Source organism: Giraffa tippelskirchi, chromosome 11, assembly GCF_054371585.1.
Source record: "Giraffa tippelskirchi isolate mGirTip1 chromosome 11, T2T-mGirTip1v1.2.pri, whole genome shotgun sequence".
Taxonomy (NCBI): Eukaryota; Metazoa; Chordata; class Mammalia; order Artiodactyla; family Giraffidae; genus Giraffa; species Giraffa tippelskirchi.
In genome coordinates, this window is record NC_137285.1 from 103,529,907 (window position 1) to 103,816,548 (window position 286,642).

The following is a 286,642-nucleotide window of genomic DNA, read 5'->3' on the forward strand; positions in this document are numbered from 1 at the left end:
CCAGACTGCTTTCACTAGATTGCACTGGAGGCCCCGGGAGGTGAGGAAGGTGAGAGTTGACCAAACCCGGTCCTCGCCCGGGACAGCAAGCACCCGCCCTGGCGCTCCTCAACTTCCTCTCCACGAGCTTGGGCAGTGGGCTCACTAAGCGGCCAGCTCGACTCCCTGACGCAGCGGCGTGTGGGCGGGGCGTCTCGAGGCCCCGCCCTTTACGTCAGCCTCTCGGGGCGTGAGCGGACCAGGCAGGCTGAGGTTTCAGTAGCAGCCGAGTAGAGCCGCTGCCGGAGGCGAGCTTCCCGGCTCCGGCTTTGGCCCCGGCACGGGAGAATGCGGTGCGCCCAGGATGCTGCCGCGCCAGATAGTGAAGCTGGCGGCGCTCCTCAGCCTGCTCCTCGGCTCCCGCGCGCACGGTAAGGATCTGGGTCTAGCCTTGCCCTCTCCGCGCCCATCGCGCTCCCTCTCCCACCGGTTGTCAACTGTGCGTTAAAGTTCTGCCTCCCACGGAGAACCCCGTCTGACTGACCGGCCCTCTGTGGAGAGAGGCACCCATTATCTCCCCCCTCCCCGAATCTCCCGTGTTCTGGCAGGCCTGAGTCTCAGGCTCACACGTTGTAGACGTCAAACAGGCTGAGATTGACTGGGGTAGTGGGGAAGTGGGGACGGAGAAGTTAAATGACCACCCTCCCCTTCAACTCACTGCCCCCCCACGTCCCGGTGAGTCATAAATTCAGCCCTGACTCTTTTGTTGTTCTAGTTCAAATTATGGGACTGGTGGTCCCTCTGGGAAATAGCTTCGATCTCAGTCTGACTCTACTTTCCCTTAGCTCTCCGATTAACCTCTTTCTTCCCCCGTTCCATGTCACCCCTCAACTCTTTTCCTCCACCACTTGTCACCCCCATCGGATCATCCGTTCTCCTTCTTTAGCCCCCAAAGCATTCCCACTGCCACTTGCCTCCTCCTCCCTACTGTTACCCTTTAGCTCTCCTAACCCAGCCAGATATCCTGGAAAGTTTCTGCAATTGAAAAGGCTAAATCCTGAAGGGAGAGAATGAAAGGGCGGGGAGCCCCAGGAGCAGGGGCAGACAGAGCAGGGAGAGAGCCAGAATATGACGTAAAACATGAGGTCACCATTCACGTGATCGAGAGCTGAGCTGGGGATGTGCAGCCCAAACACCACAGAGACCCACTGTACTTTTCACTTTCCATATACTGTTCTGAAATTGAGAAACAGACTTGAGGATCGAAGACAGTATAAGAAAGCAAGCAAGATGTGCTTTCTAAGTGAGAACAACAGTCAGAAAAAAAAAAGAAGCATTATTAGAGAAATGATGAGAAGTTGGGGAACCAGGGAAGCCCGGGAGTCGCTGTCAGATGCAGAGACATTAAGTGATCGGGGAAAGAAGAGGAACTGGGTGTTGGCATTGGCCTTGACATGCTTCATTGCACTTAATGGACAAATCTTCATTGTGAGACTCTTAAAGTAGGTGTATTTATCACATTCTTACAAATGAGAAGATTTCTGCTAGGTTAAATGATTTGCCCTAGTCACACTAGCAAGTGCTAGTTTGCAGCTCTTGAAGTTAATTTTCCTTGATGAATGGTGTGGGGGGGAGGGCGGGGAAGACCGGAGGTGGAGAGAGGCTTTGGTATTTAGTATCTTCCCTGGTGGCTCAGGTGGTAAAGAATCTGCCTGCAGTGCAGGAAATGAGGGTTCGATCCGTGGGTCAGGAAGACCCCCTGGAGGAGGAAATGGCAACCCACTCCAGTATTCTTGCCTGGAGAATTCCATGGACAGAGGAACCTGGCAAGCTACAGTCCATGGGGTCTCAAAGAGTCGACACAGCTGAGTAACTAACACACACACATCTCACCTTGGAGCCAAGGAGGCCAGCTCTTTGTGGAAATGTCCTCAGCATAGTCTAGGACCAGGACTGTTTGTTGTACTCAGGCTGAGCCTGGATATCTGGCTGCAGTAAAGCTCTCCTGGAAGCTGGGGAATGGGGCAACCACTCAACTTGGGCTTCTGTGAAGAGAAACAGTTAGATGCCAATGAAGAGGATATCTGTGTACCAAAGAACTCCAGAGAGGGGGGCCTTGGGTTAAGGCCAGAACTGGGGCCAGAGTGGGAACCAGATGTGGGGATGGGAGGCAGACCTTGGGATGGGGCTGGAGCAGGCACAGGAATTGGGCACAGCCAGGGACCAGCTCATCTGAGAGCACATTGTGGGCACAGATTAACCATATGCCCCTGCCTTCTTGCCTGGAATACATCACACCCAGCTTGTCTCTGCTCACTTCTGCTTCTGATCCCAGATATCACAGGATGGTGATTTAAGGACACATTAGCTCTGGGATAAGATCCATCTGGATTCAAGGGCCCATTCTATCCCTTACTATCCCCACTGACCTTGGGCAAGTCAGTTAAAATCTCTGAACCTTCATTGCTTCTCTAGTAAACTTGGGGTAATAGATGCTACCTTGTATGACTACTGTGGTTATTAAATGAGACACAGTATATGTAAAGTACTTAGCTGAGTGCTCAATAAATGGGAGGTGTTAGAATGCTTGGGCTTCCCTGGGGGCTCAGCGGTAAAGAATCCGCCTGCAATGCAGGAGACTTAAGAGACACGGGTTCAATCCCTGGGTCGGGAAGATCCCCTGGAGAAGGGCATGGCAACCCACTCCAGTATTCTTGCCTGGAGAATCCCATGGACAGAGGAGCCTGGCAGGATACAGCCCATAGAGTCCCAAAGAGTCAGACACGACTGAAGTGACTTAGCAGGCAGGCAGAATGCTTGCAGCCGTCTGCAGCAGCATCTCTTCCCCGGGGTGGGTGGGGGAGGCTCTGCTACCTCTGGTACTGACACTCTCCTCTCTTCGGACAGAACTGCCCAGACCTCCATCTGTGTGGTTTGAAGCAGAGTTTTTCCACCACGTCCTCTACTGGACACCCATCCCAAATCCGTCTGAAAGTACCTATTATGAAGTGGAGCTCCTGAGGTAAGCAAAAAGGAGGCTGGAGAAAGGAGGGAGATGAGTGAGGAAGTGGGAGACTGCATCCCCTTCTACCCCCCTAGCATGGGAAGATACCTGCCTTGTTACTGAAATGACACCAGAAGGGACTCTGGCACATATCCATCAGTTGACAAGTACTGATCAAGTCTCATATGCGCTGAGCAGTATGCTGGGAGCTTGAGATGAGAAAGCCAAGCCTTTACCCTCAACTTTCCCATCTTGTTGGAAAAACAGGAAAAGTGTCCATAAGACAGTAGGAGAGCAAGGAAGCCCTAAGGGTTGCACTTGAAATTGGGAGGAGGAAGGAAGTGGGCTGTGTTGCAGAGAGTAGTAGCGAGTCTTCCCAGAGGAGTTGGCCTTTGAGCGACTCATATTCCAATCTAAGAGTCCACTGGCTCAGGGCCCCAGTACCAAGGGAGATCCCCTTGCAACTGGATGCCCCATACTAGAGGGAATACCTTGAGGGCTGTATCGTCATGTGAGCTCTCCCCTGGCCCCTTGCTTCCCTCCTAAAGGAGGTAGGTTGAAGCACGAGTTCCTCTCACCATGCCTACCCTGCTCTCTCGCAGGTATGGAGTAGAGCCCACCTACTGGAAGCCCATCCTGAGCTGTAGCCAGATGCTGGTGATGTCCTGTGATGTTACCATGGAGACCCTGGATCTATATCACAGCAATGGTTACCGAGCCAGAGTCCGGGCAGTGGACGGAAGCCAGCATTCCAACTGGACCTTTCCTGAAACCCGCTTCTCCATGGATGAAGGTGCTTCTCCTCCCTTGGGCCTAGAGCATGGCTTTCAGGCTCCTTTCTAGCCAGAAGCTCTAGTCTAGACCTTTGACCTCCATTCCCATAGCTTGCCACATCCACCTGGCTTTCTAGTCAGGGATTTAGTTGCTCAAAGAAACCTGAGTCAGGACTTTGGAGAAAGTTTAGATGAAAATAGCCAAGTTGTTCAAGATTTAAAAGGGAACTGGAGTTGTTTATCCTACAGAAGAGAAGTCTTGGGGTGAGTTGGAACAGCTGAATCATGAGGGCCAGATTGGTATACTTGTAGGGTTCTGGGAGAGGAAGTTAATCCGTAAACACTCACCATCGGGCCTCAAGCAATAGGCAGAATTTGAATCTGGTCCTGCTGCCTTTAGGGAAGAATTCCCTGGGATCAAGGTGTGGGGCTTTGAAGCAGTGAGGTGCTACTGAAACCAAGTTGGGAATTTCTCTCTGCAGAGAGTAGAGAAAAGGATAATAAGCCCCAAATGTGATAGGATTCTTTCATTCTACAGATTGGGACTGACCGTGCTCATATGTGTATGGCAAGCCTGTTCTGCAGAAGTCAAAATGATGCTCTTGGGGGTCATTGTCTCGCAAATGCCTGTTGACAGGCCGGTACTTCACTAGCTGCAGAAACATGACTGAGGAGTGTGATTAAAATAGATGTTGTCAGGGCCCTGCTTCCAAAATTCAGATTCACTGTGTCTTGAGTGGGTCCAGGCATCTGTTTTTAGCACTCCTCCAGAAATTCCTTATGTGCTGCCAGGCTGGGAGACCAGTAATACAGGTTTTAGAGTGGGAAGAGCTTGATCTTGGAGGCCAGGGACGGATGGGGTGCCGAGGCCCTCCCCGGCCCAGCAGCCTCACGGTTCGTCTCCCCACTCAGTGACTCTGACGGTTGCCAGCGTGAAGCTCGAGATGCACAACGGTAACATCATTGGGGCCATCCAGCTCCCCAGGCCTGAGGTGGCCCCTGAAGGCGACACGTATGAAAACATCTTCCACAACTTCCGGGAGTACCAGATTGAGGTTCGCAAGGTACCAGGACACTATCAGGTATGGGATTCTCCACAGTCAGACTCCCCTGTCACCTGGGGCCGGAAGTGCCTTTTGTCCTCCCCTTGGGAACTTCACCTGCAGAGTCGAGGGAGGTTGTGTGGTGGATGTGGGGTGGGGAGGGAGGGTTGAGATGGCCTCAGTCCTCAAGTATATGCTTTTGCCAGGTGGCAGGGAAGACAGTGCCTGCTAGGTGCCTATAAGACATTGTATAACTACAGGGGACATTGTATAGCTATGGTTTCCAATCCTCTTGTAGGTGGAGACTTTATTTTCTTTTATAGCTGGGGAAATGAGGCTCCAGGAGGCCCTGTAAGCACACTCCCATAAGTAAGAGACCTGGAACCACAAAATCCATCTTCTTTCCTATCCACCACGGGCTTCCCAGCTGGTGCCCAGTCATAAAGAACCCTCCTGCCAATGCAGGAGATATAAGAGACACGGGTTCGATCCCTGGGTCAGGAAGATCCCCTGGAGGAGGACACGGCAAACCATTCCAGTATTCTTGCCTGGAGAATCCCATGGATAGAGAAGCCTGGTGGGCTATAGTCCATGGGGTCACAAAGAGTCGGACATGACTAAATCAACTTAGCATGCATGCATGCATCTCTTTCCACCACAGTTGACTCCAGCCCCTTCTGGGAAGGTCCTCAGTATCCATGAAACACTTCCTTTTCTCTTTTAGTACAAAATAATCATGGTAATCACAGAGATCTTGGGCTGCATTAATAAAGCAGGGTTTGTCACCTTAGAAAAAGAACACTGAAGGAGGTTGACTTTCAGTGCTTTAGAGTATCTCTAAAGGCCCCTCCAGCTGTCACGTGCCATGGAACAAGGATATCGTGTTTATTGCTCTGGTTGTTTTCATTTCAGTCCCATGGCAAGGTCAAAAATGAAAGCTTCAAACTCCCAATCCCGACAGGGGTGGGAGAGTTCTGTGTCAGGGTGAAACCGTCTGTCGGCTCCCGAGTGAACAAGGAGGTCTGGTCCAAGGAGGAGTGCATCTTGCTCACCTCGCAGTGTGAGTTGGTTGGGGCTACTGTCTGGGCAGGAGGGAGGCAGGAGGGAAGGAAGAGGGCTGCTGCTGAGGGGCACTGTGCTGGGCCCCCACCCGCCAACACAGCCCTCCATCCTCACCCAGCCCTGTGAAAGAGCTCCTGTTGTCCCGATTTTAGAGATACGGGAACTGAGGCTCAGTACCTGTAAGCGACTTCCCGGGTGTGGTCACAGAGCCAGGTCTCCCAGTGGAGCGGGTGCTCCCACCAGAGCCCAGCTAAGCTCCCAGGAGCCCTTCCCAGCCCCGCTCAGTCAGTTGTGATGGTTCCTGTTTGTCACATTCCTCAGCTGAATGGAGCTGGGGACCCCAAGGGCTTCTCAGAACTCTCCCTCCCCCACCCCCACCCGCAGCCCCCAGAGGAAGCAGAACTGAACTGAGCTGGCTCTTCTCCACAACTGCAAAAGTCATCAGGCACTGTGCCAGGCTCCCAACCAAGTGCTGGGGGTGGAGGGGGGGTGGCGGGCAAGGGAATATGGGGTGTGAAGGTCGTGGTTCTGCCCACAAGGATCTTACGGTCTGCCTGGGAAGACGGGGCATGGCAAGAGGAGGCTGCATCTAGCTACTTGGGACAGTATATGTCAAGTGCCTAGCGAGTGATGTCAACAGTCAGTGGGCTGGGAGAGTGCCTGGTCCAGTGGGGGCAGCGTCCAGCAATGACCAGAGGGGCTCCTTGCTTTTCTACAGCACATTTCAATTTATGGCAGACACTTACAAGCTGCTTGTTATTTAAGCCTCACTCTCATTGAAGCAGAGCAAGTCACCATCCCTGTGCCAGGTGGCCTTACTTACACACTTTTTCAACATCTGCTCACTACTACAGAAATAGTTTTGTGTACAGGTCTGGGTTCAAATCTCAGCCTCACCACTTATGCAATATACCACCTTGGGCAACTTACTTAACCTCACTGGGCCTCAGGATGCTAGTCTATAAAAATAAGGACGGTAATAGTATTTACCTCTTAAGGTAAGACTAAGAATCAGATCACATAAGTATTGTAGTCCCCCCTTATTCCCAGGGCATACGTTCTAAGACCCCCAGTGGCCGCTCTGAAATCATGGATATATACCGTTTTTTCCTGTACATACATACATATGACAGTTTAATTTATCAATTAAATTTAAGATAATTTTAAGAGAACGTCCAAATTGCCAGCATCATTACTCTCGCACTTTGGGGCCATGATTGAGTAAAATAAGGGTTACTTGGACAAAAGCACTGAATACCACAACTGCCCATCTGATAACTGAGGCAGCCCCTAAGTGACTTACAGGCAGGATCTCCTGGACAAAGGGAGGATTCATGTCCCAGGTGGGACAGAGTGATAGAGTGGGACAGCATGAGATTTCAAGCTACTCAGAACGGCACACGATTTAACTTATCAATTATTTATTTCTGGAAATCTTCCATGTAATGTTTTTGGACCACAGGTAACTGAAACCACAGATTGGGGCAGGAGGGGCTGTTTTAAAGGGCTTGATAGATGATAAATGCTGTGTACTTCATAGCCACCTGTGAGGTAGGCACTATTATTGTGCCCATTTTGTAGATGGTAAAACTAAGGCTAAGAGAGACTAAGTAATTTGTCCACAGCCTCACAGCTAGTAAGTGATTGACCTGGGATTGGAACCTAGGTCTGGCTGCTCCCAAAGCCTCCCTTCTTACCTGCTGTACCGTCCTGCACCAGAGCTCTGTGTGCCATCATGTGAGTTCTGTGCAAAGACTGGCGGCAGAGTCCATGTGTCTAGATAGGGATCCTTCAGGGCAGAGGTTGGAAAGCCAGGCAGGGATTCCCAAGATCCAGGGACTTCCCTGGTGGTACAGTGGTTTAGACTCTACACTCCCAATTCAGGGGGCCTAGGTTCAATCCCTGGTCAGGAAACTAGGTTCTGCATGCCACAATTAAAAACAAAAACAAGAATGTAGTCATGGCCTCCAGAGTTGTGACCTAGAGGTAGCCTAAGGGGTTGGGGGGGTGGTTACTCGGCCACTCACTGAGGCTCCTGAGAGGGGCCGTGGGGACCGCCCCTCCATATCCCATGGCCTACAAACCCATCTCTCTGTGCCCCACAGATTTCACAGTGACCAACCTCAGCATCTTTTTCACCTTTGTCCTGCTGCTCTATGGAGCCCTGACCTCCTGTCTGATCTTCCAGCTGTATGTGCGGCGCCGGGGGAAGCTGCCTGCTGTCCTGGTGAGTCTTGCACAGAGGCCACTGCCCCATCCTTCCTTCCCAGCCCCACCAGGACTCCTAGAGGCAGGGCACACCCTCCTAGGCAGTCCACACCCTCAGCCCTGATGTTATCAGAGCTTCATCAAGCACCATGGGGTCAGAGGGAGAACTTGAATGTCAAGCCCAGTACAGAGAATGTTGCCTTGTAGTGGCCCAGAAAAAACACAGTGATCCCAACCCGCCTCACGCCATTTTGTTACTATTTGCTAATAACTGGCAGCAGACCAGCCCCTGGGCTGTACCTCAGAGACAGACAGTTATGAGCCTCACTTTACAACTGAAGGAACTGAGGTAGAAAGAGATTGTTACATGCAGAGAGCTCCACAGCCAGCAAGAGTCAAGGCTGGAGCCCAGCCTTGCCCATCCCTAGAAGCTGTGCTGAGTGCTCTGGAAGAGGAAGACAAGGGGCTATGGTCAGGGTGGAGAGAACAGCATGGAAAGGATGCTGAGAGGAGGGCTTCCTGGAGGAAGCGGCATCTCCAGCCCTTCCTGGGAGGGGCAGGGGCAGGTCTCCTCTGACTACCCAGTGCTGACAGATGCTGTATTTATAGTCAGTCAGCCTCTGAAATTCAACTTGTCCCATTGAGCAGCATCTCCAGACCTCAGCCCATCTCTGGCCTGGGATTCAGACTGGACCAAAGGTGGTCCCCACAGCTGACATTATTGGGATGATCAAGGACTCAGCTAGAAGGGTGGGCTCTGTCAGGGAGACAGGAGCCCAGGGAAGCTCACAGATGGAAGGAGACCCTCCGCAGGGATCCCGGGATCTCTAGGGAAAATAAGGCGAGCTGCAAAGGCCCTCTGAAATGATTTTGAGTAAGAATTCTGGGATGCGGATGGAGTGCGGAGAAGGGGGGTGAAGCTGCCTGGTGAGCGCACCATGGGGCCTGTCCTCAGGGATGGGTAGCCGGAAAGCAGAGCAGTGGGAGAGAACCACTGGATGGAAGAGTCTTAGTTGAGCTTGAGAAAAGACGTCTAGTAAGAGAGAGTGGGCAATGGAGCTACAGTTACCAAGCATCTACAACATGCAGAGTGTTGTACGGAAAGCACCTGAGTAAGTGGGCCCAAGAGGCTTGATTAGGTCTGGTGGGACAGCCAATGAATCAACTATGAACTTTAATGCAAACCAGTGAAATAGACGTAGATGTAGATGCAAAAATGCCAAAGGAGATGACAAGCAATCTAGTTTTTTGTTCCTTCTGAACATTTGGATCAGAGAATTAAATCAACTATTAACTTTAATGCAAACCTTGGCGTAGATGACACAGCTGATAAGAGGCAAAGCTGAATTTGAACCCAGAGAGTCTGGCTTCAGAATATAATCCTTAGTCACCAAGCTATATGATATTAATAGGGATCCAACCAGTAATAGTTGCGTTAGAGTCATCACATACAAAGGGATCTAGATGTGCAACAGTGAGTCAGTAAGTCAGTCTATAAACCTTAGGAGTGCCTACTATGTGCCAGCTCAGTTTAAGCAGCTCTGGGAATAGAGTGGCCAATAAGAACAGACAACTCCCACCCTCAGGAGCTTCTGAATATTTTGTTGGGTATAGGGAGTGAGCATGTCTGTATATGCATGTGGGAGCACAGAAAACAAAAGTAACTCCAGAAGCTAAGTGCTAGGAATAAATAAACAAGGTGGATAGGAAGAGAGGAGATCAGGAAAGCCTCTCTGAGGAGATGATATCTGAGCCAAGACCTGAATGATAAGAAGGATACAGTCATACAAAATGTTTGGAGAAGAGTATTCCAAGCAGGAGTAGCCTCTCCAAAGGCCCTGAGGCAGCACTGTCTGGAGCAGAAGGAACTCCAGTGCAACTGGGGCAGAAGAGCTAGGAGGAGAAGACTTAAGTGACTTCCTGGGACTATTAGCAATTAATGGGGAGCAGGGCCTCCTCAGCTGCTAGTTCTGTGCTTGTTCACTGACCCACACTGAAGCCAGGCTGTGTTTATGAAGAGTCACACTCGGGGAGTGGAGAAATGATCTTGGTATCTCACCTCCAGCATTTTAAAAGATGAAATAAATAGCATGGACTAGGACAGGACAGAATACAATAGATCACAATGCACAGGCAGTAACAGTAAGTATTTATTTTGTGACATTGGTTTCAGTTGTCTATGAATAATATATTTGTGGGCTATTTATATCTTACGTAACATTATTATGTAACATGTTTCTTACTCAGGGTCCTCCTGGAGGGAAAAACCATCTGAAACACATTTCTAGATCTCAGTGGGTCCAGCCAGCTCTCGGGTTTGAAAAGCACTGCTGATGGAGCTGCCTGAGAATGTTCACCTTTCCTTGCAGCCTCCCATCCTGTCTGTCATTCTGTCTGAGCTGAGAACACAGGCTTCTTAGGTAGCTGGCCTGAGACAAACTGAGAATTGCACAAGGAGGAAAACTCGATTCTAAAACAAAGCGAAAAGGACAAGCAACCTGTCCTGCAGGCTCTGCTGCACCCCGTCTGTTGGAGCAGTATCTCCTGAACCCCTCGCCTCTCCTGGCTGCACTGGGGTGGGTTCTTGCCGGTGACCCTCCCGCCCCTCTCACTCTGCGCTCTCCTCCCCAGGTCTTTAAGAAGCCCCGTCCCTTCAGCCTCATCGGCCAGTTTTCCCACCCAGAGACCCGAGATACCATCCACACCCTGGACGAGGAGGCCTTCCCCAAGGTGACTCCGGAGCTAAGGAACTCAGACGTGCACGGCAGCACTGACAGTGGCTTCGGCAGTGCCAAGCCGTCGCTGCAGACCGATGAGCCCCAGTTCCTCCTCCCTGCCTCCGACCCCCAGGTCAGGGAGACTCTGGAAAAGGGGACGCCCCAGGCGCTGGAGAACAGCTGCGGTAGTGGAGGCAGCAGCAACAGTGCAGACAGCGGAATCTGCTTGCCAGATCCCCGCCTGAGTCCCAGCATGGAGCCCAGCTGGGACCCGCAGGTGGGGAGCGACAGCCGGGACCGGGAGGACAGTGGCATTGGCCTGGTCCAGAACTCTAGGGAGCAGCCTGAGGATGCTCAGGGTGGCTCAGCTTTGGGCCATGTGAGCCCCCTGGGACCTGAGGAGCCTGCCAAAGAAGACCCAGTGGCAGGGGCCTTCCAGGGCTACCTGAAGCAGACCCAGTGCCCAGAGGAGAAGGCAGCCCAGGCAGGCGTCCTGGAAGAAGAGTCTTCCTCAACAGTGGACCTTGACCCCCAATTCAGGACATGCCTGGATACTGAGGCAGGCTGGCCTCTACCAGCCCTGGCCAAGGGCTATGTGCAACAGGACCCCCCAGAAATGACTCTCACTCCTTTGCAAACCCCTGCAGGACAGTGGGACCAACCAACTGAGGACTGGTCACTCCTGGGCCTGATCAGCTGTGGTGACCTCGGCACATCTGACTGGCACTTTGCCCGTGATCTTGCCCCTCTGGATTGTGTGCCAGCCCCGAGCGGTCTCCTGAGCAGTTTTGACTCAGACCTGGTCACCCTGCCACTGATCACCAGCCTGCAGTCAAATGAGTGAGGCAGGCTAAGGGCTTGCTTTTGATTTCAGCTGCACGCTGCCTGGACCCAGAGGATCCAGAGGCCGGAAGTGAAGTACAATGCCAGTCTGGGCACTTTGCTGCAAGCCCAGCAGGCCCACTAGGTGTTCAGGGCAAGAGGAAGCTAGACTAACACAGGATACATAGGTGGCATTGGCCTGCTCTGCAGACTGGGCCCTGCAGTCTCTGGCAGAACTGAGAAGAGCAGGGCAGAGACCTCCCCTCTCCTCAGGACACGCCCTGTGCTTTAAAGGACTCTTTGCTCAGGGGGATCATGAGGCCACCAGGCTGAAGTCAGCTCAGTGAGCCAGGCCTCCCACTTAGGCTGTCCATGTGTCAGGAGGGCCTCCAGCAGGATGGAGGGCTGGGAGGATAGAGGCATCAGGGCTGCCAATGCAGGGGTCACTTCTAGGGGAGGAAGGAGGAAACAGGAGCCAAAGGGAGCTGAGATCCAAAAGGGGGCTTCTGACTCAGAACCCTGGGGATGTCTTGTGTCCATCTGCACCCTCTTTCTAGCAAATAGAGCAGCAGCCCCCTGGGGCACTTGGAGTGGCCAAGTCACACAGTGCCCTCTTTCTGCTGCTCCCGCCACCTTGCTGACAGAACCAGAGAAACCATGAGTGTTTGTCCTGGTCCAAACACAGCCCTTCAGTGGCTCTCTGGGCTTGGACACGACACCACCTTATCTGCCCTGGAGGGTCAGGGTGAGGACCTGCACTTGTGTTGCTGCTGATGTCCAGCTACAGGACAGGGCACTGGGCTGGGACTTCTGTCCTCCCAGTGATCAGATGTGGTGAGCTTGGGCCAGCCACTTCTCAGAAGTGGACGTCGCTCAGTCGTGTCCGACTCAGTGCGACCCCATGGAGACTGTAACCTGCCAGGCTCCTCTGTCCATGGGATTCTCCAAGTAAGAATATTGGACAGGGTAGTCATTCCCTTCTCCAGGAGTTCTTCCTGACCCAGGGATCGAACCTGTGTCTCCTGCATGACAGGCAGATTTTTTACCACCTGAGCCACTTATCAGAGGGCGGTGGTTATTCATCTGTGAAATAAAGACTGAGTCTCATGCTGGGATGTTGGCCAACCTGGCTTCTGGGGTGACACCTCCAACCCTACGTGATGCTGGGCTGGGAGGAAGCCGTGTCCTCACAGAGCTGAGGGCCGAGGGACAGCCCCACGCTGAAGGCTTGTCTGTGTAGCAGGAGTAGATGGCATTGTGCTGAGACAATGACCAGACCCTGGGCCCAGAGAGGGGGCAGGTGTGGGCTCTGCTTCCCCACAGTCAGTTTGGGATCTGTCTGCACCTGTGAGCAGGGAAGCTGTATGCCCCCCGGGTCATCCTTGGCCCTGCCTTCTCCATGGCACTCTTGGAATAAACATCAGGCCCAGTGAATCTAGCCAGAGCTCCTCCACTCTGCCAGGAGGCTCATAGATGCCAGTCCAATAATAATTCCCTCTAGAAACAGGTCTGAGGGAGGGTTTCTCAGCATTTCCTTGGAAGGTTTATTTATTTAGTTTATTTATTGAAAAGGCAGCATGGTACAGGGAAAGAGTTCTGGGCATTTCGAGAGCCTAGGAGTTCTCATTCTGACTTCACTGTTCCTAGCCATGTGACCTTGGGAAAGTCACCTTTCCTCATCTATGAAACCAGGAAATGTTGCCTGACTTGTTTTGTTTATAAGGTTCCACTGAGAACATGAATGTGAATGTGGCTTGAAACACAAGGCTCTGTTAATGAGTTGATGTATGTTTTTTCTTCCAATAAATTGTTGGAATCACAGGAATCTTGGGAAACCTGTCAGATTTCTGATAATACAGTGGCTGGTAGAAGCGTGAAGTTATCGATGATCAAGGATGATAACGAATAGGATGTGTGATGTCAGTCAGATTTCGATGACACAGTGGGTGGTAGAAGTGTCAAGTTATTGATGATCAAGAATGATAATGAATAAGATGTGTGATGTTGCTTTAAGGCACCAAGACTGAGGACTCACGCTCAAATCAGGTCTGGTTGCTCATGTTACCATTTATTGCCTGGGACCTTGGGCAAACTCCTTACTAAGTTCCAGTTTCCTCATCTATAGAATGGGAATAATAATTCCTCATGGGGATGTTGGGACGTTTAAATGAGATCACATAAAGAGTTTAACATGTACCAGATGTGTGGTATTCCAGGCATAGGTAGCTGTCATTGACTTTGTTTTTCTATTTTTAAATTTTTAATTGGAGGATAATTGCTTTACAATGTTGTGTTGGTTTCTGCTGTATGTCATTGACTTTTAAAGCTGTAAAGGGAAATGAACAGTTTTTCTTGGAAATGGGTGAAAATGAAAGAGATCTTTAAAAATGTATATCAAGTATATGACAAAATTGTTGAAAGAGAATGTAAGCAAAGATAATGAAGGAATTCCCTGGCAGTCCAGTGGTTAAGACCCTGAGCTTTCAGCGACAAGGGCCCAAGTTTGATCCCTGGTCAGGGAACCAAGATCCCATAAGTCACAGGGTGCCACCAAAAAAAGAAAAAAGAATGATAATACAGTATAATGTAAAGATTATGTAATATAATGAGAGATAATGAAAATGGATGTAAATGAAAGAGTGTGCAGAGGTTCTTGGTTGTTGTAATTGTCCAGTGACTAAGTCGTGTCCAGTTCTTTGATGAACTGCAGCACGCCAGGCTTCCCTGTCCTTCACTCTCTCCCAGAGTTTGCTCAAACTCAAGTCCATCGAGTCGATGATGTCATCCAGCCATCTCATCCTCTGTCGTCCCCTTCTCCTACCCTCAATCTTTCCCAGCATCAGGGTCTTTTCCAATGAGTCGGTTCTTTAGGAAGACTGAAAAGGAAACCGTGGAACCGAGAACCCTGTGTTTTGGATGTGAATTCTGACAACTTGAAAGGAGACCCCAATGGCCCCTCCCTTCCAAGAAGACAGCAAACCAGGTGTCCCTGGAACCCACCAACTGCTCCCCCCAACCTGGAAGTGTGTCCCAGAGGTACTTCTCATAAGTGCGGAAGCCATCTGCATTCAATTCTAAAAGCAGCCTCTTCCTTCCACGAAAAGCCACATGTGGGTTTGAGGCTCTCCCCAACCTCAGCCCAGCGGGTAGAGCTGACCCAGGGCTCGAGGCCTGCGTCTGGGTACACTTTGCTCTTTGTCACATCCTGGATCCTCCAGGAGGTGGCCAGGGACACCGCGTCTCTGTTGCACTGTGTTGTCTCCAACCACACCTCTCCCCTTTTAATCTGAGAAACTAACCAGTTCTGGGGAAGCACTGATCCTATCACCTTCACAGAACTTGACTTATCTCACACTGTTTGGGACCTGCTCAGACTTTTGCCCCAAAGGTCTTCTTGTCAGACTGGTAAGAAGTGTGAGATTGGTCACTTTATCCTGGAACTGAGTGTTGGAAATGGAAAGGCCCCTGGGGCAGGTTGGATGAGGGCTGGCCGAGACGTTGAATATGAAGATTCAGGAGAGAGGGGGTCCGAGGATGTGGGATGAGTGGGAATTTGGGCTGGATCTCCTCCCCTTTTCAGCTCAGGCTGCCCAGCACAGCCAGGGCCATGGGAGAAACTGAGAGAGTTCCTCCAAACAGTGGTGAGATGCCACCAGACTTCTCAGGAATTTGGAATAAAGTCCCCAACAGACAGCCCCGTCTGTTCTGACACCGAGAAACCTGTGAGGGCTTTTCCAAGCTGAGGAATGGATGATTCTGCGTTTCTATGAGCTAACGGAACTTCCTCTTAGTAAAGAGAGGGGAAATGGGTCAACTCCACTGAAGAGGAAATTCTATTGAATTGTGCTTTCCTGAGTTTGTAAATAGCTATGGTCAGAGGGTCTCCCTTGTCTTCCCCGAAGATCTCCATTTCTCCCCACCCCATTCCCAATACACACAGGGTCACAGAGCACACACGACTCCTGAGGTAGTCCCACCCATTTCACCGAATCGAGCCTACAGGGCAGCGCGGGTTGCGGGGGCGGGGGTCTCTGAGCCCCACCTGTGAACAGCAGAGAAGGGGGCACTAACATAGTGCCCACCTGGGACAGTACGCTGGTAACAGTGCGAGGTACTTGTAGCAGTTTGGGCTGATTTTATCAAGCCCCAATCTAGAGGACACTAGATACTTGGAACGCATGACTCATCCATTTCCTCTGGTGCTCATGGGCTTGGGGGTTTCTTTTAAAGCAAATCCACAATTAAAAAATTTGTATTAATCACTTATGATCATTTTTATTACTGATCCACCACACCTTTCCTCACTATCAGCTTGATCTTAAGTTTGTTATCATTCCCATAAACATTCAGAAAGGGTGCTGGTAAACACTGACAGGGGCCAGTAAACACTGACAAAAGAAGGGTTGGGTGCAGTGAAATTTGTGTTTCAGAAAGATAACCCTGGTCAGCCCCCGAGGTGTGAGTCAGAAGGGACCAGGAAGAAAGCTGAGAGAACTGATTGGAGGCATTCTTTATCAGCATTTCACTTCTTCAAGAAGTGTTTTAGTAACCTCTTACTACGTGCCCAACGTGGTACTCAGCCCTGGGTCAAGAGTGGTGAACGAAAGATGCACAGCATCATGGATGGCGCCTTCTGGTTATGAAGGTAATCACCAAGCTACTCAACAACAAGTATATGTTACTATAATCACTGAGAAGGGTCATGAAAGACACTACTATCCACATAACAGATGAAGGCAAGAGGCAGAGAAACGAAACGGGAGATGTATTGGCTCAAGCTGCTATAACAAAATACTGTAGGCTGGGTGGCTTCAACAACACAAAATTATTTTTCATTGTGCTGGAGGCTGGGACATCCAAGACCAAGCTGTTGGCAGATTCAGTTCTTAGTGAAGGCTCTCTTCCTGACTTGCAGATGAGGCTAAAGATTCATGATGGGTGCTTCTCCTTCTCCTTACTGAGGGGGATGGGATGGAGGAGGGGTGGCAGAGAGCTCTGCTTTCTCTTCCTCTTCTTATAAGGACCCTTTTTTTCCATTGTGAGGGCTCCATTCTCACAACCTCAACTAACCCTAAGCACATCCCAAAGGCTCCACCTCCTAATACCTGCACTTCAGGGGTTAGGGCGTCAACAGATGAATGGCGAGACCACAAACATTGATTCCACACCAGAGGCTTAAATGATAATCCAATCAAATAAGCAGGGACCGTGGGAATGGAAAGGAAGTGACAGATTCAAAAGACATTTTTGAAGGGAGAATTGGCATGACTTGATTGGCTGGAGTGAGAGAAACAGGAACCAGAGGTATTGATAGTAATCATACTTCAATGTGGGCTTCCCTAGTGGCTCAGACGGTAAAGAATCCGCCTGCAATGTGGGAGACCTGGGCTTGATCCCTGGATTGGAAAGATCCCCTGGAGGAGGGCATGGCAACTCACTCCAGTATTCTTGCCTGGAGAATCCCCATGGACAGAGGAGCCTGGAGGGCTACAGTCCTTGAGGTCGCAAAGAGTCGGACAGGACTGAGCAACTAAGCACACACATACTTCAATGTGGATAATAAGAAAAGTGAAATATGGCCATGGAAGGGAGATGTGGGGAGGGGATAGAGGGGAGATGGTAAGTTCTGGAGTTGATACGACAAGTTAGCCAAGGGAAAGTTCCTCCAGCAGTTGGCAACGCGGACCTGGCACTAGATCAGGGCCCGGAGCTGTGAAAACTTGAGTGCTATGATACACTTAGTTTGAGTCCACATCCAAAGGTGTGGAGAAGACCATCAGGCCCCCTTGCAGTTAGAATACTCATCTGATGATCACTCACCTTGAGGAAAACCAGGCTGCCATTCCTCTACTCTTAGTGACACCTGTGCTGGGCACCTGTCTTGCAGATCCCAGTGTCATTGGTGCCATGGTGTTCCTTGGACAATGATAGCCCATCACAAGAGTGAAGTCAAGGGTTTTTAGTAAGTCAGCTGCTCTGTAGGGCTGGCTAGTTCTGGGGTAGACATGAAGAAGGGTGCCTGGTAAAGATGGGTACATGACTGCCAGAGGTCCGGGTGTGGGTGCCACACTGTATACCTCTACCTGTACAAAGAAGGAGGGGCTGGTGGAGGGTAAGGCTTCATGATGGCCCTGGAGAGAACAGAAACATTCTTTAGGATCCTGCTACCTAGTCACCCTAATGCTGGCACTATTCTTTGTCTCCGCTTCCCACCCTCTACCTAGCCCCCAGAACAGTTTCTCGAAGTATAACCTACATTTGAACCACCTGGGGCTACTTGTCTTTCTAAGCTTCTCTCCAAGGCTCAGAATTTCTAAGGCTAGTTCCCAGGGACCTGCTAAGTAAGTTACAAATAAACAAGTTTCAGGTGATTCACATGCACATCAAAGTCTGAGAGTCACTCCTTCGGAGAACAACTTGATGACTTGCTGCCTGTTCTATTAAACTCAACTCTTCTCACTACTCCTAGAGGATATCACCCAGTCCATACATTTAAATGCTGTCTGGATGCTGATGACTTCCAAAAGTCTGAGCAGGACTTCTTAATTCTAACGCCCCCTGAACAGCTCCATTTAGATATCTAGCACGCATCTCAAAAATATGCCTAAAACAGAACTCTTGACTCCCTCACACACTCATTCCTCCCCAAGTCTTCCCCTCCAAATGGCATCATCATTTACCTAGCTCTTCATAACAAAAAATCAGGAGTCATTCTTTCACAACCCACATCTGATCCACCTGCTGCTGCTGCTGCTAAGTCGCTTCAGTCGTGTCCGACTCTGTGCGACCCCGTAGACGGCAGCCCACCAGGCTCCGCCATCCCTGGGATTCTCCAGGCAAGAATACTGGAGTGGGTTGCCATTTCCTTCTCCAGTGCATGAAAGGGAAAAGTGAAAGTGAAGTCGCTCAGTCGTGTCCAACTCTTAGCGACCCCATGGACTGTAGCCTACCAGGCTTCTCCGTCCATGGGTTTTCCAGGCAAGAGTACTGGAGTGGGGTGCCATTGCCTTCTCCGCTGATCCACCAGGTAGGTCCTAATCAGCTCTACCTTCCAAATAGGTGAATCCAACCACTTATCACCACCCCCACAGGATTATCCTGGTCAAATCCATTGTCACGTCTCACCTGGACCACTGTTCCTCCCCTTTCTGCACCTCTGTTTCCATTCCTGCTCCCTTAGTCTAATCCAGTGTGGTTTGTACAGTATACTTAATCTAGTACAGTAACCTACATCATCTTCGTAACATATGACTCAGGTCATGTTATTCCTCTGCTGGAAGCCCTCTCCTTTGATCTTGCCCCAAATGAGAGGTAAAGTCCCGATGAGCTGGTATCTGCCCACTCTCCCGACATATCTCCTGCAATCTCCCCCTGCCCACTCTGCTTCAATCTAATGTCTGTCTCAGGTCATTTGCCCTTGTTCCTCCAAGGTCTTCTCCTGAATGCCCTCCTCATTTGATTCAAGTGTCTCCTCAAATGGAGCCTCCTTGGAGAAGTCTTCACTGACCACCCTATCCAAGTATCCTCCCCAACTCTGTTCTATCCCTCCATCTCCAGCTTTTTGCCTTCAGAGCACTTACCCTTATGTAAAATGATATGATCTATTTATATGTTTATTTGCTCATAACCTGTCACTCCCAAGAAAATATAAGGTCTGTGAAAGCAGGGACTTTATCTCCTTCATTTATTCTTACATTCCCAATTCTAGAACATAGACACTCAGTTTGTATTTGGGGATGGAATGAATGATTAAGCAAATACATAAATGAATACAGGCAGGTTTACAATATAAGGAGGTGATTGCTGGCAGCCTAGACTTCCCCATTCAGAAGTAGAGCCTGATTCAAGGACTTGCGGGCAGGTAGTTTATATAGAAGTTGAGCACAGGGAACGAGAGGAAGGGACCAGGGGAAGGCAAAGCCAAAACAAGCATGTGTTATCAAGCTGGTCATGCTGGGAGCAATTGGACCTTGGTCCCACCAGAATGTTAATTGGAGCATATAGAGAGTCCTCTTCCAACCATCCCCTGAGAACTGACAGAAGAAGTCCTGATCCATCAGCTCCTGAATTCCCCTTGTTGAGGTTCCCACAGAGATGTTCACTCCTCTGCATTCTCAGGCTCCTGTGCAAGGTGCTGTGTGCGCTACGCCGGAACAGAAGGAGCCAGGGCAGGAAGCAAGTGATGTGCAGTGGGCACTGGAGAAGAGACTTATCAGCACTGAGCCAGTTGGAGCCCACTCAGAACTGGCCAGAATTAGGAGTGGAGCCAAGAAGATGTACGGGGTCATAAGAGGCATCAGTTGAACCTGCTGTGATGGAGATATGCATGGGGGTCATGGCAGGGGCATTCGGTCCAGCTAGAGTGTTCAATGCACTTTTGTTGGACTGAACTGAAAGGAGTAAAATACACAGTTTATTAGATGATGGTAAGTAAGGTTGGGAGACTCTCCCAAAACTTGAAATACTGTAAGATCTGAGCCCACAATTCAAACGGGGGACAAAGAGACCACACATGTAGCAGAACAAGTGATGCAGCATGATGTAACAGAGTGAAGAAAGCAAGACACTCACATGGCGGAAGTGTCCATCTGTCCACTCAGGCTGCATGGACAGGTTTCCAAAGCAAGGTGGTTGGTCTAGAGATGCCCCAAGGGTAAAAGGGAAGAGGCAACAAACCCAAGGAGTGTAAAGAGTGCTTAGGAATGGAATGGATCTCAGGAAGCCTGGGTTCTACCCTCACCTGAAAGTGAAAGTGAAGTCATTCAGTCACGTTCGACTCTTTGCGACCCCCATGGCTGTAGCCTTCCAGGCTCCTCCATCCATGGGGATTTTCCAGGCAAGAATACTGGAGTGGGTTGCTGTTTCCTTCTGGAGGGGATCTTCCTGACCCAGGGATTGAAAGTGATGGATCTCCTGTACTGCAGGCAGACTTCACCATCTGAGCCACCAGGGAAGCCTTAGCTTAATCTTATCTTGTCAACTCTGGGCCCCAATCTTCTCATCTGCCAAATGGAGAGAATATTCTTCAATCTGACTCTGCTCCTGAGTTCACTGGGCACACTGCTCTCATTGTACATACAACATTCAGTACTCACTTCACCGTGAGCTCTTGGAGACAGACACTCCTCTTGGTTTATCTCTGTATCCTTCATGCTAAACCAGTGGCTAATATATAGCCTAGGTGCTCAACACATTTTTGATGAATAAGTGAATGCCTGAACAAATGGATTTCTTCACAGAGAAATGCATGTGAAAGATGCCAAAGAAATATAATATCCAAACATGAGATAGCAATGGTGGTAACAGTAGCCTGGGGCTGGATGGATACTTGGCAGACGTTAGACAGCACCAAAAAGAAAGGAGGCAGTACATACATTTGATTTTATTTTCAGGCTTATCATCTTCTTGGTTTAGTCACATTATACCATGATTATTCCCTTCCCTGCTATTTTCACCCTATAGCTCTTAGGTATTGAAGGTACTCAGGGCTACAGACTAAACAGGAAGCCTAGAGCAAGGGGATGTGGTCAGGAAGCAAGGTAGGGGACCATGAAAACATTGAGCAGGCAGCCATTCACCCCTTCAGCAAACATTCATTGTACATTCATTGAGCACTAGTCATGGGCAGGCCCTTTGGGAATACAGCAGGCAACAAGACATGACCCCTCTCTTCCTTGGCTCACCTCTGCAGTACACACACACAAGCACACATATACAACACATTCAGATGTCTCTGCCTACCTCCTCCCCTGCCCCCCTCCCCCAGCCCCGTGGAACTGAAGTCACCCACACTCTGAAACAGGCTTGCAGCTGGAGGGGACCTCAGAATCCTCAAGTCCAGTGGCAACCTTATTACAAACAAGGCACCTGGGGCCCACCAGCTACTGGGGCTAGACCCAAAGATGAGGCTTCTTACATTTTCCACCCCCCTCCCTCCCCATGGGCCCCTGCCTATGTATGAGAAACCTCCTCCTAGGCTTTGGAGAAGGGGAGTCAGCCTCCAAGGCTCTGCAGGGACAACCCAGGAGACAGGGAGTCTGGCAGGGCCTCCAGCGCACCCCCCACCTGCAGTTTTGTTGATCTGCTGCTGCTCTGGGCAGGCAGAACATTTTCACTTCTGGTCCCCAAGTGTGAGAATTCACCAGGCCACTGACTTCCTGTTTTGTACTAGAACTGCTTAAATATCACTGCTTCTAGATGATTTTTTGATCACTAAGCACTTTTAAAAATACAGTAATGAGAGACCCATCTGCTCCCACTTCGAGGTTCTCAGAACCCTGGGCCAGAGCGAGGAGCACCAGAGACACTGGCATGGAGCAGGCTCATTACAACTGAAAAGGAAGCTACAGGAGTGCAGAGCCCCCTCCTCACCTGCCCAGCTTCTTCATGGGTTTGGCCATCCCTTAGTTTAACCCTCAGATAGAAAAACTCAAATAGAAGATCTGCACTTTCTCCAGATCTGTGTCGGTGGATGATCAAAGGATTGAGGTTGGGAAGGCAAAATCAAAAGTTCTGGTTTTTCAGAGCACCCAGGATTGGACCAAGGATGAAGCAACAACCAAGATTGCCTGAAGAGACTGAAGATTCCTTCCACATAATTTCCTGAGGCGTCACTGGCTATGGCCAGAGCTGTACAAGACACCATAAAGAACTCAGAAAACATATAAGATCTGAATTTTGCCTGCAAGAAGTACCCATCAAATAGGGGAGAGTGAGGTTAATCTTAAGAGGGAATGTATTCCCTCATAGTGCCTAGCACAGTTCTTGACCTGTTATAGAAGTTGCAAGAATGAATGAATACAAGGGAATGATCAATAATTAGGTTACAGGAGAGTATCTGGAATTAGTAACTAAAAGACAAGGAGATCCATAGGTCTTGAAGGAGTTTCTCTGGAGAAGTGAAAATTGAGCTGACATAAAGAATGGGCAGAATTGGGCTTCCCTGGTGGCTCAGTGGTAAAGACTCTGCCTGCCAGTGCAGGAGTCGCGGGTTCCATTCCTGGTCCGGGAAGATCCCATGTGGCACAGAGCAGCTAAGCGCATGAGCCACAGCTGTTAAGCCTGTGCTCTAGAATTCATGAGTCGCAGTTACGGTAGCCCATGTGCCGCAGAGCCTGTGCTCCACAATAAGAGAAGCCACCGCTGAGAAGCCCACGTACCACAACTACAGAGTAGCCTCCTCTCCCTGAAACTAGAGAAAAGCCCACACAGCAATAAAGACCCAAGAATAAATAAATTATATATATATTTAAAATCTTGCTTTAAAGTTTTTAAAAAAGGAGCAGAATTTGATGATTTGGAGGTGAAAGGGGGTATGAAAAATAAAAGAAAAATTGAGGAATGGGTCGATGAGAAACTCAGAGCCAAGGATGGGGCCTGGAGAGCCCCAGCTTCTGAAAAGCCCGTCTCAGCACACCAGGGGGCTGGAAAAGAGATGGGAGACCAGAGGGAGGGGCCTGCTTCCTTGGGGGCCAGGGATCTCAGAGAGCTGCTAGCTTGGGCAGAGGCTAAAAGTGAGGAAGAGTTACAGAGAAAATAACAGTCTTGCCTGGCGTTAAGCAAAGCATTTCACCAGACCTTGAGCCTCTGTTCCCTCACCTGAGAGACGGGGAGGATGAAGTGAGACAGCGCATTTGAAGTCCCTGTCTTGCACTGGTCCGAGGCAAGTGTTAGTGTTTCACCTTCCTGCTCAAGAAGGGATAGGTTGGAAATGGTCCAGTCTTCAGTGCTAGTCGGTCTTAGCCAGGGTCAAAGAAAAGATGGAGTAATATTTAGGATCCTAAACTCTCAAGGTCTAAGGGAACTGCAGTCATTACCTTTCAGCTGCCACCTCCTGAATTAGAGAGGTATCACTACACTGCGTACATGCCTCTTTTGTGTATGGAATGCACTGAACTGTGGTAGTTTAGTTGCTGAGTCGTATTCAACTCTTTATGACCCCATGGACTGTAGCTCGCCAGGCTCCTCTGTCCATGGGATTCTCCAGGCAAGAATACTGGAGTGGGTAGCCATTTCCTTCTCCAGGGGATCTTCCCGACTCACGTCTCCTGCGTTGCAGGTGGGTTCTTCTACCATTGAGCCATCAGAGAGGCAGGAATATAATTTTCCTTGACTCTGTGAACGACTCATTAGTTGGAAGCACAATTTATAGTAATGTCGATGATTTTCCATCTTCTTCCTTTTTCAAAGTTCACAATGGATCCTGATGCCTAAACACCAGAGTAAGCTCTTCTTGGCGAGAAGCTGGGTGTGAAATGAGCCTGCAGGGCATTTTCAGTCAGTGTTCATGAGATATAGTACTGCCCAGGCTCTTCAGGTACAGGAAGTCAGAATCCACTAAGGAGAGTGCAAAAGCTCACCTCTGGAGAACCCAGCTGGGATGGGAATGGCCAGGCACCAGGGCCACACAAACTGGCTCTTCCTGACAGAGGGCTCCAAAAGATAAGCAGCGCTCACTGCAGCCCTCAGCAGATCACAGAGGAGGTGGGGTTAAACTGGGAAAGCAGCACTGTCACTCCCAGAGAAGACAATGGAGTGCCCTAGGGAGTTTTCTCTTCTCTTTTCTGCTATAGGCAGCTGCTCAGATTATGATATGCCTACTAAGTGCCAGCTCCTGTTGTACTAAACACAGAGTTGTTATTCAGTCGCCCAGTCACGTCTGACTCTTCATGACCCCATGGACTGCAGCACACCTGGCCTTCCTGTCCCTCACCACCTCCCAGAGTTTACCCAAGTTCATGTCCATTGCATCAGTGATGCCATCCAGCCATCTCATGCTCTGTTGCCCCTTTCTCCTCCTGCCCTCAGTCTTTCCCAGCATCAAGGTCTTTTCCAATGAGTCGCTCTTCGAATCAGGTGACCAAAGTATTGGAGCTTCAGCTTCAGCATCAGTCCTTCCAATGAATATTCAGGGTTGATTTCCTTTAAGATTGACTGGTATGATCTCCTTGCTGTCCAAGGGACTCTCAAGAGTCTTCTCCAGCACCACAGTTTGAAAGCATCATTTCTTCGGCATTCTGCCTTCTTTATGGCCCAGTTCTCTGAGAGTCCAGAGATTTGGAAAAAAAGAAAGAAAGATAGGACTCTTTTTCTATTTCAGGCAAAAGAGAGGAGTCTTGAAGAAGTAGTCCCTCAAATGCCAGATGCCGAAATTTAATCCCAGGATGGTGAAGTAACAGCCCATGACCACACAGCTTGGCAGGACAGGCTCCTCACCAGCTCCTGTTCTACAGCGTTCCTCCCACCAAGCCCTGAGGTCGGACTGTGTCTGTGAGGCCTCGACTCTGTCAGTTGCTGGCTGTGCAGCCTTAGGCAAAGCATACCAACTCTGAGTATCAATCTCTCTGTGTGTAAAATGGGACCAATAATCATCTCCACATCACAAGGTTGCCACCAGGCTCAAGACACAGTAGCGTGTGTGGAAGTGCACTGTACTCTGCAGACTGCACTGTATGAGTAGTTTCTTCTCTTCCTCATGTCACCTGGGCATCTTTCTCTAGCACCAGGCAGGCTTCTGTGGCCACAGTGGGTGTTTCCTTCCACTCAGTTGGCATTTATTAAGCGCCTCCTATTGACTCCATTTTTAATGGTTACTAAAAAGCTGTGGGACTTAACCCTGCCTGCTTGGGTGGCATCAAGTCTAGAGTCCAAGGGAAGCCGTAGGAAAGATGAGACTTGAGCCAACCATGGAGACTAGATGTGGCTGGGGGTGGGGGTCGGGGGGAGAAGGCATTCTAGGCAGGAGAACAGTCTCGGCAAAGACTCCAAAGAGGAATAGGGTGGCAGTGGCCTGGGAACGGCCAGCCCACGGAACTGTGGGCTCTCCATGACTGACTCCCGGCTCCTGGGGCCAGGGAGATGAAGAATAGTTACGAGGAAGGGAAGGGCCTGGGTGGTGGGGGCAGTGCTGGCATCACCATGGGTCAAGGTGCCCAGCAAATAACCAGACTTGGAGCCAGATTTCCAGACACTGCTCCCTCGCCATTTCTGAATGAGCCGGAATCAGCCCCCAACAGAAACATGTGAAGTCCAAGGTAAAGAAAGCTGCACTAGCCAGTCAGACAACGGAAGTCAGGAAAACGAGGGGGAGGCAGAGAGGACAGGGAACACGTCAGAGGACCCAAAAAGAGGAAGTGGCCCAGTCTCAGTTCCGCTCTCCAGAATAGGAAATACCCTCCATTCTCCCAGCCTTTGGCAGCTGTCCCTGTCTCCCTACCTGAAGCCATCAAAGCTGGGGCCAAGACCACCTGGGTCCTGGACCCTAGCCTTTGAGGTTTCCCCAGGTCGCTGAGTTCTGAGCACTTTCAGGAGTTAGGGAGGCCCTTTCAGGGCTGCGGACCCGGGATCCACACTGAGCAGGGCACAGCTGAGCGTTTATTGAGGCTGGACACCCCCTTGGGTTAAGCAATGGGGCTCAGCCCTCAGAACTGAAATACAAGGAGGAAGGATACCAGAGTCAGCCCGTAGCCCCTCCCCCCACCTCTCCCAGTGGGCCTTCAAGGAAGGGAAGGATCCAGAGTCTAGGGGGCCACCCCCCACCTCCATCTACTCAGGAGTAGAGGAGCTGGGGCCCAGCCGAAGACCTCCAAAGGCAGAGACTTGGCTTATTAAGTCACAACCTGGCTCTGTCGGGGGACTGGCCCCCAGGCCCCAGGAAAGAGGATATGAACTGTAAGGTCCTGCCCCTTCCTTCTTCCTTCCTTGTCAATCTGTTAGAATCTGAAGCAAGAAAGAAACCAGGCTTCAGAAAAGAGACGACAAGAGGAAAAATGTGACTTTTCTCCTCACCTATCATGGTCCTGGGCCTCTGTATATCATTGGCCTTGTTCTGGGACATCATCAGGGAGACCAGTGGCTGGTAGTTCTAACTGCTGTTTTCAGCAGTGGCAGGGCCCCCATTAGACCCTGCTCCATCCACAGCTACCCCAGGAATTCAGTCCCTCTGGACTGAACAATGCTGCATAAAGTACCTACTAAATTGACATCCCAGGGCTTCCCAGGTGGCGCTAATGGTAAAGAACCAGTCTGCCAATGCAGAAGACACAGGTTTGATCCCTGGGTTGGGAAGATCCCCTGGAGAAGGAAAGAGCAACCCACTCCTGTATTCTTGCCTGGAGAATCCCATGGACAGGAGCCTGGCCATGGAGGAGCCATGACAGGAGCCATGGATCACACAGAGTCAGACACAACTGAAGCAGCTTAGCGTGCAAGCTGACATGCCAGTTTGGGCCCCACCTCAGGTCCAGTAGGATATAGATTGGAGGAAGGAGTAATGACTCATGAACAAACTGTTCTCCTGTCCACTAAGCTATACTTGGTTGTTGATTTCCCATGTGCATTATCTGGTTTATTTCAAGCTAATCTAGATTCCGCTTCCCCATTCTCACCATTTCTGGTCGACTTTCCACATTACAAGGCAGGCCTTGTGCAGGAAATGGAGTACATGGGAGAGACAGTTATCTACACCAGGCCCTCCCCATCACAGGAACCTAAAAATAAGAATGTTTCTAGACTATTCTCAGCACTGCCCTCAAAATTGCATGGGAGGCACAGAGGCTGGTCAGTAGCAAGGGAAACAGACACAGGTGGTGGACAGATGTGTGGGAGGGCATGAGGGGCTGGGGAGTGAGGTGGGGGGACTTGCGGAAAGTGCCAGAACCAAGGGCAGAGCAGGGCAGGGCAGATTCAAGGCCTAAGCTCAGTATACAGCTCTCAGGGGAAGTTGGCTTCTCGTAGGAAGGTTTAAAAGCATCTGGAATGACCCTTCCTCCCACATGACTTTGCCTGTGGAGGATATGACAGGTTTTCTGGCCCTGGTGTCAGTCTCCCAGGGGAAGTGGCCGGGGATGCCCAATGGAGAGCTCCCCTCCGGAATCTCCAAGCCCCACCCACGCCGCCCAGCTGGGAGGGTTCTGCTCTCCAGGGCACCTGGAACCTGGGGGCACAGGCTCAGGGGCCCCCAGGAACCAGCCCCTCCTCCTCAGGAAATGGCTGTCTCTTGGTTTCTGTGAGAAAGCCGCTGTGACTTCACAGACTCTGTTCCCACAGGTCTGACTCTCCTGGAGACTCTCCTGCTGCAGGCTGGGGTGTCCCAAAAGAAGACTCCTCAATGTTCACAAGAGGGGCCAGGCCAGGCCTTGAAGACCCAGGGGTTGAAGGCAGGGGAGCCCAAGAGGGGCAGATTCTGAGCCAGGAGCCTCCTCCTGCAGGAAAAGATAAAGGGACGTGACAAAGAAATGAGTCTTGGAAAGGATTCCTCTAAACCAGGGCTCCCCAACTTCCGGGATCTAAAGCCTGATGATCTGAGGTAGAACTGATGTACTAATCATAGAGAATAATTGCACAATAAATGTAATGCTTGAATCATCTCGAAACCATCCCCCATGCCCATCTGTGGGAAAATTGTCTTCCACGAAACCGGTCCTTGATGTCAAAAAGATTGGGGACTGCTGCTCTGAACCATCACATCTGGGCAGAGGGAGAAACATATAGAGGAGCTGAGTGTGGGGTCCTATCTGGAGATGAGAGAGAAACCAAACCAAGGGTCTGTGAGGGACTGCTGGAAGGAGAAAGTGTTTAGATGGGAGAAAGCAACTGTGATGCAAAGAGGGATGGGCTTGAAGGCAGGTGAGGAAAGGTCATGATCATGGGGTTTGCTAGCCAGGAAGGAGGGACAGCTCCTAGGCTTAGAAAGTTCAAGAAGTTCAGAAGCTCTACAGCGATGCTTCTTGGAGAGGGTGGCCATCTGGCACCTTCATCTCAGAGTAAAGGGTTGAGATAGAAAGCTCCATTCTAAAAACTTCCATCTGATTAGAAAGGAAAGAAAGGCATGGATCAGGAGGACAAGAGTAAAAGGAGCGACCTAGTGCTAGCGAGAGGCAGGGAGAGCATGATCCCAGGTCTTTGCTCCCAAGATCATCTCCTACAGCACTCACTCCCCGGAGGATGAACCACATCATCTGTGGGTTCCAAGCCATCTTTGGTGCTAGGCTTGGGTGCCTGGACCACCTGAGGACCACACTAGGACATCAGACTCACTCAGGAGCTCACCAATGTTCCACTTACCTCTCTGGGGCTCCAGAAAGTTGACACTCCCCTCATCAGACCAGCCTGTCTGAGAACTTCATGTAGCCTCCATCTGAACTGCTAATGTGGCCACTGATGGTGAAGGGAGGACCCATCTCCAGATCCTTCAGGTTCCTGAGAAAGACCATCCAATCAAGTTACTGGGGCTGAGAACCTGGCCTCTCTCTGGGACCAGAGCTGGGAAGAACTTCCAGCAGTGACTCACAGACTCGCTGACTTATTTTCCAGAATGAGAGTTACCCAAACCTCGGGCCAGATAAGAAGCAGGCCTGCTGTGTGGTAGAGACCAGATGAGACGACTTATCACAGGAGGACTTTCTGAATCTTCTTGCAATAACTCAGGACACTCCCTGAATCCCCGATTGTCTTCATTTGCTCCTCTCTTTGGACAGCATGTTATGTCTGAGATTATATCTGTAACCAGGCAGGTGTCCACCACAGGCAGTTTAAAGACAGATACTATGCCCAGTTATCTTTGTACCCTTAGAAACTAATGTCACAATACCTACTGCAATAGAACCTTTACTGAATAAATGATGGGTGAGTGAACAAATGAATGGATGGATGAATGGATGATGCCCACCCAGGGATGAATGCTAAGTAGTTCACTGTCATTAGGATCTTTCATGTCCTGTCTGTGTTCAAGTTTTCTTCCATGGAACTTTCTACACGGACCCTGCTCCATCCTTTTCTCTTGCTTGCTCAGAGACATGGGGAGGAGACCAGGAAGGTAAGTAGTAAGTTTGAACTCCATCTTTGATTCTTTTCGAGCATATATAGCCCCCCACCCCCATCCCACTCCAATCTGCCCTGAATCTACTCACCGGATTTGGTACAAGTTGAAGACAAAATTGGGCCCTAGAAAGACAGAAAAGAAAGGGTTGGTACTTCCAGGGAGAGCGACCCACCACTCTCCTGGGAGCATGCGTTCCTCCTTCACACCTGTCTGGGAGGTATGGGGTGGCTTGGCTGGGCCTCAGGATGTCATGGGAGGTTCCCAGGCTCCTTCAGTGTCTTCTTCCTGCTCCAAACTCATGGGTACTTTCCCTTCTTTCTAGACAGAAACACCAGCTCTTTGAGGATAGATCCTGCCACTGGGGATCTCTCCATCAAGGACACTAATGACTCTGGGAAGGAGGCTAGAATCCAGACTCCACCACTTTCCAACTCTGTGACTCTAGCCTCATATCTTCTGTTAAAAAACACACAGAGACTAAGAATTTCATCTTCACATGGAATTTTTTTAGAAATCACATTAGGCACAAGTATGTTGGCACACAGTAGGTGCTCAACAAACATCCATGGAAGCTGTTGAATTTTATTGCAGATCCAGGAAATGTTCTCTGCTTCTTGGGACTCTAGTGCGTGCTAAGTCACTTCAATCGTGTCTGACTCTTTGCGACCCTATGGACTGTAGCCCACCAGGCTCCTCTGTCCACGGGATTCTCTAGGCAAGAATACTAGAGATGGTCACTGTGCCCTCCTCTAGGGATCTTCCCAACCCAGGGATGGAACCCACGTCTCTTATGTCTCCTGCATTGGCAGGCAGGTTCTTTACCACTAGCACCACCTGGGAAGCCCCCAGTTCTCTAGTATGCCTTCCCAGCTCTCCTGGGTCCTATGGGAAATGCAGATGTGAATCAGAGTTGGGGGCACCCCCAGCAAATTCCAGGAGATGTCCAGTGGGGCTGAAGCATCAGCAAGCTTAGGAGAAGGCCCCGAGACACACAGGCAGGGGAAGAGAGAACAAGGAGCCAGAGGTAGAGAAGAGACCTGGAGCTTGGCCGGTCTAGCCCATCGCCCTTGGCCTTGGGGCTCACACAGGCCTGGGAGATGGATTCCTGTGAGTTCTGAGGGAGGAGGAAGCTGACTGCTTGCTGGGTGTGGGAAGAGCCCCACCCCCTCCAATAAAGGCCCCAGTACCCTACCCCCACTGCCTCAAGGGCTCAGCCACCCCACCCAAGTCTTCAACCACTTGCCGCCACCACAGGAAATATTTTTGCATGACACCATTCTAAAGAGTTTGCTGCCCCATCTGGCCTGGCCAAATGCCACAGAAGAGGAGGGGCTGGGCTGAGCTGGGGTGACAAGGTCCGGCGCTCACTCACCCTCCCAGCAGTACCCGCGCTGGTACCACTTGGCCAGGCTGTAGCCCAGGATGGACACGAGCAGCAGTGACAGCCCCACACAGAGGATCAGGCCCAAGGTGCTGATGGAATCATCACCTGCAGAGACACACAGCCTTCGCCCAGCTGCCCAGAGCCCTCTCGCAGTCCCGGACTCAACTGATTGCACCCTGTTCCAAGTTTCCTCTCCTCCCACCTCACTGCCATCAAAATGACTGTCCCCTAAGAATCTGGATCTTGGGGACTTCCCTGGTGGTCCAGTGGTTAGGACATTGCCTTCCAATGCAGGGGTGCGGGTTCGATCCCTGTCAGGGAGCTAAGATTCCCACGTGCCTCACGGCCAGAAAATGAGAACATAAACAAATGAAGCAATATTCTAACAATTTCAATGAAGACTGTAAAAATGGTCTACATCCAAAAAATCTTCAAAAAAGGAAAAAAAAAATGCTGCTTTGCACATTGAGGTGCTTATATCTTTAAAAAAAAAAAAAAAAAAAAAAGACTCTGGATCTGGGCTAGCTGGTCCAGCTCAGCTATACTAAGATGTCAATGGCTGATATTTGATTTTTTTTTTTTCGAGTTAGCTTGTTGTTCCAAAGTAGCAGTCCTCTGACAGTAGAGATAATTTGGAGCTGGGACACCTTCCTGAAGCTGCAGCTTTCTACTTGTTGATAAAGACACTGCTCTTTGGGGAGGAGCCCAGGACATCTCTGCAGGAAGCAGGAAAGGCAGCCTGAACGCCCCTGAGAGCAGAAACATGCAGATCCTCAGTCCTCTCCCCACAAAACCTTCATGTGTGGTAACAGGGTGTTAACCCCCTGGGTTCTGTTTGCTGCTTATACTTATCACTTCTTCCCTTTTTGTGGTATGAGCTCTCAGCTAAATTTGTATTTTATTTGTAAAGCCACATCGAGAAAAAGAGAGAAAGAGAAGGAAGAAGAGAGAGATTGGAAACCTAGTGAAGCAGAAGCAGAGTAGGAAGCCAGATTTGCAGGGAGAGGCTGACCATGGAGGCAAACGGGGATGATTCAGCCCTTCCCAGGGCATGGCAGGAAGAGGAGGGACAGCCCACTCTTGCTGGGTGAGGGGCCGGGGGTGTGGAAAAATGGACTAATTCCCCATCTACAGGGCCTGGCGTCCTCAGGCTCTAGAGGTGCTGCCATGAGGCCAGGAGGTACAGACTTTGGTGTACACCAGGCTTGCGTCTGAAGCCCACACCCATCATTTGTAAAATGTGGGACCTGAGTAAATCCCTCTCCCTCACTAGACTTCGATTTGCTCTTATGAAAAATTACCATAACAATAAATACACATGGAGTTGTGGTGGTGATGAATGGAGATGCTGTATACAGAGCACTTGGGCGAGGACCTGACATACAGGAAGTGCTCAATAAATGTTGTGTGTGTGTGCTCAGTCATGTCTGACTCTTTGTGACCCCCTGGACTGTAGCCTACCAGACTCCTCTGTCCAAGGAATTTTCCAGGCAAGAATACTGGGGTGGGTTGCCAAATCCTTCTCCAGGGGATCTTCCTGACACAGGGATTGAACTCGTGTCTCTTATGTCTTCTGCAATGGCAGGCGGATTCTTTACCACTAGCGCCACCATCATTATTGTTGTTGTCACTACTATCATCAAGTGATGAGACTGTTTTCTTTTTTTCTTAAATTTTATTTTTATTTATTTTTTAATGCCAAAACATTTTGTACTGGGGTACAGCCAATTAACAATGTTGTGATAGTTTCAGGTGAACAGTGAAGGGACTCAGCCATCCATATAATGTATTCATTCTTCCCCAAACACCCTTCCCATCGAGGCTGGCATGTAGCATTGAGCAGAGTTCCATGTGCTATACGATAGGTTTCTGTTGGTTATATCCATTTTAAATACAGCAGTATGTACATGATCTTCCCAAAGTCCTTATCTATCCCTTCACCCTCACCCAGCAACCATGAATTCATTTTCTAAGTCTGTGAGTCTCTCTCTGTTTTGTAAGTAAGTTCATTTCTTTTTAGATTCCACATATAAGGGATGTCTTATAATATTTCTCCTTCTCGGACTTACTTCACTCAGTATGACACTCTCTAGGTCCACCCGTGTGGCTGCAAATAGCCTTATTTCATTTTTTTAATGGCTGAGTAATATTCCACTGTGTATATATACCACATCTTCTATAAGTATTTCACAATTTCCCCCACCCAAAACTTTCCCTCTCTCTTTCCCTCTCCCATGCCCCTGACCCTTCTTCCGTTACAGCAGCCAAGTTATCCTCTGAGAGAGTTTGACAGCCAAATGCAGAGAGATAGTGTCTCTCCTCCTATTTTTAGATACCAAAAGCCCAGGTCCTTAGAAAAATGGGAAGGATTCACAACACAGATGAGAGATGAACAGAAGGAAGGTTAGTGTTCTTGTTATACTAGGGAAAAATTTTTAGCCTGGGGGAGGGGAAGAGAGAAAGTGAGGTAAGGTGAGAGATGGGGAAGGGGGGGAAGCACTGAAAAGATGTCAGTCGACTCCAGAGAGAAAGTCCTTATTCCCTGAACTGAAGTGGAACCCCAGGGAGGCAACAGAATTCTTAGAGTTGTGGGATCTGAGAGCTGGGCTGAGTCCCAGAAAGACAGCAAGAGCCCAGTAAGGAGAGTGTTAGCAAGCTCCTGGGCAGACAGAGCCTTGGACAGCCTTGAAGAGTTGCTGTGCCCTCTTATGCTTTTGTTACTGTTGTTCAGTCCCTCAATCGTGTCCGACTCTTAGCAGCCCCATGGACTGCAGCAACCAGATTTCTCTGTCCTCCATTATCTCTCAGAGTTTTCTCAAATTCATGTCCACTGAGTCAGTGATGCTATCTAACCATCTCATCTTCTGCCACCTCTTTCTTTTGCCTTCATGCATGGAAGCAATCAAATGATTTCTGGGTCCCTACAAGAGGCGGGAAAGTCACAGAGGGGCTCTCCGGACCTGAAGGAGTTAAACGTCTGGGACCTAGGAACACCTCTGCGGCACCTGCCTAGCTGACGCTCAAAGCCCAGTCCAAGGGACTACCATCACATGTGTGTCAAGTGAACAGCGGGTACAAGGGGCTATACACCTCTCCCTCACTCATTAAGCCTCTGAGTAAAGGAGGAAACAGAGATCCTCAAAGCCACTGATGGCAATCTCTGTGCCACGTACTTGTTCTAGGTGCTTGTATTACAGCAATAAATAAAACACAAAAATCCCTGTTTTCATGAAGATTATATTCCAGTGGAGGGAGACAGACAATAAAAAAAAAATTAAGAAATAAATTTTATAGTATATTGGAAGACCACACATACTAAGGAGAAAGAGATAAGCAGAGGAAGAAATGGAATGCATCGTGAAAATGAGAGTAGCCTTAAATAAAGGGATCAGAAAGACCTGTAAAATGTAACAATTGAGAAAACCACACTTTGGGTGAGAGAAAGAACAAGCCAGGTAGATAATCAGGTAAAAAGTTTCTAAGAGGGAGCAGCAGGTGGAATTGAGGCAGGAGCACATCAGCCAGGTGCTAGAAGCATCGGGGAGCCCCGAGTGATGAGTAGGGACTGGCAGTGGGGGAGAGCAGCAAGAGATGGGGTGGAAGGAGCCAGATTACTGCAGTGCTTTGAAGGCAACATGGGAGTTTGGTTTTTCCTCTGAGCAAGACAGAGAATTTTGAGCAGAGAAGTGACATGATTCGAGGTTTTCAGAGGACCACTCCATCAGCTACCATATTAAGGGTAGATGCAGCAGGGGATAATGATGAAGGGAGACAAGTCAGGAGGCTATCGCAAAGATCCAAGCAAGAGATGATCATTGAAGAGAAGTAGTGCCAACATACTGAGAGGCCAAAGTCAGAGAGAGATCACCTATGTGGATAAGAGAGAGCACAACAGTGACCCAGGAGCTCAAGTCCAGAGGCAGGTGGACAGATAACTCAGCAAGGCATGGTGGTAACATTGTAGTGTTTATGGAAGCTGGGGTTTTGAAAGGTTCCATCAAAGAGAAATATCAATAACCTCAGATACACAGATGACACCACACTTATGGCAGAAAGTGAAGAAGAACTAAAGAGCCTCTTGATGAAAGTGAAAGAGGAGAGTGAAAAAGTTGGCTTAAAATTCAACATTCAGAAAACTAAGATCATGGCATCCAGTCCCATCACTTCATGGCAAATAGATAGGGAAAAATGGAAACAGTGAGAGACTTTATTTTCTTGGTCTCCAAAATCACTGCAGATGGTGACTGCAGCCTTGAAATTAAAAGACACTTGCTCCTTGGAAGAAAAGCTATGACCAACCTAGACAGCATATTAAAAAGCAGAGACATTACTTTGCCAACAAAGTCAAAGCTATGGTTTTTCCAGTAGTCATATATGGATGTGCTGCTGCTGCTGCTAAGTCGCTTCAGTCGTGTCCAACTCTGTGCGACCCCATAGACGGCAGCCCACCAAGTTCCCCTGTCCCTGGGATTCTCCAGGCAAGAACACTGGAGTGGGTTGCCATTGCCTTCTCCTATATGGATGTGAGAGTTGGACTATAAAGAAAGCTGAGCGCCGAAGAATTGATGCTTTTGAACTGTGGTGTTGGAGAAGATTCTTGAGAGTCTCGAGGACTGAAAGGAGATACAACAAGTCTATCCTAAAGGAAATCAGTCCTGAATAACCACTGGAATGACTGATGCTATAGCCGAAACTCCAACATTTTGGCCACCTGATGGGAAGAACTGACTTGTTGGAAAAGACCCTGATGCTAGGAAAGATTGAAGACAGGAGAAGAAGGAGACAACAGAAAATGAGATGGTTAGATGGCATCACCAACACGATGAACATGAGTTTCAGTAGGCTCCGGAAGTTGGTAATGGACAGGGAAGCCTAGTGTGCTACAGTCCATGGGGTCACAAAGAGTCGGACACAACTGAGCAACTGAACTGAACTGACCAAAGAATTCTGCCCAGGAGTAGAAAGTACCCATAGGAAAGCTGCTGCTGCTGCTGCTGCTAAGTTGCTTCAGTTGTGTCCGACTCCATGCCACCCCATAGACGGCAGCCCACCAGGCTCCTCTGTCTCTGGGATTCTCCAGGCAAGAATACTGGAGTGGGTTGCTATTTCCTTCTCCCCACAGGAAAGCACCAACAGGTAAATCACAGCCTGCCGAGACCTGGCTGGTGAGAGAAGAAGATATATTATTTCTCTTTGCTACCATTTGGTCCCCACCCCCAACAGTGCCATGTGGCTTAGATGTGGCTTACAGACACATTTAATTACTATCCTATTTTACCTCTTTATCTTTGTAGAATACTCCTTTAACTAATACTCTTTACTTATTCTCCCTTTTGCATACCTTTAAATTTTTATTATAAAATATTTCATGCACACAAGAAGTATACAGAAACACATGGTGGCTATCCCTGTGCCTACTACTAATCTTCAAAGAATTCTAAAATTTTATCATTCTTGCTCATTATCTCAATTTCAGGGTAGTTTTCTCCTACCTCTCCAAGTAACTTTTCTCCCAAATTTGGTGTTTAGCTTCCCTATGCATGATTCATTTTCCCCAAACTATGTCTATATCAATACATATTTATTTATATATAGAAAGGGGGGATATATATGTGGCATTGTTTTGCATGTTTTCAAACTTTATAAAAATGACAGATTACTTCTACTTTCAGCTGCCATGGAATAAAGGAGGCCAGATATACTCTCTCATCTTAAATAACTAGAAATCCAAATAAATACGTAAAAAAGCAGAGAAAAGTAGTGTAGTGCAAGATAGTGCTGCCTGAAAGAAGGAAATGAAATGAGGTATGATGCATGATTGTTGAGCTTATTGCATGGGGTGAGTTTCCAACTCACAGCACAGGGGGGACCCCAAGAGAGTCTTGGGTCTTGCCAAGGGAGGTAATAAAGACCATAAAGAAGACAGAGCACCAAGAATTGATGCTTTCGAACTGTTCTGCTGGAGAAGACTCTTGAGAGCCCCTTGGACTGCAAGGAGATCAAACCCTGAATATTCACTGGAAAGATTGATGCTGACGCTGAAGCTCCAACTTTGGCCACCTGATGCGAATAGCCGACTCATTGAAAAGACCCGGATGCTCGGAAAGACTGAAGGCAGGAGGAGAAGGAGATGACAGAGGATGAGCTGGTTGGATGGCATCACTGATTCAATGGACATGAGTTTGAGGAAACTCTGGGAGATTGTGAAGGACAGGGAAGCTTGGGATGCTACAGTCCACGGGGTCACAAACAGCTGGACATGACTGAGCGACTGAACAACAACAACATTTAATGCTCTAAATTTATTTCTAAGTACCACTTTAGCTTCATTCTGTTAGATTTGATATGTAACATTTTGACCTGTGTCTGATCCAGACGTTCTGTCATTTCAACTGGAATTTTTCTTTAATCCATGAATTCTTTGGCAGTGTCTTTTTAGTTTCTAAATATATGGAATGAGGTTTTTGTCTTTTTACTATTTATTTTGATAGATGTTGGTTATAGCATTATGGCTGATATTCTATAAGAAATTAATTTAATTTCAATAATGGCTCAATATTTTCATCTAATTCATGAACTCAAAGTAAAGCTTTTAGAAGTTCATTTTGCATAAGGTAAAATGTCTGAGATTATTGTGAATGTTACTGAAAATTTGGTTTAAGAGTTTAACATTAATGATAAAGTTGTTTTTGCATTTTTCATACTTTTTTCATTCTGTGCTTCAGTCTTGGATATTTTTTCTCACCTATTTCGTACTTGACTAGTTCTCTCTTGAGCTGCATCTAACTTGCTATTAAACCATCCTTTGTGTTCCTAATTTTAGTTATTGTACTTTTCATCTCCAACATTTTGACTTATTTTTATAATTTTTAATTCTTTGTCAATTTTTCCATCAGGTCATTTATTTGCTATACCACTTTCATTTATTTTTTATTTGTTGTCCTAATATGAATCTTTAACTGATCACAGTCACATATAAGTTGAAAGTAAATGATAAAGATATATCATGTAAAAAATAATCAAAAGAAACCTGAAGAAGGATAAAAGAAGACATTTCATAATGATACAAAGACTGATTCATCAAAATGGAATCCTAAATGTGCATGCATATTTATTATATAGCTTTAAAACACAAGAAGAAAAAAGAAATGGACAGCTAAAAGAAAAACTAGACAAATCCTTAATTGTCATTAAAGAATCCAACTCCTCTCTCAGTAATTAATGGAACATGAAATCAGTAAGCATACTGAAGACACAAACAACACTACCAGCCAACTTGATCCAGCAGACATTTATAGAACACGACATCCAAAATCTGTTGGAATACATTTTTTCCAAGTATATATGAACCATTTATCAAAGTAGATCATATACTAAACTATAAAACAGTTTTAATAAATTCTAAAAGATTAAAATCATATGGAGTATATTCACTGACCATAGAATTATATGGAAATGAAAGTCTAAAAAATAACCTGGAAAGTTCCTCAATATTTGAAATTAAACAACACACTTCTACATATCTCATGGATAAAAGAAGATATCACAAGAGAAAACCGAAAATACTTAGAACTGAATTGGAGTGAAAACACAATATATCAAAAATTGTGGATTGAGGAGACAGTCTAGAAAGATCAAGACAGTGGAGTTCACAGGATGAAGGTAAGTGCTACACAAAGAGAGAACCCCAGGGATGGGCACAGGATCTCCCTAAAGTATTCACTAAGGCATGGACCTATCATGTGTGTGCGCAAACTACCTGAAGCTGGAAAGAGTCATCTAAAAAGAATAGCAGGAACAGTATTCAGCATTCAAATGGGGTTGATATTAACAACTGTGTCTGTTCCCATAACCTAGACTGGAAAAACTCATAATTCACAGGGCGTTGACTAGAGAACTCAGGAAGGTCTTACCTCAGTAGTGGGAAATAATTAGCTCCAGACTGAGCACCGTTCCGGACTCACCTAACACATCACCACAGCAAGACCAGAAGGGACCAAACTTCTTCCAAGAAACTTAACCGCTTCCCAGAATATTTCTAGAAAAACAAAACTATCTGCACTCAACAGGGTAAAATTTACAATGTCTGAAACCCAATCAAAGATTACCAGACTTACAGAGGAGCAGAGAAACCTGACTCATAATGAAGAAGGTAAGTAATCAATTGAAACCAACCCAAACTGACAAGGATGTTAGAATTGGCAAACAAAGACATTATAATTATATTTTACTTGTTCAAAATATAGGCAGAGTCATTCAAGATATAAAAATACCAAAGATATTTGGTATGTAAATATGAAATGTGATTAACAGCAGATCAGTTATTAGAAAGGAAAAAATAATGCACTTTAAGACATAGCAACAGAAACTATGCAAAATGAAGCACAGGGGATAAAAAGAATAAAATAAATGAAAACAGCACCAGTGAGATGTAGGACAACTTTGAGCAACCTCATACATGTGTAATTAGAGTCCTCAAAGGCAAAAAGGAGAACTGAAAAAACATTTGAAGAGATATGACCAAAAATTTTCCAAGCTTGAAAAACCCTTCAAATTATTTACTCAAATGATACATTTTCTTCCCTAAAAGGAGTTATTGTACCCATGGTTGATATCATAATCAATTTGCTTTTTCATTATATTAAGGAAAGCCTGACTCGATGGACATGGGTTTGGGTAGACTCCAGGAGTTGGTGATGGACAGAGAGGCCTGGCGTGCTGCAGTTCATGGGGTCGCAAAGAGTCGGACATGACTGAGCAACTGAACTGAACTGAACTGAAACTATGCTGTGTCTGAGGGTCTCCTGCAGAGGTACAGGTCAGCAGTGGACTGCTGCAGGGGCAGGGGCTCTGGGTGCAGTAGGCCTAGGTATGGCATAAGACTTCCTGAAGGAGGTCACCATTAACCCCACCATAGAGCCACCAGAACTTACACAGGACTGAGGAAACAGACTCTGGGAGGGAACAAACAAAAGCTTGTGCACACCAGGACCCAAGAGAAAGGAGCAGTGACCCCACAAGAGACTGACCTAGACTTGCCCATGAGTGTCCAGGAGTCTCCGGTGGAGGCGTGGGTCGGTGGTGGTCTGATGCAGGGTTGGGGGCACTGAGTGTGGCAGTACATGCATGGGACCTTTTGAAGGAGGTCACCATTATCTTCATTACCTCCACCATAGTTCGGCCTCAGGTCAAACAACAGGGAGGGAACACAGCCCAGCAACAGAAAATTGGATTAAAGATTTGCTGAGCATGGCCCTACCCATCAGAACAAGACCCAGTTTCCCCCTCAGTCAGTCTCTCCCATCAGGAAGCTTCCATAAGCCTCTTATCCTTCTCCATCAGAGAGCAGACAGAATGAAACCACAATCACAGAAAACTAACCAATCTGATCCCATGGACCACAGCCTTGTCTATTATGAGCCATGCCGTGTAGGGTCACCCAAGATGGACGGGTCATGGTGGAGAATTCTGACAAAACATGGTCCACTGGAGAAGGGAATGGCAAACCACTTCAGTATTCTCGCCTTGAGAGCCCCATGAACAGTATGAAAAGGTGAAAAGATAGGACACTGAAAGATGAACTCCCTAGGTCGGTAGGTGCCCAATATGCTACTGGAGATCACCGGAGAAATAACTCCAGAAAGAATGAAGAGATGGAGCTAAAGCAAAAACAACACCCAGTTGTATATGTGACTGGTGATGGAAATAAAGTCCAATGCTCTAAAAAACAATATTGCACAGGAACCTGGAATGATAGGTCCATGAATCAAGGCAAATTGAAAGTGGTCAAACAGGAGATGGCAAGAGTGAACATCGACATTTTAGGAATCAGCGAACTAAAATGGACTGGAACGGGTGAATTTAACTCAATGATCATAATATCTACTACTGTGGGCAAGAATCCCTTACAAAAAAATGGAGTAGCCATCATAGTCAACAAAAGAGTCCGAAATGCAGTACTTGGATGCAATCTCAAAAATGACAGAATGATCTCTTTCATTTCCAAGGCAAACTATTCAATATCACAGTAATCCAAGTCTATGCCCCGAACAGTAATGCTGAAGAAGCAAAAGTTGAACAGTTCTATGAAGACCTATAAGACCTTCTAGAACCAACACCCAAAAAAGATGTCCTTTTCATTATAAGGGATTGGAATGCAAAAGTAGGAAGTCAAGAAACACCTGGAATAACAGGCAAATTTGGCCTTGGAGTACAAAATGAAGCAGGGCAAAGGCTAACAGAGTTTTGCCAAGAGAATGCACTGGTCATAGCAAACACCCTCTTCCAACAGCTGAAGAGAAGACTTTACACATGCACATCACCAGATGGCCAATACCTAAATCAGATTGATTTTATTCTTTGCAGCCAAAGACGGAGAAGCTCTATACAGTCAGCAAAAACAAGACTGGGAGCTGACTCTGACTCAGATCATGAACTCCTTATTGCCAAATTCAGACTTAAATTGAAGAAAGCAGGGACAACCACTAGACCATTCAGGTATGACCTTAATCAAATCCCTTACGATTATACAGTACAGTTCAGTTCAGTTCAGTCGCTCAGTCATGTCCGACTCTTTTCGACCCCATGGACTGCAGCATGCCAGGCCTCCCTGTCCATCACCAGCTCCCAGAGTTTATTCAAACTCATATCCATTGAGTTGGTGCTGCCATCCTACCATCTCATCCTCTGTCGTCCCCTTCTCCTCCTGCCTTCAATCTTTCCCAGCATCAGGGTCTTTTCCAATGAGTCAGTTCTTCACATCAGGTGGCTAAAGTATTGGAGTTTCAGCTTCAGCATCAGTCCTTCTAGGGAATATTCAGTATTGATTTCCTTTAGGATGGACTGATTTGATGTCCTTGGAGTCCAAGGGACTCTCAAGAGTCTTCTCCAACACAGTTCAAAAGCATCAATTCTTCGGCGCTCAGCTTTTTTTATATTCCAACTCTCACATCCATACATGACTACTGGAAAAGCCATAGCTTTGACTAGATGGACCTTTGTTGGCAAAGTAATGTCTCTGCTTTTTAATATGCTATCTAGGTTGGTCATAATGTTTCTTCCAAGGAGCAAGCGTCTTTTAATTTCAAGGCTGCAGTCACCATCTGCAGTGATTTTGGAGACCAAGAAAATAAAGTCTCTCACCGTTTCCATTGTTTCCCCATCTATTTGCCATGAAGTGATGGGACCAGATGCCATGATTTTAGTTTTCTGAATGTTGAGCTTTAAGCCAACTTTTTCACTCTCCTCTTTCACGTTCATCAAGAGGCTCTTTAGTTCCTCTTTGCTTTCTGCCATAAAGGTGGCATCATCTGCATATATGAGGTTATTGATATTTCTCTCGGCAATCTTGATTCCAGCCTGTGCTTCATCCAGCCCAGCGTTTCTCATGATGTCCTCTGCATATACGTTAAATAAGGGGGTTGACAATATACAGCCTTGATGTACTCCTTTCTCTATTTGGAACCAGTCTGTTGTTCCATGTCCAGTTCTAACTGTTGCTTCCTGATCTGCATACAGATTTCTAAAGAGGCAGGTCAGGTGGTCTGGTATTCCCATCCTTTTAAGAATTTTCCACAGTTTGTGGTGATCCACACAGTCAAGGGCTTTGGCATAGTCAATAAAGCAGAAATAGATGTTTTTCTGGATGATTATACAGTGGAAGTGACAAATAGATTCAAGGGATTAGATCCGATAGAGTGCCTGAAGAACTATGAACAGAGGTGACATTGTACAGGAGGCAGTGATGAAGACCATCCCCAAGAAAAAGAAATACAAAAAGGCAAAATGATTGTCTGAGGAGGCCTTACAAACAGCTGAGAAAAGAAGAGAAGCTAAAGGCAAAGGAGAAAAGGAAAGATATAACCATTTGAATGCAGAGTTCCAAAGAATAGCAAGGAGAGATAAGAAAGCCTTCCTCAGTGATCAATGCAAAGAAATAGGGAGAACAATAGAATGGGAAAGACTAGAGATTTCTTCCAGAAACTTAGAGATACCAAGGGAACATTTCATGCAAAGATGGGCACAATAAAGGACAGAAACGGTATGGACCTAACAGAAGCAGAAGCTATTAAGAAGAGGTGGCAAGAATACACAGAAGAACTGTACAAAAAAGATCTTCCAAGTTTAAGTTAGTAGATCGAAACTGAATAAATGTAGATGACATCTCCCAAACTATATCACCTTTGAAATAGTTTATATTAAGTTTCTTTATACCAGTGGTTAAACAGAATTAACTGATTATTTAAACTAACCCTAACTCAATATACCCATTAGCATCAGCTTGCAAGAGGACTCATTGTCTACAGCAGGGAGGTATGCATCCATACCCAAAAGCAGTTTCCAATCACGAAGATGTTTGTTTAAAATGAGATTATTCAAAATGGGAGTCCTAGTTTGTACTCCTCATAGTTATTATTTGATAGGGGGTGGGACACATCTCTCAACCTCCACTGATACTATTAAGATGGGAATCTAATTAGAACCCAGTAGCCAGGTAGCCAAAGGCTAAAATAAGAGTCAGTACAATTGTGATCCTTTATGAGTCCTGGTCCCACAAAGGACCATCAGGCTCTAGGAGAAAAGACACGTTCAAGACAACCCTTCCCTCTCCTTTCCCTTTCTGCTTTACTAGCATCCCTGAGCCATGCTGATTGGCCCAAGTTCGCTAGCCAACTAGTGAGTCATAGTTGTGACACTTTCCTTTTTTTTTTAATTTATTTATTTTAATTGGAGGCTAATTACTTTACAATATTGTAGTGGTTTTGCCATACATTCACATGAATCAGCCATGGGTGTACATGTGTTCCCCATCCTGAACCCCCCTCCCACCTCCCGCCCCACGCCATCCCACTGGGTCATCCCAGTGCACCAGCCCTGAGCACCCTGTCTCATGCATCGAACCTAGGCTGGAGATCTGTTTCACATATGATAATATACATGTTTCAATGCTATTCTCTCAGATCATCCCACCCTCGCCTTCTCCCACAGAGTCCAAAAGACTGACACTTTCTATTCCACTTCCTCCCTCTAGACATCTGGAGGGGTAGGCATCCAGTCTAGCCATCATGCTCTTCTCATTTATGCCTAGGTACTCTCATTATGACAGTTCCCTACTCTTGCAGGCCAGAGCGAGGTAAGTTTCAGCATTTGGATTGGGACTAAGAAGAAGAAAAAAATGCCCCAAGGGTCTTCAGCCTTGGTCTTTGCTTCAGCCAAGTTTGCAAGACATGTCTGTGTGAACTAGAGGCCCAAGACCTCTGATATAATGTTACTTCATTTTTAACATTGGTTTGTCTCTTGTTCTATATGTCTGTATCTAGATGGATGGATAGATAGATAATCTCCCCCAGAGATTTTCTGCAGGATTTCAGCATTCCTGGAGACAACCAAAATATCATCTTTATTCCATCAAAATCCCCTTTTAAAAAAACCTGTACATACTGATTTTACAAAGAACCCTTAGCTTGTCCTTATATAAAATACTAACCGAGGAAACCCAGGTTTATAGTTTGTAAAGGAGAAATTGGCATAAAGTTTACTTAGAATAATGAAGAAGAAAAGAGGATATGATGACAAAGGAAAAGAAGACTGAGAACAAAGTAGGGCAAAACGGTAAAACTAGGAGGTAGGGAAGGAGAAGGAAGAGGAGGGAATTGAGAGGAGAAGAAAAGCTAATTAGTGAACTTGTAGTCTGGGGTGAAAATAGGATTTCCCTTTTTGAAAATAGAATCAAAATGCAGAAGAATATAGCCAATCAATATGTCAAATAGAATATAAATGGCATACAAACACATAACTAAATAGCATAGCAACCAAAGTGTAGCATGAGTATATAAGTAAAACCATATGCAAAAGAGATATGCAAAATCATATGCAAAGACCTCTGCCTAGAACAAAGCATGACTCAGAGAACACAAGAAAATTCTTCAAAATCACTTCATTCCCTAGAACCACTTGCTTAAAACATGCATTAAAATAAAGGAAGTTTACAGGAAGAGAAAGATTAAGGAAACAAATCGAAGAGCACATAATACCATTATGGAGATAATAGATTCAATAGAAATAGCAAGTAATAGAATAGAGATCATTAAAAACTAAATTACTAACAGAGGAAAAGCTTGAGAAAAGCACAGAGAATGGGAAGGAAAATATAAAATATTAAAGAAATTAGAGAAAAAGCTAATACCTATGGAAGACCAAGCTAATCCAACTAAAAAAATGTTGACAATCCTAAGGTAGAAAATCCAATAAATTAAATAGAAACTATTTTCAAAGATACAACACAAGAGAATTTCCCTGGGATAGAGAATGTCATCTGCAGTTTAAGTATAATACATACTGGGTTCTTTTAATAGGAAAAATTAATTCAGAATACTCAAGATCACTGTAAATTAGAATTAAAGTTTTGTTCCAGTTATTAAGCTGTTTCTCAACTTCAAGCCCAGCCTCTATATTCAGATTTCTGAAGCTGCAGCTGGGACCCTGTAAACCATATTTCTCCTTTGCCAGCTGGGGGAGGTTCTGCCAATAGCACATGATAGAAGGAGACTGAAAGACTCAAAGATAAAGAAGGGACTTGCTCTGTTCTGTCTGCTTCCTGTTGTCTTCCTACAGGTGTCCTAGTACTGTCAGTAACACCCTTTGCTTCTTTTTCACCCCGGAAGTTTTTTCTACAAGTAGTTGGGTATAGTTTTCAGTTTTTCCAAGTTCATAAAACCAGTCTCATTATTTCCTGTGCTCCACTGCAGAAATATAAATGCTAAGTTGCTCAGTCATGTCCGACTCTTTGAGACCCCATGGACTGTAGCCTGCCAGGCTCCTCTGTCCATGGAATTTTCCAAGCAAGAATACTGAAGCAGGTTGCCATTTCCTACTCCAAGGGATCTTCCCAACCCAGGGATCAAACCCACATCTCTTGTGTCTCCTGCATTGGCAGGTGGATTCTTTACCACTGCACCACCTGGGAAGAAGTATGAGCACCAGATGGCCAAAGTCCCCTTCCCCAGAGGTCTGAGGTTCTCCTCCAAGCTCCATATCTTAATACTTCCAGATTCTTTCTTTTGCTTTCCCAGTCCTAGTGGTAGTGGCTCTTCTTGCAATTGCTACTTGCATGATATCCATCTGCCTTTTCAGTTATCTAGTTAGCAATTCTCTATAATAAACTCTCTGTTAAAATACCTAGTAATAGCACTTGTGTTTGTTTTTGTTAAGCTTGTGAGCAAAGACTTATAGACAGGTGCAAAAATAAACCCTCTTTTGCAACCCAGAACTCATTGTTTAGTATGAGTTTTTATACAGGTAAGAAGCAACATGATACCTAAAACAGAGTCAAATGATAGGGGTGTATTGATGAACCTAAAGATTGCTTCCAGGACTATAGTTGTTGTTGTTCAGTCACTAAGTGGTGTGTGTCTCTTTTTGACCCCATGGACTGCAGTATGCCAGGCTTCCCTGTCCTTCACCATCTCCCAGAGTTTGCTCAAACTCATGTCCATTGAGTCAGTGATGCCATCCAACCATTTTGTCCTCTGTCATCCCCTTCTCTTCTTGCCTTCAATCTTTCCCAGCATCAAGCTGTTTTCCAGTGAATCAGCTCTTTGCATCATGTGGCCAAAGTATCGGAGTTTTAGCTTCAGCATCAGTCCTTCCAATGAATATTCAGGACTGATTTCCTTTAGGATTGACTGGTTTGATCTCCTTGCAGTCCAAGGAACTCTCAAGAGTCTTCTCCAGCACCCCAGTTTGAAAGCATCACTGGGAGGAAAAGGCTGCAGCACTCAGCCTTCTTTACGGCCCAACTCTCATATCCATACATGACTACTGGAAAAACCATGCAGTTTAGTGCTCAGTCGTGTCCGACTCTTTGTGACCCTATGATCTGTCCATGGAATTCTCTAGGCAAGAATCCTGGAGTGGATTGCCATTCCCTTCTCCAGGTTATCTTCCCAACCTAGGGATCAAATCCAGGTCTCCTGCATTGCAGGCAGATTCTTTACCATCTACACTAATAGGGAAGCCATAAGAAGCTCTAGGAAAAACCATAGTTTTGACTATATGGACCTTTGTTGGCAAAGTGATGTCTTTGCTTTTTAATACGCTGTCTAGGTTTGTCATAGCTTTTCTTCCAAAAGCAAGCGTCTTTTAATTTGGAGGCTGCAATCATCATCTGCAGTGATTTTGGAGCTGAAGAAAATAAAATCTCCCACTGTTTCCACTTTTTCTCCATCTATTTGCCATGAAGTGATGGGACCAGATGCCATGAGCTTCATTTTTTGAAAGTTTGTTGACATTTAAGCCAGATTTTTCACCCTCCTGTTTCATCCTCAACATGATGCCCTTTAGTTCCTCTTCACTCTCGGCCATTAGAGTGGTATCATCTGCATATCTGAGGTTGTTGATATTTCTCCCAGCAATCTTGATTCCAGCTTGCGATTCATCCAGCCCAGCATTTTGTATAATGTACTCTGCATATAAGTAAGCAGGATGACTATATGTAGCCGTGATGTACTCCTTTCCCAATTTTGAACCAGTCCGTTGTTCCATGTCTGGTTCTAACTGTTGCTTCTTGACCTGCATACAGCTTTCTCAGGAGACAGGTAAGGTGGTCTGGTATTCATTTCTTTAAGAATTTCCCACAGTTTGTGTGATCCACACAGTCAAAGTCTTTAGCATCAAGACAAACATGAATGGTGTGCCTCTTGCTAGGATGCCACATGAAGAACACAGCATCACTTCCGTGATGAGACTGCCAAAGATACAAGACCCGAGTCCAAGCATGAAGAGCCATTATACAAACCCAAACTGAGGGCATTTTAGGAAATAGCTGACCTGCAGTCTTCCAGTATAAAGGTAAAAAAAAAAAGAAAAATCAAAAGAAGAATGAGGAAATGGTCCATACAGAAGCAGGCTAGAAAGACCAAAGAACTAAATGCAACCTGTGATTCTGAACTGGATTCTTCTGCTATAAAAGCCATTATTGGGGCAATTGACAAAACTTGAATAATACAACGATTAGATAGAAGTAATATATTTGATTTAATTTTCTGGTTTTGATCGTCGCATTGTGGCTATGCAGGGAATTGTCTTTGTAACGAACAAACTCTCGAGTATTCAGGTGTAATGGGGCATTAGGTCAAAAACTTACAATTAAATCATTCAGGGAGAAAAAGTTTTGGTTTACTTTTTTTAAAATATAGTTCCAACTTTTCTGTAAATTTTTAATCATTTCAAAATAAAATTTGATAATTTTTATATGCAATTGGTCTCTATTTACTGATTTACAAATCGCTAAGACATTTTATAAATGAAAAAGCAAAGCTTAAGTGGATATAGTATAATGTCTTTCGTATACTTTTCAAATATATATATATTTATATTTCATTATATGTGTATATGTAATTTTTTGGAAAAATGCAGAGGAAAGATTTTGTGATGATCTGGGAGGGGGTGGTAGTGGGAAGGAGCTTTTATTTTTCATTTTATATCTTCCTGCATGATTTAGATTTTTACGACAGGTACCAGGTACATTACCAGGTACCAGAACTGACTCATTGAAAAAGTCCCTGATGCTAGGAAAGATTGAAAGCAGGAGGAGAAAGGGGTGACAGAGGATGAAATGGTTGGATGCCATCACCAACTCAATGGACATGAGTTTGAGCAAACTCCGGGAGACAGCGAAGGACAAGGAAGCCTGATGTGCTGCAGTCCACGGGGTCACAAAAAGTCAGACACACCTGAGCGACTGAACAACAACAACCAGGTACATGTATTAGTCTAATTAAAAAAAAAACAAACAAACAGGAGTTTTCTAGAAGGGGAGATCATGTTCCATTTTTGTTTTTCTTTACAGTCTTATAAAATCAAAACTTAATAAATATTATATAAACATTTGGATGTACACACATCATAAATTCTTTTGTTTATAATTAGGGTAAAAGGTTAACAAGGATCGGATAGCACCATCAATTAAGCTATTTTGAATAATTTTGGTGGCAGAAAGTCTTTACGTGGAGTTTTATTTAATTAGGCTTTTTAACTTAAAGATCTGTATGAGGAATTGTCCTTGGCTACTGAATAGCAAAGATTGTATCTACTTTTTTATTAAAGTATAGTTGATTTACAATGTTGTGTTAGTTTTTAGTGTATAGTAAGGTGATTAAGTTATACAAATATACATATTCTTTTATATTTTTCCATTGTGGTTTATTATAGGATATTGAATATAGTTTCCTGTGCTATAAGTAGGACCTTGCTTTAACTATTTTATATGTCGTAGTTCCTACCTGCTAACCCCAAACTCCTAATTTGTCTCTCCACCAACCTCTTTCCCCTCTGGTAAACATAAATTTGCTTTCTATATCTGCGAGTCTAACTCTGTTTCACAAATAAGTTCATTTTTGTCTTATTTTAGATTTCATGCATGTAATATCATACAGTATTTGTCTTTCTTGTTCTGACTTACTTCAATCAGTATGATGATTGCTAAGTCCATCCATGTTGCTGCAAATGGCATTATTTAATTCCTTTTTATGACTGAATGGAATTCCCTTGTGTATATCCCACCATACCTTCTTTATCTACTCACCTGTCAATGGACATTAAGGTTGTTTCGATATCTTAGCTATCCAGTTAGCAAGGATTCTAGAACACATAGACTTCAAGGCAGTTATCTCAGAACTATAAGAAAAGCATTTTCTCATTTATTAATTTAGATCCATCCCTCCAATTACTTCACTCACCAAAACCTCACTCTGTGGAATATGTTGCAAAAATCTACTCTCTTGCTTGACAAGCATACTCAAGTGATTAGGGAGGTAATAAGTTTAAATAGGATTTAGATTTGATAAACTCCTGTGTGTTTTCACCCATATCCCTGTATGTGCTGCCTTATTAACACAGTCAAGGGGCTTTTCCCATTATTGTTATTGTCACTGCTGTTTTGATTTCCTGATAATGTCCATGTAAAATCAAGAAACTCTGGAGCAAGATTCACATTTACTCAAACATGGAATGGTTAAAACAGATTTTAGTTTTTGGTGATCTCTTGATAAGAGATGAAACGAGAAGCCTCCCTCTCTCAAGGCACTTAAAGATGAAAGTTTTCAAAAGGCACCTCAGAGGAAAGTTTACATGAAGTTTCAGGAGACTGTCAGCAAGAAATTGCTTGCAGAATTCTAGAATCACTTTGCAATATCGAATACAGATTAAGAAGAGAAAGACAAACGCCATATGAAAGCACTTATATGTAGAATCTGAAACATGCACAACTGAACTATCTACAAAACAGAGCCAGACTCCCAGGTGTAGAGAGCAGACTTGTGGTTGCCAAGGGGGTAGGGGGAGGGACGGCCTGGGAGTTTGGGGTTAACAGATGCAAACTATTACATTTAGGATGGATAGACAACAAGATCCTACTGCATAACACAGGGAATTACATTCAATATCTTGTAATAAACCATAAGGGAAAAGAATATGAAAAAGAATATATATATATATATATGAAAAAAGTAGGGAAGGTGCTACTTGCTCAGTTGTGTCTGACTCTGCAACCCCATGGACTGTATGTAGCCTGCCAGGCTTCTCTGTCCATAAGTAAGGCTAGTGGAGTGGGCTACCCTATTCCAGTATATAGAGAGATATACTGGTGGCTCAGATGGTAAAGCATCTGTCTGCAATAGAGGAGACCCGGATTTGATTCCTGGGTTGGGGAGATCCCCTGGAGAAGGGAATGGCTACCCATTCCAGTATTCTTGCTTGGAGAATTCCATGAACAGAGAAACCTGGCAGGCTACTGTCCATGGGGGTCGCAAAGAGTCAGATACAACTGAGCAACTAACACTTTCACCACTTTTTTCAGTATATATATATCCATTCTTTTTCATACTCTTTTCCCTTATGGTTTATCAGAGAATATTGAATATAGTTCCATGTGCTATACAGTAGAAACTTGTTGTTTAATCTGTTCTAAATGTAATAGTTAACATCTGTTAACACCAAACTCCCAGGCTGTCCCTCCCCCGCCCCACCTTGGCAACCACAAGTCTGTTCTCTACACCTGTGAGTCTGTACTTCAATTTAAAAAAAAAAGAACAGAGATTAAGAGTTTGGGCGCTGGTGCCAAAAACACATGAGTTTGAGTCTCAGCTTAACATTTACTTACAATGTGTCCTTGAGCAAGGAACTTAATCTTTCCAAAACTCAGTGTATTTATCTAGAAAACGGAAATAAAATTATCTACTCTATGAAATTATTATAGAATTTTTTGGAAATAGTATAATCTACCACAAAGAAAACACTTAATCAGTACTAACAGTAGTAAGAATTGTTGTTGCTGTTGATTACTTTTAAAAAATAATTGCTTTCTCAGTCTATATTCTCAATATCATGAGCTTGTATATGGATTAAAACAGACTCACAGACCACAGTGTCAAGAGTAAAAGGCTATTTTTCATATGTGCCATGATATTCATCACAAGAATCTTAAGAAGAAAGAGGGGCCAGCCACATTATCACAACTCTAGCCCAAGGATAGAGATGTTAGTGAAACTTCCTTTGGAATAAGTGCCCACCAGTCTACTCATTACTAAGATCAGGTTTTATAAATGTGAATATAAGTGGTGAGGAATTTTCTTTTTAAATTTACAACTTTTCTTCTGGTTCCATATCAGCTCTAAGTAGACCCCCCCCAAGAACCACCCTCACAACTCTGGCATTCAATGCTCTAAAGAACATTGTTCCAACACTCAACAAGCGTTCATGGAGTCCCTACTCTGTGTCAGGTCCTGTGCTAAACACTGGGTCAAGGCAGTTAGAAACCCTGCCCTCATAAGCTAATATGCTATGGGGAAATTGAAAGTCTGACTCTGCAACCCCATGGACTGTAGCCGCCAGGCTCCTCTGTCCACGGAATTCTCCAGGCAAGAATACTGGAGTGGGTAGCCATTCCCTTCTCCAGGGGATCTTTCCAACCCAGGGGTTGAAACAGTTCTTTTGCATTGCAGGTAGATTCTTTACCATCTCAGCCCAGGGAAGCCCAGACTATGAGGAGGGGTTTGCTAAACAGATAATCATCCTATTAATCAGTTGATCAAAAACACACATTCTAGGGACTTCCCTGGCAGTCCAGTGATTAAGAGTCCACACTTCCACTGCAGGGGGTCTAGGATCTAGATCTCACATGCCACAAGTAAGATCTGGTGCAGCCAAATAAATAAATAAACATTAAAAAAAAAAATTCTGTGAAGAAGTAGAAGGTGTCAGGGTGTCATTAAAATAGGAATACCTGAACTATTCTGGGAGGTTAGGGTAAGTTTCCTAGAGGAGGTGACATTTAGGTAAGATCTGAATCAGGAAAGGAGAACAGCACGTAAGGCAGAGAACAGGTGCAATGGGCCTGAAATAGGAGAGAGTATGTTAAATGCACAATAAAAATTTACAAGACTAATGTGAGACTAGAGAATATGTTGGTGAAAGGCAGAGGGTCAGGGTGGAACAGGAAGTGGGGCTCAGAGTGAATAAGACATGAGAAGAAGTGAAAGAGAAAAATGGGGTCTTGGAGACCATGTTAAGGACATTTGTACTTTATTGTAAGAACAATGGAAAATCACTCAAGCAGTTAAGTGGTATTATATTATGACAAAATGAGCTCTTTCTAAAAACCACTCACTCTGACTGCCATGTGCAGAATAAATTAGAGGAGAGCAAAAACAGAAGCCAGGTTGACCGGTTGGGTGGCAAGAGAACTTAGGTAATTATTATCTCTGCCTAGCAACACATAGAATAAGTAATCTAAACATCCAGACATCTGAACAGGTAGCTTTGGTGGAAATACTATTAGGCTCACAATCAGTTAATTAAGAAACTAGGTTGGATCAAAGTATGATTTTATTGCCTTAGTCCAGGAGCTACAGGGCAATCTCTTTAGGTTTGCTCAAGAATAAAGGAGCCAGAGAGGTAAAATTCTAGCACAATATCTACTAACCCACACCCATTGAAACTAGCGAAAAATATTTTGAATAAACAATCATTTAAAACTCTCTAAGGTCTTCCCTGGTTGTCCAATGGTTAAGAATCCGCCTGCCAATGTAGGGGACACAGGTTTGATCCCTGGTCTGGGAAGATCCCATGTGCCAAGGGACAACTAAGCCCATGACCACAGCTACTGAACCCCAAGCTCTAAAGCCTGTGATCTTCAGAAAGAAACCCACCACAATGAGAACCGGGTGCACTGCAACTAGAGAAAGCCTGTGCACAGCAACGAAGACCCAGCGCAGCCAAAAATAAAAAAAAAAATAATTTTTAAAAATAATAGAACTCTGTAAGCAGTTCTAAGGGTTCAATTACTGTTTAGTGTGTGAAGAAACATCCATTTAAGGAAATCTATGAAAATTTGGTAAGAAAAGCAAGAAGTTGTGGTATTTGAACCAAGGCCTTGGACTCCCTCCTTTCACTCAGCTCAGCAAGACAGAAACTCCACTCCAGGCTGCTGCTTTCATGAACACAGGACTTCCTCTCCCCATGATAACCAATTAGAGGACTTTCTTCCTAGGAGGAACAGGACTTTGGCATTTCTCATCCCGTCCCCAGCTACTATTGCTAAGGCTAAGTTGCAGGCAAGTCCAGTTGAGAAGTGGTGGGTCTCTCTCTTCCACCCACTCCTGTCTCGTGAGACGGAGGCTCTAGCTTGGGTATGGCATGCTGAGACTATTGGAGCTAGACTGCCCTTGATTTAACTCATGAGACAGTGGTTTCACATGAGGAGAGGCCAGACTGCTTGCCCCCATCTACTGATTATTCAGTTCCTAGAGTATTATTACTCAGAGAGAGATTTGCCATTGTTTCCATCCCCAGCTGCATAGCTCCAGAGATTTTTCTGAGGGGAAAGCAGACCATAAAACAGATAGCTCATCAGGTCTTCCCCAAAGAACTGACTTTATTTGCAAAAGAGCATGGAAAAGTTCAAACCTAATGTTTACTCTCAAGACAGTGGAGGTTATAGAGGAAAGAAAATAGAGGGATTTAATGGATTTAATGAAGATATAACCCAGAATACAGGCTGGATAGTTTGTAGGAGAGAATCAGGAAATAAAACAGCTAAGAGGAACCCACTGAGGTCAGAACAAATCTCAAACACATACTTCAAAAACTATTCCTTCAAAAGAGTCACAGTTTGATTGGATTCATTTATAGAGCAGTTTGCACTGCAGAGCACTATTGAAAACATTAGAGCTATTAACCAGCAGTTAGTGGAATTTAACAGCTGGGTATAGTCAAGATAAGCAAGAAAGTTCTACAAATACCATCATCCAAGGAACTGTGGGCACACTCAAAGCTACATTTCCCCCAAAGAACAGCGTCAGAGGCCAAATACTGGTGCAGAGAAACAGACTTCACTAAAACCATCACTTCACTAAAACCATCACTTCACTAAAACCAGGTAATTAAGAATCCACCTTCCAATGCAGGGGATATGGGTTCAATCCCTGGTCAGGGAACTAAGATTCCCACATGCTGTAGGGCAACTAAGCCCACGTGCCACAACTACAGAGCCCACTTGCTCTGGAGCCCGTACTCTGCGACAGGAAAGGCCCAGGCACCACAATAAATGATTCTGCATGTGCTGAAACTAAGACCTGATGCAGCCAAAAATAAATAAAAATTTTTTAAAGGAAGGAATGTTCAGAGAACTAAAGAAAAGCATGTTAAAGAAGTAAAGAAAGATATGATAACAATGTCTCAGCAAATGAAGGATATCAATAAACCAATGAAAACTGTTTAAAAAAAACAAATTGAAATTCTGGAGTTGAAAAATACAGTAAGTGAAATAAAAAAAAAATTTAGAAGGGTTCAACATATTTGAACTGGCAAAAAGAATTAAAGGACTTGAATCACTAGAGCAATAGAGATTGTTGTTCAGTTGCCAATCCCATGGACTGCAGCACACCAGGCTTCCCTGTCCTTCACTATTTCCTGGAGTTTGCTCAAATTCATGTCCACTGAGTCAGTGATGCCATCCAACCATTTTGTCCTCTGTCATCCCCTTTTCCTCCTGCCTTCAATCTTTCCTAGCATCAGGGTCTTTCCCAGTGAGTAGGCTCTTCACATTGGGTGCCCAAAGTACTGGAACTTCAACTTCAGCATCAGTCCTTCCAATGAATATTCAGGACTGATTTCCTTTAGGATGGACTGGTTGGATCTCCTTGCTGTCCAAGGGACTCTCAAGAGTCTTCTCCAGCACCACAGTTTGAGAGCATCAATTCTTCCACGCTCAGCCTTCTTTATGGTCCAACTCTCACATCTGCACACGACTACTGGAAAAACCAAAGCTTTGACTAAACGGATCTTCGTAGGCAACATGATATCTCTGCTTTTTAATATGTTGTCTAGGTTGGTCATAGCTTTTCTTCCAAGGAGCAACTGTCTTTTAATTTCATGGCTGCAGTCACCATCTGCAGTGATTTTGGAGACCAAGAAAATAAAGTCTCTCACTGTTTCCATTTTTCCTCATTTATTTGCCATGAAGTGATGGGACTGGATGCCATGATCTTCGTTTTTTGAATGTTGAGTTTTAAGAAAGCTTTTTCACTCTCTTCTTTCACCTTCATTAAGAAACTCTTTATTTCCTCTTCATTTTCTGCCAGTAGAGTGGTGTCATCTGCATAGCTGAGGTTATCGATATTTCTCCCGGCAATCTTGATTCCAGCTTGTGCTTCATCCAGCCGGCATTTGGCATAATGTACTTTGCATTTAAGTTAAATGACCAGGGTGACAATATACATCTCAATAGATGCAGGAAAAGCATCTGACAAAATCTAACACCCTTTCATGATAAAAACACTCAACAAACTGGGAAGAAATTTCCCCAAACTTGATAAAAGGCCTTTATGAGGAACCCACAGCTAATACCAGGTGTAATGGTAAAAACACTGGATGATTTCCTCCTGAGATTAAGAATAAAACAAAGATGCCCATTCTTGCCACTTCTATTCAACATTGTACTGGAGGTTCTAGACAGGGCAACTAAGGTAGTAAAAAGAAATAAGTGGCATTCACATTGGAAGGGAAGAAATGAAGCTATTTCTACCCACAGATTATATCTTATACATAAAAAAAACTAAGAAATACACTGAAAAACCCATTAGAACTAATAAGCAAGTTTAACAAGATTGCAGGATAGAAGATTAATATACAAGACTGCTGTCTTCTCATACACTTGCAATGAAAAATTCAAAAATGAAATTAAGAAAATATTAATTCACAATAACATCAAAAAATGCTTAGAAATAAATTTAATGAAGTAAGTGTAAAACTTATACTCTGAATATTACAAATCATTGTTGGAAAAAAGATAAAGATCTAAATAAAAGGGAAAACACCCCTTGTTCATGGATCAGAACACTTAACATTAAGATGGCAGTATTCCTCAAAGCGACCTACAGATTCAGTGCATCCAATTAGAATCCCAAAGACCTCCTTAAAGAAATCGACAAGCTGACTCTAAAATTTACACAGAATTGCAAGGGACTTGGAATGGTTAAAGTAGACCTGAAAAATAAGAGAAAAGTAGAAGGATTCAAACCTCCTAATTTTAAAACTTACTACAAACCAACGGTAATCAAGACAGTGTGGTCCTACACAGGGATAAATATAGATCTGTGGGATAGAATTGAGAATCCAGGAATAAACCCATGCATCTATAATCAATTGATTCTTTTTTTTACAAAAACGCCAAAGCTATTCAATGGAGAAAGAATGGTCTTTTCAACAATGATGCTGAGACAACTGGATGGCCACATGAGAAAGAGTGAAGCTTAACTCACACCATATACAAAAATTAACTCAAATGGGTCAAAGACCTAAATGTAAGAACTAAAACTATAAAACTCTTAGGACAAAATATAGAGGAAAATTTTTATTACCTTGAATTTGGCAAATAATTCTTGGATAAGCCACCCAAAGCATAAACAGTGAAAGAAAAATAGATAAGTTGAACTTCATTAAAATTCAAAACTTCGGTGCTTCAAAAGACAGCATTAATAAAGTGAAAGATGCCCCACATAGAATGGGAGAAAATATTTGCAAATTATGTATCTGATAATAACTCTTATGACTTAATAATAAAAAACAATTTTAAAAGGAGCAAAGGATCTGAATAGATGTTTCTATGTGCTTACCAGATGGCATTAGTGGTAAAGAATCTGCTGGCCAGTGCAGGAGATGCACAGGACACAGTTTCAATCCCTAGGTCGGGAAGATCCCCTAGAGGAGGAAAATCCAACCCACTCCAGTATTCTTGCCTGAAAAATTCCATGGACAGAGGACACTTGCAGGCTACAGTCCATGGGGTCATAAATAGTTGGACACAACTGAGCAAATGAGCATGCATACACGCATAAGGAAGATATATTCATGGCCAATGAGCACATGAAAAGACACTCTCAACATTATTATCCATTAGGGAAATGCAAAGGAAAACCACAATGAGATACCACTTCACATCTACTAGGATGGCTAGATTCCAAAAGTCAGATAGTAAGTGTTGATGAGAATGTAGAGAAATCAGAACCCTCATGGAGAGCTGTTGGGAATGTAAAACAGTGCAGCCAATTTGGAAAATATCTGGCCATTTCTCAAACATTGTGTCATCACATGTTCCAGCAATTCCACTCCTGGATATACACCCCAAAGAAATGAAAACTACACCCACACAAAAACTCAGATATGAATGTTTTTAGGAGCATCATTCATCCTAATTGGAAAGTAGGAAAACCCCAACATCAATCAACAGACAAATGGATTAACAAAATGTGGTATGTCCATACAAGAAAATGTTATTTGGCCAAAAAAAAGAATGAAGTACTAATACATGTTACAGCTTGGATGAACCTTGAAAACCTTATGCTAAGTGAAAGAAGCTGGTCACATATTATATGATTCCATTCATTTGAAAGTCTTAAGTAGGAAAATCTATAGAAATAGAAAGTAGATTGTTGCTTGCTTTAGGGTAGGAGGTGGAAGGGAAGGGGGTTTATAGCTAAAGAGTTTTTTGGGGGAGGGGTTCTAAAATCAACTTTATGTCCCAAATTGTGTGAGAGTGAGGCAGTGGTAAGAGTAAGAAAAGACTTCCCAGTTTTACCCTAGTATTAGATTGAACCATATAAAATTGCCATTTTTGTAAGTCAAGAACAGATATCATAAATTTCATATCATTTTAACCTTTTGCAGCAGGAATATTTGTGTAATAAAAGTACTACTGAAGAAAACTAAGAAATCACATAGTAACAAGAAAAGAACAAGTATCTCTTTTTTTAAAACTAGACATGGGAGTTGGGGAGGAACAAAGGCCGAACACAGAGCATTTTTCAGTTCATTTCAGTCTCTCAGTCGTGTCCGATTCTTTGCAGCCTCATGGACTGCAGCACACCAGGCTTCCCTGTCCATCACCAACTCCTGGAGCTTACTCAAACTCATGTCCATCGAGTCAATGATGCCATCCAACCATCTCATTCTCTGTCATCCCCTTCTCCAATCTTCAATCTTTCTCAGCATCACGGTCTTTTCCAATGAGTCAGTTCTTCGCATCAGATGGCCAAAGTATTGGAGTTTTAGCTTCAGCATCAGTCCTTCTGATGAATATTCAAGACTAATTTCCTTAAGGATAGACTGGTTGGATCTCCTTGCTGTCCAAGGGACTCTCAAGAGTCTTCTCCAACACCACAGTTCAAAAGCATCAATTCTTCGGTGCTCAGCTTTCTTTATAGTCCAACTCTCACATCCATACATGACTACTGGAAAAACCAGAGCATTTTGGGGGCAGTGAAAAATGCTGTATGACCCTATAATATTGAATCCATGTCATTTATATATCTATCAAAACCCACAAAATGTACAACATCCAAAGTGAGCCCTAATGTAGATTGTAGACCTTGGGTGATACTGATGTGTCAACATAAGTTCATCAGTTACAGGAAGTGTCCCCTCCTGGTGGGTGATGTTGATAATGAGGGAGGCTATGCATTATGGAGTCAGGTGGAATACAGGAAATTTCTGTACCTTCCCTTCAATTTTGCTATAAACATAAACATCTCTAAAAGTAAATTCTCAATTAAAAATAAACTAGATGGGTTTGCTTACTGCCCTCCCCTCAGAAATTTTATCCTCATTTTCCACTTTCTTTCGACCCATTTTCATGAATGACCAGATAGAGAATTTCAGGCAGATCTTCGTAACTCTTCTTGGCCACAAGACTGCTGGCTTTAGTGGTATGAGATCATGGAATGAGACTTGGAGTCAAACCATCTAGAGGGTGAAATTTTTTTACTTTGGGCAAGATCAAGTTTCAATCCTCACCTTTGTCAACATGGAGATAAAAATTTTACCTTTTCATGGTTACTGTGAAGAAAAAGTGAGATGTGTGTGCAAAGAGGAGAGTAGTACAGTTTCTGACACAGTATACACTCAATGTTACTTTCATTCTCTGAAGATGGATATTTCTAGGACAGCATTAGAGTGTTAGCAGCTTTGCATCTGTTTAACAACTGCCTCTGACCCCCAGGACAGAAATCAGCTGACACCAAGCCACGTGATCCACTCAGATTGCCACCTACCCAAGTTGCTCAAAAGTCTACTTTCGAACCCTAACACAAGAATGAAGGGGGGAGAAACGGTCTCCTGAGAGATCACCATCTCCGACAATACCAAATGGGGCTGAGTGCTGGGCCCCTTTCTCTTTAAGTGATGTTACATGACCAGATATTACTTTTAGATTAGATGGCTGTGTGGTGTCTGTTCAGGCACACAGGAGGATAAGCATCATCTTCTGTACCAATGGCAGAGTGTATGAAGAACCGGGAGGCGACCTCGAGAAATTCTAAGTGCTTGTTCCCACCCATGCAGAAGAGCAGTCTAAAGTCAGGTGGTTCTCTGCCTACACAGCCCTGAGCCTCAACACCTCCCTGTGTATCTTGGACCTCAGCTGGAGATGGAGCCAAGTTTCCCCCATGATTTAGACAAGTCGAGGCAGGTGCAGAGCAGGTGTTCCCAAATGCTTAAGGATCCACCAAGGATCTTTCAAAGAGTGGAGCTACTCCAAATCTGTCCAGTCCACCTCTGCAGAGACAGAGCCCAGGGATCTGTCATTTCCAGTAAGTTCCCCCAGGGGATTCTCTTGAAGCCAGGCTGCCACCATTTGGGTCTGAAGATCAGGGACTGGATCTGTCAACATCTATCATAGGAGAGTCAGTATAGGGAGTTTCCCAAAGAAAATAATTCTGGTTATCTCACATCGAAGAGGAAGAAGGTGAGAGTCATATTGAATATACTTAAGGTTAGACACAAAGATATTTGGGTTTGGAAATGTATTGTTTTGAGTAAGAGTTTAAGATAAATAAACACTTTAGATTTCTTGGTAGATGCCAGTCCCAAGAAAACTTAGTTTTAGTACTTCCTGAGCAAGATAAAGTCAATGAGGGACTTCCCTGGTGGTCCAGTGGCAAAGAGTCCATGCTCCTAATGCAGGGGGCCCAGGTTCGAACCCTGTTTAGTGAACTAGATCCCACATACCATAACTAAGAGTTCCTATACCACAACTAAAGATCCTGCATGCCTCAATAAGACCAGGCCACAGCTTAACTAATTAATAATTTTTTCAAAGATACAGTCAATGAGAAAAGTAGAAGTCAGCCTCGTTTCTAATAACTGAGCCTTGGGAGTAAATGGACTGCTGAGGGTCAGCCCCCACTCCTAACATGGTGATCGGAGAAAAATGATCCACAGGTGTCTGACAACAGAGGGAAAGAGACATAATGCATCACTTTGATAACCAACAATACACTTATTAACTCCCAAAAGCATTATTTCACTAAACTGAATTAGTGAAATTCATGCAACAGAATTCAGAATGAGTTCCTGCCACTGTGCTACAGTGCATGCAATATTGCAAGCATGAGCTGTAGCAGCAACAGGAAATGGCCCATTCATGCCGAGCAGAGGCCCTGGACATCAGAGTGCTGCAGGCAGGAGGGCCCTTCACCAGTCTCAGCAGAGCAGCCACGGCCATGGCTCTGGCAGCAACAGGGGGCAATGGCACCATGATCCAGCAGAGGGGAATAGCTCTGCCAAGAGGTGGCCAAGGGTGCTGGGGTCCAAACAGTGAATCAGCAATGCTGTCAATCTTGTATTTATTTTTTATTAGAGGATAATTGCTTTACCATGTTGAGTTTGTTTCTGCTGTACAACAAAGTGAATAAGCTATAAGTATACATATGTCCTCTCCCTCTTGAACCATCCTCCCACCAACCTCCCTCTCACCCACCCCCATCCCACCCCTCTAGGTCATCACAGAATACCGAGCTGAGCTCCCTGTGCTCTACAGCAGCTTCCCACTAGCTGTCTGTTTTACACAGGGTAGTGTATATATGTCAATACAACTCTCCCAATTTGTTCCACCCTCGCTTTCCCCCAACTTCATGTCTACAAGTCCATTCTCTATGTCTGGAAGCTGTAATTCTCGCATGTGTTTTTCCTTTTTTCTTATTTTTAATTTCTATTTTAAATGTTCATATATACTAGAGTGGGCTTTCCTGGTGGCTCAGTTGGCAAACAATCTTCCTGCGATGCAGGAGACCCGGATTCGATCCCTGGGTCCAGAAGATCCCCTAGAGAAGAAAACTGCAGCCCACTCCAGTATTTTTGCCTGGGAAATCCCATGGGCAGAGGAGCCTGGCAGGCTACAGTCCATGGGGTCACAAGAGTCAGACACAACTTAGTGACTAAACCACCACCATATACCAGAGTATAAGTACAAAAACAATTTGTAAAGACACAAATACCCTCGTAACCACTGACAATTGTTTATGGCTAGGAGGCAGGTTCTGACCAACCTAGACAGCATATTAAAAAGCAGAGACATTACTTTGCCAACAAAGGTCTGTCTAGTCAAGGCTATGGATTTTCCAGTAGTCATATAGGATGTGAGAGTAGAACTATAAAGAAAGCTTAGCGCCAAAGAACTGATGCTTTTGAACTGCGGTGTCGGAGAAGACTCTTGAGAGTCCCTTGGACTGCAAGGAGATCCAACCAGTCCATCCTAAAAGAGATCAGTCCTGAGTGTTCATTGGAAGGACTGATATTGAAGCTGAAACTCTAACACTTTGGCCACCTGATGCAAAGACTGACTCATTGGAAAAGACCCTGATGCTGGGAAAGATTGAAGGTGGGAGGAGAAGGGAATGACATAGGATGAGATGGTTGGATGGCATTACTGACTCAATGGACATGAGTTTGAGTAAACTCTGGGAGCTGGTGATGGACAGGGAGGCCTGGCCTGCTGCAGTCCATGGGGTCACAAAGAGTCAGACATGATTGAGCAACTGAACTGAACTGAACTGAGGAGGCAGGATCCAAAAGTTTGGCTACTTTATACGTCTACTTTACTCACTAAGTGTCGATTGCTGTCAATACTTCCTCTGTGTAAACTGTACCTCCTCCACTAGGTTCTGAGGGAGGAGGTTTGGGGAGTTTTGGGTGGGGGGACCTGTGCCACTGAGTTCAAACCAGCTTATGCTGTAGAGGCATCTCTGGGGCCTGAAAGGTTCCCAGGGGTCCAGGCTCCTTGGGAGGAATAGGAATGGGAAAGGCTTTGTAAAACTGAGAGTCCTGGAAAGAGCACAGGGTTTGCCTTCAGAGAGACCCTCCAGGGAGCCCCAAGCCCTAGCGCACAACAGCTGTGCCATCTTGGGTGACCACTCTGAACTTCAAGCTTGTCTTCTGTGAAATGAAGAACTCATGAGTGGTATGCACCTCACACCATCTATGCAAGCCTCACATGAGGCTTTGGGGAAATCACAGAGCATCTTCCTTCTCCCGAGGAGTATCCCAGAGGTTCCTAAGCTCCAAAGCCTGTCAGGAAGGGGTGCTGCCAGGTCAGCCAGGGGAACTTGTGTCAATGCCCCTGCCCAAACAAAGCCAGGTCTCTGCTCAGATGAGCCAGAAGTCACACACGGCCCAGGTGACCCAGCACCCAGCCGCCCACACCAACCATCAGCCACCCTTGCTGTCTCCAAGCTTCTGCAGCTGCTGGGAAATTTCATGGTCAAGTTGGCTGTTACATTTTGAGTCTTTGTGTTGATCTCTGCCAGACCTTTTCAGGGAGGAGAGGAGACAGCTAACATGCGTACAGTGGCAGGAACTCATTCTGAGCACCCAGGGGTCCTTCTGCCTCAGAGCCCCCTCAAACCCTCTCCCCCTCTTGTTTCCTGGTCACAACCACAAGCGGATTCATGCAGGTTGCAGAAAATAGGATAAACCAGGGCTGCTTTGTGTGGTTACAAGTTCAGAGGCTTTGGGGGTTTTCTGGATCTGGCCTGGAAGCATCTAGAAACATCTGAATACTTAGATGACTCCCACCTCTCTTTTCCTCTTGTCACCCTGATGGGTACTGAACTGAATCCCAGACAAGAGCTTCCCAATCCTTCCGGCACCACTTGGAGGAAATTGTTTCACTGACTCCTCCAGTTCATTCCCATTTCCTCTAAATCCCTGCAAAATCACTTCCCTGGGAGCAGGAACATGCCTTTGACTCATTCCACTCTCCCATTTCTGACTCTTGCCATTTTGGAAAGCAGGAGCATGGGTTCTGCTACACACTTCGAAGGAGATGCTTGAAGGAGGTAGAAGCCGGCTTATTGATGCCATGTCCAGGGCCAAGAAAAGAAATCAGTTGAGGTCAGGACACTGCCTCCCACTCCAGCTTGGGGTACAAAAGCAGAGAAAGTATCCTTCCTAGTTTTGAACAGACTATGTCCTGCCTTTTACTGTTCTCTGCTGAGACCCTGAATTGGACTATGAGCTTCCCATGCCCAGGTTCACAGCTGTTCATCCATCTCCACGTCTCCCCGCCCAGCTCAGTACCTGGCACAGGTAGATGCTGAAGGGAGCCACAGGGACAAGGGCATGGCTGATTTGGTTCTATCCTGCTGGGGCTAGCACTGTGTCTAGCACAGCAGATGCTCAGCACGGCTTGGTTAAAGCTACTGGAATTAGCAGGCATCTCTCTCCCCTACCTGCCCTGGCTGGGACTTAAACACGGACTTCGGACGCCTCGGCAAATCAATGTTGAGTCTCAGAGATCCACGGCCTGGGTGGAGCCTTGAGATCGAGGTTTTACCCAGGTGTGAGCTTTCCCAACAGCCCAGGAAAGGGGTGAAGGTGAGAACCCTCTCTCACCACAGTACAGATAGACAGGGTGAAGGAAAAAAGCTGTCAGCTCCACCCTACCTGTGCCTGCCCTTACCACCCTAGCCCATGCAGGAAGGGGCGGGGGACTACCAAAGCCAGCCGAGTCATCTGTGGTTTCCCTAACTATGGTGAATCAGTTTTCTGTACAGGGGGCCAAGAGGGCAAGCTTGGGTTTAAAGATTGTTGAACCAGTAGTGAACAAGAAGCACCGAGGGCAAGTAGGGTGTGAGGTCCCCGCCTGCCGAGGGTTCAGCCAGGTGTCCTCAGGCCCAGTCGTGAGCCTTGGTGGAGGGAACTGTTTACCTGCCTCACCAGGATGGGGTGAGAACGACACAAAGATGAAAGTGTTTGGCCAATGCGAAAAGCCTCCATACCTGTGCATTGTTGTTGTTATTGTTTAGTCTCTCAGTCATGTCTGACTCTTTTGTGACCCCATGGACTGTAGCCCACCAGGCTCTTCTGTCCATGGGATTCTCCAGGCAAGAATACTGAAGCAGGTTGCCATTTCCTTCCCCAGGGAATCTTCCCAACCCAGGGCTCGAACACAGGTCTCTTGCGTTGGCAGGCAGATTCTTTACTGTTGAGCCACCAGGGAAGCCCCACCTGTATCTTACTTAAAGTATTAACAGGAGTTGCAGTCAGATTCAAGGCCACCCTTTGGAACAATTTCAGGGCACTATTTGCATAGACGCAGTATGAAAAGTCACCCCCACTGACCTCCTCTTACCCTGACAGAGCAGCTCGGCCTCCAGAGGAGACCACAGACTTGGGTTTTCTGAATCCAGTCTTGACTAGCTGCTCAGGGGTCCAGGGCTCTCCAGAGGAAGAGAAAAAGGAAAGAGCAAAAACAATTTGCTGCCAGGTTTTTACACAAAGCTAATAAGCTTAAATGTCAGGTCCCTCACCTGCAAGGACCTCTCCAAGCTACTCTATCTAATTTTGGATTTATTTCTGTATTCTTGCTTTAAGAAAGGCTCCAAAACCATTGAAACTTCAGGCCCCCAGAAAACATGGGTCTGCTCTGGCTCCCAAATAGGACTCTTCTCTCCTTAGAGACAAGCGCCCATCATTCCCCAGCCTGGTAGCCTCCACCAGATGGCCTCCTCCCCTTGATGTTCACCTGTCTAGCCAACTAGGACAGGTCTCCACGATTTGGCGTTCTCCAGCCAGGACTACGTTTTCCCTAACATTTCAGCCTGTTGTACTGTTGCTCAGTCCCACAGCAAACACTACCAACAGTAGGAAGCTTTCTCCCAAGTCTCAGGCAAATTCGCCCCGTCCTCCTAGGTGTCCCCACTGCCCTCAGCGGGTCCCTCTGTCACAGCACAAATCCATCCCAGGGAGACTTCAGTTTTGAGGGTCCACCTCTCTGCCAGGGTCCAAACAAGCTTATCTGATTCGGGTCTCCAGAGCCCACCAGCTCAGAACTGGCCCCTCCCAGGTGCTGGGCAAATGTTTCTTGAATAAATGAATCGATGAGTAATGCTAGTGCTGGGGACAATGACAGAGTGATTTTAAAAGGTCAAGTTCAGTGCTGGGACCCAGCTGCAGTCTTTGCTCTCATACTCCGGCCACCCTCTCCTGATACCTTATCACTCTCCTCCAGGCAAGCTGAACCAGGAGAAATCATTCCTGGAGCCTGTTTGCCCCCTGGTGGCTAAATAGAGGCAGCAAGTGAAAGTAGTGAAAGTAAAAGTCGCTCAGCCATTTCTGACTCTTTGCAAACCCAGGGACTAGACAGTCCATGGAATTCTCCAGGCCAGAATACTGGAATGGGTAGCCAGCCGTCCCCTTCTCCAGGGGATCTTCCCAACCCAGGGATTCAACCAGGTCTCCCACATTGCAGGCGTATTCTTTTCTATCAGAGACATCTGAGCCACCAGGGAAGACCAAGTGGAGCCCAATCCTTGGACGGGACGACCTGCACAGATGCTTGACACACCCCACCTCCACCCTCAAGAGCAATATGTTCACCCAGGTCTTACTCAAGTGGAGGCTCACGTTCTACAATTTCTGTAATTCCTTGGTCTATAAGGGGCTATAAGGACTCCTCTCACCTGCGGTCCCCAAAACCCCACCCTGGACCCAGTTCCCTTGAGTCACGGTGGTCTCCATACCTGTCTAGGAGATCTCAGAGAAAGGAAGGCCATCCTGCTTCCTGTGTCTCTGGTCTTACATTCTTGCCTGTCCCTTCCAAGGCCCTCCAAGACAACTGGAATGTGTGCCAGAGCCAGGCTGAGCTGTGGGACTCCATCCCACAGTCAGCATAGCAAAGTCATGCCCTACTTCCTGGCTTCCAAAGAAACTCACCAGCTACTTTATTCCAACGGGCTTCTTCACTCTGGACCACACAGTCTTGCCACCACTCCAGTGCTGCCACCTGGAATCAGGGACAGCAGACCACTGTGCCTTGTGCAGCCTGTGCAGTGTTGTATTCATAGTGGAGTGTGATGCCTTTCAATGGGACATGCCTTCTGCTGGTGTCTCCTGCCCTCTGTTAAATAGATGTATAGATCTTCCTCAACAGTGAGGTTATGTCCTGATAAGCCCATCCTAAGTTGAAAATATCATAAGTCAAAAATGCATTTACTTAAAAATGCATTTAATAGACCTAGCCTACTGTTAAACATTTCTTTGGACAACATGAGAGGAGTAAGTTAAGTTTTATTCGGGGCCAAACAAGGAATGCAGCCCAGGAGACAGCATTTCAGATAGTTCTGAGAAAATACTCTGAGGAGGTGAGGGGAGGAGCTAGAACATACAGGAACTTTGCAACAAAGGGCAGGTAGTTGGGAATATCAAAAGATTTTTGTTAATTAAAGAAACCAGGTATCTCACGTGAAGGACTTTAGTGCTTTTCATGCATAGGAAGATGCAAGAGTCTGGGCTCACTAAAATCATTCTTTTGATACATACCTCAGCTGTGCAGGGCCAATATCCTGTGTTTTCACATCTTAAGTTCCTCAGGGCTCACCATAGGGAGTGGCTGCAGTCTGATGGCTGCTAGATGGCAGGTAATCTTTCCTTTCTGAGTTCCCTCATGGCTCACCAGCTCACCATCCATGGTGGCTGCAATTGCTGGTGACTATAGCATCCTTATTTACTGGTATGGCAGGAAATACTCCATTTCTCACTACAAAACGTCATAGCTTAGCCTAACCTATCTAAAACATGCTCACAACGCTTAAATTAGCCTATAGCCAGGCAGAATCATCTAACACAAAGCCTAGCCTATAGCCAGGTAGAATCACCTAACACAAAGCCTAGCATGAAGTGTTGAATATATCATGTAATCTACTAAATACTATACTGAAAGGGAAAAATACACTGGTTATCTGGGTACAGAGTGGTTGTAAGTGTACTAGTTGTTTACTTCCAGATCACGTGGCTGACTGGGAGCTGTGGTTGCCACCGCCGTCCAACATCATAAGAGAGTATTGTGGTACAGCTTATCACTAGCCAGGAAAAGGTCAAAATTCGAAGCTTCTACTGAATAAGCATTGTTTCTGCACCATCATAAAGCTGAAACATCTTAAGTTGAACCATTGTAAGTTAGGGCCCATCTGCCGTCATTCCTCCCAGTTTCTCTTAGCTTCTGAAGGATTTAAGTTAGACTCCCACTCTATACAGTTCATTCACAGCCTCCTTTTCACACCATTTCCTGTCTTCCTACAAAATGTACTTAAAAATTGCCTCTTCTAGGAAGTCCTCTTTGACTTATCTATTCAATAATCATGTACCATTGTTTTGACAAACAGTCCGAGCATATGGAAATAAGAGTTACAGCCCAAGACCAGGAGGGTAGAGGAGTTGTGTTACTAGTAAGAGCTTTGGGAGGATATGCCACATGTAATCACGCATGCACGCACACTATACTAAATCTTCTTGACACTAACCTCTCTCCACCTCCTTCCCTCCCCTCCTTCCCTCCCAGCAGTCTGACGGGATGCTATCATTAAGATGATTAATAATAATAGGAAAAGGTAATGAGCATTCACTGTTATCAAGCACAGGACAAAGGCTCACACCTGACTTGTACTTGCCCCCGAGCACAGAGACCTGCGGTATCCACATCTTAAAGGCAAGGCCTACCAGAGCAGGAAAATGTCAGTGTGGAAATCATAAGCATGGAAACCAATGACCCATTGGAAGGGGTCCACCTGTGGAACATGAGTCAAATAGAAGCAGACCCAACGTCATGCTTCTTTTCCTTTTCCCAAGTAGTCCCCCATAATGTCTGCTGCATGGTGCAATTTTTGTGGGATTAAATGTAAACAGCTTAAAAATAAATCATTACATCTCCATCTTCAGTTGATCTAAGCCTATCATTTGACACCTGGCCACAAGAACAGAGTAACAACAGTCAGGGGATTAAACTCTATTGACCTTGTGACCTAGCTGGGAGTTGATCCTCCCTAATTAGAACAATTTTGTAATTGTTTTACAAAAATATCTCAGGCACCCACACCATTGACTGGCCACCCCATTACAGGGGGCTGTTATGCTAGAGGCCAGGAGAGCAGTGTCCCTGAAGCAGAGGGGTACCACTCCTGGGCTTACTCGCTTTGGCGGCTAGGTCCCCCTCAGGACTTTCCCGCAGCCCCCAAGTGATCCACTGTCCCTGATTCCTTGGTCCACCCCTCCTTCCTTTGAGTTTTCTCTCCTCCAAGCCCAGTCTCAGGTTCAGGATTCATGCCAGGGCCAGGCTAGTGGAGGAGGGACTGGAGCTGGAAATGGACCCAAGGAGGGGGAAGGGCAGGCCTGGGCCACTGGGACAGCTGTGGACAGGGGTCCGACAGGCAGCCATGGCCTGGGTACCAGGAGAAATGATGGACGTCGGGATGGAAGCCCAACAGGTGGGTGAGAGGAAAGTGCCAGGGGTCAGGGCAGCCTGAGTGAGGAATTCTGGAACAAGAGCTTGGTTAGGGACCAAACCAGAAACCCTTTTAAAAACACAAGAAAATTCAGAACATGAGGAAACTCTGGGGTGGGTACCTCTCCATTAAGACAAGTTGGGGAGCCGAGAGTCAGTGGAGCCCTTGAGTGGGGCTACCCATCACTTGAAGCCTGGAGTACTGAGTGTGTCCTGCCTCCAAATTCTCTGGGGTTTGACCGTGACCTCAACTTTGGGGATCTGGGGAAGAAATAGGGGAAGGGGTCCTTCTGCAGAGGAGGAGCCAGCAGGTTCAGAGCACCCCCCTACACACACACATTTTTCCTGGCCCTAAAACAGCACTGTGCTTCTGAGGTTTTGCTGGAAACTAAAGGGAACCAGGAGAGAGGTCCAGTTAGGACAAATCACAAGTTAAGGCAAGTCACAAGTTGAGCAGAAATGTCACCAGAGACCCAGCATACCTGGGGTGAGGCCTCACTCCTGGCCCAGGGCCTCTACCCTCTTCTCTCATGGGGTGGGGTTCTTATCTGGGGAGGCGTGGCCCTTTAGGCTCCACCACACTGGTATCCATCCCAAGCCAGTGTTTCTGGGCACTGGGTGGGGCACTGAAGCCTCTGGGAGACCCTGGCCATCCGGTAAAGGTGTGAGAAACCAAGAGGGCCCCGGGCCCCTTAAAAGTCAATGTCTCCCATCACACAGAGACCACGTGAGGAATGAGGAGAACATGAACATGGAACCCTGTCACCTGTGAAGTGCGGGACAGGAGCACGGTGGGCCTCGGTCTGGGGAGGGGAGGGATGTTTTCTATCGAATGTGCTGGAGGGGGTTTCCCTGGTGGTCCAGTGGTTAAAAATTCACCTGCCTATGCAGGGGATGCATGTTCAATTCCTGGTCAGGGAAGATCCCACATACCACAGGGCAACCAAGCCCGTGCGCCATAATACTGAGGCTTCATGCTCTAGAGCCTGTGTCCCTCAACATGAGAAGCCACCCCAGTGAGAAGCCCATGCACCACAACTAGAGAGCAGCTCCTGCTTGACACAACTAGAGAAAGCCCACACGCAGCAATGAAGACCCGGTGCAGCCCAAAATAAATATTTTTTTTAAAAGCCTTCTTTAAAAAAAAAATGTGTTGGAGGAAGGGAAACATCCCCAGAGCGGTACCCTCAGACCCATTCGGGTCCCGGCGCAGCCACTTACTAAGGGGTCATCTCCCTGTTTTGAAACGATGAGCAGCCTTGTAGGACCTATCTCTTGGATTGCCTTAAGATGTAAATGAGAAAATGTGTGAAAGAATGTTTGCCACCTTTGTTGAAAATACAAAAATACATCATGCGAGCTCCATTACCAAGAAGAGCAAACTGACACAAGTTTTGGGGTGCACTGGAGCCCCCTGGCCCTCCTGGCCCTCTGGATGTATCTCCATTCCTTTGCTGCTCCCCCTGCGATAGCATTCAGGGTTCTCCCACACTCTGTCTTGCTCTGGGCCCAGAAGAAGCCTTGGAGGATGGTTAGGAGTGCCTAGATCTGGGGTACAGGTTCTCAGCTTCTGCTGGGTAAGTTGGAATAAAACTGCTGCTCCATCCAGAGCAGTGAGGCCCTGCTGGGGTTTGCGGCCCCCTACTCCTTCTGTGACAGGGACAATGGAAGGGAAATTCTCACTGAACCAAGACAAGCTAAGAACCTGTGGGCAGAGAGTCATTTTACAATTTGTTGTTATTGCTGTTTAGTCGCTCAGTCATGTCCGACTCTTTACGACCCCATGGACTGTAGCCTGCCAGGTTCTGTCCATGGGATTTTTCTGGGCAAGTTTACTGGAGTATGACAGCCAAAGCAAACTTGAGGGTCGAGAAGAGTTCCATTAGCATTTTATCTCTTCACCCTGAGCTTGGGAGCCTATCAGGAGAGGTGGAGGTGGCCCTGCCCAGGCAGACAAACCTGCAGACCCACCTTGATTGGGAGGCAGCCAGGGCCCTGAGCCACCTACCCAATTCCCATGCTCCAGGGCTCTCCCAATTTACCTCCCCTCTCACACCTTGCCCCTGGGAAGCCTACCTGGAGCCTCCACCCAGAGCCCAGACAACCCATCTCACACCCTCCCTGGTCATCAGGGACTTGGAGAAAGGCAGAGGGCTTCCTCCACCAATGGGAGTTCCAGGCTTTTCCATCTCTGAGTGTTGACATCCTCTCTCACCACCCTCTACCTCCAACAGCCCTCTTGGCGATCAACTCTCACTGCTGATGAAAGAGCTGGGAAATCCTAAAATAAGATCTTCTGGCTTTGGAAGACATGAGTCAGACTTTTGTTACAGCTCTGTTTTGCTGCGGTGAATGTTATAACCCATCTGCTGTCCCCAGCTGGCAGAGAAGGGTGGACCAGGATGCAGGCAGCCCTGGGAAGCTTTCGTGGTGGAGAGTCATAGGTGGCTGACCTGCTTCCCTAAGGGATTATCCTTGACCTCCTTTCCAAGCATGGGGTCCTGTGAGCCTTTGGGTCACAAGTGGGGAGAAAACAGCTGCCATTGGTTGGATTGAGTCCCCTGTACAGAGCTGGAACTTAGAGGGGTTCCTCTTTTCTTTACCCCTAGTGATCGCCTTCTCCTTTCTCTTCCTCTAGTTCCCTGCCAGCTCCAAGTGGCCTGGAATGTGACTCCATTCTGCCTTGCAAATCTCTTTTTGGCCCTGAGGACAGACACACAGCCTCCTAGGCAGACATCCACACTGGCCTACCTTTATTTTCCCTTTATTGATCCAAGAGAGAGCAACAGAGAAAGTGCCTCCACTCTGCTCTTCCAGCTCTGTGACCTCCCATCAGAATGGTCCTGGTTACAGGTTTGGGGGGCTCCAATGCAGAGACCCCAGGGCCAGCAGAGCCTCCCAGAGCCACCACTTCTGCTGAGTCACTCATTCTCTTACTCACTTGTCCAGAGATGGGACTGCCTGCATCACCAGTTCAATGACAGACTCGTCTGCCCACCGCCCCCTGTCCCCAGTTCAGTGTGGATGACAGAGGGCCTGGAGAGGGCCAGGGCTCTGAGCCTGCATCACCCTCATCCCCAGCTCCTCCAAGAAAGGAGAGGTCAAGAGACTAGACTTTGGTCTCTGGGAGGCAGCTGCAAACCTCAGATCTAGACCCATTTTCCCATCTATATGATGGAAGCAATGATGCCCACTTCTCACCATTAATGGCAGCATAGAGTGATAGAGTCACGTAAAGCATTCAGCAGAGCCTGGTAAGTGCTTGCTCAGTAAGAGGCATTTCTTGCTACTATGATGCCAATGAATGATTTATTTTTTTTAATTAACAAATGATTTCAGGGACTTGTGTGGTGAGACCCTACCCCTCAGGTTACCTTTTTCCTGGCATCAACGTCCCAGGGAAGCAGAAACAGTAACTATCAGGTGAACACAATCAAATCAAAGGAAGTGGAAAAGGAGGGGGCGGGGGGGACTTTCACCTGTGCTCTGGGAAGACCCCACAAGCACCAGTAGCCTCCACAGAGGATCCCCCTCTGTAAGTAGAACCTGCTAGTGCCCACTCACCCCCAGGCCCCGTCCCCTGACCTAGGCTGGCTGGGACCCTCCATACCCCGGGAGTCACCTCTGTACCCTGGGCCACCAAGATAGTGTTTCTCTTCTCGTTATGAGTTGACTTCACAAAAGCAGCCCTCACTGCTCAGGGACTTCCCTCCTTCACAGCCCACAGCCTGGCTGATGGTGCGCAAGTAACAGTGCCAGTCCCCACGCATAGGGCGTGACTGTCACCAAGTGCTTCTGCCCTACGCACCAACTGGGCCAAGCTTCCTACAACTCAGTCTCTGCTCTGAACAATTTCATCAAATGGACGTATAAATCTGTTCCATCACGAAGAAAAAGTAAGTCTGGGGAAGCACCCAGAGCTAAAACATCAAATCGGACGTCTCCTTCCCCAGGTCAGCCCCAGGTCAGACCCTGCTGGAGGGCCCCAGCCCAGCAGAAGCAAAGGTGACGGTTGCCTCTCACCTCTTCCTGCAGTGCAGCTGGGTGTCAGGAGTAGAAACAGCCATTCGCACGGGCTCTGGCTCTTTTGATTTTGTGATTGAGAACCAGGCAGATGGGTAGGGAAGAAAGGAAGGTGGAGGGCAAGGGCTTCATCCAAGCAGGACTCTCTCCATCCCTCCTTCCACATGCCTAACCCCTGCCCTCCACGTCTCTTGACCCCTGTCTCCTCCATGTCTCTGAGTTTTCTGCCACATCAACCTCCACTTGTGTCCTTGTTTGTCTCCCTCACTTTCTTGTCTTCCCTCTTTTTTTTTTTTTAGTATTTTTTATATTTATATTTATTTATTTAGCTGTATTGGGTCTTAGTTGTGGCACGCAGGATCTTTGATCTTCGTTGTGGCATGTGAGATCTTTACTTGTGGCCTGTGGGATCTTTAGTTGCAGCATGCAGACTCTTAGTTGCAGCATGTGGGATCTAGTTCCCTGACCAGGGATTGAACCCTGGCTCCCTGAGAGCACTGGGAGCATTGGGAGCACGGGTGCCTTCCGAGCACTGAAAGCATGGAGTCTTAGCTTATGGATCATCAGGGACGTTCCCTCCCTCTATCTTAATCCTACTCTTCTTTCTCTTCTTCTATATACCTTTCTGCTCTCCTTCCTGTTTTGTCTCTCCTGTCTCTCTCTCATCTCTCATCTTCACTCTTAATTACTCAGTCTTTTTGTTATCTAGATCTCCCTATTTTTCTCTTCCAAAGAAAAATACTGACATGGGAGATAAGATACTCACCTACCTTCCATCGACGACACATCCACCCCACCCCCACACACCCAGACCCCACGATTCTGCCAGCGGTTCAGGCTGGCAGTTCTGGGGCCCCATCCTCAGAGTCATCACTGATAAAACTGCTAACGTCCACACTGAGCCCCAGGAGGACTGTTGGGCAAGCCCATTAAACTGGGGCAGCTCTGATATACCAATTCAGGAATGATCAGACCAGGACAGAATGAAACACATCTATTCTAAAATGTGACCCTCCCCCCCCAGTGGGTCCCTTCTCAGTGATCCCACACCTGTCTTGCCTGGGCAACTGCAGGAGATCCACAGCCTACCCTGCCTCACCCAGCTCCATCCCTGCCCTCTTTTTGCTTATCTTAGCACCTGAAGATGATAGCAAGGACACACCCAGCCTAATCAGCCTTTCCCAATAACTGGTCTGGAGTTCGATGGGTAGTAGCCTAGTCACTATCTAAGATGGCTCAGAGGAGGAGGAAAACCTGGGTACCTACAATTTGGGTGGTTCCCAGAAGTGAAATATGAGGGGTGATCTGGGTGTGATCCCTGGGACATGGAGCCCAGTGGCCAGACTAAAATCCGGAAGAGTGGACAGAAGTCACCACTACTGCCCGACTGACCCTTTTCGTGTCCTTCAAGCGCTGCCATCACCATCACTCACCTGGGCCATGCCTGGGGAAGAGGTGTCTGCAGTCCCGAGACCTCCAGAAGCCTGACCAAGTGGGACAGCTCCTGCCAGGCTTCTCTCTGGCATGCATGATTTAACCTGTTCAGATTCTTTATCTTCCTCCCTAAATCCACTCCTCCCTTGTGTTTGCCCCCTTGGTATATGGTACCTCCATTTGCCCAATCACTCAGAGAACTTAGACTCTCCTTACACCCTCCACCTGCCTTGTTCTCCAAATCTAATTAGTCATCAACTGCAATCACACGTAAAATTTCTCTCTGCTCTTCTGGTTCCATCCTCCCACTTGGACTTCTGCCAACAGTTCCCTACAAGTGTCTCTACCCTTTTGTGTCACTCCATGCTGCTGCTGGGTGGGGAGTCTTCCAAAATTAATAAAACAAAGAGGAAAAGTCATCTCTACTTGAATAACTTCTACTGTCTCCTTACTGCCTAGAGCTGGTCTCCAAGCCTCTTTGATGCTTGTTAATACCAAATAATTTTGGCACCCACCTCTAACATAGGTATATTTCTTTACATAAAAATTGTATTTCCATATTCTACCATCATTAGCCAATATCTAAAGGACAACCAACCTTTAGAAAAAGAGTATTACCAATACCAAGAGATTTAAGTCTATATTTCAAATAATCCTGATAATTTTTAACAGTTCTAATCAGCTTCCATTAACAATGATTAGATTGTTACAGTTTTTAACTCAAGACAAAAAGGTAACAAGGAGCCTATTTGAAGAGTGGGTTGCCATCTGCTTGGACCACTGGCTTTCTCTTCAACTCCCACCATCTTTTCAGGAAACTTGCTATTGTCCGTTGCATGTGGGTCCATTTAGATAAAACTAGACGAAATTGTTAGTCGCTCAGTCGTGTCCGACTCTTTGCGACCCCATGGACGGTAGCCCACTGGACTCTTCTGTCCATGGGATTCTCCAGGCAAGAATACTGGAGGGGGTTGCCATTTCCTTCTCCAGGGGAACTTCCCCACCCAGGGATCGAACCTGAGTCTCCTGCATTGCAGGCAGATTCTTTAACATCTGAGCCATCGGGGAAACTCTTTTTTTTTTTAAACTAGATGACCTCGTCCATGAATCTACTTTGTGAGCATGTGTAAGTCTGTCACAAGATGCTAAAAGGAAGTGAAGGTGGAAGGGCCCTTCTGCCCGTTGTCGGGGAACTCCCCATCCCCTCTTTCCCTCAGACCCCCTCAGACACACACAACATGCCTGACACAGGGGCTAAGTGCAGGCACTGGGGTCAACTCACACAGAAAATATTAGAAAAACTCAAATTCTTTCTTTGATTTTCATTTTAAAACACACATAAAAATTTCAATATTTTTCAATATTCAAGTTTCAGTATTTTTTCCTCCTATCCCAATGGATCCTCTTGCAAAATCCCTGGCTTTAAGAACCCTTGTTTGGGAACTTCTCCTTTTTTAAAAAATTTATTCATTTATCTATTTTTTACTTTACAATATTGTATTAGTTTTGCCATACATTGACATGAATCCACCTTGGGTGTACATGTGTTGCCCTTCCAGAACCCCCCTCCCACCTCCCTCTTCATCCCATCCCTCTGGGTCATCCTGGTGCACCAGCCCCGAGCACCCTGTATCATGCATCGAACTGGGAACCTCTAAGACTAGTACATGGGCCTGTGTCCAAATTCCTCATTTCATGCACAGGTTCTGCAAAAAGAAGATATCTTGTGAGTTTCACTGGGGCCATACATTATGCAGCTTCCCAGCTCCAGTTGAAGGCTGGCGTGGACAAGGTGCTCGGTAAATATTTGTGGAATTCAGAGCTCCTTCTCCAGACACACAGCCTCGCCTGTGCTGCGCATGCTCTCCTCCCCTTTGGCGCCCACCCTTCCACCTGACCGCATCCTGCTCATCTTCATAAGTTCAACACAAATGTTGTCTCTTCTGGGGAGGCTGCGACCCTCTGGCTCCGTTTGCTCAGCCTCCCAGGCAGATCACAGAGCCACAGGGCAGGGAAGCTGCCTGATTCACCACGTCCCCAGACTGCAGGTGCTCAGTAAATGGCTGATGAGTGAGAGAATCCCACAGAGCCTGGGGTGAGGTCAAGGGATAGTCTGGGCCAGAGACTTTCAGACTCTCTGGGTAATGGACAGGGAGAGGATGAGAGCCAAGGGAGATTGTGTGAGGGGCCTCCAGGACCGTGTCTGCATGTTGAACCTCAGGAGGATTCCTCACTGATGGCCTTTCAGGTGGGAGATCAATCTACTTGAAAAAGAAATAGCGATACTGGGGTGAGGGAGCGAGCTTCCACCACCTGGCAGCGCTGTCAGCATCAGGCAATCCTAGGGAGGCAGAGTAGCTTCCAGGAGCCAGGCAGCCTCTCCCCAAGCACCACCCTGTGGCCAGAAGCACTCAGTCAAGCCAGAGGCACCAGCATTGTCAATAAGTGCTCATCTGCGGGATTTGGGAAGGCCTGGACACAGACCATCTAAAAGCATTTCCTCTTCCAACAGGGTCAACCCATTGAACCCAATTGTTAATGGCCCACCATAACTCCATCACCCACAGAGAAACCTCAGAGTCATCCCCACTTCCTCCCACAGCCAGTCCTTTAGTCTGCGTCAGCGATGTTTCTAAATCCTGGCAACCCAGCATCTGTGCCGATCTTGTGCTCTGCATTCCCCTGCCAAGTATGAGCTAAGTGATGTTGGGTCAGTGACTTCAGTTCCTTCAGCCATAAAATGGGAACATTTTATGAGGGTGAGTCTGCAAGGTTATTAGGACAAAATAACTTAGATATAGCACATAGGATAGGGCATAACACAGAGTAGAAAATTAATAAAGAGAGCCTTTCCTTTTCTTCATCATCTCTAGACCTTCTCCATGTTCGCCTGAAATATTGCAACTGCCTCTCACCTGGTCTCCCCACCGCTGTCCTACATGGCTGCCTGAAGTACCTTCCTCTGTGGCAAGAGTTACATTTTAAACCAAATTTACTCAAGCAACATTTAAGCACGTTGTGTGCCAGGCATTGCACCGGTGCTGCAGATATAAAAATAAATGAGCTCTTTCACAGGGAGCCCAGCACAGGGTTCCATAAATACTTATGACTTTTCCAGCTAGGAGGTCATTAAGCAGGGACTCGAACCCATGGACACTAAACCCGTGTTCTTTCTGATTTACGCCTGATCTCCATCACCCTCACCTGTCTTCCTTCCTCCCTTTCCCCCAGCCACTTTCATCACAAAGATGTGTATGTGGGCATGCATGTGTGACCAGTCGTTTCAGTCATGTCTGACTCTTTGCGACCCTATACACCACAGCCCACCAGGCTCCTCTGTCCACGGGATTCTCCAGGCAAGAATACTAGAGTGGGTTGCCATGTCCTTCTTCAGGGGATCTTCCTGATGCAGGAATCAAACCTGCATCTCCTGCACTGCAGGCAGATTCTTTACCACTGAGCCACTGGGGAAGCACGCATCACAAAGACAAGTAGCAGAAAGCCCCAGCATAAAGATATTGTCTAGGCATGGTGACAGAAACAGTTAACAGGCAAAGATTATGACTCAAATACCTGCAAGAACCTGACTCAATGGCTCTAGTGGAGGAAATGCCTCTCTTTGTGGGAGGTGGGGGTTGGGTGGTCAACTCCTTTCTCGATATTTTCCTTTACGTGGCAGCCTAAACAAGATCAGATCCTCGGGCACCATTGGCCCAGCCCTCAGTCAAAGGCCAAGAACAAGATCCAGCATGAGCCCTCAACCCCAGCCTGAGACCTCCAGCCCCAGACGGATGGATTCTGAGGGTCTGCCAGACAAAGGCCTGTTCCGCAGGGTGTGATGGCCACATCGTCTCCTACCTCCCCTCCCAGACACCATCACACCTACAAACGCAGACAGGCACACTCTCAGAGTAGCTGAGACAGTAGAAGTTATGCTGAATAAAAGCCAGAGCCAAATAGGATTAGACAGGTGAATTTGCTGTAATAAATATAATCCAGGTCAAGGAATCTAAACTCCATGTCTATGGAGGGCATGAGTTGCCAGGACTTACCTGCTCTTTGTGTGTAACCATCCAGCAGGGAAAGGGACACAGCAAGACTAGAGGAAACAGAAGCACAAGGAAGAATAGGACAGAATCCCTGCCCTTATCACTGAACAGTAACATACCATAAACTAGGCAGCAAAAACAAGAAACTACTGTCTCACCATTCAGCCAGAAGTCTGAACTCAGGGTGTTGGCAGGGCCATGCTCCCTCTGAAGCCTTTAGGGGAGGATTATTCATGGCCACTTCTGGCTTCGGGTGACCCCAAGTGATCCTTGGCCTATAGCAGCATCACTCTAATCTCTGCCTCTATCTTCAATTAGCCATCTTCCCTTCTCAAGCACGACCCAGTCTTAACTGATTACATCTACAATGACCCTCTTTCCAAATAAGGTCACATGCTGAGGATCTTGGTGAACATGATGTCTTGGGGTATTATCAACTCAGGTCCTCAAATTCTTTCAGTTCAGTTCAGTTCAGTTGCTCAGTCGTGTCCGAATCTTTGCAACCCCATGAATCGCAACAGGCCAGGCCTCCCTGTCCATCACCAACTCCCGGAGTTTACCCAAACTCATGTCCATCGAGTCGGTGATGACATCCAGCCATCTCATCCTCTGTTGTCCCCTTCTCCTCCTGCCCCCAGTCCTTCCCAGCATCAGGGTCTTTTCCAATGAGTCAGCTCTTCGCATGAGGTGGCCAAAGTATTGGAGTTTCAGCTTCAACATCAATCCTTCCAATGAACACCCAGGACTGATCTCCTTTAGGATGGACTGGTTGGATCTCCTTGCTGTCCAAGGGACTCTCAAGAGTCTTCTCCAACACCACAGTTCAAAAGCATCAATTCTTCAGTGCTCAGCTTTCTTCACAGTCCAACTCTCACATCCATACATGACTACTGGAAAAACCATAGCCTTTAACCAGTATAAATTGATAAGAGGCCAGACAAGGAATTCTGGAAGGCATTATTGGTATTTCTGCTGCACCTCAAGGGAGCCACAACAAGGTGGTTTCTTAAATGGAGGAGGATAGGGGCAGATCAGCCCACTGAGTCGGGCTAGAGGGGCGGCTTAGGTGGTCTACCCACCCCCTTGGTGGTGCTGTGTACAGGGATGATTCATAGTACCCTGCTTTTGCTCCTGGTAACTCAGAAATGGCTGTTGGTTTGTGGCCTTTTTGTATCTTATTGTTTCTGCTTTGTCCCATCTGCACATGTGTGCAGTTATTTTTAGTTCCTTATAGTTTCTTTGTATTCTGTTGCACTAGCAGATGTTTGTCCAGATGCAAACACTACAGCAAAGCGTCCCAGGACCCAATCTGTCTCAGGGAGACACTATTCAACCCAGTACAGCAGCTACAATCCAGCAGGAAGATATACTGCCAAGTTGCCAATAAAAGTTAGAAGAAAGGACCATGTGAAGGGATTTGGGGCAGGTCAGTTCCAGGTGGACATCTTAGTAGGTGTAGTCCTGGAAAAGCTGCTCAACTTCTCTGAGCCTCAGTTCTCTGGTTGACAGCACAGGATTGTCTTGAAGATCAAATAAGAAAAGATGCTTTGTTGCTCTCTAAAGCCCACACAGACACATGTGACATTTATTCACCAAATCGTGCACCTTTTCTCTCAACAATGCCTGAGAAGACATTGACATTCTCACTCTGTATTTTCTGGATTCAGTGCTTCTGCCAGAATACTCCCCTGTGCCTGTGAGCACAAGTTGGTTTCTTGAATGAACTGCAAGCTACCTTGATCTCATCAGCAAGCATTTGCTAAGATGTCTCTGAAAAAAGTCAAAGCTAGATCATTTTATGATTTGGGACTTCTGGAGGGCATCCTTTAGTAACTTAGTTAGCGAGTCCAAGCTCAATATGCCAGGCCAATTAGTCATGAGACAAGTATACAGGCAAGGAATCATGACTTTATTTGAAAATCCTGCAGACTTTTCTGCACATGGCAGACTAATGTCTCAAAATAACCATCTTATCAGGGCCTGGATGTCAGTTTCTTTTATAGAACACAGAGGGGGAGGAGATGAAGAAGTAAAGCAAAAGGATATTAATCTTGTCACTTGCTGGAACGACTGTGAGGAGATACCCCACATCCAAGGGCAAAGGAGAAGCCCCAGCAAGACAATAGGAGGGGCGAATTTGCATTTAGAATCAAGCCCCATACCTGCCAGAGATGCTCAGAGGGCTCAAACAAACCTTGTGTGCACCAGGACCTGGAGACCTCCCAGAGACTGAGACAGAACTGTGTTTGAGTGTCTCCTGTGGAGGTATAGGTCAGCAGTGGACTGCTGCAGGGGCAGGGGCTCTGGGTGCAGCAGACTTGGGTATGGCAAAAGCTCTCTTGGAGGAGGTTGCCATTAACCCCACCATACAGCCACCAGAACTTACACAGGACTGGGAAACAGACTCTGGGAGGACACAAACAGAACCTTGTGTGCACCAGGATCCAGGAGGAAGGAGCAGTGACTCCACAAGAGACTGACCCAGACTTGCCTGTGAGTGTCCAGGAGACTCCAGCAGAGGCTTGGGTTGGCAGTGGCCTGCTGCAGGGTTAGCGGCACTGAGTGTAGCAGTGCGTGCATGGGACCTTTTGAAGGAGGTCACCATTATCTTCATTACCTCCACCATAGTTTGGCCCCAGGTAAATAACAGGGAGGGAACACAGCCCCACCCATCAACAGAAAATTGGATTAAAGATTTACTGAGCATGGCCCCTACCCATCAGAACAAGATCCAGTTCCCCCTCAGTCAGTCTCTCCCATAAGGAAGCTTTCATAAGCCTCTTATCCTTCTCCATTAGAGGGCAGACAGAATGGAAACCACAATCACAGAAAACTAACCATCTGATCCCATGGACCACAGCCTTGTCTAACTCAGTGAAACTATGAGCCAGGCCATGTAGGGCCACCCAAGACGGATGGGTCATGGTGGAGAGTTCTGACAAAACGTGGTCCACTGGAGAAGGGAATGGCAAACCACTTCAGTATTCTTGCCTTGAGAACCCCATGAACAGTATGAAAAGGTGAAAAGATAGGACACTGAAAGATGAACTCCCCAGGTCAATAGGTGCCCAATATGCTACTGGAGATCACTGGAGAAATAACTCCAGAAAGAATGAAGAGATGGAGCTAAAGCAAAAACAACACCCAGCAGTGGATGTGACTGGTGACAGAAGTAAAGTCCAATGCTGTAAAGAGCAATATTGCATAGGAACCTGGAATGTTTAGGTCCATGAATCAAGGCAAATTGAAAGTGGTCAAACAGGAGATGGCAAGAGTGAACATCAACATTTTAGGAATCAGCGAACTAAAATGGACTGGAATGGGTGACTTTAACTCAGATGACCATTATATCCACTACTGTGGGCAAGAATCCCTTAGAAGAAATGGAGTAGCCATCATAGTCATCAAAAGAGTCCGAAATGCAGTACTTGGATGCAATCTCAAAAACAACAGAATTATCTCTGTTCTTTCCCAAGGCAAACCATTCAATATCACGGTAATTCAAGTCTATGACCTGACTGGTAATGCTGAAGAAGCTGAAGTTGAAAGTTCTATGAAGACATATAAGACCTTCTAGAACTAACACCCAAAAAAGATGTCCTTTTCATTATAGGGGACTGGAACGCAAAAGTAGAAAGTCAAGAGATACCTGGAATAACAGGCAAATTTGGCCTTGGACTACAGAATGAAGCAGGGCAAAGGTTAATAGGGTTTTGCTAAGAGAATGCAAACACCCTCTTCCAACAACACAAGAGAAGACTCTACACATGGACATCACCAGATGGTCAATACCGAAATCAAACTGATTATATTCTTCACAGCCGAAGATAGAGAAGCTCTATACAGTCAGCAAAAACAAGACCAGGAGCAGACTGTGACTCAGATCATGAACTCCTTATTGCCAAATTCAGACTTAAATTGAAGAAAGCAGGGAAAACCACTAGACTATTCAGACATGACCTAAATCAAATCCCTTACGATTATACAGTGGAGGTGACAAATAGATTCAAGGGATTAGATCTGATAGACAGAGTGCCTGAAGAACTATGGACTGAGGTTCATGACACTGTACAGGAGGTAGGGATCAAGACCATCCGCAAGAAAAAGAAATGCCAAAAGGCCGAATGGTTGTCTGAATAGGCCTTACAAATAGCTGTGAAAAGAAGAGAAGTGAAAGGCAAAGGAGAAAAGGAAAGATATACCCATTTGAATGCAGAGTTCCAAAGAATAGCAAGGAGAGATAAGAAAGCCTTCCTCAGTGATCAATGCAAAGAAATAGAAGAAAACAATACAATGGGAAAGACTAGAGACCGCTTCAAGAAAATTAGAGATACCAAGGGAAAATTTCCTGCAAAGATGGGCTCAATAAAGGACAGAAATGGTATGGACCTAACAGAAGCAGAAGATATTAAGAAGAGGGGGCAAGAATACACAGAACTATACAAAAAAGATCTTCACGACCCAGATAATCACGATGGTATGATCACTCACCAAGAGCCAGACATCCTGGAATGTGAAGTCAAGTGAGCCTTAGGAAGCATCACTATGAACAAAGCTAGTGGAGGTGGTGGAATTCCAGTTGAGCTATTTCAAATCCTCAAAGATGATGCTGTGAAAGTGCTGCACTCAATATGCCAGCAATTTGGAAAACTCAGCAGTGGCCACAGGACTGGAAAAGGTCAGTGTTCAGTCCATCCCAAAGAAAAGCAATGCCAAAGAATGCTCAAACCACCACACAATTGCACTTATCTCTGCTGCTGCTGCTGCTAAGTCACTTCAGTCGTGTCCAACTCTGTGCGACCCCATAGACAGCAGCCCACCAGGCTCCGCCGTCCCCGGGATTCTCCAGGCAAGAACACTGGAGTGTGTTGCCATTGCCTTCTCCAATGCATGAGAGTGAAAAGTGAAAGTGAAGTCGCTCAGTCGTGTCCGACTCTTAGAGACCCCATGGACTGCAGCCTACCAGGCTCCTCCGTCCATGGGATTTTCCAGGCGAGAGTACTGGAGTGAGGTGCCATCGCCTTCTCCGTGATGGACATGCTGCTGCTGCTGCTGCTAAGTTGCTTTAGTCGTGTCCGACTCTGTGCAACCCCATAGATGGCAGCCCACCAGGCTCCATCGTCCCTGGGATTCTCCAGACAAGAATACTGAAGTGGGTTGCCATTTCCTTCTCCAATGCATGAAAGGGAAAAGTCAAAGTGAAGTCACTCAGTCGTGCCCGACTCTTAGCAACCCCATGGACTGTAGCCTACCAGGCTCCTCCGTCCATGGGCTTTTCCAGGCAAGAGTACTGGAGTTTGAGTAAATTTCAGGAGTTGGTGATGGACAGGGAAGCCTGGCGTGCTGCAGTCCATGCGGTCGCAAAGAGTTGGACGCGACTGAACTGAACTGATTGATCTTGCAACTATCTCCTAGAATGGCCAGCCTTGAGGGAGGGGTGTATTAACATTCTAGCAGAGGTGTAGGGTTCCCCCAGCCAGGCAATTATGTCTAGACAGTATCCTTTTAGTGAACAAAACCAACAGGAAGCAAAGAGTTAAAGGAAAAGAAACAGATTATCTCCTGTAACAGCTGCCAGAGGGAATTGGTGTATTGTCCTATTAAGCCCTTAACCAACTAGCTGCCTCCTCTGGTCCAGGCTCCTCATTGCACCCAGCACTGGACTTTCCTAACTCTTCAGTGATCTGTTACAATTCTATCCCTGTAGGGGTGTGAAAGCTCAGAGTTGGGAAAGGAGACAAGGTAAGGAGAGGCAGGATGAGCCAAGCACACAACAAAGCGAAACTCGGGTGGGATTGCATCTGCGGAATGGTCCAGCCCTTCCTGGAGCAGGTACATGGACTACACCAGGGCCTTCAAAATTCTCACAAGCCCCACATCTGTAGTAAATGGATCCCTTACACTGACAGAGTCCTGCACAGCGAGTGAAGACCTTACACAAATGTCCTCCCCTCCCACTGTCACAACCACATCATTGACCAGACTGTGCAGCTATTTTAACCCCACAGGTAACTGAGGCCAAGAAGTAAGTGTCCTGCCCTCACCCCCACAACCGGCAAAATATGGGGTTGGAATCTGAATAAAAAACATGCATTGTTGTTGAAGCAGTAAAAAAAACTAATGGGGTGTAGACTACTCAGCACACAGTAATCAAAACACACATTCTGGGACTTCCCTGGTGGTCCAGTGGTTAAGACTCTATGTGCTTCCCCTAGAGGGGACACAGGTTTGATCCCTGGTTGTGGTCTCGAAGAGGCAGCCATGAGCAGTCTCACGAAGCAAGATCTTAATTCCCTGCCCAGGAATTGAACTTGGATAGCCTGGATGAAAACCAGGAATCCTAACTACCAGACCAGCAAGGGCTAGAGGCTAGAGGCAAATTTTCCCTGGATCTAGCACCCACTGAAAAATGCATTTCTCAAGGAGGTAAAAACTGTAAAAACAGGTATGAAGTTTATTATCAGAGACACAGCACAGCAACAAGTGGGAAAGCACACAGAGAAACAGTTTGTTTAGTTAAGATAGAAGCAAGGCAGAGATGCACACCCGGAAAGAAAGGGTGTGGGCATCTCCCCTTGTGAGGAAGAGAGCAGCAAAGAAGCAGTTAAATCATTTATATAGGACAGTTCTTTCAGGTCTTTGCTCACCTTTGGCTAATTATCTAATTTTTTCCTCACCTGACCTACCCTGGGACCCTCCCCAACATGCGTGCACAACTTTTTCCAAGATAGATTCCAGCCCAGAGACCTATGGGATCACATATTAGCATCATGTATTACGGGGCCGTATCTCCTCTTTTTTGACCCCAGAGTAGCCTTTCTGCACATGTGAAATGTCTCCCTTGCCCCAAGGATGGGAAATACATGACTTCCTGATCCTTTGTTCAAGTAAGGTTTAGCCTCTCTCTGTTCCTGCCATGACTGTCATCTTGTGGTGTCTACGGGAGACAAAGCCCGGCTATTTACCCTGTTTCAGTTGTTACTTCCATTTTGGAGAGCAAACAGAAGGAGGCTGGTTGTAAACATCTAACCTGGAACCCACCTAGTCCTGGTGTCAGGAAATGCCAACAGGCTAGTTGTAAGTGTCTGACATGAAGCCCATCTTTTTCTTGCCCCAAGAAATGTAAATGGGATGTCAGTTGTAAATGCCTTGCCTGGGTCCCAACTATCTCCTGCCTCAGTTCAAGAACTAGGATCCAACATGCCATGTACTCCGTAGGGGAGTGGGAAAAACACACACACACACACACACACACACACACATTCCAAATGTGATGATTTATTTAACCTGTGGCTAAAACAATAATCACTGACAATATTTTTATGGCACCATTGCAAGCACTTTACAAATATTAAGTCACCTAATCCCTACAACAGCCCTAGATAGCAGATATTATTGTCATCCTGTTGCAGGGAAAAGCCAATTCTGACTCTATGTTGGAACAGTTTCTTTGACTTGCTTTTCATTGCTTTTGTTATTATAATCATACATAATGGCCTGCCTCTGAGGAACTATCCTGCGCCTCTGCCTGAATGTTAAAGTGCCTTTGTTTAGAATTCAGTCCACATATAGATGACAAGAAGGAAGAAATTAACACGTCCCCTGCTTGAGACTTGCCATTCTAGGAGATATTTGCAAGGTTAATGGCCTTTTTACTTTGTTTCCTGGCTTCTCAGCTGGTGCAGTGGTAAAGAATCCACCTGCCAATGCAGGATACACAAGAGATGTGGATTTGATCCCTGGGTTGGTAAGATCCCCTGGAGTAGGAAATGGCAACCCACTCCAGTATTCTTGCCTGGAAAATCCCATGGACAGAGGAGCCTGGCGGGCTACAGTCCACCAAGTGGCAGAGAGTCAGACACAACTGAGCACACACATGCACATGTATCACCTCCCCCCATCTCTGCTCTATGAAAGAACCTGGCATCCAGACCCTGATAAGATGGTTATTTCAAGACGTTAGTCTGCCATCTTCTCAGTCAGCCGGCTCTCCAAATAAATTCATATTCCTTGTCTCAATGTCTTGTCTCTGATTCATTGGCCTGCCATGCTGCAAGCAGAGGGAGCTTGGACTCTGTAACAATCCATTTTACAGATGAGGAAAGTGAGGCACAGAGAGACTAAATAACATGCCCAAGGTAGTAGGTGACAGAGCCATTATAGTTAAAATTTAAAGCTGTGCATGGAGCTTATCCCATGTAGAAGCTGTTCATTATTTGACCCTGAAAAAATAAATGTAGTGAAGTTTCCATCTATACTATTTAATTTCTAACCAGATTCCTTTTTTAAAAAAGTTATCAAAGTACTGTATGTTCAGAGTCTCAAATCTACAGCATAGTTCAGAGGAAAAGCAGCATCTCGCAGCCCCACTGCTCCCCCTTTTCCTTTAAACCACTGGGCTCCTCCAGGGTGAAGCTATGAGTTACCTCTAGAAACAGATGAAAAGAAAGAGGCTGCCTCTGAAATGATCTAAAACTCATTCTTTGCCTACTGTGGCGAGGAGAGGGCTGAATGAAAATGTTTTTTCTGAAACTGATTCAAATTACACTGGCAATGTAGAAACTGCCCCCTGGAACCCAGGCAGACTCACCTGATAGCTTGGTTCAGGGGCCCAAGTGGCTTTCCAGAGGTCCCTGGAGGACAGCAGAGGCCATTGCAGATCCTCTCCCTGACCCATGCAAGGCCTACCCATGCACAATGCAGTGGAAGAGACTTGGGTGTCCCAGGTTACACAGACCTGGATCTCAACCCCCTCTGAGCCTGCATCTCCCTTTTTGTAAAATAGAGGCAAGGGTAGCATCCATGTCTTATGGTGGCCACAGGGACTAAATAAGGTGATGTCCTTTCTTTGCACAGGTGTAAAAGCCTGGCACATGGGAGCACAATTTATGTGCTGGCTTTTTTTCCCTTTTGTGGAGCAAATGTGTCCTGTCATTTCCCCACCCCCAACCTTAGTCCCCCCACCCGGGGAAGTTCATCCCAGTAAGAAAAAGGTCAGCTCCCACCCATCAGAGATCAGCTAGGGTTTCCCCAGTGCTTCTTTGGTGCAGATATTTAAGACTCAGTTCTACAACCTTGGGGCCTAACCCAGGTCTCGGAAGAAAGGTTGCCAAGCAGTGAAAAGAGACATTTCCTCTCTGCAAAGAGACTCAACAGAGAGCCACACTTGAAGCGTCCCTCACAGCGAGCCGGGCTGCCCCTTGCTGTCCCCAGGGTACAGACACTGCATTCCCCGCTTGCTGCGTTTCAGAGTCACTGGGCTCTGGTGACAGGAGCCACTGCCAGCACGTGCCCACGGGCTGCACCTTTCCTCACTTAACTTCCTAGGAGAGGCTCAAACAAAAGGGTTTGCTGCTAACACTGATCTCAAATTACTTAGGCTCAGAGGAAGGAATCATAGACTATGCTGGTTGGAAGAAACCCCAAGGACTCATGGATGTCAAGCTTCAGTCTCTGAATTCAGCTTGCTCCAGAAATAACAACCTCTACCCACTCCCCAGGGCTTCCCTGGTGGCACTAGTGGTAAAGAATCCACCTGCCAATACAGGAGATGCAAAGATGTAGGTTTGATCCCTGAGTCAGGAAGATCCCCTGGAGAAGGAAATGGCAACCCACTTCAGTATATTCTTGCCTGGGAAATCTCATAGACTGAGGAGCCTGGTGACCTACAATCCATAGGGTCGCAAAAGAGTCAGACCTAACTTAGCAACTAAACAACAATACAACAACCCATTCTCCACTGTGAGAAGAGATCTAGCCTAGCATTTCTCAAACTTAAAGGAACATTCAAATCACCCAGGATTCTTGTAATGCAGATTCTGACTCAGTAGATTGATCAAAACAGCTTGCTGCCCTCAAAACACCTGTTTTAGTGAGGGAAGTGCAGTCTGTGGGCAGGCTGAGCCCTCCAGGGCAAGATATTTTCTTTTCTCCAGCCACATGGCCTACGTCACAGTACCTTTAATACCATAACCTGTAACCAAAGGAAATATTTGTTGGATGGTTGTATGATTAGGCAGGCACATGTGAATGGATAGGTGGATGGATACTGATGTGAAAATCAAATCAATCAGAAACAACCAGCAATTGATAAAACTATCCTATTACATATTTACATATGTATTTACCTACTATATATCTAGGCAAAATTGTCCTGGGGGAAAATGGGGGAAGGGAGAAGGAAGGAAGAAGGGTGGGAGGAAGGAAGGGAGGGGCAGAGAGACGGAGGGAGCGGGGAAAGGGAAGAAGGCCGTGAAAGAGGAAAAACTCTCTAAACCCCCAAAGAGTTTTCTTTATGCCTGTACTGGAACAACTTACTAACTTAGAATGATTTATGGATGTGTCACATCCCCTCCCGTAAACTATGAGGTGTGTGCATGCAAGGCCGCCTCTTTTATCTCCTAATCCCCAGTGCCTGGCTCTAGCAGGAACTCTGTAAACATACATTTTGTGAAATGAACAGAGATAATACTCCATTCACAAAATCCTATTTAGGTACCAGACATGGATATCTTATTTAATCCTGTAACAGTCTTATGAGGCCAGTCTGATTATCCTCACTTTACAGATGAGGAAGGTGAAATGTAGCAGGATTAAATAAAATGCCCATAGTCTACACAATCAGCAGTTGGACCAGAGCCCACAGTCCTGACCAAGTGATAGCCAGGTTTTATGAGGCCTGAAGCTGATATATTTTGAGGGACTCACTTTAAGGAAAAGAATACCCCCAAAAATCTGCTGCAAAATTTACAGAATAGTATGACTATGTGAACACAGAACCAAGACAGGGCTCCTTACAGGGGCCATGCAGGGAGGGGCTCTGTAGCTTGGACCACACGAGTGCCATAGCAAAACGTCCTCTGATCTTGACCCACGGACTGGAACCAAAAGCAACAGGAAGAAGGAAGAGAGGAAAATGTCAGAAAAAGAGATGAAGCGATAAAAGAGGAGCAAAAGGAAAGGGAGGAGGAAGGAAAAAGGAGGGGACTCTAAAGAGATGATTGGGGGACTTCCCTGGTGGCTCAGTGGTGAAGAATCCACATGCCAGTGCAGGAGACACTGGTTTGATTCCTGGTCCAGGAAGATCCCTCATGCTGTGGAGCAACTAAGCTGGCGTGTCACAGCTATGGAGCCTGTGCTCTAGAGCCCGTGCTCTGCAACAAGAGAAGCCACTGCAATGAGAAGTCCGTGCACAGCAACAAAGAGCACAGTCAAAAATAAACACTATATATATCCGGTCCCATCACTTCATGGCGAATAGATGGTGAAACAATGGAAACAGTGACAGACTGGAAACAGTGAGGGCTCCAAAATCACTGCAGATGGTGATTGCAGCCATGAAATTAAAAGACACTTGCTCCTTGGAAGAAAAGCTATGACAAACCTAGACGGCCTATTAAAAAGCAGAGATGTTACTTTGCTAACAAAGGTCCGTTTAGTCAAAGCTATGGTTTTTCCAGTAGTCATGTATGGATGTGAGAGTTGGACTATAAAGAAAGCTGAGTGCCAAGGAATTGATGATTGAACTGCGGTGTTGGAGAAGATTCTTGAGAGTCCCTTGGACTGCAAGGAGATCAAACCAGTCAATCCTAAAGGAAATCAGTCCTGAATATTCATTAGAAGGACTGATGCTGAAGCTGAAACTCCAATACTTTGGCCACCTGATGCAAAGAACTGATTCATTGGAAAAGACTCTGATGCTGGGAAAGATTGAAGGCAGGAGGAGAAGCAGACAACAGGGGATTAGATGGTTGGATGGCATCACCGACTCAGTGGACATGAGTTTGAGTAAGCTCCGGGAATTGATGATGGACAAGGAAGCCTGGTGTGCTGCAGTCCATGGGGTCGCTGGACACAACTGAGCGACTGAACTGAACTGAACTGATGTATACATATATACATATACATATACATGTATATATACATCTTTTCCCAGGTGGCACACTGGTAAAGAAACTACCTGCCAATGCAGGAGACATAAGAGATGCAAGTTCGATCCCTGGGTTGAGTAGATCCCCCGCAAAAGGAAACGGCAACCACTCCAGTATTCTTGCTTGGAAAATCCCATAGACTAGAGAGCCTGGTGGGCTGCAATCCATGGGGTTGCAGAGTTGCACATGACTGAGCACACACACACACACACACATATATATATAAAGTGATGGTTGCAAAATAGAAAGAGCAGAACAGGAAGGGGTTGAGGGGGAGATGAACCTGCCTCTGGATGAAAGGAGGTGAGGGAGCGGGGAACATCCAGCCTACTGGTCCCCTAGCCCTGCCCCCAGGCACCTGGGAGGATGGGCCCTCTGCTCTCTTCAGGCCATTACACCTCCACCTGCACACTGTTCAGCCTCCTCCCTACACAGACCCTGCCTCATCCTGCCTGCGTATCTCCTTCCCCAGCCTCTTCTCAGGCTCCCAGACCCACCTGGGAGCTGGCCCCAGAGCTGGAGCCAGGAGGCCTGAGTAATCAGCCCTCTAGCCAGCCTCATCCAGCAGCATTCTTGCCCAGGCAGCTACCTCTTTCCTGGTTCATCACCTGAGAACCCGGCGAGGAGAAGCAAGCCTGGGGCCTGATGTTTAGCTTGATACATAGAAGAAGCAAGGCCATGAAAAGCTTGGTTCAGGGTAACCCATGGCCTCCCACTGCCTGACTGCTGGGTCCTCCTTGAAAGGGACGTGCCTGCCTGTGTCTTCACAGCCTGTCCCTTGATGTCACCTGTTCTGAGATCATGGGCTGTTCACATTGCCTAAAACTTCTGATTCTAAAGGCACCACCCTTGACTGGGGGAAGGTGGTTGGCTCAAGAGACACTTCAGACCAGCTCAGATCTCTGCTGCTCAGAGACAAGTCCAAGGCCATATACCTCATGGAGCAGCCAAAATTAGGCCAGTAAACCATTCAGTCTAGCTGATACTTCCCCTACTGCTCAGAGCTCACCAGGGTCTTCCATGGGCCATATCTCCCCAGGCCATTACCCAGGGCTTCCAGACACCTGTGCTACATTCAATCCTGAGCCAGACTCAAAACTGCCGAGAACCCAGTACAACTTGGGGGCCAGTCCCTTGTCTCCATGAGCTACTATTTCCTCAACATCAAATGGGAGTTTTGACAGGGTTGTGGTGAGAACTAAAGAGATGATACATAAGTGCACATTATCAGCGAATGGGCCAACACACAAATCTAACCTGAGCTGGGCTCTGGGAAGGGTCAAGGCTGAGAAATGGACAAAGATCTATATTTGTTCAGAAATCGACACTAATTTACTAGGTGACGTTGGGTACTTCGAACTTAGTTTCCTGACCCATAAAAGCGATGGGAGATGACAGTTGCCCAAATCCCCTCCAGGTGTGTGGTTCTGCGGTCCCAAGGTCTCTCTGCACAGCCTGCTGGCCAAGGGATGGCTCCAACCCTGAGAATACGGCAAGGTATGAATCAGCAGGGATCCTGTGAGGAGCGGGACCCATGTTTGAGCCAGAGCACCAAGAGTGATAGCCAAAACATCGAGTTGGCTAAAATGTTCCTTTGGGTTTTTCCATAGGATGTTACAGAAAAACCAAAAAATACCTTTTTGGCCAACCCAAAAGTAATAACTGATTTGGTGGGGCTAAGGAATGCTTAGAAGGGCTGCTGACTGGTACCCCATATATGAGTCTGCCCAGGAGAGCTTCACCCCACAGTCCAGGGAAAGAGGAGGGAATCTCTTCTCCATGGATTTTCCAATCCTGTCGCTCCACTCATGGCAACAATCTGGTTCCACTGAGCAGTAAACTCTGTCATCCCACTCCCCACAACCCCAAACACAGCACCCACACAGGGAGAAGTCACTCATCTAGAAGAGATAGAGGGAGAGAGAGGGCTTCTAACATCACCGACAGCCAACACCCAGTTGGGTGGAAGCCATTCAGGCGGGAAGGCCTTTACGACATCTAGGTGTGTCACCTGTTCTGAGGCCGAAGGGCCCAGGAATGACTACAGATGTTGTTCCAGCCCCTAAGAAGGGTGTCGGGTTACAAAACATAACCATTCCAGTTTGGCAACTTCACCTGTAGGACTGCTTTAATCTGCTGCCCCACACTCCCCAAATCACTCCTGGAAGATGGCAGTGGGAGACACGCACCAGCTACTCCAGGGGAAAGAGATGCTGGATGCTGGGGACCACTGAGGCCTGCCCTGCACTTAGGGCTTCTCCAGCCAATGTTGCCTGGGGATCACTGACCTGCTGTCCAGCCAGGGCCCGGTCCAAGGAAGCCCTCATCCTGACTTGGGTTGGTGACCTCAGCTCCAGGCCATGGAGAATTCAGAAGATCGAAGAGCTAGGGTGGTAAGTGTGGGGGCTCCAAGGACTGGGGGAGGGAGGGCCTCCCCTCTTCAGGCAACCTAAGAGGTCATCAGCTCACAATTTTGCAACACCTTCCAGGTGAAAAAAGAGGTCCCACCTAAGTCACTCCGGTCCCCACCCACCCTCCCCTCCCTCCAACAGCCAAGCCAGGGCTATCCTTTCAGCTCTGCCCTCCGAAATCCTGCCTCTCTCTCGCCCAAGGTCTCCTGGCTTGTTGGCTGGAGACTGGCACCACCTTTCCAACGGCGAGGGGCTGTTTTGACACAATGGTGGCCCTCTGCCCCTCTCTAGGGAAACTGACTCATTTCTTCTTAAAGAAAACAGTAGAGTGCTGCCTTAGAACAATAGAGGGTGCCGTGGAGACCTACTTGTCTATTTTTTTGGCTCTGCCTGCTCTCCTCCTCTGAACACTGAGAGCTTCTCCACGGTCTTGGGGTGAAGAGAATCAATCCCATTTTTCAGGGAGGATAACTGAGGACAGGGAGCAGAGGAGGTGGAACCCAGGGAATCTTCCTTCTCTGATTGTTGGACAAGATGCCGCAGTTGCCAACAACCAGCATGAAAATGAAGGGGAGGGGAAGGGGTAGCACTATGTCCGGGGAGAAAGGGATGACCTGCTGGGGCCCCTCATGTTCTGGTCTCCTGACTCTTGAGCACTTCCCATGACACTCCTCTGGACAGTCTGGCAACACTCCGGCCCCAGGGCTGGGGTAGCCGGGGCCAGGAAGGGCTTGAAGCAGCTCTCCACTTTACTCTATAATTCAGCCAGGATCGAAGCACCCCCTCCCATGTCCCATCCCTAGACGCCCAGCCTGTGTGCAGAGAAGCTGCATCCTGCCAGGGCTCTCAGAATGGAGGAGGGAGTGATACCAGCCTGCCTGAGTATCAGCAGCTTCTTGGTGTCACTTGGAGCCACATAGGAGGAGGCAGTTTTTTGTTTTATAGTTTTATTTACTTTGGCTGCACCAGGTCTTCATTGCTGCTTGGGCTTTTTTCTATTTACGGGGAGGGGAAACTACTCTTCATTGCCGTGCGCAGGTTTCTCGATGCATTGGTTTCTCTTGTGGAATTTGAGCACATGGGCTCAGAAGTTGTGGTTCCTGGGCTCTAGAGCACAAGTTCAACAATTGTGGCACACGGGCTTAGTTGCTCCACAGCATTTGGGATCTTCCCGGACCAGGGATCAAATCTGCATTGGCAGGTGGATTCTTTACCCCTGAGCCACCAGGGAAGCCCCAGGAGGCAGTTTTGATGGCAGATTGCTGGGGCACTACTTGTAGAGTCAAAGGTCACATGGCCAGCTCCTTTGTGAGCTTATCAGTCTCGAGATTTTGAGACTCACTGTCTCCTTCTATAAAACAGAAATATTATCCACACTACCCCCTAGGCACACGCACAGGGTTAGCCTAGTGATATATGAGAATAGCCTCTGTAAACCAGGGAACCCTGTGCAGAAGTCAGGACTTTATGACTAAATAGAACTTGCTCCAGGGAATGGCAGACTGGGGGGCATGGCCAACACTGACCCTCCGCTGCCCTGGGCAGGAGCTGAGTGCTCGCTGCTCTGTGAACAAGCTGGGGACGGTGAACACACTGGGGAGGAGGGGCCAAGCCTGGGGCCCCAAAGGCCAGGCAACAGTGAGGCCATAATCCAGGATGGCACCCAGCGGGCTTCCAGTCCCTGAGCAAACCATTAAACCACCGTGCCTGATAACCTGTTATTTCCTCTAATGAGGCCCAGACACTATAGCTCCCAGCCTTGGGAGAGATGAGACAGGCTTCCCTCCTCCTCCCACACCCCAGGGCCACTCCCTGGACCGGGTCCTGCCTGTGGCTTTATCTTCATAATGATTCTCCCTCAAACCTATTCAACCAGGTATGCCAGTGAGACAGGAGCTAGGGAGGGAGAGGGCCCTGGGCAGAGGTCTGAGCCTCAGCCCTCAAGGGGAACATGTTCCTAGGTATCTGATACCTACAGCTGAGCCCTGGAGGGAAGCCTGCGCTGCGGGGACTAGCCGTCCTGGTCTTAACTGGTTACTGCCCTCAAGGCCCCAGTACACTATGAACCACAGGAGTAGAGGGCTCAACATTTGAGGTCAGTCTAACCCCGGGCTACCCTGGAGAAAGCAGGTCATCCTTGCCTCTCCTCCTCGACTTGCCACTGGTATAGGCCCAGAGGTTGCTGGGCTTGGTGGAACTCAGGAAAGTGGCTGGTCAGCAGGCAACCTGCTAGCAGTGGGGGTCAGGGAGCATGAGTGGGGTCCACTTCAAATAGAGGCTGAGTCCAGGAGCCCACTCAGTCCTCATGGCGCCTTCCTGGCTGGTAGACAGAAGAGTGGGCCATGCAAAGACCCAAGAGAGCAAGACACGCAAAGAAGGGCTAGGCACCCTCCTGTTCTCCAGGCCCCCCCCATCTGCTGTGACCCCCAAGGTAGCTGCACGCTTTCAACTGCCATTTAATCAGCCCCTGCTACCGGCCAGCCTCCAGACGGCCGGAAGTAGGGCAAGAGGGTACAATGCCTGGGTTCTGGCCTGGAGGTGCTCGAATCCAGAGGAAGGGCGGCTCCTTAAGCAAAGGATCCTAAGGCAGTGTGAGCAATCCAATAACCAGAGGAGGCGCAAGGTACGGGTGGAGCAGAGAAGGTAGCAGATTCTCTCAAGGGGTGGCCAGAGAGTCCTCCCAGAAGAGACAATACTTGCACTTGACCTTGAAGCAGGCTCTCTCCAGGCAGGAGGAAGTGCTTGTGAATAGCAGAAAGCATGGCAGTGCAGCAGCAAGGGGGCAGGGGCGGGGGCTGGAGCAAAGGGCACAGGCATAGCGAGCACAGAGGACGAAGCTGGGGTCTGGGCCCCTCGGGGTGTCATGCAGGCTCTCTGTGGAGATCAGGTTCAGGGTCCCCGCCCTGCCCTGGAGCTCAGCGGGGGCTGGGCCAGGGTGAAGTCCCAGCAACTGCTGGGTGCTTGTGCTTCAGGTTGAGCCACCCCAAGAACTTGGCACAGCCCCACCTCATCCCAAGAAATGAGTGCCATGCCTTCTCTGTGCCCACACTAGACTCGCTGGTGACAGAGCAGACGTGGGCCCCATGCTCACGGAGCTCAGCATCTAGAGCATGTGGAAGGTAGGAAGGGGTTGATAGTTATCAACAATCTGACCAACTCCGGTTTCACTAACAACTGAGTATCTATCACAGGCTGTGATGAAACACACGGGAGCTGTCAGAGCCAGACCAGGGCATGGGCCTGGCTAGAGGTCAGCAGAGGCCAAGGGCTGCATAGGAGCTGGGATGTGAGGAGATGGGCCATGCCATGTGGAGGGAACAATGGGCTAGAAGGTGGACGTACAGCCCCCAGGCCCTCTTCTGGCTCCCAGGGCTCTTCCCTCCAGCCTGGGGGTGGAGTTCTGTGCTTGGGTACGAGGACATGGAGAAGTAGTTTAGAAGTCAGCCCTGGTCTGTACCCCTGGCCTCTCCTTCACCCTCTCTGCACCTGCTCTGTGCCACTGAGACCCCAGCGGTCATCTGCAGCAAACACCCTTCACTTCCAGCCTGTGCCCTTGACAAAGACTGAGAAACTCTGAGGAGCTAAATGTGGGAAGTGAGGAGAGACTAGTTCAGGACAGAGGGGGAACATGGAAGAAACCAAAAACAGGGCTCAAGAACTCGGGATGAACTTTTCTGAAGCCCAGAACTAACCCAGGATAGCCGGAGACAGATGTTCTCAGGCCTGAAAGTCTTGGCAGGCCTCTCAGATTTCCTCAGCTTACCTCCCCTCACTCTTTCTTCTTGCTCAGATAAAAGCATCTGCCTCTATAAAGCATCTCAAATGACCAAGCAATGATCCACCCCAACAGTGATTCCCCAAAACCTGAAATGCATTCATCTGCCACATTATTTTACAAACATCAGAGTTACTACCAGACTATGAGCTTTGAGAGGAGGGTCTGTCTCTATTATTATTTTTACTTTTTTATTTATTTTTGGCTGTGCTGGGTCTTCACTGCTGCACAGGCTTTTCTCTAGTTGTAGGGAGCAGGGGCTACTCTCTAGTTGTGGTGCTCAGGCTTCTTGTTGCTTTTCTTGCTGCAGAGCACAGGCTCTAGGGCTCACAGGCTTCAGTAAGGCTCATGGGCTCAGTAGTTGTGACTCCCAGGCTCCAGAGCACAGGCTCCATAGTTGTGGTGCATGGGATTAGTTGCTCCACAGCATGTGGGGTCTTCCTGGATCAGGGATCAAACCTGCCTTGTCTCCTGCAATTGGCAAGTGGATTCTTTACCACTGTGTAAAGAAGCCCAGGTCTGTGTCTTTTCCATCTTTTTAGCCCCAAACATAGCACAGGACCTAGCACAGAATAGGCACCTGATAAATGTTTGCTAACGAAGGACAAATAAATGACCAAAGACTGGAACCCCTGTAACTAGCAGTTTGATTTATCTGACACTGACAAGATTAGCCAAGTCTGAATGGAAAAGATCCCAGATGCCACCAGAGGTGTTCCCCAGCTGTTTTCATCCCAGGTGGGGCTGGGGTGAGGCCTGAGCCCACCAGGAAACCCCAGTGATAAGGAAGAGAGAGTTTGAGCAGAGCCAGTGTGGCAATCCCCCTGCAACGTGATTAACTCCACCTCGCAGCCTGCAGCTCTGTCACGATCACAGGAGAGAAACTTGTAAACAAGACTTAAGATTCAAAACCGCAACACCTCTCCCCACTCCTCCCTCCCAGAGCAGCTCTCAGCTTCCTGGCATAATCCGCATCCATCCGGAAATTCTCACAGGGTAGCAGATGAAGGAAACACTTGAGGTAGAGGGCGAGAGGCTGCGATGGCACCCGTTCAGGAGTGGGCACACATCCAGGGGTGTCAGCAGTGTCTTCCGTCATGAAATGTGCAGCACACTGGTCTGGCAGGGGCTCTGCCTGCTGGCGTAGCTGATGCTTTAGGCATTTTCTGCAGTCAATTTCTTCCTTTATAACATGCGTGCATGCATTCAGCGTGTGCTTCCTTGAGCATACAGTATGTACTATGCATGGCCAAGACATGGTAGGAGATTCAGAGAAGAATACCCAAAATCTAAGCCCATATGCTCCATATACTCTCTATGAATGGAATAGAGGCAGGGAAAACTACTTCCCCCCACCTCAGGCAGAGCAGGGCATCTGTTCACCCAAGGACATGAAACAGAAAGGGAACAACGTAGCTGAGGTCACCGCACCTCACCTTCATTCCATTCCCACCCTGACACCGGGGACTACATGCATGATCATGCCTCTGATCCCCAGAGAAGAGGGTCCTGCCAGGGTGTCAGAGGACCTACCCTGGTGAGCAAGAATCACTGATGTTCTAAAGAGGATAGTAACAATAGCAGCTGCATCTCATCTCCACCTGAACACAGCAAGAGGAGCATTTTGTGGCTGGAGAAGCACTTTCATATCCAGAATCTCCCTGAATCCTTTTTTCAATATTTATTTTTTTGGCTGCACCGGGGCTTAGTTGCAACACGTGAACTCTCAGTTGCAGCATGTGGGCTCTGGTTCCCTGACCAGGAATCAAATCCAGGACCCCTGCATTGGGAGCATGGAGTCTTAGCCACTAGATCGCCAGGGAAGTCCCAAGAATCTCTCTGCCTCTTACCCCAGCTCTCTGAGATGTAGTGATCCTCCTTGTACAGATGAGGAGACCGAGGCTCAAAGAGCTCAAGTGACTTGAGCAGGATAACTTAGCCAAGAGGAATCAGGGCTGGGACCCTAAGCTCTGGGAGTTTGGGATCCAGTGCCCTGCTTTTCCTTCCTGCTGTTCTATCTCCTCGAAGATGTGGACCCATAAGACCTGAACTTAAACCAGAAACTGTAAGACCAGAGGGCACCACTTTCCTATCTAGAAGCTGATAAATTTTATAATAAAGTACGCATTTAGGGAAGACTGCATCAGCTGGTACCATCAAATGGAATAAAGACAATGTCATTTCTGCAAGGAGACTGCATTCCTTGCTAAGCTACTAAAGGTCATTAAGGAAGAAAGAAAACACATGGACACAAGAAACCAGTGGGCATAATTAACTCAGACTTTCAAGAAGGCCTAGAACAAGTTTCATGCCTGATGCTACCTAGGAGAAAAGCAAGTTACTATGAGATCACTAAGGACAGAAAATTGATTTAAAGAGAGAATGTTATGAGTAAATCAGCACTAGGACTAGTCTTATCCGGCAAGAAAGTAACAGAAGTTCCTTATTAACAGCAAACTCTTCAGAATCATAGGCTCTAAGGAAAGGACTTTAGAGGTCTTCCAGATAAGTGGTTTCCCCAAATTTGGTTCGGCCTCAGAGCCCTTGGCCCCTCTGAAATCTAAGATAGAAACCCACTTGGAAAACAGAGAAAAAAACAAAGCTGCAGTATTTGAAAGAACTGTGACCCCCATCCACTCCTCCCCTGCCTCTCTCCTGCTGCAGCAACCTCTGGGGGCTCCACCAAATCCCCTCAGGATTCCCCAGAGCGCTTCACTGGCCTTGCCTTTGTCTAGAATGGAATTTCCTTCATGATTCAGCTTCTACTCATAGTTCTTCTGTGGTTCATAACATTCTTCCTTTTGCCAAGAGAAAGCCATCTTTATGTAACTTCCCCCATTTGTCCTCAGCATCCTTTTTGCCTCCACCTTGAGGTGGTCCTACACATTTTTTAAACTTTTATTTATTTTTTATTTTTGGCTGCACTGGGTCTTGATTGTGCAGGTTTTCTCCAGCTGTGGTGAGCAGGGGCTACTCTCTAGTTGTGGTAGGTGAGATTCTCACTGCAGTGGCTTCTCTTGCTGCAGAGCATGGGCTCTAGGGTGCATGGGCTTTAGTAGTTGCAGCTCTTGGGCTCTAGAGCATGGGTTCAATAGAGAAACACAGGCTTAGGTTCCCTATGGCATGTGAAATCTTCCTGGACCAAGGATCGAATTCATGTCCTCTGCATTGGCAGGAAGACTCTTAGCCACTGGGGAAGTCCCTCCCTACATATTTTAAAGGACCACATCTGTGTTACCTGAAACCTTCACTTCTCTGGCTCCTGCATCCTCCAATCTTTGTTCATGGAAAGATCACATATGTCCCATGACATCACTTCAGGTCCCCTAACTGCCCTGCTCATTCTGCCCCCAGGGCACCCTCATCCTTCAATTCCTTTCCTGAAGTCAGAACCGTTGACCTAATGAAACCATAAAATAGCTGCCATTTGCTCTGCTCCTATTACACACATGCTAGACCCTCTACTAGGCTTTCTCATTAATAATTAATGATATTTTAGTATCTATTATGTCAAGGCCTTCCTAGGTTCTGTATTAATATTGTGAATTATTAATTTAAGTAATACAATATATACTCCATGGGCACAAGGACTTTGCCTACTTGTTTATTGCTATATCTCCAGTCCCAGAACAGTGTCTTACTGAATGGACAAGGTATTATTATTGTTGTTGTTATTAATATTTATTGCATCCCTACTATGTAACGGTCAATGTGCTATATGCTATGCATATTTTGGTCTCATTAAGAGGAAGACGTTGAACCTCTATCTCTATGTCTCTGTCTCTCTCACTCTCACACACACATACACACACACACACACACACACACACACACACACATATCCTTGAGGCCCCCAGGGGTTAAATAACTTGACTGAGGGCCATGCTGCATCCGGTATGAAACATAGTCTCCCTTAGAAAATGGAAGCCCAGAAAGGAAAAACTTCACTAAGCGCTACCAGTGTCATCTGAGTGGGCAGGAAAGCAAGGGGCTTCCCTGGCGGTTCAGTGGTAAAGAATCCGCCTGCTAATGCAGGAGACTTGGATTCGATCTCTGAGCCAGGAAGATCCCCTGGAGAAGGAAATGGTAACCCACTCCAGTATTCTTGCCTGGGGAATCTCATGCACAGAGGAGCCTGGCAGGCTACAGTCCATGGGGTCACAAAAGAGTCAGACACGACTGAATGACTGAACAGTAACAATGGTAACACAGGAAAGGAGCTTCACGTTGTACAACTGCAAAGTAATAGATGCAGAGCAGTCACGGAAGCAGCACTGAAGCACCGTTTACAAGATCATGAGCTCAGGGTTCACGGGCAGAGATCCTGGAATCACTACAAACTTCAGCCAGGAGATGGCAGCTCTTTGTCGCAGCAGCCAAACTGGCCCACTAGAAGCTGATTCTCTGGCCTCGTGCAGAACTAGGGAGAATGCTCAGCCCTCCCTGTGTGGAGCCACCTCCAGACCCTCCTCCAATGCTGTGGGGAGTCCTGCTCCCCAAGCCTCCGAGGTATGTTAGAGGAGTGAAGTTTCACAACAGGAAGATCCCCTGAAGAAGGGAATGGCTACCCACTCCAGTATTCTTGCCTGGAGAATTCCATGGACAGAGAAGCCTGGTGAACTACAGTCCATGGGGTCGCAAAGAGTCGGACATGATTGAGCGACTGAACAACAACAGCAGTTTCTCTGCATATCAAAGCACTGTGCGCATCATCTCAGTCAATCCTCACCAACAACCCTGTGAAACAGATTGTATTCTCCCCATTTTACAGATGAGGAAACAGAAAAACTGAGTAACTTGCTCAGGACCACATGGTCGATAAGGGGTGGAACTAGATTCAGGCCAGCGCTCCTGACTCAGAGTTCAGAGAATACAAGAGCAGAGAGACACCCCTCCTCAGACCACAAACACCAACTGAGGAGGACCATGAGCAAGTCTGTGTGACCATGAGAAGACCAGATGGGGGTTCCTGTGAGCTTGAAAAGGTGCGTCGAAACTAGCAGGTAAAGCACCTGATGGAAACTTTCTCACTGTCAGGTTTTATCACAGTAAGTTTTATCACACCTGAGTTCCAAAGGAAGAAATTCAGTCCAGAAGATGTTAAATAATTTACCTAAGGTAAATAGTAGCTAAAAAAAAAGCTCCACAGGTAAATAGAAGAGTCAGATTTTATAACGCCAAAGTCCCTCTTCCATCCCCACCATTTCTCTCCCTGTTAAAGTTTAAAGGACAATTCAGGACAAGCAAAGGGAGTATGATTTTTCAAAGGCAATATAAACTTTGTGGGGTTCTTTTATCAACCTCGGCCTGCAACATGGATGGCTGTTCCTTAGTTCAGGTAAATTACAAGGTTTAGGGAACCCTGCCAAGTTTGAGATTCATCAGCTCTTCCCAAAGGCAAACCCTTAAGGGTCCCTGTCAGTCTGGGTGGCCTGCCTCCTGACAGCTCTCCTGTCCCCTTCACCCACTGCACAGGCATCACTCTCAGCTGTGCAAAGGTGGGGACACTTCCTTCCCCTCACACCCTGCAGGGGAGGGAAAGTGGGCTGGATGGAGCCACTATCAGAAAGCAAACTGAATAAAGTAGAATTGCTAAGAGAATTCAGAGAGGCTGCAGAGAAGGGGCTGCTCCTCCTGAGGCCAAAGGATGGACCTCAGGTGGGATTTGTAGGAGCGACAGGTAACAGCAACGTCAGCGGGAGGAAGGGCTCTGCATTGGGGAACCACGGCTTCCTTCAGTTTGATTCAACCCAACAGGCATGTACTGATACTTCACAGCAGCCCTTTACAACATGTGGCAAAACACCACAGTGCCTCTGTACCTCAGTTTCCTCACTTGTAAACCAGGAATTGTCACAGCTTTGCCCTCTCCCCTGGCCCTACCTGGAGTTAAGAGCTGTGCCTGAACACAAAGGCTGATTCTTAATTGATGGCAGCTGAAGAGCAGGCTGGCCACAGGATAATGGCAGGTCACTTGACACCTCCCTTCCGCCCCAGGCCCTGCCCTGGAGCCATTATATGCTGGGATGGGGCCAAGGTGCTCAGCTCAAGTTGCCAACAGGTCAGCATCTATGTGGCTTAGTACAAGGCAAAATGGTTTTGAATGTAGCAACTGAGACTGAGGTCAGTCCAAAGGAAAGCGTGCTGCCATAAAGACATCTCTGCCTAAGGCAGAGCGAGCAAGGGTGTATCCAGAGGCCCCTTCTTGACAGGGCAGGGATATCCACCTGTGTGTGGCCAGGGCTAGGGGGCTCTGCCTGGACATGGGCTCTAACATTTCAGAAAATACTTGAAAGGCAGCATGATCTGTCATTTCTGAGAAGCTTCCATGTACTCAGGGCTACTGCTTCATAGCCAGGCTCGTCTCAGGACACTCACACCCTCCTCTCTTGACTTGTGATCCCTCAGCCCCCACTCACAGCCACTCTCCTTACCTTACCTGTCATGGCTGAAGCACCCAAGAGAGAGGGTACTCGTTTCAGCCTGCCAAAGGCATCAGACCACAGATGGACAGTATATAACTGCTTGCCGTCAGGTTGGGAGTGGGATGCAAGTTCATGGGTCAGAACAGTGTAAGGCCCCTCAGAGCAGCCCCTGAGCCAGCCGATGGCTGAGCCCCACTCTGCAGGCTGACTGGCAACAGCCTCTGGGTCCCCTGGCTCACCCAGAGAACTTTCCCCACCCCCTCCCCTGGGTTTCCCCACTCCCTACTGTATCACCAGCCTTAGCAACCTAGCTGCCACCTGCCAGAGCCCCAGAGGACCTGTATATCCCATCACCTAGCAACAGCAGAATCCCTGCTCTAAGTTTTCCCAGGGAGACCATGGGAAGCCAGGGCTTCAGACCCCGTGGGAGCCTGAAGCTGCCACAGACCAGATCAGGGCCAGAAAGCCCCTTTCTGTAGACCCCTGCTTTTCTCCCTTCTTCTACACCCCAATCAGCCAGCTCTGCCCTTACCAACTTCTTTCTGGAATAAGGAATGAAGAGATAGCATTACAGAAAAGAAGAGAGAAATGAGGTCTAAGGGCAGGCTGCTTGGCAAAGAAAGGACACCAAGGAGATGACAAGGCTTTCTGGCCTCTGTGAGCAGTTGCTTCTTCTTTGCCTCACTATTAGCCTGGTGGTGCCCATTTTCTTGTGCGGTTAGCTACCCTCTTCTCTGCTTCATCATCTCTGAAAGAGAGCTCCCAATTACTGAAAGGATCTTGAGGTTCAGAGAGGTTGAGGAGCATGCCCAAGCTCACCCAGCAAGTCAGAAGATAGGACAAGATGAGAACTCATACTCCCAACTGGGTCTTTGTCTTTCCTACAGTACACTTAATCCTCGCCCTCATTTAAAAACAAGAGCTGCCTTATGTTTGATTCATCATCTCTGTGCTGAAGGGGAAACAGCTGAGATAGTTATCTGTAATTTGGAGCTGAGCTAAATACAACCAGGAGTTTCTTGGGATCTAAAACAACAGGAACTTGAGGGGAAGGGATAGTTAGGGATTTGGGGTGGGCATGCACACACTGCTGTATTTAAAATGGATAACCAACAAGGACCTACTGTCTAGCACAGGGAACTCTGCTCAGTGTTATGTGGCAGCCTGGACGGGAGTGGAGTGTGGGAGAGAGTGGATACATGTATATGTATGGCTGAGTCCCTTTGCTGTCCACCTGAAACCAGCACAACATTGTTTATCAGCTGTACCCCAATGGAAAACTAGAAGTTAAAAAAATAATAAAACAGCAGTGGCTGAGGTAAATAAAGAAAGGAGAGTAAACAAAATAAAGGTAAATAAAGGAAGGAGAGCAGGTGATAAAGGTGCAAAGCTAAAGGAACAGAGGGAAGAAGGGGTAGTAAATCAATAAAGCTCCTGCCAGGTGCCAAGCACGGTAGTAGGCCCTTTCCTTGACTCAGTCTGGGAGGAAGGTTTTCTCACCCCTGCTCATGGACAATTTAGCAGAGTCAAGAACCATGCAGAGGTGGGTTTGCCTCCAGACTGAAGAAGGGTTGGGGAGATGCTGGGAGTAAGTTCTACATGTTGATTGCATGCTAATTATATTCAACTAGACCTCATTGCAAGGGAGTAGAGAATCGGAAGGATCCAGTACCGGTTGACAATAACCAAACAGGTTCCTGAAACAGTGGGGAAATGAAAACAACTGTCCACCAAGTCCAAGAGGCTGGCCTCAAGGGCTCGATCTGTTACTTGCTCTGGGGCCATAGCAACCACTTAATCTACAGGAGTCTGGGTTTTCTCTTGTATAAAGTGGGGATAATTTCTCAGGGTTGTTGTGAAAGTACTTAATCCTCGTGGCATTTATGAAAGATATGTAACAATACCCAACTGCAGAATAAGTTGTTCTGCCTCCATATTCGGGTCTTGGGTTAATGTCTTTCTCCCACCAATTGAGAAGCAAGGTAAGAAGATTCTCTCAGAGAATCAGGCAGTAGGCAGTAACATAATGTTTTCCAGCCAAATAACTTCCACTCCCTCCCACCTCCCTCCAGCTCATGCCCTCTAGTCTCTGGAGCCCTAGGGATTCTTGCCCTTTCGTTTTACTCCAGACGGCAGGAGCCTTATTCCAGGATGAGCCCTGGGTCAGACACCGGTTGGGCTGGCCCTGTGAGTCAGGGCTTTACTGGCAGACTAAGTCAATAAGGCAGGTGACCCAACCAAAAGAGGAGGGCCAACGCCTTTGCATGGGCAGGGCTGGGCCTGGGCTGTGGCAATTGTGGCCAGAAGTTGAGTTCAAACTGATGATAAACAGAGATGCCTCCAGCAAAGCGGAAGGAGACACAGCTGGTCTTTGGTGGCCTCCCAGCCCCCTTCCCTCTATCAACTCCAAGGCAAGACATTCCCCTGCCTGGAAAGTTTTCTCCTCGGAAAACAAGGGAGTCGCCTGAGATGGTGTCCAGAGACCCTTTCAGCTGTGTACACTGTGATCACACGGGGATCCACCACAGTATTGGGAGCAGGCCAGATCCCAGGATCTAATCTGGTCCCCATATCTCTCAGCTCCCCCCTCCCCCTTTCCCTCTTCTCAGGATTGATTTTGGACCAAAAGGCAACGCAGCTGCTGAGTCCCCATCTTTATCCTGCTAGGAAAAGTCATTGGCATTGATTCTCCTCAGCTGCCATTCGTAGGCCTAAAACACACCTACCTTCCTACCCACTATCCCCAATGCCCTTGACCTTCAGCAGCTGCCCTTGCCAGAAGTTTAGTAACCCATCATCTCTGATCTCTGTGCTGGAGATGTTTGCCAGAGAGGCTTCAAGAAAAACCAAAGAGTGAGCCACTAACTGAAGAACTCGGGCAGCATACGAGTAGCAGGGACTTCCCAGGTGGTCCAGTGGTTAAGACTTCACCTTCCAATGTAGAGGCAGCAGGTTCAATCCCTGGTCAGGGAGCTAAAATCCCACTATGCCTTGAGGCCAAAAAAGCCAAAACATAAAACAGATACAATATTGTAACAAATTCAATAAAGACTTTTAAAAATGATCCACATCTAAAACAAAAAATTTTTTTTTATTATTTTTTTTATTTTTTATAAATTTATTTATTTTAGTTGGGGGCTAATTACTTTACAATATTGTAATAGTTTTTGCCATACATTGACATGAATCAGCCATGGGTTTACACGTGTTCCCCTTCCTGGACCCCCCACCCACCTCCCTCCCCATCCCATCCCTCTGGGTCATCCCATTGCCCCGGCCCTGGGAATCAGAACAGAACATCAGGAGGATGGGAGTTTAACACCTTGAACCCTCAGCAGAGCCAGGTGGCTGAATTTTTCTTTTCTCTCTGACCCTCGGGTACACAGCCCTGGATAAATCATAATCCTTCATTCATGGCATTTTTCACCGTTGGCCCATGCAGGGCTTACTGTGCATAGCTCACCCACTAGTTTCAGTAACATAATAAGTCTCCATAAACCTACCACCCAAAACAAAAGCTAGGATTTAACAATAACCTACATCTAACCAGGAGATCTCCTTGCTGAGGTAGGTGGGCAAGTCTCTTTTGTTTATTAATTCAACAAATCTTAGTTGTACATCTTTGATAGGCCAGAAAGGGTGCTAGAATCAACCTGAATCCCATGTTCATAATTTCCTTGCTTTTTTTGGAAAAGATTCTGTCTTCTATGAAATCTTCTGGGAGTTAATTTTTCCTTTAATATGAAATTGCTCAAGTCATTCGTATTACTTTGTGGCACTATAGTTTGTGTGTTTTGACTGCAGCATAATATTCTATTGTGTGAATTAACAGCCAGCTTCTTCAAGGCTAGCTTGGGACTGAGCCCTGAAACTGCAATCTTTTCCTTAATTTTTTCATTCAACAAGGATTTATTAAATACCCACAATGTGTCAGGTATTGTAGGAGACACCAGGGGTGCAGTCATGACCAAAACAACCGCAGTCTCTATCATTCTAGTTTGCAGGCTTTTTCCCCCATTTTTCTTTTGTTTTTCTAAAAGGTATGGCTTTTTCTGTATAATGACCACTATTCAGTTGATAGCGACAGAAAGCAAATTAGCCAGGGGTACTAAGGTCACTTCAGTTCAGAGATGAGGAATTCAAGGCCCCAGCAAGTAGACTCAAAGCCTCTTTTGTTCCTTCTCTCTCTCAGCTTCTAGCACAATTCTGGACCCACCAAAGGCAAACAGTCAATATTTGTTGAAATAATAAACAAAAGAGACTCAACCTACCTACTTCAACTGATGTAGACATTTATGTGCAGGCAGACTCCGTGAAAAAGAATGAATTGACAGGGCAATTCCTGTCTGCTAACTGGATGTTCTTGATACCCCTCCAAACTGCCCCTCCCATAGCCTTCCACATCTCAGCACATACCCTCTTACCTGTTCATTAAAAACCCAAAAGCATTCAATTTATTAGTAAGGCCTATTGCCTTTAGGCCCTGGAGGAGGGCATGGCAATCCACTCCATATTCTTGCCTGGAGAATCCCCATGGACAGAGGAGCCTGGTGGGATACAGGCCATGAGGTCACAAAGAGTCAGACATGAGTGAGCGACTAAGCACACATTGCCTTCAGGGGCTTCCCTGGTGGCGCAGTGGTAAAGAATCCGCCTGCCAATGCAGGAGACACAAGAAACTCAGGTCAACTCGGGTTCCATCTCTGGGTCACGAAGATCCCCTGGAGGAGGAAATTGCAACCCACTCCAGTATTCTTGCCTGGAAAATGCCAGAAACAGTGGAACCTGATGGGCTACAGTCCAGGGGGTTGCAGAAAGTCAGACTTGACTGACCAACTGAACACACACACACATTGTCTTTATCTTCGAAGCACAGTTGAATCTTTCACCAACCGTCTATTTATCCCTCCTTGCTGTAGCCACACTGATCTCCATTCTGTCTTCCAGCACCAAGCTTATTCCTGCCTGCCTGGCAACTTCCGGTCATTCAAGCCTCAGACCAGAGGCCCTCCCTAAGCTGATCTCTTCCCTAGATCTCCCATTCTCAGCACATAGCCAGGCACTGTCTCCCATCACCCACATTACTCTCGGCATAGCACCCAACTTTCTCTGGGTTTATCTGTTGAAGGTCAGCTCTCCCCTATTCTCCCCCTGACTCCCCCACCCACTCCTGATCCCAGGATACAAGCTTCTCAGGAGCAGGGCCCCACATATCTTGTTTGGGCACTTCTCCCATCCTTGCTGTAATTATTTCTCATTTGTCTTTAAATCCGCAGCTCCCAGAGCAGTGCCTGGTACAACACAGACCCTCAACAAATATTTGTTTAATACTTAACTGTTGAACCACTGTGGTTATCAGACAAGTGTTATTTCTTTTCACCTTTGTATTTGACTGAATTAGACAAAAGAGCTTTGTAGACTGTTACTTGCTGTTTGTGTGTAGATTACTGTTGGTAACATTACCTGACTCTGTAGCTATCAGAAAGGCGGGGGGGGAATCACCAGATTTGTTCTCATCTTCATCCTGGAAGTAGTTACTGACATAGGCCCTTGTGATGGTGGAGGAGAGATAGCCCAGAAGGAACTACAGTACAGAGCCCAGAAATTTAGCAGTCATTTACTGGGCCTCTACTAGGTACAAGCCAGATGCAAAGCACTGACGGCACAAAGGCAATAAAAAATAGAGACCACCTGACTGGAGAGTTCCCAGGGTAGAGTCCTGAGCCAAATGTCCGGAGGCACAGGGTGGAAGAGCCAGGAAGGAAGCTGCTCTGTGAACCAGGCACTTCCCAGTAGATATCTCACAGCAGCACTTCGAAGCAGGTATCATTTTCCCCACTCTACCGAGGGGACACCTGAAGCTCAGAGAAGTTAAGTATCTTGCCCACATGCTAACAGTTAATAGGAGGCAGAGCCCCTGTTTCAACTCGGTCCCTGCAGAGCCTTGTCCATCTCTGCTGCATCCCCCAGCTGCCCGTGGCCTAGTGCCCTGATAGGGCAAAGCCAGGCAAGTCCCCACAGCAGACCACAGAGTTGAGGAAGAAAGGAAGAAGCTCCTTCTCCCAGTGACTGTGTCTGCCATGGGAGCAGGCAGCTCCCAGGGACCCCACAATTTCTAACCTAGATCACCCACCCAGGCATTAGAAGAGTCCCTCTCAATCCCCAATGGGACTCAGAAAATTCCAGCTGGAAATGTCCAGGGACCTGCAGCTTACCTACCTCCTCTGGAATGGCTGTGACCTCAACCAATGGGCAGGTGAGCCCCGAGGTGGAGACCTAGACCTCGCCCTGCCCAAGGACTCCAGGTCGTGTGCTGGACAAGGAAAAGGAAGTAAGAAAAGAGAGTTCACGGAAGGCAGGAAAGCATGAACTTAGGTGGCACCCTCCCCTAGCCTCTGCCTTGCAGGAAAGGGTACAAGTACTTTGCATGAGAGTCTTTGTGTATGTATTTTTGCATGTGTTGACAAGACTACACTCAAAGAAATACTTCAGTGTCCTGGTTGCTTTTTGTTTCTGTTTATTCTATTGAGTATAACATATGTTCAGTAAACTACTCAACTCTAAAATGTACAACTCAATGAATTTTTACGCATATGGGCTCAGTGGTAAAGAATTCGCCTGCTATGCAAGAGACTCAGGTTCGATCTCTGGGTCAGAGAAACATGCCCAGGAAAAGGAACTGGCAACCCACTCCAGTATTCTTGCCTGTGAAATCCCATGGACAGAGAGTCTGGCAGGCTACAGTCCATGGGGTTGCAAAAGAGTTGGACACGACTTAGCGGCTGAACAACAATATACCCCCATGTAACCAACGCTTAGATCAAGATCCAGTTTTCCAACATTCCAAAAGGCTCCATTGTGCTCCTTCCAATAACCCTCATTATAATCACTATTATGATTTCTATCACCATGGATTAACTTTACCTTTTAATCACATATATGAAATAATACTCTTTTGTGTCTATAGTTTCTTTTTTTATTATTATTATGTCTTTGAGATTACTCCATGTGTCTTTGCATTTTGCACTAGTTTATTCTTGTCTATTGCTGAATTATATTCCATTATATGAATATACCACAATTTACATATCTATTCCACCAGTGATTGATTTTTGGGTATAGTATAAAGACTCATACACAGGTGTTTTGCTGGACAGATGTACTCATTTCTCTTCGCCCTAATTCTTGGTCATAGACTCATAGAACAGCCATTTGTTTAGCTTTAGTAAACTCAGCTAAACCTTTTTCCAAAATATTTGTACCAATTTACACTCAACAGCAGCAGCATGTGAGATTTCCAATTGCTCCACATTCTCATCAACACTTGTTATTGTCAGGCTTTTAAATTTTAGCCACTCTGGTGTCTGTGTAGACATGGCTCATTGTGGTTTGAATTTACATTGGCCTGGAATTCCCCGGTGGTCCAGTGGTTAGGACTCTGCACTTTCACTGCCGAGGGCCTAGGTTCAACCCCCAGTCAGAGAACTAAGATCCCACAAGCCGTGTGGCATGGTAAAAATAATAATAATAATTTACATGAGGCTGATGAGTGATGCTATCAAGCATCTTTTGGCACTTAATTGGCCATGGAAGCATCTCCTTTTGTGAAGTGTTTGTTCAAGTTTCTATAGAATTATATCATCCATAAAAGTAGACAAATGATTGACAAAAACATAAAAGAAAGCAAAATCATCTTAGAAACTCAGTAAAACACACAGTAGCCCAGCAGCCTTGTTTCTATAATTGGTAACTAGTTGCTACAAATAGTAAATCTGCTGTACCAGGTCATTTGAATACATAACTGATTTTTATATTTTGAACCAATTATTTAGATATCATGAAGCCCTCCAACTTAGACTTAACCAGGGAAAAGAGGATGTAGATAAAAGCCCTTCCCTCAGCTCATAGCCCCAGACTAAGAGGCTCCCTCGCTTAACTCACTGACTGTTTTTCCTTCAATTGCAGGACCGTGAGATCAATCAACCCCTGAACAGCCTCGGTAAGCTCAGGTCTGGCTTTCCTTTGTCTACCTCGGCCTCAATCAGTTACCAAGTAGATACTAAACTCCTCTTGCAGGACCCTCACCACCACCTCCAACTGCTAAATGCTACGGGAGACACCCATCCATCATTCAACAAACATTTATTGAGCAAGTGTAATCTCCAGGATTCATTCTATTAACATAAGTAGGAGGCACAGTCTCTGGGGAAATAGAACCAACAAACCTAAAATCCCAATGGCAGTGATTCTCTAATTCACTCATTCAGTTACTCATTCTCTCATTCCTTCAACAATGCGCTGAGAGCCGGCATGGGCCAGGCCCTGGACTGGACATTGAGCTACAGCATAAATACAATACAACAGCTAATGTCCCTGCCCTCATGAAGTTTACAGTCTGACCATGCTGCTGAGGAACAACCTGAACAAAAGTGTTTTCACCAGTAAAATAGAAAATGGGAGGGACTTCCCTGGCAGTCCAGTGGTTAAATCTCAGCACTTCCACTGCAGGGGATGTGGGTTTGACCCCTGGTCCGGGAACTAAGATCCCACATGCCATGCAATGCAGCCAAAAATTTTTTTAATTAAATTAAATTGTAAAGAATAAAATAAAAACAAAAAATATCATATAAAATGAAAATAGCAGTATTTGCCTGATTTACAGCAGAAAGAAAGAGTTAATAAAGCCTTCCCAAATATAGAGGGTTGTTTTTCCTCTTGTTCCAGTTCCTTAAATTATTGATACCTATGCCTTATAGCCTGGATCAGCAAAAAAAGTAAGCAGAGAAAAATTAATATCACAGATTCATAAGGAAATGACCAAACCCACTTACTTTAACAGCTTATTATTTCAAGGTCATTGGTTAATAAAGATCACAAACAATACAATCTTCAGCAGGTAAAATGATGCCTAGTTTATACTTTGCAATTTAACATATCAATATTCCATGGTATCCCCAAAGAAGACCTGACATACAAGCGCTCCATCACCTGAGTAAGCCTGGGAACTGCCAAACGGAAAACAATTAAGGGAGCCCAGGAGGGAGAAATCAGTGCCAAGTGAAGATTCCGAGGTTAAAAATGATTACAGGTTGTACAAGGACCAAGGAGGGAACCTGCTCATGTGGAACAGGGGCTGGCGAAGACTAGCAGTGGGAATCCATCTGACGGGGAGAGGGAGGCCAAATTACACTGGATTTGAAAGCCCAGAAAAGAGTGTGGTCCAGTTATGGAGGTCGTAGGGAGCCCTTGTGTGTTCCGAAGCAGGGACATGACAGGATGAAAGCAATGTATTAGGAAGCTCTGTCTAGCAGCAGATGGCCGGACGGTCTGAAGAGAGGAACTGAGGCAGTCAGGGAGGCTGTTCATAGGTCAGTGGGTTGGTTAACTTTATAAACAGTAAACTTTATAGACAATAAACCAAGAAAACCCTTCCCTTCATGATGATGTTCTCCATGAGAACATCAGGGAGGCAGAGACACTGGCCCTGGACAAGAGAACTCATCAAAGAATTCCCAATAAGTCATTCACTTCTGGGAAAACCAGCCAACCTTGTATCCCCAGAGGTAAGTGCTCAATGAAGAAATTGCACATGAATGAAGGAACAAAATATCTCCATGTCCACGGCCACAGGAAAGAGGACAGTTTTGAACACTCACTGCTGGAACTTGAAAAACAACACCCACTAACATTATTAATAACCTATCCTGTTGCCAGGTGGCACTAGTGGTAAAGAATCCACCTGCCAACACAGGAGACATTAAGAGACGCGGGTTCAATCCCTGGGTCAGGAAGATCCCCTGGAGGAGGGCATGGCAACCTACTCCAGTATTCTTGCCTGGAGAATCCCATGAACAGGGAAACCTGGCGGGCTACAGTCCATAGGATCACAAAGACTCGGACATGACTGAGCCACTAGGCACACTGGACTGGACAAGGATGTACTGTGCTGGCAGCCCTGCACACCTGGAGCTTAGAGTCTAGTCAAAAGTTAACCTGGGAAAGAGGATGCATGCACACGTGCTCAGTCGTGTCCGACTCTTTACAACCCTGTGGACTGTAGCCTGCCAGGCTCCTCTGTCCATGGGCTTCTCCAGGCAAGAATACTGGAGTGGGTTGCCATGCCCTTCTCCAGGGAATCTTCCCAACTCAGGGGTTGAATCCCGTCTCTTAACGTCTCCTGCATTGACAGGCAGGTTCTTTACCACTGGCACCACTTGGGAAGCCCAGGAAAGAGGTCACATGACAGTAAAGGGAAAGGGGACGGGCCTCTCCTGGGGCAGACACAGGTCAGACTGGACAGGGTGAAACATCCTAGGACAGGCTGTCATGACAAAGGGAAGGTGCCACGGCAGGAGGAGCACCGGGAAAGATGGACAAGCCCGGGTAAGTGAAAGAAGGTGGGGGTCCACGTGCTGAGGAAGCTGAGCCTAGTCTGCAAGAATAACCCCAGCACCAAACAAAACTGTCCCCAAAGTTTTCCCAGGGCCAGAGGGTGGGGAGGCTGTAGCCCTTGGCAGGGGCAGCCTCCAAGGGCTGACTGCTCTTTCCCTCCCCCTACAGATGTCACCCCCCTGCGCAAATCCCGCACCCTGCTGGAGACCTTCAAAAAAGTGGGGATCCCGATCATCGCAGCAGTGCTGAGCCTGGCAACCATCGTTGTGGTGGCCATCCTCAGTAAGTCCCAGCCCCCATCTGGCCTCCAACCTCACCCCAGCAAGGGGTAGCTCCCACCCACCCGTCCCCTGCCCTCACCTCCCAGCGCTGCCCACCCTCCCCCCTCCCACCCCAACAGAGTCAAGGGGAGGTGATGCGCATATAGGTTTGAATCCACCCCTGCTTTGAACTAAGCCTTCCTCTCCGAGTGGAGGGGAGATGAACTCCGCCCCCATCTATCCCAAATGGATTCTGTCCCAGATGATTCCTTCTGCCGGGAAAGCACAGTTTGCACCAGTTACAAACCCACTCAGGCAATTTGCCCCCAGCCTCCTCCTTCCCGGGTCTGCAAACTGAGAGCTGAGTGAATTCTGGCAGCTCTGGGGCTGGAGGAGTGGAGCACATCTGCTTGTGAGAAGGGGGAGAAGGAAGAGGCATTATGGAAGATGCCCAGGAGGGCAGCGCCTCACCCCACCTCGAGCTCTGGCTTCACCGTGGCTGGAGCCTAAGACCCAGTGTGACCCAGGCAGGCCACTCTGGGGCAAAAGATGAGTGAACCAAGCAAGCCCTGATTCCCAGAGCCTGTCCCTCTCAGCCTCCCCCACACCCCATCCTATGACTAAGCCCTCACCGCCATTCCCCACCATAGCCAAGCAGGCTACTGACCACAGATTTCACCCAGGAAGTAGGGCCAAGAGGACCTGACTAGGACTCAAGACACCTGGGATGGGGATCCTGGTGCTGCCCCTTCTTGGTGCTGTGTGACCTTGAGTAAGTCTCCCAACGTCTCTTAACCTCAGTTGCCTTGCCTGTAAAATATCCTAGCTTCATCAGAGCGATATCAGAGAACCAATGAGATAATGTGTGTAAAGTACTTGGATTAAAAACCAGGCCGTGCAAAAGTGGAGGTCATCATGCAGTGTGTAGGGCTGAGGTCAAGGTCATGTGTTTGCTCACCAGGCCGGGACGGCTTTCCAGGAGCCTGGGGCAGCCTCTGCCTCATCGGAGGACACTCAGAGCTCATCTGGTCCAACCCCTCAGTCTCCACCTGGGCACTGAGGCAGAGAAGGGGGATGTGGCAGTTGAGGGGCCGGGACAATCAGGCCCCCAACTGAGTAGGTCCATTTCCACCTCCTGGTGGTGGAAATGCAGATCCAAAACATAAACATCACCCATCCAGAGTGCCCCACTGGGACATGAGATGCAGATAAACCCAAACCCTTTTGACCTTGGCTGGCCCAAGAGTGGTGGTGGGCATCAGCAGATTTGTTGTCCTAAGCCTGTTTGGCTCAAACTAATAGTAAGATGAGCTGACCTTCTCTGACCATGTGCCCTGCCACAGTGGAGAGAGCAGACAGGGCCAGGTTCAGGGTGAGCCAGGGCAGGTACTAATACATGATTTACAGTCGAGCTTTCCTTGTCCCAGAAGGTCCTGAGTGACTTCCAGCCCAGGGCCCCCAGGTTCTGCAACTAGAAGCAGTAACCTGAACTTCCCTCCTGGGCTGGGCTCCATCAGCATTTGTTTTCTGAGAGCTCAACTGGTGACACTGTATCCTGGCTTCCCCCGGGAGGCAGGACTGACCCTTTCTTACCCTGGCTCCTGACCATGAACCAAAACCTGAAAGTCAAGAAAATATCTGACCTGTTCCTTCTCCCTTACTTCTCAAGTCAGGAGCATCAGGACCAAGAAGTCACATTTTAAGCTCCTGTAGGGAAGGCTGGGAGAACCAGCAAAGAGCTTTGGAGCTGGACGGACTAATTGAAATCCTGGCTCCACCACCTAAGTGCATGTGGCTTGAGAAATAAACCCTAACTCTCTAAACTTCCATATCATTGCTTGTAACATGAGTTAATGATAGCACCTACTTCCTAAAGTTATTATCAGGACTCCGGGTGAAAATGCCCGGAAAGCTGTTAGCAGCGATAAGCAGGCCCATCATGACACTTGTTTCCATCACTCTGAGGGTCACTCAAGGGTGATGCTAGGCTGTCCAGGGGAGCTTCAGGCCAAAGGAGAGTTCAGTTAGACAGGAGGAGCTAGGAGAGTTTGGAAAAGTACGGAAATATCTGTTTCCTGAGGACTTAAAAACACTAGACTCCTTCCCATCATCCAAGACAGAGAAGGAACAATGGATTCTGAAGGCAGGAGGCAGAAGACAAAACAAGCAAAATGCCAACCTCGTAATGGTCTTTCAACCCCAGGTAAAAACACCTCATCCTAGAACTGCGCTTGATCGCGATGAGACACTTTCACAACCACCAGCCCACCAAGTGTTCATTTTCCACAACCCCGTGAAGACCAGAAAGGGCAAGCGATTGGTCTAAAGTCACCCAGGTGGTGGCAGAGCCAGCGCTCAGGTCTTCAGACTCCAGGCCCAGTGCTGTCTCCTCCGTCCCCAGAGGCCCTGTGCCAGCACTTGGGGTTGAGAAGCGAGTGGGGGCTATTTCTGAATTGCTCCTCACTCGTGATCTTGATAGACTCCTCAGCCATCTTTAGGGATGGGGACAGGTGTTATTATCTCCATTTTACAGATGAGAAGGCTGAGGACACCAGCAATTAAGTGGCAGAAGTGGGCCCAGAACCCACATCTGCCTGTCTCTAGGCCCAGCAGGTTTTCAGGGAAACACAGCCTCTCCTGCCCCTGGGCTGCCTGCCTGACCATCAGCCCTCACTGCCCTTCCCTGCCCTTGCCTTCCAGTCAAGATGATTCTGGACAATTACTTCTTCCTCTGTGGGCAGCCCCTCCTCTTCATCCCGAGGGAGCAGGTGTGTGATGGCCACCAGGACTGTGCCTCGGGGGAGGATGAGCAGTACTGCGTCAAGAAACTCCCCGACGGACCTCCAGTGGCAGGTGAGTCCAGGGGCCAAGGGGCCAGGGGAGTGGGCAGAGCACGAAGTCAGCTCAGGTCCTCTTGGTCCACTGCATAGCATCTGCCACCTGACTAGTCAGCTTCCTTCCCTATTCTAAGAGTCTTAAAATCAGGATCACGTCTTGTCTACTGGATCCTTGATACTCCCTTAGCATGTAGCAAACAGTACATTTTGATGAACAAATGTGGACCAGAGGGGACAGGAAGTTGTAACAACCTGCCCCATTCCTGCTACACCTGGATGCTGAATAATTGAATGACCTTAGGGAGTTCCCTCTGTTCTCTGACATCTATTATTTCAAGGGGACTAGAAAGAGACCATACAGCCACTAGCCAGCTATTGATTCTTGTATTTATTTTGTGTGTGTGCTTAGTCGCTCAGTCATGTATGACTCTTTGCAACCCTGTGGACTGTGGTCCGCCAGGTTCCTCTGTCCATGGGATTCTCCAGGCAAGAATACTGGAATGGGTTGCCATTTCCCTTCTCAAGGGGATCTTCCCGACCAGGGATTGAACCCAAGTCTCTTGAAATGCAGACAGTTTCTTTACCATCTGAGCCACCAGGGGTGGCTATTCATTATAGAAGTGTTTATTATAACACGTTATGGAACAAGGCTGAGCTAGGTCCTTCAAAGGATGGTTTGAACATAAAAACCCATGTTCTTCCTTGGATTGGGTTAATCCAGCTTGATCAACCTAGTACTTGGGCTCTGCAAAGAAAAGACAGCCCAGGACACGGGTGATGGGGGCTTTTATAGGGCAAGGCTGAGTGACATCCTGTGTATCTGCTCCTTTTTTTTACTCAGAAATCAAATGCCTGTGAGCCTTGCCACCCTACTGCCAATAGCAATTCTCAGTCTCCTACCCCTCTCTGACCTTACATGGAAAAAAGAGCAAAGTTGCTCTGAGTTTTTCCAGACTGGAGAACTAGTGTGAACCGCAGGTAGGAAGGCCTTATAATACAACCATCAAATACATATATGCAAATACATCTAAACAGTGAAAGTCACTCAGTTGTATCCAACTCTTTGAGACGCCATGGACTACACAGTCCAGGAAATTCTCCAGGCCAGAATACTGGAGTGGGTAGCCTTTCCCTTCTCCAGGGGATCTTCCCAACCCAGGGATTGAACCCAGGTCTCCCACATTGCAGGCAGATTCTTTACCAGCTGAGCCACAGGGGAAGCCCAAAAGTGAAAGGGGAGCTACTAATAATTATGCCAGGGCAAAAGTCAAAACGGAGATTATTCCCAGGACATCTGGTCACCCTAGCTCCTGTCAGAATGAGACTCAATCAGGCAAAGCCAAAAGGAGGAACTCCCCTTGAGGTGGAAAGGGTTGGTGTTCTGTGAGGCACCCCAGTTCCCGGTAGGGTTTGGACCAACGGTTTGGGCTGGTCACATGATGAATTCTGTGGGAGATGAGCCAGATGAGCCCCTGCCCTGAGCTGACCCGTGTTCCTTCCCTCCCAGTCCGCCTCTCCAGGGACCGATCCATCCTGCAGGTGCTGAATCCCGCCACGAAGAACTGGGCCTCCGCCTGTTTCGACAACTTCACAGAAGCTCTGGCCAAGACTGCCTGCCGGCAGATGGGCTATGACAGGTACCCAGCCCAAGGTCTGGTGGCTATCACCTCACCCCACGACCTCTCTCCCTCTCTTTCTTCTTTCCTCTTTTCCCCATTCCCTCTTTCCTTCCTCCTTCCTCTCTCTTTCCTAAAAAATGTAGGTATTAGAGTCAGACAACTGCTTTTGAAACACTTTCCCTTACAAGCAGCATGAACTTAAATCTTATAAGCCCCAGTTTGTTCAAGAGTTAATGGAGAGGTGTGTGGCGGGTTCTTTCCTGGTGGTCCAGTGGCTAAGACTCTGTGCTCCCAATGCAGAGGTCCGGGTTTGATCGCTGGTGGGTGAACTAGATCCTGCATGCCATAATGAAGACTGAAGATTCTGTGGGCCACAACTAGGACCTAGTTGTTGTTGTTGTTTAGTTGCTCAGTCATGTCCGACCCTTATGTGACCCCCATGGATAGCCCACCAGGCTCCTCTGTCCATGGGATTTCCTAGGCAAGAATACTGGAGTGGGTTGCCATTTCCTCCTCCAGGGGATATTCCCAACTCAGGGATCGAACCTGTGTCTCTTGCATTGGCAGGCAGATTCTTTTACCACTGAGACCCCTGGGAAGCCTACAGTCAAATTAATTAATTAATTAAAAAAAGAATTGATGGGAGAAGCAATGCCAACCTCATAGGATGGTTATGAGGTGCCAAAGAGAGAATATCTGCCCCACCCCTCCCCCACCCACACCCGGATCCCCACCCCCACACAGTTCAGGCTCCTTTATAATCCCCTCCTTTCTTTTACTCCTCAACCCTCACTTCTTGGTTTGGCAAGATGCCATCCCTGCCCCAGAATACAAAAAATCTTATTTATTTATTCAAACCCTATTGGTTAAAATTTAGTTTAATGAACCTGATTTCACTAGGGTTTCATCAGCAATCTCAGGTCTCTCAGCAAATTTCAAAAGCAGTTTTAAATCTACAGTCGATGAAAAAGTATGCAGTTATAAGAAGGGTAATTAGCATTGCGTATTTATATTCATTTGATTTGGCAAAAACCAAAATGGTAGTTATTATTCTATCTGTTCTATAAGTAGATTCAAAGAAGGTGAATAACTTGATTGGATAGTAGCTGGGAGCAAGAGGGCTGGAATGTGTGCCCAAGACCCCCTAATTCCTATAATAATTCAGAATTATATCAGTTTCTAGGTTGGGTAATTCTCTCATTCGTGGAGGTTTCCTCTATAAAGGGAGGAGAGGGGAGACAGTTGATCACTCAGAGCCTAACTGGAGAGGATAGAAAAGGACCCATGCATTCAGCTGCACAGGGGATAATCTCTTCCTGGCAGGCCCCAAATTTTAGGATTCTAAGAAACTGGACCCAGAGACTAGATGGAAATGATACATCCTAGGCACACCGTCCAGCAATCAATCACAGAACCCTCTTCCATCAAACCCTAGAGCAGCCTCAAGCTCATTTTTCAATAAGTGCTCTAGACAGACATCACCAATCCATCAGAACTATTTGCGCCTTCTGCTCTGTGGTTGTCAGGTTTCTCCTGCTCTCTGCCCTCCACGGAGTGCAACTTGCAGTACCCTCCGGAGAGGACACCCTGCCCCCTTCATTTCCAAGGAGAGCTAGGGAGGCAAGCCCTGCCCCTGCGTCACCCCTCCCCCAACAGCAACCCCAGCCTGGCCTCCTGGCTGCAGCCCCTCCCCCCTCCCTACTGCAGTCCAGCCAACTGCAGTGTCAGCTGTACCAGCATAGCAGGCTGCAGCTTGATTACGAAACCAGGGTGTCTCCAGGGGTTCTTAAGGTAAAAGACTCCTAGATTTTCTGTCCTTCTAAGCTCTTTAAGGCACTAAGCCATCTCGCTCTTGGGCTCTGCAAGATCAAAGCTGATCAGAATTATTCATCATGATGTAGCTGGTGAATAGAGGCTAACTCTCCCGGGAATGTCCACTTCCACCATGATGCCTCTTTCTGGATCTCTGATTTCCCTGGCTAGGAGGGCCTTCTTGTCCCAGGACCACAAAACTCTAGATGGCTCAAGATGGGGAAGACTCTGGAGATCGTCTGGTCCAGCCATCATTTATAGAGGGGAAAACTGAGGCTTTGAGAGACTCATAGAGAAAATGTGACCTGCCAAGGGTCACACATCAAGCTAGTGTTACAGCCAGGACAAGAACCTCAGGCTTGAGGGCTCTCAGCACAAAACCCAGCACTGCTAGACTCCAGCCTTTCAGGTGCCATGGCTGGGTCATCAAGGTAGTGCCAGATTCCTGGGTGGGCACATGAGAATATACCAGTCAGACAATGTCTTAGGTTGACCCAAATCTGCATACAGAGCTTATATTAGCATGACTGGTATAAAGGATGGGAAAGGATAGGAGAGATGGAAAAGAGGCACATTCAGTACAGCAACAATCAGAAAGATGAGATTAATCAGGGAAGACTTCCTGGAGGAAGGAAGACTTATACTCAAGGTTTGAAAGAAGACAAACATGGATTAGGGTAGAGAAAGAGGGATAGTGATCCAAATGAGAGAGATGTTTGTCTGAATGCATGTGAAGCCTGATCTTGGCCTGTCCCACCTCCAAAGGGACCATAAATGTACCCCACTACCACATTCAGACCAGATGCCTTGTTTGGAGAACCAAATGTCCACATTTAACTCCCTCCAAGGTAGGGGTGGGCGCTAACTTGTTACCTCTACCTCCTTGTTTCCCTCACTGTGAACCAGGAGAAACAGCTGGGACATTTGGAATAAGGACAGAGCTGGGAGTTACAAAAGGGCATCCATAACGTTTCTTCAGAGCTCTGGGCTCGGGACCAGTCTTTCCTGCCCAAGAAAGCAAGGCCACGTCAGCACTGTGCTCAGGGCTGAATCCTGGATGTCAAGAAACATCCCTTGTCATCTAGCAAAGCAGGCACTACCCTCGCTGACCAAGGCCACCTCCACTTCCCTGCCACGCCCCACCCAGCACCCTCTTCTGCCCCCTCTCCTGGGAACGAGGGCTACTCCCACCATCTTGGTCTGAGCTCCTGCCCCAGCTTACGTCTCTCACTCTCTCTCATTCCCTCCCAACACGAGCAGCAAACCCACCTTCAGAGCTGTGGATGTTGGCCTAGCCCAAGATCTGGATGTTGTCAAAATCACAGAGAACCTGCAGGAGCTTCAGGTGCAAAACTCAAGTGGGTAAGTGAGAGGAGGCCTCTGGCCCAGAAAGCTCACTTATGCTCGCTGCCGTCGGGGCTGCAGCCAGCCCGCCCTGAACGGATGCAGCAAGGGGAACATAAGCCAGACAAAAAGAAAAACTCCTGGCCAGGCAGACTGTCCGATATCAAAAGCTAGAGCATCATATTTCTGAGCGGTTTTCTGTGTTGACTCTTTGGCTTAATACAAGGGGCAGCCGGACAAAGTGTGTTGTCCACACGCTGGCGGCCTTTCATCAGTCAAATAAGAAAACCAAATTGGTTTCCTATGGCCTTATGCTCTCTTTGAGCTCCAGAGGCAAGATTCCAAAGGCCACTTTGTCCTTCCTGCCACTCACCCAGGCCAGAGTAGGCCCTCCCCTGCATTTCTAACTCTCCAGAGGAGCAGCTGTATGGCCACCGTCAACGTCCTCTTCTCATGCCCACCACCCGTGCCAGAGCCCGGCATCTACAGGAACACTGTCACCCCACGGAGAGAATGATGTCTCCTTAGCATGCAGAGAGGTTGCTGAGAGCTGCTTATTCATCAAAGAGTAAATCTTGAAAAGGAGAGGACTAGGAGCTGAATGATTGCCTGGAGTTTCACTAAAATCCCATTCCTCTTCTGTTTGAAGAGCCTGCAGTGCCCCAGACATTGGTTAAGCCTCTGCTCTCTTCCATCTCAGGCTGCCAAGAGCCCCAGGGTGGGCTGTGACTCTGGCAGGGCCCAGCACATCGCAGATGCTTATCAGCAGGGGTGTGGAATCCAATTGCATTCAATCGCACTGAATTGGGTGGAAGTACGGTGTCTATATGGGGCTTCTCTGGTGGCTCAACTGGTAAAGAATCCGTCTGCAATGCAGGATACCCTGGTTAGATTCCTGGGTCGGGAAAATCCCCTGGAGAAGGGATAGGCTACCCATTCCAGTATTCTTGGGCTTCTTTGGTGGCTCAGACGGTAAAGAATCCACCTGCAATGCAGGAGACTTGTGTTTGATCCTGGGTTGGGAAGATCCCCTGGAGGAGGGCATGGCAACCCACCTCAGTGTTCTTGCCTGGAGAATCCCATGGACATAGGAGACTGCAAGCCTATAGACCATGGGGTCACAGAGTCAGACACGACTGAACAACTAAGTACAGCACAGCACGGTGTCTATACAGCCCCCACCAGGCAAGGCTTCATATTTCCCGGGTGCTGGGAGGGGACTGGAATCAACAGTGCCAGGAGACCCGAGTCCCTGCCTCCCAGCCAAAAGACAAGCAAAAATCACAGGACGCCTGTGTCTCCTTTCCAGGCCCTGTCTCTCAGGCTCCCTGGTTTCCCTGCAGTGCCTTGGTGAGTACACTCCATCTCTGAGGGTTCGGGTCCTGGGCCAGCAATAAGCAGGAAAGAAGACCTGCATCCTCATTCTTAAATCACTCAGACTCCAAGTGTCACTCTATTCTGTCCAGACATTACTCCTTGGACCTTGGGCTTGTAGGTGAACGCTCCTTCAAGTAGTTGATGTTACGAACTCCCTCCCACTGTCTACCCATATCTCCACAATTGTTGTGGGCAGAGATCCAAGACAGAGTAGGAAAACCAGAAAGGGCAGGACCGAGCCTCTACCCGCTCCCACCCCTGGCCAGGGCCCACGTAATCTCATCTGTTCATTCCGGTTAGCAAAGATTCATGGAACAGTTAAGATGCATCATCACTGTCGGATGCTAGCTGGAAGCAGAAGACACCAGACAAGCAAGAGAATTGGCCTCTGTTCTCAGGAGCTAATGGCTGAGCAAAGAAAGAGGTGTGAGGCCACATGCAGGAAGTGCCAAACTGAGCAGTAGTCCCGACTAACATGCTCCAGAGAGAGCTGCATGGGGCCGGGAGGGCAGGGGGAACATCAGAGGATCTGGACAGCACCCGTCCCACTGGCTTCCAGTGTGACCTTGGGTAATTCACTTGATCTCTCTGAAGTTCATCTTCCCAAGAAGCCCTTTAGTCCAACATCCCAACAGGATCCTGGGAGACCCCCTAGTTCTGAGAGGAGATCAGAAGGAAAAACAAGCTCTGAGGTCCCACTCATCCCACCAGCCTCATGGGAGAACCAAGCTGAGCCTGGCAGATGGCCAGAAACTGGATCACCTGAGAGGAGGAAGGTCATCCTCGCTGCCTTTGCAGTTTAGCAGTGTGTATGCATCCCTGCAGTTTAGTAGTGTGTATGCATGGAACATTGGACTGGTTCCAAATTGGGAAAGGAGTAAGTCAAGGCTGTATATTGTCATCCTGCTTATTTAACTTATATGCAGAGTACATCATGAGAAACGCCGCACTGGATGAAGCACAAGCTGGAATCAAGATTGCCAGGAGAACTATCAATAACCTCAGACATGCAGATGACACTACCCTTATGGCAGAAAGTAAAGAGGAACTGAAGAGCCTCTTGATGAAAGTGAAAGAGGAGAGTGAAAAAGCTGGCTTAAAACTCAACCTTCAAAAACCCAAAACCATGGCATCTGGTCCTATCACTTCATGGCAAATAGATGGGGAAATAATGCAAATGGTGACAGACTTTATTTTCTTGGGCTCCAAAATCACTGCAGATGGTGACTGCAGCCATGAAATTGGAAGATGCTTGCTCCTTAGAAGAAAAGCTATGACAAACCTAGACAGCGTATTAAAAAGCAGAGACATTACTTTGCCAACAAAGGTCCATCTAGTCAAAGCTATGGTTTTTCCAGTAGTCATGTATAGCTGTGAGAGTTGGACTATAAAGAAAGCTGAGAGCCAAAGAATTGATGCTTTTGAACTGTGTTGTTGGAGAAGACTCTTGAGAGTCCCTTGGATTGCAAGAAGAGCAAACCAGTCCATCCTAAAGGAAATCAGTCCTGAATATTCGTTGGAAGGACTGAAGCTGAAGCTGAAACTCCAATACTTTGGCCACCTAATGCGAAGAATTGACTCATTGGGAAAGATTGAAGGCGGGAGGAAAAGGGGACGACAGAGGATAAGATGATGGGATGGCATCACCGACTCGATGGACATGAGTCTGAGTAAGCTCCAGGAGTTGGTGATGGACAGGGAAGCCTGGAGTGCTGCAGTTCATGGGGTCACAGAGAGTCAGACATGACTGAGCAACTGAACTGACTGATGCATCCCTGTTGGATATTAAGACTTTTACCCATTATCATGTGATCCCAAGATACCGATGGGGTCTGAGCACCTGATGTGCTGAGCTAAGCAGCACTGGAGTCAGAAAGAGGCTTAAGCCACAGATCCTCGAGTTTCAGCCTCGTTGAGAGGAGAAGACTGAACTATGACAACAAGGAAAGCTGGCCAACATCCAGGCAGGCTGTGAAAATGCCAGGAGAGGAAAATCCCCAGGGATCAGGCAACCTGGAGAAAATGCTCAGGCTAAACATCTCAGAATGAACTGTAGGCTCTAGGAGGGCAGGGACCAGGTCTGTCTCTCTGCCTTGGCCAGTGCTCTCTTCCCAGCCAAATGAACAGTGATTTAGATAAACATGAGAGGAGATGGCATCTCAGGGACAGGGACTTCCTGGAGCAAAAACAGAAAGACTTTTCAGGGAGCTACCAGCAGATCCATTTGGCTAGACAGCAATTTTGTATCAGGAGGCTGCCAGGAGCGGGAGTTTAAACTCTTCCCCTACAGACAGAGAGGGATGCTAAGGAGCTTTGAGTGGGGGAGTTAGGGACGTGTAGAAAGCAGTGTTTGGAATTAGGAAGTGTTTCACAAGCCCCTTCCAAGCACAAACCCAGAGAGGGTGGTGGCCTCTCCCCCTTAGAACCATCACTGTGGCAGTGACTGCCAGAAGGATTGGAGAGGCTGGGAACAGGGCGGAGAGGTGGAACCAGAGATTTTTTTACAAGAGTTTGCAAGTCAGACGTGAGAGCCAGGAGAGTGGGATGTGAAAGAGGAAACAAGATGTCAAATCAGGAGACTCTCTGAGCAGGGGGAAGGGACTTGGAGAAAGGTGAGTTCAGGATGGGAAGATCCATTTCTGGAACTTTCTTCCCACTCTCCAATCCCAAAGCAGCCTGTGGGCGTCTGTTCACTGTTACTCAGTGGGAGCAGCTGGGGACATCCCCTTGGGCAAGACTTTCATAATTCTGCATCCATGTTTAGTTTCAAGGTCATGAATTCCAGCACAATGGACACACCTCTATTCACAGTATAAACTTCATCCAAAGCTAAAAAAAGGAGACAGAGATTGGGGGAAAGTCTGGGACACTCAGCATCTCCTGGATACTAATTCAAAATTGGCCTGGTCCTCTACCCCTCAACCCTGTTCCCAGTCCTAAGGACCCTGCTCATAATAGGCTGGGGGCTCTAAGGGGGACAACCCCAGTCCCCAAGAGCCTGACTCCTTCTTTCTTCCTCTGTCCCTCTGAGTCCAGCCTGCGGACAGAACTTGAAGGCCCCTCGGGTGGTGGGTGGGGAGGAGGCCTCTGTGGATTCTTGGCCTTGGCAGGTCAGCATCCAGTACAACAAACAACACATCTGTGGAGGGAGCATCCTAGACCCACACTGGATCCTCACGGCCGCCCACTGCTTCTGGTAAGGCGCACACAGGGAGCCCCTGGGGTCAGAGCCGTGGAGGAACCTGAGCGCCTGGGTCCCCTGTCTCCAATCTGTTGTCTGATGCCCTCGAGCCCTTCCCTTCCCCCTAAAGACTGGGTACCAGAGTGTGGCTGCCAAATGAGACACTGGACATGACATCCCTTGTTAGGCCTTGGGGGTCTTAGCAGAGGGTACCAGTCACCAGGCCTGACTTCTTCCCTTTCAGGGGGGAAGCCAGCAAATACCCAGTGTCCTCATTCTCCCCGACATCACTCACTGCACAAAAGCACTTCGCATCTGCCTCTAAGGACTCCAAGGGAGTCTTGAGAACTCTCTCCCTTTCTGCCAGTCTTTCAAGAAGTGGTTCCAAATCCCAGATCCATGCCACTCTTTCATTATATCCAGAAGTTAAAAAAAAAGTATTGTGTTACCAGCCAGCAGAGAGAGGCCTGCCCATACCACTGGAGAAGGACCATTCCAGGTCCTCTTCATCTTCATTCATTCATCTGTTCATTCATTCACCATCTATGAATGCCTACTGGGTACCACGTGCCTTCATGCTGTAGGTGCCATCACTGCCTCAGAGGAGCACACATGTAGGCCAGTGATTTTTAACCTTTTTGGAGAATCTGATAAAAGCTATAAACCTTTCCCCTGCACACTCAGCTGTGTCTGGTGTCAAGAAGAAGACAAATACAGTAAGTCCCCTACATATGAATGTGTTCCACTCCAAGAATACATTTGTAAGTCAAATTTGTTCATTAACTTCAACAAAGTTAGCCTAGGTACCCAACTTTGACAAATAATGCCAGACACATTAACTCACTTACGTGATTGGACACGCAAACACATATTCACATCTTTGAAAGTCTGCAACTTGAAGGTTCATATGTAGGAGACTTACTGTATGCAATGGAACTGACCACAATGCAAGTACCACATGAGTAACATGGCCAGTAAAATGCACTAGAGGACAGAGTGTCAGAACCCAAAGCTCAGGCACTGGGCATAGCCCATTCCCCAGCCCTCTGGTTAGAAGTTTCTTCCGGCAGGTTTCACCAGGGAAAAGAATCAAATCCCCCTTTAGAATCTGACCTGCAGTAGGTGATTCCTCAGACAGCCCTTCTCCAGCACCCCTGCCCTCACCATCATTACCCTCCAAGGCAGGGACATGCAGCACCCCACTCCCCAGGGCCCCTGAGACCCAGCCTTTGGCAAAGCCTCCTTATGCTTGGCTCAGACCTGAACCTCACTGTCTCTGCCCCCAGGAAGCATCTCGATGTGCCCAACTGGAAGGTGAGGGCTGGCTCAGACAGACTGGGCAGCTTCCCATCCCTGCCTGTGGCCAAGATCTTCATCCTTGAGCCTAACACCACGTACCCCAGAGAGCATGACATCGCCCTCGTGAAACTGCAGCTCCCGCTCACATTCTCCGGTGAGAGCCTGCGCCTGGGGACAGAACTCCCATTCTGCGACTAGCTCTTTCACTAAGTGGCCTTGAGCACATCACTGCTCCTCTCAAAACCTCAGTTGGCCCATTGTTTCTGGCAAGTATATCAGCCTATCCTCAGGAAAGCCATGAGGCCTCCTCGAGCCCTTAGCTGACACCCTACCCCTGCCAGACTCTTCTGACGTCTGTTTTCTCTACATAGAGCACCCCAAGTGAGAATTACAGATTCATCCAATCTTGGAGTTGCAAGGGACCTAAAAGATCTCCTGGCCCATCCTCCACCCCAACCAATGCAAAAACCTGCACAATCTCCCTGCCAAAGGGTCATTGGGCCCATTTGCTCTCCTCCAGGGACAGTGACTCATTACTGTTAAGGCAGCCGGTAGCATCTTTGACCAGGTCTGTTCAATGACTCAAGCTTACACTGGGTAGTATTTAGATCAGCATCTCCAATGGTTGGTTCCATAGAACATGGGTCCCTTGGGCACAGGAGGGTTCCTTTCTCAAATAAGTTTGGAAAACATTTTTATACCATAGCTCTCTTCCTGGAACACATTAGTATATTAATGACATGAGAGGGTTTTGGGTGTTTTTTAACAATTTGTTTTGTTGTGTTTAACTCACATTTTCTTTATTTAAAATTATTTATTTATTTTTGGCTGTGCTGGGTCTTCATTGCTGCGTAGGCTTTTCTCTAGCTGTGGCAAGCAGGGGCTACTCTTCCTTGCGGTGCTTGGGCCTCTCACTACCATGGCTTCTCCTGTTGCAGAGCAAGGGCTCCAGGCACACAGGCTCCAGTAGTTGCAGCACACAGGCTCAGTAGTTGTGTCTCACGGACTAGTTGCTCTGTGGCATGTGGAATCTTCCCGTACCAGGGATCAAACTCATGTCTCCTGCATTGGCAAGTGGACTCTCACTCACTACACCACCAGGGAAGTCCAACACATTTTCTAAACTTATTTGACCACAGAATCTTTTTTTTTCCATGCCACTTCTATTAACATCCAATGGAACATGTGCTGTGGAAACCCTGGTTGTAACCCTTACAGAGGGTTTAGCCGCCAGGCTCTCCTGAACCTTGGGTCCCTTCTTCCTTTCTGCTCCTGGTAGGCACAATCAGGCCCATCTGCTTGCCCTTCTCTGATGAGGAGCTCACTCCAGGCACCCCACTCTGGGTCATCGGATGGGGCTTTACAGAAGAGAACGGAGGTAAGTGTCAGGCTCAGGATCACAGGACTAAGTGAGCAGCTCCCAAAAGTGATGCAAAGGAGGACCATCCTTTAGAAAAACCCATCCTGGAGGTCCAAGCACCAAGGTACCAGGAAACCCAGAGAACTGTCCTGGGCTGGGGTTTGAAGGCAAGAATGGGAATGCAAGTGTGTTTTCAACCTCCAGGGAAGATGTCTGACATACTGCAGCAGGGATCCATCCAGGTCATCAACAGCACTCGGTGCAATGCAGAGGATGCGTATCAGGGGGAGGTCACCGAGACGATGATGTGTGCAGGCCTCCTGGAGGGCGGCGTGGACACCTGCCAGGTGCGGCCTCCAAGGATCATGAGGGAATTACAGAGATAGGGGAAGTCTGCTCTGAAGAGATGAAAAAGTTCAGAGGATGAATGTCCCACATGAAGCCTTGAATATTGTGGGCACTCAGTGTGTGATGAAGGGAGGAAGGGAAAGAGGGAGAAAGATATGAGGATGGATGGATGCATGGATAGACAGATAGATAGAAGCAGAGAGGTTTCAAATGTATATTTTACATACAAAGATGATGTTTCCCTCCCCACTTGCTCTTACTTCCCATCATTTAAAAGAGTATGAGCCCCTAGCAGGCAGGAACCCCAGGTCTGTTTTCTCTACAACTGTCCTCAAGCTGCTGAACTACACTAGAGAAAACCCACCTCATGCTGGATGAGCCCAGGTGCACTGTCCCCTCACTCCACCCTACAGGCCAGTCCGTGATATATTCTCACATCCCCACCCAGAGGATCTTCTGAACTATTTTCGTTAAAACCCCAAACCCTTCTCCCACCCCCATTCTCAGTCATTAAATTCCTTCACTCAAGAGACATCTCTTAGTCATCTCTTGATGACTTGATGTCGGGTAGATGCTGAACTTTGAGGACAGCGTCTTCCCTCAGGGAGTCCACAGTAATGGGGGCGGGGGTGAATAACTCCAGGCAGTTCAGCTATAGAGTTATTGGGTTCTGAGGGATGAAGCCCCAGAGGCTATAAGAGCTGGTAAGAAGGACACCCAAATAAGTGCACTTTTCACTATCTGACATTTTTTATACAAGAAAATGTCATTTTGTAATTTGCTTGTTCTCTCTCTCTCTCCGTCTGATTCCAAGCTCCCTTAGGGCAAGGATCTTTTCTCTTTTCATTAATTGATCCCAGTTGACTAGAACAGTGATTGGCATGTAATAAGTCCTTCTGTAATGGTTCAATAAATCTGGAAACTATTAGGTTAGATGGGCTTCCCAGGTGGCTCAGTTGGTAAAGAATGCGCCTGAAATGCAGGAAGTACAGGTTCTTTCTCTGGATTAGGAAGATCCCCTGGAGAAGGGAATGGCTACCCACTCCAGTATTCTTGCTTGGAGAATCCCACGGACAGAGAAGCCTGGCGCGCTACAGTCCGTACGGTCACATAGAGCCGCACATAACTGAAGCGACTTAGCACGCACTAGGTTAGACAAAGGTAACCAGGCTTCCTTACTGCAGGGCCCCTTAGAGCCCTCACTGTGCTAGTGTGAGCTGTAGATCTCCAAGAAAGGGCTAAACACAACTTGCTTGACCACAGACAGAATCCTTTTGCCCCAAAAGGGAAGGGCATTCCAGGCTGCAGGAACGGGCATGAGCAGGGGAAGTGAAGGTGGAACAGCTCTTAGAGGGCCCTGGAGAGCAGGGACCAGATGGGCCGATGCAGCGAGGGGAGGATGGAGAAGCCCACCTCTCCACCCCAGCCCGCCCGCCTCCCCAGCAGCCTCTGCTCTGGCCTCTCTCCCAGGGTGACAGTGGTGGCCCTCTGATGTATCACTCTGACTGGTGGCAAGTGGTGGGCATTGTGAGCTGGGGCCATGGCTGTGGGGGGCCTACTACCCCAGGAGTATACACCAAGGTCACAGCCTATCTCAACTGGATCTACAATGTCCGGAAGGTAAGCATGTTTGCCCTACCTGTTGTACCCTCCCTCTGTGGGTTCCAAACCACCCTTAGGGACTTGATGTCTCTGAGATACCCCTTTAAATCTCCAATAGTCTTCATTCCCAGCAAGTGACAACCTGGAATTCCACCATTAAGAGCTGAAATTCCTTAGATCAGAGACTCCCATTAAATGCAAATAACTTACTGTATGGAACACACCCAGCTTTACCATTCTCTTGTTCTCTGATCAAATGCAGCTATCAGACATTTTCCAGAGACCAGATTCTGATAAGAAGGAGGATGGAAATATTACTCAGTTATAAAAAGGAATGAATTTGAGTCAGTTGCAGTGAGGTGGATGAACTTAGAGAATGAAGTCAATCAGAAAGAGAAAAACAAATATCAGATATTAATGCATATATATGGAATCTAGAAAAAAATAGTACTGATGAACCTATTTACAGAGAAGAAATGGAGACGTAGACATAGAGAACAGACTTGTGGACACATTTGGAGAAGGAGAGGGTAGGACAAATTGAGAAAGTAGCATTGACATATATACACTATCATGTGTAAAATAGATAACTAGCGGGAAGCTGCTGATTAACACAGGGAGCTCAGCCTGGTGCTGTGTGATGACCTAGGGGGTGGAATGGATGGGCGGGGGGAGGCTTAAGAGGGAGAGGATATATATAATAACGACTGATTGGCATTAATGTACAGCAGAGACCACCACGATGCTATAAAGCAATTATCCTCCAATTAAAAAACAAAAGGAGGATGGAAAGGCTTATGAGACTTCCAGACCTCTAGAGAGTAGAGAGAGGAGCAAAGAGCTTCAGAAAAGGAAGATTAATTTTGCATGCCACCATTTTGTCCAATTTCAAATTACCTAGTTTATTTGTTGGTCTCTTTTATCCTAGTCTGATCCATGATGCTCCTGCCCCCTGCAGTACTGGAAACTGCTTCCCCCTGCCCTGCCCACATGGGAATCCCCCAGAAGTCAGACACAGACCAAGACCCGCCTTGGGCACACCTCTCTGCCCACACTCTCAGCATTTCTAGGTGCAGCAAAGGACCTGCAATCCTGTAAGTCACCCCACAGCTCACAGGCAGCCAGGAAGTCAGCAGCTCCAGTTCAGCTGCCCATGATGCTCTCAGCATCCCAAGGAGGGAGAGACACAGCCCACTGAACAAGCCAGCCTCCAAGGCTGAGGTCTCAGAAGGCATTGCTAAGCCAAGAACTTTCTACTCTATTGAATGGAAACAGACGCTCTTCTAAGAGCCCAGATCACCAAGGGCTGGAGTGGGGGAAGGAAAGGGTCTGAGCCAGCCCTTTGCCTCCCCACCCATCCCCAAGCCCACCTGAACAAGAAACCTTTTATAATGGAAAATGTGCTGTCCTGCTCTTGGCTCAAGTACTGTTTCTTACTGTTGTTTTTATTGTGGCCACTGTTTATTAAACTGGTGCGTGAAGTCTTTGACATAGGCTGACAGGGCTGCTTGAAAAGGGTTGAGCTAAAGACTACCAAACTATGATCTTTATTCCTTGGCCTGGGTAGGAAAAGGTCTATGGGAAATGATTGATTCTCAAAATAGAAGTAAAGGAGACATGGGTACCAGAGCTGATGGGTTGGGCACCCCACCCAGGGGGCAACAGTGAACAGCCAACTGGGGAAGCCAGGGGTCATTAAGTGTGCTTTCTACACAGGGGACTTGTCCCACTGCCTTCCTCCCCTTCCTCTCTGCCCTGGTATCAGCCACAAGCAGGGAGAGGACGGCTTTCAAGGCTGACTTTGAATCATGGCTCCCCAAGAGGCTGGGAAAAGGTATTGCAACTCTAGGTCCTAACATCTACCCGAAGAACTCTAGGTGTGATTTTTAACCATTCTTTTTTTTTTTCTTTAGCCACATGGCATGTGGGATCTTAGTTCCCTACCAGGATCAAACCCACACCCCTGCACAGAAGTGCAGAGTCTTAACCACTGGACCACCAAGAAAGCCCCTATCATTCAGTTTTAAACAGTCATGTATCACCTACTTCCCTGGTGGCACTAGTGGTAAAGAATCAGCCTGCCAATGCAGGAAATGCAGGTTCGATCCCTGGGTCTGGAAGATCCCCTGGAGTAGGAAATAGCACCCCACTCCACTATTCTTGCCTGGAAAATCCCACGGGCAGAGGAGCCTGGTGGGCTACAGTTTATGGGGCCACAAAGAGTCGGACATGACTGAGCAATTGAGCACAATCCTCCAGAAAAATGAGATGGTCTCCAAGCTGGGATCTGAGGATATTAGCATGAATAAGTTCCTGCACTCAAAATGGTTAGAGAAGCCCCATGAACTTTTCTGGCAGCTGTAGGGAGTCCCAGGTGTTTTGAGGACCCTCTTGCTGTAGTTGTGTCAAATCCCTGATAAAATATACTTGTTAATGTCTTCTTAAGGTCTTAGTAAATAATAGAAATCCTCAAAGGCAAAAAAAATCAAAATAAAGCAAAGCCGTCAGAATCATGAGCTGAAACTACTGGGGAGATCTGGGAACAATAGCTTACTAAAGTCTCGTGTTGCCCTCGGACAAAAACTTACATGAAACCTGAGATCAGAACTAACCCCAGACCCACTGCAGGCAGGGAAGCTGAAACTGGGATTCCCACATAAAACAGAAACAACTGAATGGGGTAGATCCCATGTGGCAGATCTAATGGAAGAGGAAAGACTTCATTAGATTTAGAGCCTCAGGATTTCCAGAGAGAGATCCTCCAAATATGAGCTCACAATCAAAGATTGACCAAGAGTTTAAAAAATAAAAACCACAATTGGGGGAATCATCAAAAATAGAAAATAAAACCTCAAGAACTTTAGATGTTAGAATTATAGATAATTATAATAATTATTATATTTTACTATACATATAGACATAGAGTGTATATATATATAATATATATATAATCATATATATATATACATATATATATATGATAGAGTATGTCTGTGTGATGGACACTACTCTCTAATGGCTTCATCATGTAGGGAGTCACTTAATACTCACACAAACCTATGAAATTGGTACTATTCTTATCCCCATTTTATGGATAAGAAGACTAAGCATAATGAAAGTAAGTACCTTGCCTGAGGTTGCATACTGGCAAGTTGAACATAAGCATTCTCACTCCAGAGTTCATGCTACAAACTACCACAATATAGGGCCATATGTATTCTAAGTGGTCAAAAGAGTAACCACCAAAAGAAGGGAAATAAAGTTTTTAACTTCAAAACAATAAAAACAAGAAATAGATTAAGGAAAAAGAAACTAAATATCAAGCAATCTCAAAAGAAGGATGAGAGCTAAAAGTAAGAAAAGTATAGAAAATGGAGTAAATAAAATATACAAAGATAGGATAAAATATCAATAATTACAATAAATGTTAAACTCATCAACTAATACATAGAAATAGGCAAAATGGATAAAAATGTAAAATTAAGCTACATGTTAATAATTATAAGAGACACACCAGAATGTTAGGTTACAGACTGTTAAAACCAAGAAGATGAAAAAAAGTACAGAAAGCAAGCATATAACAAACTTTAAGGGAGAAGCTAAATATTTTTTTAAAATAGGGATTTAGGACAAAAAAGGAAAAAATACTTAAGGATGAAGAGTCACTATGCAATCATAAAAGCTTCAATTCGCCAGGAAGACACAGTAAGTTAAAACTTGTAAAAGCAGCTGCTGCTGTTTCCCTTCCAGTCCCGGAACCAAATGGCTGCCCCACAGAGGGCTTCCAGGAGCATCTAAGTCACTGCAGGTTTTCCTCATCTTCCATCAGAAAACAGCTTCTAACTCACTTCAGCTTTCCTTCATCTTCTCTTAGATGCAGAGAGATCAAGCTCAGAGCCTTTGAAGTGGGAGCACTGACTCCAAGACCCTAGACTAGCAGAGAACTAACCCCTAGGGAGTGTCAAATAGTCAGAACTCACACAAAGGAAACCACCTGAAAACAAGACCCGCATCCCCCTACCACCAGTAGCACCCTGTGCAGGACACCTCATCTAAACAACAAACAAAACAAAAGTACAAAGCAAATCATCAGCAGACAGGATTACCACCTCATTCAGCCTTGCCCATCAGAGGAAAAACACAAACAAAAACTCAACACAACTCACACCCTATACAAAGCTTACACAAATCACTGGACCAACCATAGGAGGGCAGAAACCAAAAGGAAGAAGGAATTCAACCTTGAAGCCTGGGAAAAGGAGACCTCAAACACAATAAGTTAAAAAAAAATAATAATGAAAAGGCAGAGAAATACTACACAAATGAAGGAACAAACTAGAAACACAGAAGTCCAAATAAATGAAGAGGAAATAGGCAAACTACCTGAAAAAGAATTCAGAATAATGATAGGAAAGATGATTAAAAACCTTGAAAACAAAATGGAGAAAATGCAAGAATCAATTAACAAAGATCTAGAAGAATTAAAGAATAAACATACAGAGACAACACAATTACTGAAATTAAAAATACTCTAGAAGGAATTAATAGCAGAATATCTGAAGCAAAAGAATGAATCAGTGAGCTGGAAGACAAAATGGTGGAAATAACTTCTGAAGAGCAGAATAAAGTGAAAAGAATGAAAAGAACTGAAGACAGTCTCAGAGACCTCTGGAACAATATCAAATGCACCAACATTCGAGTTATAGGGGTCCCAGAAGAAGAAGAGAAAAAGAAAGGGTATGAGAAAATTTTTGAAGAGATTATAGTTGAAAATTTCCCCAACATGGAAAAGGAACTAGTCAATCAAGTCCAAGATGCACAAAGAGTCCCATACAGGATAAACCCAAAGAGAAACACACCAAGACACATACTAATCAAACTAACAAAGACGAAACACAAAGAAAGAATGTTAAAAGCAGCAAGGGAGAAGCAACAAGTAACATACAAGGGAAACCCCATATGCTTAACAGCTGATCTTTCAGCAGAAACTCTGCAGGCCAGAAGGGAATGGCAGAATATAGTTAAAGTACTGAAAGGGAAAAATCTACAACCAAGATTACTGTACCTGGCAAGGATCTCATTCAAAATTGATAGAGAAACATAAAGCTTTTCAAACAAGCAAAAGTTAAGAGAATTCAGTACCACCAAACCAGATTTACAACAAATGTTAAAGGGACCTATATAGTCAAGAAATACAAAAGAAGAAAAAAGATCTACAAAATCAACCCCAAACAATTAAAAAAATAGCAACAGGAAAATATATATCAATAATTTCTTTAAATGTAAATAATTAAATGCTCCAAACAAAGGACACAGACTAGCTGAATGGATACAAAAACCAGACCCATATGTATGCTGTCTACAAGAAACCCACTTCAGACCTAGTGACACAGATAGACTGAAAGTGAGAGGATGGAAAAATATATTCCATGCAGATGGGAAGCAAAAGAAAGCTGGAGTAGCAATCCTCATATCAGACAAAATAGACCTTAAAATAAAGAAGATTGCAAGAGATAAGGAAGGACACTACATAAAGATCAAGGGATCAATCCAAGAGGAAAACATAACAATTGTAAATATCTATGCGCCCAATATAGGAGCACCTCACTACACAAGACAAACACTAACAGACATAAAAGGAGAAATTGACAGTAACACAATAATAGTAGGAGACTTTAACACCCCACTCACACCAATGGACAGATCATCAAAACAGAAAATTAATAAGGAAACACAAGCCTTAAATGATACATTAGATGAGACGGATCTCATTGATATTTTCAGGACATTCCATCCAAATGCAGAAAAATACACCTTCTCAAGTGCACATGGAACATTCTCCAGGATAGACCACATCTTGGGTCACAAATCAAACCTCAGTAAATTTAAGAAAATTGAAATCATATCAAGCATCTTCTCCGACCACAATGCTATGAGACTATATATCAATTACAAGAAAAAAACTGTAAGAAACACAAACACTTGGAGATTAAACAACACATTTCTAAATAATAAACAGGCTGCTGAAGAAATCAAAAGGGAAATCAAAAAATTTCTAGAAACAAATGACAATGAAAACACGACAACTCAAAACCTATGGGATGCAGCAAAAGCAGTTCTAAGAGGGAAGTTTATAGCAATACAATCCTACCTCAACAAATGAGAAAAACATCGAATAGACAACCTAACTTTACACCTAAAACAACTCGAAAAATAAGAACAAAAAACCCCCAAAATTAGTAGAAGGAAAGAAATCATAAAGATCCAAGCAGAAATAAATGAAAAAGAAATGAAAGAAACAATAATAAAGATCAATAAAACTAACGCTGGTTCTTTGAGAAGATAAAAAAAATTGACAAACCTTTAGTCAGACTCATCAAGAAAAAGAGAGAAGACTCAAATCAACAAAATTAGAAATGAAAAAGGAGAGGTTACAACAGACAATGCAGAAATACAAAGGATTACAAGAGAGTATTATGAACAACTATATGGCAATAAAATGGATAACCTGGAAGAAATGGACAGATTCTTAGAAAAGTTCAATCTTCCAAGACTGAACCAGGAAGAAACAGAAATTATGAACAACCCATTTACAAGCACTGAAATTGAAGCTGTGATCAAAAATCTCCCAAAATACAAAAGCCCAGGACCAGATGGCTTCAGAGGAGAATTCTATCAAATATTTAGAGAAGAGCTAATGCCTATCCTTCTAAAACTCTTTCAAAAAACTGCAAAGGAAGGAACACTTCCAAACTCATTCTACGAGGCCACCATCACCCTGATACCAAAACCAAAGACAACACTAAAAAAGAAAACTACAGGCCAATATCATTGATGAACATAGATGCAAAAATCCTCAACAAAATTTTAGCAAACAGAATTCAACAACACAACAAAAAGCTCATACACCATGATCAAGTTGGGTTTATTCCAGGAATGCAAGGATTCTTACCACATTAATGAATTCAAAGATAAAAACCATATGATAATCTCAATAGATGCAGAAAAAGCCTTTGACAAAATTCAGTACCCATTTATGATTAAAACTCTTCAAAAAATGGACATAGAAGGAACCTACCTCAATATAGTAAAGGCCATATATGATAAGCCTATAGCAAACACTATTCTCAATGGTAAAAATCTGAAAGCATTCTCCCTAAGGTCAGGAACAAGACAAGGGTGTCCACTTTCCCCACTATTATTCAACATAGTTCTGGAAGTCCTAGCTACAGCAATCAGAGAAGGAAAAGAAATAAAAGGAATCCAGATTGGAGGAAAAGAAGTAAAGCTCTCACTGTTTGCAGATGGCATGATACTGTACACAGAAAACCCTAAAGACAATATCAGAAAATCACTAGAGCTAATCAGTGAATTTAGCAAAGTTGCAGGATACAAAATCAATACATAGAAATCACTTGCAATTCTATATACTAACAATGAAAAATCAGAAAGAGAAATTAAGGAGTCAATCCCATTCACCACTGCAACAAAAAGAATTAAATATCCAGGAATAAACTTACCTAAGGAGACAAAAGGACTGTACACAGAAAATTATAAGACACTAACAAAAGAAATCAAAGATGACATAAACAGATGGAGAGATATTCCATGTTCCTGGGTAGGAAGAATCAATATTGTGAAAATGACTGTGCTACCAAATGCAATCTACAGATTCAATGCAATCCCTATCAAATTACCAATGGCATTTTTCACAGAACTAGAACAAAAAATTTCACAATTCATATGGAAACTCAAAAGACCCCGAATAGCCAAAGCAATCTTGAGAAAGAAGAATGGAGATGGAGAAATCAAGCTTCCTGACTTCAGATTATACTACAAAGCTACAGTCATCAAGACAGTATGGTACTGGCACAAAAACAGTAATATAGACCAGTGGAACAAGATAGAAAGCCCAGAAATAAACCCATGCACCTATGGGAACCTTATTTTTGACAAAGGAGGCAAGACTATACAATGGGGCAAAGACAGCCTCTTCAATAAATGGTTCTGGGAAAACTTGACAACTACGTGTAAAAGAATGAAATTAGAACACTTCCTAGCACCATACACAAAGATGAACTCAAAATGGATTAAAGACCTAAACATAAGAACAGAAACTATAAGCTCTTAGAGGAAAGCATAGGCAGAATACTCGATGATATAAATCAAAGCAAGATCCTCTATGACACAGCTCCTAGACTAACAGAAATAAAATCAAAAGTAAACAAGGGGGACCTGATTAAACTTAAAAGCTTTTGCACAGCAAAGGAAACTATAAGCATGGTGAAAAGACAACCATCAGAATAAGAGAAAATAATAGCAAATGAAACAACTGACAAAGGATTCATTTCCAAAATCTATAAGCAGCTCGTACAACCCAATGCCAGAAAAACAAACCCAATCAAAAAGTGGGAAAAATACCTAAACAGACATTTCTCCAAAGAAGACACACAGATGGCTAACAAACACGTGAAAAGATGCTCAATATCACTCATTATTAGAGAAATGCAAATCGAAACTACAGTGAGATATCACCTCACACTGGTCAGAATGGCCATCATCAAAAAGTCTACAAACAATAAATGCTGGAAAGGGTATGGAGAAAAGGGAACATTCTTGCACTGTTGGTGGGAATGTAAACTGATACAGCCACTATGGAAGACAGTATGGAGATTCTTTAAAAAACTAGGAATAAAACCACTGTATGACCCAACAATCCCACTCGTAGGCATATACCCTGAGGAAACCAAAACTGAAAAAGACACATGTATCCCATTTTTCACTGTAGTGCTATTTACAATAGCTAGAACATGGAAGCAATCTAGATGTCCATCGACAGATAAATGGATAAAGAAGTTGTGCTACATATACACAATGGAATATTACTCAGCCATAAAAAGGAATGCATTTGAGTCAGTTCTGATGAGGTGGATGAACCTAGAACCTATTATACAGAGTGAAGTGAGTCAGAAAAAGAAAGATAGATATCGTATTCTAACACATATATACAGAATCTAGAAAAATGGTACGGAAGAATTTATTTATAGGGCAGCAATGAAGAAACAGACATAGAGAACAGACTTATGGGCCTGGGAAGACGGAAGAAGAGGGTGAGATGTATGGAAAGAGTAACATGGAAACTTACATTACCATATATAAAGTAGATAGCCAACGGGAATTTGTTGTATGGCTCAGGAAACCCAAACAGGGGATCTGTATCAATCTAGAGGGGTGGGATGGGGTAGGAGATGGGAGGGAGGTTCAAAAGGGAGGGGATATATGTATACCTATGGCTGATTCATGTTGAGGTTTGACAGAAAACAACAAAATTCTATAAAGGAATTATCCTTCAATAAAAAATAAATTAAAAAGAAAAAAAAACTTGTAAACAAAGAGAAGAAAAAAGAAATGAAAAAATGCCATCTCTTTGTTACCACAGGAGGTAGCTTTTACACCAAGTCTTTATTTGGAAATTGTATTTAGAGAGAAAAAAGTGAGCATTGTTCTGTTTTGCCATAAAAATCTACTTGCAGTTAACAAGATGACTCAAGGTAGTGAGGGAAAGCTCTTCTTTAAAGAAAAAATACAGCAAATTGATATAGATGAATGACAAAATCATTTTTTGCATCGTCAATGAAATAATTGATTCAGACAAGTATCATCGACAGATGCTAAAACCATTAAATGAAAGGTTGACAGAGAACAGGATATTTGCATAAAGCCCAAGTATAACCCTCAGAGATTCCTTGCTTATCTCAAGAGCAAAATCTAGTTTTAAAATAAAGAGGGGACTTCCCTGATGGCCATGCTCCCAATGCAGAGGGCACAGGTTCAATCCCTGGTCACGTAACAAAGATCCCACAAGCCACACTCTACAGCCAAAACTTAATAAATAAAATATAAATTAACAAAAAATAAAAATGAGAAAATTCTGAACAGAAAAATGTCTCAAATTTAAAAGCTGAAATATAATCAAAAGATCACACTGTCATCAGCTACTCACTAACAGTGAAACAACCAGATATTATATGCCTCCCAACATGAAGATAACGTATACCTCATGTTTTGTCACCTAAAGGTAACTTATCAAATATGCTTAAGTCAAACCTTTACATCTAATTTCCAGTTTATAGGAAATATAAGGATTAGAGGAATAAGTTAAATGACACCCTTGGGAGCTAACAGACAAATCCAGAGGGTGGGACACTCTAAAGACCAAGAGACCTGGTCAGGGACCTAAGATCCTACATACTGCAACTAAGCCCACGGGCTGCAACTACTGATTCCATGCACCACAGCGAAGACCCAGCACAGCCAATATAAACAGTAAAAAAATAATGATAATAATTTAAAAAATAAAAAAGACTTAAGAGAGTAACATCCAAATACAGGGTGTGGACCTTGACTGGACCCTTCCTGCACGTGTGCCCAGTCTCTCAGTTGTGTCCAGATCTTTGTGACCCTGCAGACTGTAGTCCACCAGACTCCTCTGTCCTTCAGGCAAGAATACTGGAGTGGGTTTCCACGCCCTCCTCCAGGGGATCTTCCCCACACAGGATCAAACCCGCGCCTCCTGCATCTCGTCTCCTGCATTGGCAGGTGGATTCTTCACCACTGAGCCACCTGGGAATCCCAAAAGACATTTGAGCTAAGGGATAACTGAGGAAATATGAATACCATCTGGATATTGGATGATAACAAGGAATTGTTAATTTCATTATAATATTCTACTTTAAAATATCTTTAATTTTTAGAGATTCATACAGAAGTGTCTGGGATAAAATGACACAAAGTTGTAATTCATTAAAAAAAAAAGTTGAAACAAGATAGAAAAGTGTCAACAAGTGTGGAATCGAGGTGATGGATATTTATTATTCTTCCTACTTTTCTGTATATCTGAATTTTTTCTCAGTAAATAGATTAAAAAAAAACATATAAGCACAGTTTTAAAACCATCTCAAAACTGAAAGAACTTCAAGGAGATATTGATAAATCCACCATCATAAAGCAAACTTGAAGCATATTCCTCTCAATGATTATTAGGTCAAACAGGTAAAATATTAGTGAAGTATAGATGCTTAAGGGCTTCCCAGGTGGCGCAGTAGTAAAGAATCCACCTGCCAATGCAGGAGATGCAAGAGACATGGGTTCAATCCCTGGATCAGGAAGATCCCTAGAGTAGGAAATGGCAACCTGCTCCAGTATTCTTGCCTGGGAAATCCCATGAACAGAGGAACCTGACAAGCTACAGTCCATGGGGTTGCAAAAAGTCAGACACCACTGAGTGCGTGCACACACACACACACACACAGATTCATAAACAATAACTTAGCATACTTGATGAATACACATGTGTAGGACCTTGCACCCAGTGCTTAGAAAGTAAACATCCTTCTCAAGCACATTTGTTAAAAAAAAAAAAATTAACTCCATACTGGTTCATAAAGTAAGTTTCAACCTGTTTCAAAGGCAGTATGGGCACCCACCACATCCATCAATTTCTACTCAGCCTTGTCGGCATCCCCCATCCTCTCAGCACTTGGATGAAGTCACTGGCCTGGCTTCCTGCCCCAGCTCTGGTTCCTTTCATTCCCTTGGTTCTAAAGCCCTTTCAACTGTCACCACCTCTTCTCCTAACACCTCGCCTGGAGCCAGGGATGGTCTGTGGTTTGAAGGGTCTTCATCACACCCACCAGCACTCAGCACCAGCAGACTATACCCACAAGGCTCTGTTTCCCCAGGGCTGTCTGGAAAGACTGGGTAAAATATGGAAGGTATTGTCTATGGGATAAATGTTTAATAATGGAAAACAGGAGACAGGAAGGAGCCAGAAGATAAATTGTTCTACCTTCTTCCCCAGAATGAAACTATTCAGAGAAGCCCTCGTTCTCCAGAGACAGTCCTGAGATTCAGCCGCCTGCGGTGTGTTGCTGAGAGAGCTGTGTCAGCTCAGGGTTGCATTATCTTGTGTTTCCTTTCTCTCTTTACCTGCCACTCTGTCCTTTCCCCCGAAATCCTGCTTCCCTGAGATTGAATCCCATAAAAAAAAGTGTTAAGATTAACTTTAATTTATACAACTTAAGTTTTCTAAGAAACCTGGTCTGACTATCAAGCCGATTAAACTCTCTGATTGCAACCCCATTAAGTTATAAGACAACAGCAAGCAGTAATTTTTAAATATAAAATGTATGTGATGTTTAACAGCACTTCTAAATAATTCATAGGGAAAAGCAGAAATTATAAGAAAAAAATTTACTTAGAATGATAATGAAAAGTATAGGATATATGTAAAGATGTATACAGACACAAGCACATATACATAGATTGTTCTAGAGTGACATTCAGCAGCTAACCTGAAAGTCCTTGTGCTCGTTCCGATCTGGATTTGTGTGGAGATGGATCAATCTTTGCACTTGACACTCGAAGTATAAGTGGTTCCACTAGAAGAGGGGAGAGGAATCAAGAGAGAAACAGGAAGTTATAAAGTGACTAACACTGAGACTCACAATGGTGACCCTCACCATCTCTGGAAGGGAGGGTGTGGTGAGGGTGTTGGTGGGAGAGAAAATCCATCCCCTTCCCATTAAGAAGGAAGGGAGCTGAATCCCAGGAAGATGAGCCTGACTCTGTGGCACTTTGAGCTTCTGTCCAGAGCCACTTACACGAGAAAGTCCCCACCTAAAAGCAAGCTGCTACAGAGACAATGATGGAGCCCAGAGTGTGAACGTGGGTCAGGAACTAGAAAAGGCAGAGTGAGGGGGTGAGGAAGCAGCCCAGCCCCTTAGGGGAACTCAGGGGAGAATTTGAGGATGGAGTGGGGAAACAACGTAATACAAGTGTCTACAAATGCCATGGGACAGTGATGTCTGAAATAGAGCTGGAGACCATAGGCTGTACCCACACCAGGAGGAGAGCATGGCTAGAGGGAACAGCAAGTACAAAGGAAGGGGTAGGAAGAAGCCCTGTGTTTAGAAAACAATGTGAGAGGGGACAGAATGGGAAGTAGAAGGGAGAGACATGGAATGACACTGTAGTGAAGAGAAAAGAATCTGGATTTTAGAGGCAAGCACACCTGACTCAAAACTCTGTGTGCATGTGTGTGTTTATTATGAATGTATTACATAGTTATAAAAATTCCAACACCAAGGTTTAAAGTAAAGAGTTAAACACAGTCATAGAGAATAGAATTGTGGTTGCCAATGCAGGGTGTGGGTGGAGGAAGGATGGAGTGGGAGGTTGGGGTTAGCAGATGCAAACTATTATATATAGAATAGATAAACAACAAAGTCCTACGGTATAGCACAGACAACTATGCTCAATATCCTGTGATAAACCATCACAGAAAAGAATATTTAAAACAGTGCATATATAATCAAAACTACAATGAGATACCACCTCACACCAGTCAGAATAGCCATCATCAAAAAGTCTACGAACAATAAATGTTGGAGAGGGTGTGGAGAAAAGGGAACCCTCTTGCATTGCTGGTGGGAATGTAAACTGATACTGCCACTGTGGAAGATGATATGGAGATTCCTTAATATACTAGGAATAAAACCGTCATATGACCAGCAAACCCACAACTGATATACCCTGAGGAAACCAAAATTGAAAAAGACACACGTATCCCAGTGTTCATTGCAGGACTATTTACGATAGTTAGGACATGGAAGCAACCTAGATGTCCATCGACAGATGAATGGATAAAGAAGCTGTGGTACATATACACAATGGAATATTACTCATCCATAAAAAGGAATGCATTTGAGTCAAGTCTAATGAGATGGATGAACCTAAAGCCTATTACACAGAGTGAAGTAAGTCAGAAAGAGAAATATAAATATTGTGTACTAATGCATATATATATGGAATCTAGAAAAATGGTACTGATGAATTTATTTTCAGGGCAGCAATGGAGAAACAGACATAGAGAACAGACCTATGGACATGGGGGAGGGGAGGAGGGAGAGGGTGAGATGCTTGGAGAGAGTAACATGGAAACTTACATTACCATATGTAAAATAGATAGCCAGTGGGAATTTGCTGTATGACTCAGGGAACTCAAACAGGGTCTCTGCGACAGTCCAGAGGGAGATGGTGGGGAGGCTCAGGAGGGAGGGAACATGGGTGTACTATGACTCATTCTTATTGATGTTTGACAGAAAACAACAAAATTCTGTAAAGAATTACCCTTCAATTAAAAAATAAATTTTAAAAAAAGAGTGCATATATATGTAACTGAATCACTTTGTTGTACCACAACATTGCAAATCAACTATACTTCAATAAAAATATAATTTTATAGCATATTTTTAAATTTCTATTGGGGTACAGTTGCTTTACTTTAAAAAAAAACAACGAAGTTTTGTCTTCAATTCCCAGCCGAATCCCTAATCCCCCTCATCAGAGACAACCACTGATCTCAGTTGGATGTGTATCTTTTCAGACTCTGTTCTACACAATTATCAGTAATCATACCTGTGTCTCCATTTCCTCATCTGTAAAATGGGACTAATAATAATGGCTCTTCCCTCATAGGGCTGGGGCTTTCCCGGTGGCTCAGCCATAAGGAATCCACCTGCAATGCAGAAAATGCAGGAAACTCGGTTTCGATCCCTGGGTGAGGAAGATCCCCTGGAGAAGGGAATGGCAACCCACCCTGGTATTCTTACCTGGAGAATCCCATGGACAGAGGAGCCTGGAGGGCCACAGTCTATGGGGTCACAAAGAGTCAGATACGACTGAGCGACTGAGCGACTGAGCAGGCACATAGCTAATAGTTACATGTCTTTGGAAAATTATTTTTCCTCCTCAGCATTTTGGTTTTATCATGGGTAAAAGGGAATTAATTATGCCTACCTTTCAGGATTGTAATGAGATGTGAATATGTTGTGGGAAGAGGACTAGAATCTCAGGAACCAGATCGGTACTTGCCTTAGTCATGACTACACAGAGCCCGGGTCTCCCTTGCTTGCTCCCACAGGTCTTCACACTCACTGATTAAGGCCATCTTATACCCAAAAGAAGAGGAGATCAAGGGCAGGACAAACCCTGGCTTTTCTCACCCTCCTGCAGACGGTGCCCAAGAAAAGGATGGGGTTTGGGCCAGGGACTAGAACTTGCACAGAAATCTCCTGGGAAACTTGTTACAGTGCAAATTCTGATTCTATGCTTTGGGGATGAGGCCTGAAATCCTGCATCTCTAACAAGCTCTTTGGCAACACTCATGCTGCAGGTCTGCAGACCACACTCTTAGTAGTCAGGGCCCTCGACTCCTGTCCTTCCTGTGACCCAACTGAAAGACATTGACAAATGCTCTGCCTGGCAAGATCAAGGACCCAGACAATTGACCTTACAATCCATTCTGAACCCCAAGGGGCTGCCCTCCCTCTGGGCACACCCAAGCCTCTGAGAATCCTATTCCTTCAAAGAAAGCAGGCAAAGTCTAGATTCTCCTCAGAGAATAGACACAGCCTCTGCTCCCATGGAGTTTACATCCTAATTAGAGAAGATATACAATAAACAAATAAACAACTATACATCTGCTAGAGAGAAGTGCTTTGAAAAAAATAAAGCAGGATAGGTAGACAGCAGCTGAGTGTGGAAGATGTGATTGTAGATAAGATAACCAGGGGAATCTTCTCTGAGAGATGGCTTTTGAGCAGAGATCTGATTGAAATAGAATAATAGGGAATTCCCTGGTGGTCCAGTGGTTAGGATTTGGCAGTCTCACTGTGGGGGCCCGGGTTTTATTCCTGAGGGAACTAGGATTCCACAAACCACACAGCCAAAAAAAAAAAAACAAAAGGTAAAAAGAAATATGAGGGGCTTCCCTGGTGGCTCAGTGGTAAAGAATCTGCCTGTCAATGCAGGAGTCATGAGTCCGATCCCTGATCCAGGAAGATCCCACGTTCTGTGGAGCAACTAAGCCCTGCACCACAACTGTTGAGCCTGTGCTCCAGAGCCCAGGAAACACAACTACTGAAGCCCACATACCTAGAGCTCAAACTCCTCAGCAAAAGAAGCCACCGATGTGAGAAGACCACACACCACTCGAGAGCAGTCCCTGCTCCCTGCAACTAAAGAAAAGACCCAGCAGCAGTGAAGACCCAGAACAGTCAAAATCAAAAAGGAGAAGAAGAAATAGGAGAACGACCTCTGTGGGTATCTAGGGAAGAACATTCTAGTAGAGGAACAGCATGTGCAAGGGTCCTGAGACAGAAGGAGACTGATATTTGGAGGAACAGCAAGGAGAACAGTGCGACTAGAATGGGATGAGTCAGCAGGAGAGTGTCAGGAAAAGAAGATATCAAAGAGGCAGCACCAGCGAGAACAACAGGGCCTTCTGGGCAAACTGGAAAGTTCTGAACAAAAGAGTGACATCATCTTTTTTTTTGTAATTTTTTAAGATGTCATTTACATAAAGTAAACTTCACCATTTTTGGTGTAGAGTTCTGCCAGTTCTGACAAATGTGTGCAAGCAAGCAATCATGGCTCTATCACCCCCTAAAAGTCTCCCTTGCCCTTTGTAGCCTTTCCCATCCCCACCTATTGCCATTGGAACCACGGATTCATCTTCCGTCCCTATACCTTTGCTTCTTCTAGGATGTCATTTAGAGGAAACTTTATACTACATGCCCTCTTGAATCTGAATCCTTTCCCTTAGCATAAAGCACTTGAGATTCATCCATATTGGCATACAGAATTCTTTTTATTTTCTAAATTCAAAGATTAAAATTGAGCAAGATTTCTGGCTTTTGTTGATGTCACATGGTCAGTATCTTGTCATTTCCATAATGACTAGAAATACACCAGGTTGTTTTTAATATATAAATTCATTTACTCTTACTTAGTAGTTACTCTAGATGTTACACATGGATGTGAGAGTTTGTTCATCCAGTCACCAGGTGAAAGACATTTGGACTGTTTCTTATTGATGACAATGACAAAATAAAATCCCTACAAACATCTATATACAGGTTTTTGTGTGATCATAAGTTCTCATGAATTTCTTCTGACAAAGATGGAGTAACAGAAAATGGATTTACTCTCCTATCTGAAACAACTAAAAAACCTGGGGGAAAATAATATACAAAATGGTTTTCAGACATAGGACATCAGACATCACAGGACAGCGATATCTGAGAGAGAAGAAACCAGTGAAAGGAGCCCTACAAATGCTGAGTGAAGGGAGAGCCAGGCAACCCCCCGGAATCAAGGAGATGAAGGTGGGAGTCAGGGAGGCCTCCACCTTGCAAAGTCCCGGAGACGAGAACTGCCCAGACAGAAAGTTCCAGAGAGCTGCAAAGGGCCCCCTCAGGTCTTTGGCTTCTGAACAACCCATGTGTGTGAGGAAGCCACCTAAGGCTGAGGAAGAACCCCAGAAAGGATTGGTGAGGACAACCCCTGGAGCTCTCACAGGCCCGGGAGGAGGATCATCGCCACCAACTAGAATGGAAAATGTCATGATTCCTGGGAGATGAGGAAGAGAGTTCAAAGGGTGTTGCCTCAGTAGTTAGTGAGATGGTGCATGTAGTTGCTCAGTCATATCCAACTCTTTATTATCATTTGGACTATAGCCTGCCGGGCTCCTCTGTCCACGGGGTGTCCCAAGAAAGAATACTGGAGTAGGTTGCCATTTCCTTCTCCAGGCGATCTTCCTGATCCTGGGATCAAACCTGTGTCTCCTGGGTCTCCACCATTGGTAGGCAGATTCTTTACCACTGAGCCACCTGGGAAGCCCAGTGGATGAGATCAGTCCTACATGAAAGGCTGCCTTGTGTCAGCTCAGCAAGCATTCTCCCTAATCCTTTCTGCTGGTTCTCTCCCTTAGCCTCACGTACATAATTTCCTCACACACCCAACTAGCAATACTCAGCTGAAGACTCAGGAAGACCCAGGAATTCTAACTGACTTTGTCCTCCCAGAGTCTCAAGTCCTGTCATCAACTCAGGGACAGCACTGGGCTTAGCCTGGGTCCCCCTCCCTGCGCTGTGGTCGGGAAATTCTCTCCAGACAGTAAGCTGGGCCAGTGGAAGTCTCATTTGTTTTTCACTCTCAGAAACCATCTGTCTTCCACTCCCCTTTGTCTTATGATTTATGATGAAAACCACCATGTTATGTATTTCCACAGTTTTTTAGTTGTTTGAAGTACAGGGGTAAATGGTCTCCAAGACTCCATCTTGGCTGGGAAGTGGAGATGACATCATCTAATTTTGTCTTAAAAGGATCACTCTGGAGACCAGACTAAGGATGGGCAAGGGCAACAGTAGAAAGACCAGAAGACAATTGCAGTAATCCAGGGGACAGCCAGTGGTGCCCTGGCCCATGACTTCAGGGATGGTGGTGGTGAGGTCACTGAGTTCAGGATGTACTTTGAAGGCAGAGAGGATGAGATTTACTGATTCATGTGTGAGAGATCATAAGGAGTCATGGTAGACTCTACTATTTGAAGCCTGAATGACTGGGTTAATGGGGAAGACTGGAAGGAGCAAGGTTGGAATGAAACAAGATCAGGAATTTGGTTTTGAACAGTTGACATAACCCTGTCTGCCAGGAAGTCATTTCTCAACACATATTCCTCCCTCCCAGGCCTGCCCCACTCCACTGACGGCCTCTCCTAACCTGGAACACGAGGGTGGGCTCAGCTGTGGGCACACCCAGGCTTGCTTTCCAGTCCATTGGAGATGCCTTGATGGAGCCCTGCCTTGGGAAGCCCTTTCCAAGTATAGAAATGCTTGCGGAAGCCGTTACCTGGCTTAGAAACTACTGACATTTATGGCCAGCACTTTGTAGTTTTGACAGTATTTCACAACTATTGTCTCCTTTAATCCTCTCAAGAGCACCAGTGGTGGGTGTAACCATCTCTATTTGCAGGTTATGGAACCAGAACTACGACTGAAAGAGGTGAGGTGGTGTCCAAGGCCATTACTGGTCAATCATAGAGTGAAAACTTGAACCTGAACTCTGGATTCTAAATCCAGGATTGTTCTTTTCCATACTTAGACTCAGGCGGTGGAAGGGGACCCTTTGTCTTACCTGTTAGCACCTTGGGGGCTTTATCTAAGCCCTGACCTGTGAGCACATCTCCTTCCCGCCATTAGCATGTTCCTGTTATAGTGTGTGCATGTGCAAGGGGAATGCCGGAAAAGAACTGGCCAGATGCCTGGGGTCCTGAATTGAGAGGGGTACTGAGCTGTCTCCAGCTTCAGTCTTAAGTCTGCTCTGCAAATGACCTGGTGTCTTAGTAGGAACCAAGACCGTGAGGCAAAGTCTCTCAATCTCTTGCCCCACACCCCCTGCAAATTTAGCAGCCTTAATTTCCACTTGACCTCCTTTCCCTGTTGCAGTAGCAGAGGGTTGATTCCCCTCTTGTCTAAAGCCAATTAGATAAGATAAAACCCTCCCAGCCTCAGCGCCCATCCCCTCAGGTCTGCTCGAAGGACTCTTGCATGCCCATCAGCCAAGACAGCCTTCCCCTCTCTACTACCTCTTCCCCACCCGCATTTAACTCTGATTTTATTTCTCCCATCTTAAGAAGAAAACCATCCATTTTCCTTCCTACCTGGGCCAATGCCTTTTCTTTCCTTCAAACCCAAGTTCCCTGAATTCGTAACCTTGTGTGCCAGTGCGTTCCTCCCTCCCGCTGACTCATCCACACCCTGGAATCAGGCTCCTCTCCCACCTGGCCCTCCCTTCTCCTGTGCTGGGCTCACGGGGGTCACCAATGTCCTTTGTAAGGATTGATCCTTAATGATGGGCACTCAATTCTTAGCACTCCTTGCCACCTTGACCTCAAAGACACCACTTGACCTTGCCCTGGGGCCCACCCTCATGACACCATTTATGGCCTCCCCTTCCTCCAAACAGCCTCTGAGTGTCAGAGCCCAGGATTCTCTAGATGAGCCCACCTTCGCCATGGTTTGAACACACTACTTGAACTACTCCTAAGTTCTAGACTCTTCTTTACAACTACCTGCTATTACCCTGGAGGCACATTGAACATTTTTATGAATGCACTTATATTCTCCCCACACCCAGAGTTCCCCTCTGCTCCCTTTCAGAGGAGCAAAATTATCTCTAAATATCTGGTCATCTGCAGTGGGATCTTAGAAGCCATCCTTGGCCCTGTCTTCTCCTAGCTCCCCCAAATCAAGCTCTGTATATTCTATCCCCTTGATTATCTCAACCTTTGTTCTGCTCTCCATTCCATTCCTGCCTTCATCTGTTGCCTGGACAACCACATCAGCCCTGCCATACTCACTGCCTCTTGTCTTGCCTTCCCCAATTCAATCCTCTTTCTCTCCCCTGTCTCTACCAAGTCTTCCAATGGTTCCCCATTACCTACAAAATACAGTTTGAACCTTCTGGCATGGCCTACGAGCCCCGCAGGATTGGGGCCCCACCTACGCTGCCTGCAGACCTCCCTCCCCATCTCCAGCACACCACTGGGGCTTCAGCTGCAGTTGAACCTCCTACAGTTACCTGAACCCCTGTCTTCTTATAGGCTGCTTTGTGTTTCCCAAAACACACTTTGCTTTCTCCTGGGCACCCAGCTTCCCTATGGGGGAGCACATGAACAGAGTGATGTGGTTCTTTTCCAAGCCTGGCCCGTAAAAATCCCCACACACCATCTTCATTCTCTCCTTCCCCATCCATCAGCTGCATGTGAAAGGCTCCAAGGACCCAGAGGAGGACAAAGCCACAACGTAAGATGCCATACCTCTGAGCAAGATGTAGAAGGAGCCTAGACAGGAGATCCAAAAGTGAGAAGCAAACTTGAATCATGTTAGAAGTTTTCTGTTTGAATCACAAGAGACTATAAGCTCCCTGAGAGTATGCTTTGTATTTAGCCCATTTCAGTAACACTAGCTTCTAACCGAGCATCTAGTTCAGAATAGCCCATCTAGTCTGTCTGCCTGCCAGCAGCTCAAATTAAGAACCCTTAAATTTCTGTGTGTGGTGAGAAGGGGCTTCCCTGGTGGCTCAGTGGTAAAGAATCCACCTGCCAACACAGGAGATGCGGGTTCAATCCCTGGGTTGGAAAGATCTCCTGGAAAAGGAAATGGCAACCACTCCAGTATTCTTGCCTGGGAAATCCCATGGACGGAGGAGCCTGGAGGACTACAGTCCATGGGGTCGCAAAAGAGTCAGACACAGCTTAGTGACTAAACAACAACAATTTACGTATATTTTTGTCCTGGTTGAGTCAGTATGGCCTTCACAGGGCAATCCTATGTCAGGTTTACCCAGGACACTCCCAGTTCCTAATTTAGTTTTGACACATTTGTTTATCTATCAATTATGACAGTTGAGTGTGGAAAGGAAGTAAGGATGAAACAGCAATGATGGAAACCTACCCAGGCCTTGGGACTGATCCCTACATGGGGAACTGCAAGTTCAATGCACAGCATTCCAAGAGTGTTATAAACTCAGATGTGGGCCAGGAAACTTCAATATCTAACAGGTCTCTAGCTGATGAGAAGGTGGCAGGAGGTCCCAGGCAACAAGCAGGAGCTGAAGACAGGTGAGCACATGGATACAGGCGATGAATCCATTCAGAGCAGAAGCACAGAGAAGTTACTATTGCTGAGGGTGAAGAAAACACAGATGTCAAGGACATCTGCTCACACTGAGGACCTCATAGACCTCTGCCTTTCTGGGGTCCTTGATTGAGGAAGCAGAATCTTTTAACAAGATCTCTTGAGGACTTAGTGTTTGAAACCCTTTGAGATGCAGTCTTAGGTGAATCCATTTAAGAGAGGGATATGGGGAAAAAATGTGGAATGATAGAATCCACAAATATAAGCACACACACACATTCCCAATTCCTTCCCAGCCTGTCTTATGCCCAGCAGCTGGAAAGGAGGCTTGAGTGCTTGGTTAAACTATGTTCAAACAACTTAAGATGGACAATATGAAATGCACATGGGTAGTCATTCCTGGGATGTAAGCCTAAACTTCCTCCCTCCCTCATCCCCACCCCACACTCACCCTCCCATCCCTCCAGACAGCATGACCCACCAAGCGTGGCTCATTGTGCCCATATACACCAGTCAGTAAGTTGTTTTGTGCTTTCTCTCTTTTTTTATTTTTTTAGATTTTTTTTAATGTGGACTATTTTTAAAATTTTATTTATTTATATATTTTTGGCTGTGCTTCATCTTTGTTGCTTCACTGGCTTTTCTCTAGCTGTGGTGAGCAGGGGCTACTCTCTAGTTGTGGTGCGCAGGCTTCTTGTTGCAATGGCTTCTCTTGTTGTGGAGCACACGTTCTAGGGCATGTGGGCTTCAGGAGTTTCAACACGTGGGCTTAGTAGTTGTGCTCCTGGGCTCTAGAGCCCAGGCTCAGTAGTTGCAGTACACGGGCTTAGTTGCTCCACGGCATGTGGGATCTTCCCAGACCCGGGATTGTACCCATGTTGCCTGCATTGGCAGGGGGATTCTTTACCACTGAGCTACCAGGGAAGCCCTGTGCTTTTCCTCTTTAAGGTTGGCCTTGTAATTTGAAACAGATTTCACCTGGATATACATGTTAACCCAGGGTGGAGGGACCTGGGTAAGGGAATGTGATGACATTGACTGGTACCAGAATCATTGCCAGGGTCATCAGTACAGGGAAGGCCCTGGTAACGATTCCAGTATTAGAGGGCCATCTTTGCACCTTCTTCGGGGAAGGAGAAGTACTATCAGCACTAATACAACCTGAATGCCTGTGAATACACCAGACATTCCTAGACTTTTTACCTCTGGTATCTCACCAAGGTAGGGGATGTTTCACCAAGGTAGGGGATGTTTCACCAAGGTAGGGGACGTTTCAGGCCCAAGTAGACTGAGGCTCAGCTGGCAAGTAATAAAACTGGACCCCAACTTCCAATTAGCCAAAAACAGAAACCCCAAACTGTTTCTATTAAACATAATTTTTATTTCATCCAAGGCAAAACTAAATAAAATTCTACAATGCAAAACGTGTTGTCAAGGCAAGACAGTCAGTCAGATCACATTCATTCTGTGCTTGAACACAAGTGCTTGGTGTGTGCACATCTGCGCCTCCCAGAGGCACTCGCAGATCTGAGGCCCTCCCAGAAGGCCCGTTTGTGCTGCATTGTTTTGATCTATAGTTATACAGGAAGTTGACTATGAGTATTGTTGCTATCCAAGCCAGAAGGATAAACCATGCATAAGATAGTCAAAAGCACTGCGTATCAGGTGGGAGGCGGGAGGGTAGGGACTCCCTGGGACACAGTAGTCAAGCAAGCTGTAGGATTTCCCCCAGAGAAGTCCCCTCTCCTAGCACCCCCTCCCCCCCCACATCTGACGACAGCTGTGACAGTGAGATGGCATCATGGTGTTATGGGGCCCAGGAGCACAGCTCGTCTCTCCCTCTGTCTCCTATCCTTTCTCAGGCTCCATGTGCCCCAACAGGTAGAGTTCAGGCCAGGAAAGATGGCTCTGAAATGTACAGAATCTCCCCCATCTCAGGCACACTCAGCCTTTATACACACCTCCACACATCCCCAAGCCCATGCACAGCCCACCCACCCCACAGCCATGCATTTCCACGTGCTCAGTCCACACAGGCACACCCTCAGCTGCCCTCATCTCAGGAGCTCGCTCTTACACCCCTCCCTTTGCATCCAGCTGTGGGCAGCCAGCCAAATGTGAAAGTCTGAGCTTCACCAGCTGTCCTCCCAGACCTCTTCAGGCTCATTCTGGCTGCCTTCTGCACAATTCCTACACCAGGGAGAATCCCAAGGCCTGGAATGCTCAGGTCCTACTTGGGGGTCAAGGAAGGGGAAGTGAGAAAGACTTTGTTCGTGGTCTCCTGACTTTAGTGTCAGCTAAACTGCATGTGTCCTGAGCTCCCAAGTTCAACATTGTGAATGCTTTCTCTAGCCCACACACCCTGAAAACACCCTCACCAGCCCCTGAAGATCACTCTCAGGGACCTACACGCGCCGAGGGTCTGCTTGGGAAGATGTCTTTGCCCACACATCTTCCACTGCAAATTCATGCCAGAGTTTCTCCATGGGTATAATCCCAGCCTGGGGGCAGGACGGTCTTTGTTGTGGGGACTGAGTTGAACATTCTTAGCCCTCACACTCATTAAATGCCAGTAGCCATGAGCCCTCAGGCCTTGGAGCAACCAAAAGTGTCCCCCTCTACAGTTCCAATCACCTCTATGAAAAACTACCAAACAAAAGCATGGACAAGAAGCTTTAAGCATCAGAGCCAAGGTTTCTAACATTACAAAGGCTAAAATAATTCTAAGGGGGAGGGGTGGGAAGAGAAAGACAGAAAAGAGAGTGAGAATGTGTGTATATGTGTGTGTGAGTGTGTGCACTATAGGGATAGGACACAGAAGCCAGGATAGACTTGGAACACTCCCTCCAACTTTGATACCGGAACTCCTAGACCCCTTTCCAAGCCAAAAAGACTTTTTTAAACCAAAACTTGCCAAGTCTTACAGTCCTGTGAAGTAGGTAAGTATTATTACACCCATTTTACAGATACGGAAAGTTGAGCCCAGAGAAGGTACATGATCTGCCTATGAGTCAGTAGCAGACCCAGGAATAGAGAGGATGATGCTCTCCCTCTCCCGTACTCTATATGCCTTGGTTTCCTCTCAGGGAAGTCAGAGGAGCCCAAGACACTCTGCCTGTTCAAATGCTGAAGCTGGGAAAGGAAAAGAAAGCGGTTCTGCATGAAGGAAACCTAACAAGTTTCCCAAATAACTGGTGGCTCTCGTCTGTCTGCTCCTAAAGACAGGAAAGCCTGAACCTGAGCCCAGGATGGGAGAAGGAAGACACAAGGGAGGGAGGCAGATTTGAGTGGGCCCTTGCTGGGACGTTCACTGCTGATTTTTGGCAGGGAGAGCCCTTAGGCAGTCCCCATACACTTTGGAAAAGGGACTACTCCCCTCTCGTTCCTCCCAGGGCCCCAAAGGACGAAGTGTAAGAAATTTAATGAGATCGAGGTGGGTGGGAACAGATGGTGGATTCCTCCATGATCACAGCCCTGTCCACCCCCCACTTCATCAACCCACAGGGACAAAACCACGACATGGCAGGGCCCCCGGGCACTTGGCAGATGCCTCCAGGACTCAGCTGCTGGCCCAGGGGGCGTTAGCTCCCCGGTCCCTTGCCTGACCCTGAGTGCGGGCAGCTGGGGACCCCTCACCAGGGCCCCACCAGAGTTGGCTGTTCCACGTGGGCTGAAGAAGGGAGTAGAGGACGTTATGAGCCAGGACTCAGGAGCTAAGGCACAGTCTAGACCCACACACAAGGGGTGTGCAAACCAGTGGGTGGAAAAGCAGAGGAAAACTGTGGCACTCTCTACCTGCCCCTCCCCCACCTCAGGCTGCAGATGGAGGGGACAGCCGAGCAGGAAGCAGCCAGAAAACCCAAGAGCCTTCTCAACCAAAGCAAAAGGGTCCCTGAGGTGAAGGCAAGCCTTGACCCGGCGATGGAGGTGAACAACCCTGGGCGGGGAGAAGCGAGAGGAACACAGGAGGGAGCAACTCCGCAAACAAGATGGCGCCACCTGCTGCTTCGGAGGAAGAGCAGCAGGACGGAGCCGGTTGGGAGTTCCCACGAGTGGCCACGGTCCTGCCAGGCCAAGGAGAAGGGGCAGCCAGCGTTGGTGAGCGTTCTGCCGCCAAGATGCCCACCTCTGCGGCCCTGATGCCCCAAACAAAAATTCTAGGAAAGAAATAAGTGGCGCCCAGTGCTCTGGGACGGCCTGAGGGACCCCTTCATGAGTCCTTCGGAACCCAGAGATTAGAAAAGCAGACTGGGTGGGCTAGGACCCCCTAACACAAAGTGGCAGCCCTAGTTGGGAGTCTTCAGAGACTCCGAGCAGCATGGGGGTGGGGGGGGCGGGGAGAACCGAGGCAGGCAGGCACCCAGGGGTCGGGGTGGGGGGAGGGAAGTTCCTCACTGGAGGGACATGGGGAACCAGGTATCCATCGAAGCCTCTCCCAGCAGGACCCTTCCAGCAGCCCCCACTCCCAGAGCCTGTAGAGAGTCCTCTGGCCACTCCCACCATAAAAGGGTTAGTGTTCCATACTCAGGGTCCAACTACTGGGGCAGCCCTCGCCGACCCCCCAAGTCTCTCACAAAGAGACATCAGGAGGAAAACCAAGGTGCTCCTCGTCTAGGGTCGGGGGCACTGAAGACCATATACCCTGGTGTCGGGGAACAGGCCATCCACACCACCCCAGCCCCTCCTTTCCTTTCCCGAACCTTCCGCAGGTTCCTTTCCCCGGCCAGCCCTTGTCCCTGGGGAGCCCTGGTGGGAGGTAGGGGGTGGGGCAGGCGGGACAGGACCCCATTTTCTCCCCGCCCGGGGAAGACTACAGTTTGAGCCAAGCAGCAGGTGTCTCAGGCACATGGGGTCACGGACACGGCTCAAGCATCGGTTTCGTCATAGGAAAGTGAGGCTCCCAGCAGCTGCTTGGCCCCAAGCAGGGCTCACACTTTTGTTGGTGCTTTCTCTTCCGCCTTGGAGCCGGGCAACCCATTCTCGGTATTATCGTTCCCTGAGGAACTCACGAGGCACTCCTTCCTGAGAGGGAGAAAGGAGAGAGGGGAGACAGTGGTGAGAGGAAGAGCCAAGTGATGGGTAGAATTGTGTGGGAGGGGGAGCCGTGGCCTCCTGTGCCAGCCCTGGAGCCTCTCTCTGGCCTTCTGTAGTACCACAGTAGCCAGAAGCCAGGTCGCCCACCCTCTCTGCCTCCATTTCCTTATCTAAAAATTGGCTCAATGGCCCCTTCTTCATGGGATTGCTGGGAGGAGTCAGGGAGCACTTAGAACAGAGCCTGAGCCACAGGAAGTAGTCAGTAAGGCTAGCATCACCAGGTCATCTCAACATGGCAGAAGGCAAGGGTACCAGTCGCTCCTCCCAGAGGTCAGTAATGAGGGGAGGCCAAACCAGGGTAGATGTCAGGCTGTGCCAAGCCAGCGGAAGGGTCCAGGCCAGCAGGCAGTATGCCCAGGGCAAATAGCTCCTCAGCCAGGGCCCTGCAGGCCCTTTCTCCTAAAGTTCACTGTGACTAGATGTAGAAAAATGAGATGGAAGGGGCAGGCAGGTGTGGGCAGAGGGTGAGAGGATGGGGCAGAAGGAAGGAGAGATGGTTAGATGGGAATACCCTGGGAACACCCCCCCGGGATGTCACCTCCCCGGCCACCCTGTGCTGGGCATGTTCCAGTTTAAGTACAACACCCCCCAACAGCGGTGGCCAGGCCGCACAGGGTTCTCCAGGGAAGACTTGACTGCTACATTACCCCCACCTTTCAGCTCATGAAAACTTCCAAGTCTTTTTCATGGCTTCTGTCACTAAACTACATTTTAGCCTCACCCTGGGGTGTGTAGCTGAGTTTGAGGCCTTCAGGAGAGATTTAATATTTCATCCCCATCAATTTCATCTTGCAGGATTTAGTCTATACCTCCAGCCTATCCTCCTAAATCCGGAAAAGAGAACTCTCCTACACTGTTGGTGGGCATGTAAATTGGTGCAGCCACTATGCAAAACAGTTTGGAGGTTTAGTTTTTTTAAACTAAAAATAGAGTTGCCATATGATCCAACAATCCCACTCTTGGGCATATATCCAGAGAAAACTCTAATTCAAAAAGATACATGCACCCCAAAGGTCATAGCAGCACTATTTACACAATGGAATATTACTCAGCCATTAAAAAAAATACATTTGAATCGGTTCTACTGAGATGGATGAAACTGGAGCCCATTATACAGAGTGAAGTAAGCCAGAAAGAAAAACAACAATACAGTATACTAATGCATATATATGGAATTTGAAAGATGGTAACGATAACCCTATATGCGAGACAGAATAAGAGACACAGATGCATAGAACAATTTTATGGTCTCTGAGGGAGAAGGTGAGGGTGGGACGTTCTGGGAGAATAGCATTGAAACATGTATATTATCATATGTGAAACAGAACACCATTCCTTGTTCGATGTATGAGACAAGGGCTCAGGGCCGGGGCAATGGGATGACCCAGAGGGATGGGATGGGGAGGGAGGTGGGTGGGGGGTCCAGGAAGGGGAACACACGTAAACCCGTGGCTGATTCATGTCAATGTATGGCAAAAACTATTCCAATATTGTAAAGAAATTAGCCCCCAACTAAAATAAATTAAAAAAAAAAAAAAAGATACATGCACCCCAAAGGTCATAGCAGCACTATTTACAACAGCCAAAACATGGAAACAATGTAAATGTCCATCCATAGACGAATGAATAAAGATGTGGTACATGTACACAATGAAATATTACTCAGCCATAAAAATAATGAAATAATGCCATTTACAGCAACATGGATGGACATAGAGATTATCATACTAAGTGAAGTAGATCAGACAGAGAGACAAACACCATATGATATCACTTATATGTGGAATCTAAAGTATGATTGAAATGAACTTCTTTACAAAGCATAAACAGAAAATCACAGAGATAGAAAAAAACTTACAGTTACCAAAGGGGGAGGGATAAATTTGGATAAATTAGGGATTAACAGATACAAACTACTATATATAAAATAGATAAACCACAATTCCTTACTGTATAGCACAGGGAACTATATTCAATATCTTATAATAAACCACAATGGAAAAGAATCTGAAAAAGAATAAATATGTAGGTATGTACAACTGAATCACTTTTCTGTATACCAGAAACCAACACAACACTAAATCAGCTATACTTCAATTAAAAAAAAAAAAAAAAAGATCCTCCCAGATTCCAATTTTGTTCTCCATCCAACGCAGTTGCTAGGTGTCTGGAAATTCGATAAGTGTATCATTCCTGTTGTTGTCGTTTAGTCACTAAGTCATGTCCAACTCTTTTCAACTCCACGGACTGTAGCCCACCAGGCTCCTCTGTCCATGGGATTTCCCAGACAAGAATACTGGAGTGGGTTGCCATTTGCTTCTCCAGGGGATCTTCCTGACCCAGGGATCAAACCTGTGTCTCGTGCATTGGCAGGTGGATTCTTTACCCCTGAGCCACCAGAGAAGCCCATGTCATTCTTAGTGTAGTTTAAATCAGTAATAACAATGAACAAACAGAGCCCTGTGACATACCACTAAAGACCTCTATTCAGATGGGTCTATCATCTATTTATCTATCTACCTATCTCTAAACCTAAGGAATAGTCAGTCTAGCCAATTCCTATCCACCTAACCATCCGTATTTCTTTCCAAAGACCCTGCTGGCTACCAGGCACTGTGTCAGGCTAGAAAGGTGTCCAACTGACAAGGTGCCTGCTCTCCAAAAACCTGCAGTCTTCCAGGGAATATGCTATTAAACAAATAACTGCAGTACAATGCAGTAAATGACAGGATGGGGGTGGGCATACCAGGGAGGGACTCACCCGAGGGGGGCTCCTTCTAGGGTCAGGGAAGGCCCTTTGGAAGTGTCATTTAAGCTGAGACCAAGAAGGATGAGCAGGAAAAGAGGGAGGAGACGTTCTAGGCAGAGGGAACACACTCACATGTGAAAGCCCAGAACTGATCATAAGATGCTGCCCCACACCTCCCTTTCTCTCAGGGAGCCGCCAAATCTTTACTGTTATGCAGGCCTACCTCGCTGCTCAGAGGACCCTCTCAGGCTTCCTCTTGGCCTGTCTCCCATCTCTAGCCTCTAACTACCCAGTCTCTGTGCCCACCAACGCCAGACCGTTTCTTCCAGGTCCTCGATGGAGCCAGGCCCTGCAAGCCCTCCCCAGCTCACCCATGGTCAGAGAAAAGCCAATCTCAGCCTCAAGGATCCTCAAGGGTCTATCCCCACCCCTATTTGCAGGTTTCCCCCCTTCCTCCTGACCCCACCCCCACTCTCTCAACAACAGCAACCACAAACGCCTGTTCTCCACAACATGCTCGCTTCCCAGGCTGTCTGTCTTTGCTCTCAGCGGTTCCCCCTCCAGAACAACCTTCTCTTCACCCTCCCTGGGACTTAAATCATATCCATCTTGCAAGGCTGACCACAAATGTCTCTTTGGCCAGAAATCCTCCACTATTATTCCACCCTCTCCTGAACCCCCTCAACATTCTCTCACACCTCTCTGAGTGCGTGCATGCATGCTCAGTCACTTCAGTCATGTCCAACTCTGTGCGACCCTATGGACTGCAGCCCGCCAGCCTCCTCTGTCCATGGGATTCTCCAGGCAAGAATCCTGGAGTGGGTTAGGCCAGCCCTAATTCCTCTACCTCCTGTTACAATGATTTCTGCACATGTCTTCTTTACTTAGGGGCAGAATCTCATTCCTTCTAGAATTTCCTGCAGTGCCTGGCACAGTACTTTGCGCACAGCATCTCAAAAAGAGCCACCGAATGAAAGAATGACTTACTGAACTCTAGATCCCACCCCCCTGTGAATCAGTAGGGCGCAGCGGCAATAGTTGAAGTTTCAAAGCAAACAAGTCAGAATTCAAATCCCAGCTCTATCACGTATTAGCTGTGTGACCCTGGGCAAGTCATTTAACCACTCTGAGTCTCACTTTGCTCAACTTCAAAATAAAATCATACATGTTTTATTTTTTAAAATGCCTGATGGAGTATCTAACACAGGGTAGAGGCATGTGATGAATGACAGGAAGTGCTATTACATGTAGCATCCTCCTGATCCAACTGTGCACTAGCACGAAAATGTTAGCCTGCCCTGTTTTCAGTGAACTCATGGTGGCTCCCAAGGATGACTGCTTTCTTTCCCATGTGCTTTTAAACTGTATGTTGAATAATGTGTTCTCCAAATCTCACCAGCAATAGTAAGACTGATTATTAAAAACACAATTTGGTCCAGATCCATGCTCCAGGCCCCTCTCAAGATCTCTGAAATCCTCCCAGCCTCTGGTCATGATGCAGCTAGATAGCCCAAGAGTTCATCATCTCAACCAGTCCTCCCAGCTCTCCCTCCCCTCTGCCAATCCCTAAACTTCTCTCCCTGCCTTCAGCTGCCTTCCTTTCTGATCAGTGGCATTTCTGCCCTTTTCAGCCTAATTTCTTCTTCTCAACAAAGCAGCATGAGGCCAACCCCGACAGATCTTCTCCTTCTATCTTCTGCTTCTCCCTTGCTTCTCCTACTTACTTTCACCCTCTCTGCTTCAATGGTAGGCCTGCCTCATCTCATCTTTCTTGCCAAAAACACAACTTTCAAATCCCTTTGGTCTGCTCTGGGTTTTGCAGCATTCAATCGTGGAAGCTGCCAGCTCTGGCAATTCTGGGTGTGGGCTGCACCCTTTGTACCTCCCGATCTTTCTTCTTGTTCCTCGTACAGATATCTGTCTTTACACCTGAATTTATCCTAGGACTTCCTGGGTAGTCATATCAGCCTTTTTAGACTGTTTTTCTCTCCTTTATTTGAATTTTCAGAATTTCACAATAAAAGACTCCTATCACCCTAGAGGGATCTTCCCATTTTAGTTTCTATATGCAGAATCTCATATTTCCCCTGATCTAAAAAAAGGCATTTTAAAGCCTTTGGTAGGACTTTAGATTGAGGTGGTACAAATAACGAGATGGGCAGGAAGACAGGGGAATGAGGAAGAGCAGATGAGTTGTATGTATGTTCTCAGTGAAGTCAGTGTATTCAATAAACATCTCCTGAGCGGATGGGGAAAAAGGAGTGAGATGAAGAATCAGGCTGAAAGATGAGAGGAGCAGGGCAGGGATAAAAAAGAGAGTGGAAGAATTAGGAAGAGAGGAGGGATTAGGAGATAGATGGAAGGATGAAGGCAGATGGGGATATATGATGGTGGATGAGAGGATGCTGGGAACACCCATGAGATGAGAACGGGTGGTGGGCCATTGGGAAGGCAGGAGTCAACTTACTTCTTCTCCTGAGTCTTCTTGATGATGAAGGCAATGAACTTCTTAACCAGCAGGATGAAGATGAGGAGCCCAATGACCCCACCCACGACACCCAGGATGATGAGGGTCACGGTGTTGTCCACTTCTTCCACTTCATGGTCAGAGAAGGGAAAGAAGAGGGGTAGAGAAGGAGAGCAGGAGTCACCTGGAGCACCATGGCAGCCCAACAGCTCCCCAGCCCCCAACTTGGGCATCTGGGACACGCCCACCCCAGCAGGAAGCAGGAGAAGCTAGAATATGGCATCCATCAGGTTAAGGCATAACAGGAAGTCATCCCTCTCCCCCTATGCTCCACACATACGCCCTCCTGCAGACACCCACACAAGTTCTGGACTAACTCAGACTTGGGGACCACAGCATCCAGGTTTGACTTGACTCTCAAGCATGAGACTTTCATTGCCTCCTTCTAGGTTTCCTTTTATCCATGCAGAAAAAATATTGAGAATCTCCCTGCAATATCTCTTATGTGGCCAGAAGACACAGGAGCCAGGTAATCTGGATTTCAACAACAGGATTTCCACAGTCACTAACGAGCTGGTAACCTACAGCTGGTCACTTAACCCTTCTAGCCTCAGTTTCCTCATCTGAAAACTGAACTAATTTCTCAAACCTGCTCGACCCACAATCTCCTCCATCTCTGTTGAGAAAACACCATCCTTTGAGTTGCTCTGGCCAAAATCCTTGGAGTCATCCTCGACTCCTCTCTTTTTCTCAAACCCGTATATCCAACCCACCTGAGAATCCTAATGGCCCTAACTCCAAAAAATTACAGAATCAGAGCATCTTCTCTGCAAGAATCCCACATCATCCAGAAGAGCAGTGGATCCCCAGGAACACAAGAAACGCAATGCAATCAGGATTCTTAAGCAAGTTTCCTTCTTTTTTTCTGCTTCCATGCCTTGCTAGCCTTCCAGGCTCCCCTCTCCATGATGCCCACCCAGTCTTAACTCCTTCAGCCCTTTCTCTAAACACATCCAGTGTCGGGATCATGGGATATCCTCATCACATGTTTCCTCATTGTCTAATTGTTCCACCATTGTTGGATTGGAATCCCCTCAACCGGGACTTAAGCTCCGGAGGGGAGAGACCATTCTTATCAATCTCCATTAGAACTTCCCTAGTGGTCCAGTGGCTAAGTCTCTGAGCTCCCAATGAAGAGGGCCCGGGTTTGATCCCTAGTCAGGGAACTAGATCCCACATGTGGCAACTAAGAGCTCACATGCCTCAACTAAGACCTGGGTCAGCTAAATAAATAGATAAATATTTTTTTAATCTCTGTTGTCTTGACTTTGCATGCTTTGCCCCATTTCAATTATGTGTTTACTTGTCTTCTGTCCTACCCAACCTGTCAATTCTTTGAGAAAGGACACTGTGTATCATTCATAGCACTTTTTGGTCCTACATGGCATCCAATCAGCTGTTGCTAACAGAATACACAAGAGTAGTAATAATCAAAACATAAGGAGAACTTTACAACACACTTCCATGTAGCTTCTGGAACTCTCACAACAACCCTAAGAGAAGGCAGATCTTCATATGAGGAAAACAAGGCTCAGAGGGCCTCAGTGTATATCATAAGCTATTCATTGGCAGAATAAGCAGTCATGCTAAGTTGTTCGAGTTTCCAGATGTAACTCCAGGTGCCCTTGAAAGCATAAAGTGAAAGAAAACACCAACATGGTCCATTTCACCATTACACTGAGTTGGGTACCCACCCCCACCCCTGTCCTTCCAACTCCACTGCCCTTGTCCCAGACCCATTACATACATTTATCAACAACTTGGAGGAAGATGGTGGCCTGGTGCTGAAAATCACTCTCCTTGGGGTTCCTCACATGGCAGGTGTATTTGCCCGTGTCGCTGAACTCCAGGTTCTTCAGCGAAATGGAAATATTGTTCATTTTCTCTTTCGTGGAGCCCTCCAGAGTGATGCGGTCATCTTCTTTCAATTTCACCTTGGGGTCCGATTTCTCATTCTTCACAGTCCCATCTATGAGCTGTGTGGGAAGATGGGAGCAAGGAGGGGGCCAAGAAAAAATCAGAGTCCTTTCTAGAGTCATGACATAACTCCAGCCCACTCCCTGGGCACCTCCCTGCCCAGGCCAGGAAGAGCCCTTCCCCTTGGTTTCCTGCCCATATCGATAGCTCTGTCTGTCTAACCTGGATTTTACTTGCTTCAAGCTAAACCCAAATTCTGTTACTAAGGTCTCCCTAGAATGTAGCATGACTTTTACTGCTTTCTTCATAAAAGCCTTTTAATATCACATAAAAGCCTGTTAATACAACACTCGCTTCCCTCTGTCACTCCTTCCAGCCTTTGCTGACACCTCATCCCCTATCTGCCTGAATTCTGACCCTCCATCAAGACGTGGATCAATCCCACAGGGCAGTGCATCAGCACCCTCTGAGTTCGGTGTTTGATTACATCCAGAGTTGGTCTCTTGTGACTTCCAGTCCCCTACTAGGTTCCAGAGTACTCAGAAAACACCTGCCGGGACTTCCTTGGGGGTCCGATGGCTAAGACTCCACACTCCCAATGCAGGGTGGCCTGGGTTCAATCCCTGGTCAGGGAACTAGATCCCTCATGCCACAGCTAAAGATCCTGCTTGCCACAACTAAGATCTGGTACAGTCAGATACATAAAGAAACATTTAAAAAACACCTGCTGACTCTCCATCCCCACCCCCAGCCAAAGCCCTGGACCCTTCTCTTCTCCAGCATCCCCTTCCAAATACATCCCCTTGGACTCTTCTCATTCCCTTTCTCCATGTCTTCCAAATGTCTTGTCTCTTCTGCTTTTTTAATTAAATTATTAATGTTTACACAAGCTAACCAAGTTTCAGGTATTTCTTCAGACCAGACAGAGGACTCTAGACAGGAATTCCAACAGACCCTAAATTCTGGCAACAAAAATCTAAGCATTCTTCCCACATAGATCCAACTAGGCAGGTTCTGGAAAGAACACTGGGAGAGAGAATTCCCTAGTGGTCCAGTGGTTAAGAATCCGCCTGCCAATGCAGGGGCCATGGGTTCGATCCCTGGTCCAGGAAGATCCCACATGCCCCGGGACAACTAAGCCCTGTACCACAACTACTGAACCCATGTGCCCCAGAGCCCCTGCTACACAACCAGAGAAGCCACTGCAATGAGAAGCCAGTGCACCGCAACTAGAAGGTAGCCTCCACTAGCTGCAACTGAATAAAACAGCAAAGACCCAGTGCAGCCAAAAATAAATAAATACATTTATTTTTAAAATAAATAAAAGGTGAGGGTGACAAAAGGTGCATCAAAAGGTCCCTGGGGACCATCATCGAGAGGTCAGTCCAGAAAGGACCATAGCCTGGGGTGGGAGGCAGGGATGAGGGGACAAACCCGGGAGGAGGATCTGAGCTGTCCCATCCTTTCTGCAGCTACTTACGATCTTGTATGTATCACTGCTGTTGTAAGACCACCAGAAGCGTAGGTTCTCGAAGCCAAAGCAGCTGGAGAAGGTGCAGGGTAGCAGGATCTCCGTGCCATTGACAGCGTAGATGGTAGTGGCCTTTCCCACAGACACCTCCAGCGACAGGGACACCGGGAGCAGGAAGAGACCTGTGTGAGGGGCACCACCTCCCTGCGTAAAACCCCACGGGGACCTCCAGGCTGCAGCCCTCGAAGGGACCTCTCCAGCGGAGTGGAGTGGCATGGTCAGGCAAGGAGGTCTCTATCACCCTTTGTGTCAATATTAGGAAGATGGTTCTCTTTACGTCAACCAACTCTGCCTGGACCACCGCCGTGATTCATTCTCCCTCTTGGCCTGAGCTGGACGGACTTTTGAGCCTGTTAGTAGCCCTTGTGACACTCTAAGTGATCACCAGGGGTCACCCCAACCCAGGAAAACTAGGTCCCAGCCTCCGTGCTTCGAGTCCGCGCCCCCTAACCAGTGGATGTGGTCCCTGTGGCCCCCAAGTGCAGAACCTGCGCCTCCTGTTCGCTCTGGGAATCTCCCCAAAGACTGTGCGCCACCCCCTCATGATTTTCAGGATTTGGCGGGGCAGGGGTGTTGGGAGGCTGAGTGCATCTCCTGAGGTGGCTAAAAGGAAAACAGCAGACACAGGACCCGGCTCCTTGGCCACTCATCACGCTCCCACCTGCCCCAAGGAGCTGAGAGGCAGGGGGATGCCTCCTGCCGGACCTTGCTCCACCACCGAGAGGGCCCTCGAGAAAAGAAGAGAGACAAGGTGGACCGGGAGGGCATCTCGCAGGGTGGGGTGGAACAGGGATGTCTTGGCAATCAGTCAGCAGCCACGAAATCAGAGGGGGTAAAGCAATAACCTCAGAGAAAGTGAGGGTGGAAGACACTTTATGGAGGCCAACTCAGGGCAATAGGATGCTCGCAAGCCAGTGGCTGGAATGGGCGCTGCACGCATGGTCCCCTCCGGACCCAGAGTAGCCCCCCAACTTCCTGCAGCCCCACTGCGGCCTCTCCTCCTGGGAACATCCCCACCCCACCCCCCTTCTTTCCCACACCTTCCAGTCCAATGCCATCGCTGCCAGTTGAGCAGGTGACAGTTGTGAATTTCCACTCCTTGCCTCTGGGCCCTGCCTCGTGAGTTTGTGAGTTCTTGTAACAGAACCTGGCCCTCCTGTCCTACAGAGTCCTTGAGGAAACCCCACTGTACCTCAAAGTCATGAGGAGGAGGGGCATCAGAATTAGAGACTAACTGTCCTTGCCCCTAAATGAACCAGGGTCACCCCGGGTGAGTACTCAGAGTCCTTCTCAGGTTCCCAGTGATGCTGAGAATAATGACCTTTTCCTGAGCAGACATGCTGGCTAAGGCTATGTGTGAGTAATCTCATAGCATCTTCACCTCTCACCTGGAAGGAGGGTCTTATTAATCACATTTTACAGGTAGGAAAAATAAGGCTCAGAAGAGCAAAGTGCCTTGTGCCTTGGCCAAAGTCCTACAACTTCCAGAGGTAGTTAAAATGTGAACTGGAGTGTGACTCCAGTGCTAGTGGGCAGTTGCAAGCAGACACCTGGCTGCACCACCTCCTATGCTAAAGCTGCCCTGGCATCTCTTCCCAGACTGTAGCTTCTCTCAACTACTTGGACTGCCAGCCTGGCGTGCCCACAGTGTCAGAGCTAAAGGACCCAGATGGTTTCAGGTTAGAGACACTAAGTTGCCACTGCCTGATTTTAGAGACGGGACAGCCAAGACCCAAAATGGGAGGACACTTGGCTGAACTAACTGGGTTTCGTGGCTGAGCCACTTGAGAACCCCTCTCGGGCCAGTCAGCTCCCAGCTCTGCAGGCAATTCCCAGAACTGTTCTTGTTCCCAAGATAGGTAGAGTCAGTCTCTGTTTTAAAGTCCCCAACCTTGCCCCCATCTTCCTTCTCAGGGAAGGACCTCTTTCATCAAACTTAATTTCCTCATCGTATCGATATATCATAAACCAGTTTCCTCTTGGTTTGCACATATGAGATAAGGATGCCTAGTGCCACCTGGGCAATGCTTTTTAACTTAGAAGAATGAGACCTCTCCGTCAGTCCAGTGGTTAAGACTCTGCACTTCCACTGCAGGGGGCTCAGGTTCAATCCCTGGTTGCAGAACTAAGATCTCACCTGCCATGTGGTTCGGCCATAAATAAGTAAAAGGAGCTCCATGGAGAGCTGGAAGCCCAACTCTGTTCTTAGGACTCCCTGAGCTTCTCTATGTCCTCTTCATTTCTGAAGGCAAAGCGGACTGCTCTTAACACAAAGCTCAGAAATAACAACCCATAGTCCAGGACCCCCTGCCACTGTCAACAACTGCTGGTATATGTTCAGCATTTACTATGTGCAGGCTACATATAACCCCTACACCTACGCTCCGAGTGGTGTACTGTAATAGCTCCATATTACAGACATGGCAAATGAACATAGACAGGTTTGGTGACTTGCCTAAGGTCAACAGAGGGGCTTCCCACATGGTGCTAGTGATAAAGAACCAGTCTGCCAATGCAGATGTAAGACATATGGGTTCAAGTTCGATCCCTGGGTCAGGAAGATACCCTTGAGGAGGGCAAGGCAACCCACTCCAGCATTCTTGCCTGGAGAATCCCATGGACAGAGGAGCCTGGCAGGCCACAGTCCATAGGGTGGCACAGAGTCAGACACGACTGAAGCAACTTAGCACACACACACAAAGGTCAACAAGAGACATTTCTAGCATCCCAAAGCAAGAAAGCCCTACCTTACATCCTGAAACAGCAGATTTTGCCCACCAGAGTTCCAACTAGTGCTGAGGGGTCATTTCAATTAGCCTTCAATCTTTGATCAGCTCCTCTGTGCCAGGAATTGTTCTAGAGCAGTGGCTTTCACAAAGCATCAGAATCACCTGGAGGGCCATTACAGCCAGCTCTGCCGGCCCCACTCCAGCAGTTTCAGATCCAGCACCTAGAGTGGAGCCTGAAAATTTGCACTTCTAAGAAGCTCCCAGAAAATGCTGCAATCAGAAATGACACGTTGGGCCCCACTGTGCTAGAGGATTTCTACCTATTAACTTCAACTCTGATTAGAATCCCGAAAGGTGGGTATCATTTTTCTCATTGTACAGATGATACAACTGAGGCTCAGAGAGGTTAAGTCACTTGCCCAGGGTCACATAATAAATGGTGGATCTGGAATTGAGCACTGACTGTAAAATAGGATGGACATTTTACAGGCACTGTCTCATTTAATCCTCATGATAATCCTAATGAGGTAGTTATTATTTTTATCCCCAACATACAAGAGAAGAAACAGGCTCAGAGAGATTAACTTGCTCAAGGCCACACATCTGGTGAGTGGAATAAGCAGAGTACAGACCGAGGTCTGCTTTCCACCACTCTGTGATGGTGCCTCTCCAAGAGAACAATGCTCTCAGGGCCAGCCCTCCTTAAAGCTCCTGGGTTTCTTTTGATTTCTCCGCTTCTTCACCACCTTGTCCCAGAGATCTATGGACAGGAGCCAGACACGAGATTACACCCACCTGCCTATAAGATGGCCTTCAATTTTGGGGTTGGTTTTTTTTTTTTTTGGCCACACTGCATGGCCTGTGGGATCTTAGTTCCCCAACTAGGGATTGAACCCACAGCCCCTGCAGTAGAAGCAAGGAGTTTTGCTTGCTTCTGGACTGCCTGGGAAGTCCCAAGAAGACAACCTTCTGATGGGAGACCTCAGTTTTGCCTCCCCCACCCCCCTCCGACTGCCTCCACAAACCAAAGAATGGAGTGCAGTGTGGTGATGGGGAAGCTCTCAGCAGAAGGAGCTTCCTGATGCCTACACTGCTCCCTCGGAGCCTGAGCATGTGTTCCGAGGAGCACCACAGCACCAGCCTCTAGTGTCTGGGATCCTGGAGGAGATGGGGGGGATCCAAGTCAGGGGCCAAACCCCTTCCCCCTAACCTCAGCTGGAATAGACTATCCAAGCACCAGAGATACCCATCAGAAGTGAAATCTTTTTGACAGCTTTAAATAGAAGCAAAAACAAACAAAAAAAAACCAGTCCAGGACAGAGGAGAAAAGTACTTCTCTAAGGTCTGACTCATGACGGTGCGCATTTCCGCCTGATTAGTGTGTGCCTGTGTGGATGACTTAACTCTAATGTACTCAGGACTCCCAGACTCCCAGAGTGAAACATCACCATTCCCACCGTAGCCTGGAAGGGACAAAGAGAAGGCAGAGATGTTTCTACCGTGAAGTTCAGAGTCCTGCCTGAATTAAAGCATCAGAGAGCAGAAGCAAGCCTGGCTTCTCCACTGCACACCCTCCAGCAGGCAGAAGTCTTGTCGGCCGTGTCTGGGAGGCCCGTGCACAGGAAAACCCAGAGGCCTGCCTCCTGTGACTTCTTCCCTGTGAGCCTGCGCTGGGGGGAGAGAAGGGGGCAAGGTCAGATCTAGATCCACTAGAGGACTCAGAGAGGTACTTCAGCAGGATGACCAAGCCAGGCTGCATGTGTCAGGAGGCACCTGGCAGACCCCACTTGGCCGGCTGACCTTGAGAAAGTCAGAGGTGCTATATCCTCAAACCAGGGATGCCTGTCTTTCCTACCTTCTAAGCTTGGTATAAAGCTAAAAAAAAACATGAGCTTATAAAACATGAGAAGGGCTTCAATGAGTGCATCCCTCTTGCCTGGGCTCTCTGCAGGTAGAGGAGCATAGTGTTTAAAAAGAGGCAGGGGGACAGGGTTGGTCTCCACTGTAGGTCTAGATGGACCCAAGTCATTCAACTTAAGGACCAGCATCAGCCAACAATATCTCCAAGCCATTCAAGCACTGTTTTATACTTTCACCCTGTATTACTTCCTGGAGGTAATTATTTACCTCCTTCGGATAAAGTAGTAGTGGCTTCTTCCTTGCATAAAGAAGGACTTTCTTTGTCCCAAACTAAACTCTTTAGAATTTCAAGTGATCTTGTGTGTGTTTCAGATTGGGGGTCCCTTTCCGGCATCGTGAGATGTGTGGGAACAAGTCCTCTGATCAGTGATCCTATGGAATTCAATCCTAAGCCTTGTCTTTGCTTGCTGAAAGTCCCTAACTACTGAACCATTCTCAGAACAGCCATTTTCTTGGCTGTTTTCTGATCGGCCCCCTCCCATCTCATGCGATTATGTCTAAGGATTGACTCAGGCCTCCCATTTAAAGTAAAAACGTATTTGTACAGGCAAATCTTATCATTAAATACACTAAGAAGGATCTCATGGCTACCATCAGCCATTCCAAGGCAAATGCCAAGGCAGAAATTTTCTGCCACCTTTTCCCATATCCAGGTACGGTGACACCCAACTTAGGGCGAGAGGAAGAAAGAGGGGCAGCGTGGAGCACACTCTAAGTTTAGCTCCCCAGGCTTGCCTGGCAAGGCAGGTGGAATCGCTGCTGCTGCTGCTGCTAAGTCGCTTCAGTCGTGTCCGACTCTGTGCGACCCCATAGACGGCAGCCCACCAGGCTCCCCCGCCCCTGGGATTCTCCAGGCAAGAACACTGGAGTGGGTTGCCATTTCCTTCTCCAAAGCATGAAAGTGAAAAGTGAAAAGTGAAAGTGAAGTCACTCAGTTGTGTCTAACTCTTCGCGACCCCATGGACTGCAGCCTACCAGGCTCCTCCGTCCATGGGATTTTCCAGGCAAGAGTACTGGAGTGAGGTGCCATTGCCTTCTCCGAGGCAGAATCGAGGCTGACTTTAATAGGGAAGCTGATACACTCTGGCCCCAAGGGAGTCAGGTTCAAAGTAAGAGCTGAGAGGGAGAAAGTGGGCCGAGGCCAGCAGGACAAGACCCCTCCCGAGGTGCAGGCCCTGGGGGCTCTGGGAGGCAGAGCTGAGCCAGGCAAGGCCCCTGGGCCCAGAGACAGAGGAAAAATTTCAGCTCCCTCTCCCTAGGCAACCTGCCGGCTTCCTGCCCACCCCCAGGAGCTTTGCAAGGATAAAAACATGCCCCTGAGACAGCGCTAGATGCTCAACAAAACCAGCTTTGCAAACAATTCCAAGCAGTGTGCCCATCCCTCCTCTTGCAGGCCACGGAATGCGTGTGGCTTCTGCAGAGATCCTTATACCCTCAGCAGCAGGACAAGGTGGGAGAATCTGTGCCTGGGGTCTACCTAGGATGCTAGCCCCACCCGCCACAGCAGCCATAATGACTTGGGACCCCACAAGCCTGCATGTCCAAAATAAGAATGAATCCCCAGTTCCAGATTCAAACCTGAGGTCTTTCTCCTCTTCCCTGCTTCCCCATCGTCTTTGCCATGAACCCCTTACTTACCCTTTCCTTTTCCTTCCTCTGAGTGGGACTGAGCACCCTCTGCTTAATTGCCTTCTCATTAAACAAGTCCTTAATAAATACATACCCAGGGAAAGAGGGTTGGGCAACAGAGCACCCTCACAAGTGATAATTACACAGAGATCACAGCAATTAAGCAAATCAGGCAACAAGGAAGGAGTGGGTAGGACAGATATATTACCAGTTAGATGCTTAGGAAGGGACTGACACCCTTTTATCCTCAATTGCAATACCGCCATCTTGAAAACTGTGTCTCAATTTAAGAAAGGAGTATCTGGTCAGATTATCAAAAATCAGTTTCATCTCGGCCTAGGAGATTGAGTTTGATGTGGGGAGAGGAAGCTGGCGGGGTAGAGGAGTCCTGGGAGCTTACTGCTCTGTACCGTTTCCATAGTTGTGAGAAGAACAGCTCTGGGCCCCCAAGCATCTATCCTTCCACACTCAGGCTCCTGAACTCACTGCTTCTTCAGTCCATCAGCACGACCCCTGCTGACCTTCCCCTTCAGCAGCCTTTGGTTAACTGAGAGGCAAGTTGATGTGACAAAGCCCCAGAGACCTGGATTCTGGCCCACTTGGCCATCAACTGGCTACGCACCAGTGAGCAAGTCACCTTCCCTCTCTGGACCGTGGTTTCTTCATCCTGCGGGGAGCTCTGTGCTATGGTTTCCAAAGCTCCTGCCAGCTCTGATGCTCTACTTGGCTGTCCAGTATCTCTGCATCTCCCCTCCTGGACCAAGAGCAAGGATGGCATCTGTGTGCCAAGCTCAAAGCAATGCCACTGCGAGGTCTTATCGGTGGCTCCCTGGGCAAGGTCCAGGGAGGGACTCAGGTTGTTTTCTCTCGGCAGACCAGAGAGGCAAGGGCAAAGCAGCTGGGGCCAGTTCTAGGGTCTGCTGGTCTCCCACCTATGGATCACTCTGCTGTCTCCTGGGCTCCCAGAGGGGAGCTCAGGGAATCTTCCAACCTTGTTCCAATGGGCCTCTGTCCCTTCCTAGTCTATCAGCTCAAACAGTGCTTAGAGGAGGTGGGGGTTTCCACCTGGAGAAAAGTACCAAGAATCTGTGCCTGAAATCCCAATACACACACACACACAAACACACAGTGTATGGTGGGATTCCCCACAGAAGACAGGTTCTATGAATACTCTGGCACTCGCATTCCACCAGCCAACCAGGCAATAGGAGAAAGGGAAGCCAGAGGTGTTGATAAGCAGGCTAGTTTAATGGTGGTGTGAGTTTGAATTCCCCAGTGACCCCTTCCCCTTGTCATGGCCACAGTGATCAGAGACGGGATGAGGGGGAGCAGAGGGCCACTGTGCCCAGCCTCTGAAGAGGAGCCTTGGGCCTCGCAGAGTCCCATTTCTTAGGGTCACCATGGAATCAGCACACCTGTGCCTAAGCTACAAGAGAGAACATCAGCTGTAGCGATGTAACAAAAGCAGTGGCTCCTGAGTGAAGGACATACTTTATCCCCACTCCACCACCAGGTGCTAACATGACAGGTCGGCACACAGTTTACATTGGCAGAAGCAGCAGCAGCCACCCTTAAAGACTTCTGTCTTCCTGTTTTCAACCCAAGTGCTTACATCGTGTGCCCAACCCGATGGGGGGAGCTGCCAAAAGCCAAATCTGACAAATATAAACAGGAAGAGGTGCAGGTGCCAGAGATGGAATCGGCTTACACTGAAATCCGGCTTTGACTTCTGAGAGGCTACATTCTGGACTACTAAATATCATTCCCTAATCTCTAGGAGTTTGATGCTCAAAAGTATCGTATGCATAATAGACACTAATCATCTGTTCCTTCTGTGTTCTCCGGATGTGCCTCCTTAGTCTTCATACTCATCCCAAAAATGAAGAGCCAAGAGCAGGTTAAACAGGTCCACCGCCCAACCCCATGGAATCTTTACCTAAGAAGAGAGACAGGATCCTTCCTAAAAGGGGGAATTTCTTGGCAGTCCAGTGGTTAAGACCTGGTGCTTTCACTGCCGAGTGCATGGGTTCAATCCCTAGTCGGAGAACTAAGATTCCCACAAGTCTCGAGGCCATAAATACATAAATAAATTTTAAAGGAGGACTTGAACGCTCCTCCAAGTCCGTCCAACCCCATCCAGTCTGCAGAGAAGGCAATGAGCACTAGAGGAAGTAGACAGCAGAGGAGCCAAACAGAAAAGGGACAGGAGGAAGGGGAGCTCCCCTACCTTGAACTGGTGCACGCCAGTGCCAGCGCAACAAGCATCCAAGTTGCAAGGGGCTCTGGGCAGGGGTAGAAACCAGCATCCCAACAACCACAAGTGCAACCCACCGGGCATCTCCTACACCCGATCCCAGACACGTTCCCCCAGCCGGTTTAAACCTCTATGGCCCCAAGCTCCAGCTCCAGAAGCCCGGGGCTGAAAGCACTCGAGATAGCAAAGAACTAATCGCCAGGCTGGCGGGCGGGATGGGGCGGGGGACGGCGCAAGGTCCCCCGGCAGCTCAGCAGTCCGAACGGCGTCCGGGAAGAAGCGGGAGCCGCTCACTGGGGGCCGCGCTCCAAAGACCACCCTGTCCAAGGTGCTGTTCTTTTAAGTGTCCCCTCCTCTGTGGGGGGAAGGTGGGGGAAGGGTTGGGGGGAAGAGGTAGAAGAAACCGAGCCGGGCTGCCTTACCCAAAAGCCCAATGCCCAGCCATCTCGCCCGGGCTGCGCCTTGGTCCCGAGCCCCGGGCATCGTTCTGTTCTCTCCGGAGCGCCCCCGGGGCGCGGGGACGGGATACAGGGCACACTCGCGCTCGCAGCCCGCGGTCTGCAGTGGGGCCGGAGGCTGCCGGGGAGCTCTGCGCCGCTGGCCAGGGCTCGGGAAAGTTAGCGCGGGGAACGCGAGGAGGGGGAGGGAAGGAGGGAGAGGAGGAGCCGGCTGCGGGAGCGGCCGCCGGGGGCGCGGGGAGGAGAAGGAGGAGCCCGAGGAGGACGAACGCGAGCAGGGCCAGGGGGACCGCCGAGCTAGCACCGAGGCAAGCGATGCTGCGCCTCTGCTCTGGAAGCGCTCCAGCCGCAGGAGGGGCGGTGGCCGCCGCGGAGCCCGGGGCGCCCCCGCCTCCAGATCCCGGAGCTCCGGGAGCCGGCCGCACCTCCAGCAACTCTCCCCCCAACCCCCACACACCCCTGCTTCCTCTCCGGCTCAGGCTGGGCGGCTGCGGCTTAGCACTGCAGGGCCGCCAGCAGCCGCCCGCATCATCCCGCGCGCTGAGCTGCCAATTAGGAGGATAGTTTGGGAAGGAGTCGAGGTGGAGCGTTTCGGGTGTTGGAAGGCTGCGATGACTGCTTTGGGGAACACGAGTTTGTGTACGGCTCCCTCTCCCGGGGCCGCGAAGGGACCGCTCGGTCGCCCGCAGCCGGCACTGCCGCAGCCGGTGGGCGTGTGCGGGCTTGCATGTACACTGCGGCCGCCGACGCTCGTGTGTGCAGCCTTGAAGCCCAGCTGTGCAGGGGCCCACGGACCCAGCTTACAAACTGCCCCCGCCACCGCACAGCAACCTCTCCCATTGCTTCATGGACTCCTCAGAAATCTTGATGCTCCTGGTTACGGATTCCGGCCAGGCCCTACCGTTGGGTCCAAGCCCTGATTCACCCTCGGGGGCACCCCTACTTCTTTTTTCCACCTAGGCCACCCCCCCCACCCCCGACCCTCCCTTTTCCCCCCTCTTCCAAGGGTTTCCTGTGTCCTTCAGAATCCTCGAAGACTCCCTTAGGCTCGCCTCTGTTTTGAAGTGGGGGTGGATTAGCCCAGGGTGGGAGGGGGGTGGTCACAGCCAGGTCAGAGGGCTTTTTCCCAGAACCAGTAGAGTTACAAGGGAGCCTGTCCCAGGTGCCTCAGTTGGTAAAGAACCCACCAGCCAACGCAGGAGACGCAAGAGACACAGGTTCAATCCCTGGGTCGGGAAGATGCCCTGGAGTAGGAAATGGCAACCTGCTCCAGTATTCTTGCCTGGAGAATTCCACGGACAGAGGAGCCTGGTGGGCTACAGTTCATGGGGTCACAAAGAGTCTTGAGCCGACTGAGTGCACACGCTCCCACGCATGCACCCACGCACAGTGCTATTCCTCGTGCTTTAGTAACTCATGTCTGCTCTCCTCCTCAGGCCCCCTGCCCAACCATTCCGGCCCCCTCCCTCCACTGCAGGTCCTGTCTGCATTTCTGACCCTCCATCCTTTGCCTGTCTGGACACTGGTTCACAGTTGGAAACCTGCTTCCACTTCATGGCCTGACCCCTGCTACAGCCCCCCACCACCCACCTTCTTGACTTGATGGTCCTTGGTGGGATTCAGAGATCATGGACCCCTTGAGGTTGTATGGGAAATGCTGGATGTCCATCTGGTTTTTTCTTTTTCCTGGGAGAAAGATTCAGTATAGCTGTGATAGTGGTACAGTGGCTCTGGAGTTAGACGCTGGGGAATCAAGTCCCAGCTCCAGCGTTTATTGTTGGATGACCTTGAGCAAGTTATACAATCTTCTGCAGAAGCCTCATCTGTAATATGAAAGTGATGATATTTACCTCGTGAAATTGTTAAGGGCAATGCCACCCTTAGACCTGGGCAACAGGGGCCTCAGCCCTGGGCTTCTGAGTTTGAAGGGTCTCACTCTGGCCCTCCTTTGATCACACCCCCTCCTCCTCACCGGAAAAGTGGTTTCTGGGGCAGGAGGGAAGGGTAATCTATACACCTCATCTTCTAGACCATGCTCCAGACATCTGGGATCATGGAATTCTCTGTTCAAATGACCCAATTCTGAGCAGGCCTCTTCCCTGGGCCCATCCTCTCAGGAGCTGCCCATGCAGAATGTGTACCCACAGGCCTGGGGAGAGGGCAAAGGGCAGCTGTTTGCAGAGGGTGAGGAGTGGATGGAACTTGACATGCAGGTGGAACCTCACATCCAGGCACGCATCAGAGACCCTGTCCTCCAAGGACCAGGGAAGAGTGGGCCAGGGAATGGCTTTGGGGCCTGGCCTTAAAATGAAGACTAAGAAAAATCCATCAGAGACAGAAGATAATAGGTAAGTTTTCACACTTTGTTATCTTGATTCATAACTTATATTTAGACATATACGTAATTTCCATTTGTGTGCTCACCCCAGGCATCACAGACATCAGATATAGACCTATGGAGACTGGATGAGATGTTGTTTGTCCTTTAGTCTCTAAGTTGTGTCTGACTCGTCTGCAACCCCATGGACTATAGCCCACCAGGCTCCTCTGTCCAGGGTTTCCCAGGCAAGAATACTGGAGTGGGTTGCCATTTCCTCCTCTAGGGGATCTTTCTGACCCAGGGATTGAACCTGCATCTCCTGCTTGGCAGGTGGATTCTTTAACACTGAGCCACCAGGGAAGCCCTGGATGAGATATTATCACATGTAAAAGTGCTAATAGAGTTCTAGGCCTAGGGTCAGCTCACAGTACATTTTAGCTCTTATTATTCTCAAAGAGGTCTGGAGCCCTAAAAAGTCTAAGCCTCTTTCTGTCTCCAAGTTTGCACGTTCACCCCCTCCTTTGCCAGGAGGTCCCAGACACTAGATCCACAGGGCCAGGCATCCACGCTGCTCAATTTATTTTTACAGCAGTGGTCATGTTTCTCAGGAGCTGGAGCATGAGGTGAGTCAGGAGGTGAGCCAAAGGGAAGAAACGTGACCCCTGCCCAGAGAAGGGGGATAGGAGGGGACGGAGCTCCCTGGGTATCTCTAGATCCTGGTGACCCAAAACTGTGCCAGTTTCCTCCATGCCCTCCACCTTCTCAGCTGCATCTCTGCTCACCAGTTCTTAGAGCCAGAAGGGTCCTTAGGAAACCCATACGCCTCCCAAATGAAAAAAGCAGGCCCAGAGAGGTAAGATGTGTGGGCCAAGGTCACAGAGAAAGTGATTCGTCGAGTCAGAATTAGAATCTACCTCATTATTTGATTCCCTCTCTCCACACCCCCAGCCTCCTCTAAAGAACATCAGGAGGGCTCCACAACTGGGCAGAAAAAGTGTTTGAGAGATGCATTAGCAGCTAGAGGAATTTGACATTTAGACAGCACTTTCCTCAAAAATCCTCAAAACCCTAGTCCATCGATTGATCCATCCAGGGATGCCAGGGGAGAGGGCAAGCAAAGGTCAGAATTCCTCTGTCCCACCTTAGAAAACTACTTCTTTGCGGAGCCCTCCCTGATATACACCCCCTTCATCCAACTCAAGAGCCCCAGTCTGGGGTATGGGAGGGGGATGGGCAGGTACCTTGGCTCTTCCTCCTCCTCCTGTTGGAAGTCCCTAGAGGGCGGGATGGCAGTTGGGACACAGCCCCCAGCTGCACCCAGCAGGCTAGGTTCCTGAGGGTGGGCTCATGCACTCTCGGGTCTTGGGAGGCCTGGCTCAGAAATACCCTGAAGAGCAAGTTTTCAGGGAGGCAAAGGGGGATTGGGCGCTGGGCCAAGGAGCTGTCAGGGAGCTGTTATCAGGTGGGAGGAGATAGGGCCTAGATTTAAGGGGAAAGGATTTTTTTTCTAGGGGGTGGGGGTGGGACAGGGGAGGGTTCAAGCGGTTCTTTGAAGCAGTTAGCCCAACAGTCCTCTCTGAGACAGGCGAGCCTCTCTGTTCCTGCCCTCGGCCTCCACCCTCGGCCCTCCCGGGAGCAAGATGGGAACTAGGAAGGGACGCAAGCATGATGTGAGGGTCAGAATGTTAGAGTGTGGTGGGGACGTGGCCCGGGCAGGAATGGGGGCAGAGCTCTCTGGCTCGCAGCCCTCCGGGAGATGCTCTTACCCGGGAAGGCACGCACCTCCGGGCGCGGTCCCACCTTCCACGGGGGGCGGGGGGGGGCGTTCGGGGTTGGGGGGGGTTGATGGAAGATTCCATCCCCTATCGGTTCTCAGAAAGCGAGCCAAGACCCTGGCAGGGGAGGAAGGGAGAGATCTGGTGAGGTCTCCAGAGCTATTTTAAGAGGAGTTCCTTTTAAGTAAGGAGAGCCTGGCAGGGAGCCGCACCTCCCTCCCCTCTCGCCCTTGCCTGCTGCCCGCCTCCCCCGCTCCCCCACAAGCCCTCGCGGCTCCTGTCCGGGCATTGCAGGTAACGGGGCTGGAGGGCAACCCTGCTGACTCGGCTCTTAGAGGCAGAGGACGAGGGGCTCTGCAGGGAGTCCCCCAAGTCCCCCACCTCACAGCCTCTCCTACCAACCATGGACCACTTGCATCAACACCCCAGAGCTTATAACCCGATTATAAACAGAGCCCCAACCTCAGGACCTCGGGACTGCAGGAGCCAGGAAGCTCTGCATGCATTAACTTCAAGCTGAACGCCCCTCAATCCTTCTGCCTCTGGGGTTGGGGTTATGCGGATGTGACCTGGACAGACGTTTGGGAACCTCTTTCTACTGTACCGCAGTCTATTTGCTGCCCATCCATACTCACCATTCCTGCCCCAACCCCGAGCTCCGTGCCCACTTGCCCCAGCCACAGTCTCAGCATCTGCTGAAGTTTGTCAGGTGCTGAGGGGGTTAACCCGACAGCGTGTACCTAACCAACCCGCAGGCACGTGGCTCAGCAGTCCAGCAAGGAACCAGTACTGGCTACCTTGCCTGCTGCTCCCCAGCCTACCAGGCATCTGAGTTGGGGTGGAGATAAACCCTTCCTGAACCCTTCTCAGGCATCTCCACTTTCTAAGGGCTCTGGGTGCAGGCAGGTAGGCAGCCACCTCCTCCATCCCTCCCTTCCTCTTTTTCTGTTTTCTGCGAGGCTCTTTCCAAACATCCTCTCAGGCAAAGGGGGGTGGGGAGCCCCAGACAGATGAGCTCATTGGGAGGAGGAGGGCAGAGAGAGGAGGAAGCTGAAATATCCTGACCAGAGAGATGCTCACCGGACTGTCCTAAGCTGGAGAGGGGTGTGTGCCCCCTTCCAGGACCAGGCTCTGCTTCCCTCACTGCAACTCAGAGATGGGGTGAGTCCTGGGCATCCCTTTATTCTGGGCCACTTTGGGGTGGGGTGTGAAGCCCCACGGCAGGGTCTCTGCCACCCTGCCCAGCACCCCAGAGCTGTGTTTACCTCTCTGCTTCATGGGTTACCATGCCTCCTCACTGCCTTCCCATCAAGCAAAGATGAGGGCTCAGGAGGGCTGGGGGTCGGAGGTATCGGGAAGGTGGTCATTGATCGCAGGGGGACTGCTTTGTCAGCTGAATGGCCAGATGTCCTCCCAGAACCCTAGGCCTGGTCCTGCCGCTGACCTGGGCATTGGAACAGATTGACCAAACCAGAAGCATAAAATGGTACGGAGCGCCAGGCAAGTCTCCCTGGATGTTCTGGTCCTGTCCGCTATGAACATTTTAGTGCAGGAGCAGTGGATCTTGTAAAGTGAGGGGAGAGGGAGGACATGGAGTAGGAGAGGAGCTATGGCAGGGGCAGAAGGTCAGGATTTGGCCGAGAGGAAAGGAAGCAGCATGGTAGCAGGAGAGAGTCTGGCCGGAGGGAAGGGTCACCTGGGGAAGTTGGAGTGAGACACAGGCCGAGGAGGAGGGGTAGCGATAGAGACAACTGGTCAGCAGGTGAAGAAGAGTTTGTATAGATTTTCAGAAACCAAGAGAGGAGAGGGTGGTCAGTAGAGGCCAGAGCTATTTGCACAGAGCTGTGGGGTCAAGGGCCAGGCCAGGCAGGGTGGGATGTTTGGGGCCCACTGGAAAGGCTTTGCCTCTACTTCCAAACACTTTTGCCCACCAATTGTTGTCCACGGTCATTTTGAGATTGGCTCCGAGTCACCCTTCCCCCACCCACTCCTAGGTCTCTGGGCTGCAAGAGGCTGGTCCACTGCCCTTTCTCACAGTCTGATGTGATGGCTTTGGCATCGCTCCACCCTGGGTTTGAATTCTTTGCTAGTATTTTCTAGCTGTGTCACCTTGAGTGTACACATACTTAGTATAACAGAACCTTGGTCTCTTTATCTGTAAAAGTGAGAAAAGAATGCATATTGGGGGAGTTGTCCTGAGGATTAAGTCAGCTGATGCACACAGAATACTGAGCTCAGGGCAAGGCACAGAGTAGCTACTCAGTAAAAAGTGATCATCCTTATTAGCCTAGCCAACTGTCACTCATCCCCCCAACCAACCTGGCCCCACCCTCCAAGCCCTCTGAGGCTGGATATGAACCCACCTGGTCTCTCCAGTGGCTCAGTGGTAAAGAATCTGCCTGTAATGCAGGAGATGCACGGGTTCGATCCCTGGGTTGGGAAGATCCCTTGGAAGAGGGCATGGCAACCCACTCCAGTATTCCTGCCTGGAGAACCCCCTGGACAGAGGAGCCTGGTGGGCTATAGTCCATAGGGTCGCAAAGAGTTGAACACAGTGAAGTGACTGAGCATGCATGCATGAACCCACCCATGCCCACAGCCCTTCCCAACAGCATCAGCTCCTGTGAGAGCCCACACGGTATGTGTTTGAGCATGCTATGAGACAAGGATGGGGAGGCTGAAGACTTCAGCAAAGTTGGGAGGGCGAAGGGAGGAGGTGGAAAGGATTGTCCCCATTTTCTGCAGTTTTGCTTGAAGGACAGGGGATACTCTGCCCCTGCTGGAGGACCAAACATTCAAGATAGGCTTGGCGTGATCTTTGGAAGGAAGCTCCTGAGAGTTTCTAACCAAATTTCCACCCTCTCCTAGCCTATTTCCCACTGTGAATAGGGGTTTGCCACCTGCCCTCTCCCCACCATGGCTAAATCAGGTAAAGATGACCAGGAGAGGCAGGTAGAAGGATGCAGAGGCAGCCTGAGGTAGAGCGTGACTGAGGAACATGGCAGCCAGAAAGGAGTTTGCCTTTGCATGTGTCCTGTTCATCTTCAGCCAAGGAAGAGTTAATCCCACATCTGTCATTTGAATCCTAAAATGACAGCAGCAAAGGGTCATTGCCAGTAAGTTTAGACAGCATCTAAAAGTATGCCCTAATATATGCATCTTCTGGACAACACCCCCAAGCTAGGCTTGAAGACCTTCCGGGATCGCGATCTCATTACCTCAAAGAAACTCAACCCTCTGCACAGCTCTGACTTAACGCTGGATCTATACCCGCCTCTATCCGCTGGCTCTAATGTTTCACCCTGGGGCAGAACAGGACAAGGCTAATCCCTCTCCCGTGTGGCCACAGCCCTAACCACTTTTTGGCCGTCAGCTGTGACGTACACTTCCCCTCTGAGCGGAACCCACCCTCTTCATTTGTCCGTTTGCCCACAGGGGGCTCTCAATCTGTTGAGGCAAACAGTTCCTAGTCCTCACGCCACCTGTTCGCAGGGAATTTGTCACGGCTGAGAAGCAGAGGCAGCTACGGTCAGGACAAAAGTGATTTGCCAATGAGGCAAAAGGGAAAGCCCCTCCCACGGAATCCCAAGTTGCCAAGCGGAGCATCCAGTGTCCTCTTGCCTCCCTTCCCTAGCACCTCATGGACCCTCAAGGTCATGATGGCCAGAGAAAAGAAGCTGCTTTGCGAGGCTTCCCACTACTAGCCTAGTAGGAGCACTCAACCCATCCAGTCCCACCACCTCCAATCCACAGTCTTTCTCTCTTTCCTAGACAGAGATGTCCTCAGCCCCACAGAGGAGTGGGGTTCGAGGCTAGACTAATCTGTCTGGGGACAAGTTTATGTGCCATGTCAAGATGCCAGGATCTAGTTCTAAGATGAGCTTCCTTCCCCATCACTCTCTGGAACCCTAAATCACTGGGTGACTGGAGCCTGGGCTAAAAGGTGGTCGGAGCCTTGCCCATCAGCATGGTAGCAGGCAGGGGTGACTAGAAACGGGTGGGCGTCAGGATGAGGTCTGTGCAGGGCAATGCCACTAGGGCATCTGAGAAGCATGCCTGCAGAGCCCAGCCAGCATGGACCTTCTGAGGCCCCGAAATGCCAAAGGAGGAGGAGGGCAGGAGACCTAATGGGGGCCCATGCTCCTCCATCCGGCTGCCCAGCCCACATTTCACCAGGCCCTGCTCCAGCTTCCTGTCACCTAAAGGTTTCTAGATACCACTCCCTCCCCTGCAAGACGGAAGGAAGACAAGCGGTCTAAAAGGGACTGGACACAAACCAGCCTGAGGAAAGTCACTCTGCTGGGGTGTGGAAGAGGACTTAGAAAGGCAACTAAAGCCAAGCTCTGCCAATAGCCTACTGTGTGACTTTGGGAGAATTACTTACCCTCTTTGAACCTAAGCTTTAAAAACTGCACCCTGACGAGAAGCATGGGGCCTCTTCTTGTGTAATTCAAGCCCTCTGGGGAGAGGCGGCAGGTGCCTAGGCCGGTGTGGGCTGCTGTATTGAGCTGTGCCAAGTGCTAGGCCCAGAAGAGGTGTGGGCTGTGGGAAGAACAGGTGCCCTGGAGCCTGCTGGGAGATCCTGGATTGTCTTGGACTCATCAAGTGGCCTTAAGCAAGTCACTTCCCCAATCTGGACCTCAGTTTCCCCTTCAGGATAATCAGAGACTTGGTCAAGTAGTCCCTGGTACCTGTGTGATGTTGTAAAGATCTACTCCCTCCCCACCTGCACCATTCTTCTGGCCTCTAAAACCTGTCCTAGAGACTCAGGCCTGGCACACAGACTCCTGTTCCATGGCAGCTGGCTGTGGGCAGGCCCATGGCCTGAGCCCCACAGGGGCTCTGGTGGGAAGCCAAGGAGCAGTGGGGATAGGGAGGCTCTTGTACAGGCACCTCGGCTGGGGGGCCACGGGAAGCTGGTGAGCAATTCTGAACACCAGGGTGGGAGCTAGCCCTTCCCTGACATGGCAGTGCCTTCGGCAATCAGAAACAAACCTCCCCCCAGGCCCCAAGCAGGCTATGAGTGTTAGGCTCCTCCTGGAATATTCTAAAATGCATCTGACCACTCACCACTGGTGAAGGTCTTTGGATTACCAGGGAGCAGGCAGAAATGAGAAAGAAACCAAGAAAAAAACAGGAACCAACCACTTCAGTATTCCCTTGACATTCAGAAAGTTGAGGTTTTTCTAATTGGGTGAGCTTCCTAGGCAAGGGGTTGTGTGTGTGTGTCTGTGCATAAGAGAGAGAAAAATGCAAAGAGAAACATAAGAACAGGAGGCAAGAGAGAAAAAGGCTGCATGTGTCTAGGGGAAGCAGAACCCCTGGGCCAGGTGGTTGCTTTTGGTCCTAAATTTTGAGGGCTGACTCATCAACACATAACTAGGATACAGCAGTTCGCAGGTGGGACACGAGCAACCTGATTCCTCCCCCCAGCCACACTCATCCGTGAAGTTGCATGAGGGCAGACTCTGTACCAGCTGTCGTCTATTTTCCTTGAGCCTGAAGCAGATAAAAGAGATGTCTGCCTAATCAGACGCAGCTTAGCAACAGGGAGCAGGAAGGATGGCCCATCCACCCTCAGAAAGAGTAGACAGCACCGGCATGACAGTCAGCCTTGGGGGCTTGCAGTGTTGTTGTCATCCAGAAATAACCAAGAGCCCTCCAAGAAGTGGGTGTTTAGCCACCCTGTCCCCAGGGTGCTTTCAAGGTGGATGGAGTCTCCCAGGATTCTGGGAAGGCCACGAGGGGAAAAGAGGAAACATCTGACAACAAAAGGGGAGCGGGACAACCTCATCCTCGATGGAGACCTGGAAGTGTCAGTGACATCACCAGGAAGGGAGTAACAGGGGCCCCAGTGACAGTCCTGGCACTGCTTCAACTTGCCCCACCCCCTGAAAAAAGTCACACTCGAGGGAGGTTCAGGGGAGACCGTCTGTTTATTGCAGCCAATACATCCAAGCAAGGAGACACACCATGGAAAAAACTCAGTCTGTTCCCAAAAGCAGGCGCCTCACAGCAGTTGGGTCACAGAGGACCACTTCTCTCCCCTCCACCTCTTCCATCACCACATAGCACATCAGTCCTAGAAAATGCATGAGTAGCTGTGTTTTCCCCTCTAAGTGTACAAACAGCCATGAGAACATTCCAAAACTTGCTTTTGGTGAATCAACTCAAAACATTGAGAAATGATTGTTTCCCCCCCCACAATGTAACTTTTGGGGTGGATGTAGTGAGATGTCCTATATTTGTATATATAATTATATCTCTACCTATATATAGACTATGTACAAACGCATCGGCAAGCTTCGATAAAGGACAACATCAGCAAGAGGCACAGCAAAAGACACAGGCTGTCTATCCTTAAGACACAGATAGGAAGAAAAATCTCGATTCATCACCCGTTCCAATTGCATCAAGCCATTCCTATGGCCTGGGACTATCTTTTTTGGACCTAGCCAGTATTTTCATTTGTCCATCTGCTTAACTTGACCTTGCAAATACTTACCAGCCCAGCCTCACCAAGGAGAAATTCACAAGGAGAAATACGGATCCAGCTTCTCCTTTTTTATAAATCGAAAATAAACTGTGATTAGCCCAGAGCCAGGGGGCAGATAGCTATTTCCAAAGCCAATTCCAAGGCACCTCAAGGCATTTCAGTCCTGAAAAAGTGTGCTTTGTTCTTTATAAGCTAAATCCCATGGGTTGGCCAGCCCATCTCTCTTTACAGGGACCCTTAATTAGGAAAAAGAGACAGATAGGGGGTTCCGAGAGCGCAGGAGAGGCAGGAGCAGTTGAGAAAACCAGCAGAGTGCAGTGATTCCCTGCAGTGCAGGGAATGTGCAGCCGGAAGTAGGGCTTGAGCCCCATGGTGCAGGAGGAGGTACACACTAGAAAGCGGGGTGCCAGGGGACATCTCACCAGTCTCCCACCTCTACTCACAGAAGCCCCATTTTGTTCCCAACCTCATCGCCTTGGGGGAGGTAGCTCCATGAGGCCTCTGGAAGAGACTCTTAAGAGGCTTGAGAAGAAAGAGCATATGAAGATGGGCACCTGAGACAAAGGTGGTTCCTGGTCCCTCCCCATTGGCTCGGGTGTCTGAGGCCCCTGGAGAGGCATTGCTCTCCCTAGGACCCTCCAGGTCAGGGCAGAGAAAGGAAGGAACCCAAAAGTCTCGGGCTTCTTTTATGAGAGTAGAATTTCTTAGAATAAACCTAGGGAATCTTGCAAATAATTCCCCTAAATGTTATGAAAAAGAGTTCCCAGCATCTGCACAGATCCTTCCTCATCTTGGAAGAGGAGAGCACTTAAGAAGTTGCCCAAAAAAGCAAAATCTGCAAGGGGCAGATGTGTTATTACAACCACCCTTGATCTCAGCTGGAGATCAAGGTGCCCACCACCCACCTCTCCCCTCTCAGCTGGTTAGTTTCAAGGATGGGCAATGTCCACCCACCCCAGGTGTCCTGGGGGCTTAGCCCACCCCCCATTGGCAGTGTGTTGATTGGCAGTTAGGTACTGATGACTTAGAATTTCCAGATCCCACCCAGGAGCTCTCAGGCTGTGGCCCATCCCCAACTCTGTGAGCATTCTGCCTGGCCTCTCACCCTCTTCCCTATTGTATCTTCCCTTTTTCCTTCCTTTCTTCCCTTCCCAGGGCCCAGATTCTGGAATCTCTTCCTTCTTCTCCTATCCCAGCCCTGGAAGCAGTAGCTGCAGAGGTGGAATTAGATGCACCAAAAAAAAAAAATCATCTTGGTTCCCCACAGTGCTGACCTAGCAGTTCCCAGCCCTGTTATGGCTTTGTGTACATCCCCAACACCTGGCCCAGTGCCTGGCACATAGGAGATGCTCAATAAATGGATGGTGAGTTGAAGTGAATTAAAGTGAATCGTCCCTATGCTATTGCTCTCTCCCCAAATTGGCCATCTGCTGGGCAGAGGCAGAGAATGGTCCCAGAGGCTGTTGGAGTCCTGTCTCCACCCTGTTTCCCCAGACTCTGGTTCTGGGGTTCTGGGCACTGACTCCCTGAGCCTGGGCAGGGCCTGAGCTCCAAGAAAGATTGGGAAGCGCTGCAGAGGGTCCGCTTGGGGCAAGGTGGGGCATTCCAGCAGCTCTGCCCTCCCACTCCCATCACCCCATCCCAGCCTTAGTCACAGCCCAAGGGCTGGGCTCCCAAGAGGTGAGCGGGGCTGGAGGAGCCCGACTCCCTCTCCACATCTCTTCCACAAACTGTAGCTCTGTTGATTCAAACTGGAAACTAAGAAACCCAAGGAGAAGCAGGCCCCTTGCTTTCTGTGAATTTGACCCTCAGTCTCCCGGTCTGTAGTATGGGTGACTAAGCTAGTTGATCTCCGAGGGCCTTCCAAGGCAGTTTCTCTGTCTCTCTCCCTCTCCTGAGGTTTAAGCAATTCCCTCTCCATGTGAGTAAAATGGCAGTGAAAGTTGGCTCCCAGAAAATGCTACTCTGCTCTCCACAGAGAGAGTCATCCAGGCGGGGGAGGGTGTAACATGGCTCCCGATGTGACATGGTCTCAGAGGCTTCCCTCAGGGCCAAAAGCCAGATGAAACCCTGCTGAGGGTCATGGGGAAAGTTTGAGCAGAAGCCCCAGTGAAGCCCTCCGCTCTGCGCACCAGCTCCTCGATGTGGCTCCCACTTGCTCCCTCCTCATCTCCACACCTGAGGCGGCTCCTGGCCCAGTGAGAGCCGCCACCCTGGGGGAGAAGGCAGTTGACCGTGAACTCCATTTTACCACAGAGCCCCCAGCCCCTTGTCTCTCTCTCTGCTAACTTTGAAATTCATCTCCTGTTAGTGGGTAACTGTGGTGAAAAGGGACCACCAGCCAGCCAGACCCGACCCCTGCCCCATGGCCTCGCTCAGCAGCCCTTTAGTACTTTTCTCTCGCCAGAAGTCCCAAAGGCTCGGCAGCCAGTGGAGACCCAGGGGCGTCTGTGGAAGCAGACGAGGTGGGGAAGGGCGAGGAGTAGAGCTCCCCGGGTCAAGGCTTGTCTCTGGCTGCCTCCAGCCCAGATCCCCTTCCTTCCACACCCAGGAAACGCACAGGTGCCCCTTCAACAAGCCCCCAAGTTACAGGAACCCGTCACCACCCCCATGACGAGGCCGCCCGGGGCTGGGAGCCAGGCCACGTGTTCCCCCCACCCCCACCCGCCGCCTTGGAGGGGCAGCCCCAGAGCCCTGTCCCACCTCAGGCCCCCTCTGAAACCAACACCAGATCAGCCCACGCCCCGGGCAGGCTGGACAGAGGGCCCCCTCCTCTCTCTCTGCGCCCCTCCCGCAGGCCTGCTGCCTCCTCTCAGGGGCTGGCAGTTTTCACCCCGTTTCTCCCTCCTCCCGCCCCCCACCCAGGGCCCACACATCCCAGACGCCCGGCAGGTTTCTCAAATCAAAGAGAGGTGGGTCACTCTTGGTGCAGGGGACAGGAAGGGAGGGGCTCAGGAGGCGGCCCCAGGCGGGCCCTGGGATCCTGGCTCGAGAGAAGCACACCGAGAGAGGGCAGGGGGCGGGCGTGCACGCTGTGCGGGGCGGGGGCGGGGGCAGCACACGGGGGAGGGGCCGCGGGGCCGCCGCCGTTACTTGGTGCCGTCGTCCGCGTTGCCCTCTCCGTCGGTCTTGCCCTCCTCCTCCGTCTTCAGGTCGTCCGTGCTCAGTTTCTGCTCTTTTTTCCGCCTCACGCACTTCACCACCATCAGCACCAAGATGACCACAGCCAGAAAGCCTCCGACGGAGGCGCCCACGATCACGGCCACCGTGGAATCCCGCTCGGGGGGCTCTGGAGAAGGAGCGGAGACAGACCCGCTGAGCGCTAGGGCTGGAAAAGGGAGCCCCGCCCGCGGGCCCCTGCTCCCTGCAGCGCACGCAGGGTTGTCCTGACTTCACTTTCCACCCGGAAAGCTAGTCAAAGCCAAAAATCAACCCAGCCTCTCAGCACCCCGCCCACCCCATAATCCCAGGGCGCCTGAAATCCCAGGGGTGGGCTGTCCAATACTGTATCCAAGAGGATGGGCTTTGAGGCCAATGGACCCAATCTGAGTCCCAACTGTACTGTTTTTCCTTTTTTTTTTTCCACACTGCTTTAGTAACATTTCTTTTATTAAAAACTTCTCTTAAAATTTTTTAATTTTTAAAAAGTAAAGTATAGAAAAGCTGCAGCACTCCCCTATACTCTTTACAGTTTCACCAATTATTAACATTTTGGCAACGCTAACAAACTTGCCAGTTTGTTTTATACACTTTTTATTCTATATTGGGGCATAGCCGATAAACAGTGTGGTACACTTTAAAGTGAACATCGAAGGGACTCAGCCATACATGTACATGTATCTGTTCTCCCTGAAACTCCCCTCCCATCCAGGCTGTCACATAACATGGAATGGAGTTCCATAGGCTCTACAATAGGTCCTTACTGGTTATCCATTTTAAATATAGCAATGTCTGATTGTACTATTTTTTTTAAGTTCTTTTTTAATTAATTATTTATTTTCACCGAATCTCAATTGCTGCATGTAGGATCCTTAGTTGTGGCATGTGGGATCTTTAGTGGCAGCATGCAAAGTCTTAGTTACAGCATGTGTGATCTAGTTTCCTGACCAGGGGCTGAACCCAAGCCCTCTGGACTGGGAGCGCAGTCTTAATCACTGGACCACCAGGGAAGTCACTATTTATTGTGTGACCTTAGGAACCTAAAGGAGATCATCCCTGGGTGTTCATTGGAAGGACTGATGTTGAAGCTGAAACTTCAATACTTTGGCCACCTCATGCGAAGAGTTGTCTCATTGGAAAAGACCCTGATGCTGGGAAGGATTGGGGGCAGGAGGAGAAGGGGACGACAGAGGATGAGATGGCTGGATGGCATCACCGACTCGATGGACATGAGTTTGGGTAAACTCCGGGAGTAAGTAATGGACAGGGAGGCCTGGTGTGCTGCGATTCATGGGATCGCAAAGAGTTGGACACGACTGAGCGACTGAACTGAACCGAGGTACCTTACATAGCCTTAGTTTTCTCATCTGTAAGATCGGGATGATAATAGTGTCTCCCCCAAAGGGTTGTATGAGGATGAAATGAGATAATGCATATAGAGAGTTTACCTGTACCTATAACTGAGACATAGTAAGTGTCCAATAAATGAAAGCTGTTCTCAAGATTCTTAAGGTCATGATCATGATGGATAGCATCATCAGGACTCTCAGAGACACAGTCCTCAAGGACTGGAAGGAGTAAAACAGATGCCTTCCACCCAGCACACGCTGCGGCTCCCACCCTCAGGAAGGCACAGCCTCTCCCAAGGAGCCCACTAGCCCTGGAGAGTAGCCCTGCTGGGGAGAGTAGCCCCCCAGCAGCCCCTCACCTTCCATGAGGACCTGCAGATAGATCTTGCCGTGGCCGCGGTGGCGGTCGGGTGGGTTCATGATGTAGCAGTTGTAGGTGCCCTCATCCTCCAGTTGCACTTTTCTCAGGGTGACTGACACATCATACTTGCTAGGGTTCCCTGAGAACTCCACACGGTCTCGGAACCGCTCCAGCTTCAGGTTAATGATCTTCATGCGGAACTGGAGGAACTGAGTGGGGGCGAAGGACAGGACGGGGTGGGGGGGCTGGATGAGCGAAGAGCTGCAAGGACAGCAGGACCCCCCTCCTCCCTTCCCCCCCTTTACCTGGAAGGGAGGCAGTCACCTCCAGATCTCTGCCACCCTCCCAGGGCCACCAGGTGTGACAACACACCTCTGCCAATGCCCTGAAGAGCAGACAGCCCACCAGGGTATGCCGCAGTCCTGGTCAAAGGCAGGGACAGATGGTGGGAAAGGGAGCTTCATGCTGTAGGGCTCCTGCCTCCTCCCCAGTCCCCTGCCACCATCCCAGGGCTCACCATCTCCTCAGAGCAGTTGTTACACTCCTGGTAAGTCCAGTTCAGGGAGAACTGTTTGTGGTTCACGGTGTAGCAGGAGTTGAAGGTGCAGGACAGGCGGGCATCAGAGCCATTGAGGACATTGAGGGTGTTAGGTACTGTAACTTCCATGCTCCTCCCTGGTGGCACTGTGGACAAAGTCACACCCAGTGAGTATTCTGGCTGACTCTGCCTAGGAGGGGACAGGTGCGCCTGGTGGGGAGTGGAGCAGAGCTCGGGCAGCTGGCTGAGTCCCTTGTGGCTGCAATTAGTCAGGGGGTGGGGTGGAGTGGGGGAGCAAAACTCATAAGGGGTGCCTGATGTGGCCCTTGGAGAGAAGTAGGGGACAGAACAAGGCTAGGGTGAAGAGAGATCAAAGCATCTGTCAAGCTAGGGACAGACAGATGGCCTCCAGCCCTCCCTCTACCTGGCTGTCATGACTCCATAGGACTGTCATGGCCACCTGATGGCTGAAGACCTTGGACAAGGCGCTGCATTGTGCTGGCCTAGCTTTCCCCTTCTTCTCACCGCTTCCAACCATCTCAGCAGAGCCCATGCCCTTTCAGCTGCAGCTGCAGTGTCTCCGGGAGTAGGCAGCCTAGAGGACAGATGCAGAGGCCTCGCTCTGCATACCTCAGGGCAGAGGAAAGCCTGTGCACTCAGCCCAGCCCAGCTCCCTCCTCTTCCCCAGGGTCCTGGTGGGGATGGCAGATGAACAGGAGGGAAGCAATACCCCAGAAGAACAAGCACAATTCGAAGGGATCAACCGATGGGTCTACAAGGACAGGACTCCCTTTTGGAGACATCAGGCCTGGACTGCAAAATGCCAGGCTGGATGAATCACAAGCTGGAATCAAGACTGCCGTGAGAAATATTAACAACCTCAGATATGCAGGTGACACCACAGTTATGGCAGAAAGTGAAGAGGAACTAAAGAGCCTCTTAATGAGGGTGAAAGAGGAGAGTGAAAAAGCTGGCTTAAAACTCAACATTCAAAAAAACTCATATCATGGCATATGATCCCATCACTTCATGGAAACAATATGGGGAAAAAAATGAAAACAGTGGCAGATTGTATTTTCTTGGGCTCCAAAATTGCTGCGGACAGTGATTGCAGCCATGAAATTTTAAAAAGCTTGCTCTTTGGAAGAAAAGCTATGACAAACCTAGACAGCATAATAACAAGCAGAAACATCACTTTACTCACAAAGGTCCATATAGTCAAAACTATGGTTTTTCAGTAGTCACGTAGGGATGTGAGAGTTGGACCATAAAGAAAGCTAAGTGCCAAAGAACTGAGGCTTTTGAACTGTGGTGCTGGAGAAGATTCTTGAGAGTCCCTTGGACAGCAAGCAGAGCAAACCAGTCAATCCTAAAGGAAATCAACCCTGAATATTCATTGGAAGGACTGATGCTGAAGCTAATGCTTCAATCCTTTGGCCACGTGGTGCAAAGAGCTGACTCATTGTAAAAGACCCTGATACTGGGAAAGATTGAAGGCAGGAGGAGAAGAGGGTGGCAGAGGATGAGATAGTTGGCTGGCATCATCGATTCAATGGACATGAGTTTGAGCAAACTCTGAGAGATAGTGAAGGACAGGGAAGCCTGGCATGCTGCAGTCCATGAGGTCACAAAGAGTCAAACAGGACTGAGTTACTAAACAATAACACAGAGGAGAAATAGTAATACTAATAATCAATCATTCATTCACTCATTTACCAAATATTTACCAAACATTTCTAAATCACCTTCTCTGCCCCCCTAGACACTCAGTCTAGGCCCCAGGGTTATTGCTGTGATGGAAGCAAGCAGAGATGCTGTAACTGAGTTTGTATTCTAGGGAGGGGGACAGATGTTAACAGGGAAAAGATAATGTAACTTTACTGATACAGGGCAAGGGCTGTAAATAATATAAGGTGCAGGGTGCTGTTTGACATTAAAAGTCAGGGAAGGCTTCGTCAAGGGGTGCCCTGTAGGTGGCCGCCGACTAAAGTGAGGGAGTGAGAAGTTTTCACATTTTGAAGGAATCCGAGGCAGCAGAACATCCAGAGGAAAGTTCCAGTGGTTGGAATGAGCATCATGCGCCTGGGGCACAACCCAGCAGGTGATCAAAGGGGCAGTTGGAGAGAGCTGAGGTCCCAGACTTAGGCAGGGACCAGGCTGCCATTCTTCTAAGATGGGAAGCCACTAGAGGATGCCCAGGGGGCAGCTTGATGTCTAAACCCATTAGACACGGTTCAATCCTAGCTCTGCCTTCTATCAGCTGGGAGAACATGGGCAGGTTCTTCCACCTTCTGAGCCTCAGGCCCCTCCTGTGTAAAATGCACCGATGATACCTACCAGCTGGGGTTATTATAATAATTAAAAAAGACAAAACATATAAAGCAAAGGGTAGGGGAATTCCCTGGCGGCCCAGTGCTTAGGACTCATACTTCACTGCGGTGGCTAGAGGTTCAACCCCTGTTTGGGGAACTTAAGACCCTGCAAGCTGCACAGCATGACCTCAAAAAATTAAAAAATAAAATAAAGCAAAAGTTAGCCTAAATTCTCCTCAAGTTCTGCCCCATAGAAGGAAGGGCTTCTGGAGCACTCTCCTGGCAGGGGCGCCTTGAAGCCTGGCCCCTCAGGACAGCCCCTTGGAACTCCCTGGGATTTGGCACAGGGCGCTGCTTCTGCAGAAGCTGTTTTTTGTGCCAAGCTGCGGAGGCCCCACCCCAGGCTCAACTGCACTGCAGCCTGGAAGCAGGGACAGCAAAGTCCTTCCGCTCAGCTCATCCCTCGGGATGAGTGGTCAGGGCCCAGTAGGCAGCACTTAAGAGCAGGGGATGCTCTGAAAACTCTGGCTCCGGAGGTCAGGACCTAATGGACCTAATGGTAGACAGCGGGGACAGACAGGCGGCCCCACCTGCAAGGACAGGCTACTAGGTGTGCTGACATGCACGTCAGGGGAATATGAACTGGGGAGGCTGAGCTGCCGGCCCAGAAGAACAAAGCCCAGTTCCTACCTCCCCAGTCACAGCCGTTATGAAAGCACCGAGCACAGCGCCAAGCTAGGAGGAGGTGTGCGGAAAATGCCATCTCCACCCCCGCTCTGCAGAGGCAGAGGAATCTGCAGGGAAGGAGCCTGGCAGAGCCTTGTCCTGAGCTTACCTCATATCCCGGGAACACCCTGCTTCTCTAGCACCTTCCCTGGGAAGGGTCTGCCCTTTCCCAGGGCTCCTGAGCAAAAGGATACTCCAAGTGACATTAGGAAATAGGTCAGATGAATCTGGGTGACCCATCCCTGCCTCTGTTTCGCCCCAGCCCACGACATCACTCCACACACAGAACTTGAACCCTACCAGGAACCCCCTCCATCTTGAAGAAGCCAGCACCCTACGGGGAGGTCGGGACACTGGGGAGCGAGGGGCCTTTTCTGGCCTGCAGGAGGGAGGCAGACAGAGAGGTGCAATGCGGTCCCTCCTGCATCCCTACCGCACGTCCGGCAGGAGGCACCAGGCGGACACGTGTGCCCTCTAGCGGCCAGAGAGGTCAACCGTCAATTCCCAACTGCAGAAAGGGAAACTCAGGAATTGTATCAACAGATCCAGCTCCATCATCTTACCAATGAGGAAAGGGAGGCCTGAGAAAGACACACAGCGGATAGGGACAAGCCGGGGCCAGAGTCATGGTCCCTGACTCCCTGTCCAGCGCCTACTTCCACCTGAGGTCTCCCAGGATCCCAGCTCAGGGCAAAGTCTTGACGTCCTTTCACCAGTCCAGGCGCTCCTTAAAGACGAGTAAGTCATCATGCAACACAGGCAGAGCTCTGAGCAAAATTCCTGGCTCCTAGTGAACTCTGCTGCTTCAGGAAAGTAGCAGAATTCACAGCTAGGGCCACAAAAGGACTTCATAATAACAACAAGGCACTTACAATGTGCTCTGTTTAAGCACTCTACAGATATCACCCTATGACCACCCCTACTTTCCAGGTGAAGAAATGGAGTACAAAGAAGTTAAATGAATAGCCCAAGTTCACAGCTAGTAAGTGACAAAGCTAGATTGGAACCCAGGCTGCCAGGCTCCAGACAGAGAGGGTTGAGCGGTGGAGATTGCGTGAGGGTGTGGTTTTGTTCCAAGGGGTCCTAGAGACCAGGCCTCCTGCTGTCTGCAAGGCAGGTCCTGTGCCATAACTGTCAGCCCCCAGGCTGGCCAGAGGGGAATGGTCTTATTTAAAATGAACTTGCATACAAGAGGGGGCTTCCCAGGTGGTACTAGTGGTAAAGAACCTGCCTGCCAATGCAGGAGACGTAAGAGATGCAGGTTCGATCCCTGGGTTGGGAAGATGCCCTGGAGGAGGGCATGGCAACCCATTCCAGTATTCTTGCCTGGAGAATCCCATGGATAGAGGAGCTTGGTGGGCTGTAGGATCACAAAGAGTCTGACATGACTGAAGCGACTTAGCACACACGCGCCATACAAGGGGAGCCCGTGGCCTTCCTGGTTGTCCCATTTGGTACCAGGTCTGGAGCCTGGGTCCCCTGAATTTCAGCTCACAGAAAGGACATGATCAACAAGGGTACAGTAAGGATGTGACTTTTGAGCTTAGTTCCAGAACATTACCAGCGCCCAGGCCCCCTCATTTTCTCCTAGGCACATCTGGGCACTGTGGGCCCCATGTCATACAATGGCCCATCTTGCAGAGATCATGAACATTTGCTCATTACCTGTCAAACACTTTCCTACAGAGACTAGAAGTTAATTCTCCTCATGCTTCCTTCCAGCATATGAGGTAGATTAATTTTTTTCTTGGTTTAAAAAAAAAAAAAAAGGCTTGTCTAAGCAGAGAAATTACCTCCCACTCTTCTGGAGCACACGGTCTCCTGCTGCCCCTGACTCCCTGGTAAGTGTGACATGCAGTCCATCTCCTGAGCTGCCTTACCATTTAGACCCATCACCTCAGGTCTCCCCTCCCAGGTCTGGCCACCCCCATGCAGCCATGAGAGCCCTTGTCCTCATCACCCCTCACCCGCAACCACCACTGGCACCCTGGTACTTTCAGGATCTCATCCAGACTCCTGGGCTTCCAAGCCCTTTACCATCCAGGGCCAACCAGCATCCCAGCCTCATTTGTTGCTCCCAACCCTCCACACTTACTCCACTCCAGTGACTCCAGAGTTCTTGTGGTGATTTAGTCACTAAGTTACGTCCAATTCTTGCAACCCCGTGGACTGTAGCCCCCCGGGCTCCTCTGTCCACGGGGTGCTCCAGGCAAGAACACTGGAGTGGGTGGCCATTCCCTTCTCCAGAGTTTTTACTTTTCTGAAAATGCCACCCTCTTCCACTCCTCCATGCCTTTGCATGAGTTTTTGCTCCAAGTCGGGATGCTCATTCACCCTGCTGCACCTGAGCCCTCCTGCTTATCCTGCAGACCCCAGCTAACAAGGCATCGCTTTCCCAGTACCTGAGCCTTCTCCCCAGCCTTGCAGACCAGGAGGCAGAGCAGTATCATGGCCAAGACCGGCGCTCTCATACCCTGCTCTGATCTTAGGCAAGATGGTTCACCTCCCAACACCTCAGCTTCCAAACCTGTAAAACGGGAGACAGCAATAGGCCCTACCTCCTAGGGCTGTTGTGAGGATTAAATACTAAAACATAAAGCTCATGGCCGTGCCTGGTACACGGTCAGCCTCACCAAAGGTTAGCTGCTGTTATTATCACCATTGCTGTTGTTTTATAGCACGTGTGATGTGGCATTGTTATTTATGATCCCGAGTCCCTCGGGAGGCACTGGGGAGCTGATTCTTATCCATCTTGGCATCCCTGGACCTTGAACAGTGAATGACACATCATGGACACTCAACAAAAGTCTGTAGGGGGAAGGAAAGGCCTTTTCCCCCTGTGTGTCCATGTGCAGTGGGCTTGAGTGAGAACCAGACTCCACCTTCTAGGCCTCACCTAATATGACCCAGGGGCTTCCCATGTGGCTCAGTGGTAAAGAATCCACCTGCCAAGCATGGGTTCGATCCCTGGGTCGGGAACATCCACTGGAGAAGGAAATGGCACCCACTCCAGTATTCTTGCCTGGGAAAATCTCACGGACAGAGGAGACTGGTGGGCTACAGTGTTCACAAAAGAGCCGGACACGATTTAGTGACCAAACAGTAACAACAACATAATCCAGACTTTGGTAACCTGTCCAGTGACTATGGAGCCAAGGGTCTTGAGAAAAACTCTAGGAAAGATCAATCAATTGGATTGCTTCTAATTGAGAACTAGTCTTGTGCGTTTCTGCCATGTGTACAGCAGTTTGGCCAGCTGTCCCCTGCCCCTTTGTCAGATCTATAGTCATCCTCACAAACCCAGCCCTGTCATAGCCCCACCCTTGTCACTTGTGGCATCCCTCCATCTCAGGGACTGTTGCTGCTACAGCCACCAATGTTTCCTTGTCCACCTGACTCCTTGGCTGTGGAGTGCCAGAGCATGCCTCATCACAGCACCAACCAAGTTCAAGTTCAAGGTCCTCACTCTTGCATCCTCCCCGCATCCAGGTTTGCAGAAGCTTTAGCTTCCTCCACCACCACCTCACAGCCCCCACACCCTGACTCCTTCACCCCAGACTCCATCTTCCCCTGAGCTATACCCTGGTTCAGGTCCCCCAAACACCCTCCCTTTCTTCACTTAGGGAAGGCTCTCCCTCCCACAGGAAGCTCTCTCTAACTCCCGGAAGAGATCACCTGTCCTGCTTCCCCATCTCCTTATACACTGGTCACTCGCCCAGCTCCCCTCTTTTTGCCCGTACTTAAGATTCTTTAATCCAAATTATTGTTAGCATGTGCTGTGCTTAGTTGCTCAATTGTGTCTGACTCTTTGCAACCCCATGGACTGTAGCCCGCCAGGCTCCTCTGTCTATTGGATTTTCCAGGCAAGAATATTGGAGTAGACTGCCATTTCCTCCTCCAGGGGATATTCCTAACCCACTGATCGAACCCAGGTCTCCTGCGTTGCAGGCGGATTCTTTACCATCTGAGCCACCAGGGAAGCCCGAGAATACTGGAGTGGATAGCTTATCCCTTCTCCACGGGATCTTCCTGACCCAGGGAATCAAACCAGTGTCTCCTTCATTGCAGGCTGATTCTTTACCATCTAAGCTAACAGGGACGCCCATTGTTAGCATAGCAGTACCAGTTCTCAAACATTGGGGGGCAGTAGAGTTCAGTGGTTAAGAATGGGCTGAAGTCAGACAACCAAGGGTTCAAATCTCAACTTCCTTTAAACTATTCCTGTGACCCTATTGGGCAAGTTACTTATCTGTGCCTGTTTCCTAATCTGTAACATGAGAATCACAGCATATCTACCCCACATGATTACCAATTGCCTTCAGGACTAAACAAGATACGCAGTGCATGGGCATGTGAAAAGCATTCATAAAGGTTAACTATAGTTGAGCACCTGCTCTGTGCCAGACTCAAAAAACCCCAGGCAGTAGATATTCTTCAGTTCACCCAGGAAAGAGATGAGTAACTTGGCAATAGTATGGAGTAAATGACAAAGGTGGCTTTAAACCCAGATGGAATCCAAGACTCATGCTCTTTCTACCACCTGAGGTTCTGTAACACTCCTGCTCTGTTAATATGTCCAATAATTCAGCAAAGCTCATTTGCCTCATCGTGCAGGCTGCCAGGGGCCCTGTGCTGTCTCTATTTAGCACTCCAGCCCAATAGCCAGCATGCATGCTAAGTCGCTTCAGTTATGTCCAACTCTTTGTGACCCCATGGACTGTAGCCCGCCAGCTTCCTTTGTCCATGGGATTCTCCAGGCAAGAATACTGGAGTGGGTTGCCATACCCTCCTCCAGTGGATCTTCCCCACCCAGGGGTTGAACTCACGTCTCTTATGTCTCCTGCATTGGCAGGCAGTTTCTTTACCACTAGCGCCACCAATAGCCAGCATAGCATGCCAGAGAAGGAGAGAGAAAGAAGATTAAAGAGAGGGAGTGAGAGAGAGACTTTGTAATAGGGAATATTCCCACTGACAGCCCTTGGACTGGATCCTCGATTGCTACACCAGCAATGAGTAAGTTTAAGAGCAAGAGTGAAACTACCTAGAAAGCAGGCTTGCAAGTAACTCCCTCGCCCACCTACCCACCAGGAAGTCCATGAGTGGCCAGGTATGAAATCAGCATTTGGATCTCTTGACAGTCTGCAAGGGGGTGGTGGGGGTGGTGGGGGTGGTGCTGGGCAGTTTGGAGACATGATCTAAAGGGCCACAACCACTCTCAGTCCATGAGTTGCTTTTTGTTTTTTTTCTCCTGATCCTTTCACCTGACCCCTCCTCCATTCCATCTGGCCCAAGCCAGAGAGCTTCTTCATCAGTGCCTGCTTCAGCAATTCTCATCCCAATGCAGAGATCATTCCTCAAGCCTGCTTCCCACCTACCCCCCCCCCACAGCAACAAATCAGTGGTACAGACTTCCAGGAAGCCAGACCCAGACTCAACTTTCTGCCCCCTACTCCACCACTGAATACTCTTCTCAATACCCTAAATCCGCCACATTCTGAAGATTCACAGACATTAAGTCCCAGATCATCTGTAGCAGCTGAAAGCAAAAATCCATGAAGAGGCTCTGCAGATCAACCTACCCTTTGCCCCCACCCCCACATAGGTCCATTTCAGGGAAATCTACAGAAAAACACCTCTCTTGACACCTCCGGGGATCACTCAGATCCCCTGACCCAGCGTTTCTGTGACCAGCTCACCCCAGCATTATGCAGTCCCCGTACTGCATTATGCAGTCCCCTAGTCCCAGCACCTCTCTCCCCAAGGACACCAAGGGAAGCACAAGCAATGTCTTCTTTCCTGCCCCCGGCCCCCATCCTCCTCCTGGTGCAGCTGCACTTCTGGACCCCTCAGGAGCATGCAGATGTGCAGTCTAACTTACCCAAAGAGAAAAAGAGACTGAGCCCCGTGAGACTGAAGGCAGGGCGAGGTAGCCAGGCATTTCTGTGCATTTTCAGACTGAGATGTTAGTCGGGTGGGATAGGGGAGAGGGTGATTTGAGGGGCCGAGGGCTACGAGGGAGGAATGGTTAGATGCTAAAAAAAAAAAAATGCACAGATGTACTTCAAAGACACATACAACATTAAGGAAGCTTTATTTCCATCTCTCTAATATGGCCGGCTTGTATGTTGCTGCTAAAAAGAGAGAGGGAGTGTGGAAGGGAGAGAGAAAAAAGTGGATGGAGTAAATTTTGTGGTTGGTGGATTTCGAAAGGCAGGTGGGAGGGCATAAAAAAGTCTTTCTGCAAAGAAAAAAGTCCCTCCAACAGCAGCACTGAAGCATGGCCTGCCTTTCTTCTTCACTGGGATGATTGTTGGGGTTTGAAAGTTGTTTGAGGAACCCGTTTATCTCAAAGCTGCTGAGGGATGAATTCTTTTTTGTCATTTAAAAACACTCAAAAAAGGAGTTGATAATTTCTGTTTACTTGGAATTGGTTCAGGAAGTAGGCTGGGAGATTTTCAGGAAATAAGAACTTCCTCATTTTTCTAGCATTTTCACTGAAAACAGAACAGCAGATTGGTGTAAAATGTCTAAGAGACCTTATAATCAAATGTAATGTAAACTTTTGGGGAATCTTGATTCAATCAAATCAATAGTAAAAAGACATTGTTCAGATCACTGGGGAGAAAACAAATACGGACTGGGTGTTAGATTACATTAATGAAGAATACTTCATTTGGGGGGTATAATAAAAAAAAATTGTGGTTTTGTTCTTTAACATTTTTTCTGTTATATGCACTGGAATGTTTATAGCTGAAATGATAAGATGGATGAAATTTGCTTTAAAATATTCCAAGCAAAAAATTTATGGGGGGAGGTCAGTGACACAGGAGATGTAGTAGTTGCTGACTATTGAAACTAGTGATGGATGCAAAGGTTTACTATATGTTCACTCTTCTGTTGTGTATGTTGGAAAATACTTCCTTTGAAAAAAAGAAGAAGAAAATAAGCTAAAATCACAAGTAAGAGAACTTGGGGGGTAGTACCCACTCTTCCATTTGAGGAGAACATAGATTCTCATGCCGCCACCACATGCACTCGTGATGGGCCGCTGAAGAACCAAGAGGGAGGCCCTTGCATCTTAGAGCGTTAACTCTGTACCAAGTCTGAACAAGTCTCTACCTCATTATAAGCCTGGAAGAAGTGATTTCTTCTCCCTTTTTTAAGTTTATTTTTTAATTGGAGTATAATTTCTTCACAATGTTGTGTTCATTTCTGCCGTACAACAACATGAATCAGTATATACAAATATCCTCTCCCTCTTGAGCCTCCCTCCCACCTCCCCCATCTCACCCCTCTAGGTCATCACAGAGCACCGAGCACTTCAGCTCCCTGTGTTATACAGCAGCTTCCCACTAGCGATCTATTTTACACACGGTAGTGAAACAAGAGATAGATGCTGTCCCCAGGGTAAAGCAATTGGAGATTCATTCCCTGTGGAATAATAATATAATATATACATATATATTAATAATATAATTCCCTGGTGGCTCAGACAGTAAAGAATCTGCCTGCAGTGCAGGAGACCCAGGTTAGATCCCTGGGGTGAGAAGATCCCCTGGAGAAGGGAATGGCTACCCGCTCCAGTATTCTCACCTGTGGAATCCCAAGGACAGAAGAGTCTGGTGGGCTACAGTCCATGGGGGTGCAAAGAGTTGGACATGACTGAGTGACTAACACAACATCAATAATTGTTGTTGTTCGATAATTATATGAATTATGAATAATATATGATCATATAGTCATATAATATTCACAATATATATGAATAATTATATGAGTGAATTATAACTATATGCTGTTGTTCAATAGTTACAACAACAATAATAATGATATAATATTGTAGCCCGCCAGGCTCCTCAGTTCATGGAGTTCCCCAGGCGAGAATACTGGAGTGGGTAGCCATTACCTTTTCCAGGGGGTCTTCTCAACCCAGGGATCCAACCTGGGTCTCCTGCATTGTAGGCAGATTCTTTACCATCTGAGCCACTAGGGAAGCCCTAATATAATATAAGAACAGGACAATTAAGGGAGGAGGCTGAGCCCTGCCTAGACCACATATTTCTCATTCTTGAAGTCAAGAGACCTCCCCGACCACATGTGCACAGAAAGGCTCCTTGGAGGATAAAGGAGGAGTGATGTCAAGGGATATACTACCCACAGGCCTTTGCGGTAGAATTCATCTTGGCTAAGAGATGCCTGTACATACATGGAAGGATCCTGAGATATACCAAATATAAATTGTGAATCAGGCAAATCAAAATGATTAGCCAAAGGAAAACAGGAAGAAATGCCCCATGTAAGTGATTTTAACTGCCATGGGAGTGCAATTCAAGGACTTTCCCTCTGAGTTTGCATGTGTGTCTATGAACATGTCCTGTACTCTTTTTCCTCTTAATAAATACTTGCTTCACTACTTTCTGTCTTTGTGGAAATTCTTTTCTGCAAAGCCAAAGGGCCAGGGCCCTTGTCACTGACCACTGGTCTAATGGCCAGGATCTGGTGCACTCACCACCACAATCTGGCCTCACTCTCTGGCTGGGAACCCAAGCCTCCCTCCAAGCAATTGCAGGCCGAGGCCACCTGAGATAAGTAGTTATATGTGTCAATGCTACTCGCTCAATTCATCCTTTTCTCTTTCTTTTTGTTAATTGCAATGAAGAAACAGAGGACGACAGGGCCTAACCCACTCCAGTTCAGTTCAGTCGCTCAGTCGTGTCCGACTGTTCACGACCCCATGAACCGCATCACACCACGCCTCCCTGTCCATCACCAACTCCCAGAGTTTACCCAAACTCGTGTCCATTGAATCGGTGATGCCATCCAACCATCTCATCCTCTGTTGTCCCCTTCTCCTGCCCTCAATCTTTCCCAGCATCAGGGTCTTTTCAAATGAGTCAGCTCTTCGCATCAGGTGGCCAAAGTACTGGAGTTGCAGTTTCAACATCAGTCCTTGCAATGAACACCCAGGACTGATCTCCTTTAGGATGGACTGGTTGGATCTCCTTGCAGTCCAAGGGACTCTCAAGAGTCTTCTCAAACACCACAGTTCAAAAGCATCAATTCTTCGGTGCTCAGCTTTCTTTATAGTTCAACTCTCACATCCATACATGACTACTGGAAAAACCATAGCCTTGACTAGATGGACCTTTGTTGACAAAGTAATGTCTCTGCTTTTTGATATGCTGTCTAAGTTGGTCATAACCTTCCTTCCAAGGAGTAAGCGTCTTTTAATTTCATGGCTGCAATCACCATCAGCAGTGATTTTGGAGCCCCCAAAAATAAAGTCTGACACTGTTTCCACTGTTTCCCCATCTATTTCCCATGAAGTGATGGGACCAGATGCCATGATCTTGGTTTTCTGAATGTTGAGCTTTAAGCCAGCTTTTTCACTCTCCTCTTTCACTTTCATCAAGAGACTCTTTAGTTCTTCTTCACTTTCTGCCATAAGGGTGGTGTCATCTGCATATCTGAGGCTATTGATATTTTTCCCATCAATCTTGATTCCAGCTTGTGCTTCTTCCAGCCCAGCGTTTCTCATGATGTACTCTGCATATAAGCTAAATATGCAGGGTGACAATATACAGCCTCGATGTGCTCCTTTCCCGATTTGGAACCAGTCTGTTGTTCCATGTCCAGTTCTGTTGCTTCCTGACCTGCATACAGGTTTCTCAAGAGGCAAGTCATGTGGTCTGGTATTCCATCTCTTTCAGAATTTTCCACAGTTTATTGTGATCCACACAGTCAATGGCTTTGGCATAGTCAATAAAGCAGAAACAGATGTTTTTCTGGAACTCTCTTGCTTTTCACGCATTACTGAAGCCTGGCTTGGAGAATTTTGAGCATTACTTTACTAGTGTGTGAGATGAGTGCAATTGTGCAGTAGTTTGAGCATTCTTTGGCATTGTCTTTCTTTGGGATGGAATGAAAACTGACCTTTTCCAGTCCTGTGGCCACTGCTGAGTTTTCCAGATTTGCTGGCATATTGAGTGCAGCACTTTCACAACATCATCTTTTAGGATTTGAAATAGCTCAACTGGAATTCCATCACCTCCACTAGCTTTGTTCATAGTGATGCTTCCTAAGGTCCACTTGACTTCACATTCCAGGATGTCTGGCCCGAGGTGAGTGATCACACCATCGTAATTATGTGAGTCGTGAAGATCTTTTTTTGTACAGTTCTTCTGTTTATTCTTGCCACCTCTTCTTAATATCTTCTGCTTCTGTTAGGTCCCTACCATTTCTGTCCTTTATTGAGCCCATCTTTAACTTGAGCCCACTCAAGTTACCTATGATATTGACAGTTAAGCACAGGGTTGGAGTTAGGACTCAAGCTGAGGTCTGTGTGAAACACTGCATGTATCCAGTAATCCACATCACCTGTTACCAAGGGGAGGCGACATAAGAACTTCCCTTGGGTTGTTTAAAGACACAGGGAAGAGAAAACCAGAATAGATGAAGCAAGATGCCTGTGTGTGTGTGTGTGTGTGTGTATGTGTGTGTGTAACAGAATGCAGAAAGAGTCAGGGCACAAAGGAATCAAATGAGAGGCCAGCATAGTGCTCAGTTCAGAGGAGACACAGGTGCTGCCTAGCTGCCCAGGGATATCCTGAATGAATGAATGAGTGAATTTGGAGAGGGATGGGACATCATCCACATTATCGAGAAGGCAGTGAAATCTAGCCCAGGCCGCTGAAGCCGTCCTAGGTTGAGGAGGAGTGAGGTGGGTCAAATTTGGGTGGCAGTTGCTGAAGGCAGAGGTGTGGGGAGAAGACCTCTGAGCTTCTCCACACCAGAGGTGCTTATGCGTGCCTGGATCTTACAGAGACTGTCGGCAAAGTGCCTCTCTCACTTCACCAGAGTCTGGCTCTAGCTGGCTCATTCACAGAGCTCACAGCCCAAAGGAAGAGAAATCAGAGAAGGAGAGATGGGGTAGCCTAGGAGAAAAGGGTCTTCTGGTGGCACAACTCTCAGATCCCAGGCCTCCTCTGCCATCAGTACTGGCTGGCTCTCAGGTGTGCTCACAGGGATACACTGGCATCAGCCCAGGGGCCCAGCTCCCGCACCAGCCCCTCAGCCCGGTCCCAGTCTGCAGCACCATGTGCCCCAGGCACATGTCAGGCAGAGAGTTTTGGTTTGATGTAGCCGGCCTCCTTCTTTTTCTTAACACTGTTGAGCATGCTCGTGAGGCCCAGGGAAGCTGCTTGCTTACCCAGCTCCCTTGGTCTGACACTGGGTCCAAAAGCTTCTACTTTGGGGACATCTGAGAAACAGATCCAGAAGTTTCTTTGCCTCTATCCAGAATTTGGCTAAGAGAAGCCAAGCCTGTGACTCAGTGTAGGCTTTGTCCAATTCAGCTCTCCAGGACCAAGAGTCAAAAGGCACTGGATCAGGGGAGAGGCACCCTGGCAGGGTGAGTTGGGAGGAGAGCAGACCTCAAGCCTCCCCACAGCTCAACCGGGCTTCCACATGCCTGTCTGCTTCAAAAAGGTATGCCTTCCCCCAGGAGCCAGTAAAAGCCTGGGAAGCAGAAACTCAAAGAGGTAATCAATAATTTGCAAAACGAAGACACCACTATTGGAGACGGACTATTTGGGGAATGAGGCCCTCTTTTCAGCATTTCTACCCAGTGCCATTTATCCCTAAGACTGGATTAGATAACACTCAATTTTTTATCCCACTGGTGGAAGAATGTTACAAATAATCCAAAGGAAGGTGGTTCCCTTTTGCCTTTGGGATTCTTAGTTGAGGCTACAGAGAGCCTCCCTGGGTACCACTGCCTTACTGGACCAGCATCCTCAGCCTCACCTGAGAGCTCCTTAGAAATGCAGAGTCACAGCTCCCACCTCAGACCCAAAGAATCAGAATCTGCATGTTAAACAAGATCTTTAGATGTTTCTTGAGCACATGAAAGTTTAAGAAGTAATGCCTTCAATGAATATTAAAAGGTTTCCACCCCAGGAGCAAGAGGCAGTGCAGAGGCCAGGTATGGGAGGCTGGGAAGAAGGGACTGGCAAGCAGGAACAAGCTTAGGATTTAATGTGTACAGTACCAAGTGGCCTGCTCAGGAATAACAATTTCACTCACCTTTCTTCTTTGCCCCGACCCTTCCCAAGCCACTCTGCACCAGGCGAGGTTCGAGGTTTCTCTTACCCCATGTAAGAGCTTCACATCATGGTGTCTCTACCTTTTAAGTTTCCTCTTCCAGGAAGGCCCTTCCTCCCTTGTCTGCTCAGCTAGCTCCTAGTCCTTCTTCAAAAATCTACTAAATGACTTCCCTGGTGGTCCAGTAATTAAGAATCTGCCTGCCAAAAATGTAAGGGACACAGATTCGATCTCTGGTCCGGGAAGATCCCACATACAGTGGGGCAACTAAGCCCATGTGCCACAACCACAGAATCACACATGCTCTGGAGCTTGAATGCCACAACTACTGAAGCCCGCGCACTCTAGAGTCTGTGCTCAGCAACAAGAGAAGCCACCATGATGAGCAGCCCATGCGTCACAACTAGAGAGTTGACCCAGCTCCCAGCAATAAAGACCCAGTGCAGCCATAAACAAATAAAAAATAAATAATTTTTTTTAATCTGATACAAAGCAACCCCTTCCTTGTTGTACCTGCATACTTCTCTCTGTGATGCTATGACCCTCGGTCCACTCACTCACTTATCAGTTCCTTCATATGACAGACTCAAACATCTAATGTCCCCTATGTGCCAGGCACAAGGCTAGAAACTAGAGACATAGAAGTGGATGAGATACAACTCACTCTTTGAGAGTTTACCTTCTAGACAGGGAGATGAATGTATCAACTCTCATCTACCTCATCTACTGTACCCCTGGGATTGCTTGACCCAGGGAGTATTGTCATTTTTTGTTTATATATCTTACCTCCCCAACTAGACTGTAGTTCCTTAAAGACAGAGGTTCTGTCTTATTCTTCTTAGTTTGTGCTAGGCCACTATTAGTCCCTGAGCTATGATGAGAATGAATGCATGAACGAATATCTATTTCATATCTTGGGAAAGAGCAGAAACTCCATCAACCTGACCTTCCACAGTCAAAGTGTGGTGGAACCAGGACTGGGAGCCAGGTTCAGCCACCCCATTCCCTAGGAATTCCATTCAGTGAAGGATTTTCCCACATGGAGTCAGATACTACAACACTCACAGAAAAGGCCTAAAGCAGGATCTCTAAAGAGTTTAAGATCTCTCAGAGAAAATAAAGCCCACACCCATGAAACCATTAGAAAACATCAGATGATAAAATCCAGTAAGTGTAGAGACATGTAGAAATGGATCATCACCCGAGCGAGACTCAAGCAGGTTCTTGAAGGAATGTTTATTTGGGCAGGTAAGAAAAAAAAAGGGACTTCTAGACAGGGGAACACCAAGAGCAAAGGTTCAGAAGCACAAAAGACAAAGGTATATGGAGCACGGGGAAAAAATGAGAGGTGTGGATGGGTAGACAAAATGGTGCCCAATGTCCGAAGGCCATGAGCATATAATGTGGAATTCAGACAAGGGTTTGGGGAGTTCTGGGACAAAGTAAATCACTATTGCTCTCACCGTCTAGGAAATATGAAAGGGTTTAGCTTTCTGTGAAAATTCCGAGTTCCCTTATTTTTTGATGAAGAAGGGATGTTTCAAGAGTTGGTTTTTATAGAAGTGGTAATGGACACCTGATCTCCCTTGACGAAGAATGAACCACATTTGCAAACCAACTGGCCAGGACGGAAGGTCAGGAGTTCTGAGAAACTTTGTTTATTCTCAGTAAGAGGATAACTGGTCTGGGTTGGGACAAAACTTGCAACCCAAGGTTCTCTAGGTCTAAGTAACTGAGCCAAATCAGTGGCAGCATGACCACTTCCAAACATACACACACATACACATACAAAGAGCTGGTGTTTTATAAAGAAAATTCCCAGTGTAGACATGTAAGCACACAGACTAGCTAAAAGGTGAAAGAGTGAGGTGGCAGAGAAACAAAGACTGAAGGGCTGGCAGAAGGCAGAAGCCTTTTAAAGGAGGCATATCTTCTGCAGGTCCCCAGGGGACAGGCTGAATTGTTTTCAATTCCAGTAGCCAAACTCTGATGGTGCCAGATTCTCCATCATTCCTGGGTGGCCCTACCCCCTCCACCCTGAGGCTGCTTTCTGTTGGCAAAAGTTTGCTTGCTTCTGGAAGCCTTTGAATATGGGAGCATCTGGTGTTCTAGAGACTTAAAATACTGCAAATTCAAGCAACATAACTGCTTGGATCTACAAGGAGATCCAGCTTACTCCATCTCCAGCAGGCGTCTTGCCCTTCAGAATGTCACCCCTCAGAGCTATGCAAAACCCTTCCCCAAGCTCAGCTTCCTAACTCTTTCTTTGGATGAGAAGAAGGACTTAGTTTTTATATTTAGGGTTGCAGGGCTTCCTGCCCATAGAAATAAAAATAATGAGATGTGGACTGAATCATCAGATGACAAATCCACTGGGGAAAACATATTGGAAGGGGATGGAGGATCCAGACCAGGCTCTAGCCCCTAATTGACCTTATTTAGTTCCCATGATTATTTTCTATCATGCAAATAGCCTCAAAGAATTGACATAAACTTCATCATATTGAACAGAGAGTAAGAGGCAGAGCCAAGATTTAAACCAGGTTTATTTTACCTAGAAGCCATTCCCTACACCATATGTCTTCATGGTCCTGGATTTAGTAGACAACCACCCCTAAGCGAAGGGCGTAGGGGGCAGGCAGGTCTTTCCCACGGGCCCCTGCAGGGCTGTTCTGGTTTGGGGCAAAATTGTATTTGACAGCTGTGGACTTGCGCTCTCAACCCTGACTCCATGCCTGTGTGTAAGAGGAAGATTTGTGGAGAGGCAGAGTTGAGGGAGAGAGGTAGACTTCCTCTTCTTTCTCCTCAGAATGAAAGCTTAACCTTGAATGAATGGAATTCAAATTTGATGTGTGCAAGTCAAACCCTGGAGGGGTATGTGCACACTTGCCGGGGCAGAGCGCCCTCTGCAGGGAGGAGCACATGGAGAAGCTGCCCAGCCCGCTCAGCCCTTACCCTAAGTATTCCTTTCTACCCAGAACAACAGATGTACAATCACCATCCATCCACCTCACTCGGGATCCTGAAGGTTGTCATCACATGAAAACAATATATATATATTTTTTTGAAAACAATATTTGAGGAAGTGGAAAAGGGCCCCTCAGCCCAGGAAAGCATGTTGCCTAATAAGTCAGAAATGAAACCACTTCCTCCCTGTGAACTCTTAGTATATGAAAGAGGCCCCCATCATGTCAACATGTGCCCCCTCTCTGGTATGTCTTGGACAGGATATTGCCTTCCATCCACATATTGTAAATTATTGACATGCTCCTTATTGAGAGCTAACAATGAGGAGGAAACATCTCATGACTCTTAGCCATGGCTGAACAAAAAGAGGCTTCAAGCCTCCAAGTGGAGACCAGAGGACAGTTGGTAAAAGAGAAAGTTAATGATGAGTGTGTCGTGGAGGGTCCTTGAAATCTGGAGAGTTAGGGAAATCACTCAAAAATGTAGCTCTTGGACTTCCCTGGTGGTCCAGTGGTTAAGACTCCACACTTCCAATGCAAGGTGCATGGGTTCGATCACTGGTCAGGGAACTAAGATCCCATATGCTGTGGGATGCAGCTAAAAAAAAAAAGTATCTCAACTTGAGATTGGATCAGAAATCAGAGACCCACAAAAGATCTGCTCCTTATCCAGGCCCTAAATGGCTAAGAGGGGAAAATGGGACACAGTACATGAGGCAGGCCACGTGGGAGTAAAGACGAGGAGATCTGAGCTGAGCCCAGACTAGAAACAGGAGTTCAGAATCAGAGGATTTAAAAAAAAAAAACTAGCCTTATTAAATCTTACAACAGTAAAGGAACCAAAAGGAAAGGAATCTCACATTTCAGACCAAGAGTTAAATCAGTGGCTGTCCGCTTTGGTGACCCAGAGTGTCACTTTTGAAAAAGACAAGTGCTCCAGCTCCACCCATATATTCTATCCAGACCTCTAGTGGGGCCCAGCCAAGAGCCACCAGCCACTCTGATACCCAGCCCGCATCAAGAAGCACTGAGTTACATCGAAGAGATGTATTCATACCCCACTTCCAACCCATTCATGCCCCCCAAAATTCCTCAGGCCTCAAACTGGCCCCCAGTGTGTGAGTCACAGCAGGGCTTTCTTCCAGTCACTTCAGTTGTTTCAGGAGTTCCCAACTGCAGATTCTTCACCAGCACTCCACATGCCCTTCAGCCAGGGTAGAAACACAGGGTGATTGCCACAGACTGCATTTATTTAGGGATTGGCCAAAGGAATCATTTGGGGTGGTTTTTATCTCTGTGATTTTTCTCTGGAACCTTCCACAGAGAGCACCGTCCAAGCAGAGGGTCTGACCTGAAGGGACACTCGAGGCCACTGCGGCAGCTGACCAGGGTCCCCAGGGCCAGAGTCTCACTCCAGGGGGACCAAGTCCATGCTCCCCCCATCAGCGTGTCTTCCTCCAGAGCTGTCCAGTCTCTTTGCTGGGCTTCGAGCCCTCCATCTTCAGCCCTCTGCCCAAGCAGTGAGGCAGGAAGAGGACTGGGAGGGCAGAGGGTCAGAAATAACTGCTACATGGATGGACTCAGGACACACAGCAAAGAGAGTCTCTGCCTCAGCCAAGCGTAAAAGGAACACCCCTTCTTCTCAGAAGGCTTGCTCTTTTTTTGCCATTCCCCCAGTTGACCTTTGGTCTGGTGGGCTAGTTGGTGCTGACCTCAGAGAAGGCCAAACTGGGTGCTGTGGGGAGAGAGAAACAAAGCATATTTGTAAGAAGCATTTCAATCATAATAGCTACCATTTATTGAGCTCCTTCCATCTGTCTGGGCCAGTTCTGAATTTCACATGCACTACCTCATTTGTTCCTCACCACCCGAGAGGTAGCTTTTATTACTATTATTCCCATTAAGGATGAGGAAACTGAAGCTCAAATAACCAAGTTACCTGCCCAAGATGATCCAGCTTCTAAGTCAGGGTAAAGATGCGGACCCTGGTCTATCCAGCTCCAAAGCTAGGGATCTTAACCATTGTGCAATACAGAAAGAGGACATGGTATGGTGCCCCTCCATTTAAATAAATTTAATAAAAAAGCAAAGTTTCTGGGACTTCCCTGGTGGTCCAGTGGTTAGGACACCAGGGAGGTACAAGGGGGAAAGTGTTCATTCCCTGGTTGGGGATTTAAGATCCTGCACACTGCAGGTGTAGTCAAAAATAAAATCAATGTAAAAAAAATCCATGATGAACAAAAAAATCAAAAAAATTTTTTTAAAACGTGAAATTTCTTTGTTACCCCTGCTCTCTATCAGATAACAGCCCCCTACCTGAAGTCTCAAACAAGTGATACACAGGCCAGAATTCACCCACAGCCTTGTGTAAATTGACACAGTGTTTTTGAATAACTTGACGAGCCCCTGAAGGCCTTTGAGTTTATGGTCCTGGTCTCCCATCACACTTGCTTTACTGGGTCCATTTCAAGGGGACATGGGTGCTGTCTTCTGCAGAGTTTAAATTGCAAACACCTGGCACTAAACATGAGACACTGGCATTGAAGGTGGTTCACTTCTCCATCGTCTCTGTCCCACCGAGTGTCTGCAAATGGTGCCACCCAGGTGACGGACACACGGAGCAGCAGGCACTGCTATCAGCAGGTCTCTAAGACAAGGTTCTGGCAGTTTCTGTAGCATCACATGGCAATAATGGGAGAAGGATGGGGGAAGGGGAACGACTACATTCAACTTCAGAGGGGAGCTCGTGTTTCACTTGGTGGAGCAAGGCCAGATTCTGATCTCACTCTTCCCTGGCAGAACCTTTCTCTGTTGCAATCATCTGGGAGTCATGTGTCCTTGGAGCTGGTGTAACAGGAAAAAAACACAGGCCATCATCCTATAAATAGAGGAGGCCAGCCTTCCCGAACACAGCAGAACACTGCTCCCTCCATGGCTGGGGTGCCTATTGTGAAAGTCCCTCAGTCATGTCCGACTCTCTGCAACCCCATGGACTATACAGTCCACAGAATTCTCCAGCCCAGAATACTGGAGTGGATAGCCATTCCCTTCTCCAGGGGATCGTCCCAACCCAGGGATCGAACCCAGGTCTCCTGCACTGCAGGCGGATTCTTGACTAGCTATTATTTATCTACAGATAGCATCATGTCCCTCGCCAGCTCATTCCTTTTGTCCTTATCCCTACTCACTACACAGCCAGTGTCTTTTCTAGGTGCTAGACTTCCCTGGAGAATTGAACAAAGAGTACATAGGAATCAGACTCTGTATTATTACATGAAATCCAGCATGCAGCCTTCCAGCAGCTGAATTATGTCAAGGTACAATAAGTCACAGAATTAAAAAATCTAAGAGTTGCAAAATATTGACTTTAAATACAACTGGTGGGTAAATTTAGTTTAGGGCTTCCCAGGTGGAGTTTTGACTCAATGGACATGAGTTTGAGCAAACTCCAGGAGATAGTGAAGGACAGGGAAACCTGGTATGCTGCAGTCCAAGGGGTCGCAAAGAGTCCCCACGGGGACATGACTGAGCAACTAAACAACAACAAATGTGGAGCTAGTGTCAAGAATCTGCCTGCCAATGCAGGAGATGCAAGAGATGTGGATTCAATCCCTGGGTCAGGAAGATTCCCTGGAGCAGGAAATGGCAACTCACTCCAGTATTTTTGCCTGGAGAATCCCATGGACAGAGGAGCCTGGCAGGCTACAGTCCATGGGGCTGCAGAGAGTCAGATGCGACTGAGCACACACAGGTAAGTTTAGTAAACATTGTAAATTATAGGAAAATACCAGTGAAGGAAAAGCTCATAAGCTAACACTGAAGACATGTAACACTCCAGGACATACTAGAACATATATATTTGGATATATGTTGGCCATCCAGAATTGGAGCCAACTAGAAATCAGTGTAAAGAAATCTAAGGAATTCTAAAAGATGTGTGCAAAGAGGTCATACTTAGAAATGTAAAAAAATAAAATTTAATAACATGATAAAGCAATTAGCAAGTATGTAAAACATCCCAGTGGGCTTCCAGGTGGCTCAGTGGCAAAGAACGTGACTGCCAATGCAGGAGACACAGGTTGGATCCCTGAGTCAAGAAGATCCCCTGGAGGAGGAAATGGCAACCTACTGCAGTATTCTTGCTTGGAAATCCCATGGACAGAGGAGCCTGGTGGCCTACAGTCCATGAGGTCACAAAAGAGTCAGATATGACTTAGTGACTAAACAACAACAATAAAATATCCTGACACCACAGGAAAACTGTAAGGGCTATGAATAAAGGAGCATTGGGTAAAATAGCATAAACAGTAGAGTTCTCATAGTTAGTGGTGCATCGAATAAAGAATGTTATTAACCTAAAGAAGACTTGGGGAAAGACATGGAATTCATTAAGGGACCTAGGGCTTCAATTGTAAATAACAATTCCTTAGCACAACACAGCGCTAGGAAGTTATTGATGCTGGGCTTGCAGGCATGTGTATATGAGCATCTAATGGGCATGGCAAATTCGTGTTGCGTTCAGTTAATAAAGTGCAAATAATGACCTTATGCTGCAAAAATAAAAAAATGTAAGAGCTGGAAGGGACCTTTTGAAAGGGAGGAAAACAGTTCCTCATGACATAATTTTTGTACAAGGATCTTCCAGTCCCTCTTTACTACATTGTGTTAAACCAGTATTGTGCTGATGAGGAAGAGATCTTTGTCTAACCTCACGATGGCACTTCCTTTTACCTCTAAGATCAACCCTCTCCAGCCCTAGAGATGCTCAGAAGACTCGAAATTGGGTATAAGGACAAGTTTGCTACTACTCTTCTATCCAGCAGAGCTTCAACTTCTTACAATTTTCATCTACCTAGAAAAATCTCTGCCTTCAGCAGAGTGCCCCCCAACCCCACCACCACCCCCCCTCACCCCCACCCCTGCTCCCGCCAGGAAACCTAGCAATGTCCATCCCCCATGAGTCTGCCATATCCTTCCCAAGTCCTTTCCCTGCCTCCTGATACCAGGCTCAGTGGGACCCAGAACATTCCTCACCATGGTCATGTAGGTGGCCTCTGATTTTCCACTTGATTCTTCCTCATCGTTCACCTCTTGGGTGGTTATTGAGGAATAAATATGTTTCTAGAGGGGAGAAAATCATATAAATATTCTTAAAACTCAACAAATCTTACATGCCAGAGAAAAGGCTATCTTTTCCATGTTCTTATGATCCCCTATGTTCACAGGGCATCAGCCACCAAAATCAGTGGGTTCTGAGGGTTATTGAGAGCTACAGAATTATCACAGGCCACAATAATTCAGTCCTCAGACTTCCTGAAAATTAAGAAAATTAACTCATCGGCAAAGAGCACTATATTAAGAACCAAATTCTTGGGTTCAAAAGTCAAACATCTGGGACTTCACTGGTGGTCCAAGACTCCACACTCCCAATGCAGGGGGCACGGGTTCAATCCCTTGTCAGGGAACTAAGATTCCACTTGTCTCATGGTGTGACCAGAAAAAAAAAAAGAAGTCTAACATCTTTGTTTTGATGGGCATTGAGGTAGCAGCAGAGAATTCTTATTTTGCCGAATGATTGCATTTTGTGGTTATTTCCTCCCAATTAGAGTCTTGGCAAGACAGCATTCATCAGCACCTAATTGTCATCATCTCTCCCATAGGGCTTAAATGGCAGGAACAGCCCTCACTGAACTTCATGTCTGTGAGGTCAGGGGTACTTTGTGACTCCCGTCCCTGTCACTATTTGGGGAAGTGATATCATCCAGTGACAAATTCTTGGACTTCTGGAGTCCCCTGTACTATGATGTGAGAAAATCCTACTCTTGGGCCACAAACAGCCCAAAAGATGGAAAGGTATGTAAGAAGAGTTTTTCAAAGGAAAGAAAGGAAGGAGGGAGGGAGGAAAACAGGAAGGAAGGAAGAAAGAAAGAGGGAGGGAGGGAGGAAGGAAGGAGGGAAGAAAAGAAAGAACAAAAAGGGGAAAAAAGTTCAAGGAAATTAATACATTTCTTAGTTCCTAGTAGCAATTATTTATTATTTATATAAATTATCACAAACTAATATGATCAAGAAAAAGTTCTTGATTCTCTCTTTCTAAAGGTTCCTGAATATTTAATCTGAATACTAACTCCTTCACTTAACCCCAGAATGGATCATAATCACCCCTCATATTGATACAATGCCTCAGAGATTATAGAGCACTTGTACATAGCATCACGTTATTTGAACCTCACAACTGGGCAAATATGTTTGTCCTTATCCTCATTTTGGAGATGAGAAAACAGAGGCTCGGGGAGGTGGCAGAGCTGGGCTTGAACTGGGAGGACTTTCTGACTCCAAGTCCAGTGCTCTTTGCCAGGACCCTCCAAGGCTGGGCTGGGCTGCTAGGCTGGCCCCACCCACCCCACGCTACTCACTACTCCTGGGCTCTTACTGAGTGATGGAGATCTCCTAAGCACTGCTCTGGGCCAGGCACTGGAGGTGCTGAGACATAACAATGAATGAGACACACTTCTCAGGAGAATGATAAGGACACCACCTGAGTGCTGGAGCAGTCTCCAACTCGTCCTCACAGGGCACAGCTGCAAAACTGCATAATTCTGTTTCTTGGTTTTTTGTTTTTGTTTTTGTTTTAATTTATTTGGCCCTGCAGGCATGTGGGATCTTAGTTCCCTGACCAGGAATCGAACCCGTGTCCCCTGCATTGGAAGCACAGTCTTAACCACTGGACCACCAGGGAGGTCCCAAAATGGCAGAATTCTTCTCTTACCTCTGCACAAGCCTTCTCTGTGTTCTCCAGGTTTTTGACCAGGGTGGTGGAAGTGACTGAACTGCAAAGGCATGAAAAGCACATGCAATTAACCACCCGGCATTGTAAAGTCAAGGGTGACAACACAAGACCACACAGAGTTTTTATAAAGAGAGACCCCAGAGGAGGACCCACTCCTAGACACCTTCAGCCCACACTACACAGCTCAGCTTGGAATCGGAGGCGTGCATCTCTTTAATGGAGAGCAGAGAAGTATCTAGAGAAAGCCTGGGCTGAAGACAGTTTCAGCCTCTCTACTGTCACCCTAATAACTTCCTGTCCAGAACAATTGTAAGTGAATTAATAGAGGGGATCCATGGGATTCGATTTCATCATTTCTGAGGACTAGAGAGAAGAAGCTGGCCCAGCAGGGGGCAGCAGAAACTCAGCAAGACACCAGTTCAAAGGCTGATGGACTCTCCCTGGGGGAAGGACAAGCAGAATTAACCCCGCAAACACCCAGGGCTGGGAGCTCTGGCCCCTTTCCTGCCCTTGGCCTTTGATCTCTTGACCATCTGCCTTCCACTTTTGCTACTGAATAGCCTTCTGTTTTTCTACTTTGGCCTAAAGTACAGCTAAAAACAACAACAACCAGGGTTAAAGCTAGAAGGGAATCTGTTTTTTTGTCTCAAAGTGGAAATATTTTAATCATATTTCCTGATTATGAAGTTGTATGCTCTGATTGTAAAATAATTCAAATAATACAGAAATGTAGACAGTCTGAAGTTCAAGTTCCAGTAAACCTCCTACCCTCATAGGACCCACCTTTTCTTTTCTCCCAAATAGCACTATTAGTATTTTAAAATTATCCCTCCAAACTTCTCTCAATGGAAGTATAAGTATACTCACACAGAATATATTTAGTATATATGCTGCTGAAGTGAGAATTACATAATTTACTTTTTTATTAAAATAAGATCCTACTATACATTGTATAATACTACTTCTTGGACATCTTTCCCCATCATTCCATACAGGGCTGTGCAGTATTTCATCAAATGGAATACCAATTCATTGGATCATTATCTTTCTGACAGGCACTGACAATGATTTCAGTTTTTAATTATAACCTTTGCTACAGCAATCATGTTTATGTACAAATCTCAACACATCCATCTGATTATTTTCTTAGAATACAGGTACACAGACATAGGAGTTCTGTTCTTCATTTTGAGAGAAACTGAGGTCCAGATCAGGGAAGTGAGCTGGCAGGGAAGCCACATTGTCTAACTCTTCGTTCTGTGTTGCCCACCTGCCCAGAGCAAAGACTTTCAATTTCCAACCAAGTCAGAAAGCCCCGGGGAGTCAAGCGCAAACGCAGCAGACACCAGCTGTTTCTGTACGATCCACGTCCCATGGGGAAAGGAGACCTAAAAGTCAGCTCTACTCAGTCTAAATGGGGGTTCTTGCCCCTTGACACTATTTCAAAAAGAGTCAATTTGCCCTAGAAACATAGTTCATCAATAGTTGGGTAAACAGAAGGATATGGCCCAGCCAGCAGCCAGTGAAACACTAGTGCTCATGCCAGAGCATCTGCGAATTTCTGAGATACTAGGAGAACTTCAGGTGATGCAGTTGGTAAAGAACCCACCTGTTCAAGGCAGGAAACAAACAGTCACAGGTTCAATCCCTGTGGAAGATCCCGTGGTGGAGAAAATGGCAACCCACCCCAGTATTCTTGCCTAGAAAATCCCATGGACAGAGGGGCCTGGAGGGCTACAGTCCATGGCGTTGCAAAGAGTCAGACACAACTCTGAGCATGCAAGTACAGGAGAACCTCAAGACTTTAAAAATACATTCCACAAAAATAATTTAGGACCTGAGGCTGTCCATTCAAAAGCAGCTTCTCATAATTAAAATGTGGTCCTTCAAATAAAGTCACTGACAACCCTCAAAATCTGAGCTTCTCTAAAAAGTGTATCCGTGCTACGGGTAATTCAAAAATCATTTCTCTCAGGCATTGAATAGCACCGTTATGGTTCTTGCATAGGATTTATATTCTTAATTATGCTCTACTTGGATGAACATTTGTAAGTATTTGTAATCGTATAAAATGAGGATGATGTGGGAATGTGCAAGGCCTTTCAGGACAACCAAGAACAGAGGAGGCTTCCCTGGTGGCCCAGTGGTAAAGAATCCACCTGCCAATGCAGAAGATATGGGTTTGATCCCCGGGTCAGGAAGATCCCTTGGAGAAGGAAATGGCAACCTATTCCAGTATTCTTGCCTGGGAAATCCCATGGACAGAGGAGCCTGGCAGGCTACAGTCCATGGGGTCGCAAAAGAGTCAGAGACGACTTAGAGACTGAACAGTGAGCAAAGGGGGTGGGGTCACTATACGATATCATCTAACATGATTACCCCAGATGATGCTAGTTTAAAATACTCCCTTCTGGGCTTCCCTGGTGGTTCACTGGTTAAAAGTCCTCAAGCCAATGCAGGGGACACAGGTGCGATTCCCTGGTCCAGGAAGATCCCACATGCCATGGAGCAACTAAGCCCATGCACCACAACTACTGAGCCCACGCGCCACAGTGACTGAAGCCTGAGCACTGACAGCCCATGCTCTGCAACAAGAGAAGCCCACTCGTCGCAACTAGAGAAGGCCCACCACAATAAATAAGTAAATCTTTCTAAAAATAAATAAAATAAAATACACCCTTCTGTGAAAATGGTACACATAGGGTCCTATCACTCTCTTCCACTTCAGGCTAAAGGCACCTCCTCAGCCTCCCAGTCCAAGAGATGGGAGCAGCCCCATACCTCTTATTTCCATAGGCCCTCTTCACAATCAGTATCAGAACCGGAAGCAGCAGGATGGTGGTGCAGACAATCCCCACGATGATCACCAGCTGGTTACCACCCAGGATCTCTGGTCTGAGGGCTACCGGGGTCACCAATGCTTGGGAAAGGAGAAGAGCAATGACTGAGCCTCAACATTCCAGAGAAGAGCTGGGAGCCTCGCCAGTTCTATGCCAAGCAGCAGCAGCCACGTCAGAAAGTAGGGGGAGAAGGCCAGACTTCACCCCACGTGGAAGCACTGGGACTCCAGCTGACCCCTTTAGACTGAGAACCAGCCTCTGCCTACCCCTCCTTTACCCTTAAAATATAGATGAAGGTGGGTGGGTAAACAGAATATCACCTGACCTACAGTAGAGTTTCCATTTACATTAACAATTCATCTTAAAATGTGGTTCACCAAATGACACAGAAATAACAAACATGTTAGAGGCTGTTGACCTTTCTATGGTGAAGTGATTGTTTTCAAAGGTATCTAGGCTACAACACAGCCCCATAGTCATGATACCAAGCACGACACTTCCATCCATCTATATAGCATGCTTCACCCATTTCCTCAATTCACTCTGAATACATATATCAAACACCTCCTGGGTGCCAGATAATACTAGGCCCAGAAGATACAAAGACCAATAATGCATGGCCTATGCCCTCAAGGAGGGGGACAGTGCATGGAACACCACAGACTGCTATAGGTGCTATGAGCGCAGTCCACACAGGGGACAAAGCAGCACTGAGAAAAGGGTACCCAAGTCTATGGGGAGCAGAACCTGAGAATTTGTCAGCAAAAGTTTTAAACTTTGAGTCTGAAAGGAACTATCAAGGATTTTAGCAACAACAGGAGAAGGATGGGGGTGGGGGAGGTAGGGACATTATACCCGAGGTCTGGAGCTTTTAGGTTCAGGATGGTGCTTAGAGAAACTAGCAAGAGGTCCATGGCTCTGGGTCAAAGGTTGCATTTGAGGGCATGATGGGGAATGAGGCTGGGTAGATAATAGGATCTAAGTCATGAAGGACCTTGATTATCTCAACAAGGAGTTTGTGTCAATTTTTTTGTTTTGCTTTGTTTTTTTTCCTGTAGGCAATGGAGAAGATATTGAAATATTGTAGGAAGTTCAGATTTGTGATTGAGAAAGATGGCACTGAAAGTGAAGGGTAGTGACTAAGACTGAAAGCAGAGACTGGTGAGATGCCTACAGTCTAAGACAGATAGACAGTCAGAATAAGGGGATGGTGCCAGATAAGAAAGAAGACAGATCCAAAGTCAGTAGTAGAAATGACAGGACTTGCTGACTTGTTAGATTGGGGGTCCTGGGAAAGGGAAAAATCAAGTACAACTCCCAGGCATCCAGTTGGATAACTGTGTAGATAGTGGTGGCATCAACTGAGGTTGGAGAGATGGGCAGGGGAGAGGTGTGAGTGGTAGATTTGGATTATTTGTGTTTGAGTATTTGTGGAATATCTGGGTGGAGTTCATATACAGAGACAGATGGATAGATGGATGGGGATGTATAGACAGGTAAGTTGTGTCTAACAGAATATATTAAATGTATACAGAACACGGTGTTCAGTACTACTGAAGTAGGGAAGGTTAAGGATGGACAGTTAGAGTACCTACCACTGGTGATCTGCACTGGAGGAGAGGCAGAAGTAGACTGATTGCAGAGTGCTATGAGCTAATAGAAGATGATACAGGAGGCACTGAGGTCAGTCCTTTAGCAAGCTATCTGGCTGTGTCTAGAAAGAAATGTATAATGTATTATGATGAAAGTCACACAACTCAGAATATACTAAAAACACCGAGTTGTACATTTTAAATGGGTGACTTGTGCGGCATGTGAGTTGTATCTCAATAAAGCTGTTTTAAGAAAAGGTAAGACACTGGCTATTTATTTTACATATGGTAATATATATGTTTCAATGCTATTCTCTCCAATCATCCCACCTTCTCAATTCCTCCCACTGAGTCCAAAAGTCTGTTCTTTATGTCTGTCTCCTGGAGGGGTGGTGTGGGGAGGGAGGTGGGGGGGAGTTCAAGAGGGAGGGGACACATGTATGCCTATGGCCGATCCATGTTGATGTATGGCAAAAACCACTACAACATTGTAAAGTAATTATCCTGCAATTAAAATAAATAAATACATAAATTTTAAGTGAAAGAGGGAAAAAAAGAAAAGGTATGACATAGGGTGAGAGCTAAAGTAGACAAGGACACAGGTGAGAGGAAGAGTTGAGTGTATGCATGTGCTTAATGGCAGAAGCCCATGGAAAGTATGAGCTTAAAGAGGCATGTTGTCAGGGTCCTGAGAAGAAGGAGAGGGCACCACCTGAGCACAGGGGCTCAGATGAGCCCCCAAAGGGAAGGGAGCTCAGGATGGCAGGGCAAAGATGAGGATGGAGTAGATGTAGGTCTGTTTGTGGGTGTGGAGGGCTCAGAGGTTGCATGAGTTCCCACTAATGGCTTCTCTTTCCTGTGAAGCAGAGGTAAGACTTCTGAGAATGAAGAAAGCCATCTGTCCTGCTTCCCTCTCCAGCTGGGATCCTCCATTATTGACAAGAAGGTGCCTCCATCGACTTAAGCCTCTGGCCAGAAGTATTGAGGGTAGAGGTGCTTCCTCACCCTTATCCCTGCCCCCAACCAACCACAGCCAACCCCCTGGGGCCCTCACAAAAGGCAAAGTCCACAGGCCACATCCTGACTGCTAACTGGGTTCTGGTTTAACTTTAACCCCTCACTTATCAACTTCTCTCAGTTGACACAATTGAGTCTTTACTCTCCTTTTCACCAATGGCCTTAATACACACTGTTTGCCAGAATAAAGAATCTTGGATCAGAAGCTCCCTCTATTTTTGGTTCTTTCCCCTTCCTGTTTCCTCTGTTCTTTGCTGTCTCTCACCAGCTCAGAAGCATTTTCCCTTCTACTACAGAGCATAGAGCATCTCCCTTGAAGCCAAGTCAAAATGACCCCAATCCATCTCTGAGCTCCTGTATCTTTAAATTGGTATATTACAGAAAACATGAGTGAGGTTTGGCAGAGGAGTTGGCGTTCACTCAGTATTACCTTTTTTTCCCTTGACCCACCATCAGGGAAGCACTAGGGTGAAGCAGGCAAGGTGCCTAGGGCACCAAATTTAAGGAGGGATTACTCTCAAGGTCATGCAAGCACAGGGTACGAGTGAGTGCTTGGTAAGTACGAGGCTTATCAGGGGCAGGAAAGTACAGGACCTGAGAGTGATGCCTCCTTAAATTTTGTATCCTAGAAGCCTCTCCAGCTTCACCCTAGCACTGGCCCTGCCTACCAGCTATGCAGTCCGTCCTCCCTGCCCAGCCAAATGTTACATACTTCGGGGCTCTTTCAGGATCACTTGCAGCACAGTGGTTTTCCTGAATGTCAGGTTCCCCAGGTAAATACTGCAGGTGTAGTTTCCTCCATCAGACTCCCTCACTCCATGGAGCATTATAGAGCCATCATTGCGGGAAGTGTCTCCCACCAAGTTTACACGGTTCAGGAAGCGGCCCCAGTTCCGGGGGTACCCCATGGGTGCCCTGAGTTTGGGTTGATAGCGCAACACAATCTCCTCCTAGAAGGGAAAGGCAAAATGTATGAGACTGAAGGACTGGGGTTGGAGGGAGCTCTCGGGATTCACAGGCCCTATGTGTAGAAGCAGTAAAGGCATCATCAGGAAGTATCAGAAAACACAAAGCCACGGACACGCGTGTCCACACCAACCTCCTTGCTGCTCCTTGAGTGCTGGCCTCAGGGCCTTTGCACTTGCTTCTCCCTATGCCTGGAACACTCTTCCCACCTAGACAGAAACATGGTTGCCTCCCTCACTTCCCCAAGACCTCTACTCAAATGTTAACTTTTTGGTGAGGCCTCCCTGACCACCTACATAAAATAACAATCACAAAGGCCTGCTTTCTTTTTCTCCATAGCTCTTACTATTACCTGACATACTGTGCATATATTTCTTCATTATTATTATTATTTGGCTGCACTGGGTGTTAGTCGCCCCACAGCATGTGGGATCTTAGTTCCCTGACCAGGGATCAAACCAGTGTCCCTGCATCGCAAGACGAATTCTTAACCACTGGACCACCAGGGAAGTTCCTATTTCTTCATTGTTTTTCTATGTATCTCCCTCCATCTTGATTGTAAGTCTCCCACCAGGGCAGGAGCTTTGAGTGTTCACCGTACAACAGATGCTTTAAAAATACTTGTTAAATAAAAGAGTGTCAGAATTTTTCATAAAGGTATACAAATACCATTATTTTTTAGAAGTTTTTAAGAACAGGAAATGAGGATACAGATACAAATATGAATGAAAAGACCTGGCACCTAAACTGTTGTCTCTTGTGATTCAAATTCATAACTCAAAATGTCAACTATCATCCTATGTTCTTCAGTGACTCAGTCGGTGGATGACATTTAAATACACAATGAGTTCCCAGGGGTGAACCTGAAACTACATGTAATTCCCCAGACCCCACCATGAAGCCATCCTTTCTGATCCACTCAGATAGCATATAGGAATCAACTGAGTATAAATGACATTTTGTATGGATGACCTGGAATATGTCTTCATTTGTAAAAGCTAAAATCTTTTCTAATCTTTGTACCTTAACTTCTATTAACAATAAGTTATGTGGGATGTCTCTCAAGACACAGCTTGACTCATCAGGACATCACCATGCCAGGACACTACCATCACCAGTAGTTGCCATCTACTGGTCTAATGAACTAACCTGCTGTTTACTCCTTCAGAGTTCCTGTGAAGTACCCTCCTTATCTTGGCCTCCAGGACTACTAATCCCAACATTCAACACATCCATGAAGACAAAATCCCATCACATAAATGGGGTGAAGTGGCGCAGAAGAAAACTCACAAAAATAACCCAAATAAGACAATCATTCTTATGCCTAACCCATTGCTTTCCTGGCTAGTTCACCAAAATCATTCCCCCTTGTTATTCCATGAATTCTATAAAAAGGAAAAGGGAGAAAAAGAATAAAACCAAGATGCAATAGCCAAGTCATGAACCAATGCTCTACATCACCATGTCCTAGATGCATCTTGACAACCCAAAAAGTTGAGCAGTAGCAACGTCTACTTCTTCATCATCTTCATTAGTCATTTTTCCCAACTGGAAGCTGAAATTGCCCAGCCAAGCTAAGAGGCCCAGTTTTTTTTAACAAACTCCAAAGTCCAAGCCCTCATTAGACCACCATGTGGCACGTGATGCCTGGGTTCTTGCTGTCCCCACTCTGTCCTGCCACCATCGGCCAGGGGCTTCTTCTACACAACAAGGGCTTCTGCTCCTTACCTTGGCAGGCTCTCCTGATGAGAACATCCAGTCTACCCTGCTCATGTGCTTCTCTTCTGTGCTGTGGAAAACACATCCCATCTGAGTCGAATCACCCACATGAACCATGAGCTCTGGGGATAAAATGATAAATCAAGTCAAACTCAAAGTATAATCTCTAGAAGCCAAAGAACTTCTGGAAAAGATCATGTTTAGCCAAAGATCCTCAGCAGTAAAATCAACGTCACCACCAAATACTGCACACTTCCCCTCTGTGTGGTCAGAGTATTCAGAGGCCTCTCACCAAACCAACACGATACCCCAAGGATAAGAGGGTACCCTCTAGCTGCCAAGACACATCAAGTCTGAGGGGTCCCACTGATGTCAATAAACATTTTCTGGCTTCTCTTTAATTCCTTTCTCCTTTTCCTTTTCTAGAGCTTCTCTCACAAGCCCCAACTTCACTTCAAGCCTGTAACAAAGAATGGAAAACCATGAAGCCCTCCACTTTCTGTTTCCCAACTTGGGTACCCACGTCTGCTTAACATAAACAGGAAGTAGAAATAACTCTCATTCTTATAAATAACCCACTGGCTCTCCCAGGTGAAAAACTGAAACACGGGTGACTCTCTTCTACTTAATTCTTTTACAAGTTGTCTTAGGACTTGCTTGGGACAGTTCTGGCTAGACTACAGGTCACAGGACTGCTTGCTCATTAGGTCAATCAACAGACAGTTTTCCTTTTGACTTTTCTATTTTAATCCCTGCCCCCACTTCCCCACCTGTTCCCCCTTCTGCACCTGCTCCCCCTACCCCTCATTCTTGGCTTTCCAACTCATAGTCTCTTCCTCCTGCTTATTTGTGTAAACAGCTGATCCCATTATATGTTTACTGCTTATGTCATTTTAAGAAGTCCCTGAAAAAGAAAACAATTAGAAAGATGCTTCTGATTTTTCAACAGTGCTCTATATAAATCAACCACAAAGTCAGTCAAGAAATGAAAGGCAGAATGGTATTTAAGGGAAACACAAGCCTCGGTCTTATTTGGGCAGAGTTCCTTCAAAAGAGCATTAAGCAAAGCTCACAAAGCAACACAGTACATCAGCTAACTTTTTCATCCAAATTGTGTCCCTGGGAGAATACTAATTTCCCACTCAGCAGGAAAGATGTACAATGGGAGGAAAGCAAAAGAAAATATTATGAACTTGGAACTCTATGAAGGGAATTATTTTAGAAGTAATAAAAATTCACTCCAAAGAATATCAATAGCTAAGGAAATGCCCTCTAAATCTATGAGTATATCAAGAATTGAATCCTATATTTTCAATGCAATAATTAGAACTAAACATTCTGAATTCTTTTAACTCACCAGACATGTGCTAGACACCTACGTTATCACCTAGTCATTACAATATTTTGAGATATGCACTATTATTCTTCCATTTCACAGAGGAAGAAACTGAATGAGCCCAGCGCTTCATGGCCAGTAAAAGGCAGAGCCAGCACTCACACCCAGGCCTGAGTGAAAACAAAGCCCACGCGTTCTCACTCCCTTTACTGTTACCACTTCACATAAGTGGAAAGATGGCTGATTCTAGACCAAAAGTACAGGAAGTTAATATTATTTTTATTTGTAAGAAAACTCTCTATACAACTGAAATTTGTCTTTCAAATATTAGGAACTTTCTCTAAAATTTAAAGCCTGCCAGATATGATTCTAAAACATGGACTTTAAATTATTTCATTATATTGCCTCCCTTCTAGTATCATCAGTTCAGTTCAGTCGCTCAGTTGTGTCTGACTCTTTGCAACCCCGTGGACTGCAGCATGTCAGGCTTTCCTGTCCATCACGAACTCCCAGAACTTGCTCAAACTCATGTCCATCGAGTCGGTGATGCCATCCAACCACCTCATCCTCTGTCGTCCCCTTCTCCTCCCACCTTCAATCTTTCCCAGCATCAGGGTCTTTTCCAATGAGTCAGTTCTTTGCATCAGGTGGCCAAAGTATTGGAGTTTCAGCTTTAGCATCTTCATATAAGGGCTGAATATTCAGCCCTTCCAAATATTCAGGACTAATTTCCTTTAGGATGGACTAGTTGAATCTCCTTGCAGTCCAAGGGACTCAAGAGTCTTCTCCAACACCACAGTTCAAAAGCATCAATTCTTCAGCACTCAGCTTTCTTTATAGTCCAACTCTCACATTCATATATGACTACTGGAAAAACCATAGCCTTGACTAGATGGACCTTTGTGGGCTTTTTCTAGTATCACGGGGCTTCCCTGGTAGCTCAGTTGGTAAAGAATCTGCCTGCAATGCCGGAGACCCCATTTCGATTCCTGGGTCGGGAAGATCCGCTAGAGAAGGGATAGGCTACCCACTCCAGTGTTCTTGGGCTTCCCTTGTGGCTCAGCTGGTAAAGAATCCGCCTACAATGCAGGAGACTTGGGTTTGATCCCCGGGTTGGGAAGATCCCCTGGAGAAGGGAAAGGCTACCCACGCCAGTATTCTGGCCTGGAGAATTCCATGGGCTGTATAGTCCATGGGGTCACAAAGAGTCAGACATGACTGAGTGACTTTCACTTTCACCTTCACTTTCTTTCTTTCTAGTATCATGGACCTTCATAAATTGAGAAGAGATTAGAATAGAATAAAAATAACTAGAGTAATGAAGTTAGGATCCAGAAACCACCTAAAGCTCACCTACTATGCCACCTACCACGTGCACGAGTCTCTTCAATAAGAGTATTTTCTCTCCCTGAACAACATATATTCCAAAATGCTAAAGCAAACTCAAAATATTATTCAGGCAATTCATCTGCTATGAAAACTTTAATTCCATTTTGAATCTTAAAAATACAGATCATATGATTGAGATAATATGCACATGCTTAAGTAACAATTATTTTTTGTTCTCTTTGTACATCTCATTAACTATTATATATCTATACAGTGTAATTATATAATCTGTGAACACACACATTCAGATGCCTTAAAATCCTTTCACAGAATACAAGGAAGCAAATTCCTAAAAAAAAAAAAAAAGAGAGAGAGAGAGAAAGGAAAAGAAAAAGAAAACTGTCTCTAGCTTTTAAAATAAGACCTATGAGTAAGAGAGTTGAAGTAGTAGAAAGACAGAAAAATAACAAACTGAAGAGTAAACTTCATGGAGGAAGCCGTACATGAGTTTCCACATGGGAGGAGATGGCCACCAGGCAAATGGTTAGCACTCAGAGCTATTCCCACTCTGGCTGGAAGGAAAAAGTAAATACAAGTTGCTCCACTGGCTCCTGGGAAATATCTGCCTCCCCTAAAACTGCTCTAGCCTACTCCCTTGGACTCAACTCTTAAAATTGCCTCCTTTGGATTTGTTCCCTCTATGTCTCTTCTAAGCAGGAAAAGGCACCATTTTGTAGGATATGCTTGCATGTTCTCAGGGCCAGCGTCAGAGAACAAAGAAGAAAGAGGAAACTCAAAGATAATCCTTGGGAGACACAGGTAGCTGGTTCATTTCTTCTTCCTGGAGGGCCCTAGCTTTGGAATCAAAAGAAAAAAATGCAATTGATAAAAAGTACTAATATTAAAAGTTAGGAGTGAGGTCAGAAGCCACCTTCCACAATTCCTTCTACTACTTCATTTTTTTAGAAATGAGATTCAAATAAGAGATGCTAATGTAAGGATTTCATTCATTTGACAAATGTTTATTGACTGCGTACTCTGTGCCAGGTGCTGTGCCTGAGGCTGGTCATGGGACCAAGAACACAGATGCAGCTGGACAGGGGAAACACAACTGAACAGGTGTGATGAGTGTGTCACCAGAGAGGAGAGCTGGGTACTCCAAAGGAGCTCATTGAAAGGACAGACCTAAGCAAGCTGGCTGGGAGGGGGGTCTAGATCCTAGCTCCCTCACTAGACAGCAAGCTCTCCTGAGGCCATAGACTGTTCCTTCCATTTCACACTTTTTTGTTGTTGTTTTCTTTTTTTCAGTTTTTTATTTTTGGTTGCACTGGGTCTTCATTGCTGTGCGCAGGCTTATTCTAGTTGTGGAGAGCGGGGGCCACTCTCCAGCAGCACTGTGCGGGCTTCTCACCGTCGTGGCTTCTCTTGCTGCGGAGCATGGGCTCTAGGGTGCACAGGCTTCAGTAGCTGTGGTGCACAGACTTTGTTGCTCAGCAACATGTAGAATCTTCCTGGACCAGGGATCAAACCCATGTCCCCTGCATTGGCAGGTGGATTCTTATCCACTGTACCACCAGTGAAGTCTCCATTTCACACATTTAAAGAGTATACCTAATTCTGTGATTTTCAAACTTTTTAAAGCAGCAGAATTCTTTCTTCAAACAAAATCTTACCTGGAAGTCCAAGAATACAACAGAAAAAAGGAAAAGGACTCTGTTGTAGTGGAGATGGAAACCTGAGGTCCTGTCATGACTAGGTCCTCTATCTCCGCCTGCCTTGTTCTCACCCTCTGTGTGGCCCACCGGGTCCCTTGGACCCTGAGTGTTCTATAGAGCATGTTTTTTAAAAATCAACAAACTACTGAAGCTATTTATAAACAGGAACATGAGGTCCTAGGAAGTTAGGGAAACCTGCTCATTTCTTTTATATCCCCCAGAACACTTAACATAGTTACCTACAAAATATGGAGACAACATCAATCTGCAAAACTTATGGGGAGCATCAGGGTATAGTGAAAAGAACATGAACTATGTTGACAGAGGTACCAGGGTCCAAGTATTGGATATGCCATTTAATAAATATATGTCCTCAGGCAAGTCACTTAAACTCTCTAAGTCTCGGTTAACACGTCTATAAAATGAAAAGGAGAACACAGTACTTCCTTCACAGAATTTCCATAAGGATGAAATGTGTTTAAAGTAATGATAAAATAATGACCATCAGAATTTTTATTTAAAGAGCACCACTGGGACTTCCCTAGAGGTCCAGTGGTTAAGAATCTGCCTGCCAATGCAGGGGCACAGGTTCAATCCCTGGTCTGGGAACTAAGATCCCACATGCCATGAGGCAACTAAGCCCACACACCACAACTACTGAGCCCATGCACTAGAGCTCATGGTCCACAACAAGAGAAGTCACCTCAACGAGAAGCCTACACACCACAAGTAGAGAGTAGCCCCTGCCACGAGCAGCAGCAAACACCCAGCGCAGCCAAAGAGAATAAATAGATAATATTTTTTTTAATCCTCTATGGATTACTTTAAAAAACTAATAATACATAGTGAGCACCATTTATTGAGGACTCACTTCGTGGTAAGTACCTAGCCCACTGACTGGCATTTGCTCAACAAAATCAGTTCACGTCCATCTTTGCACACCAAATCTCTTGCCCTTTGCCCTTCTCTGAGTAAGCATTCATGTTACCTTTGGGTTCCTCTGGTAGTACATGCAGGACAACCACTTTTTTGAAAATGAGGCTCTCCATTTGGAAGCGGATTTCACAGGTAAAGTTTCCTTGGTCGGTCTCTTCCACATTTTGGAGCAGGAGGGAACCGTCATGGTGTAAGATGTCCCCCACCAAACGCACGCGATTCTGGAAGCGCCCCACAGGCACGCTGATGTTGGAGTAATAGAAGAGCACGTACTCATCCTGGAGGGCAACACAACATCAGAGGAAACCTCAAGCCCATGGCACCAGACCCAGAAGTCTGGGTTCAAAAGCCCTTGCTCCATGGAGGCAGCATAGTCATCGTCACCACCAGGACCAAAAAAGTACTTGGTACCCAATTAACACGAAGAAGAATAAGAAGAATGTGCCAGACAATACGTTAACTGACACAAGACTCTGGCTCCTATTAGACAAAGATAATTGGAGAAACAGGGTGGACACATTTTCATTTCTTACAGTTTAAGGTAAAAGGTAACACCTGCTCTGAAAATCACCTGGGATTCAAACTCACAACTTTTGGTGTTTGTTTGGCCATGCTGCACGGCATGTGCAATCTTAGTTTTCCAACCAGGGATTGCACCTGGACTCTAGGCAGTGAGAGTGCAGAGTGCTAACCACAGGACCTCCAGGGAATTCCACAAACTCATAACTTCTGAAAAGTACCTCCCTGTGTTCTGCCGTGGCCCCTGGATTCGATGGAATCTAAATATAACCCCATAGACTGGCTGTTGTAAGAATTCCTGCCATGTTAGCTGTCACCCCTCTCCTTTCCACCCTCCTCCAGACAGCACATTATAAGGCATGAGAAGGAGTCATCAAAGGAAATGGTTTACAGACTGGGGGGAGGAGCCACAGGGAATTCCTATTTTCACTTAGAGCATGGGTATAACCCTCTTACAACAATAAACAGTCAGGAGGAAGACTTCACCTTCCAAAGCAGACAGTGAAGAGGGGTCAATCCCTGGTCAAGGAGCTAAGATCTCACATGTCTTGGGGCCAAAAAACCAAAACATAAAACAGAAGACATATTGTAACAAATTCAATAAAGATTTTAAAAATGGTCCACAGCAAAAAAAATCTTTGAAAAAAGTAAATAGTAACAAAAATTTGAGTGACAGTAACATTATGGAAATAACATGCTCTGAGCTACTGAAACAATATTTCATTTGAAAACCTTAGGACTTTATTGCTATGACCTTAGGACTTTATTGTATGACTATACATTACTCGGAGTATATTTCACAAATGAGCCTAATACACAAGTATTTCCACAGAATCTCGGATGATTCTGCTAATCCAAAGAGCTCCTTCACACAGCCATGCTGAACCTGCCAATCCTAACAGTTTAAGCAGCCATGAAGGAGAAAGAGATGATTCCCCAGCACTTAAATGGATCAGCAGAATGCCGAAAGAATATCCACCCTCCTGAAAGATTACGGTGACATCATTCCTGTGCCTGGGCCATAACTCTTTTTGTCTAGACCAAAGTGTTTTCATTCTTCTCACCCCTCCCACCCACCTATGCTACTCCACAAATGGGAGAAACAGAGAACAAACTAAAAGAGATTTGTGTGTATGTCTCCCATTAGCTTCTCAATGACCAGAAAAGTAAGCATTACCATTATTCACAGATGGGGAAGTGAAGCTCAGAGAGGTTGAGTAACTTGCCCAGCTGGTTGTAATCAGCTGTGTACAGCCAAGAGACCAAACTAGGAGGAGGCTGAGTTCTGGTGAGCTCCAGAACTCAAGTCCTGAAACCCCACCACATGGCACAGGATGACCTGATTCTCCCTTTCCCCACATTCTGACACCACTGGCCAGGGGTTTCTAATACACAGCAGGATTTCCTCCTTGTTACCTTGACGTGCTCTCCTGATGAGAACATCCAGTCTACCTTGGTCACATGTTTCTCTTCTGTGCTCTGGGAAACACATCCCAGAAGGGCTGAATCACCCACGTGGACTGTCAGCTCCATGGCAGAAATAGTCAAATCATTCAGGCCCAAGGAATAACCTAGAGAAGGCAAAAGGCAAGAGAGATATCATCAGACAAACACACTCAACAACAGAAACTAGTATTAATCTCCAAGTAGATGCAGACTTTCCTGGTGGCTCAGATGGTAAAGAATCTGCCTGCAGTGCAGGATACCCAGGTTCGATCCCTGGGTCAAGAAAATCCCCTGGAGAAGGGAATGGTTACCCACTCCAGTATTCTTGCCTGGAGAATTCCAGGGACAGAGGAGCCTGGTGGGCTATAGTCAATGGGGTCACAAAGAGTCTGACATGACTAAGTGACTAACATCTTCCGTCCCCAGATGACCCAACATGAACAAAGTATTCAGAGGCCTTTAATTCAACCCAATGTGGCATTCCCAAGGGTAAGAAAAATACCCTGTAGTTACCCCCACGTGGCTCAAATCAGAGGACTTCTACAATCTTCATACTATCCTATGTTCCTAGCTAGACCCTCCCTCTTTTCTAGACTTCATCCCTGAAATCTCCTTTCTAAAGAAAAAAGAGAGGGAATTCCTTGGCAGTTCAGTAGATAGGATTCCATGCTTTCACTGCTGAGGGCACAGGTTCAATCCCTGGTCGGGGAACTAAGATCCTACAAGGCACGTAGCAGGGCTAAAAAACAAAACAAAAATAAGAAGAAAGAGAAACCCTGAAGTCTCTCCCTTGACATCATGATTTAGACACCGATAAGCAGGTAAGCAGTATTCTTGCCTGGAGAATCCCAGGGACAGGGGAGCCTGGTGGGCTGCCGTCTACGGGGTCGCACAGAGTCGGACACGACTGAAGTGACTTAGCAACAAGCAGGTAATGTGATGTCTCTGGCTCCCAGTTTCCCACCAGTCCCCTAACTGAAAGGCCAGTTCACAGGTAATTTTGCTTCCCTCAGCTTTTCTCCTTTTTTCATTCCTCTACAAAAGCTGAATGTGCTGGCTGATTCTGGCTGTAGTGCAGATCCTTGTAATTAGGTCAACACAGAGCACGGCTCCTCCCTTGAATTTTCTATGTTTGCTTTCTCCCCACCTGCCCCTCCGGTTCTGCCCTCAGTCCAGCTTTCCAGCCTCTAGGGGTTAGTCTACATCATACCCCTCCAATATCTGTCCATTGTTCAAGTAATTTCTCTTTTTACTTAAAGAGAAAACCATCACATGGATTTTTCTGTTTTCACAAGACATGCTCTATGAAAAGGGACAACCACAGCAAGATACAATCAGATGCTGGCCAGTTCCCATCAAAGAAGAGCCAAGTGAATGGATTTGGGGATAAACAGAAAATGCGCCGGCCTCTCCATCCAAGCTGTTGTCCCAAGAGAAGAGTGTTAACTTCCTGCCCAACAGCAGGCACACACAGTGGGGAAGATGGGAAAGAAAACACGAACTCACCACCCTGTGGAGGGAATTATTTTGAAAGAAATCAAAAGTATCTCCAAAAATGATTTGGAATTTTCCTGTAAGGAAGAACTGAACAGCTTCAAGTGTAGTTAAAGGGATAAGAAGCTATTTAATGTGATAAGAAGAGTGCTGACTGTAGAATTAAATGAGCTTGCCAGAAGGTAAGAGCAGCAAGCAAAGCGGAGAGAAACTTAGACTTGACAGGTAGCCTTTGGACAGAAATAGCTGAAGAAATCAAGACTTCCTACAGAGGAGGGAAACCTCTCCATCAAGAAGTACAATCCTGGTCGCCCAGTGTCACCAGGCCACTCTACAGGGGGTTAGATTGCTAAGTCTCTGATGGAAGGGCAAAACGCTGCAGGCTGCTTCACCCATCTCTGGAAAGAAAAGAAAGTGAAAGTGAAAGTCCCTCACAACCCCATGGACTAAACAGTCCATGGAATTCTCCAGGCCAGAATACTGAATTGGCTAGCCGTTCCCTTCTCCAGGGGATCTTCCCAACCCAGGGATCAAACCCAGGTCTCCTGCATTGCAGGCAGATTCTTTACCAACTGAGCTATCAAGGAAGACCCGGAGATTATTATAACCCTGATTCCATGGTGGGAAAACTTCTCTAATATGTACTATTTTCTTGTATGTGCACGTGTCTCACTGCATGTGTGTGAAAATTCTGTGTTGCCTGGAATTAGAGCAAAGACCATTCCTTTGTGCACTTTGCTGAATCATTCTTTAGGTCACCATACAAAGTCCAAAAAGCTAATAGAAAAGAGAAAAATGGAATGGATAAACAAGGTCTTACTGTATAGCACAGGGAACAACAGTCAATATCCTGTGATAAACCATAACAGAAAAGAATATGAAAAAGTATGTATATATGTATAACTGAATTTCTTTGCTACACAGCAGAAATTAACACATTATAAATCAACTATACTTCAATAAAATAAAAAATTTTGGACTTCCCTAGTAGTCCAGTGGCTGAGACTCTGAGCTCCCAATGCAGGGACCTCAGGTTCAATCCCTCAACAGGGAACTGGATCCCATATGCCACAGCTAAAGAAACCGAGTGCTGCAACTCAGGCCCAATGCAGCCAAATAAATAAATAGAATAAATTTTAAAATGAAATTCAAAACAAAATTTTAAAGAAAACAAATTTAAAAGTCATGAGAGTAAAGCACCTAATAAATTTATTCTTCCAACAGAGCCATATCCATGGGTTGAAGAGAAAGACAAGGGGCTAAAGGATGAAAGGGGGCTAAAGAAAGAAAAGACAATGGATGAGCAAGAAGCAGCAGCCTTGAGCACTGTCGGAACAGGAGACTTCAATCTGGTTCAAGGAGGCAACCAGAGCAGGCTTTTTAAAAGGAAGTAGAGCTTAAAGGAGAAGACTGATGGCTTAGGCAGGCTTGCTAGGGTGAAGTGGGAAGAGAGGTACTAGGCAAAAGAAACTATCAAAAATTGGGCAAGAGCTCAGTGCATTTGAGGAACTATAAGAAGGCTGGCATGACTAAAGCAGGAAAACAATTACAATTATGATTAGGGACTCTCTTTTGATGATTTCATTTCCTGATCTGCAACAAGCTGTGGTTTTAAAGATAACAGTTGAAAGTGCAGGAATGCCAGTGAGAAACTTTCTTCATATTCTGTAGGAAGGTCATAGAACACCCAGTCAGGACCAAAAGGCATTCTGTTTCTAATAGAAACAGAGGAATATTCAGCTTTCCAAGAAAGAGTCTGCTACCTGGCTTCTAAAACAACTGATTCAACAAAACTATAAAGTTCCAGGCTGGGGTTTCCATTTTCAGCAAAGCAAGGGGAAATGAAATATATAAAATTGGCTTCTGAACACACATGAGACTTGAAAGAAATAAATACCCTCCTTGGTCCCTTGGCTTCTACTTACCCAGTAACACTGGCATCAGGATGACTTTCAGTGGGTAAAACATGCTGTTGTCAATTTTTCAATCTTAAAAGAAAAGAAAAAAAAATCAGAAAATAGTGTCAGGAGGAGTTCATTCATTTAACCAATCAATAGTGAGTACCTCTGTGAGCCAGCCTTTCTCTGAAGCACTAGGATGCAGCATGGAACAAGGAAGACAAGGTCCTGGGTCACATGCAGTTTGCATGTGGCAGGGAAATGGAGAGAAAAAAGCAGCAAATGAATGAATAAGAAACAGCAGATGCTGGTAACTGCTATGATGAAACAAAACAAAGTAGTGTTTGGAGAGTCACTTGGGGGCTGCCTCAGATTGGCTGTAAGGGAAAATTATATGAAAGTTGTTTTTTGAGAGAATAAAAGCAAATAATTCCAGGATAACCTTGAGATGACAACCCTAAACAATCTACAGTCTGTGTTTCATAGAAACGAAAGATTACAGGATACTCAGCCTGAAATGTTTACCTATATCTCCAACTAAATTAAAACAACTACCTTAAATATATAAAGAAAGTCCTGAACATGTAAGAAAAGAGATACACAAATAAGGGGGAAATTTTTAAACTCAGTTAAGGCATTCACACAAAGAAGCCACCTGAAAGGTCAATGGTGAGATTTTATTTTTTCACTTCTTCAGGCAGGATAGCATGAGTAGAAGGAGAATTGGGCTGAAAAGCATCTCTATTACCTCTGTGGTATAAATTTCACTGCATCCACCATTTCCTGGGAATAGATTTGCTGTTCTACACAAAGCCCCACAGTTTTCTTAACAAAACAGAAATATCTTAACTCCAAAGAGTCACAATTCAACCAGACTTAGGCTCTGACCTACTCTTGTGGCTGGTCTCAGCCATGGTCTCTGAAACCTTAACACCCTGTAGTAATTCCACCTCAGAATTTGCTGAAAGGAAAGGTCTTCTTGGTGTATTAACGTCATATTACCCTAGCTGGCTCTGCTGGAAGTCCAATATGTATATGGTGGCCATTTCAACTCATAAAAAAATGATTACCTAAGAGTTTCTTATCTGAATTTTAATCAACAAAATTCTCCATCTGGGTCTTCCCTGGTGGCTCAGTGGTAAAGAATCTGCCTGCCAATGCAGGAGACATGGGTTCAATCCCTGATCTGGGAAGATCATACATGCCGCAGAGCAACTAAGTCCGGGCACCACAACTCTGTGCTCTAAAGCCTGGGAGCCACAGCTACTGAAGCATGTGTGCCCAGAGCGCGTGCTCCACAACAGGAGAAGCCACCACAATGAGAAGTCAACGCACCACAGCTAGAGAGCAGCCTTTGCTCGCTGCAACTAGAGAAAGCCCGCGCATAGCAACGAACACACAACACAGCCATAAATAAATAAAATCACTAAAAAAAATTCCCCATCTGGAAAATCAGGGTCAAGCTGTTCAAGGTAGCCCTACCTAGGTCTTGCTTATGCAGAAAGTCAGTTGACCTTGATGAACCTCAATTTCCTCACCTATAACATGGGGATAATGACGCAAGAATCAGATGTAAGAATGTAGATTTCAGTGCTTTAAAAGATAGAAAGCATTACTATATAAGATCCTATTTTTTATAGCCTAAAAGTCAGATAGAAAATAGAGATATTAGCTTTAGAGGAGACTTTGGGCTCTGAGAATCTACCTTTACAAGAATGGCAAATGATGAATCAGAATGAACTGGAAACTTCTGAAGTTTCAGTTCCTGAATCCATTACAACAATGAAGATAACAATTACACTGACTCAGATCTACCAAAAGTCACATTAAGTTTTCCCAAATATAAGTATTTCTAATGAAAATACAGATCTCTCTCAAGATAGCCACAGCTTGCTTTATTCCAGCTCCTTATAAGTTATCCACCTTATCCCACACATACATCGCTGAGCGTGATAAGTGTCTTCCTTTATAGTATAACTTTAATTCATCATATCTGGGACAACTAAGATCCCTGTTGTGTTCTGGATGAATTTTTTCTCCAGGGAGTTGGTTGTGCTACCTTCATTCCCCAGCAAATAGTTGTCCTATACTCCCCAAAGCAGTGCACCATTTGCACCAAGGAGTAATCATTGATTACAGTGTAGACTTACCTACACCCTCAAGGGCAGGACCAAAATGCATCTCATTTATGACTGTCCCATGCCTGTGCTACAGCACTGGTGAAGTGTCTGGCATATACTGGATACATGCTGATAGCTGCCAATATAACCATCAAATTGAAATCAGCTTCGACATCCTGCAAATGCACCGTTCTATTCTAAGAGGAAACCAGCGACCCCAAAAAGATTCTGAATCTAGGCACCAAACTCAAGACACACAGAGCCACACCCAAACCTTTTTCAAACAAATTCTAAGAAGTGTGCCAACAATCTGATAAATGAAAGATACCCATTTTCTGTCCTAAGTACTCAAAGGCACCATTAGAACTCTGTGTGAATGAATAGAGAAGCAATGACTTAACAGTAAAAGCATTAAGTTTTTAAAAAATTCTCTTCCCAGATCAGACATTCCATTAACTAATTCTTTGATATTTGGGAAACCACTCCCTCTCCCCAGGCCTCATTCTTAACATTAAAGGATCAGACTTTTCCCCTCTAGTTATAGCACCACACTAGAAATCAGTAGCTGACACTCAATAAACTAGAGAAGAGTATGTGACAGGCACTGTCTGAGTGCTCTGCACATTAACCAATTTAATTTTCACAACCCTCTATGAGGTTTTACACATGAGGAAACTGAGGCACAAATTGGTGAAGTGACCTGCCTAACAACACAGAGCAAGTGGCAGAGCCAGGATTCAAACCGGGGTCTTCTGGATCAGAGACTGTGTCCTTACTCCTACGGACGTCTCCTCCATGAGTGTGAAAGTAATCAGTGTTTTAGAGCAAACCTTCCCTGAACTTCATTTAACAAAACAAGATTAATCTGATCCCCCGGATTGAACGTTCTTCCCACCCCCTGCCCCTAGTTAACTCCTGTTCATCTTTCAGATCTCAAATTAAATGTAATTTCCTCAAGGAAACCTCTCCTGAACCACCCTATCCAGGGCACATCCTAGCCACATGTTTTAATAGTACTATTATTTCTCTTTATTTTAGGGCATTTGTCACAATTTCTAATTACCTATTTGCTTAAGTGCTTGTTTGATTAAAGGCTTGTACTCCACCCTCACCCCCCAAGACTCTGAGCTTCATGAGGCTAAGAGCCATGCCTATTGGCCAGTGCATCTCCAGCGCCAGCACAGAGTAAGACCCAGAGTGAAAGTTCAGGGACCACTGATCAGATGAATTAATAAACACTTAAATGGGCCAAGAACGTGACTCGAGTCAAGTTCCAAGTTTCCTAGTTAGTTGGCAGATATTCAGAAATTCCTACCATGTAACATAGATAAATAATAGACAGACAGATAATCTTTTATATATATATACACATATAGTTCAGAATTTTATTATTCTGATACATAATTCAGAATACATCTATGAATCTCAGTCTCTAAAAAAATCTAATGAAAGCACTCAGATGAACCTTAAGCACGTTTATGGACTCCATCTGAAACTTCGACTCTGCCAGCTTCCTTCCCAGATGCTGATTTATCTTCTCACCAGCATGTTCTTGAGGTAATTCTGCATAGTAAGTTATCTCATGTGTTGATCAAATGTTTGGAGCTGAGCTCACAGTTCTTTCACAATATAACTCTTGGCAAGTATCTTCTATCACCCCTGGGGAGTTGTAACTATCAGGACCCCCTTTTCTATTATTAAAAGCGTAAGGGAATTGTTGTCTTTGGCACAATTATAACAAAAAAAAAATCTTCAGAAAAGAGGCTCATGGCAATGAGATGACCACACAGGGTGTGGAAATAACCCCCTCAATGTTACAATATTACAGGAAAAAATAAGGGAGAGGCACTCTCTCTCAGTCAAGTGTTTGCCCCTATTAAGGACAAGTGGCCACTGAGCCTACCCACAGCCTCACCACCTTCCCTCAATCAGGCAGTCATTACTCCTGCTCTCTCCTTTAGACCCGCTTCTATCTAAACCATCCTACTTTATCTTCCCTGAGATCCAGCTATGCAGATGGTGAGGCAAGCATGAACAACAGTCTAGCCCTCTTGGGAGGTTTAAGTTCCTGACTCCTTAAGGTTAAATATTGGCCTGTGTAGGGTTGGGAGAAAAGAAACAGTTCAGGAAGAGTTCTGCCATGAGTCCAAGGAACAGCCAGCCACAGCTCTACTTAAAGCCACAGGCAAATTAAAAGCTAAAGCTTATCACCATCATCATCATCATTTACTCTTTTATTAAGAGCAAACCTTACTGGCTTTTTCTCTGAGGATCTTAACACAGATCCTTCTACACTGCAGAAAGGAAAACTGGACCCACTAGACTACCTTATGGCAGTCCTCCTGCAGAGGCTCACAGTTCGGGATTGCCTCACAGCCCAAAAGGATGGCCTTTAAATGAACACCTTCAGAACCAGCCTTCTTCCGAGTGAGAAAAGTTCAAGTCAATGCTTAAGAAATATAAAGCAGGCGCTTACCCAAGATGATGAACACCAGGAGAAGCAACTCACTCAACTCTCCCACCACTGCAGCTCCCAAGTCCGACTGAAGACACTTCTGCCTGCACAGAAGGTCAGGCTCAGATCAAACCATATGCGTGCATTCTGAGGTGGCTGCAGCGACACAAACAGGAACCTCCAAATTAAGGTTCTCGTTTCAGTCAGCTGTCATATTACTCAATTTTTATTTACACTTTCATTCTAAAATGAGGTAATACATTCACCTTATTGAGGCAAGCCTCATGTTTCAGACGTCTGCAGGTGTCATCTCCTCTTCTAGGTGACAACCTCCTAGGATGGGATGTTGAATGGTCCCAGGTAAACAAGCTGAGAAATCAGCTTTGTGTAAACAAAATACATTTAAGATTAACACAAAACATTTTGCTCTGTATCTAAAATATAGAAATCTTGCAATTTTATTTTTCCTCTCCGTACAGAGTGGCAATAGAGCCAATCCCTGCTTCCAAAGATACGCCTGTCCCATCCTCCAACTCACCACCAAGGCATGTCAATCTCCCCTGACCATGTGACATCAGCATTTCTAGCATACAAGAAGCATTTTATTCCTCAGAGAAACCCTCAGGTGACTCGGACATCCTAGATTAAAAACTCAAAGCTTCTTTGAATCAAGGTATCTTTTGCTCTCAAGTCACCACTTCAAAATAAGTGTTTTCAGTGTACACAGCTTCAATCTCGTCTGCATTGGTTTGACTTACACATGGGCATACTTGTTTTTTGAAACTTGTTCTGTATCATCTGACAAGTTATTGAATGCTTGCTCTTCTCCAGGACTATGTCACACAGTTCTTGAGAATGGGTATGCTGGTAAGCCAGCAATTGAGCAAATACCCTCAATGTGGTCTATTTTAAACTACCAACATTTTAATAACTGTTAAAAATTCCCCAAAATTTAACAATCAGCTCTTAAGGTGTGAGCTGGCTCCAGCACACTTCTGAATCTATGCAGATTTTTGCTGGGGTACGGCTCAGAGATGAATGGTTACTGGGTGCCGAAAATCATAAACCACCTCCCTTCTCTTTCACATGACAGCTCTAGTCTTATATGTACACACACACCAAAAAGTAGCCAGAAAGCACAAAGAAGTTTATTAACTATGATGTGGTAAAGATCTCAAGAGTTACAACGTCTGTGCATACGACCCAATAGTGCATATCCTCCTACAAAAATTAACAAACAAGAAACAAAGTGAAACGCAGCAGTTAACAGTCCAACACTAGAGTCAAAAGGACGGAGTTGCCTCTTCTAGCAGCAAAGTTTTAAACTGTGCAATTAAATGAGAGTCTTGTGCCACACCCTACTGGTCTTCTTACAGCTCCCCTTTGGAATCATAACTGAGTGACACACAAGAACATGCAGACTCAGGATTTGGCCACCAGAATTTTTTCTAAACAAGGACATGAAACATTCCCTCGTGAAGCACAGAGCCCAGTTTAAGGGCTGCAGAGAATGTGCCCCCCAAGAAGCTTGAGGTACCAGGTCACATGGGAAACACAAAACATTTTATAAGTTCACATTTGGTAACAGAATTAAGAGCTCAATTGCACAAAACTCATAAGGCAAAGAAGCCACAAGTAAAGACTTCAGCAGCCAAAGAAAAATTCTGAAAGGCTTTTAACCCCCGCTGAAGGTTCAGAATTCAATTCCCTTTCTAGACAAGGCTGGTCTCCATAAAGTGTGATAAGAACTCATGGAGAAGCCAAATGAAAAAAATAAAAAGAGAGAATAGCACCTTAGAAAATATTAAAACAGTAAGTTTAAAAAAGAAACACTTTATCTTCCTTTCATCCTTAAAAGGCAAGGTATCCAAACACTGCTTTGTGCTTCTTTGAAGAAAAAAAAGCTGTAACTCAGACCCCAATAAAAGGGCTTCAGAAGGAGACTGAGAGCAACCTTAAGACTGTGATGTGACCACATGGAGCAGACTAGGTGGTCAACTTACTCTCCTACCCTGAAGGATTTCATCGTTCAGTCACTTAAAAAGGAAGGGACTGATTCAAACCATGGTCAAGGCTACAAAATAACATGACCAGGCATTCACACAGCACTATTTACCTAAAGTGATAAACATATCCCACTGGATGAATCCTTATAACATGCCTGAAAGGAAACTGCCTGAAAACTCAGTCAAAACTGGTCCTTCATTGAATGGGATATAACTTTACCTGGGTTCCTGTAACATCATCTCTTTCTCAAAGAATGAGGCCCCACAAGAAGTCTATCTCACAACTAGATCTCTATCTTCAAATGTCCTAGGGCCCAAATTACCTACTCTTGTTGCTCATACTGTTTTCCTTTCTGCGTTGAGGTGTCAGACTAGACTGTCTCACTAGATTGGCCCCGGACAACCGCATACTTAACAAGTAGCCCAAGACTGTGAGTCTTAACCACTGTAGATGCAGACTGACAATCTTGCTTCTGCCTCTTCTTCCTTATATGATCAGAGGTAAATCATAACATCTATTAACTAATCAGACTTTCTCATTAATGGACTAGATTAACATAAGAGGCCAGGCCAAATCTATGAGACGGAATAACCTAAATTTTTAAAAATAGATCTTGGCAAAAAAATATACAAGTGATTTTTGTATAGCATACAGTGCATTGTGCTATAATATGGAAACCTCCTGAGTCACCTAGCAAAGAATTACGGAAAGGGGCTATCCTGTTAAAAAAATCAAATTATGAGAGACATTTTTTGTCTCTTATAATTAAGAAGCAAACTCTATCCCTCTATTACAGAGGACTAGACAGTCAACCCTTCCTGATATGTCATACACATTTCTTAATGGCTTATAGAAAATCCCATGTAAATTAATATTTGAAATAATTTGGTGCAGTAGAATGGAGGAAGTTGATAGAAAGTATCGAGAGAACAGAAGAAGGAAGTATAAGTTGTGTACACCCTCACTTCCTTATCTCAAATATTATGCAGAAAAGGGTTTGTAAATACCTTCTTTCACTCATATTTTCTGTATTTTAGAAGAAAATTTTGAAGAACAGCATAGGTTAAAAGATGATTTCATTGCAAATAACCGGTAAAGTTATTCACTTATCCCCACTAAAAACCCTATGAGGAGTTTTTCTTGCCTCTGATCTGAAAAGTCAAGAAGGAAACCATAAACCACTCAGCTGTAAGAAAGTAAAATAACAAATTGCACCTAGTGAGAAAAAGAAGGGAACCCCTCTATCTCAGCATTTTTTAATTGTAAATTGTTGACACTTTAATACTTTAAAAACTCAGTCAAATAAACCACTGACTCTCAATCCTACCATCTCTAAAAAACTGGGGTTATGTACTCCAAGCCTCCCAAACACAACTGATGATGAAATAACTAAACCAGTGAGTATATGCTGTATGCTAACTCACAGCTGAAAATATTCATGGGGCAAAAAACAAAGAATAACTATCCCCAAAAAACATTTTGTCCAGGAGCACATCAGGAAGCTCTAAGATCCATTTCATTAAATACATATATATATACTGGCATCAGCAGTGTGGCCAACATCTAGGATTCTCCCTCAAAAAAACATGGTAGAAAACATGTAATACATTCAAGAGCAAAGACTAAACAAAAAGTTATCTTTCTATTTAGGAAAAGAATTCCTTCATTCAATTAGAGTATAAGTTATTAACAGGGGTAGTTATGAGTCTCTTCTGAGAGTTTTTGAACAGTTTATAAATACAAAAAGAATATTTCTTCAATAAATAAGTCACTCCTAAAGTCTTTACTGATGACTTCCAGGATTCTCCACCATTACTGTCCAAGCCAGCTCCACTTCTCTGGGAAGCTTTAGCTGCCAGCGGAATGGAACATTTTCTGTTAAGAGGTGACTCTTCTTCTATCATGCAAACTTTCATCAATATGTCTCTTCATAGTCTGAATCCTGGAAAGGAAAGAACAGTAGCTGTGGTGTGTATATGAAATACATGCCACAGTCAGAATTCAGGTAAAGACCACGTGGTAGGGGCCCCCAAATGGAACTCAGCTAGGGGCTTCATTAACAGTAAAATGGCACTGACTCAATCCACCTAAATTTACCAAGTATTTCAAATTTAATATATCCAAACTCAGCTCCTGATATTCTGCCTAAAACTTGTTCCACCCACAGGCTTGTACATATTAGAAAATGGCAACTCTATTCTACCATTTGCTCAGATCAGTAACTTTGGATTTATCCTTAACTCCTCTCATTTGTTCACAGACACATGAAACTCGTCAAGAAGTCCTTCTGGCTTTACCTACAAACTATAACCAGAGAACAACCACTTCTCACCATCCTCCCTATCACCATCTTGGTCCAGATCAACACCCTTTTCCCTCACCTCCATTATTGCTAAAGTCTCCTAAATGGACTGTGTTTCTGTCATGGTCCCTCACTACCTGTTTTCAACACAGAAGCCAGAATGACACTTTAGCACTTCAATCAGTTCACTGTTCTCTTTGCAAAAACCTCCAGTGGATTCCTTTTCAGTAAGATTGAAAGTCTAGGTCATTACAGTCATGCAATGTTCTATAAGATATGACATTATCTCTCTGAAGAAATGCTATTCCTTGCCTTGCTCTCTTCATTCCTGCCACATTGGCCTCCATGCTGTTCCTAGAACATGCCAATCATGGTCCCTCCCCAGGGTCTTTGCACCAACCATTTCCTCTGCCTAGAATAATGCTCCGCCATAGTAGCCATGTCTCTTGCTTCTTGTTTTAGGTGTCTGTTCAAACATCATCTCAATGAGGATGCCCCCAACCATCCTATTTTTTTTTTTTTTTCTTGCCACACCATGTGGCTTATAGGATCTTAGTTCTCCAACCAGGGATTGAACCTGGTCCGTGACAGTGAAAGCATCTAGTCCTAACCACTGGACCTCTAGGGAATTCCCCAACCATTCTATTTGGTGTCACACCCCCTTATCTAGCCATTCCATCTCCTTTTCCTATTTTATTTTTTTCTGAAACACTATATCTTACTAATTTTAAAAAGACATAGTTAGCTATTATTTGTACCCCAATTTAAGAGAAGGTAACATTTCAACTGTGTCCTGGAGGATGAGACATAACTAACAATGTTGTGTAGTTTCAGGTGTACAGCAAAGTGATTCTTTTTCTTTTTAATTTTTATCTTATATTGGAATATAGTTGATTAACAATGCTGTGTTAGTTTCAGAAAAGTGATTCTTATTCCTTTTTTTTTTTTAGTTTTTATTTTATCTTGGAATATAGTTGATTAACAATGTTGTGTTATAATACTCAAGTACATGAGAGAAAGAGAAACAAAGAACACTGTGATGAGTAATTGGGCTGCAGTCATCTGGCCAAGTGCTGAGCTTAGCAGTAAGTACAAAGAAAGCTCAAGCTTAAACCGTGAAATAACAGGTATACTTCATACTAGATCATGAGTAGCTTTTGACCTGTTTTCAACAGTACCACATCAGAAAGCCTCTCCTCCTAGGATCCTGGGGCAGCCACGCAAGCCTACCAGTCATAGCAAGTGCTTTCCGCAATTTCAATCAAAACTCAAGCCTTCCAACATGGGTATTTCTTATGGACAATACAATCGAGTCACCTAAACGGTGATATCACTCTAATTTCCTGGGAAAAACTGAGGCTCAGCAGAAAAGCTCAGTTCCACCGGCTTTGGGTTCAGCCAGTTCAGCCAGCTCTCCCAGTATGACCTTAGCAACACAGGACACTCCTCTTTCAGGATGCTCCCTGTCAGTCAGCAGAGGCTGCCTACGCAGTCTCCTTCCCTAACCTAAGGACACCACTCAGCACCCAAAAGACAGAAAATAGAATAATGGTTAGAATTGGGAAGGGTCCCCTGAGACTAAAATGCTTTAGGCAAAGACCTTGGTTCATACTTTGCTGTTGACCTACCTGCATGTCCCCCGCTTCTCTGAGGACAAAGGATTACCTTAATTAAGCAGGAAAATAAAGCATGAACAGTGAACAGTGAAATGGCATGGGCTTACCACACACTCGGCACAACGAACACAAAGCTTCGCCATGCAGTCATCCCCCTCCTGGTCAGTGCTGTAGAAAGAGGACAAACCAAATACAGACAGTCACTATCCTCGGTAGTGATTGTTAAGAGGACAAGTATTGAAGTCAGACGGGTGTGGTTTTAAATTCCAGTTCTGCCACTTACTAACAGGGTGACTGGGCAAATTATTTAAGCTCCAGGAGCCTGTTTCCTCATCTACAAAATGCAGGTATTACCGGCTACACTTAAAGGATAGTGGTGAGGAGTATATGCAAAATAAGCACATGTAAATCATGGACCACAGTGCTTGGCACATAGTATGCTATGCTATGCTATGCTAAGTCGCTTCAGTCGTGTCCGACTCTGTGCGACCCCATAGACAGCAGCTCACCAGGCTCTGCCGTCCCTAGGATTCTCCAGGCAAGAATACTGGAGTGTGTTGCCATTTCTTTCTCCAGTGCATGAACATGGCACATAGTAAGTGCTCAATAAATAAGAGCTAGCGGCAACTGTTCATTTAGAAATATACTCAGCATCAACCATGTCTGGGCACTGTCCCTTGAGCTCATGATTTTCTGAGGGTGAGAGGCCCATTAGAACGTAACAAGTATGTCACAATACAATGTGATAAATGTTTTCATAGAGTTAAAGTCAAACTGCTGCGGCAGCAAAGGGGAGAGAGAATAGTTTACCCTGAAAGAGTCAGGGAAATTCAAGAGAAGGAGACACTGCAGCAGGGTCTTGGAAGATAAGGAAGAGTTTTCCAGGCAAACAAGGGAAGGAGGGAGGAGAATCCAGGTGAGAGGGAAGCACATTGAAAAAACAATTTTTTTTAATATCTAAATGGGGCTTCCTTGATAGTCTAGCGGTTAAGAATCTGCCTTGCAATGCAACGGATACCAGTTCAGTCCCTGGTCTGGGAAGATCCCACATGCTGTGAGGCAACTGGGCCCATGTGCTACAACTACTGAGCCTACGCTCTAGAGCCCATGCTCTGCAACAACAGAAGCCACCACAATGAGAAGCCGTGCACCACAACTAGAGAGTAGCCCCCGCTGGCTGCAACTAGAGAAAGCCTGTGCACAGCAACAAAGACCCAGAGCAACCAAATAAATAAATAATCTTTCTTTTAAAGATCCAAATGAGTATAGTAGGTTCGGAGAAGAAACAGCTCACTGGAGCCAATGAGAAGAAATAGCAGGATACAATGTGATTCAGGCTTAGATCATAAGGAGGTCTTATTAGACCATGCTTAGAAATAGACATTTTAGTACTTTTTACCAAGAGTTCTTTGCCTTGTGGGAGGCCACAGATTCCTTTAAAGGGGACTCTTACTTCCATTATATAAATGTGTACATGCATACACAAACATACACAGAGAAAGATTTTAGACTTTCAAAGTAAGATTTCTCTGCCAAGGTTCCAAGCCCCTGAAATAGACAATGGAGAATCAACAGAGTTTTATGTAGACTTTTGCTGCCTTTTTTTTTTTAGTGGATTTGTTCTTAGGGAAAATACTGGATCACACCTGCTTACCTGCTTTTGATAATCAGAATCCAGTTAACCCCTTTGGAGCATTTGCTGACCAAGAATAGTACTCGCTTATTTAAATTATGTTGCCCTCTATGGCTATTCTAAAGCCTCTCTCACTGTTCAGGCATTTCTGTCAGCTTGGTGCCAAAATAAGGAAAAGGAAAAAATAATTGACTTTTGAGGATTTCTGGTTCATTTGGAAGGAATGAGAGATTCATTTCAGAATTTACACTCCGAACCAGAGCATTATACAATCTTATTTCCAAAAATAAAGAGACTAGGACCATGCTATTAACTGCTCTATCTCTCTCTCTCCAAATTAATATCCACAAGTTTCCCTTTCAGCAGAACTAACTCAGCCTGGAAGAAAGGAAGGCATGGATGCAGAGGTCTGGTGCTGTCCACAAAGCACAGCTCGGAAGAGGGTTGACGGCTCAGGACTGCAGCTGGACTTACTCATCTGAAACTTCAATAGACGACTTCTTATAGCCAGACTTGCTCCTCTTCTTCAGCCCCGCAGACTTCCTCCCCATTCTCACCAGTAGCAGAATAACCACTACAGTTGAGGGAATGAAGACAAGAACAGAAAGAAGGGCCACAGAGGACAGCATCGTGCCAAAACCTGAAGGAGGAAAAGAGAAGGTAAAAGAGGGATGTGCAAAGTGCTTCCTATGACATGAGATAGTCTTACTTTTGCTCCAGTTTTCTTCTGATTACAAAAGGAATAAATTCATGGTAGAAACACTAGAAAACACACAAAAGTACAAAGAATTAAAATTTACCCATAATCTGGATACCTAGGATCAACATGTCAGTGTCTATCTGTTCACTCTTCTTTCTAGGAGTATGTGTCTCTGTTTTATGTTTTGGGGTTTTGGCCACGAGGCAGGTGGGATCTTAGCTCCCCTAATAGGGATGGAAAACACACCCTCAGCATTGGAAGATGAAGTCTTAACCACTGGACCACCAGGGAAGTCCCCAGGAGTATATGGGTATGAGTGGGAATATAGGGAGGAGACTATATGTTCAGAAGTGTAGACCATACTTCACATACTTTTTCTAACCTCTTTTCTATTTACTATATAAATATTTTCCATAAATATTTCATCCATGTGTGATTTTTTTTCTATTTTATTTATTTTTTTAATTGGAATATAATTGGTGGCTTCCTTGGTGGTTCAGACAGTAAAGAGTCCACCTGCAATGCAGGAGACTCGAGTTTGATCCCTGGATTGGGCAGATCCCCTGGAGAAGGAAATGGCAACTTACTCCAGTATTCTTGCCTGGAGAATCCCATGGACAGAGGAGCCTGGTGGGCTACGGTCCACGGCATCACAAAGAGTCAGAGACGACTGAGTGACTAACACACACACACACACACACACACAACTGCCTTCCAATCAGCTATGTGTATTCACATATCCCTTCCCTCCTGAGCCTCCCTCCCACTCCTCTGGGTCGTCACAGAGTGCCGAGCTGAGCTCCCTGTCCTCTACCGCAGTCTCCCACTGGCTGTCTATCTTACCCGTGGTGTGCACATATGTCAATGCCTCTCTTTAATTCATCCCACCCTCTCCTTCCCCCACTGTATCCACAAGTCTGTTCTCTAAGTCTGTGTCTCTTTTTCTATCCTGCAAATAGGTTCATCAGTCCAGGTGTAACTTTTTTTAAGGGCTGCATAGTATTCTGCATATTGAATAATTTATTGAATCAATCTGCTAACAGTGGATATTCAAGTTGTTTCCAATTCTTTGAATCTATGAGTTATGTAATGATGATCATCCTTGTATATAAATGTTCATATTTAGCTCTATTTTTTAAAACAAATTTTAAAATGGAATTACTGGATCAAAGGATATATAATTTTAAGGTATCTGATTTATACTATCAAACTGTCTGCCAGAAAAACTATACCAGTTTCTACTCCCACCAGCAGTATGAATGTGCTCATGTCTTTGAAATCTATGAGTTGTCCTAAAAAAATAAAGAGAAAGGGAAGGGAGAAAGAGACAGAGAGACATACAGAAAGATTTGATAAATGACAAGGTAGCTATAATGAACTATAATGCAGGTCTCTATCTCTAAATCTTTGGTTCAAATCCAAATAAGGACTAGAATGACCACTCTACAGTCACCAGGGAATGGTGGAAGAAAAAAGGTCAATCCTTATCCCACTCATGTTTCACACCGAATGCAAACAGCTGCTCTTTGCAACAGAAAAGAAATGTGCAGCCTCCATCTTTAAAGGAGGTACCCTTTCAAGACTCAGGCAAAAACACAGTCTCATAACTGAGGGTATAAACACATTAGGGAAACCAGAATGACATCTGTTTCACACAGATAGCAACCCTCCATTTACTCAGGGGTTTGCATTACATTCCACAAGACTCTGGTCACCTGAAATGAAAATTTAAAGAAGAATCATGGCGAAACTATGATGATATTTGAAAAAAAAAAAACTTTAGTTTGCAAAATAAAGAACTCATCTTCAAAGACAATTTAAGATAGCAGAATGTTCTGATACAGATAAGGTAAGTTCTGCTTATCACTGATCTCTCCACAAACCACCACAGGAGTCCCAGAGCACTCACTGCAGCACAAGGTTGGTGGCAGTTAGCTTACCCCTTTCTGTGACTGTCAGCTCTGTTGCCGGAATATTATGGTGCACGTCCGGGGGGTTTTTCACAGCACAGCTGAATGTCCCATTGTCCTTCATGGTAGGATTGCTTATGCTTATGGATGCATCCCCTTTGTATACATCTCCAACCCAGGAAATCCGATCCCGAAAAGTGCCCGCTGTGGTTGGGTACTGGAAAGACTGATAATGAAAAATCTAGGAAAGCAACATCATGAGAAAAAAAAGAGTTAGTATGGAAAACGCAATGAAACGTAAAGCTAAGTAGGTCCAAAATAAAACACAAATATATAACAGGTTTTCCCAGTTGGACAATTTTTTCTTGTGCTTTGTTCACTTCTGTACAATAGGTTAAAAAGACAGGTTTATGAAATTTGTCCCCAAAACAGTCCTAATGAAAGAATCCAAGGATTCTGATTCTCAAACCTCTTCTCCCCAAAGTACTAAAGTAGAGGTCTTAACTAGGGGCAATTTTGCCCTCAAGACATTTGGCACCATCTGGAGATATTTTTGGTTGTACTACTAGTATCTGGAGGGTAAAGGCCAGGGGATATTGCTGAAAATTCTACAATGCATAGGCTAGCCCCCCACAACAAGTTATCTGGATCAAAATGCCAATAGTGCCAAAGTTGATAAATCCTATTCTAAAGCAGCATCCACTATCATATGGTACTTTATAGGGTGCAATCAATCTCTACACATTCACTTATCTGACCTTCACAACAACATTGAACTATCCATGGGGCAAACAGGGAAACAAGGCCAAAAACAAAAAATTAAGTGAGTTACTCAAAGGCACACAACAAATAAGTGGGAAAGGAGAGATTTTTAATTTATCCTCAAAAATCACCAAGAGGCTATAACATAAGCCTCTCTCAAGTTATCTATCTTGGAAATTAATAAAACCCCAAGTCAGATGTGTGATTTGTACTCAATGAATATACACTGAATTAAAACAATGCTGCTTCAGATTGGTGATCACATACTTCATCACCAAAAAACACCTCATTACACCTGGTGATAGGTTGGGCAGGCACTACGATACAATATCATCTTTCTCTCTTATGCAAGACTCTAGCCTTTCCTTGTTCTTTTCTTACTTGGTATCCTCCCCACTTAGGAACCCAGGCTCTTACAAACACTGCATTGCCCAATTTTGAAAAGCAATTTGCCAGAGAAGACACTAAATCACTTCCTGGCTCAGGCATTCATTCAACGAATACTTGTTGCACACCTACTACATGCCCTTAGTCACTGTGTTTAGCAAAATGATACAGTGGGATTCAAGCAGGAATTTACCAGCTAGTGGGAAATACAGATATTAGTAAACAATATCTGTTTACTAACTGATTTACACAGCTGGAACACTCTTTGAGTATTCCAAAGAGGGAGGTAAAGAATACCTATCACAGATTATCAGCACCAGCAAAAAAGGGTTTAAAACTCCTTATTGACAAAATAATTTTTGTTCAGAAAACAAAGATCATGGCATCCGGTCCCATCACTTCATGGCAAATAGATGGATAAACAGTGGAAACAATAGCAGATTTATTTTGGGGGGTTCCAAAATCACTGCAGATGGTGACTGCAGCCATGTAAAAAGACACTTACTCCTTGGAAGAAAAGTTATGACCAACCTAGAGAGCATATTAAAAAGCAGAGACACTACTTTGCCAACAAAGGTCTGTCTAGTCAAGGCTATGGTTTTTCCAGTAGTCATGTATGGATGTGAGAGTTGGACTGTAAAGAAAGCTTAGCACCAAAGAATTGATGCTTTTGAACTGTCATGTTGGAGAAGACTCTTGAGAGTCCCTTGACTGCAAGGAGATCCAACCAGTCCATCCTAAAGGAAATCAGTCCTGAGTGTTCATTGGAAGAACTGATGTTGAAGCTGAAACTCTAATACTTTGGCCACCTGATGCGAAGAGCTGACTCATTGGAAAGGACCCTGATGCTGGGAAAGATTGAAGACGAGAGGAGGAGAAGGGGACGACAGAGGAGGAGATGGTTGGATGGCATCACCGACTCAATAGACATGAGTTTGAGTAAACTCTGGGAGTTGGTGATGGACAGGGAGGCCTAGAGTGCTGCAGTCCATTGGGTCTCAAAGAGTCATACACGACTGAGTGACTGAACTGAACTGAACTGATTGACAAAACAAAGTCTGCTGTGAATCTTCAAGATTAATCTAACCTGTAAATTTCAAGTTAAACTAGTGATACTCAAATCCTATTATCTGATTAGTTTGATAGAATCCTGAATGAGCACATAACTGCAACATAGCATAATGCAAACATTAAGGGTCCAATAACTCCAGCTTGGGTGCGTTTGCTGATTTCCTGACTAGCCTCCCAAAAAGCAGCACCTATGAGAACTGCTGTTTGCATTTTGGGTTTCTACCCCACGAAAACCCCATTGCTTATTCTGTCCTACTTTTGGCCAAGGAAGAAGAGTCACATAAAGCCAGCCATAGCTTCCTGGCCACTCAAAATAAAGTGACCTATTTTAAGTCTAAAGAAAAAGGGACTGCAAATACAGCCTTGCTTCCCTCACTGGAGCCACCTTCACTAGGACAACCTACTGGAACACCTACTGTAGCTACTGGGAGATGCTACATGGCATTCAATAATGGCTCCTAAAACAAAATCCAAAGCTTACATATTAAAATCAAAGAGAAAGTACTTCCAGTGAAGGAAACAGGATAACAAATGAAGGATACTTTCAAAAACACAATCTTACATACCGCTACGACATTCACGTTCTTGATAAAAGGTATCCTGACCTAGGATGTTGCTGGAAGCATACAGAGAAAGTATTTTTTAATAGCATTGCAGTCTTCAATTAGACATCAATGGATTTGAGCCATAAACGTGTTTTATATGTGTGATTAAAATATATTGCTTCTAATATTTCAAGACCATCTGTCACCAACATCATCTGTCATTAACATAAGGTGCCACCACTTACTTCAAAGGGAGCTGTGTAAATCAATGCAGATGTTTATACACTGGAGGAGATGCCAAGATAAATCTACACAGTACTGATATGCAAACAGATACACCCACAGAGATGACCTCACATGACAGGAAATGAGCAGTGTTAGTGAAAGGATGTCTAAGACTGAGACCTATAGAATTTTTCTATCCAACAGCCTGGAGGTATCCTTTTTAGTACAACAAATCTGAAACTCAAGCTATGAAGCCAAGCAAAATGAAACAACAAAGGGGAAACAAAATTAAACCACATTTCCACTGAGTTTCTGACTGGTTGTTTCCTATAGCATATTTGCAAGATTCTTACATAGAAGAAAAAGCCCTACATGACCAAAATTGGCTGTCATATAGAGTAGAAGCTCATCTCCTTCTATTTAATAGGAGCTTGTCTTCTATTTGAAGATGAGAAGGCCTAAAGTATGCCTGTGACTTAGAATAAAAGGGTTCCAGAGCTGTTGACCACAGAAAGCTCAAGAAAAGAGCCTTAAAAGTATACACTTACTGGGATTTCCCTGGTGGTCTAGTGGTTAAGAATCCACCTTGCAACGCAGGGGACGTGGGTTCTATCCCTGGTTGGGAAACTAAGACCCCACATGCTGTGGGGCAACTAAGACCACATGCCACAACTAAAGAGCCCATGTGAGTCAACACAGCCAAATAAATAAATGTTTTAAAAATTAAAGTATACACTTACTGATTCCGTGCGACTGCTGCTCGGAGGTCGGTATGTCCAGTCTATGGTGAGTTTGTCTGTGATAGAAGAGGATGACTTGAAGGTGCATCTCAACTTGATATTTTCTCCAACATAACCCTGGACATGGGCGTCCGCTTTAATCTCCAGGGAAAAGACGACATTAACACCTAATCAAAGCAAGCCCAAACTTTTAAAATGTGTGCATTGGATGGAATATATAGATGTGAGTGAACAACACAGAAGCACTAGGTATCACTTTTAGGGCTCTCATGTAAAAGCCATGGGAATAAATATCTTCTCAGGCAGGCCCAAAAGGATAAGGAGTAGATATCTACATTAATTAACAGTGGGGTGGTGGTTTGTCATTTTACAAAATTAAGTCATAGAATGAAAGTCTGGGTAAAAATTTCAAACCTGGTCATACCAGCATTTTTCCAATAGACTTGTGGTTAAATTAACTATAACGAAGCAGGTCAGCCCACGGAAGGCTAAAAGGCAATGCCGCCCACTCCCTTGACACACTTACAGTGCAGGAGTATGACAACTATTGTGTCTGAGGGATTTACCCCCAAATACAGCTCGGCTGTTAACCTGAAGCGATCACTGCCCCAACCACCAGCAGAAATAAGAATCGGAATTTTTTTTCAAAGAATTTTATAAATCTACCTAAAGGTTCTGTCTGGTTTTGCTTTGTTTTTCCCTTTCTTAAAGCCGGTTAATGAATCACATATCCATTAAAAGTAAATCAGGGGCAGGAAAAAGTTTATTAAATTTGCAATTAATGCATTTTTTTTGGCTTGGTAAGGTTCCTTTTATTTTTTTTTTAATTGGAGGATAATTGCTTTACAACGTTGTGTTCATTTCTGCTGCACAACAACGTGATTCAGCTGTAAGTATACATGTATCCCCTCCCTCCTGCGCCTCCTCCCACTCCCATCCCCCATCTCATCTCTCTACGTCATTACAGAGCTTAGTATTCTGTGCTATACAGCTGCTTCCCACTAGCTATCTACTTTACGCATGGTAGCGTATATATGTCAGTGTTACTCTTGTCAATTTGTCCCACCCTCTCCTTCCCCCGCTGTGTCCACAAGTCCATTCTCTGCGTCCCTATTTCTGCCCTGCAAATCTGTTCATCAGTACCATTTTTCTAGATTCCATATATATGTTAATATACGATATTTTTTTCTCTTTCTGACTTACCTCATTCTGCATGACAGCCTCTAGGCAATTTAATGCATTTTAAAATGTAAACATAAGATATGATTTTAAAACTCTCTAGAGACTTCCTCTGTTCAAAACCACCCCCATAGATCCAACTCTGAAACCCTGTCTCCCCTAAAAGAGTTGGCAATTTCTTTGGACAATTCCCTCTACTTTCAGAGAACAGTAGTAGAAATTTCTCTCCCACTAGGGAGCTATTTTTTAGGAAAGTAAGCCACCAGCAGTTCGTTTTTTCTGCTTCCTTCTTCACCACAATGAGCTATGATTAATCTGGCAGGCCAAAGGCAAAGAGAGCAGCAAGGTTTCAAAAGAGAACAAACCCACACACCATCCTGAAAACCAGCAGTACCTCTGGTTGAGATAGCATGCAAATCCCAGCCCTATCAATTGCTGACTCTGTGGTCTTTGTAATTGATTTCTTCAGCTTCTCATTCTGGTAGGAATGAGAATGGTAACACTTACCTTAATAGGTAACTATGACAAATATTTGAATTAAAACAGGTGCCACACTAAGAAGCCTACCTAACCCAGAGTAAGTGATCAATGCACATTAGCTAGCTTCATCACCTTACTGCCACCTCTTTAGTTCTGTCCTTAACCACCTCAGAAATGCAGAGGATACCACCCTAATGCCAGAAAGAGAAGAAGAACTAAAGAGCCTCTTGATGAGGATGAAAGAAAAGAGTGAAAAGGATGACTTAAAACTAAATATTCAAAAACCTTAAGACCATGGCATCTGGTCCCATCACTTCATGGAAAACAGATGGGGAAAAAATGGAAACAGTGACAGACTTTATTTTCTTGGGTTCCAAAATCACTGAGAACAGTGACTTCAGCCATGAAATTAAAAGACATCTGCTCCTTGGAAGAAAAGCTATGACAAACCTAGACAGCGTACTAAAAAGCAGAGACATCCCTTTGCAACAAAGATCCATATAGTCAATGCTATGGTTTATCTAGTAGTCATGTAGGGATGTGAGAGTTGGACCAAAAAGAAGGCCTAGAGAAAAAAAAAAAGAAGACTGAGTGCCGAAGAGTTGATGCTTTTGAACTGTGGTTCTGTAGAAGACTCTTAAGAGTCCCTTGGACAGTAAGGAGATCAAACCAGTCAATCCTAAAGGAAATCAACCCTGAATATTCACTGGATGGACTGATGCTGAAGCTCCAATACTTTGGCCACCTGATTCGAGAAGCTGACTCATTGCATGAGACCCTGGTGCTGGGAAAGACTGAGGGCAGGAGGAGAAGGGGGTGACAGAGAATGAGATGGTTGGATGACACCATCAACTCAATGGACATGAGTTTGAGCAAACTCCAGGAGATGGTGAAGGACAGGGAAGCTTGGCATGCTGTAGTCCATGGGGTTGCAAAGAGTCAGACACAACTTAGCAACTGAACTGAACTTAAGCTCTCAACCTTTCTTATCACAGACATACTTATGAGTCATCCATTTCACTGCCTTTACCTCTGCTGTTTTTAATCACGTTTCTGGACAATCCAGTCTGTTCACATTCCTCTTAAAAGGAGGAGACCAAGACTAAGTCCATCCCCAAAATGGGGACTATTTTTGGTTCATCTAAAACATCCTGACTTTGCCACGCTAAACTTATTCTTCCCATGCCTTTGCAAATGCTGCTCCTCTGTCTGGAACGACTTCATTCTTCAAAACCTAGTTGCTCCTAAGCCCTTACTCCTGACCCAAGATACAGGGTCTGTACTAAAGATACAGCTCTAAAAACTGGAAAGCAGAAATAAATAATAAATGAATAATCTACATCCTCCTCATATCCTTTATATATTTGGATTGGCCAAAAAGGTCACTCGGGTTTTACATAAGAACTTAGGGAAAAACCCAAACAAACTCTTTGACCAGCCCACTATCTTTATCTTAAAACATAAGAATACCAGAGAGATTTTAAAGTTTGGATTTAGAATTAGACAGACTTGAACTTGAGTTCTAGCCCAGCTTCTTTCTGCCTATGAAATCTTGATAATAGTTACCTAACCTGTTCCAGACTCAAGTTCCTCACTTTAAGTGGGAATAATAAAAAAGACCTACTTCACTGAGTCACTGGGAGGATCTAATAAGATTAAAGAAGGTAACACATAAAATGTTTAGCATAGAACCTGAAACTGAAGCTTTCAATAAATGCTAGCTATTATCATTAAAATGAACACCACAAACATTCAAAAACCTTCAGGAATTTTCTATTGGGCTATAACATAAAATCTAAATAGTGCCAATCTGGCCTCCAACTTCTGCTACTCTACCCACTACCCATCCCATCCCCTTCACTATGCCTAAAATGTCCTACCATTTCCCAAATTTACTATATCCTTCATGCCACTGTGACTTTCGTTGAATATGTCTTTGTCTAGAATGCTTTCCCCATCCCTACCAAACCTGCCTGTGTTGTTCCCACAACACCACATCCCCAGGGCTCACACCCTTCAAAACTCAGTTCAAATATCAGCTCCCTTACAACGCCCTCCCAAATTCTCTGATGCAGTTTATTATTTTTTTCAATTTTCACATAATATTTAGCATATACTGCTACTCAAGCACATATACCACTGTTTGTACTCAATTTGTAAAGATGATTTCCTCCATTAAAATAGAAGCAACTTAAGGGTAAAATTCAGAGGAAGAGAAGCAGGCAAAGAGAGACTGAGAGAAAGAGGTGGACAGGTCACCAAAGTTCTCATATAGGAATAACGTGTGCTTATTAGTCCCTCACTCTCCTCCTTTCCCATTTTTATAGTATTTTCAACATTCTTAAGCCCCCTGGACTTTCCTTTCCTTTGCACTGATTCAGGAAAAACTCAGCCTAAATGACCACTTCTAGACTATGGCTGGTGTCTACTGAAGGAGAAAAATCACACCGTTGCACAAATAGTCACCATAAGAAAGAAACTTGTGAATTCCATCACAGCTAAGCCTTTAACGAGGCATGATGACATTTTTTTTTTAATTATCTAGATTTTTTTTTTTTTTTTTTTTTTGCCACCTTGCACAGCATGTGGGATCTTAGTTCCCTGACCAGGGATCAAACACACACTCTCTGCCCAGAGTCTTAACCACTGGACCACCAGGGAAATCCCAAGTTATGATGCTCTTTAACCAGCCTTGGTCAGCTCCTCTGACTCCTCAAACTTTGCCATTCTCTTTTATCCCCTGTGCAACCTATAAACACCTCATTCTCAAAAGAAAACATCTCTCTTCTTCAAGAAACTTGAAGCAATACAAACTGCTTAGTCACACACCTTCCTGTGTCTGTACCCATGCTTACCTCCAATCTGAAAGGGTGTGGTGTCCCTTTTTCTATGCAAGGTCAAGCCCTTCTTCTCTGCCTGGATCCCTCCCTTCCAAGCCCTGCTCCAGAAAAAACAAACAAAAACAGAAACTCTCTCAATTATCTTCAGCTTACCCCTTTCAAGAAGGGCTGTCTCTTCCCTCAGTCTCTAAAAACACAGGAGTCTCTCCCATCTATAAAAACAAATATATAACTGTTGTTACAGTATTACAGTTATAGTATGACAGGGTTAAGGAAAATCTGTTATTGTTTAACCCTGTCATACTACTCATACTACTACTACCAACTACTGCCCTCCCTTTCCTAAGCCAAGTTTGTGCAACAGTTGTCTACATCTAATGTCTCCCTTTCTTTCCTGCCTATCCACTCCTGGACCCCTACAGCACAATCTGGACTCCACTACCACTTCTAATAAAAGGTAGTATTGTCTTAAACCTGAAAAATCCAAGGGATCAAAACTGACTTTTCTCTACAAGCAATAAATGCTGGAGAGGGTGTGGAGAAAAGGGAACCCTCTTACACTGTTGGTGGGAATGCAAACTAGTACAGCCACTATGGAGAACAGTGTGGAGATTCCTTAAAAAACTGGGAATAGAACTGCCATATGACCCAGCAATCCCACTGCTGGGCATACACACCGAAGAAACCAGAATTGAAAGAGACGCGTGTACCCCAATGTTCATCACAGCACTGTTTACAATAGCCAGGACATGGAAGCAACCTAGATGTCCATCAGCAGTCAAATGGATAAGGAAGCTGTGGTACATATACACAATGGAATATTACTCAGCCATTAAAAAAATGCATTTGAATCGGTTCTACTGAGATGGATGAAACTGGAGCCCATTATACAGAATGAAGTAAGCCAGAAAGAAAAACAACAATACAGTATACTAATGCATATATATGGAATTTGAAAGATGGTAACGATAACCCTATATGCGAGACAGAATAAGAGACACAGATGCATAGAACAATTTTATGGACTCTGAGGGAGAAGGTGAGGGTGGGACGTTCTGGGAGAATAGCATTGAAACATGTATATTATCATATGTGAAACAGAACACCATTCCATGTTCGATGCATGAGACAAAGGCTCAGGGCCGGGGCAATGGGATGACCCAGAGGGATGGGATGGGGAGGGAGGTGGGTGGGGGGTCCAGGAAGGGGAACACATGTAAACCCATGGCTGATTCATGTCAATGTATGGCAAAAACTATTACAATATTGTAAAGTAATTAGCCCCCAACTAAAATAAATAAATTTATTAAAAAAAAAAAAACAACAACTGACTTTTCTCTCCTGACTTTACTGGCTCCCTCTGCAAAAGTGACCATTTGCTCCATGACCTTCTCTGTCTCAAAGTTTCCAGGATGATACTCTCATTCATTCACTCATTCTTCAAACATAGATTTACTGAGCATCTGTTTTGTGCCACCCTCTGAGTTTAAATGTGAGCAAAATACATATACTCCCTGTTTTGGAGCTTAAAACGCAGCAGAAGGGGACTTCCCTGGTGGTCCAGTGGCTACAACTCCACATTCTCAGGGTCAGGGTTTGATCCCTAATCAGGGAATTAGATCCCATGTGCTGCAACTAAAGGTCTCACATGCTGCAACTAAGACCAAGTATAGCCAAATAAACAAATATTTTTTAAAATGTAGCAGAAGTTCAATATACTAATCAAATAATCATAAAGACAAATGTATAATTACAAACTCTGATAAGTACTACATGGGAAAGACAAAGAGAGTGCTATGAGAACTGTATCAGTTGATAGGGGAGCAGGGAGTTGTTAATGAAAGTTTCCCTGAAAAGGTTACTTTTGAGTTGAGTTCTGAAGGAAGGGTAATAAGGTGAGGAGACCAGGAGCATTCCGGGCAGAGAATACTGCATATGCAAAGGTCCTGTGCTAGAAAGAGGACAGTCAGTCAGGGAACAGAAAGAAAAGCAGAATGGCAGCAACACAAAAACACGAGAGAGAAGAATGAGACGTGACTAGGAGGTAAGCAGAAACCAGATTAGGCAGGACTTTAGAGATTGGAGACCTATTTAGAGATTGGAGACTCTTATGCTTAGAGTAATGGGAAGTCGTACTTTCAAAGTAAGTGGAAAATACTTAAGTATGGGGCGGAGTGAGAAGGGGCATGACGAAGTTTGTATTTTTAAAACATCACTCTAGGGAAGACACTTAGAGTGAGCCAAGAGTATATATAAAGAAATAACCTAAGAAGCTACTTAAATAGTCAAAGGGGGAAATAAGGAAAGCTTGAACTAACTTGGTGGCAGTGGACGTGGAAAGAACTCAGAAGACAACTGTACTTACAATGTAAAACCAGCAAGAGCTGGTGACAGGTCGTACGTGGAATGTTTGGTGAAGAGAAATATCAAGGGTAACTCCCAAGTTTCTGTCTTGGTGATACCATTCACCGACACAGGGAAGACTAGAAAAGTACCAGGCTCGGCAGGAAAGAAAATGCGTTTGATTTTGGATAAGTTTAAGGTGACTTTGAGATATCCAAGGGATAATATCGGGGGGGTGGGCAGTTGATTTAGGGCAGGGGTCAGCAAACTATGGACCATGGGCCAAATCTAGCTCACATCATCCTTTTTTTAATCATCAATTTGCTTTATTTATTAGGATTGCAAAGTGGTTATATTCTATACTATTCTCTACATTCTTTTTAAAAAACTTTTATTGTTGATTTACAATGTTGTGCTTGTTTCTGCTGTACAGCAAAGTGAATCAGTTATACATATATAGGTACCTACTTTTTTAGATTCTTTTCCCATATAGGTCATTACAGAGTATTTAGTAGAGTTCCCTGTGCTACCTAGTGGGTCCTTATTAGTTATCTATTTTATATATAGTGTATCATAACATCTGTTTAAAGTTTTATTCAAACACAGCCAGCTCCATTTATTTATGTATTGTGTAGGGATCCCTTTGTGCTACTCCAACAAAATTAAACAGCTGCAACAGAGATTATGTAGCCTACAAAGCCTAAAATACTATCTGGCCCTTTACAAAAGTTTGCCAATCCTGGTTTATAGCAAAGAAGAAATATGGATTAGAGCTATAAAATCAGAATCTCATTAGTTTCCCTCCAACCAACTCTCCACACTGACTGTGTTACATATACATACACACGTACACACTCCACTTCTCTGAGAGTTTCTATCAAATTTCTTTCTAAGGCTCCTTCTTTCCTACCCCATCCCTTAAACATTGGTGTTGCTCAGAGTTCACCCTGAGCCCATGGTCCTTCTTTCAATGTGTTCTCTTTAGACAATCCTATTCGCTTTTACAGATTTCACAACCACCAATGGGCTAATGATTCCCCAAAGTATGTTGCTTGCCATGACCTTCCTCTGAGTGTCCAAATATTACAGGATATACCCACTTGACTATCACCACCACAGCACTCTAACCTGAAGGCAATGAACTCTTGTTTGTTACCAGCTCAATACCCATTCCCCTCATCTCCTTTCCTCACAATAACCAGATTTTCTCAGGATATCCACCTTTCCCACATAGCCCAGGAGCTTGGAGGCCTCTGTCAGGGTTCAGGCAGGAAATAGAAGGCTGAGTCAGCTAAGACTTTGAAAAGTGTATGGGCCACTTCTCAGAGGCACTTTTCTCAGGTTCAGGGAAGCCAACGAAGGCACAAAGTCTTTACCACTCCAGTCCTGAGGGGCGAAGGGAGGAAATAGTGTTACTGCAGCCTGGTAAGAGATGGATGTGTGGGCCATTTGACAGAAGCTGTAGCCACAATTAAACACAGCCACTATCAACCATGGAACCATGACAGGGAGGGAGCAGGAAAGAAAAATCTTTCTCCTCCTGCCTTCCAACCTCCTGCCAATGCCTCCCATTGACCAAACCTAACTGGAAGCCAGAGAACGGGAGCCTGGATGATGCAGTTTATAGGTTAGCTTTCCAGGGAGTAGGAAAAACAGAGAAGAAAAGTGAATGGATTTGGTAAGAGAGGAGCAAATTAAGACTAAATAGACCCTACTCCCAGCTCTGGATGGTGCTTCAGATTGGCCTAAACCAATCATTACATCCAGAGGTGGGCTGGTGAAAAACTAAAAATAGAAAACCCAAGTGTGTAGGGTTTGACAATTTCTGTGGTACAGACACTCCCACCATGGCCATTTTCAAGCTACAAATGCAAAGTCTCTGAATGCTGAGTTAGGAAGACACGTGCATGATCAACTCTTAAAAGCCAGTAGGAACTAGATCCAGCACACCATCCTCCTGACCACAGAGATATATCTGGGGTCAACATGGGATTTAGGTTAATCTAATCAAATTTGTTTGGAAAATTACTTAATACCGCCATCTCTTGTTTATGTTTCTATGTCTGGAATTTTCCTTACTCCCTTTTTCTGTTGTTGTTGTGTTAGTAGCTCAGTCCTGTCTGACTCTTTGTGGTCCCATGGACTGTAGCCCACCAGGCTCCTCTGTCCATGGGGTAGCCAGTCCCTTCTTCAGGGGATCTTCCCGACCCAGGGAGCGAACCTGGGTCTCCTGCATTGCAGGCAGATTCTTTACCATTTGAGCCATCAGGGAAGCTTCATTTTCTATTCTTCCAGATCTAACTCTTATTCGTCTTTCAAGATTTAATTTTTGAGACACCTCCAGGAAGTCTTCCCTGTATCCTCTTAGCAGATTAAGGGCACCTCCTCTGTGATGTCATGGTTTCTAGTGCATTTTGCTCTTAGTACTAGATTCTAAAATAATCTGTTGGCTTGTCTGTCTTCTTCAATAGACCTTGAACTCATCCAAATGGAACCTAGCATATTATGGATGCTCAGTAATATTCATTCAATGGCACAAAACCAAGAGTTTCCTTTTACAAAATGAAAATTGCTATAAAGGAAGCATAAAAATGACAAGTTCTGAGCAAATTTTGCTTACTGAATTTTCGTAAGCACACCTTCAATAAAACTACCTACTAGAAACTTTCTTCCTTATATAAACTCCATACTCATGAACATAATTTTGCCACAAAGCGATCAATATGTAAAGTCATTTTACTGAACTTTAATCACTAGATAAGCAGATCTTCAAATGTATAATTACAGAAAGATAACCATAATATCCATGGTGAACTAAACAAATCTACACTAACATTGGTTCCCATGGAGGAGAAGGGAGAAGGCCTGAAAGGAGGCATGAGGAAAGTTTCTGGAAAGTCAGTGACAACCTACATCTTGATTTTGGCTCTGGTTAGTTACCCAGGTGTGCTCAGTTTCTCAAAATTCACTAAGCTGTACACTTATGACATGGGCACTTTCCTCTGTATGTTTTACTGAAATTAAAAGTATTCTAAAATCACTGGATATAAAATAATTTGTCTCTTCCATTCATAAAAAAATGAGAAAAAAACATCAATCCAAAGTTACATTCATTCAGAAACTTTCACCCTAGGCCTAATGTGCTAATGGATATTTATCTTTTCCCCAGAGAGAAAAGGGTTTTCCAGGTGGTACTAGTGGTAAAGAAATTGCCTGCCAGTGCAGGAGACATGAGATGCTGATTCAGTCCCTGGGCTGGGAAGATTCCCTGGAGGAAGGCATGGCAATCCACTCCAGTATTCTTGCCTGGAGAATCCCACGGAGAGGAGCCTGGCATGCTACAGTCCATAGGATTCCAAAGAGTCGGACACGACTGAAGTGACTTAGCACACATGCAGAGGGAAAAATCATTTTGCCACATAAAAATAGCCAACAATAGAAGGAATATATAAATTAAAAATTTTTTTTAATCTGGGAGGAAAACAAGAAAATCATATTTAAGCATAAGTAATTTTATACATGGAAGAAACAGGGGAAAATTATAAAACTCCCAATTTTATACACCCAATTTTCCAAAACACGAATCTGTCAAACTTCGATTCATAAAATTGTACAATCAGATGGAAAAGAGAAAAGTGTAAGCGCTAGGAGTCTTAATCTACTGGTTCTACATATTTGGGCTTCCCCGGTGGCTCAGACAGTAAAGAATCCGCCTGCCAAGCAGGAGACTTCGCTTCAGTCCCTGGGTTGGGAAGAACCCCTGGAGAAGGAAATGGCAACCCACTCCAGCATTCTTGCCCGAGAATCCCACAGACAGAGGAGCCTGGTGGGCTATTACAGTCCATGGGGTCACAAACAGTCAAACACAACTGAGTGACTACACATCAACAACAACAAAAATATGAAAAGGCAAGGCAAATAAACTGGAATGAAACCAAAGTCTATTACCTAATAGACTCAAAACAAAAGTAAGACCTTCCAAAAATGGGTGAACCTTGAAAAAACACTAAGTGAAAAAAAAACTAGTCACAAAGGAACACATATTGTACAAGTCCAATTCTATGAAATATCCAGAATAGGCAACCACAGCAGTAGAAAGTAAATTGGTGTTTGCCAGGACCAGAGGAATGGGAAGAATAAGGTATGATTATTAATGACTGGAGTTTCTCTTTGAGATGATGAAAATGTTCTAAAATTGTCGTAATAATTGCACAACTGTCAACGGTACACCTTATTTTTCTTTTTTGGCTGCACTGCACTGCATGCAGAATCTTAGTTCCCTATTGTGCTCATGCTCAGTCATGTCCAATTCTTTGTGATCCTATGGACTTTAGCCCACCAGGCTCCTCTGTCCATGGGATTTTCCAGATAAGAATACTGGAGTGGGGTGCCATTTCCTCCTCCAAGGGATCTTCCCAACTCAAGGATAGAACTTGAGCCTTGTGTCTCCCACACTGCAGGTAGATTCTTTAGGACTGAACCACCACCAGGGACCAAACCCCTGCCACCTGCAGTGGAAGCAAGGAATACTAACCACTGGACAATCCCCAAATTCCCTGAATGGTACACTTTAAATACGTAAATCATTTGGCATATGAACTATATCTCAATAAATCTGTTTTTTTTTTTTAAGGCAAAAGATAAATCAACAAGTATATACAGATCATAAACTCAACTTTTAACACTTGGAGTTTTTGGCCTGCTGAATTGATGGATGTTTTTCAACGTGAAATGACTTCAAGTTTGTGAAATCACCCACTATTTCTAGAATTTTTTTTTCAATAGGGTAATATTTGAACATTTGTGTCAGAGTGAGTGAGAGAGAAAAAGAGGGAGACAGGAAAACAGGATTATTTAGAGTGACAGCAGTTCAGCCTAAATAGTATATTGCAAAATAATTTAGCTGAAAACCTGGGAGGGATCAGGGAGTGTCCTGGCGGCATAAATACTAGTCATCAAATAAATAAAAACTCCCTAGCCCTACCTGCTGAGACTTAGAACACCTGAAGGCTTTATGACAAAGGTCCTCTTCAGAAATTCCCACAGGGAAATTTTTTACAAAGTTAACAATTCACTCTAATGCTAGCTCTACTACCATATGATTTCCTGGGAAGACAAACACATACATACACAAAAATCCAGAAAATAATTGCACCCTAGATGAAGGTAATTAGGTTGACTGAAATTTATGCAACTTGAAAACTGCATGAAAGCAAAACTTATCCAAATTTTAAGATTATGTCATAGAGTGAATATTAACTGATATTATTTAATTGATTAAAATTTTAACAGAACTGACATTCCCTGCCTTCTACTTAAAAAAAGAAACTGTTATTAAAATACTTAAGCAGTTGCTTTTCCTCAACGAATGCATCACTATCACGAGATCAAAGCACATCCTTTCTGCGGCTAACAAACGTTTTACTTCCTAGGCCCTGACAATCTCTCACAAAAAATAAAATTGCCAGCAATCATGAATTTACTTTCCCAAAGTTACTGGGACAAACTACTGAAGACTAGAACTGTTCTCTCCCAAGCAGAGATAAGGCCCACAAAACCACAGCCGAGTCAACCGTTGATAACTCATCACGAGATAATGCCAGGTGCCCCCAAAGCCAGTGCCCTCCGTGTTTCTATCAAGTCGCGCCATCGCCCCAATACAAGAGTCACGTAAGGTGGTCGAGCTCTCAGGAGCTCGGGAAAACACTGACAAGCCACCGACTCCGCTCAGTGGGTGGTAATTAAGAGAACATCCTCCCCACGGCCTCCCGCTTACTTCCTTCCTTCCCAGAAGCTCAGTGGGGGCTTTCCTGAGACCCCCCACCGGAACCGGAAAAGCGACCATCTTCCCCGAGCCCCCGGCCGGAAGTGTAAGTCGAGCCTGCCGCCGGCTCACTCACCCTGGAAGAACAGGACACCCAGCAGTGGGCCCAGAGCGCAGCCACGGCTTCCAGGAACCCCGCTCTGCTGCATCCCGACAGGTCTCCAGAAGTTTGCACACCTTGTTTACGGCTCCCGATAACCACACAGGTAACACAGGAAGTGACGCGAGGGCGGGCGGCTGCGAGAAGACCTAAAATGGCGATTCAAGTTGCCATAGCAACGTGGCTTCTTTCCAGAGCCACACCTGGACTTGCTCACTTCCAGTCAGTGATGCTTAACTCTCAAGTAGGAGTTCATTATTCTCTTTTACTCGAAATGAAGTAGGACAGGCTTTGGAGAATTGACTGTTGTAATGGAATAATGCAAGACTTTATCATCTTGATCCTCTGACTCTAAGCCAGAAATCTTTTAACGCCTTACAGTTTTATTGAATGCTTTCAGAATAGATTTCTATGCATTTAACAGTTCACAGGAACCCTGGAGAGCATACAGGGTCATTCAGTGAATAGATAAATTTTGTATTAGGCCTTGGTGGGCAGTTTGTACAATTGTATTCTTGTGTGTGTGTGTAGCTAATACAGCATCCATCTCAGTACGTACCTAAATTTAAATTAGGTGTGTGTTAAATTACTGGAGACTCGGGTTGGATCCCTGGGTCGGGAAGATCCCCTGGAGAAGTAAATGGCAACCCACACCAGTAATCTTGCCTGGAAAATCCCATGGACGGAGGAGCCTGGTAGGCTACAGTCCATGGGGTCGCAAAGAGTCGGACACCACTGAGCGACTTCACTTTCTTTCACTTAAATTACTGCTGACAGTGGCAATGATGAAATCATTACAAAAAGGAGCTGAGACTTATGCTTCTTTTGGTTGGAAAAGCGAGAAGTGTTTTCACAGTGCTTGAAGTGAAATGAAGAGGTGGTGTCAGATTCTTCTGAAAAAGAAATCGGATGGTACCTTCCTTTAATTATTAGTCAGTCTATTCTCCTGGAATCTACATATGTTTAGTGAAAGCAAGGGAATGAAAATATGCTTCAGCTTTTGGGATAGTTAATAACTTTACATTTTTCAACTCGCATTTCTTTACTACACTTGAAAGCTGGTAGTTTTCTCTATTAAGAAGGTAATATAAGAGTATCAGATGGAATAGATGATACTGTTCCTTCAAAAGAGTCCCCAAACAAGTAGTTTGGTGTGCTCAATTCTGTTATTCAAAGCAATGTGGAAATTCATTATCCAGTAGAAACTAATTCTATTATTGACTTCCAGGCTGCCCCTTAGAAAATTTTTCAATAGAGGTAAAATACATTCCCATCAGTTTTCTGTTACTTGCTATGTAAAAATTTTAGATTTTCATATAAGCAAATTATAGAATTGCAATGCTTTATTACTGACGGTTATTTACATAGTGTTTAAGGCACAATAAAAAATAAATTACAATACAAAATTCCTCTTTAAGTAGAAGACACTGGACAATGGGGCTATATTAACCCTTGAGCATTTAACCAAGACACAGAAACTACAAGTTTTGCTGGAAACACCTTCCATGAGTTTTTAACTACCTCTTTACACTTTATCCAGGCCATCTGTTTGAAGAAATATTTTCAAAGGTTGATTGTAGAGAAAAAAAAGAAAATGTGAATGAAAGGTAATATGGACTTTAAATCTCTTCCAGTTCTCAGAGCTTTGTATAACACTAGAGAAAATTATCACCACTTAGGGTTGATTTTTTTTCACTAGCCCTAAATTTTTAAATTGTAATATACTACTTCAGAATCCTTCCATTTAACTGCTTCATGATTCCAGTCTACAAATGAGCATAGATTTTGCTCTGTTGTTATAAATAATTGAATTGGAAGTGGGGAATATAGTAAGCTAAACAGTCATTCACTGCTCATGAAAAATCAGAGCTGTTGATCGCTTATCAGAGCACAGAAAAAAGGTGACAAGCATTTCAGTCTGAGGTGACATTTGTCAATCTATTAGCATTTATGTCTCCTTCCCTAGTTACTCTGTGGTTTCGGCTTGTGCTACTGTAAACCTTGGGTCAACTGACCAAAAACAAACAAAAACAAAAACCTGCCATCTAGGGTATTGAAAGAAATTCAATAAAATAAGATGTGTCTCATACTTAAGGAGAGCCATAAAAATCAAACTGTTCTTCAACAGTTTGAATTTAGGATTTTCTGTTAATTAATCAAGACTGTTGAAAAGAATTAGCTCACCTTTAAATCGAGCATGTGAGAAGGAAAGAATAAACATGTTAACTTTAGTAGCTAGAACACTGCTCTAAAGAAATTAATATATCAAAGTAAACGTGACAGACGGTTTGGTTTTTATCTCATTTGAGGCCAATATATGTGAATATAAACCATAATCCACAAGGAGTGTTTAAGGGCAAAAATATAGCTTCTTACTATATAAAACCTAGTGAGCATTTGAAAAATATTTGCACTCTGAAATTAAATAAAACCTTAGTAACAGAGCTCTTTGTGAGTCTGGTGGTATCTGCTCAAGAAGGGCCCTATGCTGGCTCCAGAGGAACGTTGCTCATCTAGGTGGTTATATACTGCAGCACTGGTTGGAAGACAGGTCACACAACTGGAAAAGCCAAAGAGAAGCTTCCATTAACTCCAGCTTATCTTAGGGTTCTTGTTCTGGGAAATCTTCAGCTTCCTGAAATACAAAGCAGAAGTTTAAATGGATAATGCATTTAGCAAGAGTGCAATAGGAGTACCTGACATGAATACATATACATTACTAGATCTATTTTCCATTGTGAAGAAAAATATTCTTAAGTATATTTGTCCTCTCCTAATTTAACTTTTTAAAAAATTTCCTGATCTTTATTACATAGTTCTCAGGGTCAGTGTCCTTAATTCACAGTCCCTGCCTTGCACAGGCCCTTGGATGATCCATAGCTGCTTACTCACATATATACATTCTCTCCCCCCCCCCACAATCGCTTTATAATAAAGAAAATCAAATATACAGAAAAGCAAAGAAGTCAGTGTGTGGAATACACTCTCACTTAATTGTATAGCTATAAATTGTACCTGCTATAAATAACATATATGGGGGGGCTAGAGTTTTTAAAACAAATTACTAACATTTTACCCCTAAGTACTCCAATATGCATTTTTAAAATATGGATGTCTTCCTGTGTAAGCACAATATCTTTATTATACCTAATAAAAATTAATGGTAACTCTCTAATATTATCCATATTGACATTTTTCATATTAAGACTTTCCCAATTGTACCCCCAACTCTTTTTTCAACTAGTTCAAACTAGTATCCATCCAGTCAAAGATCAAACACTGCACTTGATTGTATCACTCCCTTAAATTTCTTTTAATCTTACCCAGCCTCTGTCTTTATTTTCCATGCCCCTGACTTAGAAAATCTGCTTGTTTTTAAAAATAACCCTTGGTAAAAATCTCTGATACCAATTTTTTCCCTAGGTTTACAATAGAATCATTTTTCTCCATATTCTTTTTTTACAAATTCTTGTGAACTTTCACTGGAGCTTTAGGCTGTAAAATTGTGGCTCTTTTTGCAAATAATACTGGACCGACTTCAGGGAATAGAAATTATAATCATATTAAAATAAATCAACCTACCTTTTAAGCCTAATAAACCTAAAAACTGGAAAAACAAAATTACACACCACTAAAATTGGGTTCATAGTCCCAGTAACTAAATGAGAGGAGTTGAAATCAGTTCCAAAGAATACACAAGTTCTCTCGTCAAAATGTCAAGCATATCTATTGAGTCACTCTCTTAACTGCCATGATTAGTTTACAAGAAAAGAAAAGAAAAAAGCAAATATTCTTTCATTTTAAAAAAATTTACTTACATATTAAAAGTTAATTTATTATTCTTGGAGGTGGTAAATATAACCCCAAAGCTTCAAATAATCATAGAATTCTCAGCTTTACTGATAGGAGGTTCCAGCTTTCTAGTCCTTTGCACAAAACACATCAAAGGGGAAGCCATCCATAACACAAGATTTATCTCTCTGCCCAGCTCCTCTCATTTCATACAGGATACACCTAACAATCATATCATCTAGGAGATCTACAGTAGAGATGAAACATGCAAGTAAGCTAAGGAAAGAAATCAACCCAACTGGGAAACTTACCATGTAAGAATGTTAGTCTGTGTATTCTAAAGAAACAGAAGCCTTTTTTTCCTGGTTGAGCTTTTCTTCTTCTTTTCTGTAACACAGAAGCAGAAACCAATGTCAGAACAAGACAAGGAACAAGGGAGGCAAATCATACAAAGTTTCAGGTTAGATATATTCCCCCAAATTTGGGGAAGAATTATATGCCCCTGGGAGTAGATCACACTTACAGAGCACTAAGCCACTAGTACTGTCTAACTAATAATACTCATGCCTCCACATGACCCTGGGTATGTGGATTTAGACACTTTTCAGAATAATTCTAGAGGGAATATCATTTGGGAACTCCAGGTATTTAAAACAGACACTTTAGTTTAGCATTAGTATTCTACCTCTAATTCTACTTGTTATTCAAAAAAGAAAAAAGCATAAAATTAAAACTAAAACAAACAAGAACAAAAAAAAGACTGATCTAGAAGTAATGTTTATCAATTCTATTCAAATCAGCTCAGAGCTGGGTTCATTAAGCTCCTTAAAAATCAGTTCTGTTTACTATAGTAAATATTTCTTGAGGGAAAGAAACAAATGATGCTGGGACAGCTGAAAAAAATTACAACTGTGAGAGATTTGGACTCCTACTTAGTTCCCCAACCAGGGGTTGAACCCATATACAAGAATTAATTTAAAATGAATCAAAAATAATTATAAAAAAGAATCAAAGACCTAAATATAAGAACTAAACTGTAAAACTCTTAGAACTTTTGTGCTGCAAAGGACATCAGTCACGATAATGGAAAGGCAACCCACAGAATGGGAGAAAATAATTGCAAATCCTTTATCTAATAAGGTGCTTTTGTATACTCCAAAAAATATAAAGACCTTAAAAACTTAACAATAAAAAGACAAATACCCTAACTTGGAAATGGTTTCAAATATTCAAAAATTTAACATATTTGAATAATATATTTCCAAATTCGATATTAAAATAGCCAATAAACACATGGAAAGATGCCCAACATCATTAGTCGTTAGAAAAATACAAATGAAAACCTTAATGAGATACCACCTCACACACACTAGATGGCTATAATCAAAAGGACAGACAATACAAGTGTTGTTGAGGATGTAGACAAACTGGAACCCTCATACGTTGCTGGCAGGAATATGAAATGGTGCAGCTGTTTTGGAAAAGAGTCCAGCAATTCCTCAAGAAGGTAACATAGAGTTACTATATATCCCAGTAATTCCACTCCTATTTATATACTCCAGAAAATTGAAAACATATGCCTACACAGAAACTTGTAGATGAATGTTCATAGTAGCATTAATCCTAATAGTAAAAAAGTGGGGAAATTTTAAATGTCCATCAATTGAATGAAATAACAAAATGTGGGGACTTCCCTAGTAGCTCAGTGGTTAAGAATTTGCCTTCCAGTGAAGGGGACATGGGTTCAACCCCTGGTTGGGGAACTAAGATGCCCCATGCCCTGGGGCAACTAAGCCTGTGTGCCCTGCAACTAGAGAAGCCTTTCATGTTGTGAGGAAAGTTCCTATGTGCCACAACTAATACCTGACACAGCCAAATAAATTAAAAAATAAATACTTTTTCAAAATGTGATATATGTATACGGTGGAATATAATGCAGGCACAAAAAGGAATGACATACTATAACATGGTTGAACCTTGAAAGCATTCTAAGTCAAAGAAGCCAGACATAAAAGGCACATTTTTTTTTAAATAATAAAAAATATTTTTTTAAAAAGGTCACATGTTATTTGATCCCCTTTACATGAAATGTCCAGAACAGGCAAATCCATAGAGACAGAAAGCAGATTGATTAGTAGTTGTCAGGGGCAGGTGGGAGAGGAAGATAGGGAGTGATGGCTAAAGGGTATGGAGTTTCTTTTGGAGGTGATGAAAATGTTCTGGAATTAGAGGTAATGGTTACACAACTTTGTGAACATTAAATAATGAATTTTATTATATGTAAATTTTATCTAAAAAAATATATATACATATATATATATAGTGTACCTTACGTCACACGGCTGACTTTCCTAGGCACTGATTCAGAGGCCCTGCTGACAGCCCAGTGGTCCTTAGAAATGTATGCTTTACATTAAAAGGAAGGAATATCCTAGAAAAGCTTTACATAAGCAAATTTTTGTGTATCAAATCCTACATAGTAAAGAAAGCCTATGATGAAATCTTCCCTAAAATTAAGAAACACCCCAGAGAAAACAAACTTATGGCTACCAAGGGTGAAAGGGTGGGGGAGGGGTAAATTAGGAGTTTGGGACTAACATATACACACTATAATATATAAAATAGTGAACCAACAAGGACCTACTGTATAGCACAGGGAAATATACTCAATATTTTGTAATAACCTATAAGGGAATTGAGTCTGAAAAAGAATATATATATATATATAAATAATTGAATAACTTTACTGTACACCTGAAACTAACACAGCAGTGTAAATCAACTGTATTTCGATACAGAAAAAGCTAAAGTTACTAATTCACACCCTAATTTATCCATCCTGTGAATTTGAATTCTGTATGAGATTTACCCAAAAGAAAGGACATTTGTTCAAGAATGATTTAGCCCGCTATAAAATACCAAGAGTTGCCATAAAACAGTGTTAGAAGAAGACTTTTCCAGAACTGCCTAGCCTTACGATTTTATCTCCACCACTTTATGAGCTCTTTCAGCCCGTCGCTTTTTCCGGAAATGCTGGAAGAGGACCACCACGATTACTATTATGACCATCAGTGCACAGGCGGAGCCAATGGCCAGAGCCAGGAAGTGGATCTCAGAGAAGCGCACTGTAAGGAGAAAAGATCATGTTGGGATTCTGAAAAGAGGAGGACTGTGATGAAATCTAAAGATATAATAGGGGTGTGTTTTCACCCTTAAATGAAATATTCCTTTCTTCTACCATATTAACTGTGTAAACTCTGGTAGCTGTAGGAAAGCCATACAGACCACTTTAGTGGTTCTCAAACTATGGTCCTAGGAGGAGCAGCTACAGAATGACTTGAGAACTTCGAAAGATGAGTTCCATCAGGCCCCACCCCAGATCTACCCAATTACAGGTGGGGCCCAGCAATCTGTTTTAACTTGTGCTCCAGGTGATTCTGATGCATGCAAAAAAATTGAGAATCACCGGGACAGGTATCCTAGCTTAATGGGATAAGGTTATCGCTGACCTAATCAAATCCAGTGTTTATTTCTTCCTGAATCCTTCTCACCTCTGTCATTCAGTCAGTCATTTATTCAGGTTTATTAAGAGCTTATTATGTTCTAGCACTTTGGTGGAAATACAAAGTCAGAAAAGACATTACCTTCAAGGAACTGATGCCCACAGGAAAGAGAGGCAAGTAACTGTAATCTAGTGGATCAATGATGTAACAGAGAACCCAGAGGGAAGGGTCCCTAAACAAGGTTAGAGACTGTGAAGTCTGGGTCTCTTGATTTTGAGCTTGATTTCTGATTTAAATTTCAAAAACCTACAGAGCTAGAAAGGACATCAGCGAATATCTAGCCCAGGGGTTCCCCAACCTCAAGTCTGTAAAGGAAAAGGGAGGGGAAAGGGGAGTGAAGGAGAACAAACCCACAAAATCCATGTCAGATTGTGTGCCTTGTTTGTGGTAAACAGAGGTTATGGCTTTCATTAGGTCCTCAGAGTAGTCATCCTAGTATGTTTAAGACCTGTGGGTTCTTATCTACCTGTTCATTTTGCAAAGAAGAAACTGAGATTCAATGACATTACATTACTTCTTTCAACACTCAAATGACTTCTCCAAGGTCACACAGCTCTCTATTGATAGGGCCTTGAAGGATGATATTAGGACTGAAAGGAGGAATTCATACCATTTTATAGGCCTTTATGTTTTGGATAGTAACGTGTTGGTTAAGAGAATACACCAAAGATAGCTAGGTTAAAGTACCAGCTCCTATGTGACTTGGGTAGTTAACTTTTTTGAGCCTCGGTTTCTTCAATATATAAAGTAGAGATAACAATACTCATTTCTGGAGTTCTTATAAAAAATAAAATTGCTTATGTAAATTGTTCCACTCTGTGCCTGCACATAATACTTTCAATATATGGTAGCTATTATAATTTTCAGTACAATTCAGACTTTGGGGATTTTTACTTTTATTATGTCATTTTATCCTCATAATAATCTTAGCTCTATTATTCTCACTTTACAGAAGAAAAAAATTTTATTTACAGCTGATAAACTGTAGCAGTGACTCAGACCCAAATTTACAACTCTTAAGTTTTGTGGTCTTTTCTTTTTGTTATCTGGCAGTTTTCCAGGTTGTCCTTTCTAGGCCTGAAGGCAATACAGTTCATTAGATGGAGCACAATTTTGGAGATAGAGATGCTTGGGTTTGAATTCTGAGTGACTCCATTTATCTGCTCCATGACTTTGGACAAGTGACTTAACCTGTATAGCATTGGTTTCCTCATTAGTAAAACAGGGAGAGGGGAGCACTAAAGCACAATAAATTGATATGTGTAAAGATTAGACAGAGGATGAGATGGATGGATGGCATCACCAACTCAATGGGCATGAATTTGAGCAAACTCTGGGAGATAGTGAAGGACAGGGAAGCCTGGCACGCTGCAGTCCATGGGGTCACAAAAAGTTGGACATGACTTAGCACTGAACTACATCAAAGATTAGATGTGTTACATAAATCTCCTAGCATGTGGGAAGGGCTTGATAAACAATAGCTACCATTATTGGTATCTACTTCCAACAGTGATTGTGAGAATTAAATGAGATAGTACATGTCAAGCACTTTGGACAGTGAGTAGGTACTCAATAGTATCTTGTGATTAAATGAGTGGATGAATGGACTTATTGTTAGCCTTTTATCAGAGAGTTGCTTCCTCTCCCTTTCACGATCTCAATGCTATTTTTGTAACCGATTCCCTAGGTCCCTTTGCCTTATTTTCTGTTTCTTTCCATAGCCAAACAAAGCCTTTCTCTTTTTACCCCAGGACTCTTCACTCTTCCTCTGCAATTTCCAGATCCAAAGAGTTGGTCCTCCTCTCTGCTCTTTCAGCCATCACAAAACTTTGCCCCTCTGTTTTCTACAAGCTCTCATACTTCTGCGTCACCTACCAGTCTGAACGACGCTGAGCTGGATCTCCCCGATCAGCCCATCAACGTCAGGTGGGTTCTTCACCTGACAGGTGTATGTCCCGTTGTCATCAAACTGCAGCTTCCAGAGGAGGATAGAGACATCATACCGCTCAGGATTCCCATCCCAGACCACTCGGTCCTTGAAACGCCCACTCATGGGTTTGAAGGGATCCACATGGTAGTAGAAAACCTAGAGAGGAGTCATGACCAAAGGTTTTATTCGGTACCTGGGCAGGGAGACTGAGATGGCAGGACCAGAAGAGAAACACCAGGGGCATCCCTGGTGGTCCAGTGGTTAAGACTTCACCTTCCAGTACACAGGGTGTGGGTTTGATCCCTGGTCAGGGAGCTGTTCCCACATGCCTCATGGCCAAAATACCAAAACAATAAGGCAGAAACAATATTGGAGCACATTCAATAAAGACTTTTAAAATGGTCCACGTCAAAAAAAAAAAAAAATCTTAAAAAGAGAAACACCAGCAAGGCTGACTGCCTGGTCTGCAGCTCTCCTGCAACAACCTCTTGCTTTCCCCTTCACCAGCCTCTCAGTTCTGTCTCTGTGCCAAGAATCGTTCCCCAGCTTTACCCTGTGCTTATCGCTAAGAAAACTACAGAAGGGCCAGGAGAAATGGACTGGCTTATTTTTGTAATCAAGGGCCCCAAACTTACAAACTGCTCAGGGCCCCCATCTCGAGGACGGAAATTCCAGGTCACCGTGAGAGCATCACCCACTGGGGCAAAGCTGGAGAAAGTGCATTTTAACCGAACATCTGTCCCATTGACAGCCTCCAGCACACGGGGAGTGTAAATTTCCACAGCTGCTATTGGCCAAAGAGCTGCAATGGAAAAAAAGGTAATGAAGGGTTAACAGGAGATGTGTCTTAAGAGAATTTCTGCTGACACTACCAAAATAAAGGTCTGAGTAGGGCATCAAACAGATCTGAGATGCCCCAGCTCTCACTCAAACTCAGCTTCACCCACCACATATTCCTACCTAAATGTAACCTTGACCCTCCCATTCCTTTAACAACTAAAAATAGTACACAGTAAGCTTTACTTAGCAGTTACACTTTCTCTAAAACAAGATACCCTAGCCTCATGGGACCCACTTCAAAACTGCTCTAACAAACTATAAACATTGGCAAATAAGATTGAAGGCAGAAACAAAACTAATTAGAACATGAATTAGACCTCTGTTCAGATTAACCATAATATGTTATGTGTATAATGGTCCCCTAGCAGTAAGTTTTCCAGAAAGGGTCCTTGTTAAATGAATTTCCTACTATTCCTAGTCTTCTGCAAAAAACGGAATTAATCAGCCCCAGAGAGTTTAGCTTGCTTGTACCACTGGAACCTTTATACCACGTAGCGTTTTTTAGCATGATATTTACATTTAGTATGTGCATGTTGGGGCAGTTAGCAAGCCACAGTGGGTCTCTCTCCTTAACCATCTCCACTTTCCCAATACTGCCCAGAGTCTCAGACAAGACCCACACACAGAAATCCAAGAGCCTGGTTCTGCCTGTAGTGGGAGGTGGAGAGCAGCCACCAAAAAATGGAGTGTAACCTGAGATTAGAAAACCCTCTCTGTGCCCCAATCACTGGCAACCAGAACACATCTAAACCTGTTTTTCCAAAAGCAGTTCCCTCAAAGCAACCCCCCACTTCAGTTTCATTAAAGTCAACACTAAAGCGAAATGTAACTGTGGCTCAGGTTCCAGTAAAAGACTCTTTCAACTTCTGCGGCAATGAGCTAACTTTATAGGGTAGGCAGTGGAGGAAATGCTCAGAGAAGCCCGCGAGCTCTTACCTGTGAGCTGTATGCCAAGGAGAAAAAGCACAGCACGCATAGGGCTCTTGCCATACATGAGGGAAACCCAGCCCTGGCCCCAGAGACCAGACCGGGCAGACCAAGCGCGCCAGCACCCTGCCAAGGCCACTCCTGGTGGAAAGAGCGCCTCTGCGTTTTTCCGGAGAAAGGAGTCTGTCGCCTCACCTGTGGGAACCTGAGCACCCGTGCCTGTGAGTCATTCCTGCTCTGCCGGTGCACTTTGCTGGAATGAAAGGTGGGGCTTTGGCTCCCAACGCCCTCCTCCCCTCCTTCCTTGCCTCCCTCCCACCCTCCACGGTACAGACACGTCTACACAAAGTCCCAGACTCTGCAGTCCTGTCTTTTCAGCTCATCTGGACCCTGGCCTCTGGATGGCCTCAGAAACAGCCAGAGGAGGTGGTGCCTGTCTGAAAGATCCCAGGCTGCTTTGGGTCTGGCCCACATGCACACATTTTTTTTAAAAACGGGTTTTAAGCTTGCCTAAGAAGTGAATGTTGAACTTACCTGCAGTGATTTCACTTATCAAAGCACCACCCTCAGGCCACAGTATCCTGAACTGGATTACCACCTCCAAAATAATCAGAATTCCTTAGGACCCTCTGTATTCAAAAAGTCCTAGAGTTTATATACTTGATTTTAACCAAATGTTACCACAAGGATCCCTGTGCTTTTTCTAGCTGGTAGATTTCCCCTGAAAACCCCCTTCCCCCTCTCCACCACCCCCCCACCCCCATCTAAAACAGACTGACCAAAATAAATCTCAGTGTTTAATGGCTCTATGTTTGAAGGATTTAAAGAGGAATCACATGCTCTCTCAAGACACTTTGCAAAGTGCTTTCATTTGACACGACACTGCCCTGAAGTGTTCCCATTTCACCAGTGAAAACAGACACTAAAAGCCCAGAGGTGATTTACTTGCACAGCCAATAGGTAGCAGAACTGGAACTTTTTCTGACTCTTTTGGGGGGGGGGGGGCACACAGCATATGGGATCTTAGTTCCCCAGGGATTGAACCCATGCCCCCTGCAGTGGAAATGTATGCCTGTTAACCACTCGACTGCCAGGGAAGTTCTCTTTTTTGACTCAGTCTAGTGCTCTTTCCACAAAAATCATAGCTCATGTGAGCAATCAGACAGAGGATCCTCAAGGAAAAGTTTTTCCTAATAACTTTTTTGTACCTCAGGTTTTATTTGCCATTTTGGGGGCAGTCATCTGTCTGAGAAACCTGAAGAGCTGAAGATTTGAAGTGAGACAAGGTGTCTCCTTGTCTGGAAGGATGACAGGTAATTGTTACAAATTAGTGAAGCTGTATGGAAACTCAGGAGGAGGAGGATGAAGGTTACCCATGCAATTAAGAAGTAAGCTCTCACTGCCGTGGGCCTAGGGTTTAATCCCTCCGAGGGGGAAACTAAGATCCCACAAGCTGCGTGGCACGTTCAAAGAGAAAAGAAGCAGACTTGACCAGTAATCTAACCCAGAACAGAAGAAATAAATTGCTATCCCTGGATTAACGATCTAGAAACTCAAGTGATTCATAAAATCTCCCAGTGAAACCACAGAACAAAGAAGTTTCTAGGACCGAGAGGAAGGGGCAGGCTGACTAGAAAAAAAAAACAGCATAAAGAGGGAAGCAAAGAGAAAATTCCACCGAGAGAGGCAGATTACAGAAAAAAAAAAGCAAAAGAGAGAAAAGCAGCAGGAGAAAGATGTGTCATAAAAAAAGTTAACAACAACCAAAATCAGCCCCCATCAGAACTGAGAAACCAGGGGCTCCACACGTGAAGAGGCGTGGTGTCCCAGCGTGAGTGTCCTGGGAAGAGTGTTCTGAACACAGGATGTTTGGCTCCTTTGTCAGCCTCTAGGTCAGAAATCACACACACGCAATCAGCAGTCAACCTCAAATCTGAATGCTGGGGAAACATTTTAAATAGTGATAGGATAAAAGAGCCTTTCTGGCATGCAGGTCCAAAGAGTTCAGCTCCAAGAGCCAGAAAGAGAAGGAGTTAAGGAAACTTGAGGCTCTGCTGGCTTTCAACTTGCAGGGCAGTGCAGCTCTAAAGGAAGGAGAGGTGAAGCCTAAGGTTTTGAAGTCTACCACAAACTGCAAATTTTTGGTGAGAGGTAGAGTTACCACAGGGTTCAGGGGATGCAGCAAACAGCAGCAGGAGAGAAATCAGGGCAGGAAGAGGTGAACAAACTGTTGTCAGGAGGGAAGACTCTTCCTCCCCACCCCACCCTAGGTAGCCCAGAGCCCTGTGAGCAGGCAGATAGTGCTGCTCTGGGAGTTAGGCTCTGCCCAGAGCCCATTCCTCCTCAGCAGAGTTCAAGTTCCTGGCGGGGTGCCCAACAACGCCCAATTCCTTCCAGTTAACAGAAGAGTCAGCCGGTTCCCCTCCCTGGGTGGGGAGGGGAGAGGCCAAGGGCTGGACTTGCTAAGTAGAGAAAACACTAAAGAGAAAGGAGGCCTGTCCCTAAGAGTCCCCAGGGTGCCGTTCAGCAGGACTCTGATCAGAGATGGAGGCACCTGGGTGAGGCCTTAGTTACAGTTTGTATCTGAGCAAGTGAAAGAAAAAAAGAGGACTTCTGGAGATTGAAAGGAAGAGAAATGGACTCCCCTTGTGGCCCAGTGGATAGGAGTCCGCCTGCCAATGCAGGGGACACGGGTTCAATTCCTGATCCGGGAAGATTCCACATGCCACGGAGTAACTAAGTCCACTTGCCACAGCTACTGAGCCCACACTCTAGAGCCTGTGCTCTGCATAAGAGAAGCACCACTGCAAGGAGAAGCCCCGGCTCACCACAGCTAGAGAAAGCCCACCTGTAGCTACAAAGACCCAGTGCAACCAAAAAAACCACAAAATTTAAAAGGAAGAAAAGGGAAGTTTTCAGAGACATCACTTTTTCTCTTTAAGCTTTTCCAGAGAAAAATTCTGATTGTCATTAAAATTTTATGGTGTACTAAGTTTTGAAAGCACCTCATCTATCCCTCCCCCTACACATTCCCTAAAAATACTTCTTTTTTTTTTTTTCCAAATTCACTTACTTATATATTCATTTGGCTATACCTGGGTCTTAGTTGTGGCATGTGGAATCTAGTTCCCCAACCGATGTCAAATCCAGGCCCCCTGCATTAGGATCCCAGAGTCTTCGCCACTGGACTGCTAGGGAAGTCCCTTCTAAAAATATTTCTAATGGATACCTAGGCTTTGGTCAGTAGGAAACTCACTGGGGGCTCAGAAGACAAAAAGGTTAATTGACCCATATCAATATATGTAAAAATTGTTGTCTTAGCATCCTAGGCAAAATTTTTTTTTTTCACTGCAAGATGAAAATAACATTCTGTGAAGCAAGGAAAACAAATAATTTAGCTCTTACGGTGGTTCAAATAAAGTATTTATTTACTCAAAAGTTTTGGTCCATGTCTTTCTTACTAGAAAAGCTTTATGAAATTTTTATTACTGTGTTGCTAGGCTAGAAATGCAAAGTAGAATTAGACATTTCTGCCTGGGGCTGGAGCAGGGAGCAATCAGTCTGAAGAGGATTGGGAGGTGGAGGGTGGATGTAAACAAGTAATCACCATTTTTGTGACTTTTGACCCAGCCCTAAAAGGATCAATACAAAGGAGAAGCTGATGGGTGGAATGTGGTATCCACAGGGTTGTTGTATATGTTTAGTCGCTAAGTAGGCTCCTCTGTCCATGGGATTCTCCAGGCAAGAATACTGGAGTGGGTTGCCATTCCTTCTCCAGGGGATCTTCCTGACCTAGGGATTGAACCCCAGACTCCTGCATTGCAGGCAGAAGACCTACTAAACCAGAAAAAGTTTAAAAAAAAGAAAAAGGAGCTGTAGATTGGAATTGTTGGTTAGGGAAGGCTGGGAGTCTGAGTCTTCAGAAAACAGGTAAAAAGTTTAACTTTCATTGTGGCTCCTAGGCCAGGGGCCTATGAAACAGTTGGTAGAGTATGTGCTGGTTGATGGCTCCTCTCTCTTTGGAATTCTGCAGGCAAGAATACTGGAGTGGGTTCTTCCCAACCCCGGGATCGAACCTGCATCTCTTACATCTCTTGCATTGCAGGCAGACTCTTTCAAAGATGAAAGAGCATGTCAAAGTCCTGGATGAGAGGTGAGCTCTCAGCCACAGGTAAAAAGTTTAACTTTCATTGTGGCTCCTAGGCCAGGGGCCTATGAAACAGTTGGTAGAGTATGTGCTGGTTGATGACTCCTCTCTCTTTGGAATTCTGCAGGCAAGAATACTGGAGTGGGTTCTTCCCAACCCCGAGATCGAACCTGCATCTCTTACATCTCTTGCATTGCAGGCAGACTCTTTCAAAGATGAAAGAGCATGTCAAAGTCCTGGATGAGAGGTGAGCTCTCAGCCCAAGGAAGACATGTGTTCCCTTGGGTCCTCCTCCTTGCCTCAAATTTCCTACAGATGGTCCAGGGCAAGTTGGGATCTGAAACTGAGCTCTACTTAGTAAAACTGTGGGCAGGAATGTGCTCCTATCTCTCAGTCTCTTGGCAGCTGATGTGAACACTTCCCCAGTAAAACCTCAGACTCTTTTTTCTTAATTATAGAGAAGAGGCATCATAATCTAATTAACCAGCCCAAGGAAGAGACTCTGAAGTTTAACCCTTCATATTCTAAAGAGACGTTAGATGGATTTGCGCAGAGCTGGACAGATGGGGTGCCTTTAAGATAACCTTGAAGAGTCCCCAAGGAAGATAAAGAGTCCTCAATGGATGTGTCTGCCTCTCTCCCTGTTTATCACATGCACCACTTCTAAGTGATGGAGGAGAATTTACATTTATATAGTGTTTATTGATGAATTCAGTATCTCTTGTTTACCAGGACCAATTTTCATTCCTAAGAAAAGAAATAGCCACTTCCTTCTTTTCTTCTGTTTTGCTATGAAATACTAGAATCATGAGGCGGAGGAACTGGAGTCCAGATCCAACCTTGGCCACTTACTAGCTGTGTGACCTTGGGCAGATATTTAATTCTCTGTGCCTCAATTATCTTACCTGAAAAATGAGAATGATAATTTCTTCCCCATACGCTTGGCATAAGAATCAGGTGAAATGCTATATTTAAGTAAAGCTCTATGCTCAGTTCCCATAGAAATTTACACTCAGTAAATTTTAGTTGTTTGTGGTTATACTTAGTTGGCTTTTGAAAGCTGTTCCCATGACCATGTTGAAAAAAGGTGTAGCAGTTTTTTGTTTGTGTTTTGGCTATGCCGGGTCTTTGTTGCTGCAGGCATGCTAGCCATGGCAAGCGGGGGCTACTTCCTAGTTGTGATGTGCAGGCTTCTCATTGAAGTGACTTCTCTTGTTGCAGAACACGGACTCTAGGCGCATGGGCTTCAGTAGTTATGGCACTGGGGCTTAGTTATCCCAAGGCATGTGGGATCTTCCCAGGCCAGGGATTGAACCCATGTCCCCTGTATTGGCAGGTGGATTCTTAACCACTGGACCACGAGGGAAGTCCAAAAGGTCTAGCAGTTTCTTATAAAGCTAAGCTTCATATAAAGCTAATCACCTTAGCAACTCCACTCCTAGGTATTTATCCATGAGAGATGAAGTTCTATACCCACAAAAAGGCTTGTATAAGAATATTTGGAGAAGCTTTATTCATATTAAGCCCAAACTGGAAATAGCCCAAGGGTCCATCAACAGATAAATACTCTGTAGAATACTCATGCCTTGGGATACTACTCAACCATCAGTTCAGTTCAGTTCAGTTGCTCAGTAGCGTCCAACTCTTTGCAACCCCATGGACTGCAGCACTCCAGGCTTCCCTGTCCATCACCAACTCCCAGAGCTTGCTCAAACTCATGCCCGTCAAGTCTGTGATGCCATCCAACCATCTCATCCTCTGTTCTCCCTGTCTCCTCCTGCCTTCAATCTTTCCCAACATCAGGGTCTTTTCCAACGAGTCAGTTCTTCACATCAGGTGGCCAAAGTATTGGAGCTTCAGCTTCAGCATCAGTCCATCCAATGAATATTCAGGACTGACATCCTTTAACACTGACTGGTTTGACCTCCTTGCAGTCCAAGGGACTCTCAAGAGTCTTCTCCAACAGTAAAAAGGAATAAACTACTGATATATACAGCCACATTGATGAATCTCAAATATATCATGTTGAACAAAATTAGCCAGACATAAAGTAGTACTTACTCTTTGATTCTATTTATATGAAGTTCTAGAACAAGCAAAACTAATGTTCGGTGGAAAAATATCCTACCGGTCGGTGTTTCCCTTGGGAAAGTGGGGGATGGGATTGACTGGACAGGCATGAGGGGAATTTCTAGAGTGATATTTATGTTCTGCATCTTGATGTGGGTTTGGGTTACACAGGCTTTGAATTTGCCAAAGTTATTTGAATGTATATGCTTAAGTCTTGTGTGTTACATTGTATTCAAATTTTATTTCAGTATATTCTTAAAAAGAATTGTAAACAAATATTGAACTCTCACTAATGCTGAAATATATAGGGAGATGTGTCCCACTGTCTGCAATTTTTTTAAATTAATTAATTAATTTTAATTGGAGGCTAATTACTTTACAATATTGTGGTGGTTTTTGCCATACATCGACATGAATCAGCCACTGGTGTACATGTGTCCCCCCAACCTGAACCCCCCTCCTACCTCCCTTGTCTGCAGTTTTAAAATGCATCAAACAAATAAATAACATGTTAATGGATAGGTGGATAAAAGGATGAAAAAAGGACTGAATAGATATGTAATAAAGCATGTACATGGTAAAATGTTAACTGAAGAACCTAGGTAGGGAATATAGGTGTTCACTATAAAGTTCTTCCAACTTTTCTGCATGTTTGAAAATTTTCATAATAAAATGTTGGCGAAAATCTGCTTCCTCATTTACCAAGTTTCCTTAGCATTAAGGATTGAATAGGGGCTTCCCTGGTGGCTCAGTGGTAAACCAATCTTCTTGCATTCTACCTCCTGCATAGCTCTCAGATCCTAACTTCTCTCCATTCCCTCCGCCATTGTTTCAGTTCCAGTCAAATCATCTGTCTGGATTACTGTTCCCAGAAGCAGCTTCTTGCTTCCAGCCTTGTTTCACTCCATTGTCTTTCTCCAAATTGTATTTGTGTGCTCTTTTATTTATTATTATTATTTTTTAAATACTTATTTATTTTCTTTATCTGGTTGGGCTGGATCTTCTTTGTGGCCTGTGGGATCTCATTCCCTAACCAGGGATTGAATCTGGACCCCCTGCATTGAGAGCACGGCATCTTAGCCACTGGAGCACCAGGGAAATCCCCGTGCTCTTTTAATTACACAAATCTGATCGGGTCACTTTCCCCTGAAAAGTTTTCAATGTTGCCCCATTGCCCTCTAGATAAAGTCCACACTCTTTAACCCTTATCAAGGATCTTTAGGGTCTGGACCCTGATTAGAGTTTCAGTCTCATCCCTGGTCATTCACTCTCCTTTTTCCCTTTTTCTCTCCACTAGGTATTAGAATGAATAGGTTCAATAGGTATTAGAATGAATGAGTCTCTTTGTGCCTCAATTTTCTCATCTATAAGATGGAGACATCTGCTTCTCTTGCAATTATGATAATCAGAAATAATATCTGTGATGTGCCTGCTGCATTGCTGGGTGCGTAGTAGACACTTGATAAATGGTAATTTTTAAACTAATGGTAATTTTTATTTGCTAAAATATGACCAATTTTCTAAGAAATGATGTCTAAACATGAGTGATGTAAAATAATGACTCAGCATTGTGCTTCTAAGATTGGTCATTTATTGAATACTTTTTTTCATATTTATTTATTTATTTTTGGCTGTGCTGGGTCCTCGTTGCTGTGGGCAGGCTTTCTCTAGTTGCAGCGAGTGGGGGCTACTCTCTAGTTGCAGTGCGTGGGCTCAGTAGTTCTGGCGCACGGGCTTAGTTGTCCTGAGGCATGTGGGATCTTCCCTGACCAGTGATTGAACCCGTGTTCCCTTTTCCCTGGGAACCCCATAGTGGAAGGGAGAAAGAAGTTTTTTAGTTTGGGGGTCATTTGTTGGTGTTAAGAAGGTAAAGTGTTAGCATGCAATGCAGAAAGCCCTGGTTGGATTCCTGGGTCAAGAAGATCCACTGGAGAAGGGATAGGCTATCCACTACATTATTCTTGGGCTTCCCTTGTGGCTCAGCTGGTAAAGCATCTGCCCTGCAATGCAGGAGACCTGGGTTTGATCTCTGGGTCAGGAAGATCCCCTGGAGAAGGGAAAGGCCACCCATTCGAGTATTCTGGCCTAGAGAATTCCATGGACTATACAGTCCATGGGGTCACAAAGAGTCGGACGTGACTGAGTGACTTTCACTTCACTTACTTCATTTGTTGGTTTTAAGAAGGTTAAGTATTAGCATGTTAAAATGAGCCAGTAAACAGGAGAAAGTGTACCTCCCTCATTATTAACAAGAGGTTAAGAATGTTTGGAATGCTCAGGACAGCCCTGGTTTATACCTGCTGTCCCACTGTAATGGTTAACAGTACCTCTTTCACACTGTGACAATATGGGAGATAATTTTTATGGTCAACCTAGACAAGGGGAAAGCCCAGGATGGGCCCAGATTTGGCTAATGTTGAAAGTGAAAGAGTTGGGCCCAAAATATGAAGTTTTCATCTGTGTGTGTGTAGTTTTTTTTCCCTCCTGAGAGAGTTCTCATCTTGTGGTTTCTACTTCCTTTGTGTACTAGGGAAGAAATGTCCTAGTCCTAGGGAGATGTGAAACCATTTATCTCAGATAGGGACTCAAGCCCAGCCAAAACCCAGTTTTGGACTCGAACAGTAGCTGGGACTCAAACTCAGCCAAAACCCTGCTTGGGACTTGAACCCAGTCAAAACCCAGTTTGGGACTTGAACCCACATGGCTGGGACTCGAACCCAGCCAAAACCCATGGTACCTGGTTTCAGGGCTTAAGAAATCTCAGGTTCTTGATGTCTCATCACAGGAAGAATTCAGTGAGAGACAAAGTGATAGGTAAGAAATGGATTTATTCAGATTCAGAGAGAAGCACACTCCACAGTGTGGGCCATCACAGAGGACAAGTGCAGCCGAAATGTGGCCTGGTTAGTTTTTATAGGCTGGTTAATTTCATATGCTAATGAGTGGGAGGATTATTCGAACTATTTTTGGGAAGGGGTGGAGGTTTCTAGGATTTGGGCCACCACCCACACTCCTTGGTCTTTTGACAGTGGAACTGTCATGGCCCCTCTGGGTGTGTCATTTCGCTTGTTGATTGAGGATCAAGGTCTGGTCTTGTCTGCCATCTTGGTCCTATTTGGTTCTAACCGGCTTATGTTGTGTCCTTCAGTTCAGTTCGGTCGCTCAGTTGTGTCTGACTCTTTGTGACCCAGTGGACTGCAGCACCTCAGGCTTCCCTGTCCATCACCGACTCCTGGAGCTTGCTTAAACTCATGTCCATCGAGTCAGTGATGCCATCCAACCATCTCATTCTCTGTCATCCCCTTCTGCCCTCAATCTTTCCCAGCATCAGGGTCTTTTCTAATAAGTCAGTTCTTTGCATCAGGTGGTCAAAATATTGGAGCTTCAGTTTCAGCATCAGTCCTTCCAATGAATATTCAGGACTGATTTCCTTTAACACCGACTGGTTTGACCTCCTTGCAGTCCAAGGGACTCTCAAGAGTCTTCTCCAACACCACAGTTCAAAAGCATCAGTTTTTCGGCACTCAGCTTTCTTTATGGTCCAACTCTCATATCTATACATGACTACTGGAAAAACCATAGCTTTGACTATACAGACCTTTGTTGGCAAAGTAGTGTCTCTGCTTTTTAATATGCTGTCTAGGTTGGCCGTAGCTTTTCTTTCAAGGAGCAAGCGTCTTTTAAT

The 286,642-nt window shown here is 46.0% G+C and overlaps 8 protein-coding genes, 2 long non-coding RNA genes and 1 other non-coding gene across 17 annotated transcripts; 5 read left to right on the top strand and 6 right to left on the bottom strand.

Annotated features, from left to right (window-relative positions):
• The first annotated feature begins 257 nt into the window (after positions 1-257).
• IL10RA (interleukin 10 receptor subunit alpha) lies at positions 258-13,433 on the top strand. 2 transcript variants are annotated; one of them, XM_081541075.1, is made up of 7 exons: positions 258-422; positions 2,887-3,001; positions 3,586-3,776; positions 4,669-4,838; positions 5,712-5,859; positions 7,967-8,088; positions 10,701-13,433. In XM_081541075.1, the coding sequence occupies exons 1-7, from the start codon at positions 344-346 to the stop codon at positions 11,628-11,630; spliced, it is 1,755 nt and encodes a 584-aa protein (XP_081397201.1). In that variant the 5' UTR covers positions 258-343; the 3' UTR covers positions 11,631-13,433. The 2 variants fall into 2 exon arrangements, with proteins under 2 accessions (XP_081397201.1, XP_081397200.1); XM_081541074.1 differs by having other exon boundaries at positions 258-410.
• A 15,274-nt stretch (positions 13,434-28,707) lies between these two features.
• SMIM35 (small integral membrane protein 35) lies at positions 28,708-37,595 on the bottom strand. Its single transcript, XM_081538057.1, has 4 exons — positions 37,559-37,595; positions 30,802-30,918; positions 29,518-29,551; positions 28,708-28,807 (listed from the first exon to the last, which is right to left on the bottom strand). Exons 1-4 carry the CDS (start codon positions 37,593-37,595, stop codon positions 28,708-28,710), a joined length of 288 nt encoding a protein of 95 aa, XP_081394183.1.
• Positions 37,596-38,469: 874 nt separating this feature from the next.
• TMPRSS4 (transmembrane serine protease 4) lies at positions 38,470-156,700 on the top strand. The gene is made up of 14 exons (XM_081538058.1): positions 38,470-38,475; positions 110,933-110,966; positions 113,528-113,641; positions 116,320-116,472; positions 117,964-118,093; positions 121,148-121,249; positions 122,541-122,581; positions 125,645-125,804; positions 127,076-127,242; positions 128,368-128,466; positions 128,653-128,795; positions 130,267-130,424; positions 155,756-156,038; positions 156,650-156,700. The coding sequence occupies exons 1-14, from the start codon at positions 38,470-38,472 to the stop codon at positions 156,698-156,700; spliced, it is 1,641 nt and encodes a 546-aa protein (XP_081394184.1).
• On the top strand, positions 45,999-46,125 carry LOC145528079 (small nucleolar RNA SNORA40). Its single transcript, XR_014070150.1, has one exon. It is a non-coding gene; the product is annotated as a small nucleolar RNA SNORA40 (small nucleolar RNA).
• Positions 153,301-175,336, bottom strand: SCN4B (sodium voltage-gated channel beta subunit 4). Its single transcript, XM_081541076.1, has 5 exons — positions 174,713-175,336; positions 165,708-165,880; positions 164,058-164,286; positions 162,251-162,380; positions 153,301-156,962 (listed from the first exon to the last, which is right to left on the bottom strand). Exons 1-5 carry the CDS (start codon positions 174,771-174,773, stop codon positions 156,869-156,871), a joined length of 687 nt encoding a protein of 228 aa, XP_081397202.1. The 5' UTR covers positions 174,774-175,336; the 3' UTR covers positions 153,301-156,868.
• Positions 175,337-188,428: 13,092 nt separating this feature from the next.
• Positions 188,429-199,926, bottom strand: SCN2B (sodium voltage-gated channel beta subunit 2). The gene is made up of 4 exons (XM_081541077.1): positions 199,663-199,926; positions 190,726-190,892; positions 190,207-190,417; positions 188,429-188,628 (listed from the first exon to the last, which is right to left on the bottom strand). Exons 1-4 carry the CDS (start codon positions 199,730-199,732, stop codon positions 188,429-188,431), a joined length of 648 nt encoding a protein of 215 aa, XP_081397203.1. The 5' UTR covers positions 199,733-199,926.
• Positions 199,927-210,081: 10,155 nt separating this feature from the next.
• Positions 210,082-239,114, bottom strand: JAML (junction adhesion molecule like). 2 transcript variants are annotated; one of them, XM_081541079.1, is made up of 11 exons: positions 239,046-239,114; positions 236,600-236,705; positions 234,477-234,539; positions 231,028-231,182; positions 229,145-229,370; positions 223,786-223,898; positions 221,804-222,041; positions 218,424-218,562; positions 215,622-215,682; positions 213,887-213,973; positions 210,082-210,587 (listed from the first exon to the last, which is right to left on the bottom strand). In XM_081541079.1, exons 3-11 carry the CDS (start codon positions 234,517-234,519, stop codon positions 210,495-210,497), a joined length of 1,155 nt encoding a protein of 384 aa, XP_081397205.1. In that variant the 5' UTR covers positions 234,520-234,539; positions 236,600-236,705; positions 239,046-239,114; the 3' UTR covers positions 210,082-210,494. The 2 variants fall into 2 exon arrangements, with proteins under 2 accessions (XP_081397205.1, XP_081397204.1); XM_081541078.1 differs by lacking the exon at positions 236,600-236,705.
• LOC145526145 (uncharacterized) lies at positions 214,636-221,293 on the top strand. Of its 2 annotated transcripts, XR_014068715.1 has the most exons (3): positions 214,638-214,705; positions 218,439-218,778; positions 220,942-221,293. It is a non-coding gene; the product is annotated as an uncharacterized LOC145526145 (long non-coding RNA). The 2 variants fall into 2 exon arrangements; XR_014068714.1 differs by lacking the exon at positions 218,439-218,778 and having other exon boundaries at positions 214,636-214,705.
• Positions 239,115-240,150: 1,036 nt separating the features above from the next.
• On the bottom strand, positions 240,151-265,774 carry MPZL3 (myelin protein zero like 3). 3 transcript variants are annotated; one of them, XM_081541080.1, is made up of 8 exons: positions 264,749-265,576; positions 260,986-261,150; positions 257,437-257,519; positions 252,923-253,089; positions 249,223-249,433; positions 247,057-247,222; positions 245,057-245,117; positions 240,151-242,973 (listed from the first exon to the last, which is right to left on the bottom strand). In XM_081541080.1, exons 2-8 carry the CDS (start codon positions 260,994-260,996, stop codon positions 242,947-242,949), a joined length of 726 nt encoding a protein of 241 aa, XP_081397206.1. In that variant the 5' UTR covers positions 260,997-261,150; positions 264,749-265,576; the 3' UTR covers positions 240,151-242,946. The 3 variants fall into 3 exon arrangements, with proteins under 3 accessions (XP_081397206.1, XP_081397209.1, XP_081397208.1); XM_081541083.1 differs by lacking the exons at positions 257,437-257,519; positions 260,986-261,150; positions 264,749-265,576 and adding an exon at positions 265,665-265,774 and having other exon boundaries at positions 252,923-253,056; XM_081541082.1 differs by lacking the exons at positions 257,437-257,519; positions 260,986-261,150; positions 264,749-265,576 and adding an exon at positions 265,665-265,774.
• On the top strand, positions 265,632-275,398 carry LOC145526144 (uncharacterized). The gene is made up of 3 exons (XR_014068713.1): positions 265,632-265,794; positions 272,483-272,607; positions 274,795-275,398. It is a non-coding gene; the product is annotated as an uncharacterized LOC145526144 (long non-coding RNA).
• MPZL2 (myelin protein zero like 2) lies at positions 267,014-277,000 on the bottom strand. 2 transcript variants are annotated; one of them, XM_081541085.1, is made up of 6 exons: positions 276,750-277,000; positions 275,609-275,775; positions 274,919-275,129; positions 272,458-272,605; positions 269,792-269,867; positions 267,014-268,248 (listed from the first exon to the last, which is right to left on the bottom strand). In XM_081541085.1, exons 1-5 carry the CDS (start codon positions 276,805-276,807, stop codon positions 269,804-269,806), a joined length of 648 nt encoding a protein of 215 aa, XP_081397211.1. In that variant the 5' UTR covers positions 276,808-277,000; the 3' UTR covers positions 267,014-268,248; positions 269,792-269,803. The 2 variants fall into 2 exon arrangements, with proteins under 2 accessions (XP_081397211.1, XP_081397210.1); XM_081541084.1 differs by having other exon boundaries at positions 267,014-268,323.
• Positions 277,001-286,642: the final 9,642 nt, after the last annotated feature.

Excerpts from the sequence above, each read along its gene's own strand:
- IL10RA (XM_081541075.1), top strand. The coding sequence starts at position 344 with ATGCTGCCGCGCCAGATAGTGAAGCTGGCGGCGCTCCTCAGCCTGCTC. Across the intron at positions 4,839-5,711 it reads AGGTACCAGGACACTATCAG|TCCCATGGCAAGGTCAAAAA; the intron begins GTATGGGATTCT and ends TTTTCATTTCAG. Across the intron at positions 5,860-7,966 it reads CATCTTGCTCACCTCGCAGT|ATTTCACAGTGACCAACCTC; the intron begins GTGAGTTGGTTG and ends TGTGCCCCACAG.
- SMIM35 (XM_081538057.1), bottom strand. The coding sequence starts at position 37,595 with ATGCAGCTCAAGAGAGAACTAGTCAAGTACGAAATAG. Across the intron at positions 29,552-30,801 it reads GCGCGGGTACTGCTGGGAGG|GGCCCAATTTTGTCTTCAAC; the intron begins GTGAGTGAGCGC and ends CTGTCTTTCTAG. Across the intron at positions 28,808-29,517 it reads TTCAACTTGTACCAAATCCG|GAACCTGAAGGATCTGGAGA; the intron begins GTGAGTAGATTC and ends GGTCTTTCTCAG.
- TMPRSS4 (XM_081538058.1), top strand. Across the intron at positions 130,425-155,755 it reads AATGTCCGGAAGGTAAGCAT|GCTGCAGATGGAGGGGACAG; the intron begins GTTTGCCCTACC and ends CCCCCACCTCAG. Across the intron at positions 156,039-156,649 it reads AGAAGGGGCAGCCAGCGTTG|GTTCCTTTCCCCGGCCAGCC; the intron begins GTGAGCGTTCTG and ends AACCTTCCGCAG.
- SCN4B (XM_081541076.1), bottom strand. The coding sequence starts at position 174,773 with ATGCCCGGGGCTCGGGACCAAGGCGCAGCCCGGGCGAGATGGCTGGGC. Across the intron at positions 165,881-174,712 it reads GCTGGGCATTGGGCTTTTGG|GTCTCTTCCTGCTCCCGGTG; the intron begins GTAAGGCAGCCC and ends CCCCTCACACAG. Across the intron at positions 162,381-164,057 it reads CCTCCAAGTTGTTGATAAAT|TGGAAGAAGTGGACAACACC; the intron begins GTATGTAATGGG and ends CTGACCATGAAG.
- SCN2B (XM_081541077.1), bottom strand. The coding sequence starts at position 199,732 with ATGCACAGAAATGCCTGGCTACCTCGCCCTGCCTTCAGTCTCACGGGG. Across the intron at positions 190,418-190,725 it reads ACAACTGCTCTGAGGAGATG|TTCCTCCAGTTCCGCATGAA; the intron begins GTGAGCCCTGGG and ends GCCCCCACTCAG. Across the intron at positions 188,629-190,206 it reads TCTGCAGGTCCTCATGGAAG|AGCCCCCCGAGCGGGATTCC; the intron begins GTGAGGGGCTGC and ends CTCCTTCTCCAG.
- JAML (XM_081541078.1), bottom strand. The coding sequence starts at position 234,519 with ATGTTTTACCCACTGAAAGTCATCCTGATGCCAGTGTTACTGG. Across the intron at positions 223,899-229,144 it reads ACTACCAGAGGAACCCAAAG|AGCTCATGGTTCATGTGGGT; the intron begins GTAACATGAATG and ends TTTTATCCCCAG. Across the intron at positions 210,588-213,886 it reads AGGCCACCTACATGACCATG|CACCCAGTTTGGCCTTCTCT; the intron begins GTGAGGAATGTT and ends CTCTCCCCACAG.
- MPZL3 (XM_081541080.1), bottom strand. Across the intron at positions 247,223-249,222 it reads GCTGACAGTCACAGAAAGGG|GTTTTGGCACGATGCTGTCC; the intron begins GTAAGCTAACTG and ends TTCCTCCTTCAG. Across the intron at positions 242,974-245,056 it reads TTCGTTGTGCCGAGTGTGTG|GATTCAGACTATGAAGAGAC; the intron begins GTAAGCCCATGC and ends TTTCCTTTCCAG.
- MPZL2 (XM_081541085.1), bottom strand. The coding sequence starts at position 276,807 with ATGTATGGCAAGAGCCCTATGCGTGCTGTGCTTTTTCTCCTTGGCATA. Across the intron at positions 275,130-275,608 it reads ATGGGGGCCCTGAGCAGTTT|GTTTTCTACTACCATGTGGA; the intron begins GTAAGTTTGGGG and ends ACTCCTCTCTAG. Across the intron at positions 272,606-274,918 it reads GCTCAGCGTCGTTCAGACTG|TGCGCTTCTCTGAGATCCAC; the intron begins GTAGGTGACGCA and ends TTCTCCTTACAG.